The 232,359-nt window shown below is 44.1% G+C and overlaps 1 protein-coding gene across 7 annotated transcripts; it reads left to right on the plus strand.

Moving 5' to 3' along the window:
• The first annotated feature begins 39,792 nt into the window (after positions 1-39,792).
• ZNF827 (zinc finger protein 827) lies at positions 39,793-227,785 on the plus strand. 7 transcript variants are annotated; one of them, XM_069558545.1, is made up of 15 exons: positions 39,793-40,337; positions 78,414-79,466; positions 90,441-90,613; positions 96,481-96,961; positions 115,299-115,532; positions 142,481-142,720; positions 145,157-145,211; positions 163,411-163,514; positions 209,249-209,386; positions 213,127-213,298; positions 214,137-214,303; positions 222,679-222,870; positions 223,250-223,427; positions 225,414-225,446; positions 226,899-227,785. In XM_069558545.1, exons 1-14 carry the CDS (start codon positions 40,295-40,297, stop codon positions 225,427-225,429), a joined length of 3,246 nt encoding a protein of 1,081 aa, XP_069414646.1. In that variant the 5' UTR covers positions 39,793-40,294; the 3' UTR covers positions 225,430-225,446; positions 226,899-227,785. The 7 variants fall into 7 exon arrangements, with proteins under 7 accessions (XP_069414646.1, XP_069414647.1, XP_069414648.1 ...); XM_069558546.1 differs by having other exon boundaries at positions 39,799-40,337; positions 223,250-223,440; XM_069558547.1 differs by having other exon boundaries at positions 39,799-40,337; positions 223,250-223,436; positions 225,419-225,446.
• The last annotated feature ends 4,574 nt before the right edge of the window (positions 227,786-232,359 follow it).

Genomic DNA, 232,359 nt, shown 5'->3' on the forward strand with positions numbered 1-232,359 from the left:
AGAAAGGCAATGCCAAAGAATGTTCAAACTACCGCACAATTGCACTCATCTCACATGCTAGTAAAGTAATGCTCAAAATTCTCCAAGCCAGGCTTCAGCAATACGTGAACCGTGAACTCCCTGATGTTCAAGCTGGTTTTAGAAAAGGCAGAGGAACCAGAGATCAAATTGCCAACATCCGCTGGATCATGGAAAAAGCAAGAGAGTACCAGAAAAACATCTATTTCTGCTTTATTGACTATGCCAAAGCCTTTGACTGTGTGGATCACAATAAACTGTGGAAAATTCTGAAAGAGATGGGAATACCAGACCACCTGATCTGCCTCTTGAGAAATCTGTATGCAGGTCAGGAAGCAGCAGTTAGAACTGGACATGGAACAACAGACTGGTTCCAAATAGGAAAAGGAGTACGTCAAGGCTGTATATTGTCACCCTGCTTATTTAACTTCTATGCAGAGTACATCATGAGAAACGCTGGACTGGAAGAAGCACAAGCTGGAATCAAGATTGCCGGGAGAAATATCAATAACCTCAGATATGCAGACGACACCACCCTTATGGCAGAAAGTGAAGAGGAACTAAAAAGCCTCTTGATGAAAGTGAAAAAGGAGAGAGAAAAAGTTGGCCTAAAGCTCAACATTCAGAAAACGAACATCATGGCATCTGGTCCCATCACTTCATGGGAAATAGATGGGGAAATAGTGGAAACAGTGTCAGACTTTATTTTGGGCGGCTCCAAAATCACTGCAGATGGTGATTGCAGCCATGAAATTAAAAGACGCTTACTCCTTGGAAGGAAAGTTATGACCAACCTAAATAGCATATTCAAAAGCAGAGACACTACTTTGCTGACTAAGGTCCGTCTAGTCAAGGCTATGGTTTTTCCTGTGGTCATGTATGGATGTGAGAGTTGGACTGTGAAGAAGGCTGAGCCCCGAAGAATTGATGCTTTTGAACTGTGGTGTTGGAGAAGACTCTTGTGAGTCCCTTGGACTGCAAGGAGATCCAACCAGTCCATTCTGAAGGAGATCAGCCATGGGTGTTCTTTGGAAGGAATGATGCTAAAGCTGAAACTCCAGTACTTTGGCCACCTCATGCAAAGAGTTGACTCATTGGAAAAGACTCTGATGCTGGGAGGGACTGGGGGCAGGAGGAGAAGGGGACGACCGAGGATGAGATTGCTGGATGGCATCACTGACTCGATGGACGTGAGTCTGAGTGAACTCCGGGAGTTGGTTATGGACAGGGAGGTCTGGCGTGCTGCGATTCAGGGGGTCACAGAGAGTTGGACACGACTGAGCGACTGAACTGAACTGAGAGTAAATCTCAAACGTTCTTATCCCATGGAAAAAAATCGTAACTATGAATGGTGATGGATGTTAATTAAATTTATTGTGGTGATCATTTTGCAATATATACATATATCAAGTCATCATGTCACGCCCTTAAAAGGAATATAATGTTTCATGTCAATTTTATCTCTATAAAACTGGGGCGGGGGGAAGATCTTCTATCATATCAGCCTGGAATGAACAACACGTGATCTCAAGCGAGGACAACCCTGTAAATGAAACTTCCAAAGAAACAGCTTGGTGTAGCAGAATCCCACAAAGAAAGTGGGAGCAGGAACAGGGGAAGCAAAGGCCTATAGCAGGGGAGAAAGAGCCTACTCCACAGTCTTCGCTCCAGCTGCCGACAAAGAGCCAGTGTCAAAGGAAGGAGACCTGCCTTTTGCAAGGTGGGTGCGGTGATGAGTTTCGGCTGCCCAAGAAAGTGAATTGAGCCAGACCAAGAAAACTCGGGAACGATGAAATTTCACTCAAGAGTGGACATAATGAAACCTCAACCTCTCACCAGTGCCCTTTGCCCAAGTTTGCCTTCAATCATCACATCCTAAAACTCACATTGGACACCTGTATTCACAAGCCAACTAGCACAGAGCTCCATTTGCATGCAATTTGGATTCAATTGCCCCAACTGCATGGACACATTTATCCTGCTCTCGAAAATGTTGTTTTATTCATTCAAACATAAGTGTGATATGCCTCACACAGTAAGGCAAGTTAAATAGAAAAGCGTGAAAGGACAGGATGTTAAAAGCAAATAAAATGTAAACTACAGTCACATCTTAGTATCTGAGGAGGACTGGCTCCAGGACTCCCTCGGATACCAAAATCCACAGATGCTCAATTCTCTTATATAAAATGGGACAGCGTTTGCACATAACCTACACACATCTTCCTGTGTACTTTAAGTCACCTCTAGGTTACTTATAATACTTAATACAATATAGGCAGTTGGCCACACAGCAAATTCAAGTTTTGCTTTTTGGAATATTCTGGAATTCTTCTTTCAAATATTTTTGCTTCCCGGTTGGTTGATCTGTAGATACAGAGGGTCAACTGTAATTTCTCCACAAGCTTTCATTGAGCGCCAACTATGTAACCAGCTCAAAGAAGCCTCAAATTAAATTCAAAATGAAGTTATGGACCATTAAAGTTCTTGATACATACACATTTCCAAATGGCTTTCTAAAAGGATTCAGACAATTGGCACTCCCACAAGCAATGGAAGAAAACTGTTTCACTATGTGTCTTGTGTTAAAATTAAAAACTTAAGAGACTGTGTCACACAAATTGCATATTATATAAACCCAGTGTCCTGTAGCTTTAACTATTTGACATTTTAGATGGCAGAGGATGTAGCTTATAGTCTGTAGGATGGAGCTTCCCATCTTAAAGCAACAGGCACTCGTTAAGTGAGCAGTAAACAGAACTGTTTCCATCATTTTCAAATATAAGCCAAGGTGCTTATGACCACATCTCTAACTCCAAAAACCTACGGACTTGAAAATTTCCCTACCTATCCTTGATTTTCATACAGATGGTAACCATTATCTCCCCTCCCATATTCCAAGGCCTAGATCCACCCATACCTTGATGAAGTGAGTCTGTGTGCCCCAATTTTTATTAGGTGACCCAAACTCCACGACCAAACCTGATTGGACAAGGAGAGACTACCTAATCCAAGTTGAGCCAATCAGATTCCTCCTGTTAAATTTTGGAACACTTTAAAAATAAGGCTCTGAGCAGCAGGCATCAGTCAAATGAAGCCCAAATTTGGCACCATGAAAAGTCAAAGCTGGAATGATGGGCAGGCAGAAGTTCAGAGTGGTGAATGGAAGGATTGGCAGAAAGATACACTGGAAAGGGTGATAGAGAGAAGACCACACCACCACTTCAGTCCTACTGCTGAATGACCACCTGATTCTTACGAGGTCTTCCTATACTTCCTGCCACTGGGTTCTGGGAGATCTTTCTATGACCTTGAAATAGATGCTATTTTATAAGAGCAAACTCTCTCCAAGTATTTTTCTACTCCCATTTTAAGATGCATCTCTCCCCTCTTCTCCCTGCGACTTGACAAAATTTCTAAAATAAGGATTTATCATAAAATAAAACGCATATTCAGAGTAATGGAGATGTTGCCTCTTGACAGATTATTAGGTATAGCTTTCATGTGATGGCATCTCAGAACTGGAGACTATAGAACACCAATGAAGGCCACTGAATTGGTTGGTCAGTGGCATGCTATTTACCCTCATTCCAGCATTCTTGCCTGAAAAATTCCATGCACAGAAAAGCCTAGTGGGCTACAGTCCATGGCGTCCCAAAAAGTCAGACACAGCTGAGCCCACACACATACACACACATCACAAGTTAAAAAGGTCCTAATAGACAGGTCCAGGCAGAGACATCTAGAATTATATATGTATTTATTATATATATGTTAATATATAATTATAATGGCATATATATGTATATAACAAATTTCTACGTAATGAGAAAAAACTGGGAGCCAAGGCTTATTAAATTTATTTGAGCTCAACATTTTAAACCAATAAGCCCACTCATCACCAAAAAGTCTAAACAGATGGTCCCATCTGAAACATTCTTAGGGGTTAACCGTCACCATTCTTAATTGTAGAGTGAATTTTTAAATTTTTCATTTATTTATGTATTCTTGCTTGTGCTGGTCTTCGCTGCTGGGAGAGGGCTTTCTCTGGCTGTGGCGAGTGGGAGCTGTTCTTCCTTGTGGTGGACAGGCTCCTTGTGGTGGCTTCTCCTGATGCCCTAGACTCCGGTTGCATGAGCTTCAGTAGCTGAAGGCTCACAAGGCTCAACAGTTGCGGCGCACGGGCTTAGTGGCTCCTTGGCAAGTGGAATCTTCCCAGACCAGGGATCAAACCTGTCTCCCCTCTGCTGGCAGACACGTTCTTACCCATGGTACCACCAGTGAAGTCCTATAACCAATTTTTTAAAGCCCTGTTTCTAGATTTTGAGAAATCGGAACTTTCTACCAACTCTATTCAGTAGAAAACAATAAACTGAAAAAACGGAATTTTCTGACTTTTGACTACCCCCAGAATTTGGCTCAGCAATTTGAGGCTTTCTCAGTAGATGAACAAGAGATCTGATTGAGAAATCAGGTGTCACTCCCTGATAACTTACAAAAGCCGCACCCCCTTCCTTTTTCAACCCACCTCCCTCTTTCCCACTGCAGGAAGGAAAGGAACCTGCTTTCATCCTTTGATGAATCTGAGAATGGGATGCAGAGAGAGGGCTGTCAGAAGTACAGGGAACACCCCACGGAAGACTGTTCTTAAGGGGACCCACATGTGTTTGGCATCTGTTTGCCATCCCTGTGATGACTGGCATTTATGAGCTCTCATTTCGTTCATCTGCTATGTTATGCTTCTTAATTTCTCAAACCCTCTAAAAATGTGGTGCAAGAGAACATAATTCAAATCCAAAAAATTTAGCAAAACTTAAATATTCATTCGGGATGGGTGGAATCATGTAAATCCTTTTGCCCATTTCCATGGGAGCCAAAGTTTGATGTTGATTCACACAGTCCACTCCAGCATTCTTGCCTGGAGAATTCCTGGACAGGGGAGCCTAGCAGGCTACAGTTCACAGGGTCGCCAACAGTTAGGAATGACTAAAGTGATTAACACACACCCCACACACAACCAAACGGCTTTTTAATTGTAACAAATCTGTTTGCTGCTTTGTTGGGTGGGATGATCATATACAGAGATAACCCTTCTTCATCTGCTTGCTCTCTGTCTGAAGGCCGGAAGATCTGAACTAGAAATGGAATGAGAAAGCACCCCAAATTAAGAAAAAGCTCACCTTCTGCTTCCCAATTCACCAAAAGACATAATTAGACAAAAATCTGCAGTCCAGGCCAAATATTTAGGGTCACCACTTTCCCAAAGAGGATAAAAGAAACTTTCAAAGTACTAGGTTCCCTCTGGGACTTTCTTCCCAAAAATGTATGATCTGGGATCATATGAAAATGAGGGCTCAAGAATCTACCTTTGGAGCTCAGCAGTGTTCCACATAAGGGCCGAAGCACTTCGGAATCCCTGGCTACTGTTTCTCAGTCCAGCGTCTGTCTAGGTAGACTTCTCTCTGCAGAATCTAGGCTGATTCTTGCTGCGATTCCCATAGAACTGAGCAACATGCAGCAGAAATCTCAGGATGATGTGGTCAGCGCTTTTGGGGTGTGATGAGTGGAGGCTTGAAGAGGAGAAGTCAGGAAAGGCTTCAGAAGAGGTGACTATTCAAAGTCATCTTGGATGTTTTCATGATGAGCTGCAGAGCAAAGTTACCCCACCTCAAGGATGTATGTTCCCCCTTTTAGCAGGGAGACAGACAAAATATTCTGGGGGCCAGATTCAGTTTGTGGGCCTTCCAGTGTATGTCCCCCACTCGGAAGGTGGCACAGGAGGCATTTTAGGGAATCAGGCAGCATCCACAAAAACACGAAGTCAAGGAAGGGCAGGTATGTCTGAGGAAGGTGCAGAAGAGTGGGCAGCTGGTTGCACTGTCTCAGGGGGTGCAGGAGAGAAGATGACAGTGGTTGGCTGGGATTGGGGAGGCCTTGGAAAACTACCGTAACTAATGCTAGATTCTGTCCTAAAACATGCAGATATGCAGGCCAGACATGTCTCTAAGCAGGGGGATGACATGAAAACATTCCCGTTTAGTAAGATAATTGCTACCAGGGCTGTAAAGGAGAGAGGTTGGAGGCAGAAAGACTGGTGGGTGATGTCAGGGACAAGGAATAGGGATTGTGGCCATTGGGATGGAGAAGATGGGTTCAAATTAAGGGATGTTTCTGAGAAGAGATAAAGGTTAGATGTGGGAGAGAGAGAAGAAGACATTAGGAATGAGCCTAAGGTTTTCAGCTTTAGGAAATGCTTTGGTGAAAATACCAATAATCAAAATTGTGAATCAGGAAAGGAACAAAGGGAGTAGGCTCATTTCTGTTTGGGGTAAATTCAGTTATAAGTACCTGAGGTTTAAGCAGGTGGCAATATTTTTTCTTCTCCCTCTTTATATATTTTTAATCTTTAAACATCCCAAACTTATAGAAAAGCTGTAATTATAGTACAAAGGAAAAATAAAACTTTTACTCCTTTAACCCTATTAATTATGTCTAGGTAAATTGCAGACCTGATGTGCCATCAGTTAAGTCGTGTCCGACTCTTTGTGACCATAACTGTACGTAGAGAGTACAAAATTCTGTAGTATGTATTTCCTAGAAACAGGAACATTCTCCCACATAAGTAGAAGATAGCCACAAAATTAGGGAATTAACTTGAGACACTGCCCGTGTGCCTGTGCACACGGGCTCAGTCATGTCCGACTCTGCGACTCCATGGACTGTACCATGGGCTGTAGCCCACCAGGCTCCTCTGTCCATGGGATTCTCCAGGCAAGAATACTGGAGTGGGTTGCCATGCCCTCCTCCAAGGGGTCTTCCTGGCCAAGAGGTTGAACTCATGTCTCCTGCGGCTCCTGCATTGGCAGGCGGGTTACTGCCATCTCGTCCTCCACTCTCAGTCAAGTTCTGCCAAATGTCCCTTCAGTCATTTTCAGCAAAAGGATCCTGTCCAGAATCCCAAGCTCCATTTCATTGTCAGGCCTCCTTCTGTCTGGGACCACGCCACGGTCTTCCCTGGCCTTTCTCGTCCTGGAGTCTTTTGAAGATTGCGAGTTTGTGATTTTGTTATATGCCCCACGATTTGGGCTTGTCTCTTGTTTCCTCATGATGTGAGATTCAGCTTATGTGTCTTTGGCAGGAAAGTCACCTGCTTCTCATTGCAATGTATCAGGTGATTTCAGTTTATCCCATTACTGATGATATTGGCTTTGATTGCTTGATTAAAAGTGGTATCTGCCAGTTTTCTTCACTTTAAAGCTATGCTTCTCCCCTATGTAATTAATAAGTAAATTTGTTATTTCTCATCAAACTTTCAATTTATTCACTCATTAATTTATGTCAGAATGGATTCATGATTTCTTTACTCAGTTGGTTATAATCCATTACTATCAATATTTATGGATGTCCTTAAATTAACCCAGATTTGGCCAGTGGCAGCCCCTTTAGGCTAGTTTCCATGTCTTTTTTTTGACATGAACCTACCATTCCTGAAACACTTCCTTGCTTTCTGGCATAAATAAGATCTTCCAGGCTCATCTTGTACTTTCCCTACTGGCCCTGAAATCAGTCATTTCTCTAAGGATCCTTGGTTCCGTGTGATGAAAGAACATTTAGGAGGTGCATTCTGAGAGCTGGATGTGCTCAGATGAATGGTTGCAAGCCCTTTCCATGTACAGAACTAGGGAATACATGTGTGTGTCTACACCTATGCGGGCTTCCTGGGTAGCACAAGTGGTAACGGACCTGCCTGCCAATGCCGGAGATATCGGATAATGTGGGTTTGATCCCTGAATTGGGAAGATCCCCTGGAGGAGGGCATGAAAACCCACTCCAGGATTCTTGACTGGAGAACCCCATGGACAGTGGTGCCTGGAGGGCTACAGTCCATGGGGCTGCACAGAGTTGGACACGACTGAAGCGACTTAGCGTGTATGCACACAGACCTATACACACACAAACAGAGATTCTTACACACATTTATATCTATATTTTTATTTATTTATTTTTGACCATATCATGCAACTTGTGGATTCTTAGTTTCCCCACCAGAGATCGAATCCAGCCCATGGCCATAAAAATGCCAAGTCTTAACCGCTATACCACCAGGAAATTCCCTGCGTCTCTATTTTTTTCATCTCTTCACATTTTTGATACACAGTTACTGCTGATTCCAATCCAATAGCACAGTGTTCATTCTAATTTTCTCCTTTTCCGTATCTGTAAGTCCATTCTCCAATAGTTAAAAAACAAAACACAGAAGAAACTGGCTCTCTGGTCACTTTTGGTGAGTCCATCCGTGTAACCCAAACCCCAGCTGTCTTTTGTCCCTGGCCCTGCACAGGCATCCTCCAACACTTCCTGTGGGACCACCTCCCGTGGGCACCCTGCTCAAGCTCCCATAGCCCAGTCTGGGGTCCACCCCCACCTCACCTTAGGTTCAGACACCTACCTTGTTCAGCCCCGCTTAACAGCTTTAGGACCAAACTGTGCAGAGAAAAAAAAAAAAAAAAGAAGGGAACAGAGGCAAGGGGAAGAGAAAGAAAAAGAGGAATATAAAATACAGGCTTAGCCTAAAGGGGAAAGGAATTCACAGGCATAAGGACTCCTCTCAAATTTAAGGGAAGTGGATTCCTCTGGGCCAGAACAGTGTCCCTAGGAGCAGGAAAAACAGAAGTAGAAGTCGCTGTTACCTGGCATAGGCTTCTATGAACCTCACATTACCCACCCAATGAGTAGTTTTTGATCCATTTCACAGACTTGTATATCAACAATTAAAGACAAGTTCGCTGGAAAGGATGGTGATACAATGGCTTTTTCTGGTGTTACAGCTGGACATGACATCTCCTTGACATTTCAACCATTTGAAGACCATTTGAGAAAGAAATATGAGCACTTAACATTGTCAAAAACCTTCCATTGATACTTCCTGGTATGATCAATAACATGTCAGTAATCAAAACTTGCAGAGTGGTTGTCATCGTCTTGGAGAAAGCTACAGAGACAGTAGTGACACTGTCTTAAAAATTGCTCCATCGCCCATGCTGGGGTTAACCCAGAGGGTGACTTTACATGGCAAGTCATAGGTATCAACGACGACTTTGAAAAGTGATTCAGAAAATGCAGACACTTACTGTGGTCAAGTTCCTTTACTAATAGATGCATGAGAGTGCTACATAATAAAAATAATGCAGAAGTCTAAAAGAGGTTTTTCAGTAAATATAAAAATTAGAAATGATAAATCACTGAGCTGTTGTTTAACTGACATGGTTATTTTCACCAGTGGTACATAAAATAATGATGTATTTTACAATCAAGAGCTTCCTTTTTGAATAGCATAGTAAGAAATAAAGTGGCATTGGTGAAGAAGACAGGAAAAAGCCTTTCAAGGTATAGAATGAGAACAAGAGCTGAAAGAACAGGAAATGGTTGTTTGAAAAAAGAACAGAGGTGTTTCAGAGGTGGGGTGGTTTTTGGCTATAACAGGGTCCAGGAGATGGTCTTGGTAATGGCTTGGGGAGATAGAAACCAAGGTCACTGGCCTAAAGGAGGTTAAGGAGCTTTGAGGTAGGATGACTAGTGGGTCCTCACCGGGACACTGATGTAACCCAAGTTGATGGTAAGAATTGGGGTGAAGAGCAAAACAGCAAATAGAGATTCTAATTGCTCTACATAAGCAGGAAACTCTCTTGGAGGTCGGAAGATTGCAATAAATAAGAATGAGGAGAGGAGGCAAATTTGTTATAAATGTAGTTATGAATTTTTGAATTCTTAGGAAGAACTTTTAAACCTGTTCATATTATGGTACATTAGATGCACTGCAATGACTAAAGTTTAGTCTGATTTTCTGACATTCATCCATCTTGATACCAAGTAAGATTCTTAGGGAATTCAACCTTGATAGAGAACCATGGATTAAACTGAGCAGACCTATGCAAATATCTGAGTTTGGGTATTTCAAAACTCCACATAATTAATGTCTTGAACCAATTCCTGTATAAATGTGGAATTCAACAAATAGCCCAGTAGTTCAATGCAATCTATCAGAAATGCCCATTCAGATGAAGATATATTTGCATATTGACCAGTAATGCCAAATAGTGGCTTATTGACTGATGGTTGATATTTAAAGGCATAGAAAAAAAGACAAATATAGCATTTGAAAGCTTGAGACCATTCTATACTTATACTATTAATATTCCCTTGCCACTTTGAAAGTTAAACCACTGGTAAGGAGATAAGTTAGTTGGGCTACGTCATAAATTAACTTCAAACAGCAAAGCCAAATAAGTAAACTCAACTTCAGAAATGATCTCTTGGCTCAGATTTCAACAGAGAGGTGGCAGTAGGTTACTCCTTAGCTTATTGGAGGTCAAAGACGGCAAGGTAGTCCTGAATGTTAGAGAAAGCATCCAAGAAGGTGTACTTGTGTGAAGGTATTTGGAATAAATAAATAGTGAGGGCATGGTTATAAGAAAAGGGACAAATTTAATCATAGCATAAGATTCTATGAGATTCCACTCAGTTGTGTCCAACTCTTTGCAATCCCATGGACTCTAGCCCCCCAGGCTCCTCTGTCCATGGAATTCTCCAGGCAAGAGTACTGGAGTGGGTTTCCATGCCCTCTTCCAGAGGATCTTCCCAAACCAGGGACTGAACCCAGGTCTCCCGCATTGCAGGAGGATTCTTTTCTGGGAAGCCATGAGATTCCACATATGTGTGCTAATACACGATATACAGATGAACCCATTTGCAAAGCAGAAATAGAGACACAGATGTAGAGAACAAATGTATGGACATGAAGGGGGAAGCGGGAGGTAGGATGAACAAGAAAATTGGGATTGACATATATACACTACTCTTTATAAAACAGATGCTAATAAGGGCCTACTGTACAGCAAACGGAACTCTATTCAATGCACTGTGGTGACCTAAATGGGAAGGAAATCCAAAAAACAGGGGACATATGTATGTGTATAGTATGTGTATGTATGTGTATAGCTGTACAGTAGAAACTAACATGATATTGTAAAGCAACAATATTCCAATAAATTTTTTAATTAAGAAAAATGAATTACAGTATGAGTATCAAAGCATTATATACAAGAATCATCATAATCACTCAAAACATACCAAGAGTTGGGGCAGGGGCATTTAACAGCTGTTGAACCTTAAAGCCGCCTCTTCCTAGGACAACACTGATGGGACAGACTTCAAGGCAGATGATCTCTGGGAGGCTGGTGCTTCCCTGGTGGCTCAGCGGTAAAGAATCCGCCCGCAATGCAGGAAACCTGAGCTCAGTCCCTGAGACGGCAAGATTCCCTGGAGAAGGCAATGGCCACCCACTCCAGTATTCTTGCTGGAGAATTCCATGAACAGAAGAGCCTGGCGGGCTACAGTCCATGGGGTCGGAAAGAGTCAGATTGAATGAGCAACTAACATTTTCTCTTCTTCTCCAACCATTGTGTGTTCTTTGCATCAGGCAGGAAATGGCCAAAGGAGAGGTTTTGTCTCTCCAGAAAAAAGTTGCATAGGAAATAAAAGTCAAAAATGTGGTAAATGAATGGTAAAGAAGAGCCATTAATGCCCCATGTTTTAACTGTTATAGGAATAGTCTTAGGATGAGGAGGTTTCTTTTTCCCCCCACAAGGGTAATAAAGGATCCACCAGAAAAAAAGAGTCATTACTGGCAGGGTGGAAAACACTCTCATTATTCATTTCTTTTTCTGAGAGAGAGAGAGAAGGACAAAGCATTCAACTTCCAAGCTTTTAAAGTAATCGTGAGTTCAATAAATAAAAGTTGCAAGACTAATGTCTTTAAAACTGCCTCTATTATGGCCAGTGAAGGAAAGAAAGCGGGGGCAGGGGGGCGGGCATGAGAAAAATGAGGAAATGAAAGAAAGTGAAGAAGATAAGTTGAGGATATTCAGTCAGTGGTTTTTCCTCCTAGACATTGCTACTTCTGCCCCACTGGAAGGACTGCTGGTGGTTGGGGGTGGGCGGGGCTTGCTTCTCCTTTCTCTACTCATCCCACAAACACCTTCAGTTCCCTCCCCTGCCACCCACCACCACACTTGTGTTAATAAAACAGTCATTCTGGGGGTCTTCCCTGGCAGTCTAGGGGTTAAGACTCTGCGTTTCCACTATGAGGGATGTAGATCTTTGTATGTGATCTTTGGTTGGGGGACTAAGGTCTTGCATGCCGTGCGGCCAAAAGAAAAACAGAGCCAGTTTCAAATACTCTTTAGGGACCTTCAGCTGCAGCATCACCTATGTTTGAGCAAACGACATTGTTTTTAATTTTCCTGAGTTCAAAGCGGTTGGATTTAAACGGCCCCCGTTAACTGGCCCCAACTCAATATGTTTTCATCTCTTCTTTTTTCCCTCTTGTCCCAGGAAAGATGCTGCCCTCTGAGTTCCAGCCTCACCCGTTCGTCTTTGTCCTGAAGAGTTCTTCTGTGGCTCTGTCCTTTCAACCAGTTCCTTTTTCTCTAAATATTTGTATTGTGTAATAGAAGCAACAAGAAGAAGAAATAACACCTGTATGGTATTTTTAGGATAGGAAATGTTCTTGCATACATAACTTCCTTTATATCCCCACAACCTAAACATACACAGACACAAAAGAAACAGATTATTGTTTTCCCACTTTTAATTTTTTAAAGTCTTTTAGAAATATTTATTTATTTATTTATATTTACTTCTGGCTGCGCTGGGTCTCCATTACTGTGTGAGGGCTTTCTCTAGTTCCAGAGAGTGGAGGCTACTCTCTGGTTGCGATGGGAGGGCGTCACATTGCAGTGTCTTCTCTTGTTGCAGGGCACAGGGTCTAGAAAGCAGGCTCAGTGGTTGCAGCAACTGGGCTTAGTTGCCCATGTCATGTGGAATCTTCCCAGACCAGGGATAGAACCCATGTCCCCTGCATTTGGCAGGCAGATCCTTAACCACTGGACCACCAGGAAGTCCTATTTTGGCATTTTTTAATCTCTGAGAGATGAGGAGACTTGCTCATGTTCACAAGTGATGAGTGCCTGCATGAGGACTCTAATGCATGCCTTCCAAATTCAGGCCCATCCTGCCTGCCAGCCACCACCTCCTTCTTGCAACTATGAATAGCTGGGCTATCCACGTGGGGAGAGCACACTCACTTCCCCAGCCGGGCTGGGGAAGTGCTCAGCTGGGAATTTCCTGTGGCCCTCCCAGGGACCCTGCAGGACTGAGGAGTGGAGAGCTCCCAGACCATCTCTTCCAAGGTGGGTCTTCCCCATCAACTCCAGGATGCTTCATAAAGATAACCATTGTCCAGGTACTGTGACTTGACAAGGTTAGGAGGTTCCTGGAAGACCCATCAGTCTGGATTGCCTAGGCCTCTTCCGGCTTCATGGGCTTCCCAGGTGGCATAGGGGAAAAGAACTTGCCTGCAATGCAGGAGACACAAGAGATCCGGGTTCAGTCCCTCGGTTGGAGAAGATTCCCTGGAGGAGGAAATGGCGACCCACTCCAGCATTCTTGCCTGGAGAATCCCATGGACAGGGGAGCCTGGCTACAGGGTTCATGGGTTTGCAAACCGTCAGACATGACTGACCAGCTGAGCACACTGTGGCTTTTAGCACTGGAAGTTCGACACTTGGGCCCACAGGTAAAGCTGGCCACCCTAAGAAAGCTCTAAGCAGGTCTGTGTCCTTCCAAGGGTGTTTCTCATACACTGTCTTTTACGACTGTATTTCACATTCTCTTAACAAGCATATATGGAGCCCCTGATGAAGTCAAGAGCACTACACTAGGCCTGGTACATGAAGATGAACACTTTGTATCTTTGCTTTGAGGGGCTTGCAGTCAAGACGGGAAGAGGGTATGCGTTCAAATGAGCATGAGAACTGAAGTGTGACTGTAAAAACAAAAAACAGAAGTAACTCTGAGCCTCAAGATAGCCACAGGAAAAGAGGATTTCAGGAAGGGGAGGGTGGCCAGGAGAATCAAATGCTATGGAGGCTTAAGAAGAGTCCCCTGGACCTGGTGGCTAGAACTGATGAGAAAGTAACAATGAGCACAGAGAGAGTGGAAATCAGCAGGTAGCAAGGAGAGCAGCCAGAGCCATCCTCTGAAATTTGAGCCAGAAGACTTCTGCTTTTGATCATGAAGGAATCACTGGTACCAGACTAGAAAGTGAAGTCACTCAGTTGTGTCCGACTCTTTGCGACCCCATGGACTATAGCCCACCAGCCTCCTCTGTGCGTGGGATTTTCCAGGCAAGAGTACTAGAGTGGGTTGCCATTTCCTTCTCCAGGGGATCTTCCTGACCCAGGGGTAGAACCCAGGTCTCCTGCATTGCAGGCAGACGCTTTATTGTCTGAGCCACCAGGGAATCCTGATACCAGACTAGCCCTCCCACCATAAAAAAACTAGAAAACTGGACAAAAACATAGGAATCAACTTCAGACATCAGACAATGGACAGCCGTCATCCCTGGGAGAAGTAAGCCCAGTGGAGCCGAGCTTTCTGCCCGGAGGCGTTCACTGGATTTCAGTTCCGGAGGGGAACCCAAGCAAAACATTGAGCTGAGGAGACAGGCGCAGGGCTCAGGGAGGCAGAATTCTGACCTCATTGCCTTAGCCCTACTTTTCCTCCGAAGCACAAATCACCACCTGACCTTGTAAATTTGATTGCTTTCATTGTGGTTATTTTCCATCTCCCTGCGATTTCCTCTTCAGGATGTCATCTTCATCAGGGCGGGGCAGAGCTATTATCTATTTTATTCACTGTTCCCTCCCTCAAAGGGTGTGTGAAGTAGGTGCTCAGTAAATATTTGTGAAAGATTGAAACAAAAAGGGAGGAGAAAATAATATCAGGAAATAGCTCTTTAGAGAAATGTGCAGAGGAGGGGCAAGGGGAGATAAACTGGAACCACAACGATGTCATAGAGTTTTAGGAAGGGCACTTTATAGAGAAAGGGGGTTTACAGCATGAAAGTATTTCAGGGATCTTGGCTGCGTATGGTAGCATGCTGTTGGACTGTAACTAGGCGTGGTGGGCAAGGTGTTCAGTAGGGATGAAATTGAGGGAGAACTGGGGGGTTAGAGGTTTTACTGGTGACTCAGATGGTGAAAAATCTGCCTGCAATGCAGGAGAGCCAGGTTCAATCCCTGAGTTTGATTTACTTTGTTTTGTGTTTTTCTTTCTCCTCTCAACAGGCAAAATACAGCAATTATGGTTCAGTAGCACTTGTTACTCAGCAGTAACCACCAGTCATGGTGTTGAGAGAAGAACAGGGGAGTATCTGTCTGCTTGATCTGGTCTTCAGTGGCCTTCTTCCTTGGAGCAGGTAGAGAGGTGAGTGGACCTCTCAATTCTGTGTGGCCTGTGACCAATAGATTTTCTAGAAACAAACATGGACATTCTTGCTCCCCTGATTCCAAACCATAAACTTGGAAGAAGTAAAGTTTGCTTGTGTGAGTGGGCTGTGGCTACCAGGGAGCCTAGGTGAGCCTCTGCCTCCTTTCTATACTAAAGAAAATAAGACACAGTAAGATAAGACATTTGAATGGACAAAGAAGTTGTTATATATATAAAAAATGGAATATTACTCAGCCATCAAAAAGAATGAAATGCCATTTGCAGCTATGGGGATGGACCTAGAGGTTATCATACTAAGTGAAGTAAGTCAGACAGAGAAAGACAAATATCATATGATATCACTTGTATGTAGAATCTAAAAAAAAATGACACAAATAAATATACAAAACAGACATAGACTCATAGAGAAAACAAACTTATGGTAGCAAAGGGGAAACAGGAGGATGGATAAATTAGGAGTTTAAGGTCAACATATACACACTGCTACATATAGAAAAGATAAACAACAAGATTCTACTTTTAGCACAGGGAACTATATTCAATATCTTATTATAACCTATAGTGGAAAAGATATATATATTTATATATATGTAAAACTAAATCACTTTGCTGTATACCTGGAACATTGTAAATCAACCATATTTCAATTTCAAAAAATAAATAAATAAAATAAGACATCTATCAAGCTCTCTTGCCTAACACTTAAGGTTAAGTAGAAAATTATCTGGCAATGACCTAACTTCTCAGAGGCACAGAAATGACTTGCTTAAGATAATCTGGTCAGAAACAACCGTAGAAAAACCAACTACTCCTTCTGTACAGCAGCTTTCCTGAGTGAAAGAGTCCTTCCCTTCCCTGAAGAAAGGTAATTCACTCCCCACCCACACCCACACCACACCCATGTCTCAAGGCTGAAGCTGCATTAAAACTGAATTAATGTCTTGTGTCTTTTTTAATGCTTCAATAAAATGAAACTCTCCCCTCTTCATTCCTGAGATCATAGGAATTGCTATCATAACAGGGTGCTGGAATTGTGAGGATAGGAATCTATTTTTCCTCTGCAGTTGCTAATGATCATTTCTTGTTGTCCCTGGGGGGTTTAATATTATTCATATTTCCCTGCAACCTCTTAGTTCAAGTCTCAGCCTTTGATGTGAAACAGTTCATGACTCTTTCTGGAGCCAAGCGTAATGCACTTCTGTTTTTTGGCCACTCAGCATCCATACACCTACTTCCTGTAACTGTGGTCTGGGGACCCCCCAGCACACTCATTTCTGCTCCCCGGGGCTCTGGGGCACTCGCACTGCCTTTCCCCACACCAAGGATCACTCCATGAGGTGACCCAGCCCTAAGAACACCAGCACACTCCTCCAAGGTACTGTGATTGGCCAAAGGTAGTAAATGGTCAAATCACAAGCAATGAAATACAATGAGACCTCACAGATAACTTCTAAGAAAGAGACTCACTTACTTCGGGTGCTGGATTTGAGAGGACAAGAAGATGGAGCAATGCCTCCATGTTGCTACAGTGTGGAGCCTGAGATGACACCACTTCAACTGGAGGAGGAGCAACTCAGGCCAGTGAGTTGGCAGAGCTCAAAATCTGGGAAGCCTGATGTAAACTTACCCCTGGACTTTTCAAAGAGCCATGAAGTCTCCTTTTTCCTCAAGAGAGAATTTTGCAACCAAGAGTCATACCTGCTACTTGGAGATCACTCCAGAGACCTGTTTCTAGACATCTGTGATATTTACAAGCTCTCTTTTTTGCACACTAAATGATTCTTGCTTCGGCCAACATATGTCCCCATTTTGTTAAAGCCATCCTCATTCATTTTGTGCAATCTGATGTTGAAGTATAAGTTCTTTAAACTTTTACAGAATCTTTTGTATCTTTCTCTCTTTCCAGTTCATTCACTTTTGATTCAGCAGCAATTTATTGAGTTCTCAGTACATGTTCTTAGAAGTCATGAGGTGCACAGCAAAGGAAGCAAGAAATGAAGAGAAAAAGCAACCAACAGAGTGGGAGCAAATATTTTATGACTCTCTGGCAAGGGATTCATGTCCAAAATATATAAAGAATTCCTACAACTCATGAGCAAAAACATAAATAAGTAAATAACCCAGATAAAAAATAAGCTAAAGACTTAAATGGACATTTTGCTATGAAGACATAAGTGGCCAACAGGTATATGTAAACATTATCAATGTTACTAATTATCAGCAAATCAAAGTCACTGTGAGGTATCACCTCACACCTCTCAGGATGGCTATTATCAAAAAATAAATAAATAAATAAAGCTAAATATAACAAGTGTTGGCAAGGACACAGAGAAACTGGAACCCTTGCATGTTGGAGGTAGGGTTGTAAAATGGTGCTCCCAGTATGCCAAATAGTATGGCATTTCTAGAAAAAATTAAAACAGAACCACTGTACAACCCAAAAATCCCATTTCTGAGTATATACCCCCAAATAATTGAAAGAAGAATTTCGAAGACCTGTCTGCACACCTTCCTATTCGCTGGAGCATGATTCAGTATAGCCAAGATGTGGGAGCAAATCATATGTCCATCAGCAGATAAATGAATAAAGAAAACGTGGTCTATACATACAACAGAATATTATTCAGTCTTTAAAAAGGAGATTCTGCCATATGCCACAACATAGATGGATCTTGAGGTTACTATGCTGAGTGAAATAAGCCAGTCACAGAAAGACACATATTAAATGATCCTTTTTATATGTAGTATCTTAAACAGGCCAATGCAAAGTTGGTGGAATGGTGGTTGCTAGAATCTGGGAAAGGGGGGAGGGGAGAATTGGGGAGGTAATACTGCATCAGCAAAAAGTTTCAGTTAAGAAAAATGAATAAGTTCTAGAGACCTGCTGTACCACATTGTACCTATAGTTAACAATACTGCATTTAAAAAAAATTATTGGGATATAGTTGATGGACAATATTGTATTATAGACCTAAAAAAATCATTAAGAGGGTACACCTCATGTTAAGTATTCTTACCACAATAAAATGCAATTAAAGCCACTCCAATATTCTTGCCTGGAGGATTCCATGGATAGAGGAGGAACCCGGTGGGCTACAGTCCATAGGGTCACAGAGTCAGACACAACTAATCAACTAATACTCACTTTCAAAGAAGAAGAGGGAGAGGAAGATGAAGAAGAGAAGGAGGAGGAGGAAGGTGAGAAGGAAAAGAAGGTGGTAAGCGGGGAGGGGGAAGAAGAGCAGGAGGGGAAGACATGAGGGACGAAAATCCCAGCTTCAGCAACGGTGAGTAATTACAGAACCGGGTGATGTGCATCGAGATAGGGGAACGTACAAGGTGACAGACAGCCCGGAGCACAGGGCCCGGTAGGAAGACCTGGGGGCTCCCAGCATGTCTCCAGCTTTTCCAAGATCTTCCATAAGGTTGGATATTTGATCGATAAAGTCTTTTCCATTGTCTTTAATGCCCTCTTTCAATTTTCTTTCTATGTAGGACAATGAAGGGTTTAGAATCAAGAAAGCACAAATTTATTCAATATGCACAGACATTTGTGAGCTTCAACTGTGAGTCTTGGCACATTGGGCCCTGAAGACAGAGTACCTAGTCTTACACAACTTATATTCTGGTGAGAGACAGACCACAAACTAGTAAAATATAAATAAATATCTACAATGATGTCAGATGCTTACAAGAAAAGTAGAGTAGGATTGAGGGATGGAGGTGATTGTCAGGAGTTGAGGTATAGGGCCTGTTTTAGATAAGGTGATGGAAGAAAGCCTCTCTGAAAAAAAGGCCATTTCTGCAGGAACATGAAGTGTTTTTGTGTTGTGTGATTATCTGGGGGAAGAGCACTTCTAGCAGTTCAGTTCAGTTCAGTTCAGTCACTCAGTCGTGTCCGACTCTTTGCAACCCCATGAATAGCAGCACGCCAGGCCTCCCTGTCCATCACCAACTCCCGGAGTTCACTCAGACTCATGTCCATCGAGTCAGTGATGCCATCCAGCCATCTCATCCTCTGTCATCCCCTTCTCCTCCTGCCCCCAATCCCTCCCAGCATCAGAGTCTTTTCCAATGTGTCAACTCTTCGCATGAGGTGGCCAAAGTACTGGAGTTTCAGCTTCAGCATCATTCCCTCCAAAGAAATCCCAGGGTTGATCTCCTTCAGAATGGACTGGTTGGATCTCCTTGCAGTCCAAGGGACTCTCAAGAGTCTTCTCCAACACCACAGTTCTAGCAGAGGGAACAGCAAATGCAAAGACCTCAAGGCTGACTTCTCCACCAGGCCCAGTAGACACAGGGCCACAATTCCTTTAGGAGCTGATGAAAATGCTTTAGTTCCTTTTAAAATCAGAAAGAAAACATAAATTTTCAGATCAAAGGGACTATTTTAATATGTAACATTAATCCATTCATCCTTATACCCATGCAGTCATAAAATTTAATTTGAAATTTTTAATGGAAGAACCTGTTATGATGCAGGCTTGGGCCCTACAATGCAGGGGAAAACTGATCTTGTTGAAGGAAAAAGCAGGACTTTGTGACCAGGCACATCTGAGCGGAGGGAGGAGGACCAGAAGTCAATTCAGAGAAGCTGGTTAAGCAAACAGGCAAGTAGAGTCTAGAGTCCTGGCTTGAAGTCGAGAGTTGAGGAATGAACTGCTAATAAGGAAAGAAGAGACAAAGCGAAAATTCCAAGGCTCGGAACTTTTTGACACTTCGTTGAAGTCTGCCATTGCAACATTGGACCTTTATGGCGTTCTCAAGCAAGTGGCTCCTATTGAGTTTTTAGCTTTGCAACAATGGAAACCAATTACTTCTTTTGGGGTGGGGGGTAGGCATAGCTGTTATTTCCACAACTAAGCGAAACAATAACCCCTCCCTCTTGGTCTTCCCTCCCATCCTCCCATCCCATCCATCTAGGTCTCCACAGAGCACCGAACTGAGCGCCTTGCGTTACACGGTAGGTACCTGCTAGCTGTCTGTTTTACACATGGCAGTGCACATTCCTCAAATCCCAATCTCCCTATTTGTCCCTCCTTCTCCGGCGGATGTCTACATATCCATTCCCTACATCTAGGTCTCTATTCCTATAGACTCATCTATACCTGGTGGCTCAGCCGTAAAGAATCCTCCTGTGATGCAGAACACACAGGAGATGTGAGTTCGATCGCATGCAGGGGCCAGTAAGATCCCTGGAGGAGACCACGGCAACCCACTCCAGTATTCTTGCCTGGAGAATCCCATGGACAGAGGAGCCTGGCTGGCTACGGTCCCCCAGGATCGCAGAGTCAGACACGACTGAGTATGCAGGCATGCATACCATTTTGGAAACAAAGACTTCCTGTGGGCTTCCAACTCCACCCGAATTTTGAGACTCAGCTGCTCTGTCTAAGCTTGGTATTTCCCTTCTGACCTTCCACCTGCTTCATCTGTGCAGTAGAATAACTTAGAACAGAGTTGAAGTACTTTGCAATATCCAAATGCCATAAAAACGTGTCTTGTTGTCATTGTAGTAAGCAAGAAGAAGTAATAATGTCTCTACCCGGGGATGGACTTTGGCTGAGAGACAAATGACATTTCTTGCTGGCGCGTCTGCCCTGTGTCCAGGCCCAGCACATTCAGGAATCCCTCAGCCACAACCAATATTTCAAGAAGGATTTGTCACACCGTGTTGTGAACCCATAAAGTTTATGACACGGCTTGTAGCTGCTCATTTACTAATACCGGTGATATTTAAAGCTCTTCATAGCGAAGGCCTGGGCCACTTGCTGCCTCGCCCCTGTGCTGTCCTACATCCTGTTGAGACAATTGAGGTCACCTCCCTTCTCTTGTGTGCACACTCACATTGAACGTGACCTAGTGGAACCGGAGCCCGAGCCGGCCAGCTGGGAGCTCCCAGCATCCCCCAGACCTTTCAAGGTCCTTTGCATAGCTGGCTGTGTGAGCAAGGAAGCTTTTTCTTCCGCCTTTCTTCTTAGAAGGAAATTAGTTGGGATGCCTTAAAGTCCGGCAGGTCAAAAGGGCTCACGGATTTTGTCAGAGCGTCTTTAGAAAGTCACTTTTTATTACATTCTCCTAGATGGGCAAATAGCAAATTAGAAATAAGATTTAAAAGTCACTATATTCTAGGATTAGAGAAGGTTCTACAGGAAGGGGGACAATTGATTTTATTGATACCAACGGGGAGGAGGAGCCCGGCTGGAAATTATAACTTTTACACTTACAAGACTGCTTTTATCTTTCAGTAATGAACATGCTGGGAAAGTGGGTGGCAAAGTGTAGAGGAAAAAAAAAGTTGTGTTTTAGCATTTTTCAGGCTCTTCTTTGAGCCTCATCTGGGCACTGACGGACACAGCTTCTAGACAGTAAAGTCCACAGATGACCCGGAAAGCCTTTATCAGGGACTTTTTCAACTGTGGGTTAATCTGCAGTGGAAATTCAAATCCATTCAAACCACACTTCCAGAATCCAGAAAGAAATTAAAGTATTGCTTATAGATGGACTTTCAAACTGCTTGATCAGGGAATAACAGTTCCTGATGTCTCCTTTTTTCTGCTTCTTCCCTTTGAGGTTAGCTAGCATTTGCAAATAAATAAGTGAACCAACCTCCGAGGCCCCAAAGAAAATGAGATAAAACCTAAAACACTTGAGTCCCGCAATGAGAGGCCGCCTCCCAGACTTTATTTTTAGGGTAGGGGTGGTCATCCTCCTGTCCCACCTTTTGCACACACACTAGGTTCTGGCCTGGGTGCAGGGGCTCAGAGAGACTGGACGGGCTCTGGAGGAAAACTGCAAAGATGTAAAAAGGGAGTTTGTGAGGTACCAGGACTGCTTTCTGCCAATATTTGAGGAATGGTCAAGTGAAAGGGCAGACTTGCACAGTGTAGCTTCAGAGGGCAGAGGAAAGAGCAGAGGGTGGAAATGCTAGATTTCTTTTTTACATTTTTTACTGTAGTAAAATACATATAACATCAAATCAATCATCTCAACCAATTTTAGGTGTTCAGTTCAGTGGCATTAAATAGTATATTCACGTTGTTGTGCAACCATCACCACGATATGACTCCAGAATTTTTAGATCCTCCCAAACTGAGAGGCTGTACTCATTAAAAAGAACATTAACTCCTCGGTTTCCCTCGTGGCTCAGTGGTAAAGAATCCGCCTGCCAGTGAAGATCTCACATTCCACGAAGCAACTAAACCCATACACCACAGCTACTGAGCCTGTGCTCTAGAGCCCGGGGGCCAGAACTGCTGAGCCCATACGCCGCGACTACTGAAGCCCCCAGACACTAGGGCCCATGCTCTGCAACAAGAGAAGAAACCGCCCTGAGAAGCCAGCATATCACAACCAGAGAGTAGCTGCCAATCGCCGTAGCTAGAGAAGAGCCCGCACAGCAATGAGGACCCAGTACAACCAATATAAATAAATAAACAGAATTATTAAAAAAAATAATACCTCGCCATTCTGTCCTTCCCACTGTCCCTGGCATTCACTGTTCTCTGTATCTATGAATCTGATTACTCTGGGCATCTCATAAGAGCAGAAGTATATGGCGTTCATCCCTTTGTGTCAGGCTTATTTCACTTAACATAAAGCCTTTTAGCTTCCTCCGTGTTGTAGCATGTGTCAGAGTTTCCTTTCTTTTTAAGGCTGAATAATGTGCCCTTGTACGTCTACACCACCATTTAATCATCAATGGAAATTTGGATTATTTCTGCTTGTTGGCCACTGTGAATCATGCTGCTATGAACATAGGTATACATATATCTGTTTTGAGTCCCTGTAGTCAATTGTTCAAGTTTATACTTGGGAGTGGGATTGCTGGGTTGTTGCTGTTGTTTAGTTACTGTCCTGTCCAACTCTTTTGTGACCCCATGGACTGTAGCCCTCCCAGGCTCCTCTGTCCGTGGAGTTTCCCAGGCAAGAATATTGGAGTGGGTTGCCATTTCCTTCTTCAGAGGATCAGAGGATCTTCCCAATCCAAGGATCAAACTGATGCCTTCTGCATTGGCAGGTGGGTTCTTTACCACCGAGCCACCAGGGAAGCCTGTGGGATTGCTGGACCAAATGGTAAACCTACATCTAATTATTTGAGACTGCCATATTGCTTTCCACACCAGCCATGAACAAGAGTTCTAATTTCCCTGCTTCCTCACCATTACTTATTATCTTGTTTTTTTGATAATAACCATCCTAATGAGTATGAGGGAAGTGTTAGATTTTGACTGACTCTACAAAAGAACTATCTCAAAATAAATTCTGTCCAATGAGATGTGTGATGCTGTGCTAAATTGCTCAGTCCTGCCTAACTCTTTGCAACCCCATAGACAGTAGCCCACTACACTCTTCTGTCCACAGGATTCTCTAGGCAAGAATACTGGAGTGAGTTGCCATGCCCTCCTCCAGGGGATCTTCCCAACCGAGGGATTGAACCTGCATCTCTTACATCTCCTGCACTGGCAGGCAGGTTCTTGCCACTACCTGGGAAGTCCAGTGAAACAGTCAGCCTCATTACTTGGGATGACCAAACCAGACGTTAGACTAGATAGTTACCCTAGATAGGTATTAACCAACTCCTCATGTGAAGAGTCTATGAATCTGTAATACACCATGATATTTGAGGGCCTTATTTATTTTTGGTCTGATGTATATAAGTTAAATACAATGTATGAGTTACAATGATTTATTGGGAGCTATGCAAATATACAGAGGAGACTGAAAACTGGTGGTCCACAGATTTGACCTACGATACAATTTGCTTCTAACAGAAGCAGAAGATATTAAGAGGTGGCAAGAATATACAGAAGAACTGTACAAAAAAGATCTTCATGACCCAGATAACCACAATGATGTGATCACTCACCTAGAATTAGACATCCTGGAATGTGAAGTCAAGTGGGCCTTAGAAAGCATCACTACAAACAAAGCTAGTGGAGGTGAAGGAATTCCAGTTGAGCTATTTCAAATCCTAAAAGATGATGCTGTGAAAGTGCTGCGCTCAATATGCCAGCAAATTTGGAAAACTCAGCAGTAGCCACAGGACTGGAAAAGGTCACTTTTCATTCTAATCCCGAAGAAAGGCAATGCCAAAGAATGCTCAAACTACCACACAATTGCACTCATCTCACACACTAGCAAAGTAATGTTCAAAATTCTCCAAGCCAGGCTTTAACAGTATGTGAACCGTGAACTTGCAGATGTTCAAGCTGGATTTAGAAAAGGCAGAGGAACCGGAGATCAAATCGCCAACATTTGTTGGATCATTGAAAAAGCAAGAGAGTTCCAGAAAAACATCTACTTCTGTTTTATTGACTTTTGATTGTGTGGGTCACATCAAACTGTGGAAAATTCTGAAATAGATGGGAATACCAGACCACCTGACCTGCCTCTTGAGAAACCTGTATGCAGATCAAGAAACAACAGTTAGAACTGGACATGGAACAACACACTGGTTCCAAACTGGGAAAGGTGTGTGTCAAGACTGTATACTGTCAGCCTGCTTATTTAAATTATATGCAGAGCACATCATGAGAAATGCTGGGCTGGAGGAAGCACAAGCTGGAATCAAGATTGCTGGGAGAAATGTCAATAACCTCAGATATTCAGATAACACACCCTTATGGCAGGAAGCGAATAATTAAAAAGACTCTTGATGAAAGTGAAAAAGGAGAGTGAAAAAACTGGCTTAAAACTCAACATTCAGAAAATGAAGATCATGACCTCTGGTCCCATCACTTCATGGCAAATAGATGGGGAAACAGTGGAAACAGTGGCTGAGTTTATTTTTCTGGGCTCCAAAATCACTGTAGATGATGATTGCAGCCATGAAATTAAAAGACACTTGCTCCTTGGAAGAAAAGCTATGACCAACCTAGACAGCTTATTAAAAAGCAGAGACATTACTTTGCCAACAAAGGTCTGTCTAGTCAAAGCTCTGGTTTTTCCAGTAGTCATGTATGGATGTGAGAGTTGGACTCTAAAGAAAGCTGAGCGCTGAACAATTGATGCTTTTGAACTGTGGTTTTGGAGAAGACTCTTGAGAGTCCCTTGGACTGCAAGGAGATCCAACCAGTCCATCCTAAAGGAAATCAGTCCTGAATATTCATTGGAAGGACTGATGCTGAAGCTGCAACTCCCAATACTTTGGCCACCTGATGCGAAGAACTGACTGATTTGAAAAGACCCTGATGCTGGGAAAGACTGAAGGTGGGAGGAGAAGGGGATGACAGAGGATGAGATAGTTGGATGGCATCACTGACTCGATGGACATGAGTCTGAGTAAGCCTCCAATGTTGGTGATGGACAGGGAAGCCTGGTGTGCTGAAGTCCATGGGGTCACAAAGAGTTTGACACGACTGAGTGACTGAACTGAACTGTACTGATAATTTGTTTGGTATATATGTCTCACTGCTTGGAGATTTTGCAACAAAATTTAGATTTCGTGCTTCTCTTAAAAGATGGGAAGGCATGTGACAAAGGGTCCACAGTTCCTGGAGTTGAGAAACAGGAGGTGGCCTAACTGACCTGTTCAACAGTGTGCAACGCACTTGCCATCCTCCAACTTTAGCAGTCTATTTAGATAAGTTACTCAGTTATAAATGAGCTGTCCATTTAGGTGATTAATGTACCTAAAGAATTTTCAATAAGATACAAACTCTTTGACCAACACATCTGAAATAGATTTTATCACGTTTATCATTTTTCTCCAAATTCATACATTTAGTTACTTTGTTTTGTTAAGTTTTAAACAGAAATAACTGGATTAGATCCTTAGGTATTTTCCTTAGAAACTTTTTACTAAAAAGATGGTGACTTGTCATTATATTTGCTTCACGACAGTAGCAAGCATGTTTCCTTTTTTATACTGTATTCCCAAAGCTTAGTTGGCCTAGGATGTTTATTGGCTATTGTTCTGCATTCTCTGCTATTAATTATTGAGTATGTTTCATGTCAAGTTAAATGTGTTGTCTGATATAGTAACTAACAGGGTGACACAGGTACTTGAAATACCGTATAACTAAAAGCATTCATTCATTGAAAGTACATGGAGACAACTGGACTTGTCTCGTGACCTTAGTCCTTTCAAGGATAAGATTCCAACCTAAGACTTGGTTAAACATTATCAAAATTTGTATATGTGGGCTTTGTTTTGTTTGGGTTTGGTATGGTTTTCTGGTGTAACATTCCTTCTCTGAATTCAGAGAAAGTCCGGGTTTATAAAATAAATTTTGTTTTTGATATTATTATTATATTTTTAGATGTTGCTTGCCTACCCGTTTTAGACAAAGAGAAGTGTTAAAAGGGAAAGAGCTGTCCTCTCTGAGAACTATACTTTTTCCATAGGACTGTAAGACAGACTTGCAAGCAATCCAACGTGGGTTATGATTTATGTCAGATGAATGCCAAATAACACTGGGTCATTTATTTTGCTTCGGGCACAACAATGGGGGTTGAAGAGGGAGAATAGGTTGGTTTAAAACAAATCAAATCATGAAAACCTCAATAAATGTTTTATAAGTGAAATTTATAACTGAATGAATGCCACAATGCCTAAAATTCCTGCTATTAAAGTTGCTGCTCCGGGATAAAGCATGGGGAGTCTAGAAAGCAGAGGTAATATATTCAAACTTTTCCTCTAGTAGCCAAAGAAAATGAAAACTCATCCTCTGGGAATGTAGGGATAGAGACTGAAGAGGGTTCCGGGAAAAATTTCTTTGAGACCTTGCATTAAAAAAATTTTTTTTATTGAAGTGTAGTTGATTTACAATGTTGTGTGTAGGTATTTGGGGCTTCCCTGGTGACTTAGACAGTAAAGAATCTGCCTGCAATCCAGGAGACCCAGGTTCCATCCCTGGGTCGGGAAGATCCTTTGGAGTGGGGAATGGCTTCCCACTCCAGTGTTGGTTCATTTTTGGCTGCACCCTGCAGCATGCAGGATGCCAACGCCCCAACCAGGGATTGAACCCACACCCCATGCGTTGGAAGCCAGAGTCTAAACCACTGGACTGCCAGGGAAGTCCCAAGGCCTTGCACTGTAACTTAAAATGCATTTACAGTTTGGCCCTCATGACAGAGTCTGTGCCACAAGGAACAGTTACTGGGCTCACAGCTTCACACACTGGATTCCTGTAAGCCAGTGTCCTAGGGAAAAGACAATGCTGTCCTTACCCATTTTCTAGGAGAAAAACCAAGGTACCTAAAGCATGTTTTAAGTTATTTGAACATTAAATTACATAACTCTCTGCCAACAAATATTTGAGTGAAAAGAGCATTCCAGAAAGATGGCCATGTTTATTCTGTGATATCTTGTGCTTTTGGGCTCCTTTATGTGTATCCCTATTGGAAGAAACCAAAGTATAAGCTATTTGCACTGTTGAAGACGCTGGCATAGAGCAGCTAATACACTTAACTGATTACAATTTTTAAATTAAAAAACTTTAATTATGGCAATATGTTTCAATAATGCCAAAAGTTAAAAAAAAAAAAGAATAGCCCTCTTTATTCCATTGGCTATCATTTTGGGGGAAATAAAAGCATGATGCTACCTTGGGAGATGGGCAACAAGGGAACAGTTGTATTCTGGATGAAGAAAGACTATGAGCTCCTCCTGTCAGCAAGAGGTAGGTTTGGGGACTTCCCTAGCCATCCAGTGGTTCAGACTCCACGCTTCCACTGCAGGGAGCACAGGTTCAATCCCTGGTCAAGGAACCAAGATCTTGCAAACCTCAAAACATGGCCAAAAGAAAAAAAGGAGAGGGTAGGTTTGGTGAGCAGCACAGTGGGTGTTCCTGGGCTAAAAGGAGTGCTGAGAGGGTAAAAAGTCACCAAATATGTGGAAGTTGGGGTAGGAGAAAGGACAGAGGAAATGTAAGGAATGGGTCCTGGAGACAAACATGCCCCCCTTGGCAGTTCTGTTTAGGTCATTTGGAATTTATTCAGAGCTCAGAACTGAGATGGTCCTAGATTGCAGAGGGTCAACTGCAAGGAGATCCAACCAGTGCATTCTAAAGGAGATCAGCCCTGGGTGTTCTTCGGAAGGAATGATGCTAAAGCTGAAACTCCAGTACTTTGGCCACCTCATGCAAAGAGTTGACTCATTGGAAAAGACTCTGATGCTGGGAGGCATTGGGGGCAGGAGGAGAAGGGGACGACAGAGGATGAGATGGCTGGGTGGCATCACCGACTTGATGGACGTGAGTCTGAGTGAATTTCGGGAGGTGGTGATGGACAGGGATGCCTGGCGTGCTGCGATTCATGGGGTCGCAAAGAGTCGGACACGACTGAGCGACTGAACTGAACTGAACTGAACTGAAGACTTCCTTTGGGAAACTGATTCTGTTTGCTTTCTTTTCATCTACCGTATCAGTCAGCTGGGGCTGCCATAACAACATACCGTATACTGGCTGGCTCAAACAACAGACATCTATTTTCTCACAGTCCTGGAGACTGGGAGGTCTGAGCTGAGGATGCCAGCATGCCCAGGTTCTGGTGAGGACTCTCTTCCTGGCTTGCAGATGGCTGTAAGACTGCTGCACCCTCACATGGTCTTTCCTGAGAAGGAGGAAGAGAGAGACAAAGAGGCAGAGAAAGTGAGAGCTCTTTGGTGTGTCTTTCTCAAAGGGCACTAATCCTGTCCTGAGTAACCCAGCCTCATGACCTTATGTCTAAATATCATCACATTGAGGGCTTCAACATAGAAATTTGGGGAGAGACAAAATTCAGTTCATAGCTTCTACTAATTATGTGCCTAATATCAGGCCAGTTGAGCTCACAAGTGGTCAGCTGCGTCTGACTCTTTACAACCCCACAGACTGTAGCCCACCAGGCTGCTTTGTCCATGGGATTTTTCCATGCAAGAATACTGGAGTGGGTTACCATTTCCTTCCCCAGGGGATCCTCCCAACCCAGGGATTGAACCTGGGCCTCTTGTGTCTACTGCTTTGGCATGCATATTCCTTACCACTAGCATCATTCGGGAAGCCAATACTGGGCCAGGGTCTATTGTTACCTCTCATGTAGCCTTGTTCCCTGTTCTGAGTTCTTGGCTGACCTGGAAAATTTCCATACTTTAAAAACCACAAGAAAGAGGGAGTTTTTAGTTTCATGGGAAATAGCAAAGAAGGGTTAACTAAAATAAGCCCTGGAGTTCTGTAAATTCTCAGGGTCAAGAATAATGCCTATCTACTCACCATGGTATTCCCAATAGTTTCTGCAGTGTTTGGCACAGAGTAATGCTTATTAAGGGCTTCCCTGGTGGGTCAGACAGTAAACAATCTGCCTGCAGTTTGGGAGACCTGGGTTCAACCCCTGGGTTGGGAAGATATGCTGGAGGCAGGAATGGCAACCCACTCCAGTATTCTTGCCTGGAGAATTGCCACAAACAGAGGAGGCTACAGTCCATGAGCTGTACAGAGCTGGGCACGACTGAGCGATGGAGGAGCCTGGTGGGCTGCAGTCCATGGGGTCGCGAAGAGTCGGACATGACTGAGCGACTTCCCTTTCACTTTTCACTTTCGTGCATTGGAGAAGGACATGGCAACCCACTCCAGAGTTCTTGCCTGGAGAATCCCAGGGACGGGGGAGCCTGGTGGGCTGCCGTCTATGGGGTCACACAGAGTCGGACATGACTGAAGCGACTTAGCAGTAGCAGTAGCTGAGCGACTAAAGACAATGCTTATTAAATATTTGGGGACTGAATGAAAGGAGCTTGGATCAGTACAGATTTGGGCAGTGAATGAAATTCACCTCAGATGATTCAGATGATGAGACTTTAACCAAGGGACTGCTTATCGGGATGTAGGTGAGGTTATGGGAGTATATGAGGGCTGATGAGGGATCCAGAGGCTGGCAATGATGGAGAGCCATTACCACATCTAAAGCTGAAAAAACAGGGGGAAGAAATAATCTATGGCAAGTTCAGTGATGTCTGAGCTGCGCTGTATTCATGAAGAGACAGAGCTACATTCAGAGACAAGGCATTGAAGCAGGGAGAAAGAAAAAGAAATATGCCTACCCCTCTGCCCTCCTACTATTTTCCCTCCCACAAGTATACCTCCTATTGGCTGAGCCAACTGTACATCAAGCCAGACAGAGAGGTGATGCTGTCACTAAAGGTCAGTTCCTAGGGCTCGGAATCGGGCAGGGAGGGAGGAGAACGGAGGAGACAAAGATGGACAAGCCAGTACAATTCGATCTCAACAGTGCACAGGGAGGTCCATGTCCATCTCTGCTGGTCACCGTTCTGGTTGCTTGCAGAGATGACTTTGTTTCTTTGTAACAATGGATGTCTACATGGGAGCTCGAACTTGTCTTTCAGGAAACCGGAAACATTTCCTGGAGAGAGTATCAGGGCATCTAGGCTTATCCCTTCCCTCCTAGACAAAAAGTCAGGGTGTCTTATGTATAGAATGGATAGACAACAAGGTCCTACCATAGAGCACAGGGAACTATGTTCAATAGCCTGGAATAACCCATAATAGAAAAGAATGTGAAAAAAATGTATACATTATGTATAATGGAGTCACTTTGCTACACAGTAGAAATTAACACAACATAGTAAATTAACTATTCTTCAATTTTAGCAAAAGCTGAAATCTCTTGGCCTCTAGGGCATGACACCTGGCCCATCTATCACTAGGATTTCTGCCTGATTGATGGCGAGAGATCACTGGTCATCAAATTATAAAGTCTATAGCCACAAGTGAAAGTGGCCTCGAGTAGTGTCTTAAATGGGTGTGCCTCAGTTTCCCCAGCCATTAAGTGAAAAAAAAAAAAAAAAGGTTCAAAGAGTTGATGTGAAGATGAATTAGACAGCCCTTGTCGGTGCAGTGTGCCCTCCCTCATCTCTGCTTTGCCATATGTCACTGTGTTGATCTCAGACAGAAATACTGCTGGACAAAACATTTATATTATGCCAAGGCACAACAAAGCTTCTCATAGACACCCTACAAAGAAGCAAAGTCTCTGAGAAGTTGGAATATGTGAAGAAAAGAAAGAAAAATGCCTGAAGCAACCTAACCTTTCTCTAAAACAACAAACAACTGGCGCAGACGGAGTTTGCACCTCCTCGTGTGCAAATTTCTAGAGGCGTGACCTTTGGAAATTCAGTAATTCCTGCGATGCCTGGAGTGTGTTTTTCAGGACATCTTCAGCGGGAGCTGTATGGCGGCCAGTCCCCTGGGCCCCTGGTTTCCCACAGTAAAACGTCCCGGTGCAGCTCCTGTGTCAGAGTGTAACTCCACACGAACTTGTTAATCCCTTCACCAGAGTCTGTTTACTAAGAGGAGGACACTTGCTGAACCAGTCGGGCTTCAGATGCCAGGACAAGTGTGTATATTGTGGTTCAGCCATGCTGTTCCTCCCTGTTGTTTTGAGCAATTAGGAAGTATTGGGTTTTTTTTGATCCTGAACATTTCACGATGTTCCACTTTCCCGGTGTCCCTTGAATGGGGACTCCTGAATGCAACGTGGAGGGAGAATGAGGTTTCCAAAGCTGCTGCTGTAAGAGGGCCCATTCTTCCAACATGAAAATGACCCTTTGACCTGCTGTCAGGGAGCGGGGTTGGTGACTCATGGTTTCTGCCTTAAGGGTAATAGATTTGCACTGGTACATTGACATCCTTCCAAAGTACCTACGACCCTCACTGAAAGACTTCTGTAAGACAATCAGCGAAGGCCAAGTGTACCATGGGGTAACACGGGATCTGAAGCTGGGCTTCATAAACTCTCTCTTCATGGTGGTATAAACATTTTATTTTGAAATGTTTGCAACGTTTCTGCTCAGAATGTTAACTTCCTCTCCCCTGCTTTTATTTTGAAGATTTCCATTTTTTATCAACAGCATCTGTATTCTCCATGTAGAGTCCACCGCTACGATTTGTGAATTTTTCTTTGTAATTTTAAAAGTTTCTTGTCATCCCCATAGCTGTCCTTTATTCATTTAAAAGAACCTTCTAGAAGCTAGTAAAATAATAAACCTAAGCTGAGTTTTCCAGGTACAATATTTAAAGGCACTCGGTTTCCTCATTTTGTGTGTTGCTACATCAAATGCTTGTAAGTTCTTGTAGGTTTACTTAAATCCATTAGGCTGGACAAAGAAGCTATCACATTATCCTATGTTTGAGCTCTACTTTTCTGGAATAGCAGGCAGCCGCTAATGAGAACTCAGCTAGATGCATCACCCCCCACTATTTCAGTCCCTCTAAGTTCTTTGTCTGTGAAATACCAGGGATAAACCAAGTGGTCCGCAAGTACCTTCTGGCCACAAAGTTCTGTGATTCTAATTCGAAGCTCTATTTTTCCTCTTTATTAAAAATAATACAGTATGAGATTAAGTGATGGAAGTGTGAGAGCATGTAGTAGCCGATTCCCATGGAATTATCATTTGCTGTTTTGTATGAAATGACTTGTAATCCAATAAAAAAGGAATCGCCAATCCTTCAATAACCAAGACGCGGCTGAAGCTCAAGGTAAATTGGTCTTTCTGTCAATGCGATATCTGACTACATAAAATTTGGCAAAACTACTGACTACAAAGACAGCAATCATGGAGGAAAGAATATAGGGAAACCCGCAGAAAACTTTCTGATTGGTTTCTGCTCCCATTTTATTTGCTCATCACCAACAATCATGAACTGGAAAGTGTTATCATTCTGTTCCATGTTATTCTTGTAGCATTAGGCCCTACGATCCTATAGCCTAAGCAGGGCGTTCCTTGACCTGGGAGTTGGATATACAACCTTACCGAGAGGCCCTGGGTGGGTACCCCATGGTGGGAGAAGAAGATGGCAAGAAGAACCAACTCAAGGAAGACAGACATTGTAGAGACACTGAATCAGAGATGACTGTAGCCAGAGAAGGGCTCTGAGAGAAACCACAAGGCAAGTCTTGCAAGGAGACAGCAGTATGATTTGAGGCAGGTCAGAGGGTGACTGGGTCAGGCAGCAGAGAAGTACATTAAGCGACCAGACAAATCAGCTGGAAAAATGCATGAAAATGGTGGTGGGGGGCAGTTGCTTAGGGGAGTTTTTTTTCATCCATTGCAGATTAAAAAAAAAAAAAAAGTGAGGCCCAGGGAAGCTAAACTGGTAGAGATGTTATGGATCCTAGCAATGAGGCTTGGGAGACAGGGGCTTAGCATTCAGCTGGGGTTCAAGGTTGGAATACATAAGGAAAGACTGAGTCTCAGTCACTTTAGGAAGGTAAGAGAAACAGAAGCCACAGAGGGCAGAGATCAGGAACTTCCTAAATCCAAATATGACTTGTACCCCCAGTCGGTGTTGAGTTGGAGAACTATTGGGAAGAAGTTTAAGGGAAAGACCCCAAACATGAGAATTTGGATGGAAGGCCTCCAAAATGCCCAGAAATGTTACCTTTGCCAGCTTCTCTGCCAGGTCATGTGCCTGTCCACCCACAACCTTTGAAAACACGGTGAGTCCAAATTGTGACAAAACTTGCTGATCCTAGCTAGGCCCTGGCCTCTTCAGAACATACGCACACATGATAACAAAAGCCTCCCCTCTCTGTGTGTGATGGCTGGTCATCGTTACCAGATATTGATTTATAACATGTGAGGTTCAGGCCAGGAGAGATGCCAGACACATATCTCTGCCTTGGGACAGGCACTCAGTATTTAAAATGTCAGACTTGAAGCACTTTGGAGGTTAAGACCTGTTTTAACTCTTGAGGCAGATAGCTCAGGCCTTAAGAAAGAGAGAGAGGTGGTGTTCTTGTCCTAAAGGGTCTGAGATCAGAAGAGGGTTGGGTCCTCTGTTCAGAATAACCAGCGTCTCCACCCAGCTGAACAACCTGTACCCACAGCACTTGGTGAACACCTACTTGCCCTCTATGAAGTGAAGTGAAGTGAAGTAGTCTGACTCTTTGCGACCTCATGGACTATACAACCCAAGGAATTCTCCAGGCCAGAACACTGGAGTGGATAGCCTTTCCCTTCTCCAGGGGATCTTCCCAACCCAGGGATCAAAGCCAGGTCTCCCACATGGCAGGTGGATTCTTTACCAGCTGAGCCACAAGGGAAGCCCAAAAATATTGGAGTGGGTAGCCTACCGCTTCGCCAGCAGATCTTCCTGACCCAGGAATTGAACCGGGGTCTCTTGCATTATAGGCGGACTCTCTACCAACTGAGCTATCAGGGAAGCCTGCCCTCTATGATAGTTCATTTTGTGTGTCCATAAGATTGGGTGGGCTAAGGGATGCCCAGATAGCTGGTATTATTAGTATCTCTAGGTGTGTTTGTGAGGGTGTTTCCAGAAGAAATGAGCATTTGAATCCACAGACTGAGTAGAGAAGATTGTCCTCATCCGCGAAGGCAGGCATAGTCCAATCCACAGAGGGCCTGAATAGGACAAGATGGCAGAGGAAAGGCAAATTCACTCTTGCTGCTTGAACTGAAACATCCCTCTTCTCCCGACCTTGGACACTGCAGCTCCTGGTTCTCAGCCTTTCGAACTCAGACGTGGACTTATACGATTGCCTTCCCCAGTTCTCGGGCCATTTGACTCTGAATTATACTATTGGCTTTCCTGTTCTCTGACAGCTGGTCATGGGACTTCTTGGCTTCCATAACCTCATGAGTCAATCCTGTAATAAATAAATATGTAAATGAATGAATGAAAGAGTGTGTGCTCAGCTGCTTCAGTTGTGTCCCACTCTGCGTAACCCTGTGGATTGCAGCCCTCCAGGCTCCTCTGTCCATGGGATTCTCCAGGCAAGAATATTGGAGTGGGTTGCCATGCCCTCCTCCAGGGGATCTTCCCAACCCAGGGATCAAACCTGTGTCTCATGCGCCTCCTGCATTGCAGGCGAATTCTTTCAACTGTTTTTTTCTCTGGAGAATTCTAATATATCCTCTCTGCATTTCATAAGAAATCTCATAAGAGAAGCCTGTCTTGGGACATACAGAACCAACTTTCATTTCCTGGAGATAAGAGGGCTTCATTTTTTTGAGAAGTGTAACATATTTACAATTGGGTTTGGAGAGACAAGTAAAACACCCATAGAATTTCTTTTGTCCCTTAATTGTATCTCAACTTATTTCTAGGGCAGTGGTTCTCAAACTTTTTGGAATTAGGGATCTTTTGTACTCTTAAAATTATTGAGGATACCAAAGAACTGTTGTTTATGTGGGTTATGACTTGATATTTACTATATAACCACTGTGGAATTTCTAAAATAATTATTTATTAATTCCTATATAATGACAACAATAAGTGTAATTCAAGTTAACACATTCTTATGAAAAATAGACTTTTCAAAACAAAAAAAAAATTAGCGAAAAGAGTGGCATTAGTTTACATTTCTGCAAATCTCTGCCATGTCTGACTTATTAGAAGACAAGCTGGATTCTTCTATCTTCGTTTGCTTTCAACCTCTTGTGATATGTTGCTTTGGTTAAAGACACACAAGAAGAAAATCAAGCCTCACACAGATATGTAGTTAGAAGAAGGGAGGAAGATTTTAATAGCTTTTTCAGATGATTGTAGATATTTTTCTTTGATGTAACAGTAAAACTTGATGAGTGGTAGTTTCTTAAAAGTTACTGACAGTGTGGAATTTGAAACCATGTCAATGACCTTTTTACACTGTTATGTTAAAATCCTTTGGTTTATCTTGTACTTTAAATAGATCTTTACTACAATATGATTTTGTAACATCATGTATTGGTCATTTGGAAGATACTGAGTTCTTCAGTTCTTCCAAAAGGTTGACACAATATCAAAAAGTCACATTCATTAATATCACTATGAATCTCATCAGAAAAGTCTATATCAGGAAGCTGTTGAAAGTCACAGTGATAGAACAGTTGTCTAAAATTCTACTTTTCACTCCTAACTACAAATGTTATCATTGCCAAAAATATCATGAATTGTTTTCTTTGAAGTTACAGGCTCACTTCAGTCATTTTTGGAGAAATACTCAAGTCTGAATAATCACAGTTTGTCAGTCATTCTTTCAAGTAAAAATAATATTCCATGGAAAAAGTAGCTGCATCAAACCATCTCAAGAGTGATTTTCCTTGAGATAATGATGTACTTCAGTGTGCAGCACAAGTACTTTATATGTACCTAACATTTTGTCACAAAGAATATATTTAAAAGTCTTGCACTCAAGGGTTGAGATTTAATAAAATTAATAACTTTTACTACTCCATCAAGGACATTCTTAAATGAACCTCTTCTTTTTTCTCTTAAGTGACGAAGAGAATGACTACTAATACAACACATTTTTGTGCCATTGTCTTGATTTGAGCTGCTACGTTGCCAGCATTTTATTACGATTGCTTTAAAGCATCAGTCAACGTGGATAAAAGGGCGAATAATTTTCTGAAAAGAGTTTTGACCTCAAGGACTTCTCTAGACCACACATTATTCTAGGGAGGGTGCTCCCCTGTCTACTACCCTTAGGAAGATTTGGGGAAGGATAGAATTACTCCTAGGAGAGTGAGTGTTTATGAAACATCATCTTAGAATGTACAGTTCTGAGAAAATCTATCTTAATCTTACATTTGAGAGGTGAGAGAGATGGAGGTGGAGAGACTACTTTAATTATTAAGATAAAATATGCTTTCAAAAGCTTGGGCCACAGGGGTGAATCAAATAGAATATTACAACTTGATGACCATACTCGACAGTAATCCAAGTTCATGAGAAAAGGCATCCAAAAGATACATATTTCCCGAATTATTTATCCACTTGATTTCAAAATCCATTATAGTAACCTCCAGCTATTTATCTTCCTAATATTTTTAGGTTAGTCAAATGTTAAAATCAGTTTGTGTTCCCTAAACATCTAGGCTTTGAGGGGGAGATGCAGGGCCCTTGAAGGGTGCTTTGCAGCAGCGATTCCAAGCTGAGATTAAAACATAAGTTGTTCTGACCTTATTTCCATTTTCTGTTGCTCTGTGCTACCTCAAATGATTTTTGGAAAGAGGTAGAGGTATGGACAAATTCAATTAAAGATGTTTTTGGCTGTTGATAGAACACCTATATAATTAAATGTTGATAGCATTTGTCTGTATGCCTTTAAAAGGTTGCAGGAAATGTACTCTACTTTGAGGAAAGGCCTAAAGTGTGTTTTCTTTTATAGGGTACTTAAGTTGGTGATGGACAGGGAGGCCTGGCGTGCTGCGATTCATGGGGTCGCAAAGAGTCGGACACGACTGCGTGACTGAACTGAACTGAACTGAACTGAAGCATTGGAAAGAGCTGGCAATTCAAAAAGTGGTGATGGTGTGTCTGTGCAGAGTGATAGTCCTCCATAGCCCAGCTACAGGCTTGGAGTGAGAAGTGGTGAAGTGCTTTGACCACCCTGCTCATCTTGTGGTAGGTGTAGAGATGCTATATGTTCAAGGCAATGAGACTATGTAAAAATTTATCTAATTTACCATTCATATACTAATATCATGACCAATGCTACCAATGGTAGTCAAAAATCATGGCCTAAGTTGAATTTGATCTGAGTTGGAAGATAGTTCTACTTCAAGTTGGAACTTGAGGAGACTTAACTACCGGTTTGTTGCTGTTTAGTCGCTTAGCTGTGTCCAATTCTTCACAACACCATGGACTGGAGCCTGCCAGGCTCCTCTGGCCATGGGATTTCCCAGGCAAGAATCCTGGTGTGGGATGCCATTTCCTTCTCCAGGGGATCTTCCTGACCCAGGGATTGAATCTGAGTCTTTTGCACTGGCAGGCAGATTCTTTACCACTGATCCAACAGAGAAGCCCATCGGTTTACTTAAGCCGATATTCAAGGAAGAGTTGGTTTAAGCACTGATGCTCCATTTCAAACCTGACTGCTTTCTGTTTGGTTTTAGATTGAATTCAAGCAGGTGTTTCAAAACCTGCTTCAGATAGCATTACTTGTCACTGGGAAGCTAGATCTTTCGGGGGAGTTGGCAATGAGAGTTTCATCCTGAGATTTCGCTATCAATGAAAAACATCTTTTGGGAGATAAAACACTTTTTAAGCTTCTCTAAGAAAAGTGTGCAATATGAAAGCTTATTGTTATTTTTGAAGGGGTGTTTACAGAATTAACCCCCATCACTGTCTTGAACATCACTCCAGTTGTGAGAATTCAGTCAGAACCTCAAAGAGGCGTTATCTATCCATATAAGCGTATGGAGTGTCATTTTAATGTTCTGTATCTTTGCCGTGCCTCCACCTTCTTTGATGAAAAAATCTATTTTAAAATTTGTAAGAAAATATTTAACATAATAAGATGATGAGTCAGAGGTTTTAAAAAGCTAAAAAGGGAAGATGTAGTTAAATAATGCACCTTTTTTATTTTTTCGCTACATCTGACTCATGACATATAATGTATTCTGCTAAGTTCAAAGTTTTCTCTTACAAAGAGAGTTTTATGAAACAACTCTTCTTCAGACCGTTTTTTACTTCAATTATAGTAGCAGATTTTGGAGTTTAAATCATTAACAACCTCTGAGTGAACTTTTATCCAAATGACTGCAAGTCACAAAGAGAACAGTCCTCTTTCACCAAATACCTTTTGTGCTGGAGTGAGACCCATCCTTTTCTATTTTTTCCCCTTTATGTCTCTCTTTGAAGAAAGATGTGTGATTTGTAAAGTAATGAAAGTATGTCTCAGTTAATGAAAACTGCTATATTGAGCTCATAATGCAAACTGGAATTGCTTTAGGGTAAGCTTCACACACCTCCATTATAGCAGGGAAAAAAGTAAATTTCAGAAGTCAAGATTGTTGTGTGCACTGTAGGAGTATCATGTAGCAGTTAAATCGACCATCGGGGTGACCTAATCTTATTTATCCCCCCTTTGTCAAGGAGCTGTAATTTTCATTTAGGCATTTTCCAGTTTTAACTCCACTGGACAGTTCAAAACGGGGCGCTTAGTCCATCCACCTAGTTACTGATTTCACCATATGTTACCTTTTTATTCTCTTTATTTTTATTGGAACGTTTTTGGAGAGTGCGTGGAAGACTGTCACCTCCACAGACTTCAGGTGATGAGATGAGAGAGTAGTTCTTTGAGTGACAAAAGCCTGAAGAATTTTTATACAGAACAAAATGTAGTTTAATCAACAAAAAGAAAGTTAAGAGAAAATCCTTTTTCCTCTTGAAAAATCAAGAAGAATAATGAACTAATCTTCGTTTCAAGAGTGGGAAAAACTTTTTCTCCCCCTAGATCTGGCGAATAGCGGGATAAATTCGAAGACGTCCATCCCACCCCCGCACGCGCGCCCCCCATTCTTTCCAGACAGAGCGGTTGCAAATCCCAGGCTGAGTCCGTCCTGGGAGCCTTAGGGCACCTTCCTCTTTGCTCTGTGTGTGTGTGTGTCTAGCTCTCGCTCTTTCCTTCAGTCTGTGCCTCTGTGTGTGTGTGTGTGTGAGTGTGTGTGTGACAGAGGGAGAGAGAGCGCGAGAGGAGAGAGAGAGCGAGAAAGAGAGAGAGAGAGAGCAAGAGAGCGAGCTGTGAGCTGTGCTGCCGCCGCCGCTGCCCTTTGATCCCGACATTAGTGTTAGGGGCTCGGAGACACAGAGCGCGGCCATAGACACCGCCGCACCGGCACTCATTTATTTATACCTCCCATCACACACGCGAGCATAGGACATACACACACACTCACACCTATTAGATCTGTTTCCATTGAAGAATATTACGCTCGGGGACAAGCCAGGTGCACGACCAAAAAATTAAAAAAAAAAAAAAGGAAAAAAAAAAAAGAAAGGAAAGAAAAGAAGAAAACCCCTCTTCTGGCTCCAGGAAACAAGCTTCAACCCATTGCACACACCGGAGAGAAGGGGTTTCCCCCTGCCCGCCCGCCCGCCCCCCAACTACCTCCCCGCTCCTGCCAGTGTCTGCCTCTCTGCCCCCACGGGGGTTTATTTGATCTCACATTAACCAAGGAGGAGAATGTGAGAAAAGGGGGAAAATGCCCAGGAGGAAGCAGGAGCAGCCCAAGCGCCTTCCCTCACGTAAGTCATCCCTTCTGCACCTCCTCTCGTGCCATTTTCTCGCCCTCCCTCTCCTCTTTCCTCTCCGCAGCCTCCTCCGTCGTTTTCTGCATTAGTTTAGGGTTACAGAGGTGAAACTGACAAAAGACACAGCCCGGGTTACTCCTCGTCTAGGTCTATGCCGAGGCAGCCATGTTGGTGATGATCAGCCCCGTGCCCTTTCTATTCTCTCTCTCTTTTTCTTTCTTTCTCTCACCCCCCCTCTTTTTTTCCTTGAGATCGGGCTTTTTTCCCCTTTCCCTCCCCCTCCCCCTCCTCACTCCGGGTGGCTGGGGGGAGGGGGCAAGAGACGGGAGGAGGGGAGTAGTGTGGATGCCGGGGTTTTTTTTTTTTTAATCGGGGGGTGGAGGGGAGGTGGGAGAGGTTGGAATCTTTAAAAAAAAAAAATTTCCTTGCGGATCCCCGGTGCCCGAGGGTGCGGAGGTCGGGGCGCACAGAGGGTTGGGGGGCCGTGACATGGCGTTTGGGGGTGTCGGAGCGAGGGCGCGCGGCCGCCTGCCGGGGACGGGATCCAGGGAGAGGTCCGTCTCCGGCTAAAGGTTGCGCCGGGGTTGGTCGGCCCCGGAGCCGCCGGCGGCAGCGGCGGCGGCGGCAGCGGCAGGAGCAGGAGGAGGCGGAGGTGGAGGAGGCGGCGGCGGAGGAGGGGAGTCGGGGGCGGGCGAGGCGGGAGCGGCGAGGAGGGTGTGGGGGCACCGCACACAAACACACGGGTACACACGCGCCGCCGGGCGGCTACTCCCGCGGCGCCGGGGCGAGGGGGCGCGCCGGGGCGCGGGGCGGCCGGGCGGGGGGCGAGGCCGGGCAGCGGCGGGCGGATGTGGGGTGCGGGAGCTGCGCCGAGGCGGAGGCAGGAGGCAGGGCGGCTCGCGGCGCGCGAGGTCCCTGCAGAGCCGAGGGGAGGGAGGAGCAGGGCTCCTGGCCGCAATAAAATGCGGGGTCAGTCGGAGCAGACGGAGCCGGGCGAGACTCGGGCTCTCAGACCCCCCTCCCCGGCGAGCCTGAGCAGAGTCCAGGACTAAAGTGCATCGTAGCCCTCCCCGGCTGCAGCCACACACACCAACTGGAGACACACACCCGCCGGCACGGCCCGGTCCCCTTCCCCTCCTCCACCCGCGCCCCCGGTCCCTCTCCGCCCTCCCTCCCGCTTTTCTTTGCCAGTCTCTTAACTTTTCCCCCACTCCCTCTCCAGCTCAATCCCCCCCCCCCCCATCTTTCTCCGCTTTGAGTGTTCCGAGATGCTGCTAAAGCTAAAAGTGAAGGAGAAAGAAGCAACTAAAAATATCCCCCGGGGCCGCCCGGCTCCTTGAATGCAGGGAGGAGGGGGCAGGGGAGAAGGCGTGGGGCGGGGTGACGGGGAGGAGGGGACGCCGGAGGCGCCGGAGGGAGGGGTCGGGGGAGACGGAGGGTCAATTTCTCTTCTCTCTCCCCCCGAATCCCCCCAACCCGCCCCCCTCGTACTGCTCCCCTCTCTCGGCGGTTTGGCGCTGCTCGGAGCCCGATCCTGCAAAACCCGGGCTGGGGGCGGGAGCGGAGCCGGAGCGCCCGCCCGCCGGGGTGTTAGGCCGACGTGGTCGGTCACCTGAAGTTCACGGAGGGTGGGGGAAGGGTTAAGGTTATGGTGTCTCGGGCTCGGGTTGTGTGAGCGTGTGCGTTTCCGCTGCAGAGAGGCAGCGCGATCGATCTCCCCCTCGCGAAATCTCCGCGGCGGTGCCGGCCCGGGGGGACGGGCAGGGGGCGCGGGTGACTCGGGCTGGGCGCCCCCCGGCGCCTCCGTGTCACCCGGGCCGCGGCCGAAGTGGCGAGCAAGGGCACTTGCAGGCAGCCCGCTCGGCAAACATTCCTCTTTCTTTCCCCTTCCCGGTACGCAGGAGTCGACGCACAGAGCTTGGGTTGTGCTTTTTTTCCCCTTCCTTTAAAAAAAAAAAAAAAAAATGCCCCTGTGCAGTCCTTTCTTCGCCTGCCCGCTAGAGGTTCTGAGGATAATATCACATATGTAATATATATGCACATAAAATCGTTCGCAGGCGGCTGCGTGTGTAGGGAAATTTTGTGCGAGGGAAGCAGGCGGCGGAGTCTGGGAGGGCGAGTTGGGAGGCTCCGCACCGCGATTCACAGAAAACTCGCAGCAGTTGGTGGAAGTGTGTGCGTGCACATGGCCGGCCCGCCGCGCTTCCCAGCTCTTTTCGGGGGCGCTTGGGGGCAGGGACAGGAGGCAGGAATCCTGGGGAGCGGGGCGGCGGTCGGGAGAGGCTTGCCCTGCTCGGACAAAACGGGCTTCAGTGTTCTCTGCGAACTTGCCCTTAGATGGCAACTTTGGGCGCTGATGAGCTGGTGTGCGAAAACCAGGGCGGTGAGGTTATTTGGTCATTTTCCTTTCTTCTCTCCTTAAAAAAAAAAAAAAAAAAAAAATCTTGGCGGGGTGAGAGGGAGGGTAGGAGCGGAGAAGGGATTTATCTGTTCAGTTGTGACGGAGATGGAACGCCTTCCCTCCCGTTGTGGGTAGTGCAGTCGGGCAGCTGCAGCCTGCCCCGCTGGTGACCTTGACCCTGACCTCGTGCGACTACCCTCTCCGTCTGAGAGGAAATTCAGGCTCCATTTTAGCTCGTGTGTTGGGTGGGCCTCTCCAGGGCGCCGGGGCCTGGTGATTGAGTTAGATTTTGCCAGTGGGCTCTCCCACCCACCCGGTTCTCTAATTGAATACTGTTATACACTCAGTTTAAAGAAAAAAAAAAAAAACACAACTCCTTCTCCCAGTCACATAAAGCCACTTTTACTGAAGTAAAAAGCAATTACCTTTTGGAAACACCGTAAAAGTGCCTCCAGTTTTTAAAGAGAAGCCTAATTTGCGATGCTTTTTTTCCACTTACCTTTGCTTTGAATGGATTTTTGTGGATGTGTGCAGCCTGTTTTAAGCATGGTTTACACATGTTTTGTAAGCAGCTTGCATTTGAGCTGAGAGCAGTTTCTGGGCAAATGGTGTATTTTGCAATTCAGACAGTAACCCCAGACTGCCTTAAGTGCTGAGGGAGTCTTGCAGGAACTTGCAGTGAGGTGGACTTTGGTAAAAATTAGTGTTCATTTGTGTTTAGTGTAGAATACAATTGTAGTCCTAAATTCCAGTGTGAATGCTAAGTTCTTTATTTGTTTATTTGTGTGTATATGGGGGAGGAAGGGTGTCAGTATTTTTCTTTCCCTGGAGGACCATTTTGAATCTAAATTAAAATACAGTGAGTTGGGGATGGATTGCCCTAATAGAAGTCATCCTGAGTTTTTAAGAAGTTCTGTAGAGGCAGACTTCACAGTTCTCCATAGCAGAAAGGAGTGATATGAGTAGTTTCAGGATGAGAAGGATCAGAGGGGGATGAGATGGGAAGGAACTGCTTTTGAAACCAAAGAGCCTTCTGAGTAAATACAGGTGCTTAAGAGCTACTATTGATAGAATGTCTTTAAAATTTAGGGAACCTGTAAACACATTTAAGAAACTCACATTAGAACTACCAGAAAAAGAAACTTGTGATAACTGCATCTCTAGAAAATTTAGATTGCTTTCTATTTCCTCTTAGGTTCCCCGCCCCCCCCACCATGCTTCTATTCCCCTTCCCCATGAATCATCGCTAGGAATAAACTCCTTCTATGTGTTATTAAATACGATAGTAGCCAACCATAGCATGAATCTACAAAGCCCAGAGTCCTCCCACTGTATAGCACAGACACCAGGGAACCTGGAAGTTCCAACCTCGAGTAGATTAGTCCTGGAAATCCAGACTAGCAGTTGGTATTATCTGATACCAAGTCTGGGGTGAGCCTCAGCTTCTGGCACGGAGTCCCAGCAATTCCCCAGGCTGGGCTTCGGCCTGCTAAGGTTTCCTAGCTGCTTCTGTTCAACTAGACACCCATGGGACCGTTCAGAACCGAATTAGCTTTGGGGATGGGTGAGCCTTTAACCTGACACTACTAACCTAAGCGTTAGATTTCTGATTTAAAATTCTGCACAGTCCCTTCCTCCTGGGCCTCCGAAGTAAGTGTATGTGAGGGTTCTTTTTTTTTCTGTTAGATGGGCCTCATACATGGGCAGAAAAACAAATGGTCTGTCCTATAGAATGGAATGGTGATCTTACTGGCTGTGAGTAAAAAAGGCGAGTTGCACTAGGTTTCAGAGGTGACCCCAAACCAAGGGTGTCAAACTCTTTTTGAGAAGTGGCTCTCAAAATTATTATTCAAAATAAAGCCTTTATTTCTTGGCCTAGAGCAGTGATTATTGTTTGGGGATTTAAATATGACTGCTGCGATTGATGGCTCTTTTACAAAAGTTTTTTCCATTAACAGGGTCCAATACCATGTTCCAAAAAATGTCCTAGAGGTCCTTGGAGCTATACCATGTGCTTATCTTTAGCAGAATCCCCAGACTGCAGAGTTTAAAAATGTTTGTCAGCCTAAGAAAGCAGAAGAGAGGGAAACTGACATGGGGACTGTTGGCCAGGCCTGAGGCTCAGCCCTTTGTGAACATTATTCCATTTGGGGTCACGAACTGGAGAGGGAAAGGGGTGTGTTGGTTGCATCTGTAAATCCTTTGACCATTGGTGCCATCAGCACTTTAAAGATTTCCTCATTAGCTTCAGCTTACCCCTAAACGTGCACAAGTTTAGACCCTGTTCTGTTTATTGCTGGAAAGCTGCCCGATGCCTATTCCCAAGGGGGAGCACAAAGGAAAAGTTCATAAAACAGTTGTTTTGTTATTCCAGTATTTTCACTGTTTACTCAGTTGTGGGTCAAGACCAGAACAGGTTATTGTGTTTGTCACGAACAAAACTTTATAAAAATTCTTTCTTGCTTTCTCGTAAAATTGGGAAGCAAAATGACTGAAAAGCAACAGGATCTCATATTGGTTTTATTTTTATGTGTCTTTATATGTCTATTGAAAGATAAAAGGTTGAATCTTTCCCTTACTTATTCTTACTAAATTTTTTTCAGTAACCAAACAATACCTCCTGACTAGACAAGGGCCATGGGGAAATTTTCTGAATCTGAAAGAGTAAAGTATTTCACTGTGGATAATTCTGCGACACCACAAAGCAAGCTTGCTTGATTCTGGGCAAAAATGCCCATCTGTTCTTATATGTATTCCTCATCCGATAAGTAGGTCCACTGAGCTTTGCTGTTAAAGTGAGGAAGATAGCTCAAAATCGCATTCCTTCTAATGCTTCAAAATAGTTTCTAATAAAAAAATTGATTTTTAATTTGTCTATGTGTTGCCATCTCGTGCTGGGGATGACACAGCTGGTGTGAATTGACAAGTCTCCTGCACCAAGTGTTAATAAATCACGTTGGGGAGGTATAAATTGGACAGCTTTCGGCCAGTGTTAAAGCTTGCTGTGCATTTGAGGTTTTAGAGTCTTTGAATGGCCTGTTAGGAGAGTTCCTAGGGAGGTGTGGAAAATCTTCATCTCTCGAGGCTTATAAAATTAGATGGACAAAGGCCATAGAGACAGCCAAGGGATCGTGTTGTGTTGGTGGAGTAACCAGGCAGGCTTCTCCTGGTGTTAAAAGTTGGCTTTAATTAATTAATGTCAAGATATCCGTGTAGGAAAGACCGGATTCGAAATGGGGGGTTGGGGGGGGGGTGGTAACCCTGGCTGGTGGGTAAACCCATTTATTAAGTAATCCCAGTAGTTGAGATTGTGTCTGAATGATTTTGTTTCCCCAAAGAGAAAAACTCAGCCAGCAGCACTAACCCTGGTCGTTTCATGCAAAGTGGTGTCTTTGGACTCAAAAGATGACAAGACACAGAGGAAATGATGGTGGAGCCCCGATTCACAGTGTAAAAAGCTCCCTTGGTTTCTGTGACTGGTCAAGAACGCCCTTTGTGAAAGCTAAGGGCAGCTTAGTCCTGGGAGGAGGTTAAGACACCCTTTTGCCGTCCCCTTTCCAAGTTGCCTTGTCTCTCCTCCACTCTTCCCTTCTGACTATCCGCTGGAGTCTTAGGAGAGGAGGTTGGGGAAACAAGCACAACAGGCTGGAAGCTTATCTCTTTATTCTGAGTGATGTATTAGTAATTTTCTATAATTTAATCAGGCTGATCGCAGAACAAGATAATGAGAGTGTGACCTACAAAATAGGACTTTGGGGGGGCATGAAAGGCTTTCCAGCGGAAGGTTTTTACAAGACCATGAGCTTTGTGGTAAAGGAGTGGATTTTGAGTTTCCTCTTATCCGAAAGAAATCCAGACCAGGCCTAGTGATGGTAAGGCATGTGGTTTTGTTTTCGCTTTTCTTCCTCAGATTTCGTTCCCATTTTGGCCTAGTAAAGGCACTCTAGAATCACATTTTAGAGATGCAGATTGTCAGTGAAGTTGCTGTGTCCTGTTTCTTTCTTTCTTTTTTTTTTTCTTGACCTTGCTGGCATGTGGGATCTTAGTTCCCCAATCAGAGATTGAACCGGTGCCCTCTGCAGTGGAAGGCAGAGTCTTAAACACTGGACCCCCGAGGAAGTCCCACTGTGCCCTGTTTCTGATGGGATCTTTTCTATTTCCTGCTTTCTAGGTGTAGCTCAGTAATGCATGCCATCTAGGGCCATGTGTACAAAATACTTTATGGTTCGTGGTAGCTGAAAATGTCTTTTGTCATATTTTATAAGAAACTAATGTTGCAAGCACAGACCTTAGAAATAGCCGAGAGACTTGATGGACTGAAGTTTCTAGCCGCTTTCCCCCTTCTGTTTAGGAGCAAGTTTTGTATTTTTATGCTCCATCTGTAAATTACCCTTTTATGATATTAGAGAATAGTATATGTGACTAGGTGCTGAAGCAGGGCCTCTCAGGTGACTATTATCATTCCCCAAGGACCCACCTTGGGACAGAATCACTGTAGTTACAAGGTAGTTTCATAAATTAAAATCAGGCTTTGGGCTTGATACTGATCTTCAGCTTCATGGGTACATACTGCTGTTTACTTTGTAAAAGTCAGCCTCACTGCGTGTACACACACACACACACACACACACACACACAGAGGCTGCACTGTAGCTAATTTTATAAAATGTACAGTGATACACGCCCACGGTCTGAAATCAGCATGAGGCCTTTAGCCACCGTGTTTTTCACAGACTGACCCAGGGTTATATTAAATGCAGCAGATTCTGTGTGCCTAAAAAGGATATTGTTTCCAGCCGGCCATTCCCTTCTTCTTAAAAAACAAACCTCCACCACTGAAGCTCTCCATCTCGAGTTCTGGAATGACTAAGACTTAGGTGCTCTTTGCTTCTGTTTTTAAGAAAGTCCAAATTCAGCCAAGTTCAGTTTCCCGGCAAGGAAGGAGGCTTCTCCAAGGCTGGGGCCTGAAAAAGCAGACTCCAGAACCCTGTGTCTATCTCTTTCTCTTCCTTGTAATTTCTCCATGGGTCAGAAAAGTGGTTAGACCCCATGAGAAGTGAGGTGTGAGGGGAAAGGACGAGGGGTGAGAGAGATCTATATCTCCCGATGGATTGTTTGGAGTGCTCTGGAGAAGCTGGCTTTCCAAGCGGACTGGAGAAGGCCAGGGAAGGTGATCTTTTCCATGATTGATCAGCAGCAGCCTGCTTATCTGTGCTTTTGAAACAAGCTACTGTACTTGAGGAGGGCGATAGATTTTTCTAAAGTTACACGGGGCCGGTGTCTTGGGTTGTCTGCTGGTGTATTTTTAAAAGCTTGTGTTGTTGTCTTGTAACCAGGGGGAGAAAATACCATTTGATTTGGCCCTCTTTTCGCTAGGTCTCCTGTAGACGGTGGGCTTCCCTGGTGGCTCAGCAGTGAAGAATCTGCCTGGGATGCAGGAGATGTGGGTTTGATTCTTGGGTTGGGAAGATCCCCTGGAGGAGGGCATGGCAACCCACTCCAGTATTCTTGCCTGGAAAACCCCAGGTACAGAGAAGCCTGGAGGGCTACAGTCCATGGGGTTGCAAAAGAGTCAGACACGACTTAGCAACTAAACCACCACCACCACTGTATACTGTACATCCTAAGGGAAAAAAACGAAACAAACAGGGACTGGACGTGCTTTTTAAGGTTACAGAGTAGTGGTCCAGTGCACAGCCTCTGGCAGCAGCTTGTTTGGATTCAACCTCTGCTGCCCACTAGCTGTGTGACCTTGGGCAAATTACTTAACTTCCCTGTTCCCTGGTTTCCTCGTCTTTCAGTAGTGACAACAGTTCCTATAGCACAGGGATAGTGTATGAATAATTGAATACATACCGAAGTATCAGTATTATGTGCACACACGAAACCATACCTTATTAAAGGCTGCTTTGTAGAAAGAGCTCAAGAAGGATTAGCTATTATTAAGTGTATGAAATAAGTTTTCATTTGCATAGCCTGTGATTAGACTATAGATATTTCTGACTCAGAAGTTTTTGGTGATATCTGTATTTATTATTCTTTTTAAAAAATTCTCCATGTATCTCGTACAGTAATAATATGACACAGTAAAATTCTTTTATAAGGCTGTATAATAGGGCTTGACAAGTGTTTGTTTCACAGGCCAACAATATTACTTTCAGCTTTTACTAGGGGAACAACTTCTTCTGTGTGTGTGATTTGACCTGAATTATATCTCAATTGTATAATAATCATATAAATTATGACTGAGCTTTTCTATAAAGTGAGGATAGTAAATCCATGTTCCCAGACTTAGGCTGAGATTCAAATGAGAAAATAGGTGTTTAATAAAAGTTTATTTATCCATTGACTTACCAGTCAGCCCACCCATTAAAATTACCCAGGGGAAATTTCTGCTGGGTTTTCCATGTGTCACACAGCGAATAGTTCACATTTTTCACAAAACAAAGGAAAGACAGGGTCTGGTGTTTCTAATTGCAGAGAACCAAGCCAAGAGAACACATTAAATGAATTTTATTTATTTAAACTTTTTTTTTAGTTTTCTTTTGGAGCATAGTTGATGAACAATGTTGTATGAGTTTCAGGTGTACAGCAGACGGATTCAGTTAAACATATACATGTATCTATTTTTCAAAAGTTTCAAAAGATTGGGGTATATGTGTGTGTTGTGTGTGTGTTATACGTGTGTTTATGTATGTGTTACAGGCGACATTAGAGGTCACAAGCTAGTGGCCTCCTGGTATGTTTTGCCTTGTATAGTATGTCTAAAACTCAAGACAGCGTTTGGAAATAGGCGGTTTCACATACAAATCCAGGCTTCCAGCTTCCTTTGAAACTTGGACGAGTCAGCGGCGCGGGCCACCTCCCCACGTGGCCGCAATCTGCTTCACTCGGTGGCGGCTGTCTCCCTTCCTTGGCATGTGCTCACCAGTCTGCCGAAGTTCCCACCCCGGGGCTTCCGTGTCCCTGCCTGCAAGTACACCTGCGCGCCCCTGCCAAAGTGTCTTATGTCCTGGCCCCTGCAGGCATTTGGATTAGAAGTTGTTCTATATTCCCCAGTATTGTGCAATCTTTTACGTCCTCGCCGAGGCTAGGATACTGTAAACCTCATCTGATGGCAATATCAGGAAGCTGCCTAGGGTGGGGAGGAAGACCCTGGTACCAGTTTCCCAGTTCTCATCCCACCCTACCGCCTGCTGCTGCTGCTGCTAAGTCACTTCAGTCGTGTCTGACTCTGCGTGACCTCAGGGACTGTAGCCTACCAGGCTCCTCCGTCCGTGGGATTTTCCAGGCGAGAATACTGGAGTGGGGTGCCATGTCCTTCTCCAACCCTCCCCCGACCCCTGGGTAAGATAGATAGCTAGTAGGAATCTGCTGTGTAATGCAGGGAGCCCAACTTGGTGCTCTGTGATGACCTAGACGGATGGGATGGGGGTGGGGTGGGAGGGGTGTCCCCGAGGGAGGGGATCTGTGTGTACATATGGCTGATTGACTTTGCTGTACAGCAGAAACTAACACAACATTGTGAAGGAACTATAAGAGAAAAAAAGATCCTAGCCCCAGATGCATGAGTTCCATCCCAGCCGCACCACGTTTTAACTGTGACTTTGGCAAGTTACTGCAGTTTGCCTGTTTCCTCATCTGTAAATTGGGAAAGCATTGTAGGGTCTATGGGAACTAAGTGAGTTCATACATGTAGCTATTTAGATTCATGTCTGGGACATAGTATGTGTACAGCAAACACTGGCTACATTAAGACACTCGAGGTGTTAATTTCTTTCTTGTTTTGTGAATTTCTTTCAGTTAAGGATCTCGGTAAGATTGCTTTAACTGTGTCGTATAATCAGTTAAAGACATCTATTGCTGCCTGTCTGTTTCTGATCATCATTAGCCAACCTAGTGGTTCTCCATCCTGGCAGTCAATTGTAATTCCCTGGGAGATTTAGAAAATGCAAACACCCCCAGAGGTTTAAATTTAATTGGTTCAGAGTGGGGTCTGGGCATGGACATCCTTAAAAAGCTCCCCTGGTGATGTAAATGGATAGTCAGAGTTGAGGACTCCTGAGCTAACAAGAACTCTCACTCTGGGCTGATGCCATTTTAGCCAAAAATAAAGACATGTGATTTTGAGTCTGGGTAGCTTATTGATGAGAATCTGTTAGACTCCTTAAACCTTTAAAAATAGCTCATGGTTCTGAGTAATCGCCTCCAACTCCTCCAGATTGGAAACCAGAGGTTCAGGGAAGGACCCGGACTAAGCAGAAGGCACAGATTTCAGTCTTCTCTGTCACCTTCTCTCACGACAGTCACCAGGGTTTCTCACTAGCTTTGTGACCTTGGGTAAGTCACCTGACCTCTCTGTGTTTACAGAGTGCCATCTTGTAAAATGAATCAGTTCAGTTCAGCCGCTCAGTTGTGTCCGACTATTTGCAACCCCATGGACTGCAGCACGCCAGGCTTCCCTGTCCATCACCAACTCCCGAAGCTTGCTCAAACTCGTGTCCGTCAAGTCGGTGATGCCATCCTACCACCTCATCCTCTGTCGTCCCCTTCTCATGCCTTCAGTCTTTTTGAGCATCAGGGTCTTTTCCAATGAGTCAGTTCTTCGCATCAGGTAGCCAAAGTATTGGAGCTTGAGCATCCGTCCTTCCAATGAATATTCAGAACTGATTTCCTTTAGGATTGACTGGTTTGATCTCCTTGCTGGCCAAAGGACTCTCAAGAGTCTTCTCCAACATCACAGTTCAAAAGCATCAATTCCTCCGCATTCAGCTTTCTTTATATTGTAAATGGATACATTGTAAGTGGATAATAGTACATTAATCATGCCTTCTCTTTGTTGTTGTTCAGTCACTCAGTCGTGTCCAATTCTTTGCGACCTCATGGACTGCAGCACGCCAGGTCTCCCAGTCCCTCACCATTTCCCAAAGTTTGCCCAAGTTCATGTCCGTTGCATTGGTGATGCCTTCTTTTTATATAATGCTTATTGTCCACAAAACATTTTCACTGGTATCATCTGCCTGTGAGGCAGGCAGGGAAGAGCTCCTCATCTTACCAACTAGAGAGACAGGGAAACTGGGATGAAGGGAGGAAGAAGCTAGCTTGATGTCACCAGTGTGGGTGCTAACAAGGGCCAGGCCGTCCATGGGCAGGGCTCAGGGGTCTGTGAAAGCTTCATGGGGTCCCAAACCTGGAGAACGTGCCTCCACCACCTGCACGTCCTCGCACACCCCCCCCCCCGCCCCGTGCAGGACGCCCCCTTGGTGCTGAGGGAGTACATGCATTGCCCAGTGATTCCGGAAGACTTGTGCCACCAAGAATATTGCTCTCCTCAAAGATTTATTTTGACCTTAGACTAAACAGAAGGTCACAGAATAGAGTCGCTTGCAATGATACTTTCTGAGGTGTGAACTATGTCCTCCACATGGAGAACACTGCCTTCATGTAATGGCCTAGAATTGTGAGTTGTTTTCTAGTCTGTGCTTGTATGACCCTACTTGTTAATCCAGCCAACCTCTCTAGAGCATGAAACGCAGCTGTATTTGGAAGGGAACAAAGTGGGGATACCCTGTGTGTGGCCACACAGTTGCTCAGTCGTGTCCCACTCTTTGTGACCCTATGGGCTGGAGCCTACCAGGCTCCTCTGTCCATGGAATTCTTCAGGCAAGAATACTGCACTGGGTTGCCATTTCCTCCTCCAGGAGACATTCCCGACCTAGGGACTGAACCCAGTCTCCGTCGTTTCCTGCCTTAGTAGGCAGATTCTTTACCACCAAGCCACCTGGGAAGGTGGGACACACTGTGCTTCAAGAAATATTCCTGAAATGTGCTGAGTGATTTCTCCCTTGTAGGGGAAGGCAAACCTCAAATAACATCTTCCTGGGTTTTAATCTGACCTTAAGAAAGAGGGATGGAGAAGGCACTGGCCATCCACTCCAGTACTCTTGCCTGGAAAATCCCATAGATGGAGAAGCCTGGTAGGCTGCAATCCATGGGGTCGCTAAGAGTCGGACACGACTAAGTGACTTCAGTTTAAGAAAGAGGGAAATCAAATTATAGTGAGCTGCCGCTTTCTGACATTTATAGGAAGAGAGGAGTTTCATAATCTAGAAGGTTTGGGTTGGCTGGACCACTAGATCCTAGAAGTGCTGTGTACCAGTGGCTACTCAAATGCATGTTGATAGATAAGAGAATATATACACAAGAGGAAAAAAGAGAACATGTATTTTATTTTTCTATTAGTTTTCTTTCTTTTTATTAATTTTTATTGGAGTATAGTTGTTTTACAGTGTGTTAGTTTCTGCTGTGCAGCAGTGTGAATCAGGTATGTGTATACATAAATCTCCTCTTTTTTAAGATTTCCTTCCTATTTAGGTCACCACAGAACATTGAGGAGAGTTCCCTGTGCTTTGCAGTAGGTTCTCATTAGTTATCTATTTTATACATAGTAGAGAGTACACATATTTTAAATATGATTTATATACTCCATAAGGCTGGAACTGTGGAATTAACTAGTTAATAGTTTATTAATTTGTTTAAAAAATCTATATTGGCTTTTAATGACAAGAAGAATGCATATTTAGTATAAATAATTAAAGCCACATGGGGATATTTAAAGTAAAATGTGAAAGCCCCCTTTCGCAGCTTATGCCCTCAGAGGTAACTGCTGTGAACCAACAAGCGGTATTTAAAATTCAGCCATCATTTGAAAAATGGATGCATATCAGCAGAGTTGGCTGAATTGATGTATGTACTGAATTTAGGACAAAGACGTTAAAAACTGAATAGATCACATGCAAAATAGTGGATCCCAGATCGGGTGCCCTGATTTTAAGGGGGACATTGATAAACTAGGGGCTTCCCTGGTAGCTCAGCTGGTAAAGAATCTGCCTGCAATGCAGGAGACCCCAGTTTGATTCCTGGGTCAGGAAGGATCTGGAGAAGAGATAGGCTACCCAGTCCAGTATTCTTGAACTTCCCTGGTGGCTCAGCTGGTAAAAGAATCTGCCTGGAATGCAGGAGACCTGGGTTCAATCTCTGGGTTGGGAAGATCCCCTGGAGAAGGGAAAGGCTACCCACTCCAGTATTCTGTCCTGGAGAATCCCATGGACTGTATAGTTAATGGGGTCGCCAAGAGTCGGATACGACTGAGCAACTTTCACTTTCATTGACAAACTACTCACCAGGCCAGAGGCAGCTAGCATGTTGTAGGCTCTTGAAATCATCTGTGAAGAATTAGTTATCCCATGTTAAGTACATCATGGGAGTACTTAACATGAGGTGGCTCAGACAGTAAAGAGTCTGCCTGCAAGGCAGGAGACATGGGTTCGATCCCTGAGTCAGAAAGATCTGAAGAAGGAAATTGCAACCCACCCTAGTATTCTTGCCTGGGAGAATCCCATGGACAGAGGAGCCTGGTGGGCTACAGTTCACTGGGTGGCAAAGAGTCCAATACGACTGAGTAACACACACACACATCCACACACATACAGTATGAAGAAAAGAATGAGAGTGGATAAAAGTTGTGCATGGTAACTAAATTCAAATATTTGAAGTTCTGTCAGCTGAAAAAGGGAGTAGACTTACTCTGAATTGTCATTCATCCTAAATTCTTACCTTGTGTCTGGTACTTGATTCATTCATTCATTCATTCAAGCAGCAGTAACTGAGTGCTTCTCTATCAGGGATTAGGGATCTGTGTAGCTGAATGGAGTATGGTCTGAGCTTGCAAGGATCTCAGCACCAAGCAGGCAGAGAAGACGCAAACAAATAATTAAAATTCAGCTTGAAAAGTATTTCCATAGATTTCTGAAATGCTGAGCAAGAAACAGAGACTAGGACCAATAGGGTAAAAGTTAGAGGGAAAATTACTTTGATTTCTTAAGATAAGGATCTGTTGAATAAATAAAATTGCCCCCAAGTGTAACAGAAGATCTTGTGTGTTATGAAGAAGCTGGTTTAACTGCATGTCAGGGGTGATTTTTTTAAAGATTGCAAGTAAAGAGGGGGTGAGATGGGGAGCAGAAATGTTGAAAATTCTGTTGAGTGAATGCTGCTTTGCTTGGTTTCTATTATAAAATGGGGAATCTGCTCCTCTAGTTGGGGGCGGGGAAGGGGGCTTGGGGGGATGAGGTGCATCTTTCAATACACTGAATTGAAAGCCTTTTGAGAATAATACTTGGATGTCGACACATGTTAGAGCCATAAGGATTTGGTTAGTTGAGAGTTCGAGTCCCTACCTGGTGCGTGTTCATTGAGGAAGTTTTGAGCATTTACCTGGCTCATAAAAGTTGTATGGAATGCAGTCTCTGCTGACAGTTCTTTTAAACGTTGACACAAAACAACCACAGAGCATAATTACAAATCAATGTGCTAACAGGTGCAAGCCAATATAATGTGAATTAGGTGTGTAAATGTTTGAGGAAACTTAGAGTAACAGTGATGGCTAGAAGATTCTTGGAGGAGAGTGGTGCCTACAGCATCCTCACGGACACGATGGATTTAGATCTTGAGAAGAGAGGAAAGCATTCCAAACAGAATGAATAGAATCAGCCAAAAGAGATTGAAATAAAGCAAAAGTAGGCAGGGGACTCTAAGGAACTTTGTTGAACCAGAGGGCCGTATTGGTGATGATTATACAGTGGAAGTGAGAAATAGATTTAAGGGCCTAGATCTGATAGAGTGCCTGATGAACTATGGAATGAGGTTCGTGACATTGTACAGGAGACAGGGATCAAGACCATCCCCATGGAAAAGAAATGCAAAAAAGCAAAATGGCTATCTGGGGAGGCCTTACAAATAGCTGTGAAAAGAAGAGAAGCGAAAAGCAAAGGAGAAAAGGAAAGATACAGGCATCTGAATGCAGAGTTCCAAAGAATAGCAAGAAGAGATAAGAAAGCCTTCTTCAGCTATCAATGCAAAGAAATAGAGGAAAACAACAGAATGGGAAAGACTAGAGATCTCTTCAAGAAAATTAGAGATACCAAGGGAACATTTCATGCAAAGATGGGCTCGATAAAGGACAGAAATGGTCTGGACATAACAGAAGCAGAAGATATTAAGAAGAGGTGGCAAGAACACACAGAAGAACTGTACAAAAAAGATCTTCAAGACCCAGATAATCATGATGGTGTGATCACTAATCTAGAGCCAGACATCTTGGAATGTGAAGTCAAGTGGGCCTTAGAAAGCATCACTATGAACAAAGCTAGTGGAGGTGATGGAATTCCAGTGGAGCTGTTTCCAATCCTGAAAGATGATGCTGTGAAAGTGCTGCACTCAATATGCCAGCAAATTTGGGAAACTCAGCAGTGGCCACAGGACTGGAAAAGGTCAGTTTTCATTCCAATTCCAAAGAAAGGCAATGCCAAAGAATGTTCAAACTACCGCACAATTGCATTCATCTCACATGCTAGTAAAGTAATGCTCAAAATTCTCCAAGCCAGGCTTCAGCAATACGTAAACCGTGAAATCCCTGATGTTCAAGCTGGTTTTAGAAAAGGCAGAGGAACCAGAGATCAAATTGCCAACATCCGCTGGATCATCGAAAAAGCAAGAGAGTTCCAGAAAAACATCTATCTGTGCTTTCTTGACTATGCCAAAGCCTTTGACTGTGTGGATCACGATAAACTGTGGAAAATTCTGAACGAGATGGGAATTCCAGACCACCTGACCTGCCTCTTGAGAAATCTGTATGCAGGTCAGGAAGCAACAGTTAGAACTGGACATGGAACAACAGACTGGTTCCAAATAGGAAAAGGAGTATGTCAAGGCTGTATATTGTCACCCTGCTTGTTTAACTTCTATGCAGAGTACATCATGAGAAACGCTAAACTGGAAGAAACACAAGCTGGAATCAAGATTGCTGGGAGAAATGTCAATAACCTTAGATAGGCAGATGACACCACCCTTATGGCAGAAAGTGAAAAGGAACTAAAAATCCTCTTGATGAAAGTAAAAGAGGAGAGTGAAAAAGTTGGCTTAAAGCTCAACATTCAGAAAATGAAGATCATGGCATCTGGTCCCATCATTTCATGGGAAATAGATGGGGAAACAGTGGAAACAGTGTCAGACTTTATTTTTTGGGCTCCAAAATCACTGCAGATGGTGACTGCAGCCATGAAATTAAAAGACGCTTACTCCTTGGAAGAAAGTTATGACCAACCTAGACAGTATATTCAAAAGCATTACTTTGCCAACTAAGGTCTGTTTAGTCAAGGCTATGGTTTTTCTAGTGGTCATGTATGGATGTGAGAGTTGGACTGTGAAGAAGGCTGAGCGCCGAAGAATTGATGCTTTTGGACTGTGGTGTTGGAGAAGACTCTTGTGAGTCCCTTGGACTGCAAGGAGATCCAACCAGTCCATTCTGAAGGAGATCAGCCCTGAGATTTCTTTGGAAGGAATGATGCTAAAGCTGAAACTCCAGTATTTTGGCCACCTCATGCGAAGAGTTGACTCATTGGAAAAGACTCTGATGCTGGGAGGGATTGGGGGCAGGAGGAGAAGGGGACAACTGAGGATGAGATGGCTGGCTGGCATCACTGACTCAATGGACGTGAGTCTGAGTGAACTCCAGGAGATGGTGATGGACAGGGAAGCCTGGCATGCTGCGATTCATGGGGTCGCAAAGAGTCGGACACGACTGAGCGACTGAACTGAAGTTTACTCCTTCGGGTACAACACAAAATCAACTGTGGAGTTTGATAGTTTTTTCATTGTGTTATATACATGGAGGCGGAGGATGATGGCCTGAAGCAGGAAATAGCCTTTTTAAGTAGGGAGGGCTGTTGGAAATCTATAAAGTATTGGGTTGGCCAAAAAACTTCACTTGGGTTTTTCTGTAAGATTAAGGAAAAACCTGAACAAATGTTTTTGGCCAGCCCAGTAGATGCATGGCAGTGTATGTGAGCTTTGAAGGTGTCTGAGGAAGAGAGCTGCCCAGTGAAGGGCTTCTCTGGGGCCAGTACTGCAGACCCTCTGCCAGAGCTTAGGGCCCCCATCCCCTTATTTCTTTGGTTTCTTTGCCAAAGAATGCTCTAATGCAATGCCTACCTTTACTGGTATGTGCCATTTACAAAATACATCTAACATTCATACATATATAATGAAACATTCTGGTTAAATGAACATTAGTAAACTGCTGTCCAGTCTAATGAATTTCAACACTCTCAAATTTCGTCTGTATCCTTCTCCTGCTACTTGTTCCCATTATCCTAAATTTTCTGTTGATTGTTTTCTTGCTTTTTCTCTATAAGTAAGTGTATGTAAGTGTTAGTCACTCAGTCATGTCCGACCCTTTGCAACCCCATGGACTGTGGCCCACCAGGCTCCTCTGTCCATGGCATTCTCCAGGCAAGAATACTGGAGTGGGTTGCCATTCCTTTCTCTAGGGGATCTTCCCAACTCAGGGATTGAACCCACATCTCCTTCATCGCGAGCTGATTCTTTACTGTCTGAACTACCAGGGAAGCCCTTTTCTCTATAGCTTTCCCATATTTAGTTCCACTCGTCTTTGCCATTTATAAAAATATAAAGAGGGAGCAAGTAACGTGCATTCTGCACTTTGGACTGTTGTCTTTTTAAGATGTATTCATGTCAGTGTGTTTAGCTGGGGTGCATTCATTCTTACTGCTCCCCACAGACACGGTGTGTGTGTGGTTTGTTCCCGCTTTTTGTTGTTGGAACAGTCTGTTGTGGACATGCAAGTACGTATCACTTGAACCTGAGGGGAAATTTCTCTAAGACACTGGTTCTCAAATAGTTTGGTCTCAGGACCTTCTCAAAGTTACTGAGGATGTCAGAGAGCTTTTGTATATAGGCAGTGTATCCATCTCTTATTAGATATTAAAATTGAGAAATTTATATTTTTGTTATTAAAATAATGGTTATAATCATTTTTTGGTTAACTATTTAGGATATTTTGATGAAAAATATCTTTTTTCAAAAAAATAAATTTAGGGAGAAGAGTGACATTGTTTCCTAATCTCTTTAACGTCTGACTTAATAGAAAGATTTTAATATCTGCTCCTGCATTCAGTCAATTGCAGCATGTTGTTTTGGATGGAATAGAGGAAGACTGTCTGGCTTCACACAGATATGTAACAGCTTTTTCAGATAATTACGGCTATTCTTTGATACTTTGCCAAGACTCAAAAAGAGGGAGCTTCTTAAAGCCACCTCTTAGCTTAGTTGTAATGTGGAATCTGAAACCATTTCAGTGGGCTTTTGTATTCAGTTGCATTAAAATGTACTGGTCTATGTTGCATTTTGAATGGACCACCCTGTAGGTACCATCATGCATGGGTCATTTGGAAACTGTTGGCTCACTGAGTTATGTAGACCTACCAAATGTTGATACATTTTATTGCACAGTATAAAAAGTGTATTGTCAACACTGACCTTATTTGAAAAGTCTGTACTGAGAAGCTGTTACCTTCATGGTGTAAGTACAAATTTTCCAAAATTTTGATACTGGCTTGAAAGTTTGAATTTCATCATTGGCTACAAATACTGTCAGTTTTCCCTTAAAATAGTAACCTTACTTCATTTATTTCCAAGAAATTGCCAAATACCCAGATTTGAATGACCAAAGTCATTCAGTTATTTGTCAATTATTCTATTAATTAAAAGTGATGTATGGATGGGAGTGAGGTTCAAGAGAGCGAGGACATATGTATATTTATGTGTCATTCACATTGTTGTATGGCAGAAACCAACACAGCATTGTGAAGCAATTACCCTCTGATTTAAAAATAAAGTTTTAATTGAAAAAAGTGGTCCAGTTCCCAGCTCAGTCACACATGTCCTTTCCCTTGAGACAGCCATCTGACTTCAGTCATAGCAGAAATGCCTTATGCACATATTTCATCACACCGAATATTTTTAAAAAGCTTACTCAAGGGTCAACCTTTAATAAAAGGAATAATTTCTACTGCTGCTTCATCAGAGACATTCTTTTGCTCTTTTTGGCTGCGCCGACTGACATACAGGCTCTTAGTTCTCCCACCAGGGATTGAACCCGTGTCCCCTGCGTTGGAATCGCAGAGTCTTAATTGCTGGACCACGAGAGAGAAGTCCCTCATCGAAGACATTCTTAAGTGAAACTGGCAAGATTGTGTTGTGTGTGTGTTTACTGTGGGTGTGTGGTGTAAAGAGAACAGTGATTTATTACAAGGGTGGTTTGGTGCCACTGTCCCAGTCGGAGCCAAGGTGCCAGCATTTTACCCACCACTGGTTTTGCATCATCAGTGTAAATGTCAGCAGAGTGGAAAGGGCAGATAGCATCTTAGTTTTATTGTGAAAACACTTCTGATCTTGAGGATCCCTGAGAGGCTCTCAGAGAGATCCCCGGGGGTCCACCGCTCAGACTTTGAGAACCACCGTTCTAAGATGCCTGCACGGGAGTAGAAATGCCGAGGTTTGGGGTTCCTGAGTCCTTGGTTTGGCTTGATAAGGTTACAGTGTAGCACTTTATGGCTGTTTGCACTGAAGAACCCCAAAGGCAGGGGGCCCTTCCCTCACAAGTATTCTCAGGCTCTATGAGATTTCTTTGAAGTATCTTCGAAGTCTTTTTGTTTGATCTGAAAATTTGGATCAAAATCACCATTTTGCTCTATAACATAATGTTTGTTTTAAGATAATATTATAAATAAACTTAGCAACTAAATTGCTTTTCTTCTCCACAAATACATATGTCAAAATGTTGATCTGTGAAGATGCTCCATGTTCACCCTGTGACTTCCTGGGTACCCCCCTCAGAGAAGGAGAACTCTGGTGGGTACCCTGGGTGCAGCATGCTTTATCATGGAGAGTGCATTGTTGGGTACAAAGATGCCTGAGGTTTTCAGGCCCTGGGAACTGGGAGGATTTCTGGTCTTGCGGTCCCTGGGCTGGTATCCCCACCGTCCATGAACCCACCTACTTTAGACAGAAACCTGTGTGCACTCCTGCATGCCGCCCACTTCCTCTCCTCCCACGTCAAATTGCCCACCACGTCTGTTGATTGTTCTTTCAGAATCTCTGTAGCGTTCATCATGCACACGTTCCTTGCCACAGCTCTCATTTATGTTCTTTGTTTTTCCCATAAGAATTGAGAACTTTTTTTGCTTCAGTCTCATGTCTGTCTTCCCTCCCCCTCAGCCTCTATGAAGCCAGTCTTCACTCTGCTACCACTGTAGACTTCCTAAAACACGCCTGCAATCTGGATAATCCTTATTTAGGATCATTGGAAAAGACTCTGATGCTGGGGGGGATTGGGGGCAGGAGGAGAAGGGGACGACAGAGGGTGAGATGGCCGGATGGCATCACCGACTCAATGGACATGAGTTTGAGTGAACTCTGGGAGTTGGTGATGGACAGGGAGGCCTGGCATGCTGCAATTCATGGGGTCGCAGAGTCGGACACGACTGAGCGAGTGAACTGAACTGAACTGAGGCTTTTCCTAAAAAAGATAAAGTTTGTTATTCTTAGCAAAGTATAGAAGATGCTTCATCACCGGAGCCCCCTTTCTCCTGCCCTCCTGTAATCCCTTATTTCAGTCATACTGAGTGATCTGTTTTGCAGACCGCCATGCTTATATCTCCTTGTGTGTTAGTTGCTCAGTCATGTCCAACTCTTTTATGACCCCATAAACTATGTAGCCCACCAGGCTCCTCTGTCCTTGAAATTCTCCAGGCAAGAATACTGGAGTGGGTAACCATTCCCTTCTCCAGGGGATCTTCCCAACCCAGGGATTGAACCTGTATCTCCTGTGTTGAAGGCAAATTCTGTACCATCTGAGCTACCAGGGAAGCCTCACTTTGGCATATTGTTTTTCCTACTTCTGGGATGTCTTCAACTCATCTGATTGGCCTGATAACCTTCTTCTTACCCTTCAACACTCAGTCTTGAGAGAAGCCTTTCGTCCCTCTTCTCCCACCATTGTCCCACCTCTTGGGCAAAATTGGGCATCCTGTCTCCTGGTTCCCGTGGGTCTCTCATAATACCTTTTGTGCTATGTTATAATATCGTATTTGTCTTTGTCCTTATTGACTGTGAGCTTGGGGCATGGACTGTTTCTTCCTCACTCTTGTATACTTTTGCACATAACAGTACTTGGTATATAGTAGATGGTCGGTAAATATGCTGAATAAGTGAATGAGAGAAGAACAGAATTAAAGATAGGAGCTATTCTGTAAACATTATTGAATATATGAATGGATGAATGAAAGAATGGGTCACAGGATACAGGAAGTGTTCCATCAACATGCTTGAATGACTGAACGAATGAAGAAGTTAAGAATGCGTCACATAATCAAAGGGTTTTGGGGAGAGAAAGGACTCGGGGAAATACCTCCTGCTGTCTTCCTCTCTCAGAAATGAGGAAAGGATGGGCCTGCACTGATTCACTGGGCTGGATGGAGGTGATGCGCACTGCCACGAGCATTCCCGTGGATGTGGCCTAGCGATGACTGGAGAAAGTCATGTGTTCCGAGGCAACTTGCCGAGAAGAGCAGAGACTGTGGCCCACGCCACAGAGATACCGCAGCCTGAGAGCGAGTGAGCACTTTTGTGGTTGGCAGTTTGGGGCACATTCCAGACTGCAGAGTCTCCCCTCCGTCATCGGCTCTGCTCTCTCTCTCTCTGTGTCCTCACACTGTGCCAAGACTGTAAGATTTTCCTGATGACGGGGCATGTTCTACATCTGGATTCCATGGTCGTAGCAACCAGAAGTTTCCTGTTCTCTTTGGTTGAGGTGATTATGCTATAGAGCTGGGGCGTAACAGCGACAATTCGGAGGTAAGCTCTACTATTTAAAATACAGTGTTCCGTCATCTGAGATTTCTGGGTGCCTGGGAGGGAGGGAGAAGAGAAACTATATTCACTCCGTGCTAACACTGTACCACACACTTTACTCATCTAATTCTGATTCACCTTGACAGTGACCCTCTGAAATTGCAGGCCTTAATATCCTGTTCTGCAAATGAAACTGTGGGCCTGTAGATATTGGGAGGGTTTAGTAGGAGGGTCTGGGTGGGATTTGAGTGAGACTTTCTGGTGCCAAGGCTTGAGCCCTTTCTGTTTTGCCATGCTGCTTCATGTTCTAGAAATGCTGTGCTTTTTTGGTTAGGCAAAACGTGTTGTGGCCTCATTTTATCAACTGGGTAAATTCTTTTTTGTTTTTTAATTTCAATTTTTTTGACTGCTTGGGCTCTTCATTGCAAGGTACAAGGGCTTTCTCTAGTTGCGGGCTGGGATTTGTTGCCCTTCAGCAAGTGGAATCTTAGTTCCCTGACCAGGGATGGATCCCGCATCTCCTGGATGGGAAGGTGGGTTCTTAGTTACTGAGCCACCAGGGGAGTCTCATCAGTTGGGTAAATTCTTGAAGCTGCATATACATTATACACTTAAGAGAAGGAGACTGTGTAGTTTTCTAGTTTAATGTTGTCTGTGCTTGGCAGCTGACACAAACTTCGCCATCTCTGCAGGAGCCCAGGGCCGGCAAGAGGGAACAGGTGTTATTGTTCTACTTTACAGATGAGGGATCTGAGTAACCGAGGGCAGAGTATTCACATCTGTCTGGTTCATCTCTGTGCTCCTAACACCCAGTCAAAGGGTTGGTATTTAGTAGACTCTCCAGTTTTTTGTTAAATAAACACCAGGAATTATAGTGGGAGCCTGTAAGTACCAAATTCAGCCTGGAAGCTGGGTCTCCGGATCTGAGCTCACTGCCCTGTCCAGTGCTAAACCATCCTGCTTTTCCAGAGCCCTAAGCAGAGAGATGCCAGTGTGAACTCTTATCAGTATGCGTGGGGTTTGCACGCATATGATATGGCTATCCGGTGGATTCCCACAAATCTAAGTAAGCACATGTGGCCTCTTAGAATAAGATCTCTTGTTTTTAACTTCAGCGTAGGATTTTAAATCATTTCCTCTCTATCTGACACTTCCCAGTACGATTGGAAAAGGACCGATTATCCAGTAATGGATTCATGGAGGATGAGCACTAGGGTGATCCCTGAGATCATCTAATACAGTGTTTTTAAAACTCAAAAGAAAAGACTTCCCTGCTATTCCAGTGGCTAAGACTCCAAGCTCCCAGTGCAGGAGGCCCAGGTTCCATCCCGGGTCAGGGAACTAGATCCCACATGCTGCAATTAAGGCTTTTCCTGTCATGACTAAAGATCCCGAATGTCGCAACAAAGATCAAATATCCTGAGTGCTCAGCTAAGACCCCCTACTCAGCCAAATAGATAAATGAATACATATTTTAAAAAAAATTAGTGGAACTGCTGTCTTTAAAGAGAGTGCCTCTGTATAGACGAGGAAAAAGCAGGGCTGCAGGTTAGCTGTGCTAGGGTGGGAGGTAAATGGATCCACACAACCAAGCCCTTCCCTGGAGACCTAGGGTTTTTTGAGAGTGTGGTTTATAAATCACGGATCTACTCTAATCCCTCTTACTGATGAAGAAACCGAGGTACCAAGGTGCTTAGTGACTCACAGGTATGGCTAGATTAAGAAGATGGTGATGAAACTTGTGGCCATCTCTCCAAATTTCCAATATTGTTTTTAATGCCATCTGCTTTGACGATAAATATATATATATATATATATATATATATATATATATATTCTTTAGAACACGGGTCAGCAAACTATGGCCTATTTCTGTGCAGCCCCTTGAGCTAAGAATGGATTTTGTATTCTAAAGCATTTGTTTAAAAAAATAAGCAATGGTAGCAGCAGCAACAAAGAACATGGGACAGAGAATGTATGTGCACCAGAAAGCCTAAAATATTTACTGCCTGACTGTTCACAGAAAAAGACTGCCGACACTGCTTTACAGGATTCACTACTGTTGACGTTAGTGTGGAAATACCAAAAGAATTTGACTTTCTCTAAGTAGCTTCAAACCATGTAGATTGAAAACAAAGCCTAAGCAGTTGAGAATATTTATATCAAAAAGCTTTTCCAATGAAAGCTTTAAATGGCCCTGTAGCTCTTCATGAAAAGTGAAAGTGTGTTAGTTGCTCAATTGTGTCCAGCTCTTCGGGACTCCATGGACTGTAGCCCACTAGGCTCCTCTGCCCATGGGATTCTCCAGGTAAGAGTACTGGAATGGGTTACCATGCCCTCCTCCAGGGGATCTTCCCAACCCAGGGACCTGACCCGGGTGTCCTGCATTGCAGGCAGATTCTTTACTGTTTGAGCTACTGGGGAAGCCCCACAGTCTTTCATCCTCCTTTTCAAATACTAGTTGTTGGTTGGAGGATCAGCTGGGTAACTAAGTTCTTATAACATGTGGGGGAATATTGCAGCTAGAGGGCTGCAGAGAGTTATAGGATCTATAAGATGAAAAAGAAGTGGCGTGGTTATTCAAATAGAGAAGTGGGGCATTTTATAGACTCCCAAAAGGTTAACAAGAGGAACTGACATACGAATAGTGTAAGAGGTCACTCCCGGGAAATGGCCAGGGTCACTTTGGGGCCAGACATCTGCGTGACAGAGGGATTTTGTTGTTGTTGTTGAACATTTACCTTGAGGTTGAACCTTCATCTGCAGCAACAGTAGACATGTTCCCTGACCTCAGCCTTACTACTTAATGCATTTCCAGAAGGATCAAGCTTTGTTGGGAAGTAGAAATGAATGCTTTCTCCTCTGGAGCGTTGCTCCTGGAGACAGAGAGCTAGAAAACAGTGCCAGGTTTCTTTCAGGTGAAAGACTTAGCAAAGCTTTCTTAGTGAAACCCTAAGCGGGCATGCCTGAAGAAAGCCCAGGAAGAGAGGAAATCATCCCTGAAATTCTTTTTTTTTCGGCTGTTCTGGGTCTTCATTGTCAGTGGCCCTCCAAAGGTCAGCAACTTCTTGGGACAGAATTAAGAACAAGAACCTGGTTAGTGTAATCAAAGCTGGTTAGAGATAGAAGGCATGTCCATTGCCTTCTTTTTAAATTAATATTATTTATTTTTGTTGACTGACTTGGAAAGAAGTTCTAAACATATTACTAGGTAAGAGAGAAGATTCTAAAACTATATATAATAGGATCAGTTTTAATGAACTTTTTTGGGGCTGGGCTAGGTCTTCGTTGCTTCGTGCAGGCTTTCTCTAGTTGCAGTGAGGAGGGGCCACGCTCTAGTTGCGGGGCCTGGGATTCTCATTGCACCGGCAGTGGCTTCTCCTGTTGCAGGACTCAGGCTCAATAGTTGTGGCGAATGGGCTTAGTTGCTCCATGGCCTGTGGGATCTTCCCAGACCAGGGATCGAACCCTCTGCTCTGGCGGGTGAATTCTTAACCTTTGGACCACCAGGGAAGTCCCCCCTGAAATTCTGGAAAGAGAATGAAGTGGACAAAACCAGTGGACTCCAAATTGCTCAGGGGCTGTTGATCTGACTCCAGGGTATTGTGGCCCTTGGAACTGCCCTTGTTTGCTGGTTTTGTGTGGTGTTTGTTGTATCCGCTGTCTTTTGGCCTGCTATCATTGACTTCATTTGTGTGTGCCAGAAGGTGAGCAGGGAAAGGAGACAGCAAATAAGTGAACATTTGACCACTAGATAGCAGCTCTGGCACAAAGCCTGGTCCGAGTAAAGGTTAAAATCGTTGACCTAAATCAGTGTTTAAAGTTGACTTTGAATTAGGGTTGTCCTTGTAAGTGGTGTTCTTTAGTGTCATAGGTGCTTGTGCATAACCCAAAGAAATATTCTCACACCATAGCACCGTCGACTTCTGTGAGCATGTAGGGGGTTGGGAGTGGCTTCCTCTGCAGCTTTTGTTTTATATGTATTTAATCACTAAATAAAAAGCAATTTCCTCTCCCTTGCTAAATTCTCTTATCCCCTAAGGTTCTTCTCCTTCTGGATATAGGTATATTTTTAGTCAATAAAGGACTTACTGTGTGAACTTTTCTGTTGGCAGGCAGAACGATTATGACCGTGATATGTTTCATTCCAAGGTGGGTGCTGTCAACACTTGGTAAATGTATCCGCAAAGAAATGTACCATTTTATGTATACGCTAAGATTCTACTAAGTAGCCATTTTTCTTTCCATAGAGGGCTGCTCTTAGACTGCTGAGTGCGTTATTATGTTATTACGGCTTTTTGTTGTTGTTGTTAAGTTCTTTCTTGATCTGTTAATAATTTCCCGGTGATTTCAGCAGTTTGATAAGTTATCGCTCATCTTAGAACAGGTATTGGTAATGTTGGGATGAAAACATTTATACAAGAGGAAATGAAAGTCAAGGAAGCAGATAACCGGCCGATTTATCAGCCTTAGCAGACAATTTTTCTGATAATGCCATGGAGCCCATGGTAAATCTACTTCTGATTGCTTGAGGGGACAGACTCTATATGCTTTTTGTAACATGGAGGTGCCTGAAAGGGTGAAGCAGCAAGGAATCAATCCGTGGGCTAACTAGTACTGTTTTGGTCTCTTGATTGGGCAGTGAATTCATGCTATATCTGGAACTATTCCTTTCTTATTAATTGGCCACAACATATGTGGTGATGACTACACATACATGTATATGTGTATGCGAGCTAAGTCACTTCAGTCATGTCTGACTCTGCGACCCCATGGACTGTAGCCCGTCAGGCTCCTCTGTCCATGGGATTCTCCAGGCAAGAATAGTGGAGCGGGTTGCCATGCTCTCTCTAGGGGACCTTCCCAACCCAGAGATTGAACTCGCATTTCTTATGTTTCCTGCATCGGCACATTGGCAGGTGGGTTCTTTACCAGTAGTGCCACCTGGGAAGTCCACATATATATCCACACACATATATTTATTTGGAGATTTCTAAGTTACTGTAGTAATAGAAGACTTCTCTTGATTAATGTCTTTTCTCAAAATCTTCCATTGGACAGAAATTTGGCTAAAGTTTAGAGAGAGTCAAAAATAGCTTTTTAGTCTGTTTATAGTCTCTGTAGCCTCAGGGGACTTCACACTGAGTGGTGGGGGTGGCCGGTTCTGTACAATAAACCTAGCTTATATAAAAACTACAGTACCAACTGAGTCTACCGTTTAGAATTCAGAGGTGAAACCCCAGAAAAAAGTCTCAGGCATCTCTGGCCTTCTTCATTCCAACTTAAATATATTCATTTTCTAGAGCTGCTGTTACAAAGTACCACCAATTGAATGGCTTCAATGATGGGAAATATTTTTTTAGTTATTCTTAATCAGTAAGATCATGTAACAGTTATATGTACTGTCAGTCAGTCCAGTTGCTCAATCATGTCCAACTCTGTGACCCCATGGACTGCAGCATGCCAAGCTTCCTGTCCATCACCAACTCCCAGAGCTTGCCATCCAACCATCTCATCCTCTGTTGTCCCCTTCTCCTCCTGCCTTCAATTTTTCCCAGCATCTGGGTCTTTTTTAACACAAAGCAAATAGATATTGTATTCCCATGATTCAAAAGAAGGTCAGAAAAGAAATGTATTGTCTCACTGTTCTGGAGGCCAAAAGTTCAAGATCAAGATGAAGGTGGCGGCAGCTCCATGCTTCTTCCAGAGGCTAAGAAGGGGTGTGTTGTGAGCCTCTCTGCCAGCTTGTGGTAGCTCCTTGACCTGTGGCTGTACACCTGTGGTCTTTATGTGGCTTGTCTGTCTGTGTGCAATCTCCCCTTTTTATTAGGGCACCAGTCATACTGGGTTAGGGCCCACCCTAATGACCTCATCTCAACTTGATCACCTACAAAGATCCTATTTCCAAAATCAATCACTTTCATGGGTACTGCAAATTGGACATTAGCATCTTTATGGGGGATGCAGTTTGGCCTGTGGGGCTTCCCAGGTGGCTCAGTGCCAAAGAACCCACCTGCCAATGCTGGAGCTGCATGTTCAGTCCCTGGGTCCAGAAGATCCCCTGCAGAAAGAAATGGAAACACATTCCAGGATTCTTGCCTGCAGAATCCCATGGATGGAGGAGCCTGGTGGGCTACAGGCCATGGGGTCGCAAAAGAGTCCCCGTGACCGTGACTTAGTGACTAAACAACAGCAATTCGACCTACAACTCTAGGCTTTCATCCTTAGTTTGCTCAGAATTTTAATAAGCCTGGTGATTGTTGTTTCAGTTATGGCAAACAAAAAGCCTCAAATTTAGAAGGAAAGTGCTCTGCATAGGCATAATAGAGAAAACAAAAAGAATTCATAAGAACTGTTAAAATAGGAATAATGACTTAAAATACCGTTGCTTGGAGCTATTTGATATGGGGGCAAGCTGCTGCAAAGGCTCAGTCGTTTCTGAGACACTTCTCAGAAAATAATAATCATGTTACAAACATAATAATCGTGTTTCACACATCATGTTTGAGTATGTATGCATTTTTAAATCTCATCAAACCAAGATAAAAAAATATGTCAACTGTGTGAAAGTACTTTGGCACTTTTTGGTTACCTGAAATATTACTTTTTTGACCTGAAATATTACTTTTTTGTCAAGTTATTCATATTCTGAAGGTTTGAGTTTAAACCTTACTTTGTCACTAAGTGTGAATATTAAGTAAGCCTTTTGTAACCTTGGTTTCCTGGTCTGTAAATGGAAAAGAGTACAGTCTCCCGCCTAAAATTATTGTGAGGATCAAATTTGCTGGTGATTATTAAAACACTGAATATAGAACCAGGTATGTTTCTGGTGCTTTATAGATGATTGTTCTCTCATTTAGCAAATGTTTGTTGGAAACCTGTCATGTTCCAGGCCTCTTTCTAGGGTTTACTCATTCATTTACTCACTGATGATCACTTAATGATATAGTAGTTGAAGCTCTGACCTCTGCATTGGGACATCTGAGCTCAAAGATCACCAGCCCTCTCCAAGCCTCTGCCTAGAAGCTAGACATAGGCACTAGGTCTCCAAGGCTTTTCTTCTCTAAAATAATTCCTATAACAAAACTCAGCTTCAACAAACAGAGCTGTAGTTCTCAATATCCCCCAGATCCGTTGGATCAGCCTGGCAAGTACCCTCTGGGCATTCGCTTTGCTCTCGGAAGATGGGGGTACTAGGCTGCATGCTATCTGTTTTCTGATGATAGTAACTCTGCCAGCCACTCCTTACTCTTGACATTGTACTACATGCTTTTCATACATTCTCATTCCTCTTGTTAGGGTACATGTTTCTCCAAAGAAGATGGGTATCCAGAGAGACATCGTGCACTTTCCAGGAGAATAACGTTCTTGGATGGTTTGTGAGAAATGCCCCTGTATTGTTAAGTAAGGACAAGCTCATCTATAGTATAGAGTGCAGAATTCACTTGAAATGTTAAGCTAAAGCTCAAAGAAATTTGGGACTTCCTAGAGGGGGCTTCAGCTTCAGTCACTCATTCCCCTAGACTGCTATTGTCTTTTGTTGGGCAGCAAGGAGGTTCTGGTGGAAACGTTGGCAAAACAGGCTCTTTTCCCTATTCTGTGTTTGATCACATGAGACAAATAGAATTGTCATTTGTAATTTTGAAAACCGTTCTCATTTCTAGTACTGACAAGGGCCACTGTTCTGATTGTTAAGCCCAATTTTTCTTTCTCATTCATACATGTGACAAATATTTGAGCACCTGATCCGGGGAGTACCATTCTAAATACTGAGAATACAGCGGCAGGCAGAACAAAATCTTCTCTCTCAGGGGGCTTCTATTCTAATAAACAATGATATTTGAGGGGAGACTGCAGGAAGTAAGGGAATCAGTCATGTTGCTCTTTTGGGGGAGAAAGATTTCAGGCAAAGGGGATAGCAAGTGCAAAGGCCCTGAGGTAGGAGCCTACCAGGCACAGTGGTAGGAGATGAGGTCAGAGGAATGCAGATTATGTAGGGCCTTGAGGTCAAGGTCAAGGTTTTGGATTTTATTCTGAGAAGCCTGAGAAGCCATCGTGGAGGCTTTAAGGATGAAGCAGTGGAATTAGGGGCTTCCCAGGTGGTGCTAATGGTAAAGAATCCAGTCTCTGGGTCAGGAAGATACCCCTGGAGGAGAGCACAGCAACCCAACCCACTCCAGTTTTCTTGCCTGGAGAATCCCATGGACAGGAGCCTGGCGGGCTATGGTCCATAGGGTTGCAAAGAGTCAGATATGACTGAAGTGACTTAGCACGCACAGTGGAATTGGACATAAAAGCTTACTCTGGCTACTGGTTAAGAATATAGTGGGGAGGGGGCGAGAATTGGAAGTCAACCAATCAAAAGGTTACCGCCATAGTCTAGGCCAGGGGTACAGTGCAGTATACGAGGGTGGGAGTGGTGGAAATGTTGAAAAGTGGCAAGATTTGGAATGTATGTTGAAAGCAGAACCAACAGAATCCACAAATTAATTAGATGAGGGGTGTGAGAGAAAGAAGCTAGTGGAGACTGGCCGTGGCATTTTGGTCCCAGCAACTGTAGGGGTGGAGGGGTTGCCATTCGTGTTGAGATGGGCAGCTTGATGGGGGAGCTTGGGTTGTTCCTGGGTTACTGGAGGACCTGGCAACTTTCTATGAGACTATTGAAACTGGCTTAGATATTGTATGGAGCTCTCTTTGAAGATAAGGAGCAATGTGTTAATGTGTGTTACCTTTGTTTTCTTCGTGGACACTTCCAACAGTAATCTGCAAACACTGCTGTGTGCAAAGTGGTCGTCTTGACCCAGGAGGCAGCCCTGCTGTCTGAGTCTGCAGACTCTTATCCTGTCCAGACTTCCACTCATTTCCCACTGCCCTCATGGCACCTTTTCCCCAGCTGGACTGGTGACAGGCATCTGGCTGTCTTCTCCACTCTGGCAGTTTGAAGTAACTAGCAGTTCTTACATTTTCTTCCTGGCCATGCTGATAAGGGATGGGTGACCCTGGGCGTCAGGTTCAATAACCGTGGTCTCTGCGGCTTGGTCCTGCAGAGCCGATTGCGGGTGTGTCATTTAGACTGTGGACTTGGAGGCCCAGAGCCCTGAGAGGTGCCTTTGCTGAGGGCAGAACCAGTGTGGGGGATGTGCTGAGGCTTTTAGGCTACAAAAGGACGATCGAAAAATTGGCAAGTAAACCGGCCTAAATGAGGATATGTTTTATGCTCAGGATCATAAAATTGGTTCAGAACAACCTGATGTGCAGCATGCTAAGCCTTCATTAAGCATTACCGAGGTCACTGCTTTTGTCCTCTGGGTGCCTCTTCCCTTTTCTGTGACCCACGTGGAGCCCGTTGTAGAGCCCATCCCTTGGCTTCAGCGATAGGTCCAGGGAGTGGCACATGACCTCCCGCAGCCAATCAGAGGGGAAAGACCTTTCTCTTGTGATACATACGTCATTGAGAGTGGACTCCAGAACCTGTGCGCCAGGTTTTTAGCCTCCTGGGAAAGGTGGCCTGGAGGAGGGCATGACAACCCACGCCAGTACTCTTGCCTGGAGAATCCCCATGGACCGAGGGGCCTGGAGGGCTGCAGTCCACGGGGTCGCAAAGAGTCGGACTGGACTGACTAAGCACAGCACAGCTGGCCTGAGAGGAGGCTAATTTCCCAGAAGAGACTAGAGGCAAATGAGAGGGAGCCCTGATGGTGCTTTGGACACCCTCTCTGGTGCTAGGGACATACATCCCTCTCCATGTTTGATAGAGGGACTGAGAACATGACCCTAGAACGTTCATGCACGCGGTCCTCGTCACTGACAACCACAGGAGCCCAACTACCCCTGCTTTGGTCTGGCTTGCCTCATTGTCCTGCTCCAGGCATGTATAACTTAATGGTTTTTTTTTATTTCAAAAGGAGTGAGTTGGGTAACGTAGTTGGTCAATCTGCCCTTAACCAGTCAATAGATGGGGTGTTTTTAAAATATGAAGAGTGGAGAATCTGAAAACATTTTCTTTAAGTGAAACTATCTAACAAGGTCAGCAGAGTATTAGCTTACTCCACAACTGGGCTGTTTCCTGTTTGATAGTTTGCAGAGGAGGGAGCCCTCTTATAAGTGAATTTCCAGTGTAATCTGTTGAAATCTTCTTCATCCTCCAAGGTCCGTTTCCAAAGCCACCTGCACGATTGGAATGAATGATTCGCTCTCTTAGGCACACAGGACTCTGTGATGGCACCAGCCACTGTGTTTCATAGGCTTGTGCAATTCCTGCTCCCCTGTTAAACTGTTGGCCTAGACGTTGTTACTGTCTCTGAGGCTCTCTGTTGCAGAGAACAGTTCCCTGAATATGTTAATAGTAAATGCTCAGTAAATGTTGAATTAAATCCATTATCAGCATTGGTTTTACTAATAGCTTTTGTACACTGTTGTGTAAACTTTACAAACTGCTTTCATGTACAATTGCAAGGAAAAATCTATTGTATGTTTAAAGGTGGGTATTCCTGGTATAACTGATAATACTGATAGTGGCCTGTTGAGCTATGGAGGCATATTAGGTGGAAATGGAAAACATGCAATATTTTTAGATGCAAATAAACTGGAAAGTTAGGGATCAGGTGAACACACCTGTGGTCACAAGAAGAGGGTGTTGGATGCCAGAGGACTGACCATGAGTCAGCTCCATCCAGGCGAGTCCTAAGAACCTAATCCTGATGCTCTTCAATAACTGCTGATGAGATTCGTGTGTATTGACTGGTGGCAATGGTTTGTGGGTAGATTAAGAACTGAGGCTGTTCGGCTTCCGTCTCCGCTAGCTTTAACCTCAGCCAAAAGGCATGAAAATTAATAGGTGCCTCCTTATATATTTTTTCTCTCTCTCCTCCTGATCTTTCTGCACAAGGACCTTTTGAATTGAATATCAGTCCAATTAAATGCACCTGATTAAAACTGTCAAACCAAAAATGAAGTGAGCTGGGAAAAAAATGCAGCAAGAGTGATAGATCTCAAGTTACTCAGTTTCTCTGCTTGAGAACTGAATTGTAAATAAATGTGCTAGGTAGTGAAATTTTGTTTTGTTTTCCCCAAAGGAGAAATATTTGCCACATGGAAACAAAATATATTCAGCGTGTTTTCATTCTGTAATTGCACTGCTTCTATTCTTAATTCTTTCTGAGTTTCTGATTTAAAGGGAAAAACACGGAAACAGACTGTTGTGTAAAATTGACAGGAATGAGTGTGAACCTGGCTGTCAGAGACATAGGTTGTCGTAAAATTAGCAATGGAAATAGCTTCCTATTCTAGAAAGTTAAAAATAATGCATCTAGAAGGGAGTTATTTACATTGGCCCTTCAGAGCCTTCCCCTGGAGACTTAGTTAGAAAAACTGTGAAATCCATGGTGGATGCTGGATGTGCAGACAGCATTTCCAGGAGTCTCACAGCTCTGGGAGGGAGAGGGTTGGGGATGGGAGAAGGGGTGGGGATGGGGGTGAGTTCTCAAATTGTGAAAGAGGGTCAAAAGACAAGCCTCATTTGTTCTAAAGTTTGCGATGTCCAACAAATTAATCTGTTAGATTGCAGGAATGCTATTTGAGCATCCCAGTGACAGAAGCCTTTCTCATTCTGAAGCCTGACAGGTGCTGGGGGCGGGGTTGGCCCACAGACCTTGCTGAAGGGGAGCTCCCCAAAACTGAACCAAGGAACACCTCTTGGATGAAACTGAATGTGTAAACAGCAGCCCAGCAGAAGGGAAACCAAATTAATTTATGTGTGGGAGAAAATCCTTGTTGCTGCTCTTTTACGAAGTGAAAGCACATTTGTTGGAGACTTTCAGGGTTTTTCTCTCACCCTCTGTGGGTCCCAGCTTCTCTTGTGTTTATTTCTCTCAGTGCATACCCCAGCTTTTACTTGACCTCAGGTGATGACAAAATAGTTTCAGAGATGTTTCTCCTTGGGTTTCTGGTCTGACTCCTTCGAGGCCATGCACTTCAATTATTTGCTGGTTTATTACTTAAATAACCACGATTGCAGTAGCAGCATCTTCAGAAAAGCGATTAATGGAATATTATGAATTTAAAAGGGCTTCCCTGGTGGCTCAGTGGTAAAGAATCCACCTGCCAATGTAAGAGACACAAGTTCCATCCCTGACTCTGGAAGATTCCCACAGAGAAGGAAATAGCAACCACTCCAGTATGGCAACCCACTCCAGTGTTCTTGCCTGGAGAATCCCAGGGACGGGGGAGCCTGGTGGGCTGCCGTCTATGGGGTCATACAGAGTCGGACACGACTGAAGTGACTTGGCAGCAGCAGCAAGCAGCAGCCAGTATTCTTGCCTGGGAAATCTCATGGACAGAGAGGCCTGGTGGGCTACAGTCTATGGGGTCGCTAAAGAGTTGGACATGGCTTAGCAACTAAACAACAACAAAACCAAAATGAGTTTAAAAATACTCTTTAGGTATTTGAGTTTTCTTGCAGTACAGAAAAGAGTGTATGTATCTCAGTGAGTGTATCTGCAAAGCACAGAGCAGTAGATGGTTAAGAAATATCTGGGTATTTTAGAGGACTTAAATTGGTATGTTTAAGAAATGCTTTGTTTGCATGTTCTGGGCTTGTGTTTCGGTGAGGTTGAGGAGGTTGCTTTAAAGGTAGTTATCAGCTGTTTATATCAGTCTGGAATGTTTGGATCTCCTTATCACTGTTTGATGGGCTTAGAGCCTGAATTGACAACTTCTTAGTTCTTGACCCACTCACCGGCTTCAGCACGTCTGGAGGGGGTGAATTTTCTTCTCACATCTGGAGTAGGCAGGAAATTAAACTTTGCCTTTGGGACTTTGCCAAAAGATGTGCCAAATTTTTTAGGCATTTGAATCCATTTTTGAGAACAGCAACAAAGAAGAGGCAGAGATGGAATGGAGAAATTATAAAAATAATGGATACTTAGCTCTTATTGGTTTATCTGAAAATAAGAGTGAATGATATCTTTATCAATGAGAATCCACTTGCTGATTTCTCTTTCCAGAGGGTGGAAGGACAGCTGCTCAGATTTTCTAGAAGATGCTACTCAGAGGGCATCTGGCAGGGGCTTTGAAAAGGAGCATTGGGCCAGATGTTGAGAGATTTGGGCTTTGGGTTCCAGTGTTAGCAGTAGGTTAGCTCTGTGTGTGCTTTAGATCCAGTGTAACCTTAAGAATATTTAATAGTCTCAGTAAAATGACAAGACTGTACACGGATGTGGTTGTAATTCTTTGTGGTTCTCAAAACCCTGATTTTATGTACCTTGTTAATTGCCCCAGACTGCAAGGAATGACGACCCACTCCAGTATTCTTGCCTGGAGTATCCCATGGCCAAAGGGTGGGCCTTTGGACACGACTGAAGCGACTTAGCATGCACGAAAGGTTCTACACCAATCTTGACTACGGAGAGCTACTCTAGTTTGACAAAAGCATAATTTACAAAAAGGAACATAAACTCAACCCTGTTTGTGAAATTGATGTTGGCTGCTTGGTGGTTGGTAAAGAGCATCTCTTCAAGAAGCCGTTGGTGAGATGAGTGGTTCTGGGTCCCGCCGGTTTCAGGAAAGATGACAAATGTCGAAATCAGATGGGAAGAAGGAAATGTGGTAAATCACCAGGAGCCAGACTGTTTTTAACAGAGAAAACTCAATTTTGCCTGCTTTTCTCCAGCAAATCCCATTTGATATTTTATATTTTCGTGATAACTTAATAAGGAATCTCAGGAAGGAGTTGCCGAACTGTAACTTAGTGAAAGAGAATTTGTCATTTGTGACATTTCTTCTCTAAAGAGCATGGGAAGATCGATGCATTAGCTTGTAGTTCGGGCATTACTACTTCCAGCTATTTCTGTTCAGGAAAGAAACAGCACAATATATGTAGCAAAACTTGACACAGTGGGGAATTTTGACTCCGTCCCTAAAGCATCATTGAACTCTCTAGGGACCAGGCATTGTGTGAGGCATATGTAGAATCTGTACATAGTAAGCCACCATCCCTACCTTCCAGGAACCCCGTCACTTAATTTTTTAGAAGATAAGTCCATAGTAGACTTAATATTTTAAAAATGGAAATGTTGGGTCTGCATTCAAAATACGTAGAGGACCTGCCTGCTTCTCCCCTCGAGCCTCCCTGTTCCCACCTTGCACCTACATTCTCTTTTCCACAGACAGCCAGAACAGACCTTGGAAAACATAAGTCACATCATGTCACTGCCCCGCTGCTGCCCCTCCAGTGGTTCCTAGTCACTCCAGTTGCAAAAGATGCAAAAATCTTTCAGTGGTTTACAGCAGCCTTCTGATAGGCTTGGCCTCCTTCCTTTACATCTCTCTCTCTCTCTATTTCTCTGACTTTCCCTCTTCTCTGACACTCACCGGCTTCCCGGATGATCCACGCATGTGCCAGGCAAGTTCTCACATCAGGGCATTTATAGTGACCCTCCTCTGCCTGGGCCCCCTCTCTCAGAGACGGCTGATGTCTCTCAAGTCTTTGCACAGATGTCACCACCTCAGTGAAGCCTCACCCTAACCGTGACTGTTGCACATGACAGCTTATCTCCTACCCATTACCCCCATCCTCTGTGTCCTGCTCTGGATGTTCTCCATAACATTTACCAGTCTCTGGTTTTCCCTAGGATTTACTCATTTATTCATGTTGTTTAGCATGTGTTTTCCTCACCGGAATGTAAGCTCTAAGAAGGCAGGATCTTCGTTTTGTTCAGCATTGTTTAGTCTTGAACGCCTGCCATGTGGCCGGCACTCCCTCCTTAGCTGTTGAATAAATGAGTGAATGAATGAGAAAGAGAAATTAATTCTGACATTGAGTTCTAGGGAGAATAACGAGGAGGAATCCTTTGAGCTGGGTGTTGAAGGATGGGCAGAATTGGATAGTCAGGCCTTTTGGGGGAAGACATCGCAGGTTGAAGGACTATTTTATGCAAAGGTAGAGAAGTGGCAGAGCCCGCTTGTGCTCCTGGAAAGGCAAAGAGTCCCAGCTGACTGGTGCCGGGCCCAGTGAGAGCAGTAAGAGTGGACAGATAAACTCATGGATAGAAAATAAGGAAAGGGGACTCTCGGTGGAGTGAGGGAGCAAATGACTAATCACTGCCTGTGTTGAGAGGGCTGGCAAGTTGAGGGTTGGGATCTCAGGCAAGCAGTTTGCATTGTCCCTTTAAGAAGTCAGGGAGAGATTGTCCCTTTAAGAAATGAGGAATGTGAATAGTGTTTGCTAGTGAGATCTCATTTTTGTATAGTACTCGACTGTTTTTTCAAAACATGGCCGCATGTTTATTATGATGGAAGCTTCAAAACAACTCTGTGAAGTTGGTAGAATATCTAATAAGCAAGTTTTTATTTCCATATTTTGATCAGTTAAAAAAAATGAATTGCATGTTCTATCAAGCCAGCTAAGTGACTGCCCTGAGGTCGTGGAGTTAGAAAGCGGGAACCGGCTTCCACCGCCTTGGGTCTCATCATCCAGTTTCCCCCGATGTCTAGCTGTCACTTTCACTAAGTGATTCTTGACGATCTCATGCTCACTTTTCACTTGGGCACAAGCTTCTCCCCACTTCCCCCGTTGACTGAAAAGCAGTTTCTGCATCCAGCTCCGTTTTTCCCATTCCTCCTTTTCCATTTCCCTTGATTTGGAGTAATTAGAAAAGGATGAACGGGTGTAAGAAGGTGGCTTGTGCTTTAAACCATGGCCCGTTGAGCATCCTTTCAAGCTTAGGTCCAGAGGCTCTGACCCAGCCCCTGACCTGCGCGAAGGTTGTGTCTGTCTGCAGTGTGGTTTCGGTGGGGGCGGGGCGGGCAGGGCAGAGGAAGCATGTCCGTTTTTGCCTGTCTTCAGGCTTGCTTGTTGCTTGCTTTGGGAGTAAACCTGATCTTCTTAATTCCCCCAGATGTTAGTAGGCAGGACGAGGCGGAGGGAGAGCTCAGTGAAGGAGAACACTGGTATGGGAACTCTTCGGAGACGCCGTCGGAAGCCTCCTATGGAGAAGTCCAGGAGAACTATAAGCTGTGCCTGGAGGACCGGATCCAAGAGCAGTCCACGTCCCCCGACACCTCCTTGGGAAGCGCGACCCCCAGCAGCCACACGCTGGAGCTAGTGGCACTCGACGGGGAGGTCCTGCGAGACCCACTGCAGTGTCCGGATCACCTCTCCCCCGGCGTGTCTTCTCTGTGCGAGGAGGACCACCCAGGCCCCACCAAGCCCCTGAGCAGCAACTTGAGGCGGCTGCTGGAAGCCGGCTCCCTCAAACTGGATGCCGCGGCCACGGCCAACGGCAGGGTGGAATCCCCGGTCAACGCGGGCTCGAATCTCGCCTCCTTTTCCCCGCCGTCCCACCACGCCCAGCAGCTCAGCGTGCTGGCCAGGAAGCTGGCCGAGAAGCAGGAACAGAATGACCAGTACCCTCCAAGTAACCGTTTCCTATGGAATCAAGGTAAGTGGTTGCCAAACTCAACCACCACCTGCGGCTTGTCCCCGGATTCCGCCATCCTCAAACTGAAAGCTGCAGCCAATGCCGTCCTGCAGGACAAATCGCTGACCAGGACGGAGGAGACCGTGCGATTTGAGTCCTTTTCCTCCCCTTTCAGCTCCCAGTCTGCCAGCTCCACCTTGGCAGCTTTATCCAAGAAAGTCAGCGAGAGAAGCTTGACTCCTGGCCAGGAACACCCGCCCCCGGCCAGCTCTTTCCTTTCCCTGGCTTCCATGACCTCCTCGGCGGCCCTTCTGAAAGAGGTCGCAGCGAGGGCTGCCGGGACCCTTCTGGCTGAGAAATCGTCACTGGTGCCTGAGGACCCTCTACCGCCACCGCCTTCGGAGAAGAAGCAAGAGAAAGTAACCCCGCCTCCTCCTCCGCCACCGCCGCCGCCTCCGCCACCACCACAGTCCTTGGAATTATTGTTGCTGCCAGTTCCCAAGGGAAGAGTGTCTAAGCCCTCCAACTCAGGTATGGATGCTTTCATTTCCATCAGCCTCTAAGTCTTTTTTTTTTTTTCTGCCTGTCAATTGCAATGTCTAATTCATTGCCTTCTTCCTTCGCGTGGGTTCCCCATCCGATCTGAGGCAGGAATAAAAAAGCGGAAGCAACGACAAAATAAGTAAGCAGCCTCGGGGTGGGTCTTTCATGTATGGATGACACAAAGACTTCACCAATAGCTTTATTTTTGAAAGGTAATGAATAATCTTAGACACATACAGTACTCCTTCCCTTTCATAGAAACGATTTTTTTTTTTTTTCTCTTACCGAGTTCAGGCTAGGTCCACACAAGATATATTTAATGGAGGAAGATCAAAGTATCTTTGTCAGGGAGTGCATGGCATCACTGCACAGGGGGGAAAAAAAACCTCACTGCTTTTGAAATAGTTGACAAGAGAGAGCTTACTGTCCTACAGCTACCATCACAAATGGACTTTTGTGTCATCAGTAACTATTCTGCCCTAATTTATCACACTATATACTTTTTAAAATAATTTTTTTATTGGAGTATAGTTGCTTTACAATGGTGTATTACTTTCTGCTGTACAGCAAAGTGAATCATCTATACGTATACATATATCCCCTTTTTTTGGATTTTCTTCCCATTTAGGTCATACACAGAGCAATGTGCTTTGCCATGCAGTAGGTCCTAATTAGTTATCTATTTTATATCAATAGTGACATATGTCAATCCCAATCTTGCAATTCATGTCACGCCTTTTGTATAGCCTTCATTAGCATTTTTATTAATATTTTGGTGGGACGTAAGCCTTTCCATACTCTGTTCTTATATAATTTCTTATTGTATAAGAACTCTAAAGAATATTGTCATTCAGACGTAATCAAAGCATTTCCTGCAAATTCTTTATTTTATTCCAGTCCAATCAGATTCTGAAGGAATGTGCATGTGGGAAATGTGAATCATGGGTTTTTCTTATGGGGATGGTCTTTTCAAAGGAGAAGTTGCAATCTTCTAGAGCCTTGAGGTTCACAGTTATTCATCTGAGGGAAAAACTTAGTCACTTGGGTCCTCGAAGTGGAAACATCATTTCTTGTACTGGTTTGTTTTTAAATTATGCCCGTGGTGAAAAACAGGGTCCTGGAGATGGATGTATGGCGTTTCAGATGTCTCTGGAGGATATCCTGCCAGGCCTGGACAGGAAGTGGGCCGTGTGTATCATCATCAGTAGAAGCATTGCCACTGTGTGTGTCTGGCCAGCTTTTGACTATTTGCAGCCGCACTGATGAGAGGGGCTCAGAATGGCAAATCACTGACTGAATAGTCAACGCTAACATCAGTTTGATGCGTTTATGACAAATTTCCATTTAACTTGCTGAATAAGCTCTATGTACTCATTGTAATTGCTTCAAAACTTGTGTAAACAGCAGAATAGAACTGGGAAAATGGATATAGGAACTTTTATGACTCTTCAAGTGATCCAGGCCGCTCACTCCAAGGTTTCTGAAGTGTCAATAAAATCCTAAAAATTTTATCAATGCTGAGTTTCTCTTCTCCTCAATTCTCACCTCCCATCTAGTGAGGTAAAGAGAGAAATGGCTAAAATTAGGGAACAAGGAGACAAACAGAGGGACCAGAGTAATTTTTATAAGGGAATTAATCATTCCTGGTTTATAAAAATTTCATTATGGGGAGCAGCAGAAAGAGAGGTATGGCCATCTATGTAAAATGTTACTTTATGTATATTCTTCATATGGTTCTTAAATAGCTGAATTAAATGGTGTTTCTCCTATAAATTCACCTGGACATTAGTTATTTGGAAAAGCTTATACAAAATAGTAATAAACTTCAGCTTGCTGGTGGCTTGGAAAGAAGGACCTGGTAAGACTGTCTCCTTAAGGCAGACTAAATGGCTTTGTTATTTTAAGGAGTCTTGGGTATAACCAGCAAGTTTAGAAGTATGAGCTTTTCATTCAGGTAACTAGATGCATGGGAGGAGGAGGGGAGATCTCAAGCTTCCAGGGTGGGCTAGACTATTTTTGCCTGTTTTGTTACAGGATCTACAACCCAGGGACAAGATGGGTTCCCGTTTTGGTTTAAATGTCCACGGGCTTCCCTGGTGACTCAGATGATAGGGAATCCACCTGCAATGCAGGAGACCCTGGTTCTATCCCTGGGTTGGGAAGATCCCCCATAGGAGGGCATGGCAACCCACTCCAGTATTCTTGCCTGGAGAATCCCCATGGACAGAGGAGCCTGGGGAGCTACGGTCCATGGGGTTGCAAACAGTCAGACACGACTGAGCAACTACGCACAGCGCACTGCGCAGCACAAACCACTTTCACCGGGCTTCTCAACAGGATTGAATATGGAGGTCTATAAGATATCGATTTTTCTTTTCTCTTTACTGAATTTATTCTGTTGCTGAAACACTTACTATTTGAATCAATGACCATGTTCCAGTTGAAAGGGGAGGGAAAAGAACTTGAAATGGGACCCTGCCACCTCTTTTGCTGATTGACAGGGACCCCCATGTGCCTCTGTTCACACTCCAAGAGGTAGCTCCGCTGACAGAGTGATTGTATTTAAAAAGAAACATTCATTTTGCAGAACTCAGGCAAGAGAAAAGATGGCTGCAAAGAAAAGCAGGTGGCTCTTAAAATGATCCCCTGTGTATCCATGTGGGCGCATCCTAAGTTCAAGTTCTGTTTCTTTTAAACTAAAAAAATTTTTTTTTTAAATTTAACTACAGTCTGCTTATTAAACTATAGTTGATTTACAGTACTGTGTTATTTTCCGTTGTATAGCTTCATATTCTTTTCCATTATAGGTTCTTACAAGATGCGACACAGTAAACCCTTGGTGTTTCTTTTATATATAGTGTTATCTGTAAATCCTGTACTCCTAATTAATCCCTTCCTGCCTTTCCTCTTTGTTAATAGGTTTGTTCTCTCTGGCTGTGAATTTGTGTCTGCTTTGTAAATCAGTTGATTGTATCATTTTTTTAGATTTCGCATGGAAATGGCATCACGTGTTACTTGTCTTTCTCTGTCTGACTTACTTCACTTAGTATGATAATCGCTAGGTAATATGGCAATGCTGTGTCGCTACAGATGGCATGATTTCATTCTTTTTAATGGCTGTATCTGTATATACCACACTTTGTTTATCCATACATCTGTTGGCGGATGTTTGGGTTGCTGGACAGGCTCTGTCGCTTATTGCATGCGCTGGAAACAGGAGAGGCGGTGCCTCTGCGCACTTGTCGCTTAAAGTGAGTGTTATCACTTCCCAGGATCCTAACTGGGTTATGGATTAAGAAGTGGATAGAATATCTGATTTTGTTGTTTATCTTTGTACCATGGAGAGATGATTTGGCTGGTGTTACTTAGGTCCCTCACCAGTTTTTGAATCTGAGAAGTGGGAGGGAAGGTGGGTCTTTCCATCCGTTCCCCACCTCCCCACGCCCCCCTTCTCCACTTGGCACTGTTGGTTTCAGAGCCACCTAGGGGCTGGATTTGGGTGTGGCTTGATTTTACCTAAGAAGCATTACGGGGATGCAATGAGAGCTGTCGCCCATGCTTCTAAACAGTTCTCATGACCACTTTCATTTTTATGTTTGGAAGAAATCTTAAGTTTAATTCACAGTAGGTGGGTGGACTGACTTCTCACAGGGAACGGGTTTCTGTTGCCCACTGACTTAAAGAAACAAGTAATAACCACTCCCCCAAGAAAAAGTCCACAAAAATACACACCATCCTGATTCTAAGCAGGGCTTACATTTCGAAGCTGTTTCTCAAAATGTTGCACAAAGGGCATATAAAGTTGATTCTGGAGTTACAAAGCGAGATGTGCTAGAAAAGCCAGCCTTGTGTTGAGTCATTTAGACACTAGCGTTTCTTTGACCTTCTTTAGGTCAAGGGAAGTCCAAACCATGAAAAAAGAAAAGTGTCTTTTAGGTCTGGCCTTATTCTTCTTTTTTGAACAGGATTCAGTTGTTGCCAGGTCATAGTGTATTTAATTCCTTAAAGAGCCCATCACTCGATAGCCTTTCCCCCTGCAAAGAGAGGTGATGCTGGAGTAGGAGGTTTCTTTCATGTGACCCTGCGCCCCGGCACATTCGACACTGCTCTTCTGAAAGGGGACATGGAGGAGAGAAGATTATGTCCGTTTGCTCTAAAGATAAATGTCACACATTGACTCAATTCTCTTTGAAGCTACTGTTCTGCTGCAGCTCAGAACAAAATAAATAGTTTTTATTTTAAAGACAAAGTTTCTTGTAGAAGGCTACCAAGATTCCCAGGATGCCAGGCTCCTGGTTAAAAGAAATCACGAGGAGCCGTTCCCAGAGAATGTCTTCCAAAAATCTTATTTTCCTGAACAAAATTTAAATATGCTTAGAAGCAAGCTGGTCTCATACAGTTGGGAGCTAAGATTATTTCCTGGGTCAATAGATAGGGTTTTCTGGCTGCTGTTTTCATTCCTATTTATGAGATATTATTAACATTATTGCAAAAGCAGAGAAAGTCTAGAAAAACAGGTCACCTCTTCTGATACTCCCCTCAGGTCCATCATTATTAGAGTGGTAATCTGGGGATGATCGCATACAGGGACTTTCTTAGAAAAGGAATCCGCTTTTTAATCAAGATTCAGAACTCTCTGTCGCTCATCTCCGTAATATCTCCCTAGGGACTTAAACTTAGATTGTCTCTAGATACCAAGCTTTTCTGTAAGTTTTACTGAATATTTACCAGTTGTTAGAATATGCATCAATTATCTCAATATCTCAATGTCAGTAACAACAGAAGGACCCAGTGACATCCATGACCAACAGAGTTTTGTGTTTCCCTGAAATAGGATTTGAAAGACTTGCCCAATAAATTCCATGGAAAGATATCAAATCCCTGTATGTTGTTCCGAAGCGGGGTGTCTTATCCTACGCAGATATGCAGTAGTAGGTTAGTGGACCAGAGTCGAGATGGATGGTGCATGGATTACAGACACCCAGGGCCACCTGTCATCTTAAACTCCTTTGGTGTGTATGGAGAGGTCTGTTTGCAGAAACTACGCACTTGCAAATTATCTTGATTTTCTACAGATTGCCACTTAGGATGTAGCAAGGCAAGGTTTGATTTCAAAACCTATAAAACAATTAACATTTGTTTAAAAAATACCTGCATTGAACTACAGTGATTCAGTTAAAACCCTCCATTTTTTTTTTTTTAGCCCAGTGACATTTTTATATATAGGCAGTAGGGCAGAGCACCAACCAGGAGTGAAGAGACTGTCTGTTATCACTACTCTCTGCCACTCATGAGCAGAGGGACCATCGTAAGCATCCATCCCAATTCAGTTGCCTCCACTGCACACTGAGCAAGTTAAGATTTATCTTCAAGGTTCTTCCCTGCTTTAAAATTCCCTACTTTTACTTTCTTTCACTTTATTTGTTTATCCACTCAAAACAAAACTTTTTTTTTTCCCCAAGTTTTGAGTTACATGTGTTGCTTCTTAAAATTCACTCTCAAACTTCCTGCATGATCTCTCTGCCTTGGACAGATCTTGTCCATTGTAAATAGATGGACATACCTGAATTGTACTTTATAAATGAGGTAGTCACACTGCATGCATTTTGATTATAAGCTGCTTGGGAGTTCATTTTGGAAACAAGTGAGCTATGAGTCTGTGAACATCTCTGTGTGATCATCGTGGTTTACCTACTCATTCTTTCAAGATGTGTGTTGGCATAATGTGTGAAAAGCATGTGCTCTTGAGTTAATACTACTTCTGCTGGGACTTACTGGTGGATTCCTATACCTTTTTTTTCTATTTCCAGTCCTTGTTTCATTTTTTGGGATACTATCTTGACCCAGCCCTTTCTACTGAATTTCATTATGGTCCAACACAAATTACTGAATTGTACTTGGTCCCTGGCCCTGTTTTGGGTGCCTGAAACACATAGGTAAGGACTTCCAGCTCTGCCCCAGCCCATTCCTGCCTCCACCCTGCTCTTCTTCTCCCCTTCCATCCTTTCCATCTTCCTCTTTTCCCTGCTGAGCTGAGCTTGACATCAGAATTCTGCATAGGCCGAGCTGGACCTACATGAACAGCACTGTGGATTCCTACTGAATTTTATTTCCTCTTGGCCCCAGGAGTAATCTGTCCTGTTGGGTTAGGCCCTGGGCTATGTGTTTATTGTGTGATGTCAGTTGTTTAGATTTATCCCTCCTTTGATGGTAAGTTTTCTGCTTTGGAGGGAAGAGTTCACAGTCGCTACTATCATTACAATAGCTACTACTGAGAGCCTCCATGACAGGCATTTTATACAGGTTTATTATGTTTTATTCCAATAATATTATTGCTTCTAAAGAGAACACGTTTTCTCCAAGGGAGCAAATCAGCAGCTATCCACAGCACCAGCTCTAGTAGCTCTTGGTGGAATTTAGTTTTCTTTGCAGTGATAACTAACTAGTGGTTTATTGGGGGGAAGTTGTTCATCAAGTTGTAAACTCGGTAAAATGATGAACATTTCGACCCTGTTACCTTGAAAACATGTTGTGGTTCATTCTGAGGAAGTGGTCATATTTCTTTAGACTCTAAATCTGAGAGAAATTTACAGCTGTCAGTTCCTTGAAAATATTTTGGCATACAAAATAGAGTCCATCCTTACTTCTGTCTTTCTCAAAACTAGTTAACAACATCGTATATGTATGGAAAGCATCTTACCAAAATACAAATTTTTAATAAATAAGAATGCAAATATTGCCAGGGGAAATTCCAGTTTTTAAACTCAATCAGTGTTTTCCGCTTACATTGGCTTCTGTCTTCCTTTCCTGCAGTGATCAGTTAAAATTGTCAAATAGTTACAGTAGTGTAGCTATTGGACCACTTATCTTCGAGTTAGTTTCTCTTCATTATGACTATTTGAACTTTTCCCCCCAGTCAGTCCAAGGGCACACTCCAGTGTTCTTGCCTGGAGAATCCCAGAGACAGAGGAGCCTAGTGGGCTGCCATCTATGGGGTCGCACAGAGTCGGACACGACTGAGGTGACTTAGCAGCAGCAGCATGTATATTTTGATATTAATGAAACCTAAGAAAGCATGGCTCCCAAATAAAATAAATGTGGATGAAATATGAATATGCAGGGTTTAATGCCATGTCGTCTGATCCATGTGCAATGTGGAACAGCTGATTAGGGCAGAGGTGAAGGGTGTCAGGAAAAATAGGAGGCCTGTTGGTCACATTAGGCAAAGCCAGTTGTCCAGGCAAAGCCAGAGGTGTTCCTTTTGTGAGGAAATGCCTTTTGATTGCCTTCCTGTGATGTGCCGTGAAATCTCAGGTCAGGGTATGACATCTCAGCTTTTCCCTCCTCTCCCAGACAGTTGTGTGAAAGGCAGTTTAGGGTTTAGACAGAGGAAAGTACTTCCTGAAGATGGGGATTAGTGGCAGCCTGTTTGTGTACCTCTTTCTTATTACTTTGATGTTCTTAATGACCCCAGACGGACATAATTTCCCCCCCTTTGGCTTATGGCAGTAATATCACCTAGGGGCCTGATTCAGTCTTCATATATATAGTTTTATTAACTTACTTAATTTTTGGCCGTGCTGCATTTTTATTGCATGTGGGCTTTTCTCTAGTTGTGGAGAGCTGGGGCTCCTTTCCAGCTGCAGGGCGCAGTCTTCTCATTGCAGTGGCTTCTCTTGTTGCAGAGCACGGGCGTGCCGGCTTCAGTACTTAAGGCTCTCGGGCTCAGTAGTTGCAGCTCCGGGCCCTAGAGCACAGCATCAATAGTTATGGCGCACAGGCTTAGTTGCTCTGTGGCACGTGGGATCTTCCTGGATCAGGGATTGAACCTGTGTCTCCTGCATTGGCAGGCGGATTCCCTACCCCTGAGCCACCAGGGAAGCCCCTGATTCAGTCTTCTCTCTCAAATCTGTTATTCAACATGCTGTCTTTGTGATCCAGATGTCAGAGTGGAGGGAATGATGGTGAAGGATAGAAAATGAGGGGCTGAACCAGGGATAGGAGTCCAGGTCAGCAGAGGCGATCAATAAGATGGGAGGAGAGCTTGAGTGGTTTAAGAAAAAGCGTGTTGATAAGCCTCTACAAAGTGTGCTTTTCCTAGAGTAAAAGGAAATCCTCAGTCTCCACCCTGTCCCCCAATCAGAAAAGGGAGTTCTGTGATGGGAATTTCCAGACTTGAGGGATATGTTTTCAGATGGAGAATTCTTTTTCAAGGTCCTCTGTTGCGCTAACCAATATTGCTTACACCTATAAGCAATGTAAAAACAGCATCTTTGGAATGCCCTGGCTTTATTCCAGAACTCTTCTGATTCCATCCATTTTAAGTGGTTCTTTGCATGTGGAGATTCAGTTGACTCCATGAATAAATAATAAGATTACTTAAAAGTTTACATTTGGGAATATTTCCTTTTAAAACTATAAAAGTAATGTATATATTAAAAAAAATTCAAATAGTACAGAGGAATATACAATGAAAACAAGTTTCCCACCATGATCCCTTCCTTTTAATTCACAGTCCTTTAAAATGAATCGCTTCATGGTTTCCTATGTACATTTCTAGATAATTCTCACACAGATAAAAAGATCATTTTTTGTTTCATTTATTCATATCATTCTTCCTGTTTCTCTTTTTTTTTGCCCAAGTATTTAAAAGCAAATTCCAGACCTCATATTCATTTGCTTGCAAGTATACATATACATAGGGACTTTAAGGGGCTTCCTTGGTGGCTCAGAGCATAAAGAATCCACATGCAGTGTGGGAGACCTGGGTTTGATCCCTGGGTTGGGAAGATCCCCTAGAGGAGGGCATGGCAACCCTTTCGAGTAGTCTTGCCTGGAGAATCCCCATGGACAGAGGAGCCTGGTGGGCTACAGTCCATGGTCAAAAAGAGTCAGACACGACTCAGCGAGTAAGCACAGTAAGCACAGGGACTTTAAGGGCTGCCCTGGCAGCTTCCCTGGTAAAGAGTCTGCTTGCCTATGCCTGCCTATGCAGGAGACGCTGGTTTGATCCCTGGGTCAGGAAGATCTCCCAGAGGAGAATGAAATGGCAACCCACTCCAGTGTTCTTGCCTGGGAAATCCCATGGACAGTTGAGCCTAGTGGGCTTTAATCTATGGGGTCCCAAGTTGATCACGACTTAGCAACTAAACCTCCTCCACCACCACCACCACCACCAAGGACTTTAAAAATGCGTAGTCACAATAACTGGTATTACATGAAATAGGATCAACAATTGTTATATGATATTATGGAACACCCGGGCTATAATCAGTATTTTCTTAATTATCTCAAAAGTGTCCTTTTATAATTGTTTCATTCAAATCGGGAGCAGAAATAAGCTTCACACCTTGCATTTGCTTGATCTGTCTCCTAAGTGTCTTTTCATCTGTAACCTCTTCCCTTTTTAAAATGCCAGTTACTTGTTGAAGAAACTGGGTCATCTGTTCTATAGAATGTCCCACATTCTGAATTTGGCTGATTCCATCCCTCTTGGTGTGTTTAACTTTTTTTTTTTATATATTAAAACCACCTGTATTTCCAGGAAACTCACTAGTTATCTAGAAGCTTGATTAAATATTTTGTAAGAATATTTCATACATGGATTATCAAAGGGCACCCAATGTGCATCCATTTTTAGTGATGCTGAGATTGAGTAATGGTTTTCTAGCTGTTGTCAGCTTGTTACATCCTTTATAAAGTCCCCTATCAACCTTTAACCTAGTGGTATGAGCAGCAATTGGTTCCTATTTTCTAGAGAATAAAAATATAATCCTTCTAGACTTATAGTTTTAAATCTTGCTTTATCTACTAACTACTATCTTGGACATGTTTCTGTATCAGCATCTGTTGATCTAATTTATTTTTTTAAATGGGCTTCTTACATTTTATTTCATGAGTGTATTACAGTGTATTTAACCCTAGTTTGGAAATGTTTCTGATCCCTCATGAAGGGAAAGCCTGTGTCCTTAATTCTGTTTTTATTTCCCTTATCCCCAAATAGCAGAGGCTTCTGTGACCCTGTACAGTGTAAATTGGTAGACCAGAAGTGTAGCAACATAGTGTCACAGCAGACACCCTCCCTTTTGGGGCTGGTAGAGGAGTGATCCCTCCTTTCCTTGCAGGAAGTACTTGGTTTGTTTGCTTTCCTGAAAAATGGAAGCGTTTGCGGCCGCCTGATTGTAGCTTTTCCCAAAGTGGGGGTGGGCACCAGGCTCTGTAGAGCAGGGCAGCACACCTTAGTGGCCAGCAGAGGGTCAAAAATAAGAGAGTGACAGCGTCTGACCCTAAGGCCCCCAATGGCCAAATTGGCAGCAGCGTCTGCCCAAGCCATCACAGCACAAGTCAGCCTGAAATTTGTCTCCATTAGGGTTTGGCGTGTGAGGTTTAGGATGGTTCTTTGGTTTCCAGCGTGGCGTTATTCTCAGTCGCTTTGACTTGTCTTTATTTCTTGCCATTTTCCAAGTTCAGTAATTCAGATGTGAACTCGAGTCTGGTACTTTCCTTCCAGAAAGCAAAGCCCTGAAGTCGCATTTCTCTGGGCTGAGGTGTGGGATGCCTTCTGAAGTGCCGTGGGATGGCCTCTGAAAGCAGGACTTTCCCAAGGCAGGATGAGCAGATTTTGAAAAAATGGAACCCAGGTGGAAGTCATGAGATGAACATAGCTTTCTACCTGAAGAAAAGCAGGAATAAAGCTTCCTCACAGATAAAGTCTTGGAATGAGAAAAACAACTAACAAACGAAAAAGGAAAACCAAAAAAGACCTCCAAAACTCAAAACCAAAAAAAAAAAAAAACCCAACCCCAAACCAAAAACAACAAAAACGAAAGGACAAGCAAAAAACCCTCCCCAACCCCCAGTTCCTTGTTAGTTTTCTTTATAGAGCAGTGCATGTGAATTAGTGCTGGATGCAATGTGCCTTTTTGTTTTCCTTAATTTTCCTGTCTTTCTCCTTCTCCCAAGCCTCTGAAGAGGAAAGCGGAAAGCCTTTCCAGTGTCCCATTTGTGGTCTGGTTATAAAAAGGAAGAGTTACTGGAAGCGGCACATGGTGATTCACACAGGTTTAAAAAGTCATCAGTGTCCGCTCTGTCCGTTCCGGTGTGCTCGCAAGGACAATCTCAAATCCCACATGAAGGTAAGCCCCTTGCGGACGGGAAGGCGAGGCAGGCACAGCCAGGGCCCTCGCACCAGCCGGGGTCTGAGCTCAGGGTCTAAGGTAGAGTGCGATGCGGGTAAAAGGATCCGCGTTGGAAAGGATCTCGTTATAAGCATCTTCATGTCCATTGGACAGCCCAGAACTGAAAGGCAGAGAGCAGCTTCAGCAGCCAGATAATAAATGTCGTGTAGACCCATCCGTTCCTATTGGGGATCAGCAGCCTAACCTGGCCTTGCAGGGTGATGCATTTGGAGGCACTCAGAGGAAAACTTGGGGAGGAGTAAAAAGCAGGGAGAGAGGTTCAGGAAGAGCTGTTGGACCTGCCCCTCTTCCTAGACGGAGCGCCCTCTTCTGTTGCTTCAAACCCAGAGGCACACCCAGAGACATCGTACAGGAAGTGTGAGGAAGTTGAAAGTCATCTGGGCTTTAACTTCCATGCTGTGGCAGGCTTGGGGGCCATTCCTGACAAGACTGGGTCCCTTTGAGGTGTCAGGGTTTGAGTTTCATAATTCCCAGGGTCACACTTAGCAAACATGGAAGATATTTTTTTCAGTGTTCTATTAGGGACAGTCGGAGGCTTATGCCTGTAACGGGCATATAGGGAATTGTCTAGACTACATGCCACTCTTAAGTGAGCTGGGGGAAAACTTCGGCAGCTAGATAGTCCTTTTAGCAGACTCTATTAATGCTAATTTTGTCTGAAACGCAAAGAGATCCAGTATCTGAGATGCAAGAGATCAAAAGAGCATGGGCTTTTGATTTTGACAGGCCTGCCTTTAAACCTTATTGTGCAACTTACTGGCTAACTGGCTGTGAGCAAATGCGTCTTTAGACTCAATTTTCTCATCTGTTAAATGGGAATAGTTACGTCCATCTGGAAGGGATATCATTAATATTTAAGGAAATAGTGGCGAAGTATTCAACACAGAAATGTGCAGTGGTAGTTGTTTGATGTTAGCAACTGTTGTTGAACACCTTAATAGTAATAACCATCATCTTTACTGATACTTGCAGTAGCCTGGCTGCCAACATTATTTGTAAAGTGTTTACTATCCTGCTGTAGGAAGTGTAATGTGTAATGTAAAGTGTAACATAATGAGATAGTAGCTTTTCTCAAATTCTTGTAGTCTCATACTTCTAAATAGATCAGGAATCATTGTTTAGAACTGTAGAAATAAGAGTGTGATCGGACAGAACCTCTACTGACATTAGGAAATAACTTGGAAAGTTAAAAAAAAAAAAACAACCATAGTATAACTTGTTTTCTACCCTTTGTCTTTGTCTCTAGCGGGTATAACGTGCCCTTCATCATCAGAATCCATTTAGCCAGGGGTTCTGGTTGGTAGAATTTTAATGAGCCGACTCAGGTTTTGTACTTGAACCCTCTTCATCCTCTGTCACCTCTCCCAAAGCAAAATCTTGTATTTTACACCGGCATAAGTGGGGAAGGAGACTTTCAAAGAAGTTCGTTTAAAACTAAAATTTGCTTCCGTTACTATGCCCTTACACTCGGATTTAGAAATCAGGCCTGGCAAATTTAAAGCTTCACTGAGCAGAAAACTTGCATCTGGCCTGACACCTTGTAAGCCTGGTTTCAGCTCATGGTCACTTAAAACAACCTATTTATAAACCCATGGGGGAAAAAAAAAATAAAAGCTGGGTTTTCAATAGCAGGAACTAGTGACCCTGAAACTGCAGGGAGATGAGTGGGGTGCCTTGGTGATCCAGACGGTCGGCCACAGCAGCATCACAGATGAGAGCAGGGAGATGAGTGGGGTGCCTTGGTGATACAGACGGTCGGCCACAGCAGCATCACAGATGAGAGCAGGCAGGGCTCTGCAGGTCGTGGGGTCCTAGAATGCTTTCAGAACAAATCAATAACCAGTACAATGAAGCAGTTGTGGGAAGTGACTACTTTATTCAAACGCATGGTGTCCTAACCTGTTGAGCTTTTGAGGAGAGATGTATGAGAAGGGCTCATGCAAGTTTAATTCCTCAGACGGTGTACACTTTCTTGTCTGTTCTCCACGTCACTTATGGGCTCATGGTTTTTGCTTTCATCAGAGAATTCATGATTTAATTTTGATGAGATAGACTTTAATTTTGCTAGATTTTGAAAACATGGTCTACAGAGAAATATCATGGTGGTTTCCTTAGGAATAGATATTGTCTGCTCTGTTCCCCAGACGCTATGGTAGGAACAGATTTCCTAGAATAAATCCTGCCTCAGAAGCAGAGGCAGTATTGCCTAAAGGTTAATATCTCAAACCCCGTGGTCAGGAAAACAAAAACAAAAAAGCCTTAGTTAGACTCTCAGTAGCTGTGGAGCTTTGGGCAAATCATTTAACCTCTCCAAGCCTCTGTTTCCGTTCTTAGAGATAGGAATCGTATGATACATCTCATGGAGTTGTTATTAGGGTTAAATGAAATAATAGATATAAAGCACTTAATATGATGCCCAGCGTGAAGAAGCCTTCAATAAATGTGGCTACTATAGTAATTACTATCCAAAAGCCATGTGAATATATATTAACATTTACATTTAGAAATAAATCGATGACACGGCATAAAAGAATGACTCTAAATTTTATTGCTTTTCTCTCTTTGTGACACAAAGAGAATTTAGAAAAACCGATGAAAAGAATCTGAAAGTGGCCCTTAATCCCATCACGTAGAAATAACCATTATTACCATGCTAATCTGTAGCCTTCTGTATTTATTATATAGATTTACTTAAGGAACAATGGGATTCTAAGGGATTTGTTCAACTGTAGTACTTACTGGGTTCTAGGCACCGTACATTTTCTGAGAGGCTGCCTCTTCTTAATATATCATGCAAATGTTTTTATGGCTTGCTTCGGAAGGAGCTTGTAAATGCCTCCAGCTTCCTCAGGGTTATCTTAGATTTCCATTAAGTCTTTTACAACTTTCCTGGATGAGTGAGCATACAGGAATTCAATACGGAATTCATAAGAGAAGGTGAGGAGGGCGGAGAACAGGAACACGGGTGAAGAAGCGGCTCGACGCAGGCAGGGGTCGGGGCGCCGAGTTTTCCAGACTTAGGTGTGCCAGGCAAGGCAGCGACTGCTGGGCTCGCCCGCTCCCAGCCTGCCTGGTCCCCTAAGTAGGGTGAGTGGAGGAGATGTTGTTCCCCAAACTGTCCGACTGCTGCGCAGGAGATGAACACACCGACGCAGCGGTCTTTAAACTCCTTGTGGTGGTGACATGCACTCTCTGTGCAGGGCGGCCAGCAGGCAGCCCATCTCTATGTGACCTGGAAAGAAGGACACGCTTTAGTCAAGTGTTTCTTGACCGTAGCCGACCGAGAGCGATTTTGAAGGCGATGTCAGGCTAAAGAGAGTACAGATGATCCCAGAAAGGGCTTTTATTGTCAGGAGAGCAGGGACAAGCCTTCCGTCCAAGGCCAAATGCAAACTCGCGCCCCTCTGGGCAGGTCTAGCCCAAATATAATGCCAAGTGTGACCATCAGCACCATATCCACTGTTTTTCTTTTCCACACTCACTCATTTCCCCACAACTAAATATAGCCAAGCCAGGCTCAGGTAGAAAAGGAGCTGTGCACGGGGCTTGGGCACAGACTCTTGAATCCAGGGCTCCCTGTTGGATTTTAGAACCTGGACCCCATCCTTTTTCTTTTCCAGAAGCTGCTTCCGGAGCTTTGTTCTTGGATTAGCGCCTGTCCTCTGCCAGGGCAATAGATGTCAGGACATTTCTGAAACGGGATCTATCCCACCACCCTGCTCCCGGGAATGGCGGAAGCTTTCTGCCTAGTGACCTTTACCACCTGGCTCTGGGGCGAGCCCTGGGTGGCACCTGTCAGGATTCCCTGGGGCTGTGACCGGAGGCCCCACAGGGTGCCAGCTCCCGCGCGGGGAGAGCTGGGCAGAAGAGAGGGTGGGGAATGGTCCCGATTGTGTGAGGGAGAAAGCAAGTGAACCCATCCTCTCCAGAGTGAAATCCTTTTGTTGTGAAAGAGTTGAGGCAGTCCTCAGCCGGCAACAAAGGGTCCGTGCCATCCTCCAGCCTCTCCCCACCTGGCAGGCGGAAAGCCTTTTAATGACCAAGGCTTTGCTGCAACTGAATTTAAGTGTATCTGGTTATTTCTTTGGAGAAATTCATGCTTTGGGGGACCCAGAATCTCTTCTGTTGTTTTTTTCAAAAAGCCACAGTGGGGTGCTGTAGCGACAGGATCTCACCATTAACTTTTAATTTCTTTGCTTTTGTTGGTCACTGAACATTATTTAAAAGTATGTTTTGGCTGGTGAATAATGCTTTTGGATTGCACTCAGAATGCATAAACAGCTGTAGTAAAACTTGCTCTCTTAGAAAGGAAGCCCACGCAGAGGGGCCAGGTGGCCCAGTGGATTAAGGAACCTTTAACCTTCATTCGACCTGGGTTCAAATCCTGCCTAGATCGCCAAAGTGGAGAGGTTGGTTTGACTCGGGGTTTGAATTCCATTCCCTCGTTTTTCCAGAAACCACACAGCTCCCCAAATCTTTTGGCCCAGATCTACACCATTGGCAGTTTCTGCTGGAGGGAGGGCCAGTCCTGAAATAGCAGGGTGGAGCAGGTCAGTGCTCAAGTACACTGGCAGAGATGAATGGGGAAGTTACAAGCTTGCTAGCACCTGCCAGCTCCAAGTCTGGCTCAGGCCAATGCAATGATTTCCTCACTTTTTCAAGCCCTTAATTTGATTATGACAGGAAGGAAAGGAAAGTTTCTTCCCATTTTTACAGGTATTGTGCAGGCAAGGCTGGAACTGGGTTTCCAAGTCTGCATTCCTTCACTGTAGACATGCCTGTCTAGAGCCTGCTAGAAAGAACCGTATCTGGCTCTGGTTTCATCTCGCTGAGACGGTTTGGTGGGCATCAGCCTCTGGTTTTTCTCCCCTCTGCTCCTTCTTTTTTTTTTTTTTTTTTAGAAGCTGCCTGTAGATAGCTGGAGGAATACAGAAAGGAAGGGTGTCTTAGAAGCTTAGAGAGTTGCTTTTATTTATTATTTTTGTCCACATTGCACAGCATGCGGGATCTCAGTTCCCTGACCAGAAATCGAACACATGCCCCTACAGAGGCAGTGCGGATTCTTAGCCCCGTGACCACCAGGGAAGTCCCTCCCCTTCTGCTTTCTTTATATGTCCTTTCGCTCCGGCCACGTGCTCCAGGGTCTCGATTTCTCTATGAAACGGGAATGCCCTGGAGGCGTTATTTTCCCCAGTCTTAATTACCTAGAGCAGCATTTTTGAAAGTGGAAATTATGTTTGCAAAGCATAACTACTTCTCCGGGTGGTGATAATTGGGTCCATGCAGCATATTATATTGTGAGAGGAATTACTTGACAGGGTACCTCTTTTGACCACCCCCCCACCAACTGGTAATTATGTGAGTTCCAATTGTGCTGGGTTTATAAAGTTTTCTTTGAAGACATCAGCGGAGATGGGATGACTAGAACATGAGGAGGATTCTACCCTAGACAGTCTCCATGGGCAGACAGAGTCCCCGGTTGAGTTGATCTGCTAACGGACTCTCAACCTGTGTGGACCCCGCTCTGTGTTTAGGGATGACCCTCATGACCTGAGGCACACAAGGAAGTGCTCCTCTGGTGATACGACTCCGTGGGCCAGGAAGGGAGTGGCAGCCCTGTCCCAGTATCCTTGCGTGGAGAATCCCATGGACAGAGGAGCCTGGCGGGCTACGGTCCACAGGATCGCGAAGAGCCAGACGGGACCGAGCAGCTAAGCGACGCGGAAGTGCAGAGCGTGGGGGGAGAGCAGGGCGTTCGGTGTCGGCGCGCGACGGCCAGCTCACTCTCGTTGCTTCTCCGCCAGGTTCATCAGCACCAGGACCGGGGAGAGACCTTTCAGTGCCAGCTCTGCCCCTTCACGTCCTCCCGCCACTTCAGCCTGAAGCTCCACATGCGTTGCCATCAGCACTTCCTGCGGACAGAAGCCAAGGTGAAGGAGGAGATCCCAGACCCCGAGGTCAAGGGGCCGCCCCACCTCAGTGACAGTGCCTGCCTGGGGCAGCAAAGGGAAGGAGGAGGGACAGAGCTAGTGGGGACCATGATGAAGTCCAGCACTCCAGAGAGGACTAGCCAGGGTGGGGCTGGCGTCTCACCTTTGCTGGTGAAGGAGGAGCCCAAGGAAGATAACGGCCTGCCAACCTCCTTTCCTCTGAATGCTACTGACAGGCCAGCCAACCACACAAAGCTGAGAGAGCCCTCCGAGTTCGCGGCCAACAGTGCGTCCGCGTTGTTCAGCCAGGACATCTCTGTTAAGATGGCGTCTGATTTTCTCATGAAGCTGTCAGGTACTTGAAGAGGGGTGTCCCCTCTCTCTCTCTCTCTCTCTCTCATTTTCTCTCTATCTACCAGTATTCGTAGCTTTACAATGAGCTGGTAGGACCAGGTGATCTCAAGGTCCCTCTAAATGACAATTGTCTGCACGCTCATACATTTTCTCCTTGAGACTATTTTTTTTTTTAAACAGTCCTATGGAAGTAGGCATGGCTATGGTTTGGGTCTCAAAACAACAGAGATTGTTGATTTCTTTCTGGTTTTCCCCTGTTACGGGTCCTTGCTGTGGGGGACAGGTCACAGGGGAGCCAGGTTGGTGACAGTTCTTTGTGTGACCTTGAGCCCTATTTAACTTGTCTCTCCACTGACCTTAAACCGTATTTGACTTGTCTCTCCACTGGGTTCTTTGAAAGGGCTTGTGCAGGACATCTTGCTTTGCGTATACTCAAGTTCACGATTGCCTTGATGTAAAAGATTCTAAAGGACATATACACAGAGTACTATTAGAAAGTTTTTAGAGTTTTAAAATTTGAGCAGATGATAAAATTATCTTTAGGTTTTGTTTTTTCTAATGGAAAGTTTTTCATTGTGGTAAAAAAAAAAAAATGAAATTTGCCATTGTAACCATTTTCAGGTATGCAGTTCCTTAGCATCAAGTACATTTACATTGCTTTGTAACCATCACTACCATCTGTCTTCAGAACTTTTTCATCTTCCCAAACTGAAGCCTTGTACCCATTAACCAAGAATTCTTCCTTCCGCTCTGCCCTGGTAATCACTATTGTACTTTCTGTCTCTGTGAACATAACTGCACTAGGAACCTCATGTAAAGTGGAAGTTTAACAAATTGTTAATGTTCTTTTGCAGCTGCCTCAATGCTTTTTAGAAAGAAGTTGTAGTATGTCATAAAAATGTATTACTAATTGATACCACTTTCACCATCGAATTGTACATGATGTTTCATTTAGGTTTTTTTTCCTCCTCCTCCCCCCCAATTTCTTGGATTAAGTTGTGGAACTGAACAGGGAGTGTCATGATGCCAAAGGAGCACTGTTTTTCCTGACTTTTTTGTGATGAGAAAACATATTGTGGGCCTGTGCGGCTCCTCATTATTTTTTTTAAAGAGATGTAGAGGGTGGGGAAAGGTCGGCTGAGAATTGGTTCTGTCTCTCAGTAAAGACGGCAGGCCCCACCATGATTTCCAAATGCCATTTCAGCTCTTTGGAGATTGACAATACCCTTTTAAATGGAGAATAATTGGTGACCACCTTCCTTTAAATGGACTGTGAGTCAAATTTCACTAAATGTCACCACCAGGTGAATTAGAGGTTCTGCTTCACTCTGAAGTCCCTTTGCTCAGTGACACGTCAATCAGGTCTTCTGGAATGTTCCCATCACCCCAGGTCTGTGCCCCTCAGGAGTGCTCAGGGCTGGTTGGGAGAAATAAGGAAAGGCAGGGGATGGAAGTGAGGCATCGCAGAAAGAACTGAGATGGAGTGTCACAGGGAGGCACCCTACCCCGCACGACTGGTGAGCATACCCTACACCGTGATGGCCAAGCGGCTGGAAGTCAGGTGCCTGGACCACAGCAACAAACAGTGATCGGTCCCTGCATTCTCCTCTCCCGTCCCAGCCTAGGGAACATGTGCTCCTGAAGACTCTGCATCTTATATAGAAACGTCTTTGGAGATGTGGGGAAAGTGTAGGCTTCTGGGTTTCGTTTTTCTGGAGAACCTTCAATTTTCACTTCTGGGAGAGCACTGGTTCTTTCTTGATAGTATGTCCCACCCATGTCAGAGCCAAAGGGGCTCCTTCTCTGGGCTCTTCTAGTGCTTCCTCAAGGGAAGGAATGCCGTGGTGGGCGTATTCACCTAGGATGGCTAAATGGGACATTTCCTTACTTAGCAGACAAGGGGGAAACCGGAGGGGTGAGTAGCTCGTAGGAAGAAGGTGCCTTCTTTACTCCAGGACTCCAGAAAGTTTTTAAATGTTGAGGAAGGTGAGAGAGGGTGGAGGAAGGCTTGATAATACACGACTTCTGGTGGGCTTAGCTATGAGTGCCCCACGGACGCAGTCTCAGGGAGTGTGAGGTAAGACCTGTGACTGCTGCAAGCCAGGCTTGCAAACAGGAGAAACACAAGAGGCAAAGCCAGTCGGATGGTTGGGGTGGAAAGCCATGCGCCCAGGCCTTCTCCTCTGATCTGTTTTCTCAGTCGGCTATTAACGGGGACTTGTTTACGGGTTTGGCAGTCGCAGTATTTACCGACTGATCAACGGGCATAAGAAAACAGATAACAAATGCACGCTGTTTATGCAAAAGGCCCGTGCAGCTATTTTATGGTGGCTTACTAGAGGTCCTGAAACCTGACTTGTGTGCACTGTTACCTAGCAACCTGTTAGAAAGTCACCGGGGAGTGAGATGCATCGGTAATTTTTGTGTGTGTGCATATTTGGATGTAAATGTAAACTTGGTGACAGTACAGCGCAGCCCACGGGAGGAGAAGAGACGTGGAAAGGAAAGGAATACATTTTCAGGGGAGAAGGGGTGATTATTATTTTTTTCTTCCACTTGCTGTCTGGTTGATCAGAGTCCTATAATTGATAGCGGCTCTCGCCAGGGTACTCCACCTGGCTGTGTCCGTGGCTGTGATCCCAGGACCAAAGGGCCAGACCCCGGGGAGCTGTGGCTGAGCTTCTAGCTCTTTCCCTTATCAGATGTCGGGTTAGCATTGGGCCTCGTCCCCCAGCCTCATAACGGTGCCATTGTTCTCATCTTGGATTTTTGAGCCAGGCTCTGTGCGTGCACCTGCTGGGACCCTGGGTGCAGCTGTTTGTGGACACCGGGGCTGGGAGCCTCTGCCAGCCACGTCACTGCAGAACTGGAGCACAGTGACAAATTCAAGCGTGTCCGTATCGTCTTGTTTTCAAAAGCGAGATGGAGAACACTTGATTCTTTCTTGCTTGGTGACTAAGGGGAGTCTTTCTTGCTCCTTCAACACACGTTCAACACACAAATGACTTTAAGAGAACCCAGGAGGATGAAAGGGCTTCCGAGGTGTTGCTAGGGGTAAAGAATCTGCCTGCCAATGCAGGAGATGCAAGAGAGTGGGTTTGATCCCTGGTTCGGGAAGATCCCTTTGGAGTAGGAAGTGACAACCCACTCCAGTATTCTTGCCTAGAGAATTCCATGGACAAAGGAGCCTGGCGGGCTACAGTCCATGGAACCACAGACTCGCTGTGCAACTGAACATACACAGGAGTATTAAAAATCGCTGGTGGAATGCTGTTTTAAGGGGACTCGAAGGCCGCCCATCCCAATCCCCATTTTGAGGTTTCCCAGCATCTGTGATTGTGAAATCAAACCCCTTCCCCAAGCTATCCAGTCTTCTCCTGCCTGAGCCCACCCTTAACATTCCTAAGTCCTTCGAGATTAACGTTTCCTAGGACCAAGGCTTCCCAGGCTCAGCACTGTAATTGCCTCGGAGGAGAAGATGGGGCAGCCCTTGCTGATGGCTTTCTGGGATGATGGCAAAGATAATTTTGAAAACTCTGCTCTGCGTTTCAGCCTAGGAAACAAGCCTTTGAGGGCTGCAGCCTGCGTGTTTGCCCAGATCTCTCTTGGAATCCAGAAGACAGAGGCAGACTGTCTCATGTCGGGGCGAGGGCTTCAGTAGCCACGTGGCTGGGGCTTTGCAAGGGAGAGGAGGTTAAATTCCTACAGTTCTGTGCCATCTCCCCTTAGTCTAGCAGCAGTGTTCACCTTGACTGACATTAGACTTACCTGGGAAGCTTTTGTTTTTTACATGCCAGGGTCCAGCCGCACTGCCAGAAATTATGATTTCGTTGGTCTCGAGTAGGACCTAAACATTGGAGTTTTCTTTAAAATCCTCAGATGATTCTAAAAATGCAGCAAGGCCTAAGGACCACTGACGTGGAAGCTGCACTTGATACCTGTTTTGTTTGTTTGTTTCCAGTATAGTTGTAGTTTTTTTTCAGTACAGCTCTCTCTGTCCTAGACCCTGAAAAGGGCCTGGTGCTGTGGGTTGGGTCAAGGTTGACCTGAACTGGAGGCCTGGCTGAGTCATGGTCATTGAGCCCCATGTTTCCCCTCGTGGGGCCACATGACAGGAGAATTAAAACAAGCATCTGGATGTTCTGCAGTTAGAATTAGAAAATCTTGAGACTCATCTGTAACATCTAGGAACTGGGAGGATCATCATTAGACGCCTGATTAAAAGTTGCCTGCTGTGGCCTTACATCACTTCTCTTTCTGAAAAAACACACTTTTCAAGCTATCACATGTAAATCTAACTCTCCAAATTAGAACCAAGCAGTTGACAGAAACTTGGCACCTCAGTTGTTGGCTGTGAATATCTTTTTAATCTTCTTGTACTGGGTTTTTTGAAAATAAAAAGATACAAGTCATTTCAACTATTTTTAGTTTGGAAACTGGCCAAAAAAATGTTCTGTCTCCCGCATTCTATTAATTTCATAAAATTGAGGCTGAAAACATCTTAACCATGAGAGGTGGATTTCAGAAAGCACTGACTTGCAAATGAGTCCGAGCTGAATTGTTTCAAATGTGTTAGGAGCTCAGCGGTAAAATGGCAAAGGTTTTCTTGAATCAACAACGGGGAACTGGTGAATGTTTGTGTTGTATCTTGCGGGTTCCCATGGGCCTTTGCTCTGCCACCTCCATCTATTTCCCAGAATTTTATGCATCTGTAATTACAATACGATTTGTCTGTAAAGGGCAGCTCCTTATCCAGTGATACCTTTGTTTGTGCTGCCGAAGAAGGAGGGAGCCAGGAGATGCCTGTAAACGAGGCATCCTTATTACCTGCTGACTCTGATTGGCTGTCAAACATCTTAGCATCTTTCTTCCAAAGAAAAGTCAGTTTTCTGCCATTCATGACCTTAGGTTTCACTGCCATTAGGCAGAGCTCTCCTTTTGCCTAAGAATGCCTTCCAGAAAGGTTTATTTTGGGCAGCCTTCCTTTGCATCTTCAGTGTGGCCTTTCTTAAGCCTGCCTGGCTTTTCTCATGATGAGCACTCAACTGATCATGTGACTAAAATTCCTCGTGTCAGAAGCCACTTTAAGGGGCCTCCCTCTTTGTTGAAATCCTGGATTTTACCGAACTGGTGGGTGATTTGTGTGAGAGAGAGTATGTGGCTCTTTCCTGTTTTTCAGTGACTTGCAACTCCACGAGACAGGGGCTGATCTGAGTCACAAAAGGGGGCAGGTGGTTGTTACAAGAAAATGGGGCCTGGAGTCACACACTCACGTGCTCAGGCTTCCAGGGATGGAGGATTTGTGACACTGACTAATTGTTTATGGTTTTTCCTGAACAATCAGTTGCTTAGTGCCTTGTTATTGTTGTTGTTCAGTTGCTAAGTCACATCTGACTCTTTGTGACCCCGCCAGGCTCCTCCATCCTCCTCTGTCTTCTGGAGTTTGCTGAAACTCCTGTCCATTGAGTCAGTGATGCTAGTTAGCACAGTGCCTGCTCCAAGCCAGTGAACCCAGTTGAACTTCAAACAACCCTAGAGGAAGACACTATTAGTGTTCCCATTGTACAGATGAAAACTGAGAAACAGGGGCTAAGACACTGGGTCATGTTTATACAGCTAATAGGAGTTGGGACTGGGGTTCCAATCCAGGCAGTCAGGCTCCAGCATCCCCTCTGCCAAATCACTAAGTAAGAAGTGGTGAAACCAGAAGTTGGCTCTGCCCTCTGTCCTTGTTGTTGTAGTAAAGTCAGAGGCCCCAGCAAGGGAGCCCTTCTCTGAATCTCATACCTTAGAAACTGTACTAAGGCTCTTAGGCTTCTCACCCATTGTTTAGTTCAAATAGAGCGGTGGTGGTAAGGCCAGTTACGGTGTGCCTTCAAATACAGTTATCTTGTAACAAGCATGTAGTTGAGGAAATCAAGACAGCAAGTCAGTAGTATAGAGGTGCTGCCACTGGAATCCAGACATTTCTTTCCTCACTGTGCTGGATAAGGTTTACCTGGTTCTAGAATTGTCCACAGAGTAACTTTGTATCTTGATAGACTTGGGAAAGTTGATCAAAGTCTGTGTTTCTGCACAACTGAATCCGGGTCATTTTCTGCCTTCCCTCAGAAGTTGCATTTTCTTCCACTCACTGCTGTTGTTACTCTTGTTGCTGCTTCTGCTATCGTCCTGAGCCTTATTACTGATCAGATGGGTTTACAGTGAGCCAGGCGCTGTGCCAACGACTCGATGTAATTTCTCAGTTAACCCTCCCAATAGCCCAATTAATGTTAAACCTATTTTATAGACCAGGAAGCTGAGGCTTAGAAAGTTTCAGAGGCAAGGGATAGAGCAAACTGCCTAACGGCAAAGCTTGGCTCCTGAGCACTTAATGAGCTATTACCTAATTTTTTTTTTTTTTCTCTGTTGAGCGAAGTGTCTTTTGACCTCCGTCTGCTTTACTGTTTATTTTCCTTGGCTTCAAACCATGGCATCCTTTTTAATGCATGCTAATTCAGTCACTAATCTGGTTAAATTTTTTGTGTCTTCAAAATACACCCACAGTCTGTCCTTTGGAGGGCAGCCTCTCTGGGGGCCGTCACCCTCACGTGTAATCAGCTTGCCCCTCCGGCTCCCTCCCTGATGCCTCTCGCCACCCTAGGAGCATCCCCCTTCCAGGCTGCCAAGGCGTTAATGGACCTTTCCAGTGCTTCTGACGTCAGGTTGTGCCCAGCCCTGGCTCCTTTCTACTGAGCAACTGTATCCCCTCTAAAGAAAAATGCTGAGTCTTCACCAGCGCATAGACACACCCCATCATTTCCATTTACCTGCCTTCAGTCATGCTCCAGGAGTCTGGTCATTTGAACCATGGAGTTCCATGTATCCTTCTCCTGTTAGATAAAAGGGAGGGGGGGAGGTTCTAAAAAGAATTAATAATATTATTAAAACTAAAATAACTAGGAGATTCCCTGGTGGCCCAGAGGTTAGGAATCTGTGCTTCCACTGCAGGGGGCACATGTTTGATCCCTGGTTGAGGAACAAAGATCCTCGCAAAAAAAAGAAGAAAGAAAAAAACTAGTTTAATGCACCTCTGACCCCCAGTGGTTCTGTATCTTTGTAGAGAATTTCTAGCAATATTGAGGCTCCTTGCTGTGATACCTGCCCCTACTGTCCCCGCCCCAATTCTGCTCACTGTGCTGTCACCTCCGCTGAGTCTTAAGACCCAGGTTGGTAGTTGTATTATTGATTGTGTCTTAGTCTTGCCTCTTCAGCTCTGTTTCAGATTGCTGGGCGGGGTGGTGGGGGGTGGGCAGGGTTCAGGAAGAGATAATATTTCCTTTTTAATGTCTTTATCTTTGTACAGTATCGTCCACAGTGCATTCTGTGGTAGATGATAAGAAAGATGTTTCATTAGTCGTATCTATTCTGGAAGTCAGGTTTTCAGAGGTTGTGATGCTACTTCACTTAGAAAGAGAAAGATTTTCAAATTCACAACCAACTCTGTAGTGCTGTCAAGAGGCTGGATGGAAAAGATGATCCATGGAAAGAAAGCAAAAGGGAGCCTCCAACAGTGTGAGTACCTTGGTGTTGACCAGGAACTCGGCTGGTAGGGCCAAGTCTAGGAACCAGAGTCTTGCATGCAGTTAAGTAACAGCCTGTCTGCAATTTAGCAGCTCAACACAATAGCCGTTCACTTAGCTCACGAGCTCGGGCGTCTTTGCCCAGGGTGTTTCTTCAGGTCTCTCCTGGCCTGACTCATCGGTCACAGGACCTTGCCAGGCTGCTGGGGCATGGCTGGTCTCAGATGGCTCTGGCCGGGATGGCCTCTCTGTGTTCCCCAGGGTTTTCCATCCTTCAGTGGGTTTGCCTGAGCTCGCCCATGTGGCAGCTGGATAGAGCAGCAGTGCTTCTGGCCTCAGGGGGTTGGACTCAGAACCGGCCCAGCATCACTTCCACCACCTTCCAGTGATCAAAGCCAACCACAACTGCAGCCCAGATTCAAAGGGCAGGAGAATCTCCACCTCTTAATGGCAGGAGCTGTGGAGTCACATGACAAAACAGGTGGATTTTCAGGGAGAGAAATCACAATCATCGTTTGGTGGAGTTCTTCAGACTCTCTGGGTGGGTGTTGCATGAAGACAAAAAAAAAAAAAAACCAAAACATTACAATATCGGTGTGTGAACCAAACGTATAGTCATTTAAAATGACAGGTGGGGCCATCAAGAGGAGATGTCATTTGGGGCAGATGGGCACCGACTTCCCTGGAAAGTGCTGGAAATCTGTTATCCAATCATTAGTTTTTCTTCTTTCTGGTCTCAAGTCACCCCAAGCTGTTCCTACATATAAGTCACTTCACCACTTTCTGTACAATTTTTTTTTGATATGTTAATAGCATGAATTTACAATGCAGTTTTCTTTCCCGTTTACTCCTGGCTTGAGGCTTGATTGGTTTTTCAGTACTGGCTCTTCCTGCTTTTGACAAGGGAGAGATCCTCTCTGTTAAGTGCTGACTGCAGATAGCCACGCTTGCTCATTGTGTGTGGCTTGGAATAGTTTGGATCAGAGAAAAGCTTTATTTATTTATTTTAAAGGTCTGTGGTGTTGCTTATTGTTATTACCCTTGACCTTGCTCCAGAGGCACTTTTGTTTTCTCTTTGTTACTATGTCTATAATCGCAGTAGCTTCACAGGAGACTTGCGTGGTCCTGGTCTGGGGACATAGATCCTGAAGTGTGACTTAGGATTAGCTCATATGGGGATAAAAAATGTAATGAAATATAATGAGAAATATAAGATGGTTAAGACTTTCCTAAACACTAAATATAAAATGACTTAAGACCAATTAAGTGGTTTACCTTATGAGAGAACAAGATCTGAAAATATTTAGCTAATGTTTGAAACCTTCTATTTGACTATAATATGCTTCATTGTTATTAGCTATTATTTAATGAAATCTTGGCTTTCCTTATGACTTCAGGAGGCAATTTATTTTCTTCTCACACCAAGGGCATCAAGTAGTCAAAAAAAAAAAAAAAATCCCAGATACCCAAACAGATCATACATCCTTACATATGGTTACAAGGGAACTTGGGTCACTCTTAACAGCCCTGATTTGTAATCTGGAGAGTTGAGCTCTGATTCTATCATGAATGAGCTGTATGACTTTAAAAAGCCTGTATCATTCTCTGAGACTGTATTTTCTTATTGTAAAATAATGGGTTGAAAAACAGCAGTGATTTTCATTTTGTGTGTTTGTTTTTAAACAATTAAATCCATTTTTATCAAGCAAAATCTTAATGTGCAGACTCAATATATAAAGCACAAAAAATACATAATTTATGTATCTAAAAATTTAATCTTTTACGTTCTCATTTATTATATTTATTTCTTCTAAAAGTCCAGCAATTAGAAAAAAGTTGCTAAGTGATAAGCCCCAAACATAAAATTAGTGTTATGATGAGTGTTATGAGCAGTATTAGCATCTAGTATGTTTCTATAAATTTATTTTGCTGATTGCAGCTTCAAGAAATATCATTTACACAAGGGCATTGTGACAAATGAGATAATATTTTTAACAATTCACCTTGTAATTTTGTGATCCCTTTAATTAAATTTGTTCAGCTGCTTGAGAGTATGATAATAAAAAGGTTTTGCTTCTAAGTTGACACATTTAGCAACTGCCCTTATTCTTTATCATAATAAAGGGCAGACACAAACCATCCTAAACTTTCAATAGGCCCTAAAGCTATCTAAAATTCTATATTAACTATTTGGTTATTACTCAGTTGCTTTGCCGATGGTGCTAGTGGTAAAGAATTTGCCTGCTGGTGCTGGAGACTCAAGGGATGTGGGTTTGATCCCTGGGTTGGAAAGATTCCCTGAAGAAGGAAATAGTTACCCGCTCCAGCATTCTTGCCTGGGAAATCCCATGGACAGAGGAGCCTGGTGGGCTACAGTCCATGGGGTCGAAAAGAGTTAAACACAATTGCACACACATGAGCATTCATTACTCTTCTTAACTGATATTTGAAAGTTTATTTAATCTCTTTTTTCATCTACACAGTGGGAACAATGGTAGTACTACTTCAAGAGGTTGTTGAAAGGATCAGATAAATTAATCCAAATACTCCCTGGCCCATACTAAGTGAAAGTGAAGTTGCTCAATCGTGTCCGACTCTTTGCGACCCCGTGGACTGTAGCCCGCCAGGCTCCTCCGTCCATGGGATTCTCCAGGCAAGAGTACTGGAGTGGGGTGCCATTTCCTTCTCCAGGGGATCTTCCCGACCCAGGGATTGAACCCCGGTCTCCTGCATCACAGGCAGACGCTTTAATCTCTGAGCCACCAGGGAAGCCCACACTAAGTGCCCTATAAATGACAGCACCAACTATATCTGCATATGTGAACATGTTTATGTCTGTCAGCCATGGTCAGAAGCTTCATCACAGTAGACGCACTGGAAACTTTTCTTACATCTAGGTTAAGGCAGCGTTCCTCCACCAGAGGCATGCTCAGGGGGTAGTTGCAGTGTCTAGAGAAATGGTTTTCATGGCTGGGAAATGCTGTTGGCATATAATGGGTAGAGGCTAGGAATGCTCCTGGACCCCCTTCTATTTATAGGATAATTTCCCTAAAGCAAATTACCCAGCCCAGAATGTCAGTGTTGCTGAGGTTGAGAAAGCCTGATTTAAGGCATGCATGTAGACCCTACTGATGCCATAATTGTACATTTTACATGCATAGGCCTGAATTTTTGGAAAGCTTAGTGCATGTGCTCAGTTGCTTTATTCATATCTGACTCTTTTGTGACCCCGTGGACTGTCCCCTGCCAGGCTCCTCTGTCCATGGGATTTCCCAGGCAAGGAATACCGGAGTGGGTTGCCATGCCCTCCTCCAGGGGATCTTCCTGACCCAGGGCTCAAACCCGCATTTCCTGTGTCTCCTGCATTGCAGATGGATTCTTTACCACTGAGACACTGGGGAAGCCACATATAACCAAAATGCTGCCACTCCTATGAGGCAGGAAGAACAAGTGATACACCAGACTGAATTAACTTGTTAGCGTAAGTTAACCTATCAGTGGCCTCCAGTGAGAGGACATTTTATATATAACAGAGCTAAGGATCCACATTTTAAAATGAGCTTTTAAATTAAGTTAAATAATTTTAAAAGCTTCACTTTGAAACTGATATTTTTTGGAACCCCTGAAGCTTGACCTAGGGTTCCTTGGAATACTTTGAAAACCACCCATCTGCAGTCCCTTCCTGGTCCAAGAGTCTTTGGCTCTGCTTTAGGGGAGGTAGTAAATAAAATTCTCAATGGCCTAACTTTTTCATGGAGCAGCTCAGTAGTCACAAAACTGCCATACTCTGAACTGAAAGCGAGCTCTGTCTTATTAAACTCAGGGAAAGTGTCCTTTTCCTTCACCAGAGGGAATGGACAAGGCGAAACAGAAGCAGTCATGTTGCAAACTCTTCTTCTCCCGCCCTCTTAGATCTTGAGAAAATTCTTCCCTACCAGAAAATGTCCCTTTCTTTCAGGTTACATCCCACCCTTTCCTCATTTCTCACTAACGATGCTTAGTTCACGCCAGATCACTTCTGTCCAACGCCCACGGTGCAACTGCTTGGCTCAGTATCCTTAAAGGCACTTGGACTGTGTCGGAGAGAAAGGAGAGAGCTTGGGTGCGTTTTTAGCAAGAAACCCTGAAGTCTAGTGTCTGATTTGAAGGAGTCAGGCCCTTAACCTCTTGGGGCCTTGGTTCCTTCACCTCTAAGATGCTGCTGCTGCTGCTGCTGCTGCTGCTGCTGCTGCTAAGTTGCTTCAGTCATGTCCGACTCTGTGCAACCCCATGGACTGCAGCCCACCAGGCTCCTCCGTCCATGGGATTTTCCGGGCAAGAGTACTGGAGTGGGGTGCCATTGCCTTCTCTGCCTCTAAGATGAAGATGGTAATAATACTTGTCTCCTGTGGTTGATGGATCGATCGATTCCTGTATAACAATTCAAATGCTATTTGTGTGTGTCATTAAAACAAATAGTGGTCTTTAAAAAATATATATTTTATTTATTTGGCTGTGCTGGGTCTTAGTCGTGGTACATGGGATCTTTAGTTGTGACATACAATCTCTTAGTTGTGATGTGTGGGATTTAGTTCCCTAAGCAGGGATCGAACCCAGGCCCAGCATAGAGTCTTAGCCACTGTACCACCAGGGAAGTCTCCAAATAATGGTCTTTAAGGAAGTTATATAGCATTGTACTGGGGTCAGAGATGGGAGGGGCTTGGATGGAATCTAAGTGTGTATTGATGATACTGATGACACCTTGCTAGAACGATGGTTCCTTTTACAACTCATTAATGCTGGCCTATTAGAATTAGAAACTTGGAATCATTTTATCCTAGTGCCTTCCCCATTCCCTTCCCATATTAGCATTTATCTTGAATCCTTTCTAAATCCTGATTTAGAAAAAAAACTGATTTATTTCCTTTCAGTGGCAACCCAGCTCTGTTGAGTGCATTGACTTAACAGATATACATAATTTTTAGTCATAATTTTCTCAGGTCACAAAATGCTTGAACAGTGAGAGACAGGGGTCTCTTGGTTAGTTGGGCTTCCTTGCTGCGTTAAGTCGAGTGTCTGGAACCTTTAAGATACATAAACAGAAGTCAAGGCAGTTGCTGTGAAAGTTCTTTATGAATTGAGTTCCATATGTGCACAGATCTTCTTAGTGGTAAGACTGAAGCAAAGACTAGGTGGTGAGTCATAAATTACTGCTTTTCTCTAGCAATTTCTCCAAAGAGAAAGACAACATCTTTAGTTCTACCTTTCTCTGTAAAAGATAATAGGTTTTTTTAAAGTACAATAGTAAAAAATGATGGCAATTATTGTCATATTAATTTTAAAATATAAGGCTTTATATACTATTCTCAGTGCAAATATTTCTGGTAATTGAAAGAAAGCAGTGTAGCCTTCATATTGCTATTTTTATATCATCTATTTAGACCCAAGTGTTTGGGAAATTTAAACTTGGACGAATGAGGGTTTCCCACATATTTTTTGATATGTCATTAGCTACATTTATATCTCCCTAGCACATTGCTCATTTTATGCCATTCTTGACATTGTCAGAATGAAAACCAGGTATAAAGTACCTTGCAAATTTATAAAATAGCAACAAAAACAGCAACATACAGCTTGTGTATTTTTTTTTAAGTGTCATTGCAATTCTGTTAAATTTGGGTTGTGCTAACAATGCCAAATATCTTTTTTTCCCATTAAATCTTATATAGCATGTGTTCTGACTAATGCTCCCAAAAGCTTACCTTATACCTTCAGAGAACATTCGCTCAATGGTTGTCCTCTCCAATAGTTGGGATTTGTTTCTAGGGCTCCAGCAGTTTCTTATCTCTTTCCTAGCCTCACCTTAGAATTTTTTTAAGTTTCAAAAATAAAATATGCAGATCTAAAGCACTGCCAACAAAGGTCCATCTAGTCAAGGCTATGGTTTTTCCTGTGGTCATGTATGAATGTGAGAGTTAGACTGTGAAGAAAGCTGAGTGCCGAAGAATTGATGCTTTTGAACTGTGGTGTTGGAGAAGACTCTTGAGAGTCCCTTGGACTGCAAGGAGATCCAACCAGTCCATCCTAAAGGAGATCGGTCCTGGGTGTTCTTTGGAAGGAGTGATGCTAAAGCTGAAACTCCAATACTTTGGCCACCTCATGTGAGAGTTGACTCATTGGAAAAGACCCTGATGCTGGGAGGGATTGGGGGCAGGAGGAGAAGGGGACGACAGAGGATGAGATGACTGGATGACATCACCGACTCAATGGATGTGAGTCTGAGTGAACTCTGGGAGTTGGTGATGGATAGGGAGGCCTGGCGTGCTGCGATTCACGGGGTCACAAAGAGTCGGACACGACTAAGCGACTGAACTGAACTGAAAGCATTTTTAAAAATACATAACCACTCACTTTGTTTTGTTCCTTCCCAAAGAACTGAAGTTACAGACTTAATAGACAGCATCTATTTAATTACTCTGTGTCCACTAAATTAGGATACTCTTGGAAAATGTTTTATGAAGGATTCTGGAAGAAAGGCTTAGGTGAGAGAAACTTTAGGAAATGGCTGGTAAAAAGCCCTCCAGAAGTAGTTGAAAGGGGAGAAATGTGCTAAACAAACAGGATTCTCTTAGGAGTTACCTTCTGTACAGGTCCAAAACACGTGCTTGAACATTGCTCTAGGCACGGCTTTGTTTTCCTGGGTTTGGTTTCCAATGGCATTCTCCCCAGTGGACTAGATTTTCAGCAGTTTTCTGGAGATTCTTCTGGGTTCCTCCTTTAGTAATACCAAAGTCCAAGTAATCATTCAGAGACACCTCAATGAGAGTTGTAGTGTAGTAGCAGAGCCTTTAGCTTTCTCTGGGCTGGGAAGTTTTATCCCAGATCTAATGATACCTTGGGAAAGCACTTCTGATTGCCTTAGGTAAAATATTTTGGGATTCATGGTTCTTGTTTACCATGAGTTGTAATGGAGTGCCAAGAGATGTCACTGATTTGTGACCAACATATTTTATTCATTCAACAAATATATGTTGAGCACCTACTAAGTGTTGTTGCAGGCCCTGTTCTACACATTCAAGGTACTGCTGCTGCTGCTGTGTTGTTCCAAGCCCCGTTCTACACATTCAAGGTACATCAGCATTTATAAAAAAAGGTCATTGCCTGTGATGATGGGAAGTAGACAGGATGCAGTGAGCATCCGCTATCCATCCTAGCTCACTTTTGAAAAGCTTCACATACTCCCTGGGCTTCCCAGATGGCTCAGTGGATAAAGAACCCACCTGCAGTGCAGGAAATGCAGGAGATGCAGGTTCCATCCTTGGGTCAGGAAGGTCTCCTGGAGGAGGGCATGGCAACCAACTCCAGCATACGTGCCTGGAGAATCTCATGGACAGAGGAAACTGGCAGACTGCGGTCCATGGGGTCACAAAGAGTCAGACACGGCTGTAGCGGCTGAGCGTGAACGTACTCCCCAGACCTCAGGAAGGGTGCCCGTGACAGACACACCTCTCTTCATAAAGTGGAGCCCAGAGGCCCACCAGCCCGACACATGAGCTTCCTATTTGTTAAGTAAACAGGGCTTTTCTATTTCTTGACCCAAAAGGATTTTTACAGTGTCATTCACTTTGTAACTACCTGTTAAACTCTACATATCTGTTTTATGCACATTTTTGAATGACATTTTATTTCACAATAAAAAGAATTTTTTGAGGGAGGAAGTAGAAAATTAAAAAGAAATGAAACCCCATAAAGGTCATCGCCTTCATGAAAACCTATCTTTGAATTGGAGAAAGTGAAGTCGCTCAGTCGTGTCTGACTCTTTGCGACCCGTGGACTGTAGCCCACCAAGGTCCTCCATCCATGGGATTCTCCAGGCAAGAATACTGGAGTGGGTTGCCATTTCCTTCTCCAGGGGATCTTCCTGGCCCAGGGATAGAACCCACATCTCTTGTGTGTCCTGCACTGGCATTGGAGAAGTAGACCATAAATTGTTAACATAATAAACGAGAGAATGATGTGGTATGGGTTCGTCTGTTGGGGCTGTCTTGGCAGAATACCACGGCCTCGGTGGCTCACACAACAGAAATGTATTTCTCATCATTCTGGAGGTTCGCGATCAAGGTGCGGGCAGGTTTGGTTTCTCCTGAGGCCTCTCTCCTCGGCTCTGAGATGACTGCCTTCTTGCCGTGTCCCTCGTGGTCTTTACTCTGTGTGTGCACATCCTCTGTGCTGCGTTCATTCTCAGGACACCGATCATATTGTCTCAGGGTCACACCCAACCCTAACGGCCTCATTTAGCCAATTACCTCCCCGTCTCCAAATACAGTCACAGTGGAAGTTAGGCCTTCCATATATGTATCCGGGGAGGTGGGCAGACAAAATTCAGTCCACAGTGAAGTGTTTTCCGGTGATAAACATTTTGGAGTAAAAAGGAAAGTTGAAGTTGGGTAAGAGCGATTGGGGGTACTGTGGGGGTGGGGGTGGCAGTCTTGATTAGGATGGTCAGGGCCTTCATCGAGAGGGTGGTATTTTAGCAAAGGCGTGAAGGTCAAGTTCCATTCAAGTGTTGGTGTAACACAGAGACCAGAGATGGAGGGATGGTGTGATGGAGGTGGGAAGGGGTACAAAGTGGACAATCCGCAGACCTGGGTTTCAGTCCTAGCTCTTTATCTGTCTGGACTTCCCGGGTGGCGTGGTGGTAAAGAACTTGCCTGCCAGTGCAGGACACACGAGAGATGTGGGTTCTATCCCTGGTCCGGGAAGATCCCCTGGAGAAGGAAATGGCAACCCACTGCAATATTCTTGCCTGGAAAATCCCATGGATGAAGAAGCCTGGTGGGCTAGAGTCCATGGGGTCACGAAGAGTCGGACACAACTGAGCATGCACACACACTTCATCTTTCTGGTAGTAAAACTTCCAAAGGTCTCTAGCCTTCTGGGGTCCAGTTTCCAAATAGGCTGGTCTGTGTGAACTTCTGGTTCCAGAATAAATATTCTTAGTGGGGCATGAGACAGAAAGAAAGGACTTGGTGCTTACCTATTGGCTGGAGGCAGGTGGTGGGCAGGGGGTGATAGGTGTTTGCGTTGGGGATTTATCCTTTTATTATTTTTCTTTGTTAAGCAGGTGTCAGCTTAAGGCTCATTCTAGTAAGCATTTCTGAAATTTCTGTATTGGGATGAGATCTTCTTTCTCAAAATACCAGTATACCTAATATAACCAACCTAAAGTTTTCCTACTATGACCCTTTAAAGGGAAGCGAGATGCCTGTGAAAGTGGCAAGTGGCTCCAGAGGCTGCTTGTCTTCCTTCTTGGTTTTTCCCCAGGAAGACCAGGAAGTAGTATGTAGTGCAGTGGGGAAGACTTGCTGTGGTATAGCCAAGCCACAGAATCCATCCCATAATAGGCCAGTCAGCTTTGCTCTGACCACACACACCACACCAGCCAACCATGCTAGAAATGGAAAAGGACTTCAGTGGAAAAACTGGTGAAATCTGACTACAATCTGGATCTTAGATCATAGCAATGGGAATTGCTTCGTTCTGACAAATGCCCCATGGTTACGTAAGATGTTAACTTTAGGAAACTCTGGGTGACGGATGTGTGGGAACTTTTTCTATCATCTGTGCAGCTTCTCTGCAAAACTAAAATTACATTTAGAAAATAATATATTTTTTTTTCCTTTAAAAACGCCCATTATGGGCTAGGAGATAATTTGGACTATAAGATAAAGGCCAGAAAGAGCCAAATACCTGCCCCACTCTTTGTGGGGCTGTAGCGTCAGCTTATGGAGAAGGCAGTGGCAACCCACTCCAGTACTCTTGCCTGGAAAATCCCATGGACGGAGGAGCCTGGTGGGCTGCAGTCCATGGGATCGCTAAGAGTTGGACACGACTGAGCGACTTCACTTTCACTTTTCACTTTCATGCACTGGAGAAGGAAATGGCAACCCACTCCAGTGTTCTTGCCTGGAGAGTCCCAGGGATGGGGGAGCCTGGTGGGCTGCCATCTATGGGGTCACACAGAGTCAGACACGACTGAAGCGACTTAGCAGCAGCAGCGTCAGCTTAAATGATAAGGCGAAAGTAGCACATCTCTGTGCTGAGCTTTCCTCTTTGACAGATTCTCCGTTCTCACCTGACCACTGCTGTCTAGGGTTTTGCTTGGATTATTGCCATGAAATGTTTAGGGTCTCCCCTGGTGGCTTAGACCATGAAGAATCTGCCTGCAATGTGGGAGACCAGGTTCAGTCCCTGGGTCTGGAAGACCCCCTGGAAAAGGAAATGACAACCCACTCTGGTGTTCTTACCTGTAGAATTACGTGGACAGAGGGGCCTGGGGGGCTACAGTCCATGGGGTCACAAAGAGTCAGACACAACTGAGCGACTAACATGTTTCTATTCAATGTTTTATGGCAGAGTAACTGTTGGAATGCATTATTCTATAACAGGATTAGGTAGGGAGAGTGCTAAGAGGTCAGAGAGGCAGCGACATAATACTGGAAAGAAGACATGGAGGGAAACCAAAGAGAAAATGCCCAGACACTTAGTAGAGACAGCACTTCTTGAAATACGATACGTTCCGGAGATTCAGAAGCCCACACCCTCCTAAGTCCTGCTCTCATGGAGTGTCTTGTATTTTTGTGCCAAGGGCTCAGCCTGTTTTGATGGGGCTGTGGTCCCTCCGGTGCTAGCTTGATGTGTTCATGCATTCCAAACTTCATTAAGTAGGGAGCAGCTAAGAGCAGGAATAGTCTCTCATATATGTATATGTATGTAATCCCTTTCCTCTTTTGACAGCTGCAAATCAGAAGGAGCCCATGAATCTCAATTTTAAAGTAAAAGAGGAGCCTAAGGACGAGGAGACCCTAAGTGTCACATTGCCTCGGTCCAGCTATGTGTTCAGCCCTGAGTCTGAAGTGTCAGCCGCGAGCATCTCTGAGGACACGCTTAAGCCCCAGGAAGCAAAGGGCAACGTACTAAGACGGGATATGTCAGTTAAAGCAGCATCTGAACTTCTCATGAAACTATCAGGTACTTGATTTCTTCTAAAATATTCACATACTGATACCATCACTTGCAAGCCAACTGGGCTACCCATGGGTTACATTAGCCTGTTGGCAGCAATATCGCATTATTAAGGTAAAGTCAGGAATGACTGGCTTAAATTCATGTGTTTCGTGTATGAGTTTGTTTGTGGATGTTAGCGGTGCACCTGTCTTGTTAAATACGCTCCTCTTTTCCTGATTGTGGCTGCAAATTGTTGGGAAACACTGTTGCTTTTCTAAGATGATGTAGGTCATAATTTTAAATGGGTTCTAATGACATGCAAAGCACTTCTGTTAATTGATCAAAATATCTTTCCTTCCTAATAGAGGACTTTGTGCTGTTTGGTGTTTTCGTACTATTTTCTTTACGAACCATTAAAAATATTTTTCTGAACTTAATAAACCATTAAGATGGCACTTGAAGTGATTAGCCATAGAGTAGCAATGAGATTTTATAAATAGAAATTTCTCATAATGGAATATTACAGTAATTAATCTAAGTTCTTGAGACAATATTTTTATTAGTATCTAAATGTCATTTCAGCTTATCCAATTTTGGCAGATCGGTTTAGAATTTGAAATTCATGTATTTTGGATTTCTTTTCCCACCCAGTCTCATATCTGTTCCATGAGCTTCAGAACAGATAAAAATTTAGTGTGTTTGGAAGTATGTGCTTCCCAGGTGTTACTGGTGGTAAAGAATCCACCTGCAGGTTCTTTAATGCAGAAGGTGTAAGAGATACAGGTTTAATCCCTGGGTCAGGAAGATCCTCTGGAGGAGGGCATCGCAACCCACTCCAGTATTCTGCCTGGAGAATCCCATGGACAGGGGAGTCTGGCGGGCTATAGTCCCTAGGGTTGCAAAGAGTCAGACACAACTGAAGGGCCTTAGCACACGCACAGAGCAAGAAACACGTGTAGTATAAAATTCAAAAGTATGACTTTAAAAACAGGGAAAGAAAAGTTATGTTAATAATAATGCTTACCAAATCACATCCCCTCCTTAGTTCATTGCTGCTTAAAGATAATTTTTAGAAAGTCAGAATGCTGGCATGGATCCTACTTGGATGACGGTAAATTCAGTTTGTAATTTACGAGGCTTGGAGGATGAAAGCAAGAAACGTATTAGTGAGACCCCTTCCTAGTGTCACTTCACCAGCAGTTGTGTTTCTGGTTGACCGGTAGGTTGGAAAGTAAGAAATTAATAATTATTTACTTAAAATTATTGCATCTGAACAGTTGAAATTCCTGTATTTGCCAGTTGGTGGGATTGAGAATTCTTTCCTTTGATGTGAATTTAAAACACACTGGAACTTCCAGGGGACATTTTGTTACAGATAAAGCATAATACAATGATTACATCCTTACTCTCACCCCATTTTCCTAAACTGATGGTAGTTTCTCCTATGTAAATGGGAGGTCTCGCAAGGTTGTGCTAATTGCTAAAAGCTGCAAGTTTAAAAGAAAACTTGTTCAGGCCAACATGCTTTCATAATTTGAACCTTCCCTCCTATGTCAAACGGTCTTGGTGACATCCAGTAATCTATTGGCTTTCCAGTCAGTTCAGGGAGGTCACACAGCTCTCTCCTCCTTCTCTCATAACATGGACTTGCATATTATGACTTTAACTCTCTTCCAACAGTGACTCCCGTCCCCTCCTAATGGTAAGATTCTAGTGTGTAATATTTCTGTTTCCGAGTTTGCTGTGTAGCCAGCATTGCGAGCCGAGAAAGCTGGGGTGGCCCCCAAAGATAATATGCAAACACAAGATCGAAGGAAAGACATTCTCTAAGGAAACCGTTTTATCCTGATTCTTTTGGATGATGCGATTTGAGACAATGAAGTATGAAATCATTTCCTGGGGAGTAATGAGATCCCCGAAATAGAATACAGCTAGGCAGCCATGCACATTTAATGATATTTGTGGTCAGTAATGGCTCTTCTGAATGCTTATGTTGAGTGTTAGTGAATACACATGCTGGGGGACTCCACGATAGTTGAATCGGAAATTCCCTGGTGGTCCCGTGGGTAGGACTCCTTGCTTTCATTGCCGAGTACTTTCATTGCTGGTTTGATCCCCAGCCTGGGAACTGAGATCCCGAAAGCCGTAGGGTGCAACCAAACTTTTTGGAAACAAAAAAGACAATAGTTGAATGGATGACACGTTCATATTTCCAGAGGCATCTCCTCTGCTCCATACTGTGGAAATGAAAACTTGTTTGAAGACTAAGATAAGTATGTTTTGCCCTGAAAAAATTTCCCAAGCATTCTGTGTGCTTTGACTTAGGTTAAAGAAATATGTACCACAGTCCCTACCTTCTAGATGCTTGTGGTCTAGTCAGAAGTAATCCAGGGCAGTGGAATGCATTCAATCAGTGCTTTGCACTTGGAACTTGGTACTTGTACAGTCTAGCAGATTGTGGCCAGGAAACTGTGAAGAAGTCTCCAAGTCATTCCTAAAAATAGGAGTGTGACTTGAAAATAACAAGTGTCTTTTCATTCCTAAGCCACAAAGGTAAAGAGACCTCACCTTTTATTAGGTTTAAAGTGGGCATTGGGGTTTCTAATCACGGACAGATTGGTACTCTTGGGACAAGGAAGATGTTAGGAAGAAAACCTCCTATGCTGTGGTTCCTCAAGTTATAATTTTAGCAATTCAGTGTTTATGCCCTGAAAGGCATCTGAGGAGAGGACCTGTCTGGGTCCTCAGGCCCCCCTTTCCCGTGGTATTTCCTGTCCCCATATAGACAGGAGTAGCGTCTATGCAGGTAGTCAGTGCTGCTTCTCATCTGATATCCCAACAGGAATTCCTATGTGTGGGAGTCCCTGCCTTGCTAATTTTCTTTTATAGTCTCTGTCCCCCTGGGGAAAATCATATGGTGCAGAAGAGTTGGATGAGAAAAGTATGTCCCATGCATCACCGTATATTTTTTTTCCTTCTTTAAGTTTTGACCCAAGGAATACCTAAAATGTGGAATAAGAGAATTTTTCTTCTCTGTTACTTATATCTTTGACTTTCAAAACTATGATCTGCCATAGCTTAGGTTCTTTCAATCTTTTCCGCGAATTAACAAGAGGAAACTAGTCAACAATTTCAGCTGCCTCATTTCCAGTTTTAAATTAATTTATGTTAAGTCCTCCATGATGGATGTTGGGCTCATGGCCAGGTCAGATATCATGTGAAACTTTCCTAGGTGGAGAAACCTCTGTAGTTATATTGTTTTCCAAATTGACATCTCTGTTTCATGAGGGAAACACAGATGTGTTAGTGACAAGGCAAAAGTTTTCATTCACTGTGTGTTTAGGAAAATCTGAGTTTTCTTCCTTCCTTGTGCCTAAAGTCCTATTTCTAGTTGTTAGTTGGGCAGTCAAGTGCCTGGCAGCTGGGGCCAAGTAAATTGATTACCATAAAGAAAGCAACCCACTCTAAGAAAACCACTGGGTATCTGGGACTACCTGTTGTTATGTGACATGAGGTAGCCAAGATAATCAGACTTTTTTGCTGCATATAGTTGCCAAAGAAAATTCCCAGAAGTCCTGATTTAAAAAGACCCAAATCCTGAAATCAAATTCAGAGGCTATATAACATCAGAGAGACTAAGAGAATCAAGTCACTCTTAACCTCTGGATTTGCAGCGTCTCGTGACTTTGAAAACTTAAAGAGCAGATGTGTTACCCCAGGTATGATGTGCCCTAAGTGACACAAAGTTTTACCTACTCGGTCTCTTTTGTGCTTTAAGAAGAGTCGCTGTAATGTAAATCAGCCATACTTCAATAAATTAAAAGAAAAAAAAGAGAAGTAGCTAGACTCAAAGAAACAAAGAAATTCCCTCTTTTCCCTGGTCATGCATATGCACAATATACCACATCTGTGGTTGAACCAAGAAGTAGGCAGATAAGAATGCCATTTAAAAATATGAATCCCATAAAAATAAGTGGCTGGGAAGCTGGAGGTATTCAGAAACATTAATGAAAAATTAGATATTTAAATTAATCTAACATGGAAGGAAAGTTATGACCAACCTAGATAGCATATTAAAAAGCAGAGACATTACTTTGCCAACAAAGGTCCATCTAGTCAAGGCTATGGTTTTTCCAGTGGTCATGTATGGATGTGAGAGTTGGACTGTGAAGAAAGCTGAGTGCCGAAGAATTGATGGTTTTAAACTGAGGTGTTGGAGAAGACTCTTGAGAGTCCCTTGGACTGCGAGGAGATCCAACCAGTCCATCCTAAAGGAGATCAGCCCTGGGTGCTCTTTGGAAGGACTGATGCTGAAGCTGAAACTCCAATACTTTGGCAACCTCATTCGAAGAGTTGACTCATTGGGAAAGTCTCTGATGCTGGGAGGGATTGGGGGCAGGAGGAGAAGGGGTGACAGAGGATGAGATGGCTGGATGGCATCACTGACTCAATGGACGTGAGTTTGGGTGAACTTCAGGAGTTGGTGATGGATAGGGAGGCCTGGAGTGCTGCGATTCGTGGAGTTGCAAAGAGTCAGACATGACTAAGCGACTGAACTGAACTGAACATGGTAAATAAAACCTCCCATTAGATCTTAATTCAAAACATGTATATTGGGTTTCTTTTTTCCGTGCTCAAAGAAGGAAGGCACATGGATTTATATTCATTTCTGATTTATATTCATTTATCCCTACCTAGTCTTGGAGGGAAATATAATTGCCTCTTGTAGAGGAATCCAGGTAGGTCCTGGATTTGAAATACATAGTGATATAGAGTTCAGGGAGTCATCTATGTAAGAAAGGGCTTCAATGCAGAGATATTGAGAAGCAGGTAAACTTGGGTAGGATGAAGTTTTAAGGTGAATTCAATCTCTGAGGTGAGCTGAAACAGAGAGGAAAGGTACCCAAAGATTGACTTTGTTAACAGTTTTAATTAGGGCCCCTTTGGTTTTAAGTAACAAACCCTCTTCATCCAGTTTAGACAAGAAAGGGGATTTAATAGGAGGTGCACATTTTGCAGGGGGGGAGGTGCTTCCCCAGTGGCTCAGTGGTAAAGAATCTGCCTGCAATGCAGGAGCTGCAGGAGACGCAGGTTCGATCCCTGGGTTGGGAAGATCCTCTGGAGTGGGACATGGCAACCCACTCCAGTATTCTTTCCTGGAGAATCCCATGGACAGAGGAGCCAGGAGGGCTACAGTCCATAGGGTCGCAGAGTTGGACCTGACAGAAGTGACTTAGCAGGCACACATACACATTTGGGGTTGACTCATGGAGTGAACCCAAGGGCAGGGGGACAGCAGGGCGTCAGGCCTCCACTGAAGCCAGGGGTTTGGGGAGGGGACTGTATGGAGCCCAGGAGGTCCTTGCTCATCCCTGCTTCTCTGCTCATAAATGGTTTTTTCTGATACCCAGCCCATATGGTAGAACATGGCAATTGCCAACAACTTGAGTATACCTCTTGTTCAAAAGAGCAGCTGGACAGAAATGTCTTATTCCAGCTGATAGTGTCCAGTCCGGTGGGGGCCCACTAGAGGAAACTCCTACCGTATCTGGGGAGAAAGACGTGTTGAACAGACCTGGCCACAGTCCTGTAGGATGGCGGTGAGGAGAAGAATCCCTAGAATCACACCTCGGATGGGCAAGAGAGAGGGTGGTGTGAGACCAGGAAGAGAAGCAATATGGATGAGCCCCCAAAAGGGAATGGCCACCGCTGTTATTTAAATATTGGATGTAAGTGTGTTTGGCTTTTGGATGGTGTTTGCCTCTCCTTTCTGGTGGAGTTTTGGAGAAAACTGCCCAGCCAGGAGTTGACCTAGCCAGTTGCAACTCTGTGTATGCTGAGGCTGTGCTCCTCAAAGTGTGGTCCCCGGAGGAGCAGAGTCAGCATGAGCTAGAGAAGATAGAATTCTCCAGGCAAGAATACTGGAGTCTCCAGGGGAATCTTCCCTGTCCAGGGATCGAACCCAGGTCTCCTGGATTGCAGACGGATTCTTTACTGTCTGAGACACCAGGGAAGCCCCTTAGGGAAGTTAATAGAAATGCAAATTCTTGAGTTCTTCTGTGGACCCAGTTGAAACGCTGAGTTTTTTTATAAGTAATTCTGAAAGCTTAGTTTTGAGAAGCTCTGTGCCAAGGAAATGGTTAATTAGAGATGTAAGTTTTGTTCATCTGAAAAGAGTGCCTCAGCTTGGAACTGACAGAGAAGAAAGCTCTGTTTTTTGTTTGTTTTGTTTTTTAATTGGAGGAAAATTGTTTTACAATATTGTGTTTATTTCAGCCATAATTATACATACATTGCCTCCTTTTTGAGCCTCCCTTCCCTGCCCCCATCCCACCCTTATCTTAAATGCACATTTTACTTTTAAAAAAGAATCATCTCTCTTCAGTGGAGATTCTTTTTAATTTATTAGGAAAAAAATGGAAACCGGGAATGTTTTTTAGAAGGGCATATGTCCCTAATACATCAAGGCATTGCTGGTGAGCCTCAGATAATACTATTTGTTTCCATGTTCTTTGCTGTGAAATTTCATGATTATTTCTGGGCAACGTGTGCATTCTTTGGGGCGGGGGTGGGGGGAATCACCCTACCCTCACCCCAACAAATCAAAGATTATGTCCGAGACTAAAGAATTCATTGAGATAAAGTAGAGATTTTAGCTAAGTAAGTTCTCAGGGCAAAACTGTTCACTCTTCTATTTAGTATTTCTCCCTTGGAAAATTGTAGTGTATCAAACTTTATAAGCTATGACTTCCTCATGACTTCAGTAATAATCTATAGGGATGGAAAATAGGTATTTTTGGTTTATATTAATGTCATCTCACATTGCCCTCCTTCAAACTTACAAGTTATTTCACTGAATGGTGGAGAGAACCCGGAAGGCCTGGTTTTCCCTAGTTCCCGTGATTCTCCCTGCTTACACATCATGGAAAGGAACTCACTCCTAGAGTGAACACGTTGGACATGCTAGCAAACTATAAAAGAGCTAAAGAGTAATTTAGAAGCGTCAGTAAAAGAAAACAAAAGTATTTATTTTATTAATGCTGCCTGTTTAGCACATTGTCAAATATGTGATGCTGAGGAATTTGAAAGCATGAAAATGTCAAAATGGCCAATCAGTCTGAAATTGAAAAAATGCTTTTTTTTTTACTTCAAATTTTTCTAAGCACCTGGAGAAGCCTGCTGAAGCTGCTACCCTACTTTTCTAATAATGCGTGTATTTTGTTTATTTTAGTTTATTTTTTTACCTGGCTGCTTTGGATCTTAGCTGTAGCATGGGGGGGTCTTTCGTTGCAGTGCACAGACTCTCTACTTCTGGCATGCTGGCTTAGTTGCTCTGTGGCTTGTGGGACCTTAGCTCCCTGACCAGGGATGGAATCTGTGTCTTCCACATTGCAAGTCAGATTCTTAACCACTGGCCCACCAGGGAAGTCCCATAATCATGTATATATTTTAGATTGTTACGTTTAAGGGACTTCTAAACTGCTTTTGTAAACACCATCCTACTTTCTCAGCATCTTTATTGAGATATAATTTGCATACCATAAAAGTTACCTATGTAAAATATACCATTCAGTGGCTTTTAGTGTATGCACAGAGTTGCATAACCATCACCAGTTCCAGTGGCAGAATATTTTTATCACCCCAGAAAGAAACTCTGTACCCAGTTGCTCCTTACCTGCTTCTTCTCCCAATATTCTCCCAGCTGCTAATCCACTGCCTCTCCATAGATTTTTCCTATTGTGGACATTCCATATGAGTATAATCACTCAATAAGTGTCTTCTCTCACTTAGCATAATGTTTTCAAGGCCCATCTCTCTTATAACATGCATCCGTACCTTTTTCCTTTTTATGGCAGAATAATATTCCATTGATATTATTGGAATGAATACACCAATAATACTAATTTTATACATGGTATAAAATGGATATACCACATTTTGTTTATTGACTCATCTATTGCTGAACAATTGGGTTGCTTCCCAACTTTTGCTGATAAGAACATTCATGTACAAGTTTTTGTGTAGACATATGTTTCGTTTCTCTTGGGTATATACCTCAGAGTGGAATTCCTGGGTCAGATGGTAGCTCTATGTTTAACATTTTGAGAAATTGCCAAGCTGTTTACCAAAGCAGCTGCACCATTTTATATCCCCACAGCAATGTATGGGAGTTTCAGTTTTTCTGCATCCTCGCCAAAAGTTGTTATTGTCTGTCTATTTTATTATAGCCATCGTCTGGGTGTAAGCTAGTATCTCATTGTGGTCTTGATTTTCATTTCCCAGATGGCTAATGTTGTTGAGCATATTTTCATGTGCTTTTTGGCCATTTGTATACCTTCTTTGGAGAAATGTCTACTCAAGTTCTTTCGCTGGTTTTAAATTATTTGTCTTTTTATTTTTGAGTTGTAAAATTTTCTTATATATTCTGGATATAAGTCTCTTATCAGATATATGGTTTGCAAATACTTTCTCTCATTCTGCTTTTCACTTTTTTGATGGTATTATTTGCGGTGCAAAAGGTTTTACTTATAATCCAATTTGTCTCTGTTTTGTTGCTTGTGATAGGGAATTATCACATTTCCATAATTCCAAAAATTGGGTAAAAAATGGAGACTTATTTACTATTAACACGAAAGCCTGTCTTATGTGTGTTTTCAACATATTTAGTTTACAGATATAAAGACTATGAAACCTAATTTATTGAATAAATACCTCCATAGTGGGGTTGACCTCTGTGATTTCTGTATTTGCTATAACATTCTGTACTTCAGCTGATAGCGAAGAATATTTATATGTCAGCTTTATTTTTTCAATTTTTATTGGAATATAGTCAGTTTCCAATGTTGTTAGTTTCAGGTATACAGCAAAGTGTATCAGTTATACATATCCATATATCCACTCTTTCTAAGATTCTTTTCCCATATAGGTCATTACAGGGTATTGAGCAGAGTTCCTTGTGCCATGCAGCAGGTCCTTTCTAGTTATCTGTTTTCTGTATGGTAGTGTATACATGTCAGTCCCAATCTGCCAATTTACCCCTTGCCCCTGCTTTCCCCTTGGTAACCATAAGTTTGTTTTCTACACCTGTAATTCTGTTTGTTTTGTAGATAAGTTCATTGTGCTCCTTTGTACTCCAATGTATCATATAAGTGATATGATACATTTGCTTTTCTCTGTCAGCTTTTTAAATGACTTTTAATAAATATAACCAACGGTGGTCTTACCAGTAATGAGGGCACTCTGTCATTGCCATGTGTACCCTAAGCAGCTCTCAGGATATATGTATCTGTGTGTGTATGCATAAGACATATACACAGAAAACCCATAACCGGGGAAGTTAAATCTTAAATGAGGAATTAGACTCTTTTTAAGCACTTGAAAGCTCAGTGAGAATTGCAAAGGTTTGGAGTGCAAAAACCCTCTCTTATACAAACAGGGAATAGATTGCTTTAATAAGATAGAAATGTGACCTGTTTATGTACCCAGAAAATTCCTTTCTTGTACCTTGGTGTTATTTACCTGGCTGTTTAGACAAGACAGAGTGGGAAAGAGCTTCGTGCAGTTCTGGGAGGGCAAGAAGAGGGAACTTCTTTTCCCCTTAGAGTCCTCACCCCTGGGCCGCCCTTTAGCTTTCTTATCCCGGCTCCCTCACCTCCCATACTGAGACCTGGGCCTCAGAAAGGCTGGACTCAAAAGGGCTCTTGTTTTATTATCATCTCCCTGGTGCAGAGCTCATATATTAATAAAGCTATGAACATTTGTATTGGCCTGTGTTCCAGAAACCGGGCAAAAGCTCAGAAAGGAGTTTCATGGGCTTTACCTTCATTCCAGATTCCTTTTCTGTTTGGCCAGATTGAGTGAGAGAGGGCCAGAGGGCTAGGAGGTGCCAGGTGAATTCGGAACTGGTGAAGGGGTTCTAGGTCCCTTACAATACTGAGCAAAAGAACGGAGGATGACACCTAGGAAATGTGTTCACCGCTGGCATGCCGGTCTCTTGTATTCCTGCGTTGATTTCTGTTTTTCAATAGAAATACAAAACCATTTCTGCAGACATTATCTTATCCAGGACACCAACAGTGGCACGGAGAAGCCATGAGTAAATAGTATTTGATGGTGACAGCTCTAAGAAGAAACTCTTCTTGCTGAGGGAGCCAATTGCAAATATTTGAGTAACCAGTCAAACATTCTGTTCCGTCTTTCACTGAGAGGACGAGTTTCCCTGCCAGGTAGAGACGTGTGTCTTGCCCATGCCTTCGAATCTCTTACGCCACTCTAGCCTCTCCTGGCTACCCCTCTTCAGGCGTTTTAGTGCTGTGTTAGTACAGTCGTGGTCTTGTGAGGCAGACCGTAGCTATTATTTTCCTCAATGAGAGCTCTAAAACATTCTCATTCCATGATGGTTTTTCTCCTTGTTGCCACATTAACCTTTCACTTTTAACTTATTCGTGTCGCAGAAGGGGAACATTTGCATGTATAATTAAACCCCACGTCCTCTGTGCCCATCTGGGCACAGGCTGGTATCACAGACCTACCTCTGGAGAGGAGGTTCCTCTGTCTGCTGCCAAGTGGCCACATCCCACTGGGCTGGGGCTCAGCTGGGTGGTGGTCCCTGGGCCGGTCTGCACAGAGAGCACCAAAGATGTACACGGGGTGAGAGCGATGGCGTCTGTTTCCGCTGAGCAGGGCAGTGTCCGTGTTAGCCCATGAAAGGAATGCTTTCCCGAAGAGAGCTGTTTCTCCCTTACGGCTTCTGTCACCCTTCTAGGAAGGCGAAGGCTTGAAGAGTGCTATTTTCTCATTATCAAAGTGTGAGGACCTAGCACACGCTCAGTCTTCTTCCTAATAAGTCTTCTGTTTACTCTACACATGTGTATGTTTTGGGAAGATCCCCTGGAGAAGGGGATGGCTACCCACCCCAGTATTCTTGCCTAGGAAATCCCATGGACAGAGGAGCCTGGCGGGCTACAGTCGCCAAGAGTAGGACACGACTGAGAGACTTTGACGTTGTACATGTTTTCCCCATACGTAGGCTGTCTTGAGTTCGTGCGTGTGTGTCGGTTTACTTCCTGTTTTCTGACTATGGGCCAGCGGCTGGATTCAAGCCTGTTTCCTGGTTTCCCGTGGTTGCCACATGCTTCTCTCCAGGGCTGGAGAAGTGGGGGCAGTGAAGAACATACATGTGACCTGCCACCATTTACTGTAATTTCAAAACTGAGCGGTGAGCATCGCTGTTTAAAGAATACGTCACGAACTTCTTTCCTTATTCCTCCTATTGCCGCCTAAGCCCTGTAAACCCACCTAAACACACACACACACATACACTTCCCTGCTGTTGCTGCCAAGATTTTTCCTGCCCTTTTGGAGTCACAGCCATCAGGACAGCCTTTCTGGAAGTTCCTGTGACCCATGTCCGTGTTGCCCAAGGTAAACTTAGTAGCCTTCTGGTTGAGAGGGTGAGAGACCCTTAGCAAAGCTGAAGCCTTACTGGGACTAAAGGTGAAATGGCAGTGATCTGTGGGACTGTATCTTCGGAGCAGAACTGTTGTGCCTCCCTCCACGTTTAAATATCGGTAGGAGGGACTTCCCTGGTAGTCCAGTGGTTAAGACTCCATGCTTCCAAAGCAGAGGCCAGAGTTCAGTCCCTGGTCAGGGAATTAAGATCATGCAGCATAGCTGAAGAATAAAAAAATTAAATATTGGTAGGAGTCTTCCCTTGGGATTCACCAGCACTTGTAGCCAAGCTACTGGGTGATATGTAGGGAATATTTTTTGTACTTTTTTAAAAGCTGTGGAATAAAGAAGAAAACTGGGGACTTGGGATAATTTAAATGAAATGAATGGTTGTCTCCTTTCAATCACTTGTGCTAAAACCTTTCAAGCCCTGCTTATCCTACCCGGATACTGTTCAAGGGCATAAATGGTGGCTCAGATGGTGCAGAATCTGCCTGCAATGCAGGAGACCTGGGTCCGATCCCTGGGTTAGGAAGATTCCCTGGAGAAGGGAATGACAACCCACTTCAGCATTCTGGCCTGGAGAATTCCATGGACAGAGGAGCTTGGCAGGCTACAGACCATGGGGTCACAAAGGAGCGACATTACCGGGTGACTGAACATGCACAGCTTGCCCATACCATACTGTTTAAAAGAGTTTCTCCTAAAATGCTCATAGCAGAAGGCTGGTATGACTCCTTCTGTTTCCTTGAAGACCCTGAGGCTGAAGTCCTCACCCCATGTGTAATAGGGACCGCTCAAGCAGGAGGGCCAACTTCTCAGCTGAGGGTCCCCCTCCTCATCCCCCTGCCCCATTGGGCTGGTGTCATTCTCCACCCCCTGTGCCAGAGAGGACACGGGAACAGAGAGAGGAAGGGACATTAAGATGAGTCGCTCAGGCTACTTGCAAGTAGGTTTGATTTTAAAACATGTGGGAAAGAATGCTGAAAACCAGGCAGAATGCATTGGGAGACTATCCATGCACTCAGCATCTCCTAGAAGTACGGGGAGTTAGAGCCCAGAGGGAACTGGTCCCACTGTCTCATGGTCCCATCCCCACTCCAGGGAGCCCCACAGGTTGGGTCCCAAGGCTGGTGCCCCGGCGTAAGCAGAGGCTCACCTATTATCCGCCATGAAGGCTTTGATTTTTGGCAAAAGTTCGTCAAGTTTTCTTGGAGGATTCAATGAACTCTGTACTTTAGCTTTTCTCTACTTCTCATCACACCTTTCCATTTCTTCTTACGGTGTTGTTTGTTTTCTTTCCCTTATTCATTCACTCAGCACTATTTATTGAGTCCTTACTAATTTCCAATTTAATTACTGATTCAATTGATCTGAAGAATTGATGCTTTTGAATTGTGGTTTTGGAGAAGACTCTTGAGAGTCCCTCGGACTGCAAGGAGATCCAACCAGTCCATCCAAAAGGAGATCAGTCCTGGGTGTTCATTGGAAGGACTGATGTTGAAGCTGAAACTCCAATACTTACCTCATGCGAAGAGTTGACTCATTGGAAAAGACCCTGATGCTGGGAAAGATTGAGGGCAGGAGGAGAAGGGGGCGACAGAGGATGAGATGGCTGGATGATTTCACAAGAAGGGTGAACTCCGGGAGTTGGTGATGGACAGGGAGCCCTGGCGTGCTGCAGTTCGTGGGGTCGCAGAGAGTCAGACGTGACTGACGACTGAACTGAACTGAACTAATTTCCAAGCTTCCTTTTGGCCACTAGGGCTACCAAGGTGAACAAGACAGTGTCCTTTCCTGCGTGACCCTGTGTTCTTGTCCCATCCTGTCCTCCTGCTCATGCTCACGCTGGGTTCCAGTTATTATGTTGTTATGCAGTGCTCTGCTTTCTGCACCATCTCGCCAGCCCTTCCCTGCCTTCTGGAAACACTGACCGATGGAAGAGAAGCCGTCAGGGCTTCTCAACAGAGATATCCTTGGGACACGATTCAGTAATATTTAGCACCACCTAAGAAAAGCATTTTAAACTTGTCTGCATATACTAAAGCCCTTTTACCATCTGTTAGTGGAAAATATTTAAAAGTTTGGTAAAACTCTTAGTGATTGAAATAAAACTCTTGGTGTTTGCCTTCCTCTCCTTGGGCATTAAGGGCCCACTCTGCTTTGTCTCTTCATTGAGGGTCAGGCAATGGCCAACCCACCACCAGGCAGAGATGGACCTTGCTTTTTGGTCTTTTTTTTTTTTTTTAATGTCAGCAGGACTTCTGAATCTTTCAGGAGTTCTGTTTAAAATCTACTTGTGTGTTCCCCCCCAACCCCATCCTTCCTGCATTCAGGTTCATAGAAGGGTATACAAAGGCCTATTAGTCACAACAGATGAGGTGGACAGGACTTAGATTTATTAAGTGGCAAAGAATAATGATGTTAAATCGCTTTAGGTTTAGATCAGATACTTGAATTGACCCTTTCCCCCCTTTTTTTAAAATGTGAGACAAGAAAAGTATATTCTGGACATTAGATGAAAAATAGGTTAATTTTTTAAAAATGAGATCATTTGGAATGGTACCAAATGGCAGACATACAGTTTAAATGCACCTCTTTAGCTAATTTCTCGTGAAATCATCAAATGAAAACAAGATGATTGGGAGAGGTTTTACATTAACACCGGGACACTCAGAGTTCAACAGATAATGACTGGCCCCCTCCACAGCCTCTGCTGGCCGGAGAAGCTCGTCTCCCGGAGCCCTCGGTGACTCAAAGATTTTAATTCTTGTCCTCTGGATAGAAGTGAAATCGAATGCAGCCCTTGTGTGTGATGCTCGTATTCTGACTTGTGATCATCTTCCACGTGGCCGGTCTGAGGGACCTTCCTTTGTGTCAGGGAGCCCCCTACATAGTTTAACCCTGGGCAGTGTCAGGCCCTGAATCGAGTCCAGAATTTGAGCTGCTGCTCTGAGCTTAGTTTTGTGGCTGGAAACATTGGCAAGTGCCCAGCTGAGTTATCTCGGGAAGGAACCTCTTGCATTACTTGCTGATGTCGGGGAGGCAAAAACTAATTGAAGAACGCTCAGAAGAATAAAGTTCAAGTACTTTGCTCTGATGAAAAAGGATATGTTTCTTGGATCCCTGAAAGGGAACTTCCAGGTCTCATTTCACTCTTTATGATCTTTAAAGTTTGAGTTCTGTTCTTTTTTAGGGCATATTTTTCCTTGTAGATTCAGAACAACTAATAAAATGGAACGCTGGGTGTTCCTTATGGTGTCTCTCTGAGCTGACCTCCTACTTAACCCCGTCCATTAATTGTGAATTCTGGTGTCCGTAGCTGACTCTTCAGACCTTCATTAATTCTCCTTCCTAAGTTAGGAGGTAGTGTACTGATAGAGAGGGGAAATGCGACCTCACTTGTGGTTTTGGTGATCCAATTCAAAGGGCCAGTTCTGATCGAATATTTGAAGTTTTTATAGGAATAAAACATGTGAGGGGGGTGTGTGATAGAGAGAGACAGAGAGAGAGAGAGAAGGAAGGGGGGCATACAGAAAACCTAACCCCATAACTTTAAACAAGATTATTCTAGTGTTGAGATGATTGTGCATCTTTTTCACCTGGAAAAGATGGTCTAATATTTTTTTTTTTGACATGAACCATTTTTAAACTCTTTTTTAACTTGCGGCAGTATTGTTTCTGTTTTATGTTTTGTTTTTTTTGGCCATGTGGCACCTGAGATCTTAGCTCCCTGACCAGGGATTGAACCCGAACCCCCTGCATTGAAAGGCAAAGTCACTGGACTGGCAGGGAAGTCCCAGCCTAATTTAATTAATCAATTAATTGTCTGATGAATTATTTAAAGGTGTGCACAGCTTTGTGTTTCTTCTTCATAGATACTGGCTTGCTCTTGATTTGCTGAGTTACTCCTATGCAGTTCTAGGTGGGGTGTGTGTCTCTGTATGTGTGTCTGTGTGTCTGTGTGAGTGTGTGTGCACTGGAGGTCATTGTAAGGCTCTTCTATTGAAAAATGCTATTTTGTCCTTTTTTTACCTGAAGGGGGGAAATTCAGTTCCGTCCCTCACACCATTTGTCTGCCCTGCCCTCGGCTGTGCCTGTTACCCTCAAGTCCAGAGACCATGCATTTTATCCATTGCAGAGACTAAGTCTCCTATTCTGCTGTTCCAGGAAGAGGCAGTGGAATGCTGTTCTTGAAGGTTCTTGTGTATTAGGAGAACTAGAGAAAGATTGCTGCACCACTGTTCCCTTTCATGGAGAGCATTTCTTCTCTCTTTCCTTGGGAAGAGATGACCGATACATCCAGTAGGGACAGTAGGAGCCTGAATTTCCTCTCCTGGGATGTGGAAGCTGCCGTGGGTAAGCCCTGGGCATGAGATTTGTTCCTCAGAGCAGGACTAGGGAGCTTTTACTCAGCTGAGGACCACTGTGGAGACACATGACGTTTATCATTCTTTTAATTGATGTATAGTTGATTTACAGTGCTGTGTTAATTTCGGCTGTACAGCAGAGTGATTCAGTTATGCATATATATACACTTTCTTTTTTTATATTCTTTTCCATCATGGTTTATCATTGGGTGTTGAATATAGTTCTCTGTGCTGTACAGTAGGACCTTGTGTGTCCTTTCTATATAGGAAAGCTTACATCTGCTAACCCCAACCTCCCACTCCGTCCCTCCCCCTTGACAACCACCAGTTTGTTCCCTGTGTCCATGGTTCTGTTTCATACATTCATTTCTGTCATATTTTAGGTTCCACATGCAAGTGATATCATAGGGTATTTGCACTTCTCAGTCTGACTTAACTTCACTTCGTATAATTATCTCTACGTCTATCCACGTTGCTGCAGATGGCATTATTTCATTCTCTTTAATGCCTGAGTAGTATTCCACCATATATGTATGTATGTATATATATGTGGGCTTCCCTTGTGGCTCAGTTGGTGAAGAATCTGCCTGCAATGTGGGAGACCTGGCTTGGATCCCTGGGTTGGGAAGATCCCCTAGAGAAGGGAATGGCTACCCACTCCAGTATTCTGGCCTGGAGAATTCCGTGGACTGTATAGTCCATGGGGCCTCAAAGAGTCAGACATGACTGAGTGACTTTAACATATATATGTATGTAAGTATATATATATTTAAAATTTTATAATATAAATATATTTATATTTTTCTGACTCTTTCACGACCTCATGGGCTGTAGCGCACCAGGCTCTTCTGTCCATGGAATTTCGCAGGCAAGAATACTGGAATGGTTGCCCTTTCCTTCTCCAGGCATCTCCTGCACTGGCATGTGGGTTCTTCACCCCCGAGCCGCCTGGAAAGCCCGTATACACCTGCTACATCTTCTCTATCCATTCGTCTGCTGATGGACGCATAGGGTGGACAAGTTCTGTTCTTACTGCATGGATTAGAAACAGGAGAGACGGTGCCTCTGTGTACTTTTCACTTGAACTGAATGCCATCACTTCCCAGCATCCTAACTGGATTATGGGTTAAGAAGTAGATAGAACATCTGATCTTGTTGTTTATCTTTGTACCACGGAGAGATGATTTGGCCGGTGTTACTTGGATCCCTGGTTTTTGAATCTGAGGAGTGAAGGGAGATGGGGGGGGGGTCTTCCCATCCGCCCCCTCCCCTCCCCTTCTCCACTTGGTACTGTTGGTTTCAGGGCCACTTGGGGGCTGGATTTGAATGTGATTCAGCTCTGCCTAAAGTGCATCACTTGAATGCAGTGAGAGCTGTCACCCTCGCTTCTAAACAAAGTTTTAAGTAATAAACCTGACACCTCCGGGAATCAGTTCATACATACCTGGACCGCGTTTTTGTGCCCAGCCCAGAGCTTTTTGAGAATGGCCAGTTGAAGACAAAAGATTTTCAGTTCATCTGATTGACAGGGGTATCACTCTAGAAAGTGACATGTTTCCATATGGAGCCATTGGTGTTGCTTCTAGAGGCTCTTTTATCATTATGCAAAAACACTGAGTCCGGATCACGATGGCAGTCCAGAGGGAGCACAGCCGCTTGTCGTTGTTTCCTTCAGTACCACTGCTGGTGCCGGGCCCTTCTGTATGCAGGTTCGTGGCATGCGTGAGTGTCCACAGCAGACTGAGGAGTCAGGGAGGGGGAAGCGTTGCACACCGACTGTGTGCTCTGCCTCAAGCGATGCACGCGACAAACAGGTATTAATCCAATATCTTCAAAGTCCTGGGAATGAAAGTGGAATCAGAACGAGGCCCTTGCCAAGCGTTCAGTCCACAGGGGAAACAAATCTGTAAATAATAAAACTACAGCCCAGTGCAACGTTAGCAAGGTCTGAACTGTCTAGAGGTAGGACAGAGGAGGGAAGGGTGCCATCTGATGGAGATAAAGGAAGGCCCTCACAGAGGGATGTCTAAGTCATTTTGAAACCTGTCTAGGTTATTATCGAGAGAAGGGAATAAGGTGAGGAACCCCAGGCAGCGCTAGTGGTAAAGAAGCCGCCTGCCAGTGCAGTAGATGAAAGAGACGGGGGGCGGTTCGATCTCTGGGCTGGGAAGGTTCTCTAGAGTAGGAAGTGGCAACCCATTCCAGGATTCTTGGAGAATTCCATGGACAGAGGAGCCTGGCGGGCTACAATCCATGGGATCGCAAAGAGTTGGTTGGACACAGCCGAGTAGCTGGGCACAAGGTGAGGAATGGTGGGGTGTGTTTGGGCAGGTGGCAGATTTCAGTGCGGCAGGGAGAGTGGGGCTGAGGGCTTCTGTGGGGCAGACACTAAGGAAAGGAATGCTTGTAAGGGGGTGGGTGCCCAAAGGCAGGAGTGGGCAGCGCCCCTGCACTGCCACCATCGCCACCTTCCCCGCCAACCTCTGTGCACATGGCCGCTGTGCTGGGCCCGCCCTCTCCACCTCTTCCTCCCCTTCTTTTCTTCCTCCTCCTCTGTTGGAGCGGACGGTAACAGTTCTCCCCCATCCTCTGCTCTGTACTCACCCTCCCTTTCTGATCTCACACAGCCCCTTGGATTCAGATGACTTCCAGTGTGTCTGTTCTCTTACTGCCTCTAAGCCATCACGACCCCCACTTCTTGTGGGAATCAGATACTTAGCCAACATAGAGCTGAAAATCTCCCTTCATATTTCTCCCCAACCCAGCTTTCCTTATTCTTGTTTATGTGTGAAGAAGAATGTGGTGAAAGTTGCTCACTTGTGTCCAACTCTTTGTGACCCCATGGACTATAGAGTCCATGGAATTCTCTAGGCCAGAATACTGGAGTGGGTAGCCTTTCCCTTCTCCAGGAGATTTTCCCAACCCAGAGATCGAATCCAGGTCTCCCTCATTGCAGACGGATTCTTTACCAGCTACACCACAAGGGAAGCCCATTCTTATTAGTAGCATTTTCCAAATTTCAGAGGCTTAAAAGTCATAGAATTGTTACTTTTAAAAATTTCACCTCCCCCTTACCCAGACCGTACGCAAGTTTTCTTCACAATTACTGTCACGTTGGTGTCTTCATTCTTGAGTCAGACTCCGCCACCAGTGCCTCAGCGCTCAGCCTCTGGAATATCTTGGGAGTCTTTTCTCTCCTTGTGAACAGCAGTTCAGGCTCTCATCATCTCCTTGCTTGGATTGCTGTTAATACAGAAAGTCCCCATCCACTCCCCATTCCCATTTCTGCCAGTCCCTTCGTCCCGTATAAGCATCCCTGCCCGATTGCCCTTCCGAAATGTCATCTGATCATACTGCTTCTCCAAGCAAACCCTCGCTAAAGGCTGGATCCTCGCAGGCTCCCCATTTAGGACCGGCTTCGTGGTTCAGCCTTTAAGATTCCATGTTCTGCTCTGACCTGCCCCTCCAGTGTAATTTCTCTGGAATATAACCTGATGCTCTTTGCTGAACAGGATGTTAAATGGAAGATCTGGCTTCAGCAACAAGGTTTCTGCATGAAGAATTTTTTAAAAATGTGAAAACTCCTGACCTAGAGTCAGAAAGTAGAATGATGGTTGCCAGAGATTGAGGGGAGGGAGAGATGGAGAGTTAGTGTTTTATGGGTGAAGTTTCGGGGGGAGATGAAAAATTCTGGAGCTGGAGGCGGGTGATGGCTGCACAGCAGTGTGAATGTATTTACTGCCCCTGAATAGTATGCTTGAAAATAGTTACAACGATTCATTTATGTTACATGTATTTTACACACACACACACACACACACACGCCCTGTACTTCTTAGCCAAATAGAGAGACTATAAAAGCGAGAGGTTATTGAGGGTTGGGGTGAGGGGATTTTGTAGAGAACTGGGCTGATTCCCCCACTGCAGGGTAATGGGGACAGGAGGAGGGATTCCAGCCTCTCACCTCAAATCTGAAAGGGGCATCATCTGCAGAGTTGGTCACATGTTTTCCTCAGTGGGGAGCCTCGTGGCCTGGCACCTGACAAGGCTGAGAGATGGCAGACTGCCTTGGTGTGGTCTGCGTGGGGCCTGAACTCACTCTCTCTGATCAAATGAAGAGGCAAGTGTTCCCCGTGGCCCCACCGTGGACCGGATTCCCACAGGAGGGTCACCAAGGATGTTATCAAAAATGCTGTCTAGGAGCTGCCTGGAGACTTGATGGTACCCTTGCCTACTCACGAGATGGAGGCCTGCAGGGGTGTCCCCGGGGAAGTGGGGGAAATCAGTGAGCCCAGGCTAGAGGGCGTTCAGCCAGGTAAAGGAAATGCCGGGGGCAATCACCACCAAGTCAGAAGTCTCTGAAGACCCCATGGGCGGATCCCATAGGTCAACCTAAAGAGGGTAAAACCATTCTAGAACAGGGCTGTGAGCTTTCCCTCCCCTCATCTCTTCTCCCACCACCTCCTCACTTCACTGATTCTGGGGTCTGGAAGGACAGCTAGTGTGATGGGGAGAAGGCAACAAGATCGGGAGAGGGAGCTGACCCCACCACTTCCCCCATCTCGGGCATCCTGGGGACCCTTCCAGGGAGGAGCAGGGATCACCTTCACAAAAGAGCTGAGCTGTGGATTAACCCATGTGGGTGAGCCTGCTATATCCTGAAACAAGAACTTTTTTTTTTTTTTTTTTTTGCCATTTAAAGGGTTGTTAGGCCTTGCATTATCTAAGCATTGTCAGGTTTTAAGCCTGCCTGAGTTTTCACCCAGAAACAAGAGAAGAACGTTTTCCTGCCGGGCAGGTTTAAAGACTGGCAGACAAAGATAGAGTTGCTCTTACGTTGACACCCCCTGAGTCCTGCTCAGTCAGGGAGCCAGTTGCACCTCCCAGCTTTGATGCTCCAGACAGACAGACAATGTGATATTCCCTGGATGCTCTTGGCCGAATACAATTCCACTTCTGTGCTTTGCTTTCTAACCTTCCACGACTTCTCTTCCCACCCTGCATTTGAATTTTACTTCTTGTGTGAGAGGGCTGTTGATACTTGTCTGGTCATCCGTCCATTTGGATTTAAACTGCTTGAGGGCAAGAACCACGTCTTATTTACCTCTGAATACCATGAATCAGCCGTCATGATTCTGAGTACATGGCAGACATTAAAAAAAAAAAAAAGAGGATAGAAAGACCGAGTGACTGATGAATGAAATAACCCAGTTTGATAGCTAATATATATTTGTGTTTATGAAGGCGGGAAAGAAAACAGTGTTACGGCATTCCCATTGCTTTTTTCTCCTCTGTTGCCAAGCAGAGATTGCATGCAGTTTGTTGGAGTCACAAACAACTCTTCTGATGCGTCCAGGCGTGCACGCTATTCTGTGCACCTCTAAAGAGGAAGTAGTGGCTTTTTACCAGTGCATGCATGTAATTGTTTTCCATTGAAAAAACAAACAAACAAACAAACTACATGACAAGATACCCATATTCATCATAGAAAATTATAAAATACAAATAAGCATTGCAGTAAACAGTCACCCGCAATCCACCTCCCAGGCATCACCTCCTTTTAGCACTCTCCCATCTTTTCCCATATGCCAAGTTCTCTGTTGAAATAGCAGTAGAGACCGCTGGAGTCAAATTAATATTTGTCTTATCATTTTAGGAAGAGATTGCAGAGGAATCGGAAGTGTGTGAAAGGGGAAGATGTTGGGAAAGCTTAAAATCCTGAATGTCTACATACGTCCCTGGGTGGGGAAGTCAAAGCTAAGAGTGAGTGAAGTGATGAACTCAACCCTCATTATGTTAGAATGCTGTTGCTGTTTAGTCGCTAAGTCGTGTCCGACTCTTTGCGACCCCATGGACTGTAGCCCGCCAGGCTCCTCTGTCCATGGGATTTCCCAGGCAAGAGTGCTGGAGTGGGTTGCCATGCCCTCCCCCAGGGCATCTTCCCAAGCTAGGGATCAAACCCGCATCTCCTGCTTGGGGATTCTTTACCACTGCGCCTCCTGGGAAGCCCCTATGTTAGGATGCTCCACACAAAAGGCAGCGAGCTGGGGACCAAGAAAGAAATGTAGCAGAAACTGTTCGCAAGTCAGCCCACCTCCTGCATCCTCAGCCAGCTGAGATACTGTTGAACCAAGCTGGAACTTAGAAGCAGCTTCTTTCTTCTTTGCCTTGGGTGCTAATTAAATGGGGTCAGAGGAGAAGGGGCAAAAACAAAGAGTGTGACAAAACTTTACAGCCATATTTTTCCACTGGGGAGATTTTGCCCCCCAGAGGACTTTGGAGATGCCTGGAGTTATTTGTGGTTGTCACAATTAGAGGGCTGGTGCTTCTGGTGTCTAGTGGTTAGAGACCAGAGATGTTGCTGAGCACCCTGCAATGCACAGCACAGCCTCCCATGGCAGGGAAGTATCTGGCTTCAAATGTCCATAGGTTCAGAAATCCTGCCTTTTAAAAAAGGCAAGGAAACACTTGGCAGCGATGCTATTGCATAGAAGTGCAAGGACTATAAAAATATTTATTGAATTATGTCTCACTTGCCCACTGAGCTGTCAGTTTGAAAACTTCTCAGTGAATCTGGAGTCTGTCAGGTAGGTTACAAATGGTAAAGGTTTTTTAACAGCCATCGGTGTTTTGTGCAGTTTTGAAAGGTCAAGAGTTGTCATAAGAAAGAGAAGAAAGCACTTCATGGAAAAATCATACTTGAAATTATCCCAAGTAGCTTTAAAAAAAAACTGATTTGTTAGTAACATCACAAGTCAGATTGCTTCAGGTGACCAATGAGAAAGGAAAAAGATTGAAGGTATTTTCCATCTCTGTCTTTGAGTAGTTTTGAAAGACTGAAATGACTGTGGTTCCCCTCTCACCTTTTTCCTCACCCCACAGTAAATGCCACCAGTTTCAAGTAACTAAAATGTGGCCTATTATTTTGCATTAAGTTCAATAAAAACATCTGTGAAATCTATAAGTCATAATTCAGCTCCCCCCAAAGTTGGTTTTTTAGAGTATGTTCTACCCTAAATTAGCCAGAGGAGTTTATGCAGTATACTCATGTTTAAACATAAGGAAGCTTTGTGCCCAATATGGAGGGAAAAGGAATGCTATGTTAATTTCATTGTTATTTCAGGTCTGTTTCAATCTGAACTTCTGGGTTGTCTGAAGTAGCCAAGTAATGTTACCAGTTAGTAATATAATCTTTAAAATGCTTAAATTTAACCATCTGTTTTTCAGAGCATCTATGAATCGTTAGGACGATTGAAGTACTTTTGGTATGAAACAAAGGGCTTGGAAACTGGTACCTAATGGGGGAAGCAAAATTAGCTTGGGCTTCCCTGGTGGCTCAGTGGGTAAAGAAGCTGCCTGTAATGCTGGAGACCTGGATTCAATCCCTGGGTTGGGAAGATCCCCTGGAGGAAGGCATGGCATCCGACGCCAGTAATCTTGCCTGGAATGTCCCCAGGGACAGAGGAGGGTGGTGGGCTACAGTCCATGGGGTCGCAAAGAGTTGGACACGACTGAGCGACTAAGCACACAGCAGATAGTGGGCATTTTTCTTCTAAGAACTCTGCTTAAGGTGTCACCCAAGCTGCAGAGAAACTTGAAGTGTTACTTTAGTGTTTCAAGTAATGTTAGTGTTACTTGAAGATGTGATAGTTCCTGTGGTTAGCCATACCTTGAAGCACGGTGTTGTATTTCACTAAATATTTTGATTCTAAACTAATCCAGATTTAACTAATGTATTATTTTTTTATCTTTGTTGCATTAAAATGTTTAAAAATTTGAAAAATAAAACATTTGAAAGCTGGTGGACAAAACTGATTTCATTAAATCCAGGACTGGAAACAGACAGGTGATTTTTAATCCAGGAGCAAAGCTGGGGAAAAGGGGCTTTTGGGGAGATAAATAACAGAGCTTCTTTCTAGCTTTGCTCTTTCTATGTTTGTTAAGTTGTTGTTGTTTTTTAATGAAGTGAATCCCTTTCTAGCATCCCTTTGAGTTTGTCCTCGGGCCTTAGGAAGACTTGCAAGGCTCAGAGACATCATTCTGTACCTGTGACACTGACCCCACTGTTTATTTTCCAAATCCTGAGTAGTTTGAGGGGACACAAAGAGGGCACTGTGTGTGGTGACTGCACCTATTGGTAATCTAAGGGAAGGTCAGGATGGCTGTCTAGTCCCCAAGTCCCTTAAGGGGTCAGGGGGTGCAGTCAGGACTCAAGAAAGAATCAGATGGGCTAGAAGTAAAGACATAGAAGCCAGGCATGTAACTTGGAAAGCTTTATATTCTTCTTTTCTTTTCCTTTTTTTTTTTTTTTAGGATGATCAAATCAATGAACTTGGTCTTTATGAGCGTCACACACATGCATAGAAAAAAGAAAAAAAAAACCCAACTTGACAGGAATGTGGGGAGAGGGATCTAAATTAAATATAACAGTTGCCTGCAGTTTAGTTGCTGACAAAAATCAGGTCGTTTTCTCTGAGAAGCATGTGTAATACGTCAGGAAGAAAAAAAGCACAATGAGCACACTTCTTACATGAAATCTTATGGGTAGCACCCTATTAATTTTGTATTTTTAAAAATACTCCTCTATCTTCTTTATTGCAAATCAATAATCTTCATATACTTGACTTTCACCTGCCTCATACTTGGCAAGGAGACCCTAGCTTTCTCTGACTACCCCACTTAGAGCAATGAGATCTCCCTGTCATATTTCCTAACTGTCCCACAGATCTGCACTTGCTTACTAGTGCCCCTTACTGTTATGTCTGTCTGTCTATCTATCTGCCTATTTATCCATCCACTGGGCTGGCCAAAAATTTCATTCCAGTTTTCCCTTAGGACCTTAAGGAAAAACCCAAATGAACTTTTTGGCCAACCCAATATGTATCTATCTATCCATCCATCCATCCATCCATCACAAATGACCACCAACTTGGTAGCTGAAACCAACAGAAATGGGGGCCAGAAGGCTGATATCTGAAGGTTCTAGGGGAGAATCTTTCTCCGCACTCCTTCCAAATGTGTGTTGGCTCCAGGCAGTCCTTAACTTGTGACTGCAAAACTCCAGTCTCTGTTTGTCTTGGTCTGTTTGAGCTTCTGTTCCAGAACATCATGGACTGGCTCGCTTGTAAACAACAGCCATGTATTTCTCACGGATCTGGCGTCTGGGAGTCGAGGATCCAGGTGCCAGCGTGCTCAAGTGAGAGCCTCCTTCCTGGTTCACTGTCAGGCATCTTTGCCCTGTGTCCTCACGTGGAAGAAGGGGCACGGGAGCTCTCCGAGGTTTTCTTTACAAGGGCACCAACCCAGTGGATGGGGGATGGCTCCGCGTGACCTAATCACCTCCCAAAGGCCCTACTTCCAAACGCTGTCACCTTGGTGATTAGGCTTCGACATACTAACTTGGGGTGGGGATACCAGCACTCGGTCGGCAGCACAGTATATGTCTTCACGTGGCCTTTTCCACTGTGTCTCTCCCTTGTTCTCATCTGTGTATGATATGGACACTTGCCATTGGACTCAGGGCCTGCCTAGGTAATCCAGTCTATCATCTATCTATCTAGTCCTTTTTGGATTTTTTTTAGGTTTCCCAGAATGCTTGAGTGCACAGTGTACAGTAACAGCTAACAAATGTTTACTGATTTGAAAGTGTGGCCTTTCTTTAAAGTAACCCAAATTAATGGCTGGGCTAACTGTCCCACCTTGTTTCCAGGGTGTTCTCTCATTAACGCTAAGGGCCACATGTCCATAAAGACACTCTCGCCTTCCAAAGTAAATGTATGTTTCAAGCTAGAGACCAGAAGTTCAATAGCCACGCCTAAAGCTGGAGCAGTCAGCAGGTTGAACTGTTATTATAACTTGTAGGATTGCTGTTTTTCTAAGTGTTATTTCTTGGGCTGCAATTAACTTCCTGGGTGGTCTTGAGGATTACTAGCTCCCAGCAAGGTGTAAATGTCTCGGTTGCATCAACCCTATTTATTCTTTATTAATTTAGGTGCCCTGGAAAAGAAAGAAAAAAAATATTGATTGGTGCTTTCGAAAGAGGGGGAGAAAATCATAGTATGAATATGCTCGCTCTTACTTGATTCCCTGAAGCTGAGTATGTTATAAATATAAAACAAGGGCAGATATTTGCCGTGTTCTCCGTAAGTTCTAGAAGCAGCATGGCAGAGAAGAAATAGCATGTGAAAGTGATCACGAGACTGCGGTCAGGAAACCTGGTCTAGATCTGGGAGACATCCACCCTGCCTCTGCTGCCATTTGTGTGGCCTTGAGCAAGGCACTTGACCTCTCTGAGCTTCCGTTTCCTACCTTTTCTGGAAGTCAGATGAGTTAAACTAGTTTTCTGTTTTTTTAAAAAATTGGAGTGTAATTGCTTTACAATATTCTGTTCATCTCTGCTGTACAACAAAATGGATCAGCTATATATATATATATAAACCCCCTCCCTCGAGAGCCTCCCCCCCGCCCCCCTAGGTCATCACAGAGCTCGGAGCTGGGCTCCCGGCACACACAGCAGCTTCCCATCAGCTCTCTGTCTCACCCTCGGCAGGGTGTATATGCCACTGCTGCTGTCCCAGTTCACCCAGCCCCCTCCTCCCCACTGCTGGGTCCTCTTATCTCTCTTCTATGCCTGCATCTCCATTCCTTCCCTATAGATAGGTTCATCCGTAACGTTTTTCTAGGTTCCACATATATACATTATTATATGATACTTGTTTTTCTCTTTCTGACTTGCTTCACTCTGTATAACAAGAGTTCTAGGTTCACTCCACAGCACTACAAATGACCCAGTTTCATTCCTTTTTTTATGGTGAGTAATATTCCATTGTATACACCTCTTCTTTATCCATTCATCTGCTGGCGGACATCTAGGTTGCTTCCATGTCCTAGCTATTAAAAATAATGCTTCAGCGAACACTGGGTAAGGTATCTTTTTGAATTACGCTTTTCTCAGGGCATATGCCCAGGAGTAAGGATTGCTAGGTCAGTCATAAGGTTAAACTAGAAGGTTTTCAAACTGTGTTCCAGTGTGCCATGGTGCTTTCTTCTTAACCACTCCCTTGTGGTTCTCTCTGTGATGAAAAACTGGGTTTGGTTCAGAATTAAGAAACTCTAGCTTGTTTGTTCTTCATTCACCTGTTTGCATTGCAGCGGAAAGCTACAAGGACACTCAGATGGTGAAGATAAAAGAGGAGCCTATGGAGGTTGACATCCAGGATTCACAGGTCTCAGTATCACCCAGCTGCAATGTTGGCTACAGCACTTTAATCGGGCGAGAGAAAACGGAACCCTTGCAGAAGCTGCCAGAAGGCAGAATACCCCCGGAGAGAAACCTGTTCAGTCAGGACATCTCCGTGAAGATGGCATCTGAGCTGCTTTTTCAATTGTCAGGTACGTTTTCCTGCAGGAAAAATAAAAGTCAATAGTTGGGCCTGATTTGAGGGAAAGCCACTCCAACAAAGTAAAAAACAAAACAAACAAAAAAAAGAACAACAACGTGCATTATAGGCTTTTTTAGACAGAAATCCATTTTGTTACTTTAACATGAATTTCGCCACTCAGATGAACAGTCCATCAGATGTTGCCAAGTCAAACTCCTGCCAAACTTTCTTTAATAAATAGTTAAGAATCATTTGAAATTAGAACTCTATTCAGTTCCATGCAAAAGATCCCTGTTGCATGGATGAAATATCTCACCTCTAGTTTTGTTTAGGCAGTTGATCTGATTAACAGCCCTTTTTTTTTCTAATGTGCAAAAGATTAACTTCAATTAACTCTAACAGTGGCTGAATTACCATGAATTCCAAAGTAGTGTGGTCGGAATTAATGAGATTTTACTATATCTTGCCCCTGCAAAAAAAAAGTCAAGGAAAGGGAAGAGTAAAAGATGAAACTGTAGGGACTCTTTCCCCGGCTATAACCTGGTAGAACATTTTCTGTAAACCAACCTTTTCTGCTTTGACTACTTAAAATTCAAAGTCTAGAAGTCAGTTGCTAGCTCAGCTAAATGTCTTGATAGAATAGGTAAGGGTCCTAGAATCTAAGTTGTTTCCTTTATTACCTTTTTCAAGCAGCATCCTCTTTGTTGTTATCAAATGTGCTGTTACTGTTTGAATGTGATTGAGATGAATGAAGGAGACTCATGTAAGATTCAGACTTTTATAGAAACACAGATACTTTATATCTTTGGTCAAGCATTGGCCTACATACTGAAATTCAGGCATCAGTAGTGTTTGTCACTGATGCTTCATGAACTCTGTTTTGCTATGACTTGCAGATTTAAAACACCATTATTTAAATGCCGCATTATTTAAGTGCTAACTTTTTTCCACTAAGAAAAACCCCAGAAAAAGGAAAGAAGCTAGGATCTGCATGCCACTCTGATAGCTCATTTTCTCGTTGGCCTTGTGACACCACCCATAGCTGTGAAGTTACTGGTTGGTGCTGAAAATGGTGGCGGTGGGTTCTCAAACAAGAACTGAGCTTGTGCAGAGCTCAGAGAGGTGGAAATAGTGAAGTCAGTAAACTGAATAGGCCATATAGTTCTTGGCAAGTTCCAAAGACGCTCCAAACATGCAAGATGCTTTTCTTTAAAAAAAAAAAAAGGCAAAATAGGCTGAACACATCTCTAAAAAACAGTGTAATTTTGTGAGTGATTTGGCAGTTCAGATTTGCAGAAGTGAGGCCAGTGTGGCTCTTTTCAAAAAGTCTCTATCTCCAGCAGTACATTAACACGGTCTACTATCAGCTCAAAACTTTGTGTCTGAGAGTTCTCACCCTGGCGCTGTCGCTGACCGCCCCGGTGACCTCAAGCAAGTCATTTAGCCCCGATTTCCTGTTCTCTCAAAGAACCCTGCCTGTGAATCCAAATTCACCCTCGTTGTCACTGTTGAGTGGACAGAAAGGAATCGTCCACGCAAACATGCACACAGCAGCCTCAGACCAGTGTTTAAAAGCATGGGAAAGATAGCATTAATCTTTGTTTATGTTTTCTCCCCGAATCCATGAGATTAGGGGTTTTTCGCTTGCCCTGCCGTTGAAATCTGAAACCCTTGTAGAGGTGGCCAGGTTTCCTCTGGAGACTTAAAAGAAGCCACTGAGAGCTGTGACAGTCAGAAGCCTCACATCTGAACTGGTTAGGGAAGACCAGAGGTCAACTTTTGTGCTCTTGAAAGCTAATTAAATAATTTCTGACAGCTGGTAGATACAGACCTCAAGACGGAGCAAGGGAGAGTTTACCTCCCCTCATCTAATGATATTTTTTTGTCCCCTGTGACATTTATCAGAATAAGCACTCAATGACTCTCACACCCAGAGGTCTTACGACTATTTTTATAGCCTGCCTCACAAAAGGGCCTGACAATACGGAATGCTTAAAGGTTGTCATCAAAGTCAGAAGCGGAACAGTTGCAACAACTGCAGTTTTCATGCTGAATCAGAGAAAAGCAGATTTTCAGTTGGGGGAAAATATAATCGAAATAACTGTCTTTGTGCACGTGTGTGTGTGTGTGTGTGTGTGTGTGTCTGTGTGTGTGGTATGTACATATACTTATTGACGCCTGATGAAAATTGGACACATGCCTGTACTTTGTTAGTAACTCTTTCCCTTTGATTGGTTTTTAGTAAACTATTTTGGTAGATGCTGTTGACATGCTTCCGTTGCCTGCTTTACCAGTAAGACAGGAAGGGTTTGAATGCTTGAAAGAGAAACCAAAAGAAAACCGCAAGAGAGAAAGAGGTGTGGAGGATGTTTCTGCTTCAGCCTTAAACACACAGATTGAGTCAGAACAAGCTAAGAGATGTCTATTTCATCCTCTCTCTTTACAGAGAAGGTGAGCAAAGAGCACACTCAGAAAGAAAACACCGTCCGGACGACCACCAGGTAGGTCACTGTGGGGTCCTCTCGGAATACCCCCTGTGGGAGTCACCAGGCCTGCATCAGAGTTTGAACAGCGTTCCTCAAACCTTTTTCTTTCACTGAGTTCGGAAGTCATCCCCTTTCTACCGTTTCGGGTTTAACTTTGGTTGGTGGAAACAGTAGGGAAAGCAAAGGACCCCAAGGGGAAAGACCATTCATAGTTATTAAACATCTGAGGGTGGCACTGTGCTGGGCGCCTTCTTTATGCTATTTTTTTTTTAATTCCTTACAATGATATTGTGAAGTGGATATTTATTATCCTCTTGGGCTAAAGTTTCCTGACTTGAGGGTTGAAGCGGGTGGCTGGACTGGGACTGGGAGCTGGGCCTGTGTCTCGGGGAAAGCCTCGCTCGGTTGGTAGACCGAGTTCAGCTGTGTTCTTCAGGAGCTTTGCGCTGTGAGCTGATCATTTGTTGCCAGGAACATCCCACCTTTTTAACTCATGGCATTGTTAGGAGAGCAAAAATGTAGAAGAAAGACAGTGCTTTCAAAACTTGCAGGAAAACTGACATCACTAACAACTGTAAGTAAGGAAGCTTCCCCATTTGCCAGAGGAGTTTTAAGAGGAGGTTAGCCAAGGGGCTGCCTGCCTGTCTGCCACCCGTTCCAAGCCTTATAACCACCCAGATCTGAGCTGGCAGACAAGTGCCAACAAGCGCAGACACCATCACTGGAAAAGGAGCTCTGAGGAGAGACAATCTACCCCTTGGAAGGCTTTTTAAAAAAATGTGTTTTATTTATCTCTTGGACGTGCCATGCGGCATGTGGGATCTTAGTTCTCCAACCAGGGATGGAACCTGTCCCCCCTGCATTGGCAGCATGGAGTCCTAACCGCTGGACCACCAGGGAAGGATGTTTCTCCCCCTTGGAAGGCTTTAAGTCAGGGAACTTTATTTCCTGAGAAAACTTAGATTCTTCCTTGTGGGAACTGTTGATGGATTTCAGGGTTTTAATTCTTGGGGCAGAAGATGTGACAGGAATCAAGCTCTGAGCATCACATAGGATGCTCAGAGTACACAGAAACAGTGCTCCTTTGAACCTTCACCTGAGCTCTTTCTTTTTTTTAATCCCGTGAATTGAAATGTGGGACTGGCACATATCCAACAGTGATTAAAAGAGAGCCAGCTTGCTTTACACAGGGTTTGTATACTGTTAGGGACAGAATCTGCCTCTAGCAGAACCCAGGCATGGTCTAGGCCTTGATCCATGTGTGAGTATACAGATGGGAAACGAGTCTTGCGACCTGGTCTGGCCTGTGCGTTGTGTTGGGAAATTGGACTGAGGGGTAGGGAAGTGATTTTGTCTGCTCAGTTGGATGTCCAAATAGGAGGTGCGAACTGCTGGACGTTCCAAACTGCCTTCGCCATGTAAGCTTGTTGTTCAGTCACTAAGCATGTCCGACTCTTTGTGACCCCATGGACTATAGCATCCCAGGCCTCCCTGCCCCTTCCCCATCTCCCGGAGTTAGCCCAAGTTCAAGTCCATTGAATCAGTGGTGCTATCCAACCATCTCATCCTCTGCCACTCTCTTCTCCTTTTACCTTCAATCTTTCCCATCATCAGGGTCTTTTCCAATGCGTCTGCTGTTCACATCAAGTGGCCAAAGTATGGGAGCTTCAGTATCAGTCCTTCAGTGAATATTCAGGGTTGATTTCCCTTAGGATTGACTGGTTTGATCTCCTTGCAGTCCTAGGGGCTCTCAAGAGTCTTCTCCAGCATCACAATTCGAAAGCATAAAATGTAATCTTAAGGCTATTTTTTAAGTATCTATGCTATGTTCATCTGTCTAAACACATGAAATTGGCCAGATTGGTAGACATCGAAAGACAGCAGATTAAAGATAATAGGTGTCAATTTTAATTTGCTTCCATAGGCTTCCTGAAGTGTCACAGGTCAGGTTCCCTAGACGCAGAGCCTGAGACAGGATTCTCATATGGGTGTGTGCTCTCAGGGCGACCTGCCAGGGTGCAGTGGGTTGGGAGAGACAGGTGGAGCTGAACGAGAACGGGGTGTGAGCTGGGTTCTAGCTCCAGCTTCCTTCCACGGAGAGTTCTGAGAAACGGATGGCACCACAGAGTAAATCCTGCCTCGAGGTAAAGGAGCCGGCTCTTGGTATCCCCTTATTATCTACTAATTCAGCAGGAAATGTATGGCCCACCACTCCAACCATGAGGGTGGTTCTCGCTGTGAGCAGCCAACACTCCCAGCACCGTGGGGGTGGGTGCACCGGTGCATTAAAGGTGATCTGGGCAGGACCCCAGCAGCGTCTCCTTGGAGGTGTCCTGCTGGCTCTTTAAGACTACATGATGACACTTACGTAAAGGAAAGGTATGCTGAGAGACTTTGTTATGACATGCTTTTCAGATGTTCCCTGGGAAGAGGTAAGAGGAGGTTTGAACTAGCCCCAAAACAAGTGAAATATGCCTCATAGCCTCAATTCTCTTGGCTGGAGCTGGAGCATAATTATAGGATAGAAAAGACTTTTTTTTAAAGCCATTTGGCAAATATGAAGCAATCCTTAAATTCTCCTGTTGCTGGGAGATTATGAGTAAGAAGAAATCCAAATCAGATCTTTTGCCCAAAGCAAATGAAGAGATGCTTCCTGTGGGCCCCCTACCCCACCCCATGATGTAGTGTTCAGAAATCAGTGTTACAGATTTCTTGGTTTATTGTTCTTTGACAAAATCCTTGGTGTGTTTTTATTTTTCCTTTGAGTGGGCAACTTGCCCAATTAGCCTCTCATCAAAGAGACCTCTTTTTTTCCCCTTCTCACCTCGCTACTTAAGGTGGAATAGAATCAAGCTGCCTTGTGCCAAGAAATCCTCTATAACCTGAATTACTGATAGCAGAAAAAAGAAAAAAATACTAGTTCTATCTCTTCTTTTTTGATTCCTGTTTTAGAAAGAACTTTTTTATAAGAAGTTTGCACAAGATCAACTAATGGGGGTTATGTTTTAAGGTATGATTTGTGATACTTTCCAAAACGATTTGCATCAAGCCTCCAAATTTCCATATCTCCTAATTTTTTTAAGTACTAAGTGGAACATTTGGTTAGTTACCTGATTTCCCATGTTTGATTTCCTAGAAGAAGCTGACCGTCCAGAAGGATCGCTAATGATTGAAGTCAGAGTTCGGAGTTGTCCATGTTTAAGGGTTCCTGGACACATTTGAGATGCTTTCCTTACGAAGGGCAGCCCTGGATGCTGGCCTCAGTGCAGTATTGGGATCAGGCACTTCCAAATGCCAGTGATTGCCTGAGCCCCTCTACACGTTGGGGTCTGCTCTTGAGGTCTGGAGATCCAGGGGAACCAGAGGGGAAGAGAGATGTGCAGTGCTGAAGAAAGAAGCTGATTCTCTATAATTCTCTCCCTGTCCTATATCAACCCACAACTTCCACCACAGTTGGTTATCGTTATTAATCTTCACTGTAATTGCAACCACAAGAACAGAGGAAAAGTGTAGCAGGCCAGGGTGAGACACTCCGTAGCTTGGCATTCTGACGTGTGCTGGTTTACCCAGGCTACAGGAAGCCCATCCCATAAAGGCTGATGACTGCACCCCTCTCCTCATCCAGTCCCCCCTCATCACAGCTGTCCATTGGCAATTCTCTTTGTTGATATCTCGATTATAAGATGGGAGACATGGAAAGAGAAAGTCATGTTAGACAACATTCCTTGTTAGCTATTTCATAAAAGAGGTTTTAGGTAAATACAAGGGTTGAAACCAGTAACTGGCAGGTTTCTGGATCGCTGGCTGTCAGTCTCATTTTTCAAAACCTCTTACAATGGAAAATTTCAAATATAGGCAAAAGCAGAGAATGTCCCCAGGATAGAGTTTAAATAATGAGCAGTTCATGTTAGTTCACAAATGTTGTCTCGTCCATCCCTTCGTTTTGTTCTTCCTTCCCCTAGATTATTTTGAAGCAAATCCTAGACATCATTTAAAGAACTAGATTGAAAATGCCTTAAAAAAAAATCATTCTAATAACTTAGACTCAGCCGCTTAAATTAGGATCATCTTCCCGAAAGCAAAGGAGAAGACAGTCCACCAGGGCATCCCATGTAGCCAGGCAGCGAAATCAATCTGCTTAGCAGCTGGGATTTTGGATCATGTGGTCCTGCTTACCCATGCCTTGACTTTACCCTTTTTCCACCCATGTCTGTGCCCTCCTGGGGGCACCTCCATTGAATCAGTCCTTCAGTTGGAGCTTCACAGTAAATGCTAAAACAGCAGCTCTTCTGCCTGTTTAACCTTAGAGTGGAGAAAATTCAATCTAAGTGTAAAGAAGTCTCTGCGTCCCCTTTGAGATAGCGCATGGCATTCTTAATGCCATTCTGCCTGACAAATGAGATGGGTCCATCCGGACCCAGGAGAACAGAAAGACTGGAGGCTTAAGAGACTAATACAATCTTGATTTTACAATTTCCTTTCCCGGCACAAGCCTAGGTTCTGCCGGGAGCAGATAACCAGCTAATATGATCATTTGTAGATGAAAACATATGAGGCATGATAGCATAACCAGATCCCAAAGTTTAATGGAATAAAAAGAAGATCTACATCTTCTGACATGGACCATCACCCAGCCAGATGCTGGATAAGATCGAAGTAGGAAAATGGAACCCCAGAGTAAGAATCAGATAGCTCCTGGCAGGTGAATTGGACATGCTTGATGTTGCGTAACACCGTGAACTCCAAACAATGGCTGCCAAGAACCTTCTCTTGGTTATTTGTTCTCTCTTCCCCATTAATAATTCAGTGTCCATGGGGATATCGGATTGCAGGCCTATGAGAAAACCTTCTCACACCTGCCTTGCTCTGCTCCAAGAGCCAGGAAGTATCTACCTGAATAGTTTTTTTTTCCCCCCCTCCATTACTAGATGAAAAACAGAAGTGGGGAAGTCAGAAGGGTAGAGTCAGATCATGCAGTGCCAACCAATATTTAATTTGCCCAATTTTCAGAGTTTGAAATGCAGGCTATTTTTCTGGGATTTAGATAAAGGCACTTAGAGTGTTTACTAAAAGACATATGTACTTGGAAGTATCCAATATAGAATTTGCCTGGGTGGTGGTTTGGATGCCTGTCCTTAAATATTTATGAGTCAGTAAAAGAAACCGCACAAATTGGTTAGAGTGCGAGGCGCTGCTTCAGTTTGTACAATTTCCCCCTTTTCGTTTTTTAAGAGGCGTAAGAGAACAATGTTCCATTACCTTAAAAAGTAAAAGATTACAAATAAAGAACACTGGATTACGTGGAAGCAATGAAGAAAATAAACAGGAAACAGAGCAAATGAAATTGATATTTGAGTAGCTCCGCCTGTAGTTGCTTTACCCTTTATATTTTCTGACTTTGAAGGCACAGAACTTTGTTTCTGAAAAATGAAAACTGCTGCTAATTTCACGGGGTCCCTCTAGTTAAGACTTTTAGTGCTTTTTTGGTCAAGTCAAGGCTGTTGGTGGGCCATTGCAAATTTTTGAAAACACCCTTCGTCGAGACACTGCCATCTACTGGAATGCTGTCTTACTAAATATGTAAATCTGTGATGTCTGTGATGTTGAATACTGATCCACCCCCAGGTAGGGCTTCCCTTGTGGCTCAGCTGGTAAACAGTTCACCTGCCATGTGGGAGACCTGGGTTTGATCCCTGGGTTGGGAAGATCCCCTGGAGAAGGGGAAGGCTACGCACTCCAGTACTGTGGCCTGGAGAATTCCGTGGACTCTGTAGTCCATGGGCTTGCAAAGAGCAGGACACGACTGAGCGACGTTGACTTTGACTTTGACCCCCAGATAAGGTGCCTTTGTTCAGTGCACAGCCTGCACCGCTGTCTGTAGCTGCCCTGACATAAATGTTGACTGCAGTGTTTTCCATTGGCAGTCCATCTTTTTCAGCTTTTCTTTGAGTTTTCATTTTTCAAAGAAGTTAAAATCCATCCTTAAACAATGGGTTCTTTGTTTTTAATACAGAGAGCTGCAGACTACTTTGTGCCTTGCTGCCCTTTGAGATTTTTCCCCTTCTTCCTGCGCCAAACCGTCCTCAGTCCTTTTCTCTATGCCTGTGCGCTGTTGTCCTGTAGGTACCACGCTCTGCTATTGTTTCTCCCCATCTGTGGCCTCTCCATCAAGCCGTTCTAGTTGAGGCACTGTGCTTCCAAGACTGCTGAGGCAGTATCACTGTGGAGAGGCGAGTTTCAGTCTTCCTTTCAAGGATCTGAAGAGGGCTGTGCCTTTCTTCTCTTCCATTTCTGCGGCCTTTTTCATCTTTATTTCTTCTGGCTTACAGCGGCGTTCTGTGTGTGGAGCCCAGAGCAGTCAGGAACGAGATGTAAGTCTGTGCGTCTCTGTAAGCAGACATTCTTCTTTGACAGATCATACACGGGGCACATGTGCCGTGCGGCTCAGGCACCACCTTCCCTCCTGCTCTTCTAATCTGGGGTTTTCCCTCAAGGGTCTCTCCATAGTTGTTACTAGAAATATCTCCAACAGTCCGGGGTTGACCTCTGTGGAGGGGGCAAGCCCTGGTGGACAGCACAGCAGCCCCGGGCCCCTCCACATTTCACGGGCATTACAGTGAAATGGGACAAGGGTTCTTGCGTCACTGCAGAGACGACTGAGTTCATCTGTGCTCTGCTCACCTCGGTAGAAGCCCGTTGTCCTCGTTCACGAACACAGTCGGCTTCCTGCGGGAGAGCCGGCTCCTTCCACAAGCTGACATTTCACAGATCTGGACATGCAGGCCCACTTCCGTGGCTGTGCCTGGCTCTGGCTCCCCGGGGTCTGGCCTCCCTGTCTCCGCCACTGTCGACAAGGCCTGGCATTGTGCTCCTCGTCCTGAGAAGTTTCCTGGCTCAGCCGTGGATGAATGCTCGAGTTGCAGCAACAGGCATTGTTCCTTGAAAACTTGGTGTTAGGTTATACGGGGTAGAAGCCTGCATCTAGGATACACTTAACTAGCAGTACTTTTCAGAGAAGAAAATTTAAAAACATTACCAAAATGTATTCTTCGTAAAATACCCTACTTTTCTTCTACAATATTTTAAACAGTCTTTTTCTTCCATGACCTTCAGCCTTCAGCAGCTGAAATCAACTGATATTAATGGAATCAGATTTTAGATAACAATTTCCCTTGCCCATGTCTTTTACAGCTGCTTCAGTTATGTCATCCTTGGCTTATTCTTTAAAAGACTAAGAGTCTCTTTAAAAAGAAAGAATTCCAGACTGTAAACTGTATTCATTTTTTAAGTTTTAAAAAATAACTTTTGTTTCTAGAGAATGTAGAAGGCCATAAAGAAGAAATAATAACCACTTATAAACAATCCTGCTACCCAGAGGCAGCCACTGACTGCTAGGATGGTGGTGTGTATCCTGGTTGAATTTTTATCTATTCATAGATGTATACTTTCCTATCAAAACTGGATCCTACCATATGTACTGTTTTATAATCTTCTCTTTTACCTAGTAATATATTTAGAATTTCTTTTCATATCAGTAAACATAACCCAATATTATTCTTTTAATATTTGCATGTGCCCTAATTTATTTAATATGTCTCCTTAATTATTGAGTATTAAGGGCTTAGTTTTGTTTTCCCAAGTTGTTGCTAATATAAACAATGCCAGGATAAATCGACTCAAGAAACATGCACAGTTTTCAGGCTTTTCTATGAATTGTCTAATTGATTTTCAAAAAGGTTGAATTTACAGTTTTACTAGAAGCTAAGACTTTATTTTTTGGGCTCCAAAATCACTGCAGATGGTGACTGCAGTCATGAAAGTAAAAGACGCTTACTCCTTGGAAGAAAAGTTGTGACCAACCTAGATAGCATATTAAAAAGCAGAGACATTACTTTGCCAACAAAGGTCCGTCTAGTCAAGGCTATGGTTTTTCCTGTGGTCATGTATGGATGTGAGAGTTGGACTGTGAAGAAAGCTGAGCGCTGAAGAATTAATGGTTTTGAACTGTGGTGTTGGAGAAGACTCTTGAGAGTCCCTTGGACTGCAAGGAGATCCAACCAGTCCATTCTGAAGGAGATCAGCCCTGGGATTTCTTTGGAGGGAATGATGCTGAAGCTGAAACTCCAGTACTTTGGCCACCTCATGCGAAGAGTTGACTCATTGGAAAAGACTCTGATGCTGGGAGGGATTGGGGGCAGGAGGAGAAGGGGACGACAGAGGATGAAATGGCTGGATGGCATCACGGACTCGATGGACGTGAGTCTGAATGAAATCCGGGACTTGGTGATGGACAGGGAGGCCTGGCGTGCTGCGATTCATGGGGTCGCAAAGAGTTGGACACGACTGAGCGACTGAACAGAGCTAATGAGAGAGAGAATATTTTAAAGGTCTTTGATTTATCATTAAAAAAAATTTTTTTTTACCAATTGGAAGGTTAAAAATTATGTCTTATAGTTAAGACCTTTTCATTTATTGATTTCTGGTGATACCAAGCATTTTGCTCATGAGGAGGCATTTTTATTTGTTTTTGTTTTTGTTTTTTTCAATTTTTTATTGTCACATTTTTCTGTCTGGTAGTTGGTCTGGGTTGAACTTTTTGTTTGATTGTTGATATTGACTTTTTTATTATGAAAAGTTTTAAAACAAAGCGAAAGAAATAATACAATAAACCACCATATCCCCACCACCCAGGTTGAAAAAATATTTGTTACACTTATTTCACCAATCTTTTTCTCCTTATGTTTTAGATCACATCCAGGCATGACATTCACTCTCACATTCTTTGAGATATGTATCTCTAAAAAATAAGAGCGTTTTCTGCAATACCATTGCATACCTTATAAATTAACAATACGTTTGATTGGTTTATAATTACTAAGAAGGTTCCATTTGATTGGCACCAGCCAGGTATACAGCCATGTCAATGAGGAGGAAAAGGAACCACATCTTGGCTTTCTTATCACCTCCAAAAATTAAAGAAAATTGGGGGTCTGTATGGGTAGCCAAATGATGGAGTGACCTTGGCTCTCCATCTGCCCACAAGCCTCTTTAGGTACCCACTGAGTCTGCAGTGCCGAGTCTCAATCTGTAGATAAATGTGGTTCCTTCGAGTTTTACTCACTGCAGTCCTTCTTTCTTTGAAAATTCGTGCACCCAACATGATGAATGACCGGCTTTCTCGGCCTAGCCCATGGGGGTCATAAGAGGGTTTCTCTGTTGCGTCCCTTTTCAGCTTGAATAGGGAGCGTGCTGTTTCAGATGTTCGGGTTGTCCTCAGGTCAGAGACTGGCAGTTGTTTCTCATCTCAAGCACTCTGCTCCACCCGCGTCCCCTGACCTGCTGCCCAGGGTTCTTATACTCAAATAAATAAATAAAATCACTTAAGAGTAAGGGTCCTCGAGAGGGACCGTGTACATGAATGCCATTAAAACCTTGTGTTCTTTCATTTTATATTACCTTTTTAACTGACCTCAAAGAAGTTATAACAGGGAAACTGGCAGTGACTTTTCTATCTGAAATGTTGATATCTGGGCCCATTTCAGAAGAAGCAGCTGCGCCATCTCATCCAAAATGAAATGAAGGTCCAGGGGAGCAATTAGGATGACCACATAGATCACGATACTGCAGCAAAAGGACCTTACCAAGGTTGCTCAAAATCCTCTTACAAAAATCGCTAGAACTAAGCAGTTAATATATTTCAAATACCATCATTTTATAAATAAGTTACAAAACACAGAGTTACATAAACCTACGCACAAGAAATAGCAAGCATCCGTTATTATGAATTATTAGCAAATGCCCAAGGACAGTACCATTTGAGAAAAAAATAAACACTCCCTAAAGAAAATTGCATTAATCATGAAAATTAAGTTGAAAATGAACTAATGTCATATGATCATTTTTTTAAATGGTGTACGTAAAAATAAAGTGTGGCAGCGTTTTTGTAGTTCTGAGCGTAGTTTCATGCAAGCTAGTCCAGCTTCTCAGAGGTTTTCTTCTGACCCTTGAGGAAATGTTGAGAATATAGTTATAACTAATCCAGATAGTTCCCCTTATCTTCAAATAATTCTTCCTTTTTCGATATGTTTGAAAGCTTTTTTAAAAAAGGAAACTACGATGCTTTGTGTTCTGTGTCAGTGACTATAGCCTATTATTTGCTGGCAAGGTCTCAGTTTTATTGAGAGAAAATGTTTCCGGTTCGTTCTCATTTCCTTTGGTCTCATGATCTATAGGTGGAGATTCCATATAGAAGTTACTGGGATCCATTTCAGTCTGCAACATTCATCTTTCACATGGTCAGAAGGTCCTGGAACTAGAGTAAGATTTATTCTGGGAAGAATTTAGCCCGTCAGCCTGTCTCTGCTTGAGGCTTCCGGAGGCATAGAGGATTGTTGCCTTGACCTCGTGCCACCTGCTCATTTCAGAATATAAGTGTAGCAAGTCAGTCTGGGGTATATATGTCTCAAGGTCTAAGTAATCCAGTAATTCAAGGTCTAATTAATTAAATAATTCGTTAATCTGATTATCTTTAAAATACCAGTACAATGGTTGTAGACAAATATATGGAATTCCAGCTCTTTAAAAACTTAACCTGATACATCAGTACAGAAAACTAGTAGTTCGGTGTCCTGACTTGAGAGCTGGGGCTGAGTGGAGACTGAGGCAGCCCTGTTACCAGGAGGGGCCTGGGCCATCTGGCGAGGTGGCCCCGGGGCAGGTGTGTCCTGGGAGGCAGTTCGTGGCTGCAGAGAGAGAACTTTGCCTCCCGAAGAACTTTTCCACCCCAGAAGGGGACTTCTGGCTCTTTCACAATATATAACTTCTCCAGAATATATAAGTCAGATCATCTGTTCTTAAAATTTCCTTAAAATAAAGCAAAATAAAAATTAACTAACATTCTTTTGGACATATTTTACCCAGCTCTAGGGGAAAAAATCCAGAAGCCCCATTATGTTGCTTGACACATAGCTGAAGAGATCATTAAGTACTTTTACCAGAAAATAGTTGCTTGGCTTCCCTGGTACCTCAGGCAGTAAAGAATCTGCTTGCAATTCAGGAGACCTGGGTTTGATCTCTGGGTCAGGAAGATCCCCTGGAGAAGGAAATGGCTACCCACTCCAGTACTCTTGCCTGGGAAATCTCATGTACAGAGGAGCCTGGTGGGCTACAGTTTGTGGGGTCACAAAGAGTCAGACACAACTAAGCACCTAACATTTTCACTTTTTCACTTGAAGATACATCATATCTTTATACTGATTGAAGAAAAGTTTGTCTATGTGTGGATTGAAGGCAGAATATCCCTTCAGGATGACTTGCCCAAAACTCTTACATTTAATAGAAATAAGTAGATTTCTATTCTATAAAACAGTCCTGAAATAAGTAGATCCTTACAGATTCTGAGGACAAATTCATTACAGAGCAGTCTTTTTTTCTTGCTTAATCTTTGTTTTATATTTGCTCTCCCCAGGCTCAATCCTTAAAGTCATTACTATTTCTTTCAGAAGGAAAAAATTAATTTCTTCTCTGTTGCTCCTTTAAAATTACAGTGTGATTTCTAAGAGTGAAGTCTTTTTCCTTAAGGCTCTCTTACCTAATGTATCCACCTTCTTTTCCTGTTCCTTTCTGCTTTGTTTTGCTATCACAATGGGAGTGAGAATTCCCCTTAACATGTTGATTTCAGTGGTGGCCCAGGGGGAGACTGGTTTGTAAGTAGCTGGGTCTTCTATTTTGCATGAAGCTGAGTTCCCTGTTGGCATTCATATGTTAAAGGTGGAAATACTTGTGCCACTTAGCAAAATGTATCACTATTTAGGGCCACAATCTTTTATGGACTCTTTTATTGTTTGTTTTAAATCTTTTATTTTTGCAGCCCTGGGCTGTTGATGTCACAGCCCATGCCACTGAATGCCTGGAATTGTCCAGTCACAGTGACACCAGTGCCCTTTCATGTTTAACTCTTAGGTTTTCTGCAGGAGAAAAATCAAAATATGCATTCATTGTCCCTTTTAGTTTTGTCCAGAAAAGAAACTTGAATAGGACAAATGTTTTTTTCTTTTCTTTTTTGTAAGCATTATTATTATTATTAAAATATTTATTTATTTAGCTGCCTGGATCTTCGAGGCAGCATTCGTGATCTTTATTTGCATCGCACACACTCTTTTAATCCAGTGGCTAAGACTCTGCATGCCCAGTGCAGGGGGCCCAGGGTTTGATTCCTGGTCAGGGGACTAGATCCCATATGATGCAACCAGGAGTTCACATGATACAATGTTTTGTCTTTTCTAAGTGACATAAGCCAGGAAAAGTCATGGAGGAGGTGGACAGTTCTAAGTCTATACCGGCAGCTTCCAGATGCAACGTCTCAGTATTCATCCTGTATCTATACGAGTTCGCTCGTCTTGGAGTGACTTGTCATTCTGTGAGCCCAAAGGGGAGATGAGGTGGTAGATGGTGATGTTGTTAATTGAGAATAAGTGATGATTCCTTCCCCCACAAGGCATTAGCTCCTCTACCAACTTTTTACCAAAAATATGAACCAGAAATACATCATTTTCTGGATACATTTTGCCTTTTTTCCACTTCCTAAACTCTTTCTGTTGGAGGGGCTTTTTCACAGTGAAATGGCTAAACGGAGTTGGAGCGAGAACTGTGCGGCATTCACAAGCCAGCTCCTTTTTTTCTGGGAGAATAGTGACCATCTAAGCAGTTGAACAGCAGTGCACACGCGCCTCAGAGCCGAGTACACCGCAAAGTCTGTAGTTCACTGTCTGTTTTCCTCCCTGGAAAGTGCAGACCCGGTTCATCCTGTGTTAGGCAACCTCCTGGGCCTCCCCTCTCTGCCCACCAGCCCCTCCCACCATCCACAGAGCCTGCAGCCTGAGCAAGGGGCCGATTTGTCCACCGCAGAGCTGGGCATCTGCTGAGAGCAGATGGGCTTCTGCACTTTGCAGACCCTGTGGGGCACAGAAGGAGAAAAGGGGCTTGAGGACCACCATGTCCACATTCTGAGAGTGACAGTGCTCGGAGCTAAGCTACAAGTACAGTGTCTTCTGTCCTCAGAGCACCGGCAGCGTAGACGACCAGCGCTGTTGTAGATCTAATCCCGTCAAGCCAGCCCAGGTTATACAAGGCACACTCCCAAGTTTGGTTTTGCCTTCCTTCTCCTCTGCCTGAAACATGGTTGCCAATCTAGGAGACGGCAAGATGAACATACCGATGTCAGTGTGGCCATATCTCGAGCTGAGATAGAGGTTTCCGAACACCTGATGCAGGCTCTGCCCTTCGTTTGGGCCTAATGGCAAAGATAAGCTTGCCCTGATGCCCTGAGAAGCAGTGGGTATAGGCAATGGGGCGTGTTAAGGATTGCAAAGTGATCAGGCTTGGCTTGCAGAAGTTTCTTTAGAAAAAGAAAGTTTTCTTTCCTATAGAAAAGGGGTGTGTCTTCTCTTCTAGAGAGAAGTATATGTTGAAATCATTTTACCGTGTTCTGTTTCTCAACTGAAAAGGCCATTCTTTGGTTCCCTGGGACCCTGCCTACTGAAACGGTGCTCCCATCCTCCCTCCACTCCCCCTCCTTCTGCTGTCTCTTCCTTTGGTTCTGTTTGTTCCAAGAAGAAGCCGTGATTCTGTATTGTTCATGTGTTCCATAGATGGTAAGAGATCAAGCAGAAGGCAGTGTAGCCTAGCTTAATGGGCAAAGATGCAGAATGCAAGGCCCATGTGCCTCAGTTCAGATCCCATCTCAGCTCATGCGCATGGGCAGCTACTTACCTTCTCCGTACCCAAGTCTCTTCATCTGTAAAACATGGATGATAATAATAACAGTGGTCGTAACCCTGTGGGGTCCTTGTGAGGATTCAGGGAAGTTAATACACGCAAAGCACTTTGTTGCAGCTGCTGCTAAGTCACTTCAGTCGTGTCCGACTGTGCGACCCCACAGACGGCAGCCCACCAGGCTCCCCCATCCCTGGGATTCTCTAGGCAAGGATGCTGGAGTGGGTTGCCATTTCCTTCTCCAGTGCATGAAAGTGAAAAAGGCAAAGTGAAGTCGCTCAGTCATGTCTGACTCTTAGCGACCCCACAGACTGCAGCCTACCAGGCTCCTCCAGTGCCAAATACTTAGTAAGTGATGTTGTGTTAGTTGCCATTTTTTATTGAGCATGTACTAAGCTCAATTTTCTTGAGCATGCACTAAGAACTTTGAGATGAAAAATCTTACTTAACCCTTTGAAAGTAAAAAGAAAGTAAAAGTGTTAGTCACTCAGTCGTGTCAGATTCTTTGTGACCCCATGGACTATAGCCCGCCAGGCTCCTCTGTCTATGGAATTCTCCAGGCAAGAATACTGGAGTGGGTTGCTATTCTCTTGTGCAAGGGATCTTCCTGACCCAGGGATTGAACTCAGATCTCTGGCATTGCAGGCAGACTCTTTACCATCTGAACCACCAGGGAAGTTCCTACTTAACCCTTTACAGCTCACCTATAAAGATGATATTTTAAAAGCTCTTTTCCAATAGTGAAACCGTGTGAGGGAATTCCCTAGTGGTCCTGTGTTTTGGACTCTGCGCTCTCACTGCTGAGGACTCAATCCCTGATTGGAAAACTAAGATCCCACAAACCTCTTGGCGGAGCCAAAAAAAAAAAAGGTAACTGAGGCTAGAGAAAGATTGTTGACTTAGGAAAGTCACTTAACCATTAAGTGACCAGTATGGAATTCAGACTCAGATCCTTCTGATTCCAAACTCAGTGCTGAACCGCAGCACTCCCAGTGTGCATGGATCTGAACGCCAAGCATTGCAGAGCGATCTGGACTGAGACTGACGCTCTGTTAACGAGGTAGCTTCTCTTTCTCGATAAGATCTTACACTAGGCTTCAGCTACCTTGACTTGCCGAAGTTTCTCCGTCAATTCTTTGCCCCTCACGTTGCCAGTCCTTTTGTGCTTTTCCAGCATCCAGCCTGACTCCCTTCTAATTCTCCGCTCCCTCAGGAGAAATCTTTTCTATACAGAATAAAGCTGGCCTCCAGGGTAGAAAATTATTTGGAAGGTTGTTTCCCTCAGCAGTTGACTCAATTTCTTCTGAGCAGCTGGGTGGTAATAGGGCTTCATTCCACACCTGGCTGGAAATCTTAAGAGAACACGTGAAGAGGCAGGGCTGGCAGAACCTAAGATGCTCTTCCCAGCATGTAGCGTGGCACCCTCTGCTCTGTTCACCCCCGAACCTTTGGGGTTGGTCAGAAACGTTCCTTTGGTCTTTACCTGACCTGCTGCTTAAACAGGTTTTCAGCCTGCCTATGTCGAGGCCACCTTGCAGTGTCGGCCACCAGAGTCACCATGTCCCCTGCTCTGGCCACCTGCCTCGTGTTCTCCAATTCGCCGGACAGAGCTTCCTGAAACTGAAATTGCATTTTGTGTCCCCTTCCTTAACACACTGGCAGGATGACGAAGCTGTGATCCCTGCTTGCCGTGTGCCCACCCCACCGTGGCTGTAGCCTCATCCCCCTTCGTAGATTGGCTTTGTTCTCTCATTGTGCAGGGGACATGTTCCCCGCCCTGTACCCCCCCCCAGAATCCTGAGGACATGTCCCCCGCCCTGTCCCCGCCCCCAGAACCCTGACAGCGCTACTCTCCATTCAGCTGTGGCTTCTGCAGCTGTTCCTGTCCTTCCAGGCCAAGCCAGACCCCCCAGTGCGAACCCATGGCCCTCTCTCCCACAGCCTTAGTGTAGTCAGAGTGCCGACACAGGTCTTCGAGCCCCTCTGCTGTTTGCCAGTTTTGCTGATGTTATCTTCCCAGTGCCTGGCACACTCAGGCACTCAATAAATGGTTACAGCGACACTGATGGAAAGTAGGCAATGCATACCTTTCTCTGTGGCAAGAAAAGGTGATATTGCTAGATACCCTGAGGGGCCCCTCTTGGGATTCTTGGTGTCCCCTAAGGACGTGTCCGCATTTCAGACCAGACAGCTGCATGAGCTTCCTGAACTCTCTAGTGCCAGGCTCATTCCAGTGTAACCGAGGGCACACTGCCTGATCTTTCCCTGTGCCCTTGGGCCAACTGGTGGTTGTTCCCAAGTGATGTTCCCAAGTGACCTGTCCACTTGGATGTGAGGATGTCATTTTCACCTTGTCTAGAGGCTTCAGAGCTAAGGAGGGGGTATCGTGGACTCCCACACTCTGGGTCTGACCCAACAGTCCTCCAAGGGCTCCACCTCTTTAGAAGTTCTTTGATGATTAACCAGTCATCCCAGCAGTCCACTGACCCTTCATTATCAGAGTAACCTTTTCTTTATGCATTTTATACAAGGAAACTGTATACTTTTTGTTGATTCATAAGGAAAGGGTAATTAATTTATGCTCCCCTGGGGGCTAGACAGAGATACAGATACAAACAGCGTATGTTGACTGAGCACTTACTGTTTGCCAGACACTGTGGGAAACACATTCCATGGGCTAGTTTGCTTCGTCCTTGTGAGTACATGTAGATCTGTTCTCTTTCCGCTTTATAGAAGAGAAACGAAGGCTCAGAAAACTTAGGTAACTTGTGCAGGGTCACACAGCCATCAGTGGAGGACCTGAAATCTGGACCTAGAACTGCTTGCCCTCAAGTGCACGCTCTTAGCTCCCACGCTGCTTTGCCTTCCTAGGGTTTTAGGGTCACTTGCAGGTTATGAGATGTTTGGCACAAAGCAGCATGTCTTCCTGCTCCCCATCACTGACCAGCCTGTAGCCAGTTCACTTTCTAAGCCTATTTAAACTGTTTTGTGTTTAAGATGTAGATAAAAAGCGTGGCACACAAAGTTGCATCAAGTCTAGCCTAATAGTCCTGTGAAATTATATTAATTGTGTTTTACTTTTAAAAGATAGGTATGTCTTCCATTTTTATTTTGGTGTTTCCTTTTTAACGTTTAATAAGTTACCCATGGCCGTTGAGCATGTTTAGAAAAGCAGTATCAGTCCTGTGGGTCCTAGGCTTGTGTGCCCCCAGATACATTCCTTCCTGATCCCTGCAGGCTGCGTGCCTCTGACTTTTCAGCCAATCAGAGCCTTTGGTGGGGTGAGGGGCGGGGTTTCAGAAGGAGCCTGGGTATTTCCCTCCCTCCCTGTCTGCCCCCTGCAGCAGCTGTGGTTCCAGCTTCCTGCTAGGCAGGCTCACCTTGCCTCCGGCTTCCACCAGGTGACACAGTCCCCTTAGGCTCCATTTACCTCTTCCTTTTGTCTCTCCAGCCTTAGGATGGTGGTGGCTTCCTGCTCCTCCTATCTCCAGGCTGTACTGTTTTCCTCTAGGAACCTTCCACCCCTGTGCACCCAGTTCCTTCAGTGAAATGTTCTCTGTTGTAAATAAATAGGGCTTTCCTTTCTCCATGTTGGACTCTGTTGTATATTCCAGTGTTCTCACACGTGATTGCAATGCAGTTTGTTTTGGAGGCATGGAAGATGGATGATATGATTGGGTTAAAATCCTCTGATTAAAAGCAGCCAGAGCGTTTGTGGTCACTGTGACTGTGGTGTTAGGGCAAAACCCTGCCTGGGGTGTCTGGTGTCTAGCTCTAGCTGAGTCACTAAGGGAGTTTAGAATCACTCAGGTCAGAGCCTCAGTTTCCTGGAAAATGAAAGTGCTCCTCGGGGTCCTTCCCAGCAGCCCCATTAGCTGGCTGTAACTCCTTCCACACCAAAAGAGTTGTAGGATGCAGACTCAAGTTCCTGTGGGGACCAGTGAGTCGTTTCCATCAGCGCGGTGGGCCCTCACTCCAGCCATCTGCCCTTCTGAGACAGGCCGTTGGTCCCCCAGGGACCAGGGGACAGAATGTGGGTGAGCTGGGGCCGCTCTGTCTCCGCCCTGGAAAGAACCTCAAACGGGCTTTTCTGACCTGACCTAGGAGGTGTGTGTTCACTGGGGCACAGCACACTCACAGAGCATATAGTGCAATATACTGCTCAGCTGTCCTGACTGTGGGTCTAACAGTGTTTCAAAGACGCTGTTTCATATGTTCACCTTAAGTGTAAAACCAGTAGGCAGAGTATACAGATGGTACTTGTCTGATGTAATATATTTTATTTTTCTTCATTTAAAGCACAATCGTGTATTCTCTAAACACCATTAAAAAAAAAAAACTTTATTTCCCATTTGTTTGTGTGTATGCATATATATTGGGGGCATGGGTATCTTAAATAACTTTGATTTACTAAACTTACCTCCTCTTCCCCCACCCCCAGCCCTTTCTTTTCAGAAGATACCTTTAGACAATCACCATTCACCTCCAATTCAAAAGACCTGCTGCCCAGTGAATCTGTGCTTCACGGAAGAATATCAGCTCCAGGTATGGAAAGACTGTCGCTCTTGCTTCTACTATTGGTTGCTTGAAAATTGCTTTTCTGAAATGCGTGGATTTTCAGATATGTTTAGCTCATAGGTTGAAGGTATTCATATGAAGCTTGGTTTTTGAAAAGGGAGAAACTCAATTTAAATAGCCACAAAAGTTTGTTAAAAGAAAATGCAGACAGTAATAAGGCTATTCTTCTTTGCTGCAGGAGCTTATTGTTCTTGACCAGCTGATGCTTCATTCGTAGAGTGAATTCCTTTGAAAGAGCGAAGTATAACCTGGAAATAATTTGCTGTCAACGGTGTCAGTATTTTAGGCAGGCAACCGGGAAGATAGACGAGGGCAAGGGCAAGACTGCTAATCGCAGACAGGGAAGGTCATGACCCCGGGGGAGCGTGAGCCACCACAAAGACCTCTTTGGTTTCCATGGCAGCAACACAGCTTGTTAAGACGGTCTTGCCACCCAGATATCACCTCTCTTCTTAAAGGATCTGCATAGATCCATCTCCCTCTCCCTTTTGCCACTGCAGCATCAGTGCCCAGTTTCCTTTTTCATTGCTCCCTTCCATAGCAGAAGGAAAGATGTGCTTGCCCTCCTCTTACCAACAACCTGGCAATCCCTCAGGGCTTCTGTGTGCCCTCTTAGGGTTGTCATGAAGTGAGAACATTTGAGAACCCCTGTCCTGGAACCCGCCCTCCCTACCCACTCCCCATCACCATCCCAGCCCCAGACCAACAGCCAGGAAACTTTCAGCTCCCAGAAACTGAGAGAATCGCAGAAGCTCTCGGTGGCCTCTGCACCCATCCATTTGTCCAGGAGAAACAGACAAGGCCATGTGTTTGCAGAAAGGGCTCACAGCAGGGTGGTTGGCTGGGAATTCCCACAAGAGTAAGTCCAGGGGACCCATCACATGCAAGGAACCCATGTCATGGACGCAGACGGCTGCAGAGCTGAGCGTTTTTCGTTTCAGAAAGAGCCGAGTTGCATCTTCTGAGATACTGGCTTGTGGTGGTTGGAAGTGGTTCGTGACAAACCATGGGGAAGAAGCCACTCTTTGTCATTCTTTAGTCTTGTGGTGGCAGATCTATTTCTCCTCATCTCCAAAGGGCCCCGATAGCTGCAGGCTTGTTAGCCTCTCAGGGCTATTCAAACGCCATAAATAACATGCTTACACAAAAACATATTACATAATACCTGGTTCTAGAGGTGGAAAGAAATTCTGCTTAGTTGATGTCTTCATTCTCAAACAGGGGCTATTTGAACTGCTGTTTACTTCCCACAGTGTCATTTTGAATAGCTATCTCCCCGGTCCCCAAATTATCACCCTGCTGTTAAGTTGATGGATTGTGACTTTCTAATGTCAAAATAACTGCCTAGGAATTGCCTGTCAGAGTGCTGTGACCCATACAGCCAGCATCCTGTGATGTATATACAAGCCCGGCATTGCTGGCTTAACGTTTAGCTTGGCTATATTTTAAGAAGGGTTTATTAGTTAAGTTACAGCTCGACCTCAAAGAGTAATATGTTTAACTGTGTGTGCTGTGTTGAGGGGGGAATGGAGAGCTTCCTGTGATTTGCTTGACAGACTTTTATTACAAATTAGATAAAACTCACACTTTAAAAAAGTTAACTCTTATTTTGAGGGGGAGAATCAGCACCACTTGGGTTTTTAAAATGCAAAGCCACATTCTGAGGGATAGCCCATCTCTGCTCTTGGAAAAGCCTTTCTTTAGGCAGAGGATAAGCAAAATGACTATAGTTAAATTTTTCCAAAACAGACCATTAAAAGGGGGCCTTTTGTAAAATATGCTGTAGAAATGGAGTTAAAATTAGAAAAATTAAAAGTGGTAAAGACAGCCTGGTGACCACAAAGTTCTCAGTATCTGCTTTGAATGATATGCTTTGCTTCATAAGAGGTATGTGCAATACCTCTTTGAAGATGTGCTTTGTAAGAAAAGACCTTGATAATTTGGACTAATTGTGGAGAAAACCAATCTAAACAAAGGATTTTGCAGTATGGAGACTGTTTAAGAAAACGTGTCTTTGACATCTGGACAGTGGTAAATGGCCATTGTATGCCACCCACTTGAGCTCCCCAGTCCCTTACCCACAGTTCTGAAATGAACAACTTTTTGAATAAGTTGCTTGGTGGCAAAACCTAATGGGAGGCTATTTATAGCCTTTACGTATTATGCCAAGGGTGAAATTCATACATTTTTTTGCAGAAATATCAATGCGCTTGATGATGAAGGCCCAGTGGAGTGTAACATAAAATCATGTCTTATGTACCACATTATCACCCAGAAATCAGAAGAAGTGTGAATCCCAAAATGTGTCAGACCTCAGAGGTCTCAGATAGATATCATAAACCTATGTTTATTCTGGGACTTTGATAAGTGCAGTGCTGGGAACAAAGACATTTTGAAGCTACAGTTAAAGATCTTAAGATTCTAGGGTATAAGAATCATGAATTCCCGTAGAAAATAGAAGGAGTTGCCCAGTGGAGATGCTCTAGTACCAGGTTAGCACTGTTAACGAAGGCCTGTTGTGGTGGTGGTTCACTCGGTCAGTTGTGTCCAGCTCTGCGATCGCATGGACTGCAGCACGCCAGGCTTCCCTGTCCTTCACTATCACCTTGAGTGTGCTCAAACTCATATCCATAGAGTCTATGATGCCATCCAACCATCTCATCCTCTGTCGCCCCCTTCTACCCTTTATCTTTCCCAGCATCAGGGTCTTTTCCAAAGAGTTGGCTGTTCACATCAGGTGGTCAAAGTGTTGGAGCTTCAGCTTTAGCATCAGTCCTTCCAATGAATATTCAGGGTTGATTTCCTTTAGGATGGACTGGTTTGATCTCCTTGCTGTCCAAGGGACCCTCAAGAGTTGAATGAAGGCCTGGATTTGAGAAAAGAAAGAGGGGGATAGGACAGGCAGGCAGTAAGCTAGTCAACTAATTTGGAAGACTGGTTAGCTTTGTTGTAAGCATGTTGAGTTAGGGAGTGATGGTGACTGAGCAGAAATGGGGAAGCCAGGAAGGAGAAAGCCTGCTTTAGTGACTAGGCAGAAGATCATTGGTTGCCAGTATATAAATAAGAGCCTCAGCATCCTTAGACACCTTCTCTTGGGTAATTTAAACGTCACCATTAAAATATTATTTCTATTCTTTATTTACTTAGCAAACTTCTTGCCACAGATCATGCAAAGATAAACGTCAGCCTGGAGAATGATCTCAGATTCTCAATTAGTGGAGACCATAATTAATGAGGTTTAATGTGCCTAGTCCAGATCCAAGAAAGCCCTCTGCAAATGCTGAAAACCCCTGGCCTTCATTCAACAATATATATTGGCATGTATTTAGATACCTCTATCAATGGAATGAAAAGGCGTCTCCCAGACGCCTTTGGAGTGAGACCATGGGGCAGGGGAGTATATCACGCGAGAGGATCATTTAAGGTCTGGCAGCTCCGGCCGACGGGGTGCAAGCAGTAAGTGGTGATTGTGTTTCAGCTCCGTGGAGAACGAAGCGAGCGATGTGGGAGAAAGCAAAGTGGGGAGAGATGGTCGCACCGTGGATCATGGGGAGCTCGAGAATAGCACAGTTAACTAGGCATTTGCCTCCGGCAGATGGTCTCTGAGACACACAGCTGCCACCATCCCAGAGAAATAGAATAAACACAGAGCTGCATGGTGTCCTGGCCCTGGTTGTTGCCACTATTTCTAGACTGACTTTCCTGAGAACCAAAGAATGCTCACGAGCCAAGACCTAACATTTTTACTTGCTGCGAACGTCTTAGACAGAGGTAGCACCAGGAATCCATAATAAAACAATAAGTTAAAAGCTGCTGTCCCCTTCTGCTGGAGGGATGGGAGGACAAAATATCTTCCTGAAGGCTGTGAATAGATGACTGCATGCTCCCTGGGCAGTGCTGTGGCTGATGGGGATTATACAAAAGAGATAAAAGAGATTTCCAATTGTGACGGAGATAAAATTACAGACTGTGCACATAATTTAATGTACTTTGTCTGATTGATAGTTGTCTCACTTTGTAAAAGATTTACAGTAATAGAGGAAAGATTCTGAGGTCTGGGGTTGGGGGGGGGGGGTGGGTATGAAGGGCAGATCTGTTTAAGGAGTAGCCCCAGAACCACTGTATCTGCGGCTCTGTCTGCCTTCCCATCCTCTTTCTGAAGCAAAGGCTATGAAAAGAAGGAATTGACAGCCCAGCACTGCTTTTCAGCAATGTGGAGCTTCAGTTCCGCTTTATTATGATTTTGAAGTCACAGTATGTTTGCTGTGTATTACGCCATAAAACAAAAACACAAGCAGAGCGAGTGCAAAGGAAAACGCAGGTCTCCGTGGGATTCTTGCATGTGTTTGGAGTCACCGATGCTTCTGTTTGTTATTTCGAATGGAGCCTAGAGTTAGACACTGCCAAACATATCAGCAATTGTGTTTGTCAATCCCTTCCCCCACTATTTGCTAACTTCCCTTTGAAAAAAGAAACTCTTTTTTTCTGGTTATTGGTTATGTCATCCAAACAAGCAGTAAAGAACATGGGCAAATCTAGTTCAAGACCGGATATGCCAATCAGGTTTGATGTTAAATAAAAAGATGGATTTGGAATGGTCTGCCTTGTCCCCAGGCCAATTCTTGATCCATTTTCCTCTTTCTGTTCTGCTCATCAATCTAATACAAGTTGTACTGTGTCATATATAATTTTCTGAAATCTAAATTAATGGTGCCTTGCATTAGAATGCCACCAGCAACTAAGTGATCGCCTGCCATGCTACTGGCCAGATAGGAATGACCTCTCAGGCAGTGGGTTAAAAGATATGTATGTTAAGATTTCCCCACTCCTTTCTCGAGACAGAGACATACCAAGCTTTTCTGGATTACAACAACGTGTTTTCTTCAATCCCTTTTCAAACAAAGCAGATTCTTTTAAAATTCACACTAAGTCATGGACAAACAGTAGAACATGGGGTGTTGTTGGTGTATATCATTCTGTGGCTTAAGCTCCTTTTTTGAGTAAACAAATTTGTCCTGTGCAGAGGAGGAAGTTGATGGTTATCAAGGACCTGCTAAATTGTCAGGCCCAGGATCTGTGTCATCTCATTTAATTTTGAAAACAACCCATGGAGACATAGGCATGGTGTGCTCAGTCGTGTCTGACTCTCTGTGACCGCGTGGACTGTAGCCCGCCAGGCTCCTCCGCCCATGGGATTCTCCAGGCAGGAATACTGGAGTGGGCTGCCATTCGTTTCTCCAAGAGATCTTCCCAACCCAGAGACTGAATCTGCATCTCCTGTGTCTCCTGTATTGGCAGGCAGATTCTTTACAACTACACTGCTTGGGAATCCCTGAGACGCAGGAATTAAGCTGAACTTACAGATAACTAAATGGAGGTTCAGAGAGCCGTCATACCATTCCTCCTGTTTTATTGAGATGTAATTGACAGGTTAAGATGCACAACCTAATGATTTTATATAAATGTGTGTATATATATATGTATATATATATATAGCAGAATGAACCCCACAGTAAGCCTAGTTAACAGCCATCACTTCATTGTTACAAATTTTTTTTCTTGTGACTGAGAACCTTTCAAATATGCAATATAGTATTGCTAACTATAGTCACTAGGTTGTACAATACATCCCCAGGACTTGTTTATCTTATAACTGGACGTTTGTACCTTTTGCGGAGAGATTATGGGTTTTGTGGGTTCAGTTCTAGGCCACCACAATAAAGCAGATAGCACCATAAGGTGAGTGACACAATTTTTTTGGTTTCTCGGTGTGTATAAAAGTTACATTTATACCGTACTGTAGTCTATTAAATATGCAGTAGCATTATTTCTAAAAGATAGTATGAGGGTAGTGGTGGTTTAGTTGCTAAGTTGTGTGCAGCTTCTGGTGACTCCATGGACTGAGGCCACCAAGTTCCTCTGTCCTTGGGATTCTCCAGGCAAGAATACTGGAGTGGGTTGCCATTTCCTCCTCCAGGGAATCTTTCCAACCCAGGGATCGAACCTGAGTCTCCTGCACTGGCAGGTGGATTCTTTACTGTCTGAGCCACCAGAGAAACCATTAAAAAAAAAAAAAAAACAGTGTACATACCTTATTTAAAAGATTACTTTATTGCTAAAAAATGCCATCATGTGACAATGCAAAGTTGCCACAAACCTTCAATTTGTTTTTTTTTTAATGGAATCTGTGAAGCACAGTAAAGCAAGATATACCTGTAATTATTTGTTCAAGGTCATCCAGTTGGTGAGCGGCAGCCCCAGAACTCCACAGTACATCTTCTCTCTTTCTGCCCTGTCAGACTGCCTCCTAAGTCAGATAACACGTCCCCAGCAGTGAGCACAGGAGCACGCCTCTCCAGTGTTTGCCCACACACACTCCCAGTTGACATGTGAAGGATGGCCCTCTTGTAGTGAGAAATAAAAAGTGGTCCTTTAAATAAGATACTTCAAAGCAGTGACAAGATAAGAATATACTGTTTGTTACAATGATTCTAATTCTGTCCTCTTCTCTTCCACTTCTTTTCTTTCTTCCTTTAATACTTTGGTAATCAGTGTCACTTGAAGTGTTTCTTTTGGTCAAGAAACTTAAAGAAACAATATTTATTTTCAGTAATCTTTCATGGATGGTCTGAGCTGTAGGAAATAGTTTTGTGAAACTGGGTTAAAACCTTCTGGTTAAATAAAACACAGCACTGAAATGAGTTGTGAACTGGTCAGGGACAGAAAAGAAAAAGTTCTCAACTGGGAATCAGAATCCTAACTAAGGTTCCAGTAGAAAGAGAATATAGGAGCTTCAGGCTTCTTTCACGTCTCCCTTTTTGGTACTGTAACTTCAGCTCAGGTTCCTTTATTTTCCTTTGTAGAGCCAAAACTATATGCTGGTCCAAGGGAACATCAGTCTAGTCTACTAGAAATTCTACCACTTCTGCTAAGAGTTGGGGAAGGAACAAGAATTTAAACATAATTCTTGAATGACAGTATTGGGGGTGGTAGTGGCTGAGAAGAACTTCTGGGAAGCTGGCTGCTTTATTGATCTGACTGCTGTTTACATGGTAGGTAGTTTTGTGGAAACTCATCAGGCTGTGTACTTATGACTGTGTCTGCGTGTGTTAGGGCTAACTGGCTTGTTCACAAATAGATGGGTCCCGATGCCATGTGGCCACCTCCACGCCATCAGTAGGAGTGCGCCTTCACTTCAGAGACGTGAAGGAGATGATGATGCCGGCTGCCTTCAATCAGACAACTTTTAGTTTATAGGAATATCTCTGTTTGTCGCATAACGTGTGTTTCAAGGTGGGAAACTGTTCTGTGCGGCTCATAGAATGTCACTGACGCACTTGCAGTATATTGGCTACGTGGTCTGTCCAGCTGTTTACTAGAGGGAGAAGTTTTCATCGTTGTGGAACGTCCTGATCCAGATAGTGTTGCCTGTGTGCTGAGTCGCTTCAGTGGTGTCTGACTCTTTGCGACTCTATGCACTGTAGCCCACCAGGGTCCTCTGTCCATGGGATTCTCCAGGCAAGAATACTGAAGTGGGTTGCCATTCCCTCTTGGATCTTCCTGCCCCAAGGATCGAACCCACGTCTCTTACATCTTCTGCACTGGCAGGCAGGTTCTTTACCACTAGCACCACCTGGGAAGTCTAGATTTTTGAGACTAAGAACAATGTGCTCACACCTAGCCCCATTTGCCCCTCACTAGCCTAGTTTGGTCTTAGAGTGTAGATGAATTGCAAAGAGGAGCTGTTGACTCCACTGAAATTTTTTTGGCAGTGAAAGGTCTTGCTTTAACCACAGTCAGCTGTGTATCCACGTTAATCTTCTCAAAAATATAACTAATCAATCTCTGCAGACCAGCGGTTGTGGTGTTCACATACTGAAGGGGAGGCTCACTTTTTTTGAGGGGGGTAACCTTTCCAAAGGAAAAAGGTATTTCCAGCTTCAGTGCCTCACCTGAGCTGTGCATGGAAGCCACAAAGACAGAGGAGGAAAAAAAAAAACCACTGTGGTTTTTGGGCCAAATCCCTTTATCTCTGCCCAGAGGGCACTAGGGTTGAGTCGCTTGGTATTGAAGATACTCATCAACACTTTTGTGTTTGTGGGAAATGGTGACATACAAAAGCCCTTTTAAAAACCCAGTTTTCCATTTTGTAAATGAGTTCATATACAAGTGATAGCATACAACATTTATCTTTCTCTGTGTGACCTACTTCACCTACCATGATAATCTCTAGGTCCATCCATTTTGCTGCCAATGGTGTTCTTTCTTTCTTTCTTTTTTAATGACTAAGTAAACAAGCTTGTGGTTACCAGGGAAGGAAGGGGCGGGGAGGGATAAATTAGGAGCTTGGGATTAGCAGAAACTAACTACTGTATATAAAACAGATAAACAACAAGGACTTACCATATAGCACAGGGAGCTATATTCAATATCTTATAATAAACTATTCCAAGTTTATTACATGGGAAAGAAAACCCAGTTTAAGAACTTTATTTCTCAGGTACAGCTTTTCCCCTGGGGCTGTGAACACTTTGGCCCTGGCCTCATGTCTTCCTGTGAGCAGAGCATAAAATTTTCTGCATGCCATTTATAAGACCTATGCAGTGCCCGTGGTTGTGTTTTTACTTTTTTGCAAAGACTATTGAGATGCTTGGAGAATGAATAGTGCTATAAAAGGTCAAATCCTCAAGTACGTGTAATGGACGATGGAGAGTATTTGTTTGAAAATTGCCACGTGGTGACCCTGGCTTCAGTTTGGGATAGGCTAATTCAATCTACAAGGCCTTTTCTGTATATACAGTACGTTCTTCCATTCCTTTGCTATCAAAAATACATATTCTCATTTCACGAAATTTCTTCTTTGTGTTTATTCCTTTGCATGGCAGCAACTGCCCTCCAGTAACCAGGGTAGAAAAAAAGAAAAGCCATTCCACTTGCAAACTAGACCATCTATTTTTCATTTAAACTGATCCATTCTATATTCCCACATGCAGGCCAAATGGGGACCTCGCCGTGGTAAGAGATGCCGCCTCCCCCCCTGCCCCCCACATCACACCACAGCCGTTTCTCCATGCAGTTGTTGGAATGACAATCAGGGGCTTTATTTGGGGGCCGTTCTCTCTCATGCAGTGTGTTTCCTTTAGCAGAGTCCTTACCATTTCTGTTTTCAATTTATCGTCCAGGAAAGAAAGGTGTGAGGTAGAAGCACAGAGGTATGGGTAGTCTTTGCATTGGCCTCATGAAATCCGGGCCCCACAGCCTCTTTCTCATGTTCTATTGAGACATCCCACATAGGGGTTCTTGCAAGTTCTTTAGACTCAACAGGTCCCTAGTTAAATGTATCATTTTTCCTCCCCTCTGTCCCTCCCCTCCCCAAATAATGAGAATGGATGAAAACCCTCTTCTCTGTCTTCTTTCCTAGCCTAGAGGGTAGCATCACCACCCTCCCGTGGTACAAACCACAGGAGCTTTAAGGTTAAACACCATTTATTCAGCTTCCTCCGGAAGCAGATCCTAAGACAGATATTTGTGCAAGGAGTGTTTTTTAAGGCAGCGAGACCAGGAGACCCTGGGAGAGGGATGGGGAAGCCAGTCAGGGAAAGGAAGACACCAGCACCGGGTTCCTTCTCAGACAGGTTTCCTGGGTGGACAACCCAGAGATTCTTGTCCCGGGGGACTCTGGGAAGTTGTGGAGGACACACCGCAGGGCTTTTCTGCCTGAGGGGCTTAGAGAGCTGGGATTCATGCTGCTCCAGGGAGAGTCAGTTCCCCAACACCCTGGTCTCAGCCACACAGGAGGGCAGAGCAGACTCCTGGGGCCAGAGGAAGCCCCGCGGGTACTGAAGTGGTAAAGCCGGGGTGATGGTGGGGAGGGGAGGTGGGAGTGGCGGCGCTTGCTGCATCGCCTTCTGTTATCGCCTCTTCTCCACCCTCCATTTCCACCCAGTTACCCTGTGTTCCCACGGTGGTTCTTCCTCCTCCATTTCTCCTAAATGAGGGTTTTCCTTTCTATCCCAAATGCCAGTAACCTAATTCACGTCTCCCATCATGATCCCTCTGGGTTACAGCAGTGGCCTCTGGTTGGTCTTCCTGTCCCCCCATCCTGCGGCCATAATCTTTCTGTAAGGCATATCTCTTCATCCCACTCTCCACCCTGGTGGCTTCCCATTGCTCTCAGGATAAAGTCTAACTGATACCTGCAAGTCTCTCCCTATAGGCTGTTTTTTGTTTGTTTGGTTTTTAATAGTCTCAGAAGGCACTGGCGACCCACTCCAGTACTCTTGCCTGGAAATCCCATGGGCGGAGGAGCCTGGTAGGCTGCAGTTCATGGGGTCGCTAGGAGTCGGACACGACTGAGCGACTTCACTTTCACTTTTCACTTTCATGCATTGGAGAAGGTTCTTGCCTGGAGAATCTCAGGGACGGGGGAGACTGGTGGGCTGCCGTCTATGGGGTCACACAGAGTCGGACACGACTGAAGTGACTTAGCAGCAGCAGCAGCAGCAGCAGCATCCTTTGGAAATCATTCCCTTCCACTCCAAAACTGGGTTAGGTGCCACTTCCTTCGGTCTCCTTGGATATTTTAGAATTTCCTGTGTAATCATCAGCCTTCTACCCTTGGCAGTAAACTCCCTGGTGGGCATAGGCTGACCTGTTGACCACGACGTCACCCAGAAGCCACCACCAAGTGTAACTGCTCATCAATCTTGGATGAAAACAGCACTGAAACATTCTGTTGTTTGTAGAGCCAGTGTTAAATGTTCTAAAGAGAGATCCGATAAGACTTTGATTATGACACAGATCTGTTTTTGACTGTAGGTTAAAATGGACCCCTTTATATATGTAAGGTGTGCAATGTAGCTTTTTTCCAAATCTGTTTGGTTTCTCTTGCTAATGTGGGTGACTACCCTGACATAATTCTCTTCTTAGAATTAAACAGTTAAGCTTGACAGGAGAAAGATTGTAGGGTCTTTGTGTTCCTTTTTTCACCTTAGATACAGATCTGACTGCCACTAAAGAAACTCCAGAGCAGCATTCTGAGAGCAGAGAGTGGAAGATGGAGGTCCAAGAACACTCAGTGGTTTGATGTGAAAGGCTAACACAGGAATTAATGTGAAACTCCAATAGTGACTTTCATGTGTAATAACAAAATTTCCCAGGCATAAAATTCCCTATGTCATCAGTCTTACAAAGCTTGAAATTATTTCAAATAGAATTGTTTTCTCATCCATGTGCCAGCTGCTCTATCGAATCAGCCTCTCTTTTCGAGTTAATTATTTTATTGAGAGACAGTGTTATATATTGATTCAAATAAGGCAGAAGTTCACATAGGAGTCTCTCATTCATACTAATGGGAAACTTTGTGTGAGTCAGATTTGAATTCAGGCCTGAAGCCCTTGGGAATGTGGAAATATATTTTTTTGCAAATTATTAAAACGTGATCCATGGCTTTTCCCTCTTGCTCAGGAAATGTCCTGCAAGTTTTCTTGTTTCCTCAATTGTTTCTTACACCTGAAGAGAGAAACAGCTTTCTACCACTGTCAGGCTACACCCCTCCGTAGTCTTATGCCTTCCTCCTCACCTTTGCAAAAATCAGCAGAGATGTGGCCCCTGGAGGTGGAGATCCCCCTACCCACCCACTCACCTCTTCCCCCTACCACACACACCCACAGCTGTTTCTGCCCTCAGTTACTTTTCTCCTCCTAGGCTTCCCTGGTGGTCCAGACAGTAAAGAATCTGCCTATAATGGAAGAGACCAAGGTTCAATCCCTGGGTCAGGAAGATCCCCTGGAGAAGGAAATGGCTACCTACTCTAGTATTCTTGCCTGAAGAACTCCATGGACAGAGGAGCGTGGTGGGCTATAGTCCATGGCGTTGCAAAGACTCAGACACAACTGATCGACTAAAACATTTCCAATTTCTAGACAGTGTATTAAAAAGCAGAGACATTACTCTGCCGACAAAGGTCCACATAGTCAAAGCTCTGGTTTTTCCAGTGGTCATGTATGGATGTGAGAGTTGGACCATAAAAAAGAATAAGCACCGAAGAATTGATGCTTTTGAATTGTGGTGTTGGAGAAAACTCTTGAGAGTCCGTTGGACTGCAAGGAGATCAAACCCCTCAATCCTAAAGGAAATCAATCCTGAATATTCATTGGAAGGATTGATGCTGAAGCTGAAGCTCTAATACCTTGGCTGCCTGATGCGAAGATCTGACTCATTGGAAAAGACCCTAATCCTGGGAAAGATCGAAGGCAGGAAGAGAAGGGGCCAGCAGAGGAAGAGATGGTTGGATGGCATCATCGACTCAATGGACATGAGTTTAACAAGTTCCGGGAGATGGTGAAGGACAGGAAAGCCTATGTGCTGCAGTCCATGGGGTTGCAAACACCTGGACGCGACTGAGCAGCTGAACAACAGCGAAGTGCTTTGCATTCTGTCTCAGCCCTATCTTCCCTTCTCTTTTTTCTATTATGAGCCACTGTGGAACTTACATGAGGCAAGTTTTACATTAAATACTCTACTAAACACATCAATAAGAAATGCAGTCTCTATGTTAATAAGAAATGCATTCTGTATGTTACAGAGAAATACAATGTTCCCTGTTATTTTACGAACTTGGACCCCGATGTGCCATTCTAAGAATTTCATCTACCAACAGACTTGAACAAGTAGCACTAAGGTATACGGACAAGGCTGTGCTTTTGGCATAAAGATCTGAAAACAAATCAAGTGTCCACAGGCAAAGAACTGGTGAAATTAACCATAGGATATTTGGTGGAAAAAGCCACAGCTATTAAAAAAGGAGGAAGGAGATCTTTTAGAATTTAATTTGCAAAGATGTCTAAGATTGTTAGATTTTTAAAAAGCTAGCTACAGACAACATGATTGACATAGTCTCGTTTGTATTTTTCTTAAAAAAAGACGTGGTACACTTCATGTACACATAGTATGCTTGCATATGTGGACATAATCTCCCCACGTATGAACTCTGAACAGTGATGAGTTACCACGAGGAGTGAAAAGAACTGAGATTGGGAGAAGAGGGATAGTGAGAGAGGTGCTTTCATTTTTCAATTTATATCTTTTGTTCTATTTTTTAGCATTGATTTACATTACTTTTATATAATTTTTAAAGTTAAAAAAAGTTGAGAGATACCTATGTATTCAAATCACTTTTCTTTTTTTTTTAAGAATTTATTGTTTACATATATGATGGCTTGGATCCGTAATACTGTCTAGATTAAATGAACTCAGAAAAATACACATAAAGCAGTAATTCTTAGCCATCTTCCCTTGGTGAACTCCCCTAGCAAGATGCCAGAGTTAATTGAGCGTTTCATTTCATGAGGATATAAATCAGGTTACAGATCTTCGTGCATACATGGTTTGTAAACATGTGTGTGTATAGGGGAAGATTCAGGAAGGATAGATGTAGAAATGTTCATTGTTGTCTCAGAGTTATTAGACTTTCAAATGACTTTTACTTATATTTTATGGACTTTTGTTTTTGCAGTAAGCATGCATTATTTTTATCATCAGAACATCATTTGAACAAAGGTGAATCTATGTTGTTTGTTCTGGTACTGAACACTTGACGCCACTTGGAAGTTTTTATCGTGAAGATAAGGCCTGGGGCTTTGGACAAGGCAATCAGCATCAACAGAACCACATTTAAATGTGATCCCAGAAAAAAATGGCAGATATACTGAAGTGAACAGAGATACTTTCAGCTGGAAGAGATGAAAATGTTGGGGAAAATCTTGTAAGGGATGTTTGGAACACAGAACCTATCTTAAGATGTCAGAGTACTTCAGACAAAGGGATGCCACCCAGTCTCATGTCTTGCCCTGATTGGCACCTTAGGTATTCATGATTTTCTCATCTTCTGTGACATGCACCCTTGGGGACCTTCTTCCCATCCAGGGCTTTCCAGTCAAATGACTCATCTGTCTCAAGATTTGAGTTTCCTGCCTTAAGTATCCAGAGATGAGTCCTTCTGATGAGTTGCTCCTCTTTTAACTTGAATGGAATTAGGCTTAGGGATGTTTAGTTGGAATATTCGTGAATGGGTGAGTCCCAAGAAAGGGAATGGTGAGGTTATCAAGGAAATGAGCTCTGTAATAGGAATGGGAAACAGAATAGTTAGGGGAGTCAGGTAGCCCAGGGGTAGAATGATTTTAAAAAATAAAAAAGACTAGGTCCAAACTCTGGTTCTCAATCTTTGCTACAGTGTGGAGGCAAGAATTAATGGGTTATATGGATTTTAGGTAACTATTTTGTCTTAAAGGCAAGATGACTCACACAAATTACTTTTTTTGCTCACTAATTTTGTATGTACTGTGTAGGTACTTGCCAAAAGAAAAGCAGGGGAAAATTTTACTCAGGAAAAAAAAATGTGTACTCTTGCAAATGCTTTTAACATGTAGGCATGCTTTCGGTATGTGAAAGTTATTTTTAACACTATTTTTGGCCAAATTGTTTTTCATTTTTATGAAAAATGTTAATTTTTAAAGCACTCCGGTCTATCTCCCAACTGTTACTTTTATCACTCGAAAATGTGGTATTTTAAAAATATCATCGCTGGTGTCATACTAAGACTTGCCTTGGATTACAAGCCTTTCATAGTAATTAATGTCTTTTTTTTTTTTTAAGGCATTTGGACATGAAAAGGGAATAAAATGAAAGTTCACCAAAATGTTCATAGCAGTTGTCTTTGGGTAATGATGAGAACTGTCATGGTTTGGGGTTTTTTTCCCCATTTGTCTGTGTTCTTCTAGTTTTCTCTAATGAGCATGGAACGCTTATTAAAAAAATCAAATTTATTAGAGTGAGTAAGTTGTTAAGGGAGGAAGGTAAGATTCATAATACTTTGAATTGCATCATAATATTCTCATGGTCCCATACAAAGTTCCCAAACATCTTGTGTTACAATGAACAAATACTGGCAGAGTCATTTCAAAAAATTTAAGTTACATATCCTATAAGTTATTAACAAAGAACTATAAAATCTTCATATGAAATATAAATATGGCCACAGTCTGTATATGTACATATTCCAGTTTGGCTACATACTAAACTCACTTAAGGAATGATTGGAAGTTTGAGGATGGTTACTTATTTTTAACCGTGCAAGGGAGGTTAATGAATTAAATTTATCTTAGAGCACCAGCTGTTGGAGCAGTCTTACTCAACTGGGTTGTTGAAAATAGTGTGTCACGGAATGGCCCTTTGTTCTGTTACATTGCACTGTTGGTCCCTAAGTAAATATCTAATATCTAAGCAAATAGTACTTTACTTATATCTAAATAAATATGATTCACTTAGATATAATTAATAAAATACTAGCTGCTGATGGAGAATGTTTTCAGTAGTTTTATCAAGAAGTAGAATGAGCATTCACATTGTGGTTGCATCTGTTTAGTTTCCCAACAGAAGAGGTCAATTAGAAAAACAATTTTTGTGGTTGCAGACAGATTTACCAGCCCTTAGATTATTTTCATTCTTCTCCATCAGTGTCAAAGGACGCTGAGATGCTATGAAATGGGGATTAAATATAAAAGGGCCTGAGTAGCATTAAGTATTTGATGAGCATCTGAGAAGCTATTAGGAGTTTTATGTACCCCTCAGGTGAAAATAAAGTTTATTCATTCAACAAACACTTATGGAGCAGCTGTGATATACTGAATACTTTTTTAGGTCCAGAGAATAGCAGTGAACAGAACCAGGTCCCTGTCATTACGGGGTTTACATTCTAGAGAGAGAAACAGATCATACACAAATAATTATAATATATACACCCACATGTATAATAGCATTATTAAAATGTATAACATTTTGTGGAATATATAATTTTATTTCTATACTATTTAATAACATCATGAAAAAGCTAAACTGTTAGGTAAGGGGGGTTGGGAAGAGGCCGTCAAAGGTAGGATGGTCAGAGAAAGTTCCCCCTAAGGAAGTACAGTTCTGGGTAAAGGGATCAGTTACTACAAGGTCCGGAGGTGAAGATGGGCTTGGCTCCGGGAAGCAGTCGCAGGAAGAGAGGCGGCTGGAGGGGAGGCAGGGGGAGAGCCTGCAGAGCCTGCAGGAGACTCTCTAGGACTGGGCCTTTCCTGCAAGTATCTCAGGAACCACGGGAATGTTTTGAGCAGAGAAATGACAGACTCTCACTTCCATTTTAAAAAGTTAATCTGACTCACTCTTGTTTAATCTTTAAAGGCTTAATAAAGTCTCCTGAAAGGCTTAATGGAAACAGAGAGGCCCTGAATAATGATAGGAGAGTCAGAGAAAGTTAATTTGCTGGGTATCCTTTTGGATGAAGTCTGTGCATATCGCTGTTATAATTAATTAGTGGTGCTGAGCGTTGCCCAATATTTATCTCATTTAATTTTCCTTACTATTAAGTTATGAAAGAGGGATTATTTCGCACTGGGAACTGTGCTTAATATTTTGTAATAACCTGTAAGGAAAAGAATCTTGGAAAGAGTATATATATGTGTGTATGTGTGTGTGAAGTACTGATGCACACACGTGGATAAAACTGAGTCACTGCACTGTAGACCTGAAACTAACATGATGTTGTAAATCAACTATACTTCAATAAAAAGTCATAATTAAAATTTTAAATGTTAATATAAAAAATAAAAAAGAGGGTTAATATTTTTACTGTACCTAGTTCAATTTGGTTTTTTTTTTCTTAATCAGTTAAAATTGACTATCAAGATAGCCAACTGAGTATTTATGGAGAAAAGTCTACAAAATTCAATAATAAAAAAGCTTGGAAAGTTACAGAATTTGAAACCATAATTTTTAAAACAAAATGACAAGACAAATCTATTATTTAGATGTTTGTATTATTTAGAATTCATTGTAGACAAGAGAATGCCTTCATAAGAGAAGGGAATTTAGCTTCATCCAAGAATTTCTCCAGCTTTATTTATAAAGAGCTATGTCAGGGAACTATGAATTCACCAATAAAACTGCAAATTACTCTAACAGACGCTCACAAAGCATGCCTAGAGGCTATTGTATATGTGTTTTTTGCCAGTTCTGCCTTTGGAGACCTGATTTACAGTCGTAAAACCACTAATGATGGCTCTTTCCAAATGTTATAGCAAATTATATTGTGTAAAACAATAACATCCGTTATTTACCACAGAACTCCTCAATATTTGTTACCTACATGCATTGGTGGTGGTGGTTTATTCACCAAGTCGTGTCCGCCTCTTGTGACCCCGTGGACTGTAGGCCGCCAGGCTCCTCTGTCCATGGGATTCTCCAGGCACGAATACTGGAGGGGGTTGCCATTCCCTTCTCCAGGGGATCTTCCCAACCCAGAAATCAAACCTGGATCTCCCGCATTGCAGGCAGATTCTTTACTGACTGAACTACGAGGGAAGCCAGCCGACATGCATTACTGATGATCAGAAGAGGTCATATGTGCTCACACATAATTTGATTTTGGGGGGGGGAAATTTTGTGCACCTCTTTTGCCACATCTGACCTTCGTTGCAGTAGGTGGGATTTTAAGTTGCTCTTTGTTGAGGCACTCGGGCTGTCTCATAGTGCAACTCTGACTGTAGTTTTGGCATGCAAGCTTAGTTACCCCATGGAATGTGGGATCTTAGTTCCCCAACCAGGGATTGAACCGCATCCCCAGCATTGGCAGACGGATTCTTTACCACCGGATTACCAGGGAGGGGTCCTCCTAATATGAGGTGTGTGTGGTCGGGGAGGGTGCCTTTCCCCTTTCATGGAAATAGCACTTCATAAGAAATTTATTAGAAATACAACCAAGTACTACCCATCAAAAACTCCGGTTCAAGATGACCTTCCAACTAAATATGTACCTCTGCCCCCCGATTTCCAGCAATCCTCAGTTGCTGAAATCCCGTTTTAACAATACTGTAATGTCATCCGTAATATCTGAGGAAATGGAGATTCTTCATAGACTTTTCAAGACTCGCATCCTGTAATACATTGTTTGGCTAAATTTTTATTTTAAGTTCTTTCCAGCCACCAGAATAAAGCGGAGGGTTCTCTAGATTAGACCTGTTACCATATCATTTTTCAGCCAAGCCATTCAGAGCCCGTTTGCTGAGATAGGGAATGAGATAATATGACTCAGTGATAAAGCAGCAGCCCATTCCTTGCTGGCAAGCTGTGAGGTTGACTACTTAATATCAAGTTGGAGAGTGAGTCTGAATTAGTTTCCTCCGGGGTGATGCAAGCTTCAGAATTCCCTGGGGAAGGGTTGGGGGTGGAGAAGGAGAAACCTTTATAAGCAGTCCATTTACATCCATTTTCGCTCGTGAGTGTGTGTGTGTTCATTTTCTTTTGGTGTGTGAGAACAAAACTGGTCAAAAATCTCTAAAAGGGCTTTGCTATTTTGCTTTTTTTTTTTTTAACATTTTTTTAATTGAAGTATAGTTGTACCATATTAATGTGTAACTTACAGGTGTACAGTATAGAGATTCACAAGTTTTAAAGGTTATATTCTGTTTATAGTTATTATAAAATATTGGGTATATTCCCTGTGTTTTATAATATATCTTTTTAAAATTTTTTATTTATTTTTAATTGAAGGATAATTGCCTTATAGTATTGTGTTGGTTTCTGCCAGACGTCAACATGTATCGGCTGTGGGTTAACCCATGTCCCCTCCCACTTGACCGTCGCTCCCACTTCCTCCCCATCGTGCCCTTCTAGGTTTTCTTTGAAGCTTATTTTATACCTAATACTTTATGCCTCTTAATACCTTCTCCACCTGGATTGCCCCTCCACTCTGCGGCTGGTAACTACCAGTTGGTCCTCTCTATCTGTGAGTCTGCTTCTATTATGTTATATTCACTAGTTTGTTGTATTTTTTAGATTCCACATAAACGTTAAATTATACAGTATTTGTCTTTCTCAGTATGACTTGCAGACTTTGTTATTTTAAATAGAAATGTCCACTTAAGAGACTTTATAGTTAGAAAGTCCTTGATTGATTCATTGTTCCTAGCAATAGTGACCTCTCTTCAGGGTAGCACATCATGTGTTAGAACAAATAATAACAAAGAAAAATTAATTTGAGGAAATCTACGTCCATTTTGAGAAACTGGATTTTTTTTTTTTTTTTTTTTTGGTATGGTATCAATAACCCGACCAGAATGTTCCCGTGTGCTTAGCACGGTGAATGCAGTTAAGTCATTTTCATTTTACCGGGGAGCTGGGATAAACCTGCAGCAAGACCTTTGGGAAATCATTACTGGCTCAAGGTAAATGATATTGCTGACTCTATTACTGTCTTGGAATCTTGGGGAGTCATATATACTGTTTCATAAGGATTCTTTGATCAACTGGAGGAACTTCTCTCTTCTCGGAAGATGAGGACAGAGAAGTCTCATAAGTCAGCTTGTGCAGGTTGGCATTCTCACGATGATGCTATTAACTCCTCTCAGATTAGGGCCATCACACTTTCTAAAGCCTTTTGCAAACAGCTGGATTCCAGCATGACCGCCTTTATTTGCTCAATGGAAGAATGAGAGGGATCCCACTGCTACCCTGCCAGCAAAGAAGTGATTTTCTTACCTTCTTGAAGATGGCAACCAGCTTGGGCTTTTTTTTTTTTCCCCCAAATTGCTCAGATGTGTAATATGGAAAAGATTTTTAAATAAAGCCTTTGGGGTTTTTGTATTTATCTTTTTTGGTTGTGCTGGGTCTCTGTTGCTCCTCGGGCTTTTCTCGAGTTGTGGCAAGCAGGGGCTGCTCGCTAGTTGCTGAGCTTGGACTTCTCATTGTGGTGACGCCTCTTGTTGCAGAACACAGGCTCTAGGGCATGCCAGCTTCAGCTGTTTCAGCTCCCAGGCTCTGAAGTACAGTCTTAGTAGTTGTGACTTATGGGCTTAGTTGCCCCACGGCCTGTGGGTTCTTCCTGGATCAGGGATTGAACCCGTGTCTCCCACCTGGTCAGGGGCCTCTTGACCACTGAGCCACCGGGGAAGCCCTCCAAAAAGCATTTAAAAATCTGCACTTAGGAAAAAGATATTTGCAGTCATTTTATGTAATGGTTTTGATAGACATGGACTCTTAAAAATACCTTATCATAACGAAGTAGGTAAAACCATGTACTGAGTCGGTGACTTTCAAACTTTTGGACAAAAACCCAAGGTAAATTTCATGTGTTTGTGTATGTACATGTATGTGTTAAATGACAATGTAAAATATGGAGAGGTAGCTTGGTTTATTGACTAAGATAGGTAAATGAAACAGTCTTCACCATGTACCATGTCTGATATTTTCTAGTCTACCCTATTTTATTCCACCTTTAAAAAAAAGTGCTGCTTGAGCCCAGTTCATTTCATGATCAGCCAGGTCACACCCAGCAATCTAATGGTCACTGGGCTAACTGATAAGTCTACCTGGAGGGTAGCCTTTGAGTTCCCTGCTGGCAAACCCGAGAACTATCACCTTGGTGCCAACTGCTTTAGTCTTGACTCAGCAGGCTGGTTTGTGCCAAACGCTTTGCAGATCCAGACTGCCATCCTATTGAGATGATTGAATCCCCCCTGAACCAGACCTCGGAAGCTGTGCCCCACTGTACTAAAAACAAAACAAAACATAAGAGGAACCAAACCTTTCCCAGAGTGGTCTTGCACTCTTGGGCTTTGTATCTCAAGAGGAATGAGAAAGCAATGATGTTTTACATTTGCGGGAATGTTGTGGAAGAACAAATGTCTCTAAATTGCTTTCCAAAATATTTAAATAATGGAAAAGTGAACCCACATGGGAGGAAAAAGAAGAAAAAAATTAATTCTGCATTTAGCCATTAACTGAATTGAATCATTGCAATCTGAGACTAGTCTTCAGTTTTGTGCCTTCTTGGGTGTAAGTAGCTTTGACAATGTTCAACCTTGATTCTTAGTCAGTGTATTAAACGGGTTGAATGAACCCCATCTTTCCAGTTTGTTGCTTCTAATTCCCATTTTTAAAAATAATCTCTTCCTATGAATAGAAGATCACCTTTCCTAACTTCCCCCTCCACCATCCCTCCGCCCAGCACCACCACCACCGTTAATGTTAATTTTAAAATGCTCAGATTGAAGTAATGGAATTTTTTCAGTTGCTGAAAATGATGTATTGTAATAATCAGCTAAGCTTTTTAAAGCATGTATATTAAAGGAAGGAAAAGATATGTCTTGGATTCTGCTCACTCCAGGAAATCAGCAAAGAGAGAATTCTCTCAATTAAAACAAGGAAATTTCATCCCACCCTTGGGGTAGTACTTCTGCTCTGTTGATGACAACGAACATCAAATTGATCGGCTTCCCACGCCCCGATGGTCATCAGTTATGCCAAGGGTGCTGGGGACCTTCCCAGTGCGTGCAGTGATCTGAAAGAAATGTAAGGTGACAGCCTTTTCCTCACCTCACCCCCGAAGTCCCATCTCGGGAAGGTGACGGGCCTGACGTATTTTTCTACAGTGTACTTCTTCCCCACTCTCTTCAATGGGAAAGAGATTTTGAAGATAGTATTTGCTTTGAATGAGTTGATCCCGTGGAACATAAAATAATTCCATTTGTCATCTATTGTGTAGCACCGGGAACTATACTCAAAATTTTGTAATAACCTATAAGGGAAAAGAATCTGAAAGAGAATAGATGCAGGTGTATATATCTGAATTACTTTGCTGTACACCTGAAACTAATACAACATTGCAAATCAAGTATACCCCAGTAAAAAATAAAATAAGTAGATTCATAATGTTAAGTAATGTGAAGTCTATCAGAGTAGAACTTGCCTGATGGGGTTTAAAATGTTTACACATTTGAAGATAATAATTCTCACTTATTGCACATATGTAATATCCAAACGTCTGAAAATATAGTGCCAGAGATATAGAAAGGCTAAAGGAACTGAAAGTTTAATAGGGTAACGCTCTCTATTCTGAGAGGGTCAAATTTTCTTCTAACATTAGAGTTTCTGCAAAAGAATCCTATTCAGACCTGGAAGATTTTTTTTTAACTTCACATAGGCAATTATTTCCATCTTAACCTTGGATAGAGAAAGTTGGACTAATAGTTCAATGTGCTTGGAATTATGCCTGTGACTTTTTTTTTTTACTACCTTGTGAATTTTCTTCTTGAAAGCTCAGTTGAACTTCTTAATTCAAAAAATAAGAATTGGCTCATGCTCCTTGCCCCCGGTAATCACCAGGGCACCACTCTCGTTGAAGATGTGTGAAGGACCTACCTGCCTGTGTTCCTGCTAGAATTTAAATAGATACAGTCTGCTTTCTCAAAATCTGCAACATAGGCTATATGAGATGTGTGGCTCTCAACTGGGGGTGATTTGCCCCCTCAGGAGACATTGAGGCGTGTCTGGTGATATTTTTAATTGCCATGACTAGAAGGCAGGTACCACTGGCACCTATTAGCTAGAAGCCAGGGATGCTGTTAAATATCCTGCAATGCACAGAACAGACCCAACAGCAAAGAATTTTTCTGGGCCAGATGTCAATAGTGCTGAGGTTGAGAAATCCCACCTTAGGTGTTGGCAGGTGTATCTAAAGGGCATTTTGAAAACTGAAAGTCATAGACCAGATATACTAATTAAATGGTACTGCTTCACCTGTGTATAAACACAGACCTCTGGAAATTTTTCAAGTTTCTAAGCTAGAGTTTTGTTATTTAATAGCTCCATTAACGCTTGTTCTTGTTTCATCATAAACAACTAGGCAATGGTGACACTATTTCAGTGTAACAGTGGCCTGAAAAACAAGCGTCAAACATGAACAGAACCTTGCTCATGAATTATTAAAATCCCAGGAAATGGAGAAGGTGCATTATTCCCTGTAAAGTAGCTCTGTGTGTGTGCGTGTGTGTGCGTGTGTGTGCGTGCTCACTCATGTCTGACTCTTTGCTGCCATGAGACTCTACAGACTCTCATGGACTGTAGCCTGCCAGGCTCTTCTGTCCATGGGATTCTCCAGGCAAGAATACTGGAATGAGTTGCCATTTCCTTCTCCAGGGTATTTTTCCATCCCAGGGTTCAAACCCACGTCTCTTTTGTCCTTTGCATCTTTAGCAACCTCACCGCCTGGGAAGCCTAAATGATTAAAAGAAAAAAAATACATATGGTAGTTAGGATACAGTTTTGATGGCTATAAAAAAGGCCAAAATAGCAGTGGCTTAAATAAGGTAGAAGTGTGTTTCTCTCAGCCATGGCATTCAGAGTGTGAACCATCTAGGGCTGATGTGTTGGCCCCAGGGTACCCAGACTTTTCCTATCTTGTTCTACCAGCCTTAGCATACAACTTCCATGTTACCATCCAGGGTGGCTGCTCAATCTCCCATCATCACATCCACAATCTGAACAGCAGGGAGGAAAGAAGGAAGCCCAGGGCATGGCCCTCATTGTAAGGGTATTACCTAAAGATTGTGCATATCACTTCCGCTCATCCCACTGTCCAGAACCTGGTCACATGGCTATGTCTAGCTGTTAGGGAGACTGACGGTGTTTTTTGGTGGGCAGACATGTGCCCAGTAAGACCTCAGGGGCTCCTTGATTAAGGAAGAAGAAAAGCATGCAGGTAGGAGGCCACTAGCAGCCTCTGCCTCACATGTCTTGTCTGTGGTTAATTCAAGGTCAAGGAGCCCAAAGACTGTTTAATAATTCCAGTTGGCCTTTGGTCAGGACAGAGGGCACAGACTCTGATGATGTCCACAGTGGCTTGTTATTTCACTCTGTTACGTTAATCCTAAATCACTCTTAGGACATTTCTAGCTCAGAAGCTGACCCACCTGGGTTCAGATCTTAGCTCCACCACTTGCTGGCTGAGTCGATTTTAGCAAGCTTCCTTCCACTCTCTGAGCCTGGATTTCCTCCTTTGTAAGTTGTTGATGGTAATAATATGTAACTCATCGGCTTATTCATCGTCTTGGGTGGCGCTCGTGGTAAAGAACCCACCTGCCAATGCAGGAGATGTAAGAGACTCGAATTCCATCCCCGGGTTGGGACGATCCCCTGGAGGAAGGCGTCACTCCAATCTTCTTGACTGGAGAATTCCTGGCAGGCTACAGTCCATAAGGTCGCAAAGAATCAGACATGACTGAAGCGACTTAGCTCTCATAGGGCTGTGGTGAAGATTAGTGAAGTCGTACACATGAAGCGGTCAGCACAGTGCCCAGCAACGTGACCTACTAAGAGCACTAAACACTGTTATCATTGTGGGGGACTCCTGTACTGATTTCTTATCCAATGATTTGAGCCTTAACTTACTATAAACGCATACATGTCTGTTGATTTCATTTGGTTTTGAAATTCCAATAAAGACTTATTGCTTTGATCTAATTTTGAGCTGTAGCTCCCACCCCCAATAAAGTTATCAAAACATGGGGTTTGATTTGAAATAAAAACAAAGCTAAATCAGGATTGACATGCGCTTGAGCCAACTCATGAACCAGTGGATTGCCAGCACTTATGTCCAAGTCAAGTTGGTAGACAAGCTAGAAATTCAGGCTAGACAACTGATGTTCCAGTTGCTTTTTTTTTTTTTTCAATTAATTTTTATGGGAGTATAGTTGTTTTGATCCAGCTGCTTTGTCAACTGCCTGTTGATTTCTCTACAGATATGAGATTTCTGCTTTGAGCCAACAAATTTCATTAAACTCTATTCTTTCTTTACTCTTCAGTAAAGGAAGTTAAGAAGCCATAGTGAAAAAAAAAAAAAGAAGCCATAGTGAAAACATTGCGGCTCAGAAGATCTACACATGGCAGTAATTGTTATCCTTTCTACAGTATTTCAGATTTCATTATCTTAGAGAAGATACCCTTCCCTGAATTCTGAACAGGTCACTAAAACTAAGGTTAGAACGTTTTTTAAGCTGCAAATATACATACCTACCTGTGGGGGTATTAGAGAAAATCCTGTGTGAGTGATCATATAGTTTGGCCCCCAAGCCATACATATTCTTTGTTAGGTCATTTCTTTTTACTAGTATAAATTTGAAAGTAGGATGATATTTTAACCTCTCCATGAAATGAGGGAATTGCGCATCATATATATTGTATATGGGATACAGGGTATATTTTCTGTAGGCTGTAACATACTCCGATGTGAATATGAAGTTAGTGGGACAGCCATATTCCAGGAAACAAACCTTCATCTTGATTTTCTTCTCAAAGTCCCTTTGTTCCTTACAACAGAAAGTTTAATTGTGGCTCAGTGGTAAAGAATTCACCTGCCAATGCAGGAGACATGGGTTTGATCCCTGGGTCAGGAAGATCCCCTGGAGAAGGAAATGGCAACCCACTCCGGTACTCTTGCCTGGAAAATCCCATGGACAGAGAAGCCTGCTAAACTACAGTCCATGGGATTGCAAAGAGCCGGACACGACTGAGCAACTTCACTTTCTAGGAAAATCTCACAGTCCTCGAAGCAACTAAGCCCATGCACCACAAACTATTGAGCTTTTGCTCTAGAGTCCGGGAGCTGCAACAACTTTTGAGCCCACAGGCTGCAAATACTGATGCCCAAGCGCCCTAGCACCCATGCTCCACGACAGGAAAAGCCCACCGTGCTGAGAAGGCCAGGCGCCACTTCTAGCAGAAAGCCCATGCAGCAGCGAAGACCCAGCACAACCAGAACTAAATGATTGTTTAGAATTTAATGGATAATTCTACCTCCATTTATTCTCAAACTCAGTGAAGGAGAATAATGGTGACTAATTATAGCAATGCTTAACTGTTTTAGCCACCAAATGATAAAGAAAACAGTTTCGCACCATCGCATGGAAATGGACGTTATTTAGACTCACCCATATCAAAATATTTACTAGGCTGGCTAAAGCTTTAAGTATTCTGTGGGCATGTGAGTTTAACAGCCCTGCAGTGAGACTTTCCAGAATAAATCATTTCCATTTCTGCCACAGGAGCTTGGGTCTCTTAAAAGATCAATATATTGCAGTATAAGGCTTAAAAAATTTTTCAGGACTTAAGGAAGCAAGCCCTAGAAGAAAGCTCCCACTCTTTTTCTTTTTAAAATAAATGAAAACAGGAAACAGAAAATCATAGAGGGAACCTGTGCGAATGCGGGCTGCTAGCATTCCTGGCAGGCAAGCTCCAGAGAAAAGGGGGACATGTAACTTTTCCTGGGATGCAGCATTTGTTGACGGGACGGGGAGAGGGCGGTTTCAGAAAGCTCGTGCAGGCCGCGAATCTCTTAAAGTTCAAGGACTTCACAAACCTCTCTTTGGCCAACTTGAGAGCAGCCTAAGACTCATGTGAGTGACCAGGCGAACAGTTGTAACTTGATAGGAAGATAATCCTCCGGCTATTATTATATCCAGGCGGTAGATGGAATGACTGTAAAGGTCAAATGTGAAGCTTTCTACAGTAATTTTACCTAAAGGCAAAGAGTTTACCTGTAAGAGCAGGATCTGTACTTTGTTCTGTGGGGCCTGTGTTATTTAGTACAGAGATAATAACCTAGCACATTCTGTCTTGAGCCACATATGCTTTGTTTGTGCGAGACTCTTCAAGACCTCTAATTTTCATTTTGAAATATTACATAAGGGTTCCATTGATTAATGATTATTGCAAAAGTGGTCCAAGAATTGTGTGACTCAGGGCTAATGCCCCTAAAAGACCAAAATTCTTAATAACACATAACTGAGTGCCTGCCTTTGATCTTGCTTCTGACTTGGCACGTCCCTTGGGAGGATACCCTTTGTATGTGTGGCTTGATTTAGCATCTGTGAAAGGGGGACAGTACCTACCACAGTAGTTGTTGGGAGGAGCCCGTGAGTCTTCCAGGTACTTCACAGAGAGTGCCCAATGCATTGTTAACTCTCAGCAGTAAATTTTATTACTGGTGCTGCTGCCATATTTCTTGCACAGGTGTTAAGGAGTACAGGGAGACGTGATATTAAATGTCCAGAGTTGGTTAGAAATCCAACTTGAAAGTGATTAAATCATTACCTCCGCCACCTTTCTCCCCACCGCCAGTTCACTATTCCCTGCTCCTGACCATACCCCCTCTTCCCCCACTTCCCCCTGATCCGCCACTCAACCAGTGTTACCACTTCCATGGGCATCCCTCCAGAGATATTGTTTGCACAAACAAGTGAAAACCTATCTGTGTATCTGCATGTATCCATATTTATTTTTGGAACATTTATTCTTAAGCAGCCCTCCACTTCAAAGAATAAAGAATCTCCTTTCAAGCCGATCCCTGAAACTGGGAAATGAAGTAAGAGGCTCTTCCCTCCATGGTTACAGGTGGCAAGTTTTCAACCCTGTGGAATTAAATTGTTGCCTCCTTTTTGATTTAACAAGATAAAGAAGACATTGGCTATAGAGGGCCCTTTTGAATGGACAGACACTGGGACCCAGGGAATAGTTCACACTGGAGTTTATTGCTGCATTGAGCAGGTCATTTTATCTGCATATAGAGTGTGCTGTGCTTAGTTGCTCAGTCGTATCCAACTCTTTGTGACCTTGTGGACTGTAGACTGTAGCCTGCCAGGTTCCTCTGTCCATAGGGATTCTCCAGGCAAGACTACTGGAGTGGGTTACCATACCCTCCTCCAGGGGATTTTCCCAACCCAGGGATCAAACCCAGGTCTCCCGCATCCCAGGCGGATTCTTTACCATCTGAGCTATCAGGGAAGTCCATCTGCATAAACAGACATGGTCATTTCACCACGTGGACCAAACGCACAGGTGCCCAGGATCAACAACCAAGTCTCTCTCACATATGTTTATATGCTTTGTTGGCTGACAGGCTCCAAATTCAATTGAAGGGGACTTAGAAGCCTTAGTTGAGGAGCCACTGGTGTAATTCATCCCACTCTAGCTGATCAGGTAGAGCAAAGAATTTCAGAAAAGACAGTTGCTCTCACTTCCCTTCTTATAAGTTCCCTTTGCCCCCCTACACAGGAGCCTGATCAGATCGGATTTAGCTCTTCGACATTCTGTCACTTAGGGCAAAAATGATTAGCTTTGGGACTTATCTGGTGGCCCAGTGGTTAAGAATCCTCCTTCCAGTGCAGGGACTCAGATTGGATCCCTGGCTGGGGAACTAAGATCTCACATGCCACAGGACAGCTAAGCCAGCGCACCACAACTCCTGAGCCCACGTGCCTCAGCTCGAGAGCCCCCATGCCGCAACTTAGACCCGACTCTGCCGAAAATAAACAAATTTTTAAACAAGGTTAAAAAGGCATACTTCTGACGCTCCTGGTGCCTAAGTACTGTGGTTAATATTATCTATAAATAATGCAGTGAGGGAAACAGACACAGTCACTCTCTGTAAGCAGCCGATGGTGATTCTGACTGCGTGGTTGAAAGGCTTAGTCTAGGTTTCAGAGTTTGCTACTAATGTTTTGGCTAAACCTTCACTTTGGAAGAGGAAATAGGTTCCACTGGAGACTCGTTTCTTACCCATGGTCCCCTGTCAGACCAGTATTTAGGCCTTGGTGTTATTCAGTGTTCTGTTCTGCTGAAGATGTTACTGGCTTCCGTAATGGTAGAAATAGTTCTGTGAATTGGGTCTTGACTGGTAAAGAGCCTTTCCACTGGCCTCTACGGGTGTTTGGTATGGGTGTGCTTTTTCATGAGAAATGTAGATCTCCAGGACGTTCACCTGGCACTGTCTCCTGTGAGATGAGAGTGTGACCACATTTTCAGCTCGGACCACACCAACAGAACCTTGAGGCAAATCATATGCCAGAAAAGCAGGCGTGCACTGTTGTAATTGGAATATGGCAGTGTTCCAACACGCGGAGCGTTTGTGGGTTCCTATATTAATATTAAATGCGAGACTCTTTGTTCTTGCAGCATTAAGGTTGCGAATGTGCACATGCCAAAATTGGGAAGGAGCAGAAAATAAGATTCTCATGGTGACATCTGTTCTCCACCATGTACATGTTCTGTAGTACAGTGTGTGGTTTGAAGACTGATTAGATATGCAAAGCCTTTGGTATGTAGTGTGATTAAGAACCTGAACTTCAGCCTGTTGGGGAGGCAGAGGGATGAGGTGGGGAGGGCAGTGAGCCAAGACTGGTTCTCTCTCAGTCCGGATCACTCTCAGTCCAGATTTTACTGTCGGATTCTAGGCAGGCGATTAGCCGGCCCACACCTCAGGTTCTCTGTAATTGAGAAGCAGTAGTCGGAGCTTTCTTCCTAGTTCACCTGGTTCCCAGAAGGTGGGGCCAAGATTCTGCAGAGGGTGTCTCCAAAGGATGTTGAATCTCTGTCATCATATTGGGTTGGCCAATAAGTTCGTTTGGGTTTTTCCATAAGATACAGCAGGAAAAACCCAAGCAAACGTTTTGGCCAACCCAATAGTTTGAGGTGGTGACTTTCTGTCGTGGGTTAGGATGTGGTGCCACGCTGGACAGGCTAGGGCTTCTCAGCCTTATCTGTTTGCAGGTGCTTTACATTAATTGACACATGTCGTGCACATTTCCTCTCTTTCGCCTGTAACTGGTGAAATTTTAATCAAATCAACCAATATTTATTTATTGTCTATTGTATTTAAGATCGATGTCAGAAGAGAGGCTAGGAAGAGATGCTTTCAAAAAGGACCAAGTCAGGATATATGAGAAAAAATACATACCAACCTACAGTAATACAAGGCACATACGTAAAATATAGTTCATTTCCAGTATGGAGTAGGGTTGTGTCTCCATGTTGCCAAATTTATCATTTGTTTTTTCTCAATTTTGATTTGTAACGGAAATAGTGCGTTGATATTTTTGTATTTCATTTGTTTATTTTTCAATTGGAAAAGTGAAATGGAAGGAAAATATCCTTTTTTTTTTTTTCCTCCTCTTGCTCAGCTACTTTGGAGTTGTATTACTGAGTATTTTCTGTTCCTTAACATATCCTTAGGCTATTGGATGTTTACATTTTGGATTTGTGAGCTGAAAATCCTCTTCTCGCTCTATCCTTAAATGATTAAATAGAAGGGGTTTTAAGTTTTCATTTAGTTATTAGGTTGGTGCAAATGTAACGGCAGTTTCAAATTGTGAATTTCAAATCATTATATTGATAACTAGACTCAAACACATCTTTGCTAATCAAAATAGGAACCATTACAATAAACACGTTTTTGCCAACCAGAAATAAGTTTGCTTATTCCTGTAGCATAAAAATCTGTGCTTTCGGATTCAGCCAACTCTTGGAAAGTATTTTCTTTTCTTTCCTCTATTTATTTATTTATTTTTTACTATTTCATTAGCACTTTAAATTCACAAAGAGTATATGCTTAGCTGTATTCAGCTTTTTGAAATGAAGATTTTAAAAGTGCACAAATCTTTAAGGATGCAGTGAACACTGCACAATGTATTAACCAACTAGACAAGCTAGCTGCTGCTGCTGCTGCTGCTGCTAAGCCGCTTCAGTCGTGTCGGACTCCATGCGACCCCATAGATGGCAGCCCACCAGGCTCCCCCGTCCCTGGGATTCTCCAGGCAAGAGCACTGGAGTGGGTTGCCATTTCCTTCTCCAATGCATGAAAATGAAAAGTGAAAGTGAAGTCGCTCAGTTGTGTCCGACTCTTAGAAACCCCATGGACTGCGGCCCACCAGGATCCTCCGTCCATGGGATTTTCCAGGCAAGAGTACTGGAGTGGGGTGCCACTGCCTTCTCCAGACAACCTAGAGGGTGGTGTAATATGTATTTAGGAGCCAAGCCCTAGAATTGGAGGGAATCCCCACCATTTAGGAACAGAGAATTGGTTGCTGACAGGCTCGACCCTCGACTTCAGATTTGAAAGACAAACTGAGGGGGTCTGTGAGTGCATAAAACCACTGAATTCAGGGCAGGCGGCAACAGGAGTGGCCAGAGTCCGTTTGGATTGTGGGGTCGGTCTGAAGTGAGCTGGGGTGGCCAGAGGCTGGAAATGTTGCAACCGAAATCCAGGATCCATAAACGGTGAGCAGCCATCTTCTAAACATCGCTTCGCTCCAACCCGTAAGTTGATTTTCCCAAACAAGGGGAAAGCGTTTTCTGGTTGTAGTTGTAGAAGCATTTGCTTGTTGATTGTGGAAGCATTTTCCCTGCAAAAACTTGTCGAGATGCTGGAAGAAGCGATTGTCAGTTGGCGAGAGGGCAGGTGAGCACGGCAGCCGGTAGGGCAGCGTGCGCACCTCCTGCAGTGCTGGTTGTGTGGCGTGCAGCTGGGCATTGCTGTGGGGAAGAACTGGGCCCTTTCTGCTGACTGGTACTGGCTGCAGGCGTTGCAGGTTTCGGGGCGTCTCATTGGTTTGTTGAGCATACTTCTCAGATGTAAGGGTTTCACCAGGATTCAGAAAGCTGTCGTGAATCAGACTGGCAGCAGACCACCAGACAGTGACCGTGACTTTTTTTGCTGCAAGTTTGGCTTTGGGAAGTGCTTTGGAGCTTCTTCTCAGTCCAACCACTGAGCTGGTCATCACCAGCTGTCTTAAAAAATCCGCTTTTCATCATACATCACAATCCAATCAGTAAATGGTTTGTTGCTGTCATGAAGAATAAGAGAACAGCACTTCAAACCAGTGATTTTTCTGGTCAGCTCACGAGGCACCCACTTATCGAGGTTTTTCACCTTCCCAATTTGTTCAAATGCCAAATGACTATAGAATGGTCAATGTTGAGTTCTTTGGCAGCTTCTCGTGTAGCTGTAAGAGGATCATCGAAGCTGATTGGTCATTATCAGCTTCCGATGGCCCACCACCATGTTTCTTATTTCAAAGCTCTTGTCTCTTTTGTAAAACTTCTTGAACCACCACTACGCTGTATGTGTGTTAGCAGTTCGTATGCCAAATGCATTGTTGATGTTGTGAGTTGTCTTCACTGCTTTATGACCCATTTTGAATTTGAATAAGAAAATCACTCAAATTTACTTTTTGTGTAATGTTATTTTCCTAGTTTAAAATAAATATAAAATAAACAGCAAGGAAAAGTCATTAGCAAAAAAAAACATAAAATGAGAAATGTGAAATAAAAGGATGTATAACAAACCATATTTATTTAAGAATGTATTCCAATATCAAACAGCAAATTTCAACAATGCAAAGCCACAATTACTTTTGCACCAACCTAAGCTGGATTAAAGCTCAACATTCAGAAAACTAAGATCATGGCATCTGGTCCCATCACTTCATGGGAAATAGATGGGGAAACAGTGGAAACAGTGTCAGACTTTGTGTTTTCAGGCTCCAAAGTCACTGCAGATGGTGATTGCAGCCAGGAAATTAAAAGACGCTTACTCCTTGAAAGGAAAGTTATAACCAACCTAGACAGCATATTAAAAAGCAGAGACATTACTTTGCCAACAAAGGTCCGTCTAGTCAAGGCTATGGTTTTTCCAGTGGTCATGTATGGATGTGAGAGTTGGACTGTGAAGAAAGCTGAGCACCGAAGAACTGATGCCTTTGAACTGTGGTGCCGGAGAAGACTCTTGCAAGTCCCTTGGAGTGCAAGGAGATCCAACCAGTCCATTCTAAAGGAGACCACTCCTGGGTGTTCGTTGGAAGGACAGATGCTGAAGCTGAAGCTCCAGTACTTCGGCCACCTCATGCGAAGAGTTGACTCATTGGAAAAGACCCTGGTGTTGGGAGGGATTGGGGGCAGGAGGAGAAGGGGACAAAAGAGGATGAGATGGCTGGATGGTATCGCTGACTCGATGCACATGAGTTTGGGTGAACTCCAGAAGTTGGTGATGGACAGGGAGGCCTGGTGTGCTGCGATTCATGGGGTCGCAAAGAGTTGGACATGACTGAGCGACTGAACTGAACTGAGTATATGAATATATTAATAACAGTAATGCCCTACCTTTCAAATGGGCTTCCCTGGTGGCTCCACTGGTAAAGAATCTGCCTACAATGTGGGAGACCTGGGTTCAGTCCCTGGATTGAGAAGATCCCCTGGAGAAGGGAACAGCTACCCATTCCAGTATTCTGGCCTGGAGAATTTCATGGACTGTATAGTCCATGGGGTCGCAGAGATACAAGTTCAATTCTTCAGATACTTTATGGATAAAATATGTGTTTGGCAGAGGATTAAATTTACATTAGACCTTCCACACTGTAGCTGCATTCTGTTCTTTAACAGGGATGTTTGTGTCTAAGGCAGCTGGATAAGGTTGTCCTTTCATATGAAACCATAAAATGCAGTGACACTTGCCATCTAGGAGTGAGAAAAATTAAACACATGACTTTGGCTTCCTTAGAACCCACTAAGTCAAGGTCATCAGCTATCAGCCTTTTTCTGCTTTGAAACAGAGATTAAAGATCCTTCACAAAAACAGGGTGGTGCCTGAGGAACATGCTGGATGTTAACGTGCAGTATAAGGGAAGCCAGAGCACGCACTCTCCCAGACTGGGGGTCCTGGGCTCAGATCTTAGCTCCACCTCTTAGCAGCAGTGTGAGAATGGGCTGATGTCTGAAGTATCCTGAGCTTTGATTTTTTTTTTTTCCATCCATACAGCGAGGATATGGCTTCCGAGGTGGTGCTAGTGGTAAAGAACCCACCTACTAAGTGGAGGAGACATAGAGATACAGGTTCAGTTTCTGGGTTGGGAAGGTCCCCTGGAGGAGGGCATGGCAACCCATTCCAGTATTCTTGCCTGGAGAACCCCATGGACAGAGGAACCTGGTGGGTCCATACAGTCCATAGGATCACAAAGAGTCGGACACGACTGAAGTGATGGCACGTGCATTGCACACAATGAGGATAACAGTGAGAACAACCTTAACATGTTGCCTTGAGGATTAAATGATACAATGTAAATAAAAGACGTAGCTATAGTGCCTGGAAGAACATAAATGCTATGCGTTTGCTGTGCTTGGTTGCTCCGTCGTGTCTGACTCTTTGCAACCCCATGGACTGTAAAGTCCATGCAACCCCGTGGACTGTAGCCTGCCAGGCTCCTCTGTCCATGAAAATTTTCAGGCAAGAAATATTGGAGTGGGTTGCCCCTTTTTGTTCCGGGAGATCTGCCCAACCCAGGGATGAAACCCTGATTTCTTGGATCTCCCGCATTGGCAGGTGGATTCTTTATCTCTGCTCCACCCGGGAAGCCCAACATAAGTGCCAAGTAAATCCTAACTAGTTGTATTTATAATTCCTCTTTCGTGCATGCGTAGGTGCTCAGTTGCTTCAGGTGTGTCTGACTCTTTGTGACCCCATGGACTGTAGCCCACTAGGCTCCTCTGTCCGTGGGGATTCTCCAGGAAGAATACCGGAGTGGATTGCTATGCCCTCCTCCAGGCGATCTTCCCAACCCAGGGATCAAACCTGTATCTCTATGTCTCCTGCATTGGCAGATGGGTTCTTTACCACTAACACCACCTGGGAAGCCCAGTTCCTCTTTCAGCTACATCTAAATCCACAGCTTTTCCCCTCATTAAAGACAGGCCATGAATAAATCATTGACGATATTATTGTGGAGATAGCCTGTTTTATTTATTTAAAAATAAAATGTTTGCCAATAGTGTTACTTATTATTATTGGTAACACATTGTCAATGCTGCCAATCATTTTAACATGCTTTCATGGGAAAATACTATTCACAGAGGTACTTCCCAATCCCATATTGGTAAGCCCTACCTGAAGAAGAATAATTTAAAAACCCAACAAACAGAAATCTTCGTCACATAAAAACATATAACTTTGCTGAATCAAATAAATAGTATTTCTGGTCCAGGAGAAAAATATTTGTGATGAGTGTTGCCTTCAAATGTTAAATCTACCATCATCTAACATAATGTGCTAAAACTCAAGGTCAAGAGAAAGACAAACTGAAGAGTTACATTTTCTGTTAATACAGAATTCAATAGATTGGGAGCAGAGAGAAAAGAAGACTGAGAATTTGAAACTGGATGTGGTCACACAAGAATACTGCAGTGTCTGGAAACTGATAAGGGCTTTAAGGAAATTTAGAAATCTTTAAAGGAATGGACGATATGATCAAGGCTCGTTCATAAGAAAAGAGAGCTAGAATAATTGGGACGACCAGCGGATTCCAGTCTCAGTGAAGGGAACGACAGAATCCCTAGGAGCTTACTTAGATACTATTTGGAAATGACTGTGACTTGAATTTAAAAAGAAACATTAAATATTTTTAAAATGCTCTGTAGGCATGATACATAGCACATCATATAGTATTAGCAGTAAATGAACACGCTTCTTGGCCTTTTGGCTACAATCACACGTAGAAGTAAATGAACATTAAATTCTTTAGTATTTTAGAACTTATTTTAGGAAGTCTAAAATATATGTTAGAGTATTTTAGAAAGTTTAAATTTTTTAACAGTGTTGATCTGCTTTTAGCTTATTCATTCTCTCCTTTATTCAATAAATAAATGTGGAACACTGAGTTCAGCAATATACAAGGGGGAAAAAGATGATTCTCCCATTTGTCCTAGCAATGGTAACGTTTGCCTGCAAGATGTTCTCGTATGTGCCCATACTTGATGATAATCTGTAGAAGGAAACTCTTTTGTATACAGAGATTCACCGTCACCTAATATAGTCATAGGGTAGCACCACACTTGAATGCCTGTTCCTTTTCTAAGAAAAGTGGAAAGAACAGTCATTGTAGGGTCTTATTCTGGGGCCAGTGAAAGCTGGCCTGAAAGGATTTCATTAAAATTTACATAATTGGTGCTCAGGTTTTTGATATCCAGCAACCCATCAGCAGTAAAGACCTAGAAGGACACCCACGAGGAATCAGGCAAGAGAAGGAAGGTGGGGGCTCCACATTTCACCAGTCTCTCTCCGTCTAGGTCCTGGGGTCAGTATTTGGGTTGCCCCAACAAACCACCCTTTAAATTTATGCTGTCCTGATGCTTCTTCTTTATGGCTGGTGAATTTAGGAAAATTTAAATTGGAACAAATCGAGATTGTAGCAGATAGATTTGTCTGTGGCGAAATAAATCAGAACCCTTGAATTTTCTTCACTGATCTTGTATAACTGTGTAATGTAATGAGTGGTTGCAGGGTTGGGCTTTGGAGCCATATAGACTTGGGTTTGGGCTAGGCTGTCACTTACCAGCTGGGAGAACTTGAATTCATTGTTCAGCCTCCCTGAGCCTGATACTTCTTTTTTTGTAAAATGGGAATGGTAACAATAGCATCTCACCATAGTGCTGTTATAAGTCCCTATATAATATGTATACACGCATAGTACAGTACCTGGCGCAGTGCTAAATCCTCCACACACGAAGCCTATGGCTTTAATTATGCATTATCTTCTGAACGGATCTTTTTTTCCATTGGAGTATGCTTACTCTACAATGTTGCGTTAATTTCTGCTGTACGACAAAGTGAATCAGCTATGTGTATACATATATCCCCTCCCTTTTGGACCTCCCTTCCACCCCCACCCCACCCCTCTAGGTCACCACAGACCACTGAGCTGAGCAGCCTATGCTGTATAGCAGGTTCTAATATACTTTTAAGAAACTCTGATGCTCTTTTGCATAATGAAGATAAGCTGCCCAAGTAGGGTGAATCTCATTGACCAGAATCATGTTTTAGGGCTACACCCTACCAGCAGTGGAAACTGGGAAATGCATGTTTGTTTGTTTTTTAACGAGGCACAGTGCTCCCCTAAAGAAAAAAATTGTAGCTCTGTTAGCTATGGAGTAAGCAATGAGCAGTGTCTGCCACAAAGACACAAGAATGACAGCTCCCAGGCCTGATGGTTTTCTAACAAAGATTTGTGAATGTTCTCCACATTGGGACATCCTGAGCATTCTTAGCATTTGCTAAGACTTCAAATCTTATCATCATCATTAAGAAGAGAAGTATTCACTGGTCTGTGTAACTGGAAAGAATAATAACCAAAGCCTCTTGGCTGTCACTCCTGTGTCAATATTGTCCGTTTGCTTCCATGTTGCAATGTAAAATTTGGTTGCTATTTAGTTCACCTGTTATGATGTTGGGGGTATGATGGTCTCATTTATTCAATAAGCATTTATGGAGTGTCCACTGATCTTGGAAATACAAGTAGAGGAAAAATGTAGAAGCAACATCCAAATTCGTACAAATTTCTAATGGATTGATTGATAAGGTGAGGTTATGTAGAGATGAGGGCTTCTGAACTGAACTGAAGTTTGAAATGAGCCCCCAAAAGAGATCAAGACCATGAACTCTTTTATACCTAAAAATCTCTGCCTGGTATTTTTAATCAAGCGCAGGTTGACTCTTGCTAAATTCTGCTAGCTTAGCTATTCCTTGATCTGACATCTTGACGAGTGGAAAATCCCGTAATTTGGAAAAGTATTTGAAATCATCTTAAAGGGAAATTTGGTTGCACCAAGACCTGCAGAGAGGTGGTTGTAGGGAACCTAATAGATCTATTCGGTTCAGTTCAGTCGCTCAGTCATGTCCGACTCTTTGCGACCCCACGCCAGGCTTCCCTGTCCCTCACCAACTCCTGCAGCTTGCTCAAACTCATGTCCATCGAGCTCGTGATGCCATCCAATCACCTCATCCTCTGTTGTCCCCTTCTCCTGCCTTCAATCTTTCCCAGCATCAGGGTCTTTTCCAATGAGTTGGCTCTTCGCATCAGGTAGCCAAAGTATTGGAGTTTCAGCTGCAGCATCAGTCCTTCTAATGAATATTTAGGACTGATTTCCTTTAGGATTGACTGGTTTGATCTCCTTGCCATCCAAGGGACTCTCAAGATTCTTCTCCAACAGCACAGTTCAAAAGCATCAATTCTTCAGCGCTCAGCTTTCTTTATAGTCCAACGCTCACATCCATACATGACAACTGGAAAAACCATTGCTTTGACTATGCAGACCTTTATCAGCAAAGTAATGTCTCTGCTTTTTAATATGCTGTCTAGGTTGGTCATAGCTTTTCTTCCAAGGAGCAAGCATCTTTTAATTCCATGGCTACAGTCACCATCTGCAGTGATTTGGGAGCCCCCCAAAATAAAGATCTGTTAGGACCTGCCAGATTACCCTAAGTTGCAATGACCCTTACAAGAAATTTGTAAAGAATATAGAACTGCAAACACTATAGCAAAGATGCTGCGTGTGTGCATGGTGCAAGTCGCTTCAGTCGTGTCCAACTCTTTGTGACCCTGTGGACTGTAGCCCTTCAAAGCTACTGACCCCCAAAGAGTCCTAAAGCATGACTGGCCCTCCTCAATTCACAAGCAACCCTCAGAAGGAAGCAGCTTGTCTTAAGCCCATGAAACCAAAGGACAGAACCAGCAGGGAAAAGACTTACCAGAAAAACCACGTGCCCTGCCTGGGAATGACCGGATAGGTTCTAACCTATAGAAGAGTATGGACTGTAAATGCCAAGGGTTTCAGAAGTTCATTTGAGATATGCCTCGCAACTCTCCAGGCTTGATGATGAAAGAGAGAATCACAGTACCATCTGTCATCACGGAAAACCCAAGGGGCCCAGAGCCTCTTCCACATTGAGCAGCTGATGCGGATTTAGTCAATCTGGGCAGTTATTTATGCGTTGAGGTCACACTTTGGCCAATCTTTTGCTTACGACTTTAACCAAATAAAGCCTTCTCTCTCCACGTGTCTCTTGCCAAAGTCAGGTTGAGAGATGGTTCTTTGAGAGGATTATTTTGGCAGGAGATACAGGGATCCTCTCACACAAACACAGTAACAAAGCCTGATGATACACCAGGCAGGGAGCTAAACGTTGTTAAAGCTGAGAACAAACTAAAGTCCTTTCCTTTGCCCCTCTTGTTCTTTGAGAGGTTTTGCTTGTTTTTAACAAAAATGTTCCCCAAATGTCAATGAAAGGCCCAAAGAGAAGTAGTGTACCTCAGAGGGGCTTGGCTTTTAGAGTTTTCCCATTTGACCTTCCTCTTGCTCTTTCTTTGTTCTCCTTCATGACATACTGGTCTCTAACTTCTCTGTGGCTGGAAATAGACTAGGCTGACACCTTGAAGAAGAGAGATTTGACGTATACACGTCCTACTGTGTAGCACAGGTTAGCACATCTACTCAGTGCTCTGTGGTGACCTAAACGGGAAGGAAACCCATAAAAAGCAGGATAAATGGATGCATATGACTGATGCACTTTGCTGTACAGCAGGACCTAACACAGCATTGTAAAGCAACTATATTCCAATTGAAAAAAAAGAGAGAGAGGTGGAAATAAATCGTAGTTTCTGTGAATTGTTGCTGAATTACATATGTCCACTTGTAACCAAGAATTTAAACTCTGAGCCAAAACACAGGAGGAGAAAGAAAAATCCCTTCCTTGTTTGCTGTAAACATTGTCTGTGATTCCATGTGGCTTGGAGGAGCTTCAGTGAGACCCAGTCTGGTCACTGTACTCTCAGAGTCACTAGCCAGGTACCTGAACAATTACTTCAGTCCTCTGGGCCTCAGTTTCCTTACATGTAAGAGGAGAGAACTGAACAAAATGATCCTTAAGGTTCCTCCCTGAGCCTTAGTTATGCTGGAAACCTTGATTCTCTTACTCAAACCTGTACATGTTGTGAGGTGCGGTGAGATGGAAGAGGCCCTGGAATTCTATGCTTCGTTTCATCCTCCTGGAAATGAAGGAGTTGGAGTCAAAGAAAGCTGAGTCCTCTACTGGATCCGATGTTCTGCCACAAAGAGTTTGATGAAGCTCCCTCCCAGTCTGTACCGGACGGGTTTATTGCATGGAAATTTTTGGAGAAATACTTGATGGACCTGCACGTAAAATGAGACCTGTCCCCTCAGATCACTAGATCACAAGAGGCGAGTCTGGCATCCTATCTCTTGGCGGTTGAGCCTCATCATTATGAATGAGGGTTCTCAGTTCACCACAAAGCGGAGGAGCTAAGAGCCTTATACTGGGACTGCTAAGATGGGGTGACTCTCCAAATACCCTCTTTCTATATTCTGAACCATACTGTAAGAGATAAAAGTGCTTGCTCCTGTATACCTAGTTATTACTTCACTTAAAACAAAAATGTATTTAAGGAAGAGGGAAAGATCCAAATGATAATTCAAAGCGAATATTATGGGTAGAAAAGTAGAGAGAAAAACATCTACTCAAATAGTACCAAGTAGCCAGGAATTTATGGGAACAATTTATGGATATCTCAGGAACCAGAGTATAAGAAGATAAAGGGAAATAAAATGCTTTGTAGGAGACAGAATCCTCTGAGACACTGTATTAAAAAGTATCAGTTCAGTTCAGTCGCTCAGCCATATCCAATTCTTCGCAACCCCATGGACTACAGCACACCAGGCTTAATCTTTTAACTATTTTGCTATAAAGGAAATGAAGAAAATTATTCACAGCTTCTTAAAATAATGAAACAAATATTAAGGAATGTGGAAAGAAGAGCACATTTTAAAAAATAATATCTGTATTCCAAATTTTGCACTGATTACAAAGCAGTTAGTGTTATGTGAATTTTTCTGTTATGTGTTATGCTTCAATTAAAAGTTTTTAAAAAGCAAATTTCTTAATTTAAAAAGGTTTTTTTTTTTTTGAGGGGAACAGAAGATCATTAAGACGGAAATATGCTCAGCTGGCTGCACACTTACTGCTGTTGACAGTGAATACGGAGGGTTCTTTACGGGATACAGGAATTTTGGAATACAGCTTGTCAAAGGCAGACCTAACTTCCAAAGTCCTCAGTTAAAGAGTAATCATGGGAGGAGTTTCAGTTAAGAGCATCATAAGTAAAAGAAAACCCAACTGACAGTGGCTGGAACAAATAGTGGTTTATTTTCCTTATCTAAAAAGTAAGTCCAGAGTGGGTGGTTTCAGCCATCTATTCAGCTGCTGGAAGATGCCATCCAGGACCCTTCCGTTTCTCCATACTTAACACGTTGGCTTTCACCCCAGGCCTCATATGCCCCAAATGGCTGCCATAACCCCAGACATTGTCTCTGTGTTCAAGGAAAGAAAAAGAAGAAGGCCAACACCAAGCATATCTTTCTCTTTATCAGGAAAGCAAAAGCCTTTTTATTGGTCATAACTTTAGCACATGACCACCACCCCCCACCCCCGCCAGCTGCCTCTACAGTGGGAATTAGGGAGAGGAAAGTTGAGAATGACTGTTGGATTAACCAAAAGCAGTGTCTGCCAGAGAATGCATCTTGAAGAGAATAATCCTGGAGCTTGTTATTGGGAAGAAGTAAGGAGAGAGGCCCTCTGGGGATATGGCTCAGGACTGCAAACATTTCTAATAAAAATCATTAAATCATGGTTTTGGGGTTGAGTTAAGACACCATTCAGAAAGCAAGTAGCCTTATTTTTTTACCCTGAATCGGCCATTAGCTTTAACTAATGCTGTTTCCAAGCCTCAGTCTTTCACAGTATAAAATAAGAATAATGTTTATTTCCTGCCAAACTTGGGTCCTTTCATTCAGTCATTCACTTCTTCAACAGCTGTCTACTTCCCACCTGCTATGTATCAGGTCTGTGCCTATGCCCAGGATGAATAAATAAATCCTCCAGAACCCCCTCCCTCAATGACTCACCCTCTAATAGGGAGGGGAAGCCAGAGAACATAATTACTGAGCACTGTCGCATGTCGGACTCACTGGGTGCTCTGTGTTAAGAAGATGTGTATAATATGTTAACAGAAGGGACGCGGGAGCCTGGTGGGCTGCTGTCCATGGGGTCGCACAGAGTCGGACACGACTGAAGCGACTTAGCAGCAGCAGCAGCAGCAGATATGTAGACATGATGTAACAGGTAAGGTGGTGCAATCGTGTATCCAAGAAAAGTGCTTTGGGACAGAGAAGGGGAAGGACACATTGCCTGGGGAGCTGGGAAGGACTTGACCAGGGAGATGCGGTCTGAGACAGGGCTGGATAATGAGCTGGAGTCTGTGTGCGGAAGAGGCGCCAGAGGCAGGGAGTCACTTCTGGTGGAGGCATAGCTGATTCGAAAGCGCTGAAGAAGGCTCCAGAGGGACTAGCTTGTTTCCGAAAGGAGAGTCGCTCACTCCCCTGAGCCTTTGGGAAGGCGAAGCGGGGAGGTGGCTGGAGTCAGTGTGTGGACGATCTTAGGATCCCTATGCAGGAGTTTGGCCTGTTGTAGCCACTGGGAACTCAGGACGAGACGTGACCTGCCTTGTGCCTCAGAAAGGTCATCCGGGAATCTCCAGGAGGGGCTGGTGGAATGGTACCCGCGAGTCTGTTTAGGAGGCTTTGGCAGTGTTCCTGGTGAGCGATGATGACTCAGTTAAGCAGTAGCCAGGCCAGTTCCTTTGGTCTCTGGAGGAGGAGATGATGGAGCACGGAACCTGTGACTATGAACCGAGCCGAAAGATGCACACCCTAGGGGCACTTGCCACTTGTCCCCACAGTGGTTTTCTTAATGTAGGGCTACAGTCTGTATCCCTAATGCAAAGAAATTAGTATAGGCCTCACATCCATTTCTATAAACATTTATCTATAGGGTTCACAATTTAAATAGTTTACAGTATTTTTGGTAACTTTTGATCCTCAAGAGCTGCAGGGCAGTGCTCGGATCTCTTCCAGAATGTGTCCAGGAGAGCTGGTGGCCCCAGCTGCCAGGCCTCCATGGTCCCGGAACCAGCCCTGCCTCCAGAAGGCAGACAGGGGTCCTAAAACGTGGCCTTGCAGGGCGTCCGTCACATTCAGCTATCGCTCTCGAACCAGACGGGCAGCTTTTGGTGACCGACTGGATGTGCTAAAAGACAGAGAGAGGGAGGGAGGAATCAAAACAGATTCTGAGGTTTCTCTCACAGCAGGCAGGTGACACCATCCCCAGGAAACGTGGAAGAACGTGGCATCCCTTGGGCTCCATTTCAGCTCTGGGGAAAGAAGAGCAAGTCTTTGATTCCAGTACTTGTTTGGGCAAAGTTCTAATTCTCCTCTTGCCCCTGCGCCTCCATCCCCAGCCTCACCCCATGTTCTGGGATGTGCGATGGTCTGCTTCCCTTGCTCCTGCGTGTGAAATGGCAACAGGTGGCCAAAGCAAACGAAGACAGCAAGGAGGGAGGGAGCTGGTCCCTGGACGGGGCTTGGGGCCCAGGCCAGGGCGGGCAGGGGCGCGGACCCGGGCTGAACACCCCCCACCTGCCTCACCATGTCTGCGGGCAGTCCTGCTTTCCCACAGCACAGCCTTCGTGGTCCTAACCGCTTTCTAGACCAGTGGAGGCGATTGGACTTTTCATGACGCTTCAACCTCTCAAGCGTGTGACTGATACTTGAAAGAATCACCAGGAGACTTCTCTCTTTATAATTGCATCTGCGTGTTCAGTCTGAGACCCGATTAGTTCATTCTTGTTGGGAGTGTATTGGAAGACCCTGTACCCTCTTGATCTCTCCTTATACTTATTACTACCATCCTCCTTTGAAGCCCTGTTGTGATTACACACTTCAAAGCTACTGAAATGCCCTCTCATGCCATGTGTGGAAATGCTCACAGCCCGGACTCAAGGACAGTTATCCGAGAGTGGTTCTTGTCCTCACGTATCAGAGCCCATAGCTCCCTTTGCCCTTTCTTTCCTCCACAGCTCCGCCTCTTCCCCTGCAGAGGTTTGTAGTCACACATTCCTACTCTAATAAGAAGACTCAATCTTGTCTCTGAGGCCCAAAGAGCCACATTTAACAAACAAGGATCAATCAATACATGGGCCTTATCAGTGTTAGGATTGCTGGCAGGTGGCTCCCAGCAAACATTTTTGCAGTTTCACCATCAGTCCCCCGCCCCTTCCAAACATACATTCATATTTGCCTTCTGTCCTGAGATTACACTATCTGGCAAGTCTGAATTCAAATGAAAACTGATCCAGTTGACTCACCCAAATGCAGGTGGAAGCCTGTATTTGTATCTGGGAAGCAGTTTCACCAAACTGGGGGAAATCAGGTTCTTTGTTCTGATGTTTGTCTCTGCCCGGTGGTCTGAATGTTTTCACCTGCTTGATTTTATGGAAAGTTCCTTCCACCATTTAAAATCATGGCCACGTGGTATCTGGTTGTATAAAGCACCGCCGTGCTGTAGGAACAACCACAGTAATTTACTGAGATGAAGGACAAGATACTGACTCAGTAAACTATTTGTCTTGCTCTTCAGGGCGAGGCTGAAAGCTGTAGTGGGCCCAGACAAGTGTCCTCATGAGAGTGTCCCCTTCCCCCTTTTGGTGACTCTGTCACCTGTCCCCTTATCTTACTGTTGAAGGAATGTTTATGTAATCCTTAAGTTCCGTGAGAAGCAATATGGGCCTCCCCTGGGGGCTCACTGGTAAAGAATCCACGTGCGGTGCAGGAGAGGTGGGTTTGATCCCTGGGTCAGGAAGATCTCCTGGATAAGGAAATGGAAACCCATTCCAGTATTCTTGACTGGAGAATCCCATGGACAGAGGATAGATGAGAAAAGGAAAGGTAACCCCATGGATGATGATGAGAAAATAAACCCTTTTTAAGATGTCAAAAGAAGGTATTAAGGTCCACGCAGGTCATGCATGGCTCTGAATTACTTACAGGTAACTTGTGGCTCTCATTTTCCCAAGCATCATGAGACCTTTGAGGAATGTCTGGTTGTATACTCTTTCATGAGGGCGTTTTATGTGGAGTAGAGTCTGACTCCACTCAGCCTGCTGTAACAAAATACCATAGACTGGGTAGCTTATAAACAATAAAGATGTACTGCACACAGGCCTGGAGGCTGGGAGCCCTTTTAGAGCAGGGTGCCGGCATGGTCAGGCAAGGGCCCTCTTCCAGGACACAGACTGCCTACGTCCTGCTGAGTCCTCATATAGCAGAGCGGGCAGGGAACCCTGTGGGGCCTCTTTTTTAAGGACCTAATCCCACTTGTGAGAATGCACCCTCATGACCTAATCACCTTCCAGGGACCCCACCTCTGAAAAACCACTACTTTGAACATTAGGGTTTCAGTGTATGAATTTGGGGGGACTCACATGTTGAGACCATAGCAAGCAGTACACAGTTGTCATCCTTGAGTCTTTGTGCCACTGGTTCCTCATTAAGGATTTTGCACAACTCAGGACATAGGGCAAAACGTTTTGGGCGTAAAGGAAAATGAAAGTGTAATCCTTTCAAGAGATTGGAACCATCTGTTTTTACATCAGAATCTGAGCTTTGGCATTCTTGATTTACTGTCTGATGGCAAGAGTCTGCAGCCTTCCAAGATGGCGCTAGTGGTAAAGAACTCACCTGCTAACGCAGGAGACGTGGGTTCAATCTCTGGGTTGGGAAGATCCCCTGGAGGAGGAAAGGGCAATCCACTCCATTATCCTTGCCTGGAAAATCCTATGGACAGAGGAGGCTGGCGGGCTACAATCCATGGAGTTGCAGAGATTTAGACATGACTGAAGTGACTTAGCACACACTCACAGGCAAGAGTCTACATTTCTGGAATTTTAACATGCAACTCAACCGTTCACTCATTGAGCACCTTTTATAGAGTGCCTGCTGTATCTGGAGCAGAGTGCTAAGCCATGCTGTCAACCTGCTGAAGGGCTGGGTCCACAGACCTTTAGTGAGGAAGGAGAGAAACCATACGAGACTTGACTAAAATAGGGTTCTGTTTGCCACCACAGTTTTCAAGAATGGCCTTCTTAGAGACAGGAGAGGAGCATGAAGACCAGAGGTTGCTTGTAATTTACCAGCCACCATCTTTAGAAGGAAGCCTTGGCTTAAGTTGAATGTTGAACATTAACTTGAATGTTGACCAGGCTGAAACGTGTTTCCGTCGCCTTGTTTATTCCTCACACTGCTTTGTCCTTTTGGCCCAGAAACAGAAAAGATAGTCCTCGAGGCAGGAAACGGGTTGCCCTCCTGGAAATTCAACGACCAGCTCTTCCCCTGTGACGTGTGCGGGAAAGTATTTGGCCGACAGCAGACGTTGTCCCGACACCTGTCTCTGCACACAGGTGAGTTGGGGCCTTCCCCCTCTGGACCACTGGCTTCTTCATGATCAAGAATCTGTGTTTCTGAACTTCTGTGGCAGCCCAGTGGTTAAGAATGTTTCCAGTCCCGAGGTGTCAGTTCACTCCCTGGTTAGGGAACTAGGATCCCACATGCCCCTTGGTGTGGACAAAAAAAAAATTTTTTTAATTAAACCAGGAAGTGGTATAAATGTTTTTATCCTGACCTTTTCAAGTCATTTTACCTGACACGTTCAGATAAGGCTCTCGAAAGGAGCCTTCATGTCCTAAAAGGGTCTGTTGCATTCAAGGAGGATTGATGAGAAAAGATTCACATTTAGGTGTGTTCAGGTGAAATTTCTCAACTGTAAGGAGTTTATTGCTCTTGTCTTGAAGGCATAGGGGGTGGGTGACTGCACTCTATCTTATTGGATTCATCTGATTGTGGTAGGTGGGAGGAAGGGGAAAGAGCACCTTGGTGGAGAAATAGTGTCTGTCTTTATTTATGCATAATAAGAGAATTATGGTTGATTCTGAGTGTTGGGAAGTGGAAACCCCAATAAATAGTAACTTAATCAATGCAACAATAATAAGCTAGGACAAAAAGAAGTGAGGTAAAATCAATATTAAACAGAAAGCAAGATGGAAATAAGAAAATGAGGTGTTTGAATTTTTACACTGAAGATCAGCCTTGTTGAAAAATTCAAATGTGTCTTGTTTAGAGCAAACAGAAAATGATAAAATAAAAGTTTTATATATCACACAAAACAAAAAAGCAAGACAGTATTAGTATAATAAGACTAATTTTCTCTTTATATATCTATTTTTTAATATTTTGAATCTTAAATATTAAACCAGTAAAGACCAAATTTAGTCATATACTTAGCCACAAAGAAAACTTTCACTTGTTCAAAAAAGTAGAATTTCTGTGTGCCACATTCTCTGAATATACTTCAATGAAATTTAAAATAACCAGGGGTCCATAAAATGCCCTACCTAATCAGATCAAAGGAAATGAAGAAAATCACAAATTCCAGACATCTAGGAGGAATGAAAGGGGAACATTCATACCTAAACCTGGAACAAACAGCTGCAGCTCTGGACTGAGGAACATTTATGGACTTAAATGTTTTAATTAGAAGGGAAGGAAAACAAAAATAAAGTAACTTAGCACTCATCATAAAGAATTAGTAAAAGAACAAATTCTAGGAAGAAGATCATAAATGGATAAATCCCCTTAAGTCTGTTTAAGAAAAAGAAAGGAGGCAAAAGTATTCGAAATTAGTAATGAGAAAGGAAGCCTAACTCTTCTTTTATACATTTGCAGTTATTACAGAATGTGCCCCATGCTGTACAATGCGTCTTTGAGTCTGTCCCACACCAGTAGTTTGTACCTCCCACTTCCCCACCCCTAACTTCCCCTCCCCTCCAGCAGTAACCACTAGTTTGTTCTCTGTTTCTGTGAGTCTGCTTCTTTTTTTGTTAAATTATTTTAACAAAATAACTTTGCTTTATTTTTAGATTCCACATATAATCGATACTATACAATATTTGTCTTTGTCTGGCTTATTTCACTTAACACAATACTCTCCAAGTCCATCCATGTTGCTGCAGATAGCAAAATTTCATTTATTTTTATGGCTGAGTAATATTTCTCTAGGGGTTCCTTGGTGGCTCAGTGGTAAAGAATCTGCCTGCAGTGCCGGAGATGCAGGTTCAATCCCTGAGTCGGGAAGATCCCCTGGAGGAAGGCATGGCAACCCACGCCAGTGTTCTTGGCTGGAGAATTCCATGGACAGAGGAGCCTGGTGGGCTACAGTCCATGAGGTCACAAAGAGTCGGACACAACCGAAGTGACTTAGCATGCATACATGCAGTATTTCATTGATATAGCTACTGCATCTTGCTTATCCACCCATCTATTAATGGACATTTATGTTGGGAAGCCTGATTTCTAATACAGATGTTATTAAAGAATTACTGGAAAATAAAGGCAACTCAGTGGCAAGGAAAAAAAAAAAAAGCTGAAAACTTTAAATGACATAGATAATTTAAGCAAAATTTCCAAAATTGACCGAAGCTGGTGGGAAGAAACTTGGACCGTAGCCCGCCAGGCTCCTCTGTCCATGGGATTCTCCAGGTAAGAATACTGGAATGGGTTGCCATGCCCTCCTCAAATAAACTGGTTGCCAAAGGGGAATTTGGAAAGATGAGGAGACAGTATTAATACAAAGTATCAGGTCCAGAAACTTTCCCAGCTGGGTTCTTTTTTAACCTGTCAAGACTAGAAAATTCTGATGTTAAACTACTCCAAATGATAGAAAAAGATAACGACTTTCCTGGTGGTCCAGTGGTTAAGACTCCATGCTTCCACTGCAGGGGATGAGGGTTTAATCCCTAGTTGGGGAGCTAAGATCCCACATTCCACAGGGGCTTGGCCAAAAAAAGGAAAAAAGAGAAAGAAAGCTCAATGGTTCACTTTGTGGAGAAATTGTAACCTTAATACCAAAACTTAACAATCTTAATATCAAAGCTTAACAACCTCGCTTATTAATAGAAATGCAAAAATTCTAAAGAAAAGACTATTCTCTCTACACGGTAGGGCTCCTCCCCAGCCCTGCCTGAACCCAAGCCACCAGCACCTCAGATGTTGGGGACCACCTATAATAAGAATGATACCTTAAATTTTGTGGCAGAAAAACTTTTTTTTTTTGCATTCTACCCCATGATGCAGGTAAAGCAGACAGGTATTTTCTTTAAGGCAAGCCCTGCATTACAAAGTCAGAACTAAGGACAGAAGAGGAAGTTGTTTTCTTCCTCTGCTGCCATCTGTTATCTTTTGCTGAACCTAAAAGCAAAGCCGGCTCCTTTTACTTTAATTTACTTGATTAGTCAAATGAATTCAGAATGCCACTCTGAAAATGGCCCTGAAACATTGTCGGTTTTATGAAAGGGATTCTTTTAAGAAATATAATTAAAGTTTTTTATTTTATTTATGTACCATGAAAATTTCCAATTCAATTATTTCATCTGATTCATTCCCCCCCCCCCCGCCCCCGCACCTTAATTTTCTTCGTGTTTATTTCTTGACTGACCCAGGCCTGGAGCTTAGGGGAAATGATGGTATGTCACTTACATGCCAGCCCTGGGCAGGCTGATTCCCATGCCCTTCCTCAGCTCAGCACCCACCCTGGACCCACACACCTGGGGGCTTGGATACACACACAAACAGTATTCTTGTAGCCTGTGTGGGGCTCACGTTATCAGGAAGAGAGGCCTATGGGTATCCAGAAAAAAGCAGATGGTGCAGTCGCCCTGAAATTTTCTTTTATCTTTGAAAGTATCAACGTAGGAGCCACGAGGTGAAGGCTTTATGTGCGTGTGTGCTCAGCTGTGTTCGTCTCTTTGCAACCCCATGGACTGTAGCCCAGCAGACTCCTCTGTCCATGGGCTTTCCCAGGCAACAAAACTGGAGTGTTGCCATGCCCTCCTCCAGGGGATTTTCCCCAACCCAGGGATCGAACCCGCGTCTCCTGTGTCTCCTGCAATGGCAGGCGGATTCTCTACCACTTGATCCATCATGGAAGACTCTTCAGATATTCAGAGTTCCAGAGAGTCCGCTTCGTCCCCACTGGAAATGAGATTTGCGCCCTCCTGTCCTGGATACCTCTGAGTGGCCTTTTGTAAGGTGTTGGGCTTTCATTTCTGAGCGTGGTTTGGGTTTTCTCCTGTCCCTTCTCCCCCAGAGGAAAGAAAATACAAATGCCACTTGTGCCCCTATGCTGCTAAGTGCCGCGCGAACCTGAACCAGCACCTGACCGTCCACTCGGTGAAGCTGGTGAGCACGGACACTGAGGACATCGTCAGCGCCGTCACCTCCAAAGGCAGTGATGGGAAGAAGCACCCTTATTATTACAGGTGAGCCGCCGGTGGAGCCCGCCAGGCCGGGCTGCCCAGACTTTCTCGAACACCCCCTGCACGTCTGCTAGGGCACACGTGACAGTGTCTCTTTTCAGCCTCAGGGCTGAGCTTCCTTTTAATATTGACTTTGCTTGGATTGAACCCTGTGTGGCGCTGACTCCTCTGCTGGCTTGGGTGGCCTGGAAGAGTTAATTAAAAGGGAAATGGTCATGGAGGTGGCGCTGTGGGGTGGGGTCCGGAGAGAGGAAGGCTCGGGGGTTTTTAGCTGGGAGGTCCCTACAGCTGGGAAGCTCCCGCCTTTATCACTGAGCAACTTCCTGAGAATTATCCTAAGGGAAAAATGAGTCTGAGAACCGTGAGGAAATTGCCCTGAAAGTATTTCATCCTTTCCCTTCGCAGTGTTATCCTTTAGTACCTGGAGCTGCCTGTTTCTCTTCCATATTCAACCGTGACGGTATTTGGTGTGGTTGCTGTTTACAGCCCGAGTTGCCAGGCTTGCGGAGTTTATCGGCACACCAGCTCCGCTAATATCTTGGCCAGGCTGTCCTGCACCCCTTTGCCCAGAGGAGTCAGTTAGATGATGTAGAGCATCTGGAATCTGTAATTCTGAATTAACTGTATGATCATGATAGCATGGATGGGATTGTTACATTCTGCGGGCATTTAATCCATCTGGCAGGGTGGCCGCTTCCGAGCCGTCCCAGAAAGCGGAGGAGTTTCCTAATGCCTAGCCCTTTGGTGGGACCCAAGCACATCGAGGTCGGGATTTGGGAGGGGACCGCGTGCTCCCGAGTAGCCTCTGCTTAGAAGCTCACGCATCTCGCCTTCGGTACAGCTGTCACGTGTGTGGATTTGAGACGGAGCTCAACGTCCAGTTTGTCAGCCACATGTCGCTCCACGTGGACAAGGAGCAGTGGATGTTCTCCATCTGCTGCACGGCCTGCGACTTCGTCACCATGGAGGAGGCGGAGATAAAGGCGCACATCGGCACCAAGCATGCAGGTGACCACCCCCACCGTCGGCCCCTCCCTCCCTTCTCGCCTCCACCCCTCGCCGCCCTGCCTGACAGGGGCATCCGCATCACCGTGACATTTCCTTCCGAGAGGATGCTACCCGTTAGCCCCAAGGCCATTGCCTGGCCCGGCTGATGTCTCGCCTGTCTGACATAGTCACAGGCTCTGCTTGTTCCTCACCCCAGTCATCAGCATCATAGGTAACAGTCATGGAGCTTTGACGACGCCCTGGGCTTGTGCCTTTGCACCCCGGATCTCTTATAACCACCCTCCGCCCTCCATATTATTGTGGGTGTCTCAGGGAGACACAGGCTTCACAGAGGTCAGGCCTTCTCTTCAAGGTCCACAGCCAGCCCTGACCACTTCCCTGCTGGAGCCCACTGTGTCCACGCTGTTCTGATGGCCCCTGGCAACCCTGGGCAGAGGGCTGCCCCTCTCCATTTTCTGGGGTCAGAGCCCAGCGCACCCAGCTCTGCGGGCTCCCCTCCTCTTCCCTCAGACTGCAGCCCTGCCCCCCACCCTCCAGAGCGATGAACGGCAGCTCTGTTCAAGCGCAAAGACAACCAGCTTCTCCTGAAACCACTCAAGGGTGCAGCCAAGACTTTTGCCTGCGCTTTCCTTTCCTTTAAGGCTGTGCTGGTTAACACCATCTATTTGATAATGTTAACATTTGACTCCACCATGCGCTCGCCCGCTCCCAAGTGATGGTTAGGAATGACACCAGCGTGCAGTCATTAAGTGACCATGAAGAGGAGCTCCCCCTGCCTTTTGCTTACAAGTCACTAGCAGAGGTTGCTGAGTGGCCCATTGGAGCCAGCCCCATTGGAGAAGAACATGGCAACCCACTCCAGTGTTCTTCCCAGGGACAGGGGAGCCTGGTGGGCTGCCGTCTATGGGGTCACACAGAGTCGGGCACGACTGAAGCGATGCAGCAGCCGCAGCCCCAGGCAGTGATCTGCCCCTTGTGTCCTCAGCCCATGACAGATTTGGGGAGGGGCATTTCCCTGACAGCTGTGCTGGCGGCGTGCACGGTCAAGATCCGTCTCTCTCTGCTTTTCTGGTCGCCGGGGCTCCGTGGTGCCAACAGCAATAAAAGCTTGCTTTTGTCAGTAAGTTGAGCAGCTCTGACTCGGAGGTCTGCAGAGAGCCGTTATGCTGAGCGAGGAGGTGCGTCTTTACAGTCGGTTTTCTGACTGTAACCACATTAGCACCGTGGGCAGCAGGTGAGCTGGGAAACCCACATCCAAGACAAATTAAATTCAGCATTTCTGGAGTGGCCAGTGGAGGGAAAGGCCAGCCTCGCTTCCATTTCCACTAGCGTTCAGATTTTTTTTCTCTTTTCTGTTACACTTTCTTCTAACCCTCTCCATCCCAAAGTGCGCCTCAGCCCAGCCGAGAACCTTCTTCCTCCCACCCCGATCCACGCCCCCTCTACACCACCCCAAGGAAACCGTAGAAACTAATGCCTGGAGAAATGTTGGACTTGGTCACCTAATTGTCGTCACTGGAAACCTCACTTTCCCGAGTGACCGCTGCAGGCTCACTCACCTCCTCATTGCCGCAAGGAACACGGCGAGATCTTGTTCCCTCTGAGATAGTGCGGAAGAGTCCTGTTTATTATTACAGAGAGCCCAGAGTGAAATGCACTAAAGACGTTTCTCCTTTACCACAGGAGAAGCCTTTCGTGCTGCTATTAGGGAATAAGTTTCTATCCTGCTCTATAAGCTGGGAGTGCTAAGCAGCATATCTCTTAAGGGCCAGAAAGTAAGTATCTCAGGCTTTCAGGCCATACAGTTGCTGTCCGTACCGTTCAGTGCTGCCATTGGGTGGACAGTAGCCACAGATAATATGTCAAAGAGTGGGCATGGCAGTGTTCCACCAAAACTTGATGTACAAAAACACAAAGTTAAATTTGGCCCAAGGGTTATAGTTTATGAACCCTAGTTATAAGCTAATGGTCTCACAATGAGGGTTTCTTGTATCTGGGTGCTGCTTTGGGTGTCTGAATTTGCCGCAAAATATGTCAGTCTGAGTCTGTAATCAACAAGCGGTCTGATTGCAAAGTTGTGATATAAACAGTATATATACACTATAATGGGGCTTCCCTGGTGGCTCAGTGGTAAAAGTTTGATCCCTGTATCAGGAAGATGCATGCAGGAAGATTCTTTACCACCGAGTCACCAGGGAAGCCTGGTCATTTCATTTACCTGTCATAAAAATGGGCATCTTAGGTGTCAGTACCCTGGCAGAGCTGGAGTGCTTTCTTGTTACCTAAGTGAGGTCGTGGCCTACAGGATAAGCTCTCATGGACTGCACATTTTTACATAGTCTCCCTAGAATCCACGTCCTTCTTCACACTTGCCTTATTGGCCCCTCCTACCCAAGACTCGCTGGTGAATGAAGTGCCGAGCAGGAATTTGAGGAACTGTCTGCTGTTAGTGTTTGACTCTTCCTTACCTTCTTCCTCTCTGGCTCCTTGTCCCCGCAGAGAACACCAGGAAGGGAAGATATTCCCTCTGGTGCTTTCTCAGTGCAAATTTTGCTGCAGTCTTTAAATGTTGCCATAATGGCATTAAGGAATTTGAACAGCTCTTTGGAAAATACACCCATCTGTACTTCACGTCACACTGACACCAAAATAATTCCACATAACTTACCCCATCCCTGTTAACAAATCAACCCTAGAAAGGCTTGAAGAAAATAGAATATTTATTAAACTTCCAGAATGAGAAGGATTTGTAAGAGATTGAGTGACACATGAAATCACAAAGGAAAAAAAAAAAAAAAACTGAGAGATTTGACACAGGAAAGTTTCTTCTGTTTGCAAAAGAAAAGCAAAAGTTAAAAAACCACAGTCTGTAAAATGTGTTTCTAAAAATGACCAAAGGTTAATAAATTTACAGCATGGAAAATTCATGTAAACTGGTTAGAAACACTTAGAGTCTCCAGTTGAAGAATTTACAAAGGACATGAATAGTCAACTCACAATAAAAGAAATAAAAACTAATCACTTAATATCAGGAAAAATATTCAACCTTGCTAGCAGTCAAACTAAAACGCAGAAGTGGCTTATGTGTCACCTATTAAGTCAGGAGCATGTCTTATAATGTTCTCCACTGTTTCCAGAAGCTGCTGATCCTCCTGTGGCCAGGGCCTTGCAGGGCGGCAGAACTTTTGAAAACTAATTAGTATATACCAGGAGCCTTGAAAATGTAATGTACCATGATCCAGTAATCCCACTTCAGGGAATTTATCTGTAGGAAAAATAAAAGCAGCCAGTAAAATATTAATTTGAATTTAAAATTTAATTTTAAGGCAATATTTTAGGAGAATAGAATAAGTTTAAGGCTTCCCAGGTGGTACTAATGGTAAAGAATCCGCCTATCCATGCAGGAGACCTAACAGATGTGGGTTCCCTCCCTGGGTCGGGAAGGTCCCCTGGAGGAGGAAATGGCAGCCTACTCCAGGACTCTTGCCTGGAGAATCCCAGGACAGAGGAGCCTGGCAGACTGTGGGCAGTAGGGTTGCAAAGAGTCGGACATGACTGAGCAACTAGGCATGTTCACACATGCATGCAGAATAAGTTTACTCCATAGACATAATACTATCTTAAAAATGATTAATTCATAATTATTTTCATAAATTTTTTGAGAGCCAACTGTATGTCAGGTATATACAACAGCATAGGAAAATACAAAATGTTTTTAATATTATTTTATAAATATTGTATGTTATATTTTATAATACAATAATATAGTCTTCAACAATGCTTACCATGAGCCAGGCATTGTTCTTGGTGCTTTGCATATAAAAACCCACTTGAGTCTCACAACAAATATATGAGATACTGATATTATTCCCATTTCTTAGATGAGATAATTGAAGCACAAAGTTAAATACCTTGTCCCAGGTCATACAGCTCCTGAGTGGGACAGATGGCATTCAAACTCAGGTATTCTGGATCTTAAGTCCTTATTCTTAACCACTATGGAATTAATGGCAACAATTTTTAAATTGAGATGTTTACTTTTTAAAAAATAAAAACACCAAAAATGTAATGGTATTTGTATTGAGGCAGAAAGAGGGTTGGTATTTTTTTCTGGGCTGAGTTGCTCAATTTTTGTCGTTTTAAATTGCAAAATATTTAGGTTTGTAAAGTTCTCTTCAGTTGGCCGTCCTTGAGTTTGAGGTTGCATTACCTGTGCATAGGTGTCCACCAGAAATCTTTGCGATGCTGAAGATCAGTGACCGCTGGGATCATAGTGAGCCTTGGATTGGGCTGACAAGGGCACCCTGGCTCACACCCTATGGACACAGCGAAGGGAGGGTGTGTGAAGGGGAAAGGAAGCCGTGTAGACAGAGAATCACAGAGCGAGTGGGCTGGGCTTGCTTCCCCATGCTGTAGCCCAGAGTATTTGCCGTGGCTCCCGTGTAGCCAGCTTCCCTTGCTGTTCTGTCCGTAAAGAATCTGCCTGCGATGCAGAAGGCCTGGGTTTGATCCCTGGGTTAGGAAGATCACCTGGGGAAGGAAATGGTAACTCACTCCAGTATTCTTGACTGGAGAATCCGCATTCCTTAATTTAGGTAGCTCTCCCCAGTTCCATAAGCCTGAGGGTACTTGAGGCTATTCTTAAAGATGGTAATTAAAATTATCTGTTTTTATTCATTTAGCCCACACTGTGCAGCCTGCAGGATCTTAGTTCTCCAACCAGAAATTGAACCTGAGTCCCCTGCAGTGGAAGGGCAAAATCTTAACCAGCAAAGTCCCCAAAATTAGCTGGTTTATTTCTAAAAGCTAGTTTAATCATGCACAATATTCTGTTGGTAAGACCAGTCTTAGAGGATGGATTTGGTGAGGCAATGCTGGGGACTCAGGGCCCCCACTGAAAATATTCTGTTTGTCCAGAAAATGTGACTGAACTGGTTCAATATTTAGATGAGAGACTGGCAATCGTGGTGCTGGCTTTCTGGGTACCAAGGGAGGGATGTGGGTTAAAGGCGTGTTTCATCCCTCCACGTGGGTCAGTAAGTGAGGTCACCTCCTGTCTGTGCAGGAACCAAGTTCATTTCTGCTCAGGAGCACAAGTTTTTAAATTGTCAACTGAAGTAAGAGTTGGGTGCTCTAGGCATAAGTACAGCTCTTCAAAGAGAAACACTGGAAACATTGTAAACTGGTAAATATTTTTCCTTCCTCTTTTCACACACGTTTTAATTGGACAAGTAATTCATGGTTACTCCAGAAAAATGTTGAAAGCCAAATTTTAAAAAAGAAGCATAACGCTGATCATTTGATCTATTAGATGTATCCACTATGCCTATATACAAACTCTGACTTATTTTTTCAGTCTCCTAATAAAGTTTGTTTCTAAGAGTTTGCAATCACCAAGTCACTTAATTGGCTGATTTGAAGGGAACTGAAGCACAGTCTTCTTACAGTCGCAGTGCTAAACTGACCTAAGACTGTGAGGTTGCACTGAATTGGCTTGGGGACAATTGACATCTAAATATTGACTCTCTTGAACATGAACAATGTATCAATCACAGTTATTGGGGGTTTATAATGTTCATTTTTATTTATTACAGTTTCCCTTCAAGTGCTATTTTACCACTTCATTTAGTATAAGAACCTCACAATAATTTCTCCTCTCCCAGCCTTCATGTTACTGTCATCATCTATTTACCTGTTATAATTGCTACAGTACATTATTTTTGAACAAAATTACTTTTATTATATTTTAAAGAGATGTTAAATAGTCAGAAAAGGTTGTCTGTCTACTCATGCAGTTCTAATTTCCAGTGTTCTTCATTCTTTTTGTGTAGATCCATGTTTTTATATTTGATGTCATTTTCCCACTGCCTGAAGAATTTCTTTTTACCATGTCTTACAATTTGGGTCTGTGGTAATGATTTCTTTTAGCTTTTTCTTCGTCTTTCTTTTTTTTTTTTTTTTGCTGCACCACACAGCATGTGGGATCTTTAGTTCCCCAACCAAGGATTAAACCCATGACCCCTGAAGTGGAAGCACAGAACCTTAACCACTGATCCACCAGGAAAGTCCCTTTTGCCTGCATTTTTGAGATGTATGCTCACTGGGTATAAAGTTTCAGGTTGGCAGTTGTTTCTTTCATACTTTAAAGAGGTCACTCCATTACTTCTCCCTTGCATTGCTTCCAGTGAGAAGTCTGCCATCATACTTTATTTTGTTCCTCTGCACATAATGTAGCTTTTTTCCTCTGGCTGCTTTTAGGGTTTTTTCTTTATCACTCATTTAGAACTGTTTGATTCAGAGAAGGCAGTGGCACCCTGAGCACGACTGAGCACGACTGAGTGACTTCACTTTCACTTTTCACTTTCATGCATTGGAGAAGGAAATGGCAACCCACTCCAGTACTCTTGCCTGGAAAATTCCATGGATGGAGGAGCCTGGTGGGCTGCCATCTATGGAGTCGCACAGAGTCGGACACGACTGAAGTGACTTAGCAGCAGCAGCAGAGCTGTTTAATTATGATGTCTCTTGGTATGGATTTCTTTATCTTTCTTATGCCTAGAGTGCATTATGTTTCTTGGATCTGTAGATTTATGGGTTTTCCTCAAATTTGGAAAAATTTTTGTCTTTTCAGATATTTTTTCTGCCCTCCCCACCCTGTTAGAAACTTCAGTTGAACTTATATTAAGCTACCAGCAGGCATCCCACAGCTCACGGATGCGCTTTTCATGTTTGTGACTCTTTTTCCTCTCTCTTTCATTTCAGATCATTTCTATTGCAAGTATCTTCAAGTCCACTGATCTTTTCTTCTGCCGTGTCTAAGTCGCTAATAATCCCATCCAGTCTGTTTTTCATCTCAGACACTATGACTTTCACCTCTCGGAATTTGGATTGGGTCTTTTTTATATCGTTTCTATCTCCACTTAACTTCTGAACATATAGAATACAGTTACAATAAGTGCTCTTCTGTCCTTTTCTGTAAATTCTAGCAACTTTGTCAGTTTCTGGTGAATTTGATTGGTTTCTTATTCTTTCTGGTTTGGGGTAGTGTCTTCTTGTTTCCTGGTATGCCTGATCATCTTTGTTTGATGTCAGACACTGTGATGGTTACCTTGTTGGGGGCTTTATACTCTTTAAATATAATATACTTTATATTCCTATAAATACTCTTGACTTTTGTCTTAGGCATTATTCGGCAACTTTGATCTTTTGAGGGTCTTGCTTTTCTGATTTGTTAGGCAGGTCTGGACCAGTGCTCCATCTGAGAGGCTAATCATTAGCCACTAGTAAATGTTTTTTCTACTCAGTGCCTTGGGAGTTATGAGCTTTTCTAATTTGGCTAGTGGAAACAGACACTGTTCTTGAAGCCTTTCAGATGGCTTTTTCCCCTTTAACTTTGGGTGGTTTCCTCACACACGGGCTCTGATCCCGACTCTTCTGAGTGTCCTTGGGGGGCCATCTGCAGGTCTCTGGGTTCTTCTTCTGTGCTTCTCTTTCCTCTCGGGTGCTCTGTCCTGCAAAGTCCAGCATGTTAATCTCCTCGGAGCCTCAGCTCCGTCTCCTCAGTTCAGTGAGTCTGCCAGGTGGTTCCCCATCCCTGCTCCGCAGCCTGGATGGTGAAGTCTCTCCAGGCAGGAAGCAGGGCAGTCCGGGGGCCCACCTCTTGTCTTCCCTTTCTCGCAGGGGCCACTCCCCTTTGTTGTCTCATGTCCAATGTTGTGAAGATTATTGTTTGATAAATTTTGTCTGGTTTTTTTTTTTCATTGTTTCAGTAGCAGTGGTCAAATCCAGTCTCTGACACTCTGTCTTGAAGAGAAGCAGAAGTCTCCTGATTCTCGATTGTCTTGGCCTCTTGATTTGTTTACTACTGGCTCTGAGGGAGAGCCCAGTGCCCTGATGAAGAGCACAGACACTAGAATCAGACCAAGTGACGCTCTGGTCCACCACTTCCTAGCCGCACGACCGAGGCCACGTTAACCTTGCTTTGTCTCCCTTCCCTTTTCTGTAAAAGGGGGAGGATAATAGTCATGGCTCATTGGATTTTTGAAAGGCTAAAACGAGATCATGCATTTAAAGCATGACACCGTTCCTAGAACTTGGTAACATGTTCATCTTAGCTATGATTTAAATTATTATAAGACCCAATAAATACTTGCCAATTGAATATCTACTCTTGGCCCAAGAACCATATGCATCATCACCGTAGGTGACTGGGACCTGGGACCCAGCACTAGCAAAGCAGGAAACCTCAGTGTGTGCTCCCTGAATGAAGGTGTAGCCAGGAGGCCCCAACTCTCCCCCACCCATGATTGATATTATTCTAGGGTTTTCATCTCCTAAATAACAGACCTGGGTTTTGTTTTATTTTAATTTTTCAGGGGAAGACAGGAAGACCCCTAGTGAATCAAATAGCCCCTCTTCCTCGTCCCTCTCAGCTCTGAGTGATTCAGCCAACAGCAAGGACGATTCAGACAGCTCTCAGAAGAACAAGAGTGGAAGCAACCTGCTGGTCATCTCTGTCATGCCTGGGAGCCAGCCCTCCCTGAATAGTGAGGAAAAGCCAGAGAAAGGTAAGGGAGGAGGTGGGCTGGTCTGCTCAGTCCTGTCCACTCTGCAGGGATGACCCAGTCTTGAGATAAAGCCCTGGAGAGGAGTGATGTTAGAAAGCAGATATTAGGCCTGGGAACCATATAACACTTAGCCTCTAAAATTTGCATATGGATTTTTGAGTTAGTTTGCATCAGTATATGGAATGGAATGAAAGGATGGGGAGTGTGACATTGATGCCAGAACTGTGTCTTTCACTCATTTTAACTCAGAGATGCAGGGAGCGGTGCCTGGAACAGTGTAGCTGGGGGGAAAGAGAAGGAGGAGGGTGGTCTCCATCCCACCCCTGCCCTCCTCTCCCTCCGCCCCCTGCACCTGTACACCCAGCCTCGGTCCTTGCAGGGTTCGAATGCGTTTTTTGCAACTTTGTCTGCAAGACGAAGAACATGTTTGAGCGCCATCTGCAAATCCACCTCATCACCCGGATGTTTGAGTGCGACGTGTGCCACAAGTTCATGAAGACCCCCGAGCAGCTGCTGGAGCATAAGAAATGCCACACTGTCCCCACCGGTGGGCTCAAGTAAGGAAAGCAAGTACAGAACCTTTTACTGTGTTGTTTTATTAAACACCCTGCCTCCACCCCTGCCCCCATCCCCTCCCCTGAAGGTTTTTGGGGTCATGGAGAAGGGGAGCTTGGCCTGGGCGGGGGCATTAGTCGGGCACACCTCTGCTGCCGGTAGCTGGATAGGAATCAGATCTGTCCCCCAGGGGGTCAGCAGATGTCAGCACGAGACTCCCATTTCCCAAGATGGTCAACTCGCTGAAGCAGCCCAACACGGGCATGCAAGAGCAGACTCAGCTGGTACCACTCGAGTTCCGTTCAGACTTGATGGTAAGGGACTTAGGGGTTATAATGTGTCCACACGTGCAAATCACTACACTGTCACTGCACTTCACCATCCCTATTTTTTAGATGATTTGCCAGAAGTCTTTTAAATAAGCACTACAACTACCCCAACCACACCCGCCTCCAGATATTGGATACTTGCCAGTGTGAACAGGCAAGAGGCAACACTTTTCATGCAGAGATCACATGCCTCGTGTCTTCCTGCAAACATGCCTTACGCCTTCCCAGGAGCTGGAATTGGGATCTCGCTGGTGTCGCCTTCATGAGATCTGACACCTCTGATCACATGTTCTTCGCAGCTCCCCAAAGACCTAGACAATGAGCATCATCATTAACCAACATTTGCAACAAGCCCTCTGGTCAGAAGAGAGACCCATCCGTTATTATCAAAACACGCTGTGTGTCTGGCTTGATAATAGGTGCTAAAGGGCAAACAAGGAATAAAACATAATTCCACCCTCGGGAAATGTACGTCCGAGCTCTACCAGAGTTTAATCTTCTTGGCGCTTCTGAAATCAGAGGCCCCGTTCACGAAGCACTTGTGTTCTAGGAAAGAGAAAGAAGCATCTGTCACTGGGCACAGAAAGACACACCATTTTCAAAGCATAATTATTCATGTTTAGCTGAACTGATGGTGTAATTAAAAGAATGAAAAATGACATTTTACTTAACACAAGAACACCTCTTGTTTTTAAAAACACGTTTATCTTTGAAACTCACAGCTTGCCAAGAGAAGTGGCATGACTGTCCTGAATGGGCGAGGGGTGGAGCAACCCAGCAGGAGCTCAGGAGTCAAGTGTGGGGGGCAATGCACGGTGGAGTCCCTGGGCTCCTGCCCAGTCAGGGCAACCCTCCTCAAACACTCCTCCAGACAGAGGAAGTGGCCCCCACTGTTAGATCCCATTTTGGTTCACTCTTGGGGCTGATTAGGTGGGGTGGGGTGGGTAGGAGGAAGGGGAGTGGGGCGATGATCATTCAAGACTACGTAAGTGGGAAATGCCTAGCACGTGCTTATTTGGGGATTTGATTTGGTTTATTCCCACTGCCCCCCTCAAAATATTAGCATACTCTTACGTATTTTTATGAAAGCCACGTATTTCCTTGGTTGGTTTAGTGCTCACTGCCCTTCCTAGAAACCCAGTCACGCCCATTACCTGCAGCCCCAGCCAGTTGTGGCTTTGCCAGTTAGAACCCCCTTCCCTCGGGGACCCAAGGATTTCCCGAGCTTCTGACCCACTGGCGAGGATGCCGAGTGAACCTGATGCTTTTGCAGGTGTAGACACTTCCCATGCAGTGCTAACGGTCCCCTTTGTAATAGTTCACGTTCTAGGCTGACCAAGTAGAAGAATACTTTGACAAAATTGCTAATGCCTTCTGGCTATACAGTGAGTCTTTTTCGTTTTTGTTTTGTTTTCGCTTTGCCGTCTCAGAGAAGTAATTTGTCAGAGTCTTTACGATAAATAACGGGAACATAGAAAACCCTTTCCCTCTGCCTGAGCAGCGAAAGAAAGATTGAGCCGTGGGTCACAGAAACGTCCTTAACATGAAACAGACTGCTGATGTCTAAATTGCTTTTCTGTGATGGAACTGCTTGTACTCTATATCCTGTTCATAATGCAGATCAAATAAGATTATACTATTATTTTTCTTTTGCCGTAGCTCAGGACAGTGGTGAGTTTCAGACTCCTCTAGGTAAGGCCCAGCTTGGCGTAGGGGTTGTGTGTGCAGCTGACCTGGGAATGGGCTTTATAGTTCTCTTGCGTGCACTCTTCTGTGAGCTGAGGTTCCGAGGCTAACGGCGGGCTTGGCGCTCAGGAGCAGTGCGCGGGCTCTGGGTGTGTTGGGCTCTGCTGAAATCCTCTCCAGACCCTCCGAGGACAGTTCACTCCCAGGCCCTGCCCTTGCAGGTGCCAGTCCAGAGCCGAGGCAGCCACTTTTGCATTTGCGTCCTTTTGGTAAAGAGAGCATACACGCTACAGCCATCATAGCAACCACCGACCTGAGCCCGGCAGCTTCTGCAGAGCGAAGCTCAGCACCATCCGTGAACCTGCCCCTCCCTTAGCCTCCTTGCCCCTCTGGACAGCCAGGGGGCCTGAGGGCAGCATAGCCTCACTGCCTAGGATGGAGAGGCCCAGACTTTGTCCCGGGGCACAGCCCGCCCATCAGGTGACGGAGCTCTGCTAGAATCTGCCTAAATGACTTGTAGAGACCAGTCCAGTAAGGAATCAGTGCCCACTATGGGCTCCTCTGCCGAGCACTGCAGAGAACGCAGAAGGAAGGGGAGTCCTGCCCGCTGAGAGCTTATGATCCCTTTGGATGACTATTATTTCCATGATGTAATAACATTAATCATTAATAATGCATTAATGATGTCTTCAAGGTCCAGATAGCAGCTGTCTCCCTCCCCCATCCCTCATTCCTAGACAGGCTGGTGGGTGGGTCTTCTCCTAAGCCCCAGTGATGGTTCTCACCTCCCTTCCCCCATGGAGACCCAATGCTGTAGGAGAGACAGATTTTAGGAGTCCAGATCTCTGTATCTACAGCACACTTGCTCCCACATGCAAACACACACACACACAGGCCTTCTTAATCCTAACCACCCTTTAATCAGCACGATTCTGACCCCTACGACTCTCTGTTTGCTGGAGGTAGCTCTCCCCTATAAGCTGTTCTTCAAAACTCTTAGCCTTTCTGCGTGTGCTTGGTGTGGTGCATGAAAAGTCGATTCTTTGTGTTGCTCCCATCTAGAGGGGAGGTCTTGAGGGTGAGCCCTCGGCCGTGGCCAGTGGGGGGCGGGGAGGGCTCCGAGGGGCCGGGCGGTGGGGACTGGAGGGGAGAACAGCTTAGCTGGATGCCCCCCCAACCCGGCGCTGGCTCTGTTCCCCTTCCTGGGGGCTGGCATCCGCCGGTGCAGCCAGGAGACTGCTGTCCCCGAGCAGGCCAAGGGATGGCTCTGTCCGCAGCAGAGCCACCGAGGGTCCCCAGGAGGCGGCAGGGCCGGGTTGGGCAGGGGCCAGGTCGGGTTTTGGAGCCGGGAGGGCGGCCGAGGGCAGGCTGGCGAGGCGGGGAGCAGCCGGGGAGGGTACTCCCCTGGACCCCGCGGGGCTGACCCTCTCCCGTCCTTGCTCCCCCCTCCCCCGGCAGGTGCGCATTCTGCAGTTACTCCACCAGCCGCCCCGCCGCCATGGAGTGCCACGTGAAGACCCACTACAAGATGGAGTACAAGTGCCGGATCTGCCAGACGGTGACGGCCAACCAGCTGGAGCTGGAGACGCACACCCGCGCGCATCGCCTGGGCAACCACTACAAGTGCGACCAGTGCGGCTACCTGTCCAAGACCGCCAACAAGCTCATCGAGCACGTGCGCGTGCACACCGGGGAGCGGCCCTTCCACTGTGACCAGTGCAGCTACAGCTGCAAACGCAAGGACAATCTCAACCTGCACAAGAAGCTGAAGCACGCCCCGCGCCAGACCTTCAGCTGCGAAGAGTGCCTGTTCAAGACCACTCACCCCTTCGTCTTCAGCCGCCACGTCAAGAAGCATCAGAGCGCGGACAGCCCGGAGGAGGACAAGAAGGGCCCGGCCTCGGCCTCCCAGGAAGCCGGCGGCCCCGGGGCCCCGCTGCTGGTGGTCGGGAGCGCCCGCCACCTGCTGTCTCCGCTGTCGGTCATGTCCGCCTCCCACGCCCTGCAGACCGTGGCCCTGTCGGCCGCCCACGGCGGCAGCGGCTCCGAGCCCAACCTGGCACTCAAGGCCATGCCCTTGAACGGCTCCCCTCTGCGCTTTGACAAGTACCGGAACTCGGATTTCGCCCATCTCATTCCCTTGACGATGTTATACCCCAAGAACCAGCTGGATCTCACATTCCACCCTCCCCGACCTCAGACTGCGCCGCCCAGCATCCCCTCGCCCAAACACTCCTTCCTGGCCTATCTGGGACTGAGAGAGAGAGCCGAGACTGTCTGAGGGCAGCCGGGCTCCGTACCAAAAACCAAGAGACAGAGACAAACAAAAAAAAAAAAAGACAAAACCCATGAAACTTAAAACACAACCCCAGCAGGTGTACATTGCTGCAAAAACCTACAGGCCCGCTCGGGTCTGAACCACGTGTACTGTATATCTTTAGTAAGGAATAGAGAATTGGCTCTGTGTGTATACCTATTGCATTGACCTGAAAGCTGCTTTATCCAATCTTCAGAGAGGTGACCTACTGCACCGTCTACCTTCAGAGGCATGCCTCCCCAGCCACCCACTCCCACTCTCGGCCCTTCTCCTTACTTTGAAAGGAAACCTGTCTTGTTAAACCCTAAAGAGAGTGTCCTTAATAGCAATCAGCACTTGTAAGCTTCCATACTGGTGCATTTTGTTTTCTGTTGGGCAAATGGGGCATGTGGGCGTTTGTGGATTCGGAAAGAGACAGCCGTGTGTCGTGCGCCATGACGTTTGCACCTTCTTTGTACTGGCTTCTTTGACAGCGATGAGCGTTGTTTGCCCTCCTGGGTGGTTCATGCGCTGCAGTCCCTCCCGGAGCTCCTCCATCACCTTTCCCCTCTCTATTTTGTGGCTGCAGAGTGGTAGGGCCTGGTGCTTACTCGACGGAGGAATGGTAGACAACTCAGTGCTGCCTGCGATTTCTCCAGAGTCCTGGAGATCTTGCGCTCGCATCTCTGGTTATGAAGAGAGCAATCGAGAGCCCCACCTGGAAGAAATAGCTTGCAGCACTGCAGCCAACATCACAAAACTCAAGTGTGTTTTGTGTGTGTGTCCATACGTATGCAATGTGTATGGTACACACACAGTGCATCATTTTTTAAGGGCAGATTAAATATATATATATATATGTGATGTATTAAGTCAGTGGTTACCATTTGTTTGCAGGAAAAGGAAAAACAATGTATGAGTGAAAATTTTTATGGTTGATAAATCCAGCCGAGGAGATTAAAAGGGGTTTGGATAAATTCTGGGTATAAATGCTCAGACTAAAAAAAAAAAAAAAAAAGAAATGGCAGTTTTGCACAGTGCTTTGGCCTTGCACTAGCTTTTGTTTCTCATCTGCAAAAAAAAAAGAAACATAAAAGGAAGAAAATGTACCTTTTTTATGGAATGAGTAGACTGTATGTTTGAAACTTTTGTCATAACCTCTTTGACATATAACAACCCAACAAAAAGGTGCTGTTCAGTCCTACCGTTCAGTTTATGCCCCTGAGACGTTTCCATTGTGTTTGCAAATTGTCTGGCTATAGCGGTGTTCTCCATGTTATTAGTAATTCTGTATTCCATTTTGTTAACGCCTGGTAGATATAACCTGCTAGGAGGCTAACTTTATACTTATTTAAAGCTCTTATTTTGTGGTCATTAAAATGGCAACTTACGTGCAGCACTTTATTGCAGCAAGAAGCAGGTGTGGATTGGTTGTACAACCCCTCGCTATTCTTAAAAAGTCAGGGGTGATGTAAAAAGAAGAAAAGAATCTTTGGCTAAACATGTTAATGGCTTGTATTTTTAAGACAACAGAATTTCCAGTATGAAACAGGCTAAAAGAGCAGGAAGAAATGTGCTTTGTATGATAATGGGAAGTTTGGAATATAAAGTTTATATATTATTTATCTGTTAAAGAACCGGTGTACAGGAGGAATGCTTTCTTACTGCGTTGCTGGTTTCTATCATGTATTACCCTAGAGGTGGGTTTTTTTTTTTTCCATCTGTTTCACCTGGAGGGAAATAAAAGCATCCCGAATTTTCTTCCTCTAGTCGGTTTGCTTCCCCGAAAGCTCCCCCTTGTACAGTTCTACAGGAAGCCGGAAATCTGTACCTTCTGTCCACACCACGGTCCTCCCCCACACCCACCCTTCCTCCCCCAGACCTAGCAGGTGTGCTCCGCTCCCCTTGCCAGTTGTCCAGCCCTGGCAAGCCTGTTTACACTAAGGAGCTGTCGCCGGGGGGCAGGGAGGCTGAGCCAGGGAGGGCAGGACGCTCCCGCACCCTGGCTCATTCTCCGGCAGAGACGCCTGTTCTTGGCCACATTTGAAATGCCATTCAGCGTCGCCCTGTCAGTGTTTCAGTCAAAGGCACTGTAGACAGGTATGGACGATACACTCCAGGAACACTGGGCTTATGGGTGGGTTGGTGTTTTTTTTCAAGTCACGTCTTTACCCCCATGTGATGGAGAATGTGCCACTTGGCTAATCACGTGCTTTTCACAATTACAAGTTCAGTGATTACAGGAAAGAGGGCCATGGGGAACCCACAGAGGCTGGCAGGAGGGCGAGCCCCACGTGAGCAACGGCAGGTTAAAAACCTGAAGGGTGGCCCTGAAGGACTGCAGATCTTACAGCATGCCACTTGTGCAATACGAGGTCCCAGGGTGAAACTTTCAAGATCAAGAGGGGTGTTGGAAGGAGACGGTTACCGCTCAGACGTGTGCCACTGAACTTGGATTTGAATGACTTAATGATGCTTAATGTAATTGGGCAACTTTTTTAGCACTTTGGAAAGAGTCATCAATCTTTCTGGTAAATTATAAAAGTTTTCTGAGTGAGAAAAGGTGTGTTTGGAGTTTGTTTGACTTTTTATATTATTATTATTGTTATTAATAAAGAAAAATCTACAGCATTTTTCAGATTCCACTGAGGTAATACATACCCCTGAATTTGGTTTGCAGTTTGATACTCAGGGAAGGATGTATTCCATAGATATCCTTTCCGTGTAAAACACTAACATCTTTGAGATAGTCACCTGCCAACTAACTTTGATTCTGTTTTCACTATGCATTCTTCAATGAAAGCTAGCTTATTTTTCCATATAGTGATACAGTTAGAGTTCTCTGCACTTTCTTCTTTCCTTTTTTTAACTCCTCGTATTATGTTCAGATGATCATACTGTCAAGGTTTATGTACATTACTGAAAATTTGTATTGTATAAAGCTTTTTGCATTACAAGGCTGTACAGGGTCATTTTGACAGTAACTGGTATATTCCTTTGCATCTTACGTTGCATTGCCAATTTCTAGTGTATCCAGTTTGGAAGTATAATATACTCTAATTAAAAAAAGAAAAGGTTGGCTATACTCTTGTTTCTTTTTCTTTCTTGGGTGCCATTCTTGGCTACTTGTTAATCTGAGTTTTGTCTCACTGTGTTCTGATATTCCAGTTTCAGTGTGTTTTAGGTCAGTTTAGTCTCCAAGTCGTGTCTGATTCTTTGCCACCCCATAGACTGTAGCCCACAAGGCTCCTCTGTCCATGAATTCTCCAGGCAAGAACGCTGGAGTGGGTTTCCATTCCTTTCTCCAGGGGATCTTCCCAGCCCAGGGATTGAACTCAAATCTCCTGCACTGCAGGCAGATTCTTTACTGTCTGAGCCACCAGGGAAGTCCTAGGAAGTGTTCAGTACTAGTTACAACTATTGCAAAATGCAGGTTTTGAACAGCCATGTTCTAATGCAAACTGCTACTATGTAAATCATTCAAGGCCATTAGTATTGAGACCCTCTCATCCATCAGTACAGCTGCAAGCTGGCTCCTTCCAGAAAATACTTAGTGGCACTGGAAAATGTACACCAGCCTTACCCTCTCCTGCTTAACAGCATTTTATTGACCGCATACCCAAAGAGGGGACTGCAGATGAGTAATTCTGTTTGTCTTAATGAAGTGTAGCAACTATAAGAACTGTAATAAGTGGTATGTTTTCTAAGCTAAATAATAATCTATCTGAATGCAAGTACTAGTCCTCCATTCAAAGGAAGGTACTGGAGAAAGAAACTGAGCCCAGAAGAAAGAGAGCAAGCGAGAATGACATCAGGCGAGCAAACACACTGATCAATGCAAACAATTTTTTAAAACACCATTTTAAAGTTCTGTTAGAACGTCCCCGTGACTCGGTGATGGTTGATGAAAAATGCAAGGCAGCAGAAGAGAATCTTCTGCTGGTTCACAGCTTGCTCATTAATGTCCTTTACTTGCAAGAAATTACAAACTGCTTCACTTTAACATGTAAAAGATGAAATTTACTTTTTATAAAATGAGGTAATGTAGGAGAAGCCACTTTGGAAACGGCCAATCATTAATCAGACACGTCGTGTTTTCATCCAGTAACTGTCTTAGGAGAGTGAATAATCTTCTCTCCCTCGATCCAAATACTCAGTTGTGTTTGGTATTTATTGAAAACATTAAAATAACTCAGACTTCTTTGCTTTTTGCTAGCACTACAGGCAGACATGACTTCTCATTTTGTGTATGTATTTTTTCCCCTTAGATTTCACATCTACCTCACATTTTCCCTTTGGTTGAGAAAAGCCAGAAATAGAAAGAAAATAATCATCAGTTTGGTAGTCATTTCGCCTGCTAATGAGCTTTCAGTAATGTTGAAAAGTGGATGGGATGGGAGCCATCCAGGACAGGACAGGCCTCATCCTCTTCCATCATCATTTACTCAGATCGATGCTCAGGGACCCCGGCACCCCCACCCAGCTGTGTGGCCCCTGTTGGAATTTCATCCAAGATCATACATCCTTTTACTCCCGTCATGTTAACTAGACTGTAAGCTAAGACTCAAGGCCATGTTTTCTATAGTGTATCTACAGCTGACTGCCCCCGTTTGGTGGACCCCA

This window comes from Ovis canadensis, chromosome 17 (assembly GCF_042477335.2).
Source record: "Ovis canadensis isolate MfBH-ARS-UI-01 breed Bighorn chromosome 17, ARS-UI_OviCan_v2, whole genome shotgun sequence".
Lineage (NCBI taxonomy): Eukaryota > Metazoa > Chordata > Mammalia > Artiodactyla > Bovidae > Ovis > Ovis canadensis.

Coding starts and splice junctions, on each gene's coding strand:
- ZNF827 (XM_069558542.1), top strand. CDS start 40,295: ATGCCCAGGAGGAAGCAGGAGCAGCCCAAGCGCCTTCCCTCAC. Junction 209,387..213,126: donor ACACCTGTCTCTGCACACAG/GTGAGTTGGGGC, acceptor CTTCTCCCCCAG/AGGAAAGAAAATACAAATGC. Junction 214,304..222,678: donor CATCGGCACCAAGCATGCAG/GTGACCACCCCC, acceptor TTAATTTTTCAG/GGGAAGACAGGAAGACCCCT.